The sequence below is a fragment of the Schistocerca nitens genome, chromosome 5, assembly GCF_023898315.1.
Source record: "Schistocerca nitens isolate TAMUIC-IGC-003100 chromosome 5, iqSchNite1.1, whole genome shotgun sequence".
NCBI classification, from domain to species: domain Eukaryota; kingdom Metazoa; phylum Arthropoda; class Insecta; order Orthoptera; family Acrididae; genus Schistocerca; species Schistocerca nitens.
In genome coordinates, this window is record NC_064618.1 from 293,849,075 (window position 1) to 294,137,432 (window position 288,358).

The 288,358-nt window shown below is 41.0% G+C and overlaps 1 protein-coding gene and 1 non-coding gene across 2 annotated transcripts; both read right to left on the reverse strand.

The window, feature by feature from the left end:
• Positions 1-39,918: 39,918 nt before the first annotated feature.
• Positions 39,919-235,058, reverse strand: LOC126259797 (tetratricopeptide repeat protein 37). The gene is made up of 20 exons (XM_049956819.1): positions 234,919-235,058; positions 233,798-233,919; positions 233,422-233,654; positions 217,530-217,725; positions 214,814-215,174; positions 214,325-214,557; positions 202,215-202,514; positions 179,565-179,744; positions 140,647-140,807; positions 139,748-139,883; positions 139,420-139,604; positions 120,641-120,835; positions 95,016-95,230; positions 94,231-94,418; positions 93,546-93,765; positions 71,450-71,719; positions 46,210-46,363; positions 45,903-46,077; positions 45,626-45,811; positions 39,919-40,490 (listed from the first exon to the last, which is right to left on the reverse strand). The coding sequence occupies exons 2-20, from the start codon at positions 233,885-233,887 to the stop codon at positions 40,194-40,196; spliced, it is 3,975 nt and encodes a 1,324-aa protein (XP_049812776.1). The 5' UTR covers positions 233,888-233,919; positions 234,919-235,058; the 3' UTR covers positions 39,919-40,193.
• Trnav-cac (transfer RNA valine (anticodon CAC)) lies at positions 44,888-44,960 on the reverse strand. Its single transcript has one exon. It is a non-coding gene; the product is annotated as a tRNA-Val (tRNA).
• Positions 235,059-288,358: the final 53,300 nt, after the last annotated feature.

Here is a 288,358-nt window from a genome sequence, read left to right on the forward strand (position 1 = left end):
CCAGGACATGGTTATCTGCTGCAAAGGTCAAGGACATGCTGATTCTGGACAGCTAAGGCATTCTGCTAGCTGGTTTCATCAAGGGCAAGTGGACCAGAATGGTGCTCCTTCCATCTCCATCTACACAAAAAAGGCCACTTTATGGTGCGTGGCAGAGAGTGCTTCTGGTAACTTCATTATTTCCGTCCTTTCCTGTTATATTTGTGTAGGGTGCATGGCAAGAATGACTGTGGACAGTGCCTGCTTTATGGGGGTGGGTGTGACCCATGCAGTCGTGCAGGGCATCAGGGCCCAAGGGCACTGCGCTTGCTAATGCATGTCTAAAAAAAAAAACACTAAATAAGATGAACAATATGGGTCTAAATATACCACAATATTTCAATGTTTGTAGTACTTAAACAGTATCTTAAAAACATTCATTTTATAAAAGTTGAGGATTTTTGAAGATACCTAAAAGTGTTATTGAAAAAAGCTCTGATTTAGTAGATGTTTGTAGTGTGATGACATTCACGATACTTATTTGAAATTGGTCACAGATAAAATCAGTAAGTATAAGGTGTGATTGGTCATGAAAGGAATTGATATTGAGAAAGAATGAATTACATGATTCTCCATCATGTAACCAAGGGCACCCACATGATAGTAAGGGGGAGGGGGCGGGACAAGCAAAGTTTTTCTCTCTGTCTATATATGAATGATGCATTAAAGTCCAATGAACTGTGAAAACAGTGCTATCACCATCTGATGGAACACCTTGGAAATACAGCTCTTCACAGCGTGACATAGCTCAGTCTAAATGCAGAATGATTTACTGGGAAGTCCCAGCAAGTATTTTTGAAGTGAAGTAGTTCTGAATTTATTAACGAATGATTGAAACCAAATAACAGTTCATTTCACTACACTTCTTTCTAAAAATTGGCTGGAATGGCTCAATACTTAGTGAGTTGTGAATATTATTGTAATTGATCAGACTTTAGGCTAAACTAAATAGGGTATTTTATTACTTTCCAAAAAATGGTACTGTGTGCTACTCAACCACAAAACCCTTTCTGTGAAGCATGCAGGGAACGGCTGTTGTCAGTGTCAGCAACTCACTCACAAAAAGAGAGCAGTTATTATTCTTGATAATAATTACAACAATGGTAGCTTGACAAAAGTCTTTTCGTTAAGTTAAATAATTCATTTTTGCAGCCATGATAACATGCTGCCTGCCTAATTTGGTCTCATTACACTGAATTTTAGTATGTGGTTTGTACTACAGAGGATGCTGTGAGTCACAGTGGGCTGTCAAATGAATGTATTGAATAAATGCTCATTTTTGCCTCCCCGAAATACTGGGAGATTTTCCAGGACTATTTCAGCCAAATTGCTGAATTCTGTCTCTGTCCAGTATGCTTCATGTATTGCTACAAATGATAGTATAATTTAATTAATTTTTTTCTTGTTTGCAGTATTCATACACATTCAGAATTATTTTTCGCACCAGACTGTGTATCACGGGCTTACTACATGGCGTTTGAGGAGTCGCAAGAATTTCACTATATTCACTCACACACTGTAAGTCACAACAAAAGAATACATACTGGAATAATACAGTATCATACTTTGTTAGACTGCATACAGTGGTAGCGGTACGATTTACTCTCAGTAATTGTCGGTAAGCGTTGGAGGCAGGGGAGATGTTTTCGTGGCTGAGTAATAGTGACTGAAACGAGTGTCATGACCGTGACAATAGTTTAATTTTATGGTATGTCTCAACAACGTTTTTATCTTTTAGTTCAAGTTTTTATTTTCTAGTTACGTTTACTATTGGGTTATTTTCTTTATTTGTTATAGTTGTGATATTGTGGTCGCAGGGTAAAGCAGCACCAGCACAATAATTTGCCAGATTATTAAGTCATGCTAAAAAAGAGGGAAATAATTAAAAAGCAGCCTGGACAGCTGATCAGTGGAAACGTATCCTATGGTCCAACACTGGGCCGGGTTCAGGTCTGGAGGACACTAAAATAAGCCTACAATCCTGATGGCTTGATTCCAATGGTTAATCAAGGAGGTGGAAGTATGAGGGTGTGGGCAGCAACATCATGGTATTCTGCTAGTCCCATCATTACTCTCAAATGAAATGTTACAGCCAATGATTATGTGAGCATTTTAGGTGGTCAGGTGCCACCCCATGGTTCAAATGTTGTCCCCCAACAATGATGTCATATTTCAGGATGATAGTGCACCCATTCACACAGCCAGGACAGTACAATCATGGTATAGGAGCATGCAACTGAACTGCAGCGTCTTCCCTGGCCAGAACAGCCCTTGTGGGCGGTATTGAGCACAGACTCCGGAGCAGATTTCTGCCTTCCTCATCACTAAGGAGATAGAAGAGGTTCTGATTGAAGAGTGACTTAACATTCCACTGGAGACTGTACAATCATTATATGCCAGTATTCCAAGAAAAATCGCAGCTGTATTGCAGGCAAATGGGGGTCTAACCCTTTATTAATAAACCATTATTATGGGCAAATGGGGGTCCAACCTTTTATGAATAAACCATTCCCAAGTAAGTACAGGTGTTCACATTATTTTGCCTATCCCTGTATGTTTATTGTATCTGCTGAACCCTTTCACACTCACTATACAAAAATATCAGTCTTTCTGGTGATTTGAGGGTTCTTTCCACACCATAAGCACACCAGAATGGTCCCATTTTCCATTGTCACAAACACTGCACACACATGTTGCTTACTCCATGGAGAGCCCTCGGCTTATCTTGGTCTGAGAGCTGTATGCTGAAGTAAGCAAGATATGCTTGTTTCATAAAGTCACTGAAGTTTTTCGGGTGTTTCTGTGGCATATATTGCTGCATATGTAACAAAAGGCATCTGGGTGGTTTACGGAGGCTCTGCAGTTTAAAGTCATATGTCCACACCTACATACAACAGTAAAGGAATGGTACACCATATCACATGAACTAGAGCTCATTACACAAAACCTGTGTCATATTTGGACTCGGCAGCCACAAAATACCCTAAACGTGTTGAAACATTGCAGGCAACAAAAATAAAATTTCATTATGTGAAGAAAAGAGGAATGCCAGCTGAAATTGGGCATCGAAAAATTTGATGGTGAATGCTGAAAATTTGTGCTGAACTGGGACTCGAACCCAGAACTCCTGCTTAATGTAAGCGGTTGCCTCAACTGCCTTGGCCACCTGGACAGACATCTCATCTCACTCTAATCCTCAGCTAATCACACGTTAGTCGTGTCCACTGTCCAGTTGCCTACATGCGCACAGCAAGTCCTGTGTTCCTGCAAGAGGCTTTGCTCCTGTTGTGCATACAAGCTGAAGTTTACAAAACAAGTCCAACACAACAGCGACCACAAATATCAAATCTCAAAGGAAATACTGATGCCAGCTGCAATCAGCATTGAAATATTTTGATGGTAAAAATCGAAAATATGTAACAGACCATTTGTTGACCAGTATAGTCCTAGGTATATTGTCGGTGCTGTTATTTCAAGTGGTGTATTGTCAACAAACAATAAATGAGTGTTTCACCTATTTGTACAAAAAAGCTTACATTTGCATAGGTTGAGGGTCATCTGCCAGACTCTGTATGTTTCTTCAGTATTTACCCTTTTGGAGGCATTTATTCTGTTGTGTAACCTGTTCTTCTCTAGTTTACCTGTGGTAACAGAAATTCATTCATGGACAGTGCTTGCTGTTAGTAACATTTAAGGCAACTGATGACCAGAAGAATAGAAGAAGAGAGAGAGAGAGACCCAAAGCAAAAGGTTGATAGTATGAGCAACCAAGACTCCAGTATGTAAAAAAAGTTGAATAGAAGGTACCACACAATGGTGAGTGGAATTTAAACACATTATCTTCTCCAGAGAGGAAATGTGCTTTGAGGTAATTTTCTCTTCAAACTCTGATCAGTACAAAGGAACATCAAGTTTACTGTTAATGTCACACACAACTGGGCTTCAGGGGTGCCGAAGAAACATCAAGAAAGTGTTTTACTAGGGCAAAAGGCAAATAGAACTGCTTAATTAGCTTATTTATATGTCAACAACATTTTAACAATTTTTTTTTTTTTCATGTGGATCTTAATGCATTTTACACTGGGTTTTATTTAATTTATGATCATCAGCACCTACCTCTGGTACCAGCAACTGATTTTTATTTGTCTTGTATTCTGAAATTCTCATATAGCATTATTTGCTAGTAGACCCCGTCTGAGGTTGTTTGACAGCCTGGTGCAAGTCTTTCTACCTGACACCAATTCAGCAACTTGTGCATCTTCGTAATGAAGATGAAATGAAATGATTTGGACATCACAAACATCCAGTCCCCAAGTGAAGGAAATAACCAGCCAAGAATTGAGCCCAGGACCCCACGATCAAGAGGCAACGATGCTCACCGTTAGACCACAAGCCACGTAGGTCTTGCATACTAATTTATATTCATATGTATTCAAGAATAAAACCTGCCTTTGTAGTCATTAGACTTCTTTGTGATGTATCTTTAGGCCCAGAAAGCATAATAAAGTAGTAGTAGTAGTAGTAGTAGTAGTAGGGTTAAGGTCACTGAACAAAATAAAATCTATACAAACATGACTTTTTAATTGCATAGAGCACAATCTAGATTTCCTCCTCTCTCTCTCTCTCTCTCTCTCTCTCTCTCTTTCTCTCTGTGTGTGTGTGTGTAGGGGAGGAGGTAGTTTTATTGTATTGGGGTGGGGGCTAAGCTTTTTATAAATGTTGGCTATTGGGTGTTTAGCCTGTTATCTTTCTGTCAATGACTACAGTTAGTAGGTTTCTGGGTATATAAATCACTAAACATGGTGCTGATTGGAGAGCTGACTTGACTTGCAGAAAGACATAATTGCATGCCTGGGACCAGAAAAGCTTAACTCCTTTTCTTCACAGTTGTTTCAATGAAAAAGCGTTGCGAACCACATTGGGCAGGGGAGTGCTTACTCCTATTTCCATCAGACCTTCTCGATGTTGGCTGGTGAGACGTCATGAAGTATTCTGCATGTCATTTGCACAAGTTTGTAGGTACATGATGAAAGGCTCCCAGGATGCCGTAAAATTAAGATTTATTAAAAAATGAAACACTGAACGACCAGAGAGTTGGAAAAGATGTTAATTATGAATGTGCAATAAGGCGCAGACAAATGAAAGAAAAAAACATTCAATTTTTGTACAGTTTTTTTGTTTTTACTCTTACACTCTCTTGTATGTAGATACAAGATGATTTTAGATATGAAGTATTGCGAGCGCTATGCATCATATGTGTGCATGAATAATATTGTATTGAACAACAGTATCAAGTATTTTTTTATTTATTGAAGTGAAGAGAAGAAAATATAAGGAGGATTTTCTGGATTATGACAAGCACCTGTGTTTCTTGGAGTCTGCCGCCTGCAGCTACAATTAAAATGTAAGCAAAGTCTGATGGCCAAAAGATACAAATAAGCACAGGACATTTTAATAATGCAATTGTATTATATTCTACAAAAATGTGTTTTCATTCACATAGTCAGTAATGTTTAGTCATATTTAATTAATTAATTTAATTCTTTTTTATTACAACTGTCGACCTATGTGCCAAGACTTCAGGGCACCAGTTGTGAGTAGGGTTTGTTAACTATTGTTATAGTAACAAATGTCTATGACGTTGTTATGAATCATAAAAACTAATTGCCTGTATTTTCTGTGTGCACGAATCACAACGGGGAGAAAGTAAAGCAAAGAGGCAAAAATGGAGGAGAAATTTTGGAAAGGAATCAGAATTGGACACAGATTATGTAAAAATTTTCAATAGTAAGCTGTTTTGTTCGGCACAGCAAAGTTAGGATGGCTACACAAGTTGCTTACATGGTTACACTTGGTAGTGCTTCCCTTTATGTAGATCAAAACCTTTTCCTCATTATTACCTTCCTTGAATTTTATTTGCAAAAAATTTAGAGCAATTTTTCAGTGTGATACATATTGTCAGTAAAACATAAAGAATTGTGACACAATAGTTTGCACATCATAATAGACATAAAACAGGCTTTGACATCATGTGAATTGCATTTGTCAAGTGTAATGGTTAGCATATGAATTTTTTAACATTTTTGTGAGAATTTTATTTTTTGCATATTCATACAACATGGCCGAAAAATATATGCCCGTTGTTGATAACAATAGCAGAAACGCAATCAGCCAAGATGGCGTAGAATTGCAAGATTGAACAATTGAAATTCAGGCACCGTGCTTGCCTACTGCAGAAAGTTTAAGTTGATCAGAGATGAGGGTTGCAGGAGTGACAAATGATAGTGACGCTCGGCAGCAGAACAACCTTGACGACACAATGTTTACAATTGCTGAGACGATGTCACGTATCTCCCAGAGCGACATACTGCTCATGAATGAAATATTGGAGAGCGATTCCAATATGAATTTTGACAACAAGTTACAAACACCACTTGGTCACAACACATACATTAACTTGGAAAGTACAGCTGATAGCAACCACATTGGTACAACTGAAGCACTGCTATGGCAGTTATTATCCAAAATAAACGTGAAATTTGATGATGTGTAACACAATATGAACACCAATTTCAGTGATATGAAACAAGATATGAATACCAAAATTAATAGTTTGACACACAATCTGAACACCATCACACAAGATTTAAATACAATGAAACAAGAACAAAAACAAGTATTCAAGGATTTGCAAAACACAGTCTCACAGAAATTCGATGAGTCAGCCAAAAATTTTCGCACTGAAATTGACGAAAAATTGAATGATATGAAAACACAGGTAAAGCATGAAGTGCTTTCTGAAGTTAACAGTAATATTACAGAATCAAAACAGAAGGTAGATTCTTTCAACAATCATAATGATCTAGTAGAGCAACAGATAAAGAAAATCACAGACACAACCACAGTCATTGAAGCCACACAAAACTAGTTGTGTTCGACAGTAAAAAAGTAACCACTGACATAAACAAACTAAATAAAGACTATGAAGGTGTACCTCTAGCTGTAGAAGAGCTTCCTTTAGGGGTAGCAACATTAGAAGTTGACTCAGCATGAGCTAAGAAGGAGAGAGAGAAGATCAATGAAAATTTGAGTGATATCATCAGAAAACAGAAAATGAAATAGTGAACAAGGTAAACATTAATCTACAAGCCGCAGAAAATAAGCCCTGCAATCTTTTAGAAGAAAATATTAGCAGATCTCGAAATAATACACAGGCTAACCACAGCCTGTTGGTATTTATCCACAAATTGTCACAAGTCCCACAGCAGATACGAGTGACAGGAGTGCAAAGTGTAAACATACCCACAACTCCAATACCTGAACAATTACCAGCCTGAATTACAGGTAACTACAATAACCACCCAAATATGACTGAAAATGCCATGTGTCTAGCAATTACACTACTGGCCATTAAAATTGCTACACCACAAAGATGACGTGCTACAGACACGAAATTTAACCAACAGGAAGAAGATGCTGTGATATGCAAATGATTAGCTTTTCAGAGCATTCACACAAGGTTGGCGACACCTACAACGTGCTGACATGAGGAAAGTTTCCAACCGATTTCTCATACACAAACAGCAGTTGACCAGCGTTGCCTGGTGAAATGTTGTGATGCCTCGTGTAAGGAGGAGAAATGCGTACCATGACGTTTCTGACTTTGATAAAGGTCGGATTGTAGCCTATCACGATTGCAGGTTATCGTATCATGACATTCCTGCTTACTTTGGTCGACATCCAATGTCTGTTAGCAGAATATGGAATCGGTGGGTTCAGGAGGGTAATACGGAACGCCGTGCTGGATCCAAACGGCCTCGTATCTCTAGCAGTCGAGATGACAGGCATCTTACCCGCATGGCTGTAACGGATCGTGCAGCCACGTCTCGATCCCTGAATCAACAGATGGGGACGTTTGCAAGACGACAACCATCTGCACGAACAGTTCGACGACGTTTTGGAGCAGCATGGAGTATCAGTTCGGAGAACCCGGTTGCAGTTACCCTTGACGCTGCCTCACAGACAGGAGTGCCTGCGATGGTGTACTCAACGATGAACCTGGGTCCATGAATGTCAAAACATCATTTTTTCGGATGAATCCAGGTTCTGTTTACAGCATCATGATGGTAGCATTTGTGTTTGGTGACATCGCGGTGAACGCACATTGGAAGCGTGTATTTGTCATCGCCATACTGCCGTATGACCCGGCGTGATGGTATGGGGTGCCATTGGTTACACGTCTCGGTCACCTCTTGTTCGCATTGACGGCACTTTGAACAGTGGACGTTACATTTCAGATGTGTTATGACCTGTGGCTCTACCCTTCATTCGATCCCTGCAAAACCCTACATTTCAGCAGGATAATGCATGACCGCATGTTGCAGGTCCTGTACGGGCCTTTCTGGATACAGAAAATGTTCGACTGCTGCCCTGGCCAGCACAATCTCCAGATCTCTCACCAACTGAAAACATCTAGTCAATGATGGCTGAGCAACTGGCTCGTCACAATATGCCAGTCACTACTCTTGATGAACTGTGGTATCGTGTTGAAGCTGCATGGGCAGCTGTACCTGTACACGCCATCCAAGCTTTGTTGGACCCAATGCCCAGGCGTACCAAGGCCGTTGTTACGGCCAGAGGTGGTTGTTCTGGGTACTGATTTCTCAGGATCTGTGCACCCAAATTGGGTGAAAATTTAATCACATTTCAATTCTAGTATAATATATTTGTCCAATGAATAACCGTTTATCATCTGCATTTCTTCTTGGTGTAGCAATTTTAATGGCAAGTAGTGTATTTTTGCAGACGAAGGTTTGCCGATATATCGATAGTTTCCTACATTCACTACCAAAGGTAAAAGAATGAATTCCATTTTATGTATCAGTGCTTTTCATCATGTATTTCCACGCAACTGGACAGAAGCACAGAAAATCAGATTTGTTGTGGGATATATGCAAGGTCATGTGCTTTTGTGGGCAAGTGAAGTGGGGAAACGTTGCAGCACTTACATCCAATTTGAACGACCTTTCCTCGAGAAATACTGTTCTGAGGCAGTGCAAGAATGATTCAGACACGAGGTTTTCAACCCTGCACCATTCAATGGCAAATGTGGATACTTTGAAAAAGCAGCTGAACAAGACACGCTACTGGACGAACCCAATATCACAGGTATACGTGTTAAAAATTTTGAAAAGTCGTTTACCATCGCACATTAGAGAAAAATCAGTCACAATGCCATAGCACGACTCTGAATATTTGCTGTCAGTGCTTGATTCTATTGACTTAATCTATGATGAAAGACCCGTACCCAATAGGGCAATAGAAAATCAGGCACAACAACAACCTAGTTCTGTAAATCAGCGGTAAAATGTGATGTAAACACACAGCAAGAATGGTACACATGACAGCAAAATTACATACTCAGAGGTAATGAGTATGGTAGTGGGAAGGTAAAACCAAACAATTTAAAAGAAATTTCCAAAACAATAAGGGTACTTACAATGTATGAGCGAATTACAATTCACCATCATAAGGCCCTGTGCCAAACATGAATGGAAACAGTCAGCCACAGCAGTGGCTGACGCGCAGCAACAATGCCATGTCTTACGCTGTACCGCAGCTGACCTTTTGGGCAGTAAAATAACTGCACAGCAGCTAACGACACAAATCGGTGAAGTACCCGCACAGTGCGACTAACTGAAATTTCTCCAGTTAATGAATTAAGTCACACTACACCTTTGGAAAACACCAACCAGTCATAGTTAAGACCCAGGCTATTGACCTCTCAGGGAGCGGTGGCAAGGCAGAACTACAAACCTGTTTTATAAGGTTTGACAAACAAGGTGACATCAAGGATGATTTGTATCAGCACGTGTTGGATATCATAGATAAAGTCTAGGAAGAACAAACACAAGCAGTCATTACGGTGAAAATATTTAACATTGACATACAGTTAATTTTAGATACTGGTTCAACTACTAACCTAATGTCAAATTCATTTTTTTGTGAATTGTAGAAGAGAGGCAAGTTCTCAACTTTTTTCCTGTCCAAAATTACGAGGTGCAAACTGCTACATGCAGTAAGACTAAATTGGTTAAACATCAGGCACTTATTCCATTACAAATTGAACATTTTACAGTGAAGTGCAACTTTCTTATAATTGACAAACTTACAGTTAATTGTCCTGTTGGCATGAACACGTTTAGAACATACGAAATGCAGATTGATGTAGGTAATGGTAAATGCCACTTTTTGTAAATGATCAGATCTTTTCTATTGATTTAGTCAGAACTTCTGATGAAAGTAACAAAAACAAACCAGAGTCAAATGTAGTGATACAATACTCCTTTCCAGCTGTGTATTTCACAAGCAAATTGGATACTGAACAAGAAGCAAACACTGAGGTTAGTTATGATATGGTAGAGCAGAAACTAAGTGAACCACAGGTACTAAATGAGATGCAATGACAAAACTTTCTAATTTGTTATTTAAGTATGCCAGTGTTTCCAGTAAGGAGACAGGAGTAATCAAAGATTATAAACATAAATTTGAAGTCTATCCACATGAAACATTTTGCGTAATGTCATATCCTATTCCATGGGCAAAATGAGAGGCAATAAGGGAAGAGAACAATCATATGATTAAACGGGGAATTATACAACCTTCATTTTCACCCTATTGTAGCCCAATATTACCAGTAAGCAAACCGGATGGTTCTGTAAGATTAGTTCTTGATGCTAGAGGTATTAATAAGATTATAGTACCTGTACGCATAAGACCAGACAACATAGACGAACAGCTTCTAAAGTTTTACTATACAAGATATTTCAGTATACTCAGTCTCAAGATGTCCTACTGGAAAATAAAGTACCATGAAGAAAGTTGAAAATATATAGCATTTGTTTGTGGTGGCAGAAGCCACGAATTCCGTATTCTACCTTTTGGACAGAACATTAGCGCAGGAGTGTTTATATCTGCATTGGACAAGGTTTTGAATTGCTTAGCAAAGTCACTGTTTATGTAGACGACATGCAAATAGCCACACCCACTTGGTTAGAACATATCAGGCTCATTGAACAGGTGCTTCAACACTTTGCAGATTACGGAGTAACAACAGCCAATTTTAAAAAAAATTCTAGTTTTGGTAAGGAGCAAGTCAAATTTTTAGGACATGTTGTGTCAGGACAAGGTATGTTACCTGATCTCAAGAAACTTGCCGTATGCAATTGTCCAGTTCCAAGGAATAAAAAACAACTAAAGATCTTTTTAGGACTAGTTTTGTTTTCTTGTAAGTTCATACCACAACAACTGATGAACAGTGATGCACTGCTCAACTTGTTATGAAGAAATATGTTTTGGTTATGGGATGATAAGTGTCAAGAGGACTTTAATAACATTAAGTAGGCGTTGGTCAATGCAAACATTCTTAGCCACCTTGACATTCCAAGGATTTTTGTCTATACATAGATGCCCCATCTCAAGGGCTGAGGGCATGCTTGTTCTAGACGCGAGAGAAAGAAGATAAGGAAGAACCCAAGTCACACATTATCAGAAGCAGAAAGATCTTACTCTGTGTCAGAATTGGAAAGTGTAGCTGTAATATGGGCATTTAAAAAGTTTGAACATTTTTGTGGGGCAAGAATACCGAAGTTTACTGTGACCATCAGTCACTGTCATTTCTTTTAACAGGTAAACTATTATGCTGTCGATTAGCTAGGTGGTGTCTATATTTACAAGAATTCAATTTTGAGATTATTTATATTAAAGGAAGTCAGAATGTTCTACATCTACATATATACTCCGCTAACCACCAAGCAGAGGGTACAATTCGCGCCAAAGTCATATTTCCCCCTCTCTGTTCCACTCGCGGATCACACGAGGGAAAAACAACTGTCTGAATGCCTCAGTATGAGCTCTAATATCCCTTATCTTTGAATGGTGATCATTGCGCTATTTGAAAGTTGGCAAAGATAGGATTTCGGAATTTAGTGAGCAGCCCCATTCGTTTAGCGCATCATCTATCTGCTAGTATATCCCACTTCAAACTTTCTCTGAGATTTGTAACACTCTCACGATGGCTAAATGTACCAGTCACAAATCTTGCTGCCCTTCTTTGGACATTTTCAATCTCTTGAATGAGACTCAACTGGTAAGGGTCCAACACAGACGAACAATACTCTAAGACTGGACGAACTAATGTATTGTAAGCAATTTCCTTTGTTCAGGATTCTACCAATAAACCGCACTCCAGAGTTTGCCTTGCCCATTACTTATGTAATCTGATCATTCCATTTGAGATCATTTCGAATAGTCACACCCAGATACTTGACGGATGTTACCGCTTCCAAAGACTGGGCATTTATTTTGTACTCATACATTAATGGGTATTTGTGCCTTGTTATACACAGTAGGTTACACTTACTAATATTGAGAGTCATTACACCACACATTTATTTTCTGCAAATCCTCATTGATTTGTTCACAACTTTTGTGTGATACTACTTTCCTGTAGACTACAGCATCATGGGCAAACAGTCTAATGCCGCTGTCAATACCATCAACCAGATCATTTATGTAAATCGTAAAAAGCAGTGGACCTATTACACTACTCTGGGGCACACCTGAAGCTACACTTATTTGTGCTGAAGTCACCCCATTCAGGCCGACATACTGCACTCTGTTTGTTAGAAAACTTTCTATCCAACCACATATGTCATTGGATAGACCATAAGCACGCACTTTTTGGAGCAAGCAACAGTGCAGAACTGAGTCGAATTCCTTTATTGTGGATGCTTTGTCCAGGTTACCACAATGTTTAGAGGAATTTGGTGAATTAACAGAGCAGGATGCAGAAATCACAACGTTATTAATGCAAGGTACAGCACAACAGTCTGATTACCGTAAGTTTTGTAAGCCAATGAAAATTATACTACAGCAAGATCGCAGATGGAGTAAAGTCATGCAAAACCTTAAGCAAGATGAAGGTGGAAAGGTAAGTAAGTATCAGGAGTACAAGGGCATTTTGTTTCATAGGAAACATGAAAAATCTGCTCAGTGGTGTGTGTGGATTCCTGAAGATTATATCAACGAATTTATAAGACACACACATGAAGTATGGGGACATTATGGCATAGGCAAATGTACTGAAAAACTTGCAACACTTTGTTATTTTCCAAATTTGAGAAGGCGAGTCCTACAGGTACGTGCAATATGTCAAAAATCAAAACAGTCCAATGTGTCAAAATATACTGAGCTACACCCAATACTCACAAAAATCCTCCAGATGTAGTATCCCTGAACATAGCTAGTCCATATCCAAGAAGTAAAGGAGGACCAAGATACGTAGTAGCACTATATGATATTTTCTCGAAACATATTGAAATGTATACCATTACAAATGGAATAGCCACACATATTAGAAAAAGAATTGAGGGAGACTAGAAGAGTAGGTAAACCAAAGGTACTAGGTACTACTAACTGACAATGTTTCATATATTGTTAGGCAAAAGTAGAAACAATTTGTGACCTCACAGGGCATAAAGCACATATTAGTAAGCCTTTTTCAGCCAGAAGCAAGCCCAGTTGAATGAGTCTTTAGAGAATTTAACCAGTTTATTAGGACATACACACCTCACAAACACACCTGATAGGTAACTCCTTTCATGCAAGTGGTCAATAACCTTCCACATTCTTCGACAGGTTTAACACCTAATGAATTGATGTTCTAGACAAAACAAATAAGTGAGTGGGAGTCACCCATACCAAAGATACGCACAATAGAAATGACACTACAAGAAAAAATCAAACAAGCCATGGTTACACTAGAAAACAGGGACAAGTATGGAAGGAAATTTTATAATAATAAACTGACCCCCATGAACCACGGACCTTGCCGTTGGTGGAGAGGCTTGCATGCCTCAAAGATAACAACGGAGGGGTTTCTGTTGAGAGGCCAGACAAACGTGTGGTTCATGAAGAGGGGCAGCAGCCTTTTCAGTAGTTGCAGGGTCAACAGTCTGGATGATTGACTGATCAGGCCTTGTAACACTAACCAAAATGGCCTTGTTGTGCTGGTACTGCAAATGGCTGAAAGCAAGGAGAAACTACAACTGTAATTTTTCACGAGGGCATGCAGCTTTACTGTATGGTTAAATGATGATAACGTCCTCTTGGGTAAAATATTCCGGAGGTAAAATAGTCCCACATTCAGATCTCCGGACGGGGTCTACTCAGGAGGACGTTGTTATCAGGAGAAAGAAAACTGGCGTTCTATGGGTCGGAGCATGGAATGACAGATCCCTTAATCAGGTAGGTAGGTTAGAAAATTTAAAAAGGGAAATGGATAGGTTAAAGTTAGATATATTGGGAATTAGTGAAGTTCGGTGGCAGGAGGAACAAGACTTCTGGTCAGGTGAATACAGGGTTATAAATACAAAATCAAATAGGGGTAATGCAGGAGTAGGTTAAATAATGAATAAAAAAAAGGAGTGTGGGTAAGCTGCTACAAACAGCATAGTGAACTCATTATTGTGGACAAGATAGACACGAAGCCCATGCCTACTACAGTAGTACAAGTTTATATGCCAACTAGCTCTGCAGATGATGAAGAAATCGATGAAATGTATGATGAGATAAAAGAAATTATTCAGATAGTGAAGGGAGACAAAAATTTAATAGTCATGGGTGACTGGAATTCGATAGTAGGAAAAGGAAGAGAAGGAAACGTAGTAGGTGAATATGGAATGGAAGTAAGGAATGAAAGAGGAAGCCGCCTTGTAGAATTTTGCACAGAGCATAACTTAATCATAGCTAACACTTTTCTCAAGAATCATGAAAGAAGGTTGTATACATGGAAGAAGCCTGGAGATTCTGGAAGGTTATGGTAAGACAGAGATTTAGGAACCAGGTTTTAAATTGTAAGACATTTCCAGGGGCAGATGTGGACTCTGACCACAATCTACTGGTTATGAACTGTAGATTAAAACTGAAGAAACTGCAAAAAGGTGGGAATTTAAGGAGATGGGACCTGGATAAACTGACTAAACCAGAAGTTGTACAGAGTTTCAGGGAGAGCATAAGGGAACAATTGACAGGAATGGGGGAAAGAAATGCAGTAGAAGAAGAATGGGTAGCTCTGTGGGATGAAGTAGTGAAGGCAGCAGAGGATCAAGTAGGTAAAAAGATGAGGGCTAATAGAAATCCTTGAGTAACAGAAGAGATATTGAATTTAATTGATGAAAGGAGAAAATACAAAAATGCAGTAAATGAAGCAGGCGAAAAGGAATACAAATGTCTCAAAAATGAGATCGACAGGAAGTGCAAAATGGCTAAGTAGGGGTGGCTAGAGGACAAATGTAAGGATGTAGAGGCATATATCACTAGGGGTAAGATAGATACTGCCTACAGGAAAATTAAAGAGACCTTTGGAGAAAAGAGAAACCCTTGCATGAATATCAAGAGCTCAGATGGAAACCCAGTTCTAAGCAAAGAAGGGAAAGCAGAAAGGTGGAAGGAGTATATAGAGGGTCTATACAAGGGCGATGTTCTTGAGGACAATGTTATGGAAACGGAAGAGGAGGTAGATGAAGATGAAATGGGACATATGATACTGCGTGAAGAGTTTGACAGAGCACTGAAAGACTTAAGTCGAAACTAGGCCCCGGGAGTAGACAACATTCCAATAAAACTACTGATAGCCTTGGGAGAGCCAGCCCTGACAAAACTCTACCATCTGGTGAGCAAAATGTATGAGACAGGAGAAATACCCTCAGATTTCAAGAAGAATATAATAATTCCAATCCCAAAGAAAGCAGGTGTTGAGAGATGTGAAAATTACCGAACTATCAGTTTAATAAGCCATGGCTGCGAAATACTAACACGACTTCTTTACAGACGAATGGGAAAACCGGTAGAAGCCGACCTCGGGGAAGATCAGTTTGGATTCCGTAGAAATGATGGAACATGTGAGGCAATACTGACCCTATGACTTATCTTAAAAGAAAGATTAAGGAAAGGCAAACCTACGTTTCTAGCATTTGTAGACTTAGAGAAAGCTTTTGACAAAGTTGATTGGAATACTCTCTTTCAAATTCTGAAGGTGGCAGGGGTAAAATACAGGGAGCGAAAGGTTATTTATAATTTGTACAGAAACCAGATAGCAGTCATAAGAGTCGAGGGGCATGAAAGGGAAGGGAGTGAGACAGGGTTGTAGCCTATCCCTGATGTTATTCAATCTGTATATTGAGCAAGCAGTAAAGGAAACAAAATAAAAATTCGGAGTAGGTATTAAAATCCATGGAGAAGAAATAAAAACTTTGAGGTTTGCCAATGACATTGTAATTCTGTCAGAGACAGCAAAGGACCTGGAAGAGCAGCTGAATGGAATGGACAGTGTCTTGAAAGGAGGATATAAGATGAACATCAACAAAAGCAAAACAAGAATAGTGGAATGTAGTTGAATTAAATTGTGTGATACTGAGGGAATTAGATTAGTAAATGAGACACTTAAAGTAGTAAATGAGTTTTGCTGTTTGGGGAGTAAAATAACTCAAGATGGTCGAAGTAGAGAGGATATAAAATGTAGACTGGCAATGGCAAGGAAAGTGTTTCTGAAGAAGAGAAATTTGTTAACATTGAGTACAGATTTAAGTGTCAGGAAGTTGTTTCTGAAAGTATTTGTATGGAGTGTAGCCATGTATGGAAGTGAAATGTGGACGATAAATAGTTTGGACAGGAAGAGAATAGAAGCTTTTGAAATGTGGTGCTACAGAAGACTGCTGAAGATTAGATGGGTAGATCACATAACTACTGAGGAGTCCAAAATGCCCTCTTCTAAAGTAGAAACCACATTCACACAAGCACAACTCACATATATGTCACCACTGTGTCTCTGATCAATGAGGCTGGACTGTGAGCAACTGCACGTGACAGAACAAGCAAGCCATAGGTGATGGGGGTAAGGAGGAGGCTGGGGCTGGGAAGAGGAAATTCAGCACGGTAGGGTTGGGGGAGAGTGTAGTGCGACTTGTGGGAACATGCAGGGATGATGTGGGGATGGACTAGGGCTGCTAGGTGCAGTTGAGATTGGAGCGGGGGTTGTGGTGGGGGGTGGGAGAGGAGGGGGGGGGGAGCAGAAAAAGGAGAGAAGTAGAGGAGGAAAAAGATTAATGGGTACATAGGTGGAATCGAAGGCTATGTAGTACTGGAGTGGCAGCAGGGGAAGAGTTAGGTGGTTGAGGACAGGGCAAGTGAAGGTTGGAGCCATGAGGGTTATGGGAACATAGGATATATTGCAGAGAGAGTCCCCAACTGTACAGTTCGGAAAAGCTGGTGTTGGTTGGAAGGATCCAGATGATGCAGGCTGTGAAGCTTTCACTGAGGTGAAGCACATTGTGCTGGGCAACATGTTCAGCAACTGGTTGGTCCAGGTGTTTCTTGGCTGCAGTTTGTCAGTGGCGATTCATATGAACAGACATCTTGTTGATTATCATGCCCACATAGAAAGCAGCATAGTGGTTGCAAGTAAATTTGTAAATTAGATTATTGCTTCCACAGGTATCTCTGCAATATATTCTACATTCCCATAAGCCCCTGGCCCAACCTTCGCTTGTCCCTGTCCTTCATCAGCCTATTCCCTTCCCTGCTCCCATTCCAGCAATACATAACCTTCTATTCCACCAACATACACACTAATCTTTTTCCCCTCCCCTGCTTCTCTTCTTTTCCACTCCTTTCCTCCCGTCACCCTAACTCAGATCTCCCAATTACAAGTAACAGCCCTTCTGTCTCCTTTCCATACCTGCATGCGCCCACAAGCAGCACTACACCCCCCCCCACTCCACCCCTACCCTGCTATACCTCCCCTTCCCCACCACAGCCTTCTCCTTGTCACCACCATATACAAATTGCTTCTCCCATCAGGTGCAGTTGCTCGCAGTTCAAATTCAGTGTTCAAAGACAGTGGTTGGGTGTGTGTGTTTTCTGCTTTAGAAAAAGGCATTTTTGAAGCTCAAATGTATAACAGACTATTCGTTGTACCTGTCTGCAATTCAACATCTTCTCTATATTGTGAGTAGCAATCTATCTTGTTCATAATATTGTCGTCATTTATTATAAGAATATGCCTCAGTGACACGTTTCTAGAGGGGGGGGGAGAGAGAGGGGGGGGGAGAGAGGGTGTGTGTGTGTGTGTGTGTGTGTGTGTGTGTGTGTGAGTGTGCAAGGATAAAGAAGTGGGGGGGGGGGGTGATGGCAAGTCTTGTTTGTGGGTGGATAAGGGAAAATGATAAAAGAAACTGTTAATGTGGCCAGAACCAAACACTGGATCCATGGCTGGAATCCCTGATTAATTCCCATGGATTCATTAAAGCCCACCATGTTGATTAAATTGTGACGAAATGACAGATGGTGTTTTATTGCACTCCCCTCAAGAATGCTTTCTCCATGTACTTTATTGCTGTCTCATTCATTATTACAATTTTTAATTACAGAAACAGAGTTTTATAGTGCTTTATCGGTCAGAACTATGGGGCAGGTAATTTACATTAAAATCTCACAAATAACACATGTCTAAGTCAGCTTTGTTCAGAGACATTTTATGACAGCTATGATGGGATCATAGGCACAAATTATTTCAAATTTGAACAGACTATGTCGACTGATCTGATGTGGTAAAAGTAAATAAAGCTTTCACAAACTCAAAGGTTGACCTGAATGCCAGTGCTTTTCCAGAAATAGTCCTACTGGAGATGGTATGCTCCTGTCTTCCTCCAGCCCTTGGAAGTTATAGGGGGCCCTACAGTTTAATTTGGACTCTGAACCATGGTGCAACTCAGGATTTTTCTGGTTAACAAACATTGCTAAGTGTGAAAGAAGTGATAAGTAACAGGTAAAAATCCTAGGACTGATTGGGGATTGAATCCCAGGCCTTTGAATCTGTGATCTGGCAGTTTCTCCTGAGCCACCAAGATATACAAAAAAATATTGAATCTTTTTTAGTTGGTCTAAATCAATTGATGATAGAGTTTTTCTTATAATCCATATTTGAGATTCCCTAATGTAACAAGAAATTACTTTTAATCCTTGCTATGTTCTCTGCTGATCAATTTAAAGGAGAACTCAGAGAATGTTGTGGCTGTATATAGTTCATCGTATCAAATTTTTTATTCTTTTTATATGTCTTGATGGGTAGTAATCTTTCCCACAGCTGAGTAACCATGGTGTATTGACAGCTTCCTGGACTACTGGTCAATTTGTTTACGTCTCTGATGTCAGACATGATACAATTGCTAAAGTGAAATTGTTTAAAGTGAAATGGAACAAAAATCTTGCATTAGAATATGATGGACAGTTGGAGAAAAAGTAATAAGGGAAGATGAAATCAAGATACTGACGCTGATCTCGGACCCAAATCCATTTCGTGTTGAGAGTTCAAATACAAAGACTGACTTTATAGAGTTTTTTATGGTCTCAGTTTAATTCTCTCTTCCAGGTCCTTGTCTGTCACCATTTAGCTCCTTATTTTGAAATTTTTCAATATTTTTAACTGTAAGTCCAAAAATATTTACATGTAAAATTTGGCATGGAATAATACAACTGTGGCAGTTGTAAATGTTTATAAGATCACAAAAAACAAACACAATTGATGATCACATGGTATAGCACGAAAGAGTGATGAACACATTAACGCTGGACTTGTTTAGTTATATTCTAGACCAGCTTTTCACAGGCAGTTCAGTGCCAGCAGATATAGTGAGCAACTAGTGCTAAGCTGGACTTTCAAGGTGTGTTCAGATAGTGTAATATGCCACACCCAGCTCACAAAAGGTAGTGTTCACATTATTGATCAATATGCTTGCAAGCTCAGTCAGCATTTCAGTTGTTAACAGCTTTTTGAAGTCTTTGGAGGGTTCTTCATATATGTTAAGAATAGGAACAGAATCAGCACTGGACACTTTTAGCTTTAATCCTGTGGCCCAGTTTGACACATTGATCTTTGCCATTTTATTATGAAGGTGACACTCCATCCACATAAGAGGAATGCCAGTAATGTCATTACGTGGAAAGGTAACAGAAAATACCAGTGTGATCTTTTGTCTCATTTGGCTTTGCCCAATATTAGTAGATAATTTACAGTTTTATTTGTAGAGAATCCCATACAGAGCCAAACTGAGTTAGTGTTCTATTGTACATTACTTTCTCAAAATACAGAAGCCAAACTGAGATGCAGTTTACAATTGAAAGGCCGGCCGCTGTGGCCGAGAGGTTCTAGTCACTTCAGTCCGGAACCATGCTGCTGCTACAGTCGCAGGTTTGAATACTGCCTCGGGCATGGATGTGTTTGATGTCCTTAGGTTAGTTAGTTTTAAGTAGTTCTAAGTCTAGGGGACTAATGATCTCAGATGTTAAGTCCCATAGTGCTCAGAGCCATTTGAATGCGAGCAATTGAAAAGTGAGTTAGGATTCTATTTAAGTCACTGTCTCAAAAGCTTTGAAATGACTGGAAGGAGTGAAATTCATTTTGGATGATTTGGTCATCTACATTTTATAGATGAACTGTAGAACTGCACATTTACATTGTCCAGCAAACATACCATGAATCATTGATAGATCACAATAATACATCAGGGTATTGTATAAGGTCTACTAGAATAATTCCACACAGCTACATTTGACAGTTTTTTATCATTAGATCCATTTCTTGCTGCTATTATTAGGAACTAATCACCATTGTCTTAATCTCTTTCCTAATAAATATTGCTCCAGATAGAGTTTACTTTATTCTTGTAATTTATTTATTGTGCGTAGTATTTATGTTTTGTGTTTTTGATGATAGATTGGATGAATTTACAATACCTGTGGCAACCGTTTCCGTTCTTGATTACAATCTGTCCTTTCAGATGTATACAGATGTAAAATGATTCAAAGTGTTGTAGGAAAACGTTTAAGAAGGAAGAAAGAGTAAGTGTTGTCATGAACATTGTCTGCTTCAACACTTCCTCCCCAACACATTTCCTTCAAGTTCTCTCTCAACACCGTGATTAATTCTGATCAGTTCCACACAGCATACATAATTTTTACATCAGTTTCTAACTGGTCAGTATGATTTATTGGCGAAATATTACTACTGTGACTAGATACACAATTTATCATGGTTGTGCAATAAGTTTCAACCAACATTAGGACTTACACTGCATAATAATTACAAACTTGTCATCAGAAAGTATAGGTGTTTTCGGTCAGAACTATGGGGCAGGTAATTTACATTAAAATCTCACAAATAACACATGTCTAGGTAGTCAGCTTTGTTCATTGATACTCAAATGTCTCACAAAACTGAGGATATGTTCTGCTTATGGCCTATATGCAGTCAATACTACAAGCTTTTGTTTTTCCAGATTCACTATTATGGCATAATAATTTCTAATTTTTTTCAATTTGTGTATGAACACGGATTCTGAAGTATGTGGTACATCCACTCCCCTTTTATTGATTCTAGAACAATACGATATTAGTTTATATTTATCCAAGTGTACTTGGTCCAAATGATATTTTTATGTGCATATCTGTTGACATTCCATTTGTTCTTTCATTTTGCTACATTGAAATTACACAGTCAACCTTTTTATTTATAAGGCATCATTATGCTTTGATGGAATTTGTTGAATGTGTATTCTTTCATTCCCATGATTCTGTTGAATCTGCAGGATTTTGCTTTGCATTTTTTTTAATCACTACCTGTCACACACATTTTGTAGCTATATTTACTCTCAAACTCTTATCACTTGCATAAATTTACCATTACGGAAGGCCTAGTGGAGACATCCTCAGGGCAAGAAATGAAACTGTATTGAAAGTGTTTACAAATTCACAGGAAGTGTTGCTGCCAAAAAAGCAATAATAGTTGACAGAATTTTCTGATCAAGTGTTGCAGAAGAAACCTCAGTCACTTCCCAACAAGGCAAATGTGCTAACCACTACACCACCCTCGCACAGTGGCTTTGCACAACTGCACGGACTACCCTAGCACACCTCCCTCCTCAATGGTTCCCATTCACGCCCCAGTCCGCTTGGTATTCCCCATAAACTCGAACAGCATTGTGGAGGCTCTCCAACTGTATTGGTTGGAATAACACCTCAGCAATGATGAAACAGTGAAACCCAGGCATAGGTGTTTTAATCAAATGAAACTGTATGGTTCCACAGGCCTTTTAATACCTAAGACGTCTATGATGTATATGCACAGAATGAACCGATGAATGAAAATTTGTACCAAGACCAGGGGGGTACCAAGTGAACTGAGCCCTGAATGGGAGTTTGGATTGAGGAGAGAAGCATGCTAGGATAGTCCATGCAGTTTTGCAAAGCCACTGTCCCAAGATGGTGTGGTGGTTAACACATTTTACTACTGAGCAGGAGTCCAGGTTCGTATCCTGGCCTTGGTGCAAATTTTCATTTGTCTCCAGATGTACGACGTAGATGTTTGAGATTTGAACTTGTCTCTGGAACCACATAGTTTCATTTGATTGCAGAAGGGTTTGTGTGTATTGGAGCAGAAAATGTGACTGAAAGATAATCTTATGAAACAAAAAATGCAACTTTATGGTGAGATAGAAACAAAACAATTACCAAAATGAAAGTAGTCTTTTTTGAAAGGGCATATCTGTGAAATCAAAATCTTCTGCTGGATAATATTCAATACAGTATTTTCCACCTACACATTGTGACAACTATTGATCCTCCTTGGCATGCCGTATGATATGTACTGCTTGGGCCTCACCCATTCTTTGACGATGGCCCTCCTGAGGTTGTCTAGTATGTACAGAAGGTTCTTCATTTATTTATTTATTTTATTTATCCATCCGTTGACAATAAATATTGTATGGATGTTGTCAAGGGTACATGTAAGCCATTTCAAATAAATGGGACACAAACAATAAATACGTAAAAAGGTACAAGACAAAATAATACAATGAAGTTAATAATAATACAATGAAATTAATAGAGCCTATATACATCCCTGCTTGTTATTTTAAATGCATAGTCTGTTTTTCATAAGGCTTTAGTTTTGTCCTCCCTAAACGGCAAGTCCTTACATCACACAACAGCTGTCCTTTAAGTATGTAAATGTAATGAATGATTAGGTAATGAATGATTAGGTACAGTTAGAGTATTTTCCATTTGCCTTTATAAATATCATCAGAAAAAATTTATTGACCTACATAGTCATTTACAGAATAAAAACATTGTTCTACTAGAAATTTTTAAATTCTGTTTTAAATTTGTTATCATCTTCTAACTGCCTGATGTTGACTGGCAGTGCGTTGTACAGTTTTGCACCGATATGGCTCACATGCCTTTGTGTATTCGTTCTTTTTGTTCGCTGAGTATGGAGTGCTGCACTATTACGGGTAACGTAGTTATGAAAGTCGGCATTTGTCTGAAAATCTGCAACGTGGGTCCTGACATACAATACACATTTGTATATGTAGAATGATGGTATAGTAAGTATTCTAAGCTTTTTGAATATGGGTTTGCAGTGTGTCCGTGGATGACTGTGAGTTATTATTCAGATGGCCCTCTTCTGCAACAAAAAAATTTGTTTTAGGCGCCCTATTGTGGAACCCCAAAATATTATTGCGTATGTGGCAAGAGATAGGAAATAGCCGAAATATGCCATTCTGGCACCCTCTGAGATACAAACATTTGCAATAATTCTGAGGGCAAAACAGGCTGAATTAAGTTTCTGTGCAAGTTTTATTACATGGTCATTAAAATTTAAGTTTTCATCCACATGAATCCCCAGCAATTTTGCGGATGTCATTCTGTCTAAGGCTTTGTCACTCCACACCAGATCGAGATTTACATTTTGACATCTTTTCTCAAACTGCATATAATTTGTTTTATTTACATTCAATGTCAACCTGTTAGCATTGAACCAAGAATGGATGTAATTTAGTACTTTATCAGCAGTTGTTGGTAGCAATTGCTTTGGTGCACTAATTATCACACTAGTATCATCTGCAAATATTATTGCTTTGGCTACATCATCTGAGGTGTGAAAATCATTTATATAGACAAGAAACAATATGAGCCCTAGGAGGCTGCCTTGTGGTACTCCTATTTCTACATTTTTTTGCCTCTGATCCTGAATTTATTTTGTGGTAGGAGTAAGTTGATGTCAGTCTCACAACCTGTGTCCTGTTTTTCAGGTATGATTCAAACCTTTTTTTTCCTATCCCATGTATACCCAACACTTCCAATTTGTCTAAAAGAATGTCCTGGTTCACAATGTCAAAAGCTTTGGAGAGGTCTAAATTTACTCCTACTACACTATAATCTTTTTCTAGATTTTTAATTATTTGTTCAGTGTAGCACATTACTGCTGTTTTGGTATTTTTACATGCTTGGAAGCCATGCTGATTTCTGTTTAGTAAATTATGGTCATTTAGATATTTGTTGATTTGGTGCTTCATCAGTTTTTCTAATGAAACTTCCTGGCAGATTAAAACTGTGTGCTGGACCGAGACTCGAACTCGGGACCTTTGCCTTTCGCGGGCAAGTGCTCTACCAACTGAGCTACCCAAGCACGACTCATGCCCTGTCCTCACAGCATTACTTCTGCCAGTACCTCGTCTCCTACCTTCCAAACTTTACACAAGCTCTCCTGCGAACCCTGCAGAACTAGCACTCCTGAAAGAAAGGATATTGCGGAGACATGGCTTAGCCACAGCCTGGGGGACGTTTCCAGAATGAGATTTTCACTCTGCAGCGGAGTGTGCGCTGATATGAAACTTCCTGGCAGATTAAAACTTTGTGCCGGACCGAGACTCAAACTCGGGACCTTTGCCTTTCGTGGGCAAGTGCTCTACCAACTGAGCTACCCAAGCACGACTCACGCCCCGTCCTCACAGTTTTACTTCTGCCAGTACCTCATCTCCTACCTTCCAAACTTTACACAAGCCCTCCTGCGAACCCTGCAGAACTAGCACTCCTGAAAGAAAGGATATTGTGGAGACGTGGCTTAGCCACAGCCTGGGGGGATGTTTCCAGAATGAGATTTTCACTCTGCAGCGGAGTGTGCGCTGATATGAAACTTCCTGGCAGATTAAAACTTTGTGCCGGACCGAGACTCGAACTCTGGACCTTTGCCTTTTGTGGACAAGTGCTCTACCAACTGAGCTACCCAAGCACGACTCACACCCCGTCCTCACGGCTTTACTTCTGCCAGTACCGGCAGGGTTCGCATGAGAGCTTCTGTAAAGTTTGGAAGGTAGGAGACGAGGTACTGGCAGAAGTAAAGCTGTGAGGACGAGGCGTGAGTCGTGCTTGGGTAGCTCAAATGGTAGAGCACTTGCCTGTGAAAGGCAAAGGTCCCGAGTTCGAGTCTCGGTCCGGCACACAGTTTTAATCTGCCAGGAAGTTTCATATCAGCGCACACTCCGCTGCAGAGTGAAAATCTCATTCTGGAAACATCCCCCAGGCTGTGGCTAAGCCACATCGCAATATCCTTTCTTTCAGGAGTGTTAGTTCTGCAGGGTTCGCAGGAGAGCTTGTGTAAAGTTTGGAAGGTAGGAGACGAGGTACTGGCAGAAGTAAAGCTGTGAGGACGGGGCGTGAGTCGTGCTTGGGTAGCTCAGTTGCTAGAGCACTTGCCCGCGAAAGGCAAAGGTCCCGATTTCGAGTCTCGGTCCAGCACACAGTTTTAATCTGCCAGGAAGTTTCATATCAGCACACACTCTGCTGCAGAGTGAAAATCTCATTCTAGTTTTTCTAATATTTTTGAAAATGCTGGGAGGAGAGATATTGGGCGATAGTTTTTTACCTTATACTTGTCGCCATTTTTAAATAATGGCTGCACTTTCGAAATTTTCAGCCTTTCTGGAAAAGCTCCTTCACTGAATGATAAATTGGCTATGTATGCAAAGGGCTTTGCGATTTGTGGTGCTGTCCTAGTTATGAATGACACAGGCACCTCATCTATGTCAGCCAACATTTTGGGTTTCAAGCTTTGTATCATTTTCAACACTTCACCCTCATTTGTTGGCTCTACCCTCATCCTACAAGCTGTTTTTGGATATTCAGGTTTTTCTTCATTTGTAAATTTTAAGCTTAATGAAGTTGTTGCATTTATGAAATAATTGTCAATATAATTTGGCAAATCTTGTTTATTAATATTGACATTTTTTAAATTTTTGAGGCTAATGTACTGGTTTTCACAACTCTTCCCCATTTCAGTCTTCACAATACCCCATATGGCTTTTGATTGTTTTCAGACTGTCTTATAAAACTATCATTACTCATGAATTTTGCTTTATCAATTACTTTTCTATATACTCTCTTGTAATTCCTGACATATTCTATGAATTGTGGGTCTGTGGATGTTTTCATTTTAGAAATTAGTCTCTTTAGAGTTCCACAGGAAGTTTTGATGCCAGCTGTGATCCAAGAACTTGGCTTTGTATTGCCATGTGACCTGATTTTTGACAGATTTTTTGGAAAACACATTTCAAAATATCGCATGAAAATGGAAGAAAATGTCTTATATGAATCATTTGTATTTGTTAGGGATAGTACTTCTGCCCAAGCCTCATTAGTTAGCATATTTATGAATTCTACACAGTTTTCTGTAGAAAAAATTTCTTTCATACATGAAGTGTGTTTTTTTTTCTCTTTCAGTGGCCTTGAAGGAATTTTTAGGACTAGAGCATTGTGGTCTGATAATCCCAAATCAGTATTTGTTACTTCAACTTCTGTGTGTCGTACATTTGAAAATATATTATCAATAAGACTGACTGTATTATTTGTTATTCTTGTGGGTGTCTGTATGTGTGGAAGAAGGTTGAAACTACATAACAGATTTAGGAACTGGTCTTTTAGCCTACTTTCACTCATAAGATTAATATTGAAGTCACCACACACAACTACAGTGGCTCTATCGGTGAACAGAGTGTTAAGCAATATTTCTAATTGGTTAAAAAATATGTCTGCATCACCAGTAGGTGGTCTGTATATTGCTATGACTATGACTTTTCCCTGTATTTCATTCAACTGCACAGCTGCTGCTTCAAAATGATTTTCCACACTCAACGATTCAGCTTCACCACTTCTTTTATAGCTGATACTTGGTTTGGTAAATATACAAACACATCCATTTTTGGTATTTTTTCTACAACTTAAACGGATGAATATTAATGCTAGGTGGTTCAAAACTTCTACACCAATGCTCCACAATGCACATGCAGTCAATATTTGCACTGTTCATAGCTACCTCAAGTTCTAATGATTTATTTCTAAGACACTGAATGTTTAAGCTTAGAATCTGCTGGTGATGAGGATGAGAACTGGTTACATTTGTATTTACATACAACAATACTGTATTGTACCAACTGTGTTGGGTCAGTTTCGTGTTAACAGTTGTTGCAGGCCTTCCATTGGTTGAGCCTTGCCTCCAGGAGGAAGTTGTTCACAAAGCGGGTACATTATACTTGTGCTTTATCTTGAAGATGAACCCATAGTCAAAAGCCAATAGGTCAGACGACCTGGCCTGATTCTGCACTGCCCTTGTATTACCTTGACAGTGATGAGAGGTGCCTGACACTGATACAGGATACTGGCCTAAATCATCCAATGTGCCTAAGAGGCTCCATACTTTTCTTCAATGACCATCCGATATCAGACAAATGCTGCAGTCAGTGGTGAAGAGACCCTAACACCACTGATCCATATTTAATTCCAGTGTACCATTTCTCACCTTCTTAATGCACCCTGCTGCCACAGGTTTGTAAAGGTTGCCTAAGGACCAATACGATTGTGTGGAGATGGGTGCATACTGCCTAGGTTGATACAGCAATCAGTGTTCCCTATAGATAGAGGTCTGCGCATATAAGAAAAGTGCAATCCGCATCCGCAAGGTCCTAATCCGCAACCGCATCCGCAGCAATTAATCCCCATCTGCAGCAATTAATCCCCATCCGCAAGTTCCTTATCTGCATCCGCATATATTTAAGTTTTGAATGAGTAATTAATAGTAATACACAGTAGTACTTAGAATTATCGTATGTAATGACATAGTTATTGTTAGGGTCCATTTCTGTGACAACTTAACTACTTTATATATATACTAAGATGGTATCTGTTCATTCGGACATGTCCGAAAGAACAGATACCATCGGTGACCATGCAGCTCGTTAGAATGAAATTACAATGAAATGAACACCCTTAGTTGCTTACAGGCGGTTGACATACACCAACGGGGACAGATGAAAATGTGAGCCCTGATCGGGACTCGAACCCGGGATCTCCTGCTTATATGGCAGACGCTCTATCCATCTGATGGTAGACAGTGGGCAGGTTTGCCACCCAGAGGGCACTTCACAGGCCACACAAAAGACACGGTCGCATAAACGGATTAGGCGCAGGTCTCTTGGGTACAGCTACGTCGGTCGTAGCCAGGGGCTGAGGACAACAGACATCCGCTCTACCCGGGCCCTGCAAGATTCCAAGAATGTCAACAGACTTGAAGTTTTCAACTAACATTGCAACATACGTACTGGGCAGATGCCTTGCTCATTATCCACAGATGACCCGCGGATATCCGCACCGGTCGCAATTTTATCCGCCAAGTAACAAATACCGCGGATATACGCGGATATATCCGTGGATATCCGCATCCGCGCAGACCTCTACCTATAGAAGACAGCTTGGAGTTTTCTTGCTTTCTCCTAGGGGTACCTACAAACCACAGATAGTAGTTGTCAGCTGATGATTTTGACCACAGGCAAATCTTGCATGTTTCATGTCTCATGATTGTAACTGAATGTTCAAATGATACTGCTGAGGTACATACAAATTTGGTGGGTAACTTCCCTTGCTGAAACCATTTTTGTTATAAAGTGACAATGCACAGATGATCATTGTAAGCTCAAAATGACTCTCCAAGCCATGTTCACAGACTGAATAGCACACACAACCCGTATTGCCCCTGTCCTGATGGTAGACAAAGCATGCGCTATTGAACTGTGTTTAGCTTGCAGGTTTAACTTCTACTCCCGTCATCAGAAAAACCTAACTATGCATTATGAGAGATATGCGAAACTTTTTTGAGCAATTTATGTCACTCTGAACTTACTTCAAAATGGGGTACTACTTAAAGCATGGCTCTCTCCTCTGGACAGATAAACAGTTTACAAAGCTCTATTTTTGATATACCACATTATTCTGACATCTCTCCCTCTGGCAAGCTCTGGCTTGCTCAAAATGTAGAAAAGTGTATGTTAATGCAGATGAATAGGAAAAACAATCCCATAATGTCTGAATACAGCATTAGTAATGTGCCGCTTGACAAAGTCACGTCGATAAAATATCTAAGACATAATGTTGCAAAGCATTATGAAATGGAATGAGCACATAAGGACGGTAGTAGGGAAGACAAATGGTCATCTTCGGTTTATTGGGTTGTCAGAAGCTGAAAACCATGCAAGCAACAGATCACATTTTTGTCCTATGCTCTGCTATCCAAAGAAACATTTGCATAATTCTCAGTTTAAAATTATTTTCCCTCACACAATTAAAATTCTGATTTAGCTCATATGAGTCATGATAATGTGAAAGAAGGGCAGAGATTTGGAAACTGTCAAATTCTTTGTGAAAAAGAGAGAAAAGCCTTTGCTCAGTGACATATAGTACATCATATTCCCACCTCACAGCAATGAAAGAAATTCTACATCTACATACATACCCTGCAAATTACTGTGAAGTGCATGACAGAGGATATTTAGTATTGAACCAAATGTTAGTTTTTCTTTACGTTCCAACTGCATATAGAGTGCAAGAATAATAACTGCTTAAATGTCTCTGTGATTGCTGAAATTAATCTTAACGGTATCAATAGGAGTGATATGTAGGGGGCTGCAGTATTGCAGTATACTTCTAGATGCTTCACTTAATACAGATACATGAAAATTTGGAAGAAGACTTTTATGGGATTATATGTTTCGATGTTGAAGCATTTGCCAATTCAGATTTTTGAACATCAAACAAACCTGTTACTATTCATGCTGCCCTTCTTTATATATTTTCAGTACCTCGTTACTTCAATTTGGTATGATTCACAAAGACTTGCATGGAATTCTGAGACTGGAAACAGAAGTGTTTTGTAAGTAATCTGATTAGTAGATTGATGCAGTTCCTGAATATCCTGCTAGTGAACCAATGCCTGCCACCTTCTTTATCTATGTGATCATCCCATTTGATGTCCATACAAACTGTTACGTCCATGTATTTCTATGACTGATTCCAATTTAGACTCACTGATATTGTAGTCATAGGATACTACCTTTCTGTGTTTTGTGAAGTGTACAATTTCATATCTCTGCACGTTTAAAGCAAGTTTGCCTATTTTTTGAACACTTTAAAATCTGATTAAGATCTGCCAGCATACTTGTTCAGATCCTATGTGCCATTAAAATAACGATGTTTGTAACTGTGAGATTTATTTTAACTATACTGCTAACTTCAGCATTATGAAAGTGGCACACAACAAATGCTGAATAGGAATGAAGTGCACTACATAATTGGAAATGCCAAGTATAACTGCATAAAGTACATAGGAGTAACACCATCTGCATGCTGTGTATAAAGAAACACTACACAGCTGGTTTTTCATTCACAAACTGCTTTCAAATGTGTCTGTTTGTAAGAATATCATGTTATTCCTCATGTAAGAAAAATAAAGGTCTACCAGCACTTGTGAATTTATCAGCACCAAAATAGTAGCCTATAGAGACTGCAATTTGTTGTTCCTTAGTATTGCTGCTTCCTTTGGTCAGGATACAATATCTGCATCTGATGTGTTCAGTAAGATCATACTCGACCTCTTGTAAGATCTCTACAGCCCCACACAACTACTGCTTGAGACTACTGTAGGATCATACAGCCTTGTACATTGATACTGAAAATAATAATGTTTGCAGCAATACAAGTATCCACATGAACAGTGGAATGATATGCGAAGTACCATAGACTGTCGCATGGTGATCATTGTTGTGGCTTCCACTAAGATATGTTGACTTGGGGGAGGGGACCAAACAGCGAGGTCATCAGTCCCATCAGATTAGGGAAGGATGGGGAAGGAAGTCGGCCATGCCCTTTCGAAGGAACCATCCCAGCATTTGCCTGAAGTGATTTAGGGAAATCACAGAAAACCTAAATCAGAATGGTTGCACATGGGTTTGAACCATTGTTCTTCCAAATGCGAGTCCAGTGTGCTAACCACTGTGCCACCTTGTTCGGTTTCCACGAAAAGGTGTGCCAACAGTGATGTGCTGAGTGACAGCACTGGACACAGGAATGGCACCACGAATTTTCGGACGAGTCCTAATTTTGTGCACAGCATCATGACGGATGTTTCTACTTGTGGAACGAATGCTGCCATCTATTGCATTCATCATCATCATAGGAGTCCAACCCTTAATGAGATGGTATGAGGTTTCATTCAGTACACAACAGAATCTCCTCTGGTCTGTGTAGCTGGTAATTTGGACAGCTTACATTACATTTCTGACATGTTGAGACTCATAGCTGTGCCTTGTCATTGAGGTCTCTATGACATTATCTTCGACAAGATAATGCAAGACTGCATGTTGTTGTTGCTGCTGCCACTATACAAGTGTATGACTATTGCCCTGCAGACCTCATTCCCCAGATCTCTCGCTCACTGTAGTATTTGGTTACAGGTTTCCGCAAGACTGGCACACCACCACTCGCCAGCCAATACTTTTTGATGAAATCTGTGGAAGGGACCTGATAATACTTCCTTGGGGCATGCCTAGGGTTACGTCTACTTCTGTCAGCATAGAATGACAGACTCGAACCTGTCATTCAAGCTCAATTAGACTCGATACCCAGCTGGGTTAGATCTGTTGTTGCTGCCAGAGGTGGCAGCTTTGTGTACTAAATTTTGCACCCTGTATACTTCTCAAATCACCAACAAATTTAATCATATATTCTCTCTACTATATTGTTTACATACAAAAAAAATAATTTTTTTTTATTTTCTACCCTTTCTGATGTTATTTTAATTGATAGCACTGTAGATAACTGCGTCATTGGTAAAAAGTCTGGGACTACTTTCAATATTGCCTGTCAGGTCACTAATAAACAACACAATCAGAAAGGGTCCCAATAATATTTCTATGGGGCATGCCTAGGGTACTTCTAGTTCTATCAATGATTCTCCATACCCGATAACATACTGTGACCTCCCTACCAAAAACCCAACCACGAATTTTGTTTGATGATCCATACAGCCATACTTTAGTTAATAAACATTGGTTTGGTACTGATTCAAATGCGTTTTAGAAGTGAAGGCTGCTGCAACCACCCAATTGCCTTTTTCCATGTCTTTCAGGATGTCATGCGAGAAAAGTGCAAGTTGGGTCAAATATGATCAATGTTTTTGAAATTTGTATTGGCTGGTGTGAAGCAGATCATTCTGTTTGAGGTACTTCATTATGTCTGACCTCAGAATATATTCTACAGCAGATGGGCATCAATGATATTGATTGTAGGTTTGGTTACCACTTCTGCCACTTTTCTTGTAGAGTGGTGTGACCTTTGTTTTCCTCCAATTACTGAAAACACGTTTTTGTTCAAGGGGGCTATGGTATATTATGGTTAAAATGGGAGTGAAGTCAGCTGCAAATCCAGTATAGAATGTGAAAGGGATCCTATCAGGCCACAGAGCCGTGGTCATTTTCAACAACTTCAGCTGTTTCCCAACACCACTGACACTAACAGCTATATACCTCATCTTAGTATGCTGCAAGAATTAAACTGGAGCAGTTCTTCTGTATCTTACTTTGTACAGGAACATTCAAAATAAGATTCAGGGTTTCTACCTCTGCTTTACTGTTGGTTAGACCGTCAGTGAGAGAACACCTCAAGTTCCTGCTGCTAATAATGCAAGTACACCATTCGTTTGTTATATATTCTTACAGGCTTCAAACAGGAGAGACTTATTTACAGATACCTGTGTAGTTACTAGTTTATTTTTGTAATTTCTTGCATGTTCGAGTGCTTACTATGCACAGCCTTTTATTTTAATAACAGTGTAGCATACAGTATCACCGTTGTTAGCGACCCTTGTATCATACATACTTTTGTTTGTTTTGGTTATTGTAGCTCAGTGTCGGTTAGACCATCAGTGAGAGAGCACTTTGAATTCCTGCTGCTAATAAGCCGAGTATGCCATTCGTTTGTTATTAATATAATAGAGGGAAACATTCCACGTGGGAAAAATATATCTAAAAACAAAGATGATGTGACTTACCAAACGAAAGCGCTGGCAGGTCAATACACACACAAACAAACACAAACAAACACAAACATACACACAAAATTCTAGCATTCGCAACCAACGGTTGCTTCGTCAGGAAAGAGGGAAGGAGAGGGAAAGACGAAAGGATGTGGGTTTTAAGGGAGAGGGTAAGGAGTCATTCCAATCCCGGGAGCGGAAAGACTTACCTTAGGGGGAAAAAAGGACGGGTATACACTCGCACACACACACATATCCATCCACACATATACAGACACAAGCAGACATCTTCAATAGAACCGACTGTGGTCCATTGGTACAGAGCCGATTGGAGGGTCTGAAGCAGAGGCTGAGGCAGTTCTGTAGGCTACAGATCCCTTGACTTGTGCCATCAGGTGGTGGGTTTCCAGGTTCTGCTCAATAGCTCAGGAGTCCACTACACACAGGAGCTGGCTACACGGGTAGCGGAGTATGTGTAGAAGGGACTTGGCAGTTTTTTTAGGTTAGAGGGTTTCAGGAAACTACAGAAAGGGCTTCTGTCTAAAAGGGGGCAGGTAAAACACAGTAAGGTAGTTGTAGAAATGATCGGTATTGCAGTTGTAAATTGTCATAGCTGTGTTGGGAAAGAACCAGAGCTCCAAGCCCTAATAGAAAGCACTGAAGCTCAAATAGTTGTAGGTATGGAAAGCTGGCTAAAGCCGGAAATAAGTTCAGCTGAAATTTTTTCAACCGATCTAACAGTATTCAGAAAGCACATATTAAGTATTGTTGGTTGAGGAGAATTTATTTCTGTAAGAAGTGGTTTATCTTGTAGTGAAATTGAAGTAGATAGTTCCTGCAAAATAGTACAGGTAGAGGCTATACTTGAAAATTGGACTAAACTATTAATTGGATCGTTTTACCGACCCCCTTTGAACAGTTCAAAGAAAACTTTAGTCTCATTTCAAATAGGTACCCCACTCATACAATTGTGACTTCAATCTACCCTCTATATGCTGGAAAAATTATACATTTAAAGCCAGCGGCAGGCATAAAATGTCATCCGAAATTGTACTGAATGCTTTCTCAGAAAATTATTTTGAACAATTAATTCATGAGCCCACTCAATGCGTAAATGTTTGCGAAAGCATACTTGACCTCTTAGCAACAAATAATCTTAGACAAATAGGGAGTATCATGACAGATACAGAGATTAGCGACCACAAGGCAATTGCTGCTAGGCTCAATACTGTAACACCCACAACCATCAAAAAGAAACGTAAAGTACATCTATTTAAAAAAGCTGATAAAAATGCTCTTAATGCCTTTTTAAGAGACAGTCTTCGCTCCTTCCGATCTGATCAGGTAAGTGTAGAAAAGATATGGAATGATTTCAAAGAGAGAGTATTGACGGCAATTGAGAGATATATAAGACATAAGTTAATAAGTGATGATACTGATCCCCCACGGAATACAATATGGGTCAGATCGCTGTTGCAGAAGCAACGAAAAACGTATGCCAAATTTAAAAGAATGCAAATCCCCAAGATTGGAAAAAATTTTGCAGAAGTTCAAAATACAGCATGTACTCCAATGCAAAAAGATTTTAACAATTTTCACATCGAAATTCTGTCTTGGAATCTGGTAGAAGACCCAAAGAGATTCTGGTCATAGATAAAGCACACCAGTGGCAAGACGCAATCAATACCTTCACTGCATGATAACAACAGCAAAGTCACTGATGACAGTGCCACTAAGGCAGAGGCATTAAACACGGTTTTCTGAAACTCCTTCACCAAAGACAAAGTAAATATTCCTGAAATACAGTCAAGAACAATTGCCAAGATGAGAAACATAGAAGTAGATATCCTCAGTGTCGCAAAGCAGCTTAAATCATTGAAATTGAAAATGAAGGCAAGGCCTCCAGTACAGATTGTATACCAGTCAGGTTCCTTCCAGAGTATGGTGATAGAATAGCTCCATATTTAGCAATTATATACAACAGCTCGCTCACAGAAAGATCCATACCTAAAGACTGAAAAACTGCTGAAGTCACTCCAATACCCAAATCGGAAGTATGAGTAATCCACTGAATTACAGGCCCGTATCACTAATGTCGATTTGCAGTACGGCTTTGGAACATATACCGTATTCGAACATTATGAATTACCTAGAACAAAAAGATTTATTGACACAGTCAGCATGGATTTAGAAAATATTGTTCTTGCGAAACACAACTAGCTCTTTATACTCATGAAGTAATGAGTGCTATCGACAAGGGATGTCAAATTGATTCCAAATTTTTAGATTTCCAGAAGGCTTTCAACACCATTCCTCACAAGCATCTTCTAACCAAACTGCATGCCTATGGAATATTGTCTCAGTTGGCAACTGGATTCGTAATTTCTTGTCAGAAAGGTCACAGTTCAAAGTAATAGACGGAAAGTCATCAAGTAAAACAGAAGTAATATCCTGCATTCCCCAAGAAAGTGTTATAGGCCCTCTGTTGTTCCTGATCTATATTAATGAAATACGAGACAATCTGAGTAACTGTCTTAGATGGCACAAGGTGCATTTGACATTGTGCAAGACTGGTGCATTAAACAGGACCTATGGGTTAATCCTAAGAAGACTGTTGTGGTGCCATTCACGAAGAGGCACATCCAACACTCAAGTTGAAATCAAAAGCCCTTCGATGAAACTTTACCTGTGAAGGGGGGTAGTGAAATATCTAGGGGTAACCTTAGATGAGAAACTACCATGGACCCCTCCATTAAGAGCATCTGCTCAAAGGCAAAAGGTACTCTAGTGAGTACCAGAAGGACTTGTGGCAAAAACTGGGGCCTAAGCTCCAGAGGTATGGACTGGATATGCACCACAGTGGTTAGACTTAGGATTTCCTATGGGGTCGTAGTGTGGTAGAAGAAGGTAGAACAGCAGGTTGCAGCTAAGGAGCTTTCTAAGGTGCAGAGACTGGCCTGCTTAGCCATAACAGGCAGAATTAGCTGCACACCAACTGCTGGGATGGAAGCCATGCTGGACATGCCTCCACTGCACCTTTGGGTCAAGGTGGGGGCAGCAGCTGGTGCATACCATCTTAAAACTTGTAAAAACTGGATCTCATTGGGATACCCAGAATCACACACTAAGATAGAGAGTGAGATAAATATAGGAATGGCTGGGGAAATGCCAGACGACTATATAGCAACTACCAACTGTTTCAACAAGCCTTACAATATAATAATTGGAAGTGGGGAGCAGTGGGGAAAAAACAGTTCAACACTGTATGGGGGACATTGTTTGGTTCGCTGATGGTTTGAAATCAGACCAAGGCGCTGGGGCAGGGGTGTACGGGGTTCAGCCAAGACTGGAGGGGTATCATCTCTCTAGGAAAACTGGCCTCAGTATTCCAAGCTGAAATTACTGCAATCAGGGCATGTGTGGAGGAGAATATGTGCAGGTGCTACAAGGACCATAGCATCTATATCTATTCAGACAAAGGCAGCCCTGACATCATTGGCAGCTACCGCAACAAGATCTAAGATTGTTGCAGAATGCCACAGAGGTCTGGTGGAGCTAGGCAGGAGCAATAGGGTAAACCTAGTGTGGGTCCCTGGCCACACAGGGATCTGTGGCAATGAACAAGCCGACAGTTTGGCCAGGGCAATGACTCAATTCATTGGATCAGAACCTATCCTGACAATCACCAAGGCTATGATCAAACTAGAACTACAGAACTGGCTTAGGAGACAGAATGTAGAATACTGGACCGAGGTCTATAAACAAAAACATGGTAAGGTAATGATGCCTAAGCCTTGTTATCCTGGGACTGAACAGTAAAGAGATTAAACTCATGACTGGACTGATGACCAGCCACGGGAATTTCAAAAAACACCTACATACAATGGGTATAATGGAAGAAGATCCTAAATGTAGGATCTGTGATGAGGGTGAAAAAACTGCATCACACATAATCTTCGAATACACAGCATTGGAAAGCAAGAGAAACAAATTTTTTGGGACAACTAGACCTGAAGAAATTGTGTCTAACAAAAAACTGGTAAAGGGACTCCTTGCACTATTTAAGAGCATTCATTGGCTTTACTAGATATACAGGAAGTGATACTGTACAATAAACTCTGTTTTGGTGCGGGCAGTGGCGGGTTAGACCAAAGCTGTTTTAGCTTCCCTGTCAAAATCAAATCAAATGTCTTAGATTGTTTGTAGATGATGCTGTCATTTACACCATCTTGTAAAGTCATCAAACGGCCAAAACGAATTGGAAAGTGATTTAGATAAGATATCTGTATGGTGTGAAAAGTGGCAACTGACCTGAATAAAGAAAAGTGTGAAGTTATTCACATGAGTACTAAAATCCACTAAATTTCGATTACGTGATAAGTCACACAAATTTAAAGGCTGTAAATTCAACTAAATGCTTAGGGATTATAGTTACAAATAACCTAAATTGCAATGATCACACAGATAATGTTGTGGGTAGAGCAGACTGCGATTCATTGGTGAACATTTAGAAGGTGCAACAGATCTTCTAAAGAGACTGCTTACACCAAGCTTCTCTGCCCTATTCTGGAGTATTGCTGTGCAGAGTGGGATCCACATCAGGTGGGACTGATGGATGACACCAAAAAAGTTCAAAGAAGGGCAGCTCGTTTTGTATTATTGTGAAATATGGGAGATAGTGCCACACACGATATGTGAACTGGAGTGGCAATAAAACATTCTGTTGGCACCCACCTACATAGGGATAAATGATCATCACTGTAAAATAAAAGAAATCGGGGCTCACACTGAAAAATTTAAGTGCTCATTTTTCCCGCACGCTGTTTGAGAGTGGAACGGTAGAGAGGCAGCTTGAACGTGGTTCACTGAACCCTCTGCCAGGCACTTTATTGTGAGTAACAGAGTAATCACGTAGATGTAGATGTACTAAGTAATCTCAATTTCTCTGTCATCCATGAATGTGTCTGTTTACTAATTTTGGTACCACTAATAGTCTGCACATACGGCCAGTATCTCTTTGTTTTTTGTGAGAGATCTTTTGATAAGAGTCTGCTATGGCCTTCTGCACTGTCCTCTTGATGGAAATATTATTAGCCATTGTCCCTGTACATGCTCCTGTCCAGAACTGAATGTTTGAATTACTCTTTGAAATATGTCGAAACTGTCTCTTTATATAGCTTACTGAACTTTTAAATCTTTCTGCCTTTTTAAGGTTCTGCATCTCAGTTGGTAAAAACAGAATCCTTACAGCATCACTCTGTTGTTTATCCGTCTGTCTGTTCAACTACTGAAGACCCTTTTTCTGAGGAACAGGCAGACATATCAAGTTGAAATTTATGTTACATACTGAGGTCTATGGTCCTTTGGTTCCAAAAAAGCTAACCTTCTAAGTCAGTGCAATCAAAAATGTGCCATACAAGTAAAGGAAAAAAATCATAAAATTATTAATTTCCAATTATATCACATGAAATAAATATATTAAAACATTCTCAAAAGTCTTGGAATCTCTGCGAGCAATATCTTGCCAGTGTCAGTGTCATATATAAATACACACTTTAGTAATCATTGTTGCTTCAACTGCCTGATGGACACTGAGACCAGTTTCAACATGGCTGTCTTCAAAGGGGTCAAGTCTATTTGTTGCCATGAGACATAATATATTTCCAACATGAGAGTGGTTCTGAATTGTTTGTTTGAAGTACCTGTCAGAGGAAGTATTTGATATTATACTGCAGGATCTTGTCATGCCTGCCACTTATAAAACTTTTAGTTTTCTCATTTGATGGTGGATATATTTAAGTTTTCTTCAATTATGATATGATGCTGAAAATATATGCATATATTGCAAGCTGCAGCAGTACCACATCTACAAGATATTGTAATGACAGCGGTGTGACTGTGGGACATTTTTATTAATGAGTTGAGGTTCTCTTTGAAGTTTGCTGTTCCATTTGGAAACAAGTCTGGTGGTTGAAGAAGGACCCAATTACAAGTTTATGCCCAACCTTGATACTTAATCTCGTCCAAATAATCTTCCTCTGTTTCTCATTTGTCCATCCTTTTGGTATACGCTTAAATTTACCCCAAAAATTTCACTACTATCAATAATGAGTGTTAGCCAGGTTTCTGTATCTAGTAGTAAAGCGTTCTGCTGCCTTTTAGCACTGCTTCAAACTGTGGTATTATGTTGTGAATGCTTTGACAGATGACCTAATAGAATTTTAATTGTTTAGACTCTGGGAGGAATTTGTGTGTGTTCAAATGTGCGTGAATTCCTTAGGGACAAAACTGCTGAGGTCATCAGTCCCTAGACTGACACACTATTTAAACTAACTTACGCTAAGAACGCCACACGCCCCCATGCCCAAGAGAGGAGTCGAACCTCCAGCGGGAAGGGCCGCGCGATCCATGACATGGCGCCTCAAACTGGGCAGCATTTCTTTGTGTCTTACACTAATATTGATTGGTCCAACTGATAAGACATGCATAGTTCTCCTTAAAAATATTCATCACCTCATGCCAAGTAGTAAAAACCAATGGTTGGGATCATGTCTTAAAAAGGTCAGTGCTATTTCAATCACTCTTTATTTTGCTTTAGTCATCAGCAATAAAATACTTCTTGTATAGGTAGTGGCTTAGACAAAGGTCTTTATTAAAGTACATTCATAAAACATTTGATATTAAATGCTTGTACTGCATAAATAAAGAGTTTCAGTCTTCTTTCTTTTAAACATTGGTGTTTTCTTCAAAGTGCACTTCAGCTTCTTACAGTATACTCATCTAACAAAAAAGTTAAAGCACCACCTTTTATCACAATTCATTTGGAAGACAGATACCAAGCCTATGCTTTGGCTGCGCACTCCTCAGCAAGCAGTGTGACCTTGCGCTCATGGCTACTGAGCCACTTGTTCATTTGCCTTGATGCTTCCATTTTTCGGCGAACATGTCCTATTAACTGCTTCATCCAGTGCAAGCTCTGACAAGAGCTGCTCAAAATGCACCATGGTAAAAATGATGCTATAAGCACTACCCAGTTTTCAGGTATGTCAGGAAACATGTGGACTGCTTTCTGTGAGCTACTTAGACTTGCTTTAGCTTTTCCGGAAAGTAAGTGGCTTAAGCTCACCAACGACATGACCTGAAACAAGAAAATTGTTCAGTAATTGTCATTTCACAACATATTTGGTCACATGAGGATTGTGTCCAATCTACAAAAACTGCTTCCAGTATCCAGTTCTCTCTCTCTCTCTCTCTCTCTCTCTCTCTCTCTGTGTGTGTGTGTGTGTGTGTGTGTGTGTGTGTGTGTGTGTGTGTGTGGTGTGTGTGTGTAAAATAATTTAAATAGATAAATAAGCAGCGGCAGAACACACATAAAAGACTGTTGTAATTGGCAAGCCAGTGGCTCCTTCTTCAAGTAGAAGGGTTGAAGGGGAAGAAAGAAGGGCGAAGGAAAAGAACTGGAGAGGTCTAAAAAAAGGGGTAGCTTTTGGGAAAGTCATCCAGAACCATGGGTCAGCAGAGACTTACTGTACACGATGAGAAGGAAAGACATTATTGGGGACTGCATCAGACGAGATTTTCAAATCTCGTCCAATGCAGTCCCCAACAGTCAGTCTTTCCTTCTCATCCCATACGGTTGCCAATTACGATAGTTTTTTATGTGTGTGTTCTGCCGCCGCTTGGTGAGTAAATTTTTTATCTATCCAATTCAATAATTTTGTCAATAATTGATTGTTTTCATTGTTATATACATATGCTGTCTCCGTAAGAGTGGGCAAAAGTGTAACAGGACATAGAGAATGCTCCACTGAACAATTTGATGCAGGGAACCTGGGTTCGGAGAAGCCAGCTTAAGGAGATATGGAAGTAGACTTGTCTACCACTTTGCCTAGCATTGCCATTTTCCAGTGTATATACAACTAACTTGCATGCAAGTTTACACATATTGCAATGTTTATTTGTATGTACGTTCTCTATTTCACGCAAGGAAGCAAGGGGAATGAGCCTGATTACTAGGAAGTCATGATGCTAGTTTTGTTTACTCTAATTGTGCGTAAGGTGGCTCTTTTGCATCATATTTACATTGTCCCATGACAAAATGTGCTATGAAACAGCAACATGAGAGTACACTGCCTCACTTCAGTGTAGATGTCTGTCCCAAATCTCAATGTGGTATTTCCTGGTCGCTGGATTGGAAAGGGAGGTTCTATTCCCTGGCCTGTGAGATCACCTGACTTGAATCCCCTTGATTATTTCCTATGGGAATATTTAAAGTCACTTGTGTGTGAGACCCTAGTGGCTACGGATATGGAATTAGTTGCTAGAATTGTAGCTGCCTGTGATGTGATACAAAACACACCAATATTTGTCAAGGTGTTTCAGAATCTTGTTCGCCGATGTCATCCATGCATTGATGATGGCTGTCAGTTTCAGGCATTTTGTAAGATACAGTACAAATACCATCACTGTTTCAATGATGACATTTGCAGTTAACAGTAACTAATATAAATAAAAGAAATCCACAGTAATGTGGTTTTATTCCTATTGTCTTCTCAAGGTGGCTTCGTTGACCCCAGGTTCGCTGCCTCAAATTGTTCAGCATCCTCTATGTCCTGTTAAATTTTTATATGCTGTTACAGAAACTAAATAATTCTCCCCCCCCCCCCCCCCCCACACACACACACACACACACACACACACAGAGAGAGAGAGAGAGAGAGAGAGAGAGAGAGAGAGAGAGAGAGAGAGAGAGTGGGAGGGGGGGGGGGGTAGGTAGGTAGGTTTAACTTATGAAAGCTTTCAGAGCCAGTTGCTCCTTCTGCCAGAAGAAGAGCTGAAGGAGAAGGATGAGAGGTGAAGAAAAGGGACTGGAGAGGTATAGGAAAAGGGGTATATTATTTTGGCAAGGACACCCAGAATCGCAGGTCAGGGGAGAATTACCGGATGGGATGAAACGGAATGACTGACTGTTGGGGACTGCACAGGATGAGATTTGAGAACCTCAGAGCTTAAAGGTGGAAGACAGGGTAAAATACAAGATAGAGATTACTACTAAAACACTGTGCACCAGCCACTAAGAGTGAAAAGCTAAGTGCACTATATGTAACAGTGGTGGGAGGAGGGAAGGCAAAAATTAGACAGGTCTGAAAATAAAAAATGAAGGAAGGAGTAGTTACTGTGAAGAAATGCTGAGATGGGAGGAATCAACATAAATTAAGGCCAGGCGGGTGGTGAGAACCAAGGACATGTTGTAGCACTAGTTACCACCAGTGGATGATGATGATGATGATGATGATGATGATGATGATGATTGGTTTGTGGGGGTGCTCAACTGCGTGATTATCTGCACCCGTACAAATTCCCAACCTTTGCTCAGCCCAAACTCGCCACTTTCAGGAATGATGATAAAATGATGAGGACAGCACAAACACTCAGTCATCTCGAGGCAGGTGAAAATCCCTGACCCCACCGGGAATCAAACCAGGGACCCCGTGCTCGGGAAGTGAGAACGCGACCGCGAGACCACAAGCTGCGGACACCACCAGTGGAGTTCTGAGAAACTAGTGTCTGGGGGAAGAATCCAGATGGCATTTGTGGTGAAACAGGCACCAAGATAATGACTGTCATGTTGTTTGTTGCTGGTATACACCCCTCTGCTACGCCCATTCATTCTGACTGGTGACTGGGTGGTAGTTATGCCAATGCAAAAGGACTAACTGTGTTTACATAACAGCCGGTATATGACATGTCATTTCATGGATGGCGCTCCATTTGATAGTACACATTTTGCCAGTTAAGAGGCTGGTATAGGTGGTGGTAGAAGGGTGCATAGGGCAAGTCTTGCAGCGGGGACAGTCACAGGCGTAGGAGTCGTAGGGTAGGGAGATGGGTGCAGAAGGAGCATAGGGCCTGCAAGGATAATGCGGAGATTGGGAGAGCGACGGAAAGCTATTTTACGTGTGTTGGGCAAAAATCTCAGACAGAATGGATCTCATTTCAGGACATGATTTTAGGAAGTCATGGCCTTGTCGAAGTACCTGATTAATAGATTCAAGACCAGGATACTGAGTGACAAGTGGTGTGCTCTGAAGTTGTCTTTACAGGGATCAGCAGTACCAGATGTGATGGCCCAGAAAATTTGCTTTTGAACTAGGCTAGTGGGTGAGAATGGGGTGTATTGCTGTAAAGAGTGTGCATCTGAACAAATTTGTTTGCCTCGAATGCCATGGCTATTTGGGAGGGAACGTTTGAGATGGAAAGAATGGCAAATGTGAAAATTTAAGTACTGTTGTTTGTTAGTAGGTTTAACATGGACAATAGTTTGTAGCTGGCCTTCAGTGAGGATGAGATCAATATCAAGGGAAGTGGCAAGGGATTTGGAATATGACTATGTGAAATTTAATTGGGAGAAGGTATTTACAGATTCCAGGAATTTTAACCTCACCATGAGTCGATACGGCAAAGATGTCATCAATGTATTTAAACCAAACCACAAGCTGAAGGCTTTTGGATTCCAGGAAAGCCCCTCCAAGTGACCCATGAAAACTTTGGCATAGATAGGAGCCATCCTGGTTCCCATGGTCGTACCCCTGATTTGTCTGTATGTCTGACCCTCAAAGGCGAAAGTTAATTAAGGTGAGAAAGAAGGATGTCATAGGTTTGGAATCAGGTGGGTGCTGACTGAGGAAATGTTCGGCAGCACACAATGTCATGTACATGGGGGCCGTTGGTATAGAGGGCGATGGTATCAATGGTAACAAACAAGGTATGTGGTGGGAGTGGGATGGGCACAGATTCCAGATGCTCTAGGAAATGGTTGGTATCTTTTACTACGGGTTCCAGGGGTTGCTCAACTAAGGCAGATATATGTTTGGTGGGTGCTTTGAAGTCGGCAACTATAGGGTGGCCAAGATGATTGGGTTTGCGGAACTTAGGAAGAAGGTAAGGGAAGAAGGTAAAAGTTGTGGCTGTGTGGTTTCAGTGGGGTAAGGAATTCTATGGACTGCAGTGTAAGCCCTTGTGAGGGGCGTGAGGCTTTTAAGAGTGACTGCTGGTCAGTTTGAATCACAAGGATAGGATCTTGATGGCGGATGCTGTGTACAGACGTGTCAGACAGCTGGCGTAGACCTTCACTAACATACTCCTGTCATTCAACTACCACAGCAGTAGATCTTTGTCTGCTGGGCGGTTAATTATTGAGTCAGCAACTTTTAGTGAACACAGAGCCTGGAGTTCTGCAGGTTAGGGTCATGTTGTAGGAACCTGAGGAAGGGTTGTGAAGCAATGCTGGATGTCAGGAAAGCTTGGAAGGGATAATTTTCAGTTAACTGTGGTGGATCAAGTTGGATCGTGGTTGGAGGAGGAGGAGGAGGATATTAGTGTTTAACGTCCTGTTGACAACGAGGTCATTAGAGATGGAGCGCAAGCTTGGGTGAGGGAAGGATGGGGAAGGAAATCGGCCGTGCCCTTTCAAAGGAACCATCCCGGCATTTGCCTGAAGCGATTTAGGGAAATCACGGAAAACCTAAATCAGGATGGCCAAAGACGGGATTGAACCGTCGTCCTCCCGAATGTGAGTCCAGTGTGCTAACCACTGCACCACCTCGCTCGGTGATCGTGGTCAGAACTGTTCGAGGCAGTGCTTAATGCCAGGTTTGCTGTTGTAAAGGTTTTGGGATTGGGCTGCAAAGTGATATTTCCAGTTGATATTAAGTGTAAAGGAAACTAGGTCCTTCACCAAAGCACCATGATTAAATAGCAGATTAAGGCTGAAAGTGAGACTCTTGGATAGTACAGTTAATTCAGGAGGGGGAGAGAGCTTTAGATGAGAGGTTGAGAACACTGTAGTGTTGTGACTGGTCCTTGTCATTACGAGTTACTATTGGTCTGGGAGGCAGTGGTGTAGGCTGCGAGATGTTACAGAGGTTGGCCAAGCTCATTTTGTACGAGAGGCGTGGTGGTTGAAGGTGTGGATGTTTGGGGAACTGCAGAGGGACAGGAAGGGAAACACCACTGTTGAGGTAATTTAGGAGATGGTGTGATAGCTTTTTGAAGTGAAGTCTGTTAAGTTGCTGCAGTCTGAAGCTGGCTTGGTGGATGATACCATCCAAGGAAACATGAAGGGTGGATAACTGCAAGATTTTGTACAAGGAGGGAAGTCTGGTGGAGTGGAAATTGGCAGATTTCTGTAATTGAACAGACAATATTGTTCTACAGTTAAAAACTTTTGTACCCAAGTGTACCAATAAACTTATCACACCTTTGTCAACTGACCTTAGAAACATCCATGCTTCCACGACCAAGACTGAGTGCAACCTGTGCACACTGTGCAGCTCCGGCAGGATTGCAACGAGGATAAAGATGCAGCAACATCAGGGCAAGAGACAGCCACAGTGATGCTTCACCAGGATGACGATGAACGGCACCACTCAGGCTGCGCTTCGATTCAACTGTGCGTCTCTGAAACATTTACATTTTCAATTAAAAAAATGACTGCATATTTTTGTCACTACAAAAGACAGCTGTGGTAGTTGTAAGTGTCTTACTTTACCTGAATAAAATGCATATATGCTCTGAAAACTGCAATATGCATAACATAATTTGGATCATCATCATAACTAACAAGTTCCTTTAGAACAACTTCTGTCAAGTTTAGATCTTCATTGAGCATTCCAAGAGCACATAAAGCAAAATATCCTTCAACTGATGGTGGTTTTAGTTGTGCACTGCAACAAACAGGGTATTATTATTTAAAATTTTAATGTAAAACTTCCTGAAATTTGTATCTATGTGGTGTGAGAAAAATTCAAATTTTCACCCTCCCCTAGGTATATATTTCTCAGGGAAAAAGTGTTTACCTTTGTAATAGCAATGTCTTTGAGTCTTCAACTCCCTGGAATTTATAAGCCATTGTTGCCATAGCAACAAGAACATGAGATTTCAGTCCATCGTCAGAAGCAAGCCAATGAAGGACACTTTCATACGTTTCATATGATTCCTCATATTTTTCAGCTGAAACCATTACAAAAGAGATTAACAGAAATATAGTGACATGGCTTGCAGTTAAAAACAACTTTATTTTCAATTACAGAATGCATTTTATAAATTTTAAATACTTTCACACATAATAAATTTCCATAGTAGGCAGGAAATATATCTTTTTCATTAATACTTTTCCTCGGCTATGTGTAGTAATAGCAAGTACTTTTACTGTATGTTTAAGTACACATATATGTCTGTTATGGTAAGTCAACCCACTATTTACATTTTCACCAGTAAGAAGGTCCCTTCCCTGTACATTGTCCTTCAGCATATCAGTGGGAGGTAGTTCAAAACCTCTCCTATTGTCATTCATATATTGGTCATTTATTAAAGAAAGGAGAAAACACATACAAAAGGTATTACCTTTACAAGCTATCGGGACCAGTGGCTGCTCCTCCTGGCAGAAGGGTGGAGGGGCATGGAAGAGAGGTGAAGGAAAATGACTGGTGACATTTAGAAAGAGGGTAAAACTTTTCAGTTTGGAAAAGTTGTCCAGAACCACACATAGGGGAGACTTACCGGATGGGATGACAACGAAAGGCTGATTGGCGGGGACTGCACTGAACGAGATTTAAAAACCTGAGAGCTTAAAGATGGAAGATAAGGTAATATGTAAGGGGGACGGCAAAAGATAGATGTAGAAAACTAACAGGGAGTGAAGAGAGTAATAGTTACTGTGAAGAAATGCTGAGTCTGAAGAAATTGACATAAATTAAGGCCAGGTGGGTGGCAAGAACCAAGGACTTGCTGTAGCACCCATTTGCACCTGTGGAGTTCTGAGAAACGGATGTCTGAGGGAAGAATTCAGATGACAAGTGTGGTGAAACAAGCAACAAGGCCATGACTGTCATGTTGTAGAGCACGTTCTGTAACAGGATATTGTGTGTTGTCACTACACATCCTTGTTTTATGCCCATTCATCCTAAATGATAACTTGGTAGTAGTCATGCTGATGTAAAAGGCCAAGTGTTCACATAACAGCAGGTATATGATGTGTCATATCATAGGTGACTTTCCCTTTGATAGTACATGTTTTGCCAGTTACAGGGCTGATATAGGTGATGGTGCATAGGGCAAGTTTTGCAGTGGGAGGGTCACAGGGGTAGGAGCCATAGGGTAGGGAGATGGGCACAGGAGCAGCATATGGTCTGACATAGATATCATGGGGATCAGAGGGCGACAGAAAGCTATTCTAGGTGTGGTGGGCAAAATCTCAAACAAAATGGACCTCATTTCAGGGCATGATTTTAGGGAGATAAATTCAAGACTAGGATAATACTGAGTAATACATGGTGTACTTCTAAGCTGCTTTTGGAGAGATCAGTGGCACCAGGATCAGATGTGATGACCCACAAAATCTGATTTGAACTAGGCTTGTGGGGTTATTACATACAGTGAAGGCTGAGGTATACTGCTGTAAAATCTGCATGTTTGCTACAAATGCCAATGCCAATGTTTGACATAGAAAGATGGCAACTGTCAAAACATAAGTACTGGTGTTTGTTAGTAGGTTTAATGTGAACAGAAGTGTGTAGCTGACCTTCGATGAGAACAAGATTAATGTCAAGGAAAATGACATGGGATTCGGAATAGAATCAAGTGAAATTTAATCATGCACGATATTTTAGCAGTAATTTCTGTCTTGCATATAACCCTATCTTCCATCTTTAAGCTCTCAGGTTTCGCAAATCTCATCTGGTGCGTTCCCAACAATCAGTGTTTCCTTCTCATCTTATCTGTTAAGTCTCCCCTGACTCGGAGTTCTGAGGGACTTTTTCAAACTCTACCCCATTTCCTAAACCTCAACAGTCCTTTTTCTTCGCTCCTCTTCCTTCCCTGTCAACATTTCTGCCACAAGAAAGAGCCACTGGCTCTGAAAGCTTGTGGACTACAATATTTTTTATATGTGTATTCTCCTGCTGTCACTTGGTGAGTGGATTTTTTAATCTATCCAGTTACTTGTATAATGGTCATTAATTGCTCTAGGAGCTAAAATTTCTCCAGGTAAGCTTTAACCCAATTATTTTCAAGTGCTATACATTCAGTTCAAAAGCGAGGTTCCTCCTCCTGTTTAGATGGGAATTCTAGTGTAGAAGGCAAATCTGCTGAGATACTTGGCATTTCTGTAAAATGGTCACTACCACATACCAATATTTATAGACCCCAACAAGTTCTTGTGTAACAAATGCCTGGGGATAGATGGCCTTCATCTAAACAGGCTAGGCTCCAAATTGCTTAGTAAAATGTTTATTGATGTATGCCACATCTTAAAAAGTGCTAAAAAGGGAAATGAATAAAAATGAAAATCTACCGACAGTAATAAATAAATCTGGAACCATGTATATCACACATTACAATATAAATGGTCTAAACTCGAACTCCTTGAATAGCACATGTAAAATAGATGAATTGCAAATATTTCTGACTGACTGCAAATTTTTAAAAATTGTATATCTGAATCAACATTGGTTGACACTCTAAAATTTCTAAATAAAATCCGAAACTTCACCGTAGCTACTAGCTACTGTAGACAAAATAAACAACATGGAGGCTCATGTATACTTGTTCATTCTAACATAACGTTTAAAATAAGGAATGAGTTTGAGCATTTGAATGAGAAATGTATCTTTGAAAGTTGCTGGGTAGAACGTGTACATATAGATATTATTGTAATTTCCATTTACAGAATCCCGGGAAATCAAATAACGAACAACTTCCTATACAAATTAGAAAATATACTCAAAAGCCCAATTAAAGAAAAAAAGAAAAAAGCAGTAACAGCAGCTGACTTCACCATCAATGTCTTAAGTGAACGCCATGAAGCTGACAAATTCACTGACCTAATAAAAAAAATCCGGCTTCAAACCAAACTTCTTAGAATACACCAGAGAAAATGCCCAGTCAGCAACCAGCATTGATAACATTCTGACAAATTATGTATTTGAAGATGTTCATAAATTTTGCTTTGACGTAGGAATGTCTGATCATAAAGCACTGTTTATTGAAATGGCAAAAATAAACACAGAAATCTCACTTAAAAATAAGCCTAAGTACTTTAAAAGAAATTTCGTCTCAGAAAATTTAACTGTATTCCAGGACAGGTTAAGAGAGACAGACTGACAATGTAACAATAACAAGCCGATTAATGAAAACTTTCAAAAATTCCTAACCTGCTTCCTTCTTGTATTCAATGAAATCTTTCCACCTAAGTGTGCCAACACCAAAGTGATAAGTAAACTAACTTGGATAACAGAAGGAATAAAAATTTCTAGTGCTAGGAAACGGCAGCTGCATAAAGAGCTGAAATATAACAAAGATCTAGCTTTTATTGAATATGTGAAGCATTATAAAAATGTTTTCAAAAATGTTGTAAAGGTACAAAACAAATGTTTAACAGCAAACTAAATCATATCATAAGAATAAATCAAAAGCAGTGCGGTCTGTTGTTAAATCAGAATTGGGCGTTTAAGTTGGCAGCCATGAAATTTGTAAAATAAAGCATGAAAACACCACCATTGTAAATCCTGCTCAGATATCGGATCACTTCAGTGAATTCTTTTTCAATGTGACAAAATCAAACGTAAATGTTACAAATTACAATAAAAATGTATGTCCATATGGGCTTGATCAAAAAAATATACCTCCCATGAAATTTAGAAATATTACAATGAAAGAAATAGAAGACATTATATTATCGCTAAAAAATAAAAATTCAGTGGGTTGGGATGGGATACCTGCGAAAGTAATTAAATCAGTGTACAAAATAGTAAGTCCTCAACTAGCTGAATTAATCAACATATAATTTGAAGAAGATTGTTTCCCAGAATCATTAAAATACGTGGAAATAAAACCACTTTTTAAGAAAGGGTCAAGAGAAGATATGGGGAATTATCGTCCTCTCTCTCTCCTTCCAGTGCCGTCAAAAATTTTCGAGAAAGTAGCTGCTATCCAAATCCAAAACTTAATTGAATTATTTTGTGCAATCAGTTTGTCTTCCAGCATGGGAAAAATACAACAGATGCCATAAACAATTTCATAGAAAAAATTAGCACAGCTCTACACAAAAACAGTAAAGTAACCAGAATTTTCTGCAACCCGACAAAGGCTTTCGATTCCGTAAATCATTCCTTGCTAATCCACAAACTAGAAAAATATGGGATTAAGGGTGCAAGTACTTCAATGGCTTACTTCTTACTTATCTAATAGAAAACAAAGAACAATCATCTCTTCAAATGGTGTAAATTATCATTCAGACTGGAAAACAATAACACAGGGTGTCCCACAAGGTTCAATCCTCGGTCGAATTCTCTTTCTATTGTATGTCAACGACTTGCCATTAAACATAAATTCACCATCCGTTCTGTTTGCTGATGACATGTTTGTCTTGATAGAAAGAGGAGAAACAGAAACGCTTCCTGATAGAGTCACTGGTACATTAGACAGGCTAGAGTCATTGTTCCAGTTAAATGGACTGAAGCTTAACATATCAAAAACAAACTTGATTCAATTCAGAACCAAACAGTCAAAAGACCAGGAAATTAATAATATATCTCGTGTACTGAAGCACCAGAAGAAAATTATCAGAAATATGTACACTGCACAGCAAAGAGAATCATGTCGTACATTATTACAGAAACTAAAAATTTTGACTGTCCCCTCCCTATACATATACGAGCTAATGATATTTTTACACAACAAACTGGAATTGTTCATTAAAAACCAATTTGATCATCCATTCAATACAAGGAATAATGATAATTTTATGCTTCCTGCCCATAGATTGAAATTATATGCTCAGACCGCACAATATATGAGCATGAAAGTCTACAACAAACTTAAAGGCAAAAACATTCTAAACATGGAACTAGGGATACTAAAAAAGAAGTTAGATGAAATTCTTATACACAAATGTTATTACTCATTAGAAGAGTTAATGGAAGATGAACTGATAATTTGAGCAGAATCCAACCGCAAATTAGCATTATAGTGTGGGGGGTAAAAAAACTGTCCATCATCAAGAAAGATATTTACCTATGCTGGAAAATAAGAAAATATAGATACTGCTACATAGACTGAATATAGTTTTAAAAATTAACATTACATTTTAGTTTGTAATATTTGACATGTCTCCTGTACCATAATCACGATTTGTAAGTGTATGTTACGAGAGTAATAAATCACAATTCATCACACTACCAGCAGGCGACCATTAGCCCAGACAGACACAGCTACAGTTCCATGACCCAAGTTTTAGGAGCTGTTATTTGGATTTGCTTTTGTTCTTCCCTGCATATTACTCCTTTGTATGACATGATAACAATGTTTTTAGTGATATTTTATGGAATAACTGTGAGTTTTAGATTCAACTTCTACAATCAGTCAATAATATTTACTTTGTTGCATCAGGCTCACCAGGATGGCATTCTAAAATAAGCACATTCAGAACATTTGATGTGGTAATGTATATCAATAATAGAGAGTTAAATTTCTCTGGTGAACCACTGGCCTTGGTGTGACAATGTGGCTACAAAAAAATGGGATTGATGCTGTCACAGAGCAAGTATATGTGCGCCAAAGACGAACAACCAATAACTATTAAGTGTGAAGCCTTCTCAATAGAATATAGTATATCCCTGGTGTCCGTAAACAAATCATGTGGCCGTGGCAATCATTTGTTTTGCTGGGAAAATGATAATCGTAATAATAGAGCAACAAATTGACGCATTAGAAAAACTGCTACTTAAAGCTACCTGTTACTGACAGAAGTGTATGTCAAAGATTGTTGATCATGTACGTGAGTTTTTGAGTGGTTCAAGTACTTCCAAAATGGCAATGGACACACAGAAGATGGCACACACCCGGACGCCATCCAATATAAAAAATGGATGAAAAAATAAAAAAAAGTAGGTAATCTGATTTGACCTAACTAACGGTATTTGATCACTTGCTGAAACTGCAGAAATTGACAAAACAAAGAATGTGTAAGGCAAATTTCACGTAATGAATTTAATATTGGAAAAGTGTGTGCAAAATTGGTGCTGACGATTCTCACAATCAAACAGAAAGAGGCTCATAAAATATTTGTATTAACACTTTAAATACCATTGAAAATGATCCTAATTTCTTGGAAAGCATGGTAACATGTGATGAATCTTTGTTTTTTAACTTACCATGCATCTGGAAGGGCCCATCTTCACTGAGAGCAAAAAATGATCGAATGAGCAAATCAAGATTCAAGGCAGCAATGATTGTTTTTTTTTTTCAGATACATGGAAATGTGTGTCTTCACTGGGTTCCTGAAGATCAAACTATTAATCAACATCACTACTGTGAAGTTCTTGCTCAACTCCATGAGCAAATATGAAAAAAAAGACCATAATTGTGGGAGAACAAGTCATGGGTTCTGCATCAAGACAATGCACCTGCTCATACCACATTGTCTGATAAGAAGTTTCAAGCACAGTACAGCATCTCAGTGATAAACCACTCACCTCATTTGCCTGATCCTGTGACTTTTATCTATCCGCCATAATCAAATCTGCATTAAAAGGAACAAGGTTTTGGTCCACTGAAGCACTGAAAGAGAAAGCTCAGCAAGGAAATCACAGATGAAGACTTCCAGTCTTGTTCCTATCAGTGGAAAATTCGAATGGAGTGTTGTAGGCTTAGAGGAGGGGTGTAGATTGAAGGTGACAATAACTAAACACATATGTTTTTGAAATAAAATGTTTTTCAGCAAAGGTCCCACTTTTTTATAGCCACACCTCGTATAGCCATACCATAGGTTCAACCACAACTGATAAGTATCTGTGGAGAGACCAGACTAACCTATGGTTCCTGAAGAGAGGCAGCAGTCTTTTCAGTAGCTGCAGTGACAAGTCTGGATGATAGGCTGATCTGGCATTGTAACATTTAGCCAACATGATTTTGCTGTGTTGCTACTGTAAAAGGTTGAAACTGTGGGAAAACTACAGGCATTATTCTTTCCAAGGGCATGCAACTCTGCTATATGGCTTAAGGAGGATAGCAAGCTCTTGATAAAATATCCCAGAGGTAAAATTACCCCCCCCCCCCCCCCCCATTCAGATCTCCAGGCAGGACTACTTAGGAGTATGTTGTCATCAGCAAAAACAAAACTGACGTTTATAGGTTGGAGTGTCAAATGTTACAGCCTTTAATCGGACAGGTGGAGTAGAGAATTTAGAATGGGAAGTGGCTAGAAAGGAGTTAAATACAGTGAAGTATGGTGGCAGGAAGAACATGATTTCTGATTAGGAGAGTACAGGATTACAATCACAAAACAAGCGGATTCATGCAGGAGTAGATCCAATAATAAATAATAAAATAGTATTGGAGGTAAGTTATACAAGCAGAAAAGTGAATGCATTATTGTAGTCAATAGACACACAGCCAACACCAACCACAGTAGTACAAGTCTACAAAGTATATGCCTATTAGGCTCACAGATGATTGAAGGAATGTAAGATGAGATACAAGAAATTATCCAGATACTAAAGGAAGATGAAAATTTAGCTGTGATGGGTGACTGGAATTGACAGTAGGAAAACAAAGACAAGAAAAAATAGTGGTAAAACATGGTCTGGGGAACAGGAACAAATGTCAAAGTGGCCAGTTACGATTTTGTACAAATAATAATTTAATCATTGCCAACATTTAAAAGAACAGGTCCCCAGTGGTGAGATCAACTTTTTGAAACCATCTATTTAGTGATGTACGTTATGATCCCCAGTATTGCACCCTGCAGCTACTTGCACTGCTGGGCCCTCATTTGGGAGTAACTGAAGAAAACAAAGTTCAGACTTTTGCATGACGCACAAAGGCTTTCAAAAAAATAGTATTCCATAGACGGGTTGCATGGTGTAATGGATAGTGTACAGAAGGTTGTGGGTTTGAATCTCTATGACACACTCCCATGGATCAAACAAACCTGTGACCATTCATGCTGCCCCTCTTTGTACATGTTCAATATCCCCTGTTAGTCCTATGTGGTACGAGTCCCACACACTTGAGCAATATTCTAGGATGGGCAACACAAAGTGATTTGTAGGCAATCTCCTAAATAGACTGATTACACTTCCCCAGTATTCTATCAATAAATCAAAACCTACCACCTGCTTTACCCATGACAGCCTATGTGATCATTCCATTTCATATCCCTACAAAGTGTTACACCAAGGTATTTGTATCAGTTGGCCGATTCCAATAGTGACTCAGTGATATTATTGTCATAGGATACTACATTTTTTGCATTTTGTGAAGTCCAAAACTTTACCTTTCTGAACATTTAGAGCAAGTTGCCAATCTCTGCATGACACTGAAATTTTATTAAGATCTGATTGAATATTTATGCAGCTTCTTTCAGATAGTACATCATTATAGATAATTACATCATCTGAAAAAAGCCTGATAGGTCATTAATATACAACATTAACAGCAATGGTTCCAACACACTTCCCTGGGGCTCCCCTGCAATTATTTCTGCATCTGCAGTCACAAATTTGGAAAATACGGAAATATCACTAAATAAATGGGTAAATCATGAATAAATGTTTAAAAAGTGCAATAATGCTAAAAATAAATAAATAAATAACAATATAGTACATCCCTGTGTTATATGTACATAGACAAGCACACATTTGCAAGTTACAAAAATGTAAGTTAAATTTTAAAGAAATTGCCCACAGTCCTTTGTTTTAAAACAGAAAGTCATTTTTTAGCAGCAATGTCATCCCATCTTCTAAGAAGCATGGTGTCAGTTGGAAATGCTTCAGTTTGCTGCTCAATATAAAGTAATGCCAGATCTTGCACTGCAAACCACCAGTACAATTTCTTCAGGTGATTCCTCGTCATCACTACCTTCAGTGGATTCACTGATCATTTCAACAACGGCAACATTAGTCACTTCAAATCATTTGTCACTGTTCATTCATTCTGAAACACCACTCACATTCACATTTCCACATCAAGCAAGCTTTTCAATCAGTACTACCAATGGTAGGTAATCTCAGTCTGTACTGTAGGTTATGTTTCATTCTGCAAAATCGGGTTCTAAGACTTTTTTTAGTGTCTCCGCCTTTATTTCAGCCCATGAATCGACAAATCACCTATCCAGTAAACTACGACTTTTATCATAGGTTTTTGTTTGTTTATTTTCAGAAATTCTTTGATGGCTCCTTCACCTTCTGTTGTTTGTAGAAGTGTCAGAAACAAATGCCAATGATACTTCTCTCTCTCTCTCTCTCTCTCTCTCTCTCTCTCTCTCTTCCAGCATTGTAAAATACCTTGGTCCACAGGCTGCATTAAAATCGTCATGTTAGCGAGTAAGAACAACGCGCAAATAACGAAATAACGTCACACTGCAATTCTTCCTCATCAGGATGTGAACAGCATTATCAACCGTTAAGATTGCTTTGGAAGGCAAGTACTTTTTCTTTAGATATCTTTTGGTCTCTGGAACAAAATCTTTGAAAAACCACTTCTTAAAAATATTTCTGTCAATCCAAACAGATTTCTGGTGGACATATGTAACAGGCAGTGCAGAGGCAGTAATATTTTTAAAGCTTTAAGCTTAGCAGACTTCACTATTACCAGCACCTTCAATTTACAGTCTCCACCTGCGTTAAATGCAGCAAGAACTGTTAAACTCTCTTTATGTTTTTTGTAGCTTGGTGCAGATTTTTCTTCTTTTGAGACTAGAGTTTTATATAGAAGCATTTTATAATCTAGCCCTGTTTCATAACAGTTACACAGTTGATCAGGATTAAGATTTCCTTCTTCCATATTTTTTCTTAATCCTTCACAAAGCAGTGTAACAGTTTAAGAAGCTGCAGAAAGTTTTTCACCGTAAATTTCATGCTGCCTTCAGCTGTATAGCTTCTTCCACCTATCCTACCATCCTGAACTTGCAGTAAAATTGTCCTCAACTTCCTTTATCTCATTTCTAAAAAATATAGCTTTTCTTTGCACAATAGGTCCTGAAATTGGATTTCCTTTTTGTCTTTGTTGAGTAAACCAAATGCACAAAGCTTCACTCGTTTCTTTTTTTTTTTTTTCCTCTGTTTCTATGCCAATCTCCAACCATCACTTCACCAACTCCATACTCAACAACAAGTTTTTTTTAAATGATTATCCTTTTTGTAATCTTTTCAAAGCCTCCAGTTTCACATTCAATGACATATATTTTCTCTTACTCCAACACCTGTTGTAATGTATGAATTAAAACATTAGGAAACACACACATATGTACAGTACACTGTACATACAAACAACACTATAAAATTATATCTAAAAACAAAGATGATGTGACTTACCATACGAAAGCGCTGGCAGGTCGATAGACACACAAACAAACACAATCATATACACAAAATTCTAGCTTTCGCAACCAATGGTTGCTTCGTCAGGAAAGAGGGAAGGAGAGGGAAAGACGAAAGGATATGGGTTTTAAGGGAGAGGGTAAGGAGTCATTCCAATCCTGGGAGCGGAAAGACTTACCTTAAGGTAAGAGATGGTAACTTGCCCTTCAGTATATCCTCTCTTCCCGTTATCCACCAGGCCTCAACCTCCACTAATTTCAAGTTTCCGCCACTCATAGCTCACCTGTCATTTAACAACGTCTTTGCCTCTGTACTTCTGCCTCGACTGACATCTCTGCCCAAACTCTTTGCGTTTACAAATGTCTGCTTGTGACTGTGTATGTGCAGATGGATATGTGTGTGTGTGTGTGCGCGCGCGCAAGTATATACCTGTCCTTTTTACCCCTAAGGTAAGTCTTTCCGCTCCCGGGATTGGAATGACTCCTTACCCTCTCCCTTAAAACCCACATCCTTTCGTCTTTCCCTCTCCTTCCCTCTTTCCTGACGAAGCAACCATTGATTGCGAAAGCTAGAATTTTGTGTGTATGATTGTGTTTGTTTGTGTGTCTATCGACCTGCCAGCACTTTCGTATGGTAAGTCACATCATCTTTGTTTTTAGATATATTTTTCCTGCGTGGAATGTTTCCCTCTATTATATTCATAACACTATAAAATTAGCGTGACACAGGTGGGCTCACTACAGTACAGACGTCACTACACTACCAACTACTGTACATACAACGATGGTCATCCAGTGTTGTAAAATTTGTATTGCACTGTTAATGAGGTGTACTGCATTTTAATAACCATTGTAGTTGAGTAGACACAACAACAGCAGTAACAATGCACTGTACAACTGACTATCAGGCGGTCCCAATTAGTGAAGGGTCAACAAAGAAAGAGCAAGTGCATTCCTTGAAATCTAAAGGTGCCTGTCCATCTGTGATAGAAATGCATTAGCGGTTTGAGGCCAATATTATCTCTGTGCATTATGAAAGAAAACCCTAGGTGGGATAGTTTTACCTGTACTTTACATGGAAAACTGAAAGGAAGCTCAAAATTTTTTTAACACATTTGAAAGCACATAAAACTTACATGTAGACAATGTGGGAAAACAGGTTTTTATTCTAGTTTTATGAAAATTTTGATTTTCTTAAGACCAACTCAAATTATATGGAACCTCAAAATACTGGGGCTTGAATAAGCAGGGCTCTACTATATAAGCAAAACAAAATTCAGGCAAAATGAGAAACGGAGTACTGAATGGAGTAACACGAATGAAAAGTAGGAGGATAAAATGAAAGAAATTAAATTGAAGTTAACCCCCCCCCCCCCCCCATGAACCATGGACCTTGTCATTGGTGGGGAGGCTTGTGTGTCTCAGCAATGCAGATAGCCGTACTGTAGGTGCAACCACAGTGGAGGGGTATCTGTTGAGAGGCCACACAAACGTGGGGTTCCTGAAGAGGGGCAGCAGCCTTTCCAGTAGTTGCAGGGGCAACAGTCTGGATGATTGACTGATCTGACCTTGTAACACTAACCAAAATGGCCTTGGTGTGCTGGTGCAGTGAACGGCTGAAAGCAAGGGGAAACTACAGCTGTAATTTTTCCCGAGGGCATGCAGCTTTACTGTATGCATGGAGAGCTGAAACAAACCAGTTTCTGGACTGAAGACCACACAACAACAATACATAAAATTAATTAAAATCACATGAACAAAGATTACAGGCAGAAAAAGAATGACAGGAAGAAAAATAACAGCAAATGAAGAAATTGATAGAACAATTAAAATGATATGACAAAGGAACAGAAATAAAAAATACATTTAAATAAATTAATTTAATAAAAATAATGATCAAAGTCATTTCAGCAAAAAATAAACAAAATTTAAAATATCTGATGGGCTTCGAAACACCTGACCTCCTGCATGCTAAGGCCTTGCCCTATTATTGCCATACAACTGTCCATACAATACCACTTTTTTCACACTACTGAGTATCACAAAAAATTACAATTTTTTGCCCGCAAACAAGGCCCAATAGGATGAATGCCTACAGTGTATGACACCCAGTTTCTTAACTTATATAACTGTGCAGGTGGTTTCAGGAAGTTGATCCCACCACTTGCGACTTCTCCTTATTAGTTTAAAAATCATGAAAGCAGTTGTATATTTGGTAGAGACCTGGAGACACAGGAAAGTTTCAGATAGTTTATACAATGGTAAAATCAAGCAATGGAAACTCCAGGTTGAAATATAAACAACACTGAAAAAGATATATTGCTACTCACTGTAAATAAAGATGACACGTTGAGTTGCAGACAGTCACAACGAAACGGCTCACATCCACACAAGCACGCACACCCCATGCACAAATGACCACTATCTCCAGTCACTGCAGCCAGAATGCAAGTGTTGCATTGAAGGAAAGCAGCGATACGGAGTGGGGTGGGGAAGGGGAAGAGAGAGAGTATGGGTGATGGGCGGAGAAGAGCGCTGTGGCATGGCAGGACAGGGCTGCTTGGCACAGTGTCAGAAGGCTGTATGGAGGGAGGTGGGGTGAAAGTAGGTTACCAGCAGTTGAGACCAGGATAATTTCAAAAGCAGAGAAGGTATTGTAAGAATAACTACCAACTGTGCAGTTCAGATAAGTGGGTGGTGGAGAGGAGGGTCCAGATGGTCCGGGTTGGGAAACAGACACTAAAATCAAGCATGTTATGTTCAGCTACATGTTGTGCCCCACAGGGTGGCTCACTTTGGTCTCGTCCACTGTTTTGCGGCAGACATTCATCCCGGTGAACAGCTGGTTGGTAGTCATAACAATGTGAAAAGCTTTGCAATCATTGCAGCAGAGTTGGTATTTGAAATGTCTACTTTCAGGTGGACAGGCCTCTGATGGGTAGGATAAGCCTGTGACAGGACTGGAATAGGAAGTGCTGGTTGGCTGGACTGGGAAGGACTTGCAGAGATCACATCCCTGTGGCAAGGGGTTAGAACTGGGAGTGACATAGGGATGGAAAACCACTTTAGGAGGGTTGAGAAGGATCTTGGGTAGGATGTTCATTATTTCAGTATCTGATGAAAGATAAAGCTTTGATGAAGGATGTGGCTCAATTGTTCCAGCCCAGGGTGGTACTGGGTGACAAAGGGGGCACTCCTTTCTAGCTGGTTCTTAAAGGTGGTGGGAGGACTGGGGATGTGTATGGATATTGCACAGGAAACCTAATTGTGTACTAGGTCTGGGGGATACTGGCTGTCTGTGAAGGCCTTTGTGAGACCTTCAGCATACTGAGCAAAGGAGCTCCCAGGTGGCCAGGCTGCACGAGAGGGATTTTTTGTTGTGGAAAAGAGAGCAACTGTAGAAATACAGGTACTTTTGGTGGTTGGTGGGTTTGATGTGGTCAGAGGTGTGGATCAAGCCATCAGAGAGGAGCACATCTCGTCAGAGGTGTGGATCAAGCCATCAGACGGGAGCACGTCAACCTCCAGGAAGATGGCATGCAGAGCTGAAGAGAACCTGGTGAAGTGGAGGGGAGAGAAGGTGTTGAGGTTGTGAAGGAATGAGGATAGGTTGTCTTGGCTATGAGTCCAGATCATGTAGATATCATCAATGTACCTGAACCAGAGCACAGGCTTAGGGTTTTCATAGGCTGTGAAGGTTTCCTATAGACACCCCATAAACAGATAGGCACACAAGGGTGCCATGCAGGTGCCCAAAGCTGTGTTATGGGCTTTTTTATGTACCTTCCTTTGAAAGGAGAAACAGTTGTGTGTTAGGAAGAAATTAGTAATGTTTCTGAGAAATGAAGTAGTGGGTTTGGAGTCTGAAGCATGCTGCGAGAGGTACTGTTCAATAGTGGCAAAACTATGGGCATGAGGGATTTTGGTGTATAGGGAAGTGGTGTCCACATTGATGAGTAGGGATCCAGGATGTAAAAGAATGGAGGGATAGTGGAGAGTCATTGAAGGAATCTTTGATGGTGAAGGTATCTTTGACAGCTAGATTCTGAGCAATTTGTTGGAGGTGTTGGTCAGTGAGGGCCAAAATTCTTTCAGTGGGGGCACAATAACCAGCTACAATAGGGCATCCAAGACTGCTGGTGTTGTGGATTTTGGGGAGCATGTAGAAGATGGGTGTTTGGGGTGTCATATGAGTGAGAAGGGAAATAGATTCAGGGAGAGGTTCTAGGAAGGGTCTAAGGCTTTAAGCAGGGACTGGAGGTTAGGTCAGGCTTCTGAGATGGGATCACTCTGGCAAAATTTAAAGGTGGAAGGAAGGAAGCTTAGGTTTAACAACCCATTGACATCGAGGTCATTGGAGATGGAGAACAAGCTCAGACTGTGTCAAGGATGGGGAAGTAAATCAGTCGTGCCCTTTCTAAAGGAACTATCCCGACATTTGTGTAGAACACTTTAGGGAAATCACTGAAAACCTTAATCTGAATGGCTGGACGCGGGTTTTAACTGTCATCTTCCCTGATGACACACTGAGGTGCACACAGGAACAATAAAAAATCTGTTACACATTGAGCTTTCAGCCAAAGCTTTCTTCATAAAATAAAAAAACGCACACATTCACACAAACAGGCAAACCTCAAATGTATGTGACTGCTATATCTAGCTACTCCAGCCAGAATGCAACTGTCCCACTGAACAAAAGCAGCAATCTGGAGTGGAGTGGAGTGGGGAAGAGGGAAGATAGCAGGGCGTGGTTGCGGGTAGATACGAGCACTGTCTGATGTAGAGTCCACAGGTTAAACAGTGGCAGGACAGGACTGCCTGGCATAGCTAAGGGAGGCTGTGGAGATGGTGTGAAAGTAGGTTCCTGTAGGTTAAGGATGGGATGATTTCAAAAGCAGAGAATGTGTTGTAAAAATAACTCCCATCTGCACAGTTCAGAAAAGCTGATGGTGGAAGGAAGGCTTCAGATGTTCCAGGTCGTGAAGCAGGCATTGAAATCAAGCATGTTATGTTCAGTTGCATGTAGTGCCACAGAGTGGACCCCCTTGCTCTTGGCCACAGTCATGACGAATGATGTTGTTCAGTTGCACTCCTTTGTAGGTGTTTGTTGGTGGAGGTGAGAGGATTGGAGTGTGTGGGTGTATGGCATTGGAGATCTGTTTGTGGACTAGGTCTGAGGGATAGTGGTTGGTTGTGACACCTTCAGCATACTACGCAACAAAGTTGTTGTCACTGCAAATACACTGTCCCTGTGTGGCCAGACTGTATGGGTAGGACTTTTTGGTGTGGCAACAATCTCAGCTGTCAAAATGTTGGTACTGTTCGTTGTTGGTGTGTTTAACATGGACAGATGTGTGAATGGAGCCTTCAGAGAAGGGGATGTCAATGCCCAGGAAGGTAGCATGCTGAGTTGAGGAGGAAGACTAGGTGATAAGGACGGGAGAGAAGGCATTGAGTTTGTGAAGGAACAAGGATAGTATGTCTTGGCCCTGAGTCCAGATCATGAAAGTGAAACTGAACCAGAGCAGGAGTTTGGGGTTTTGAGAAGCTAGGAAGGTATCATCTAAATGGCCCATAAACAGGTCGACAAACGAGGGTGCCATGCGAGTGCCCATGACTGTGTTATGGCCTTGTTTGTATACCTTCCCTTCAAAGGAGAAATAGTTGTGTGTCAGGATACAGTAAGTAAAGTCTACAGGGAATGAGGTAGTGGGTTTGGAGTCTGAAGGACATTGGGAAAGATAGTATTTAATAGTGGCAAGACCATGAGCATGAGGGATGTAGGTGTATAGGGAAGTGACATCAACAGTGATGAATAGTGATCCAGGAGATAAAGGGATGGGGGGATGATGGAGAGTCAATGAAGGAAGTGGATGGTATCTTTGATGTAGGATTATGGGCAATTGGTTGGAGGTGTTGGCCAATGAGAACCAAAATTCTTACAGTGGGGGCACAATACCCAGCTACAATGTAGTGTCTAGGTTTGTTGGGTTTGCGGCTTTTGGGGAGCGCCTTCATATGCCCATTGCCTAAGTCATTTCTCATTTCCCCAACACCATCCCTGCCATAGTGGACTCCTGTCCCATCTTTTGTGCACTAGTTCAGAAAAGTATCCCTTTCCCTGACTAAAACCCAGTCCCACACACTGTTCTTTAAATGCTGCCTGAAACAAAGAATCTGCCCCCCCCCCCCCCCCTCCCAATAGTATAACCACGAAATTTTCTTTCTCTGGATCCCACTCCTCCTTTCACAATGACCTTCATCTTTTAAGATTCCATCAGTCCCTGTCCCTCAAAAACCTGGTACTGAAGAAAGACTTCTCCATGACACAAGCATCCAAGAACCATCTCTAGTCCCTTCACAAGATATTGCTACTGTGTAATCTCTAATACATGATCACACCTTTGAAACTGAATCCCTTGCTCTCCAACATGTAGACGAGCATTCCAAACACCACCTCCATAAGTTATCCAACCTGTCGACCTCCTACTGCCATCTTGGGGCACCACTGTTCAACTCCTGTCCTACCAACAGTGCTCCTCATCATCAACCCCTCACTGCACCCAGATCCTGCCTAGCTGACCTTTTCGATTTGCCACATCCCCCAAAACTCTCTACCAACATCCCATTAAATCTAGAACTGATTGGACTTGCCAGTGAGCTACCTACTTTTTCTTAACTCCTGCAATGGAAACACTTCTTTGCCTCCAACCAAAGACAGTCTAATCCTAGCATTGAACCTCACCCTGCTCAGTTCATACCACCATCCAACCATGATCCTTCCCACCTCCCACCCAACCAGCTTGTGGCCACCTCCAGAAATTCCTTACCTCCAACACTGCCTCACCTTCCTCCCCCAAGTTACTTTCCAAGAACACCAATCTTTTAGCAGAAGAAAGGGGAGCCATACACAGCCTCAAAACAGATCCTGACCTAATCATCCTACTGCAGACATAGATTCCACCACTGTCATTATGAATTGGTACCCTCTGCCTATTGTTTGACTCCTCCACCTATAAACTACCGAGCAAGATGGTACATTGATTAGCACACTGGACTCAATATTGTTTATATAAGGGTGAGACATTTATTTCTAAAATCAGATTTGAAATTGCAAAACACCTCCAGAGCCATATGTGAACTGTGGCTATAATTTACTGGATATGAATTGCAAAAACGTAAAAAATTAAGATGGAATCTGGATGAATTGAAAGAACCAGAGTAGTTGAGAGTTTGAAAGGGAGCATTAGACTATGATGAGGGAAACAGAAAACAGGAATAAAATAGAACATGAAATAGTGAAGGCAGAAGATAATCAAATAAGCAAAAATACGAAGTACAGTAGAAGTCTTTGCATAACACAAAAGGGACTGAATTTAATTAAAAAAAAAATGCACCAAATAAAGCATATGAAAAGAAATATATATGTTTAAAAATGAAACTGACAGAAAATGAAAAATGGGTAAACTGATATGGTTAGAGGACAAATGCAAGGTTGTAGAACCAGGCATAATTAGGGTCAAGACAGAGTCTACCTACATGAAAATTAAGAGAAGCAGCTGTATGAATAATAAGGGCTCAGATGGCAAGCCAGTATAAAGCAAAGAAGGGAAAGTTGTTGGGATATTTAGAAGGTCTATTAAAGGGAAATGAACTCGAAGACAATATTGTAGGAAAAGAAAAAAAGATGAGATGGTAGATATGATACTGCAAAAAGAATCTGATAGAGCATTGAAAGACTGAACTCAAAACAAGGTTTCTAGAGTACATGAAATATCTCAGAAGAACTGAAATATTTGGGAGAATCAGAGATGATGAAACTAGTAAATCTGGACAAATATCTCAAGATTCAAGAAGGCTGAAATAATTCCAATTCCAAAGAAGGTAGACGCTGACAGTGCATATTACTGAACTAGCAGTTTAATATGTCATGGTAGCTAAATACTGAAATGAATTATTTACAAAAGAATGGAAAAACTGGTAGAAGCCAGTGATGGAGAAGATCAATTTGCGTTCTGGAGAAATGCAAGGGTGTACAAAGCAATATTGACCATACAACTTAGGCAAAATTTCTGTTTACAGTGTTTGTAGATTCTGCATTTACATCTACATACATACTCCGAAAACCACTGTACGGTACATTGCGGAGGGTACCTTGTACCACTACTAATAATTTCTTTTCCTGTACCACTCACAAATAGAGTGATGTTAAGAATATTAGTCTGTAATTATGGGGGTCTGTTCTTTTATCTTTCTTATATACAGGAGTCACCTGCATTTGAACCTGGCAACTTATTTGTTTTCAACTTTTTCCAGTTGCTTCTCTACACCATGGATGCCAATTGATGTGTCTTCTAAGAGGGAGTCTGCAACAGTCAAACGAACACATGTTTGTATGATCCTCCTGCGTGAATAATTTCTTAAACATGAAATTTAAAATTTCTGCTTCCTTTTGCTGTCATCTATTGCTAACCTAGACTGGCCGACATGTGACTGGATAGAAGCCTTTGACTCACTTCGCAGTTTTATGTGACTCGATTTTTTTTGGATTCTTGGCAAGATCTTTCACTAAGGTACGATGGTGGAAGTAGTTGCATGCTTCGTATGCTGATCGTCTTATGAATGCATGAATTTGTACTAACTTTTGCTTTTCACCATTTGTGCACTCTTTTTTTAAACTGAGAGTTCAACAATCTCAATTTTTTCATCCATTTCTGAATTTTAATATTAAACTCTGGAGGGTCCTTTTATCTTTAATCCATTTACTTGGTCAGGGTGTATACGTGGACAAGGAAAAAAAATTCCCGGATTTTTCCTGGTTAAAATTACACTTTCTCCCGGATGAAAATACACTTTTTCCGTGTTACGTGACAGTATACTCTTCCTCGGCACTGTAAAACTCATCAGACCTATGGTTTTATATGCGGGAGTGGAATTTCCCGGCACTTTACAAAACGAAGCTCAAGAGGGGGGAAAACACGTTTTGAAAGACCTTTGATGTGCAGCAACATGTGCGCTGCATATTTTCGTATTACGAAGGTATAAATTTGAATTCCACCAAACGCCGCATGTTACTTTCTGAAACATTGAAATCGAGATTGCGAGGCACTTTTGTAAGACAGTCAGCTCCTGTCACGTGATCTCGCCAGCTGACGGCAGCATAGGACATATGATGTAGTGAGCCAATAGCAAGATCACTCTTAAGTAGCGTGAACACACAAATAAGAAAAGTTAATGGTTTAAATTAATATACACAGTTTTCACATATAATATTGGTCTCGAAGATTAATAAGCTGGAAAAGAAGCTAAGCTTCCACATATAATGTTGATCTTTTTTGCGCGTGTTACACTTTAAGATACATCACACAAATGTGCCAGTAAAATGACGTAAATGTCTGATCTTTTGGGCTCGAAATTCTTCTAAATGGTCATCCTCAAAGACTTGATTTTTAAATGAGAGTCAAACGCTTTGTGATTTAAGAAATTCATTGTACATTCTCATACATAGTTTATCTTGCGTAAAAAGGAAATCTGCTTTGAATGTAACGCTTTTCAAACCACCATTCGCAATATTTTCCCGCGACCTATTAGAATTAGGTTTGTATCAGCAGTTGCAAGAGAACGCCAGATAACTGGCATCACCGCGCTTGCGCAGCTACAATGACGCAGGAAGCCCATATGTTCGTACATGTAAAACATTAAAAGATCTTATGTAGGGCATAAAAGAAACAATACATCAGATGATACTTCAAGAGCGTCGAAATTTCGTGAAACATACTAAAACGCATAATTCGGCTTAAAATGCACATTCGTATGTAAATTTTCTTGGAGTGTCAGTACTGTATTATCTCACGTTTGGTTCTTTATTATGGCATAATGCCATATGTGCACTTGAAATGCAGCGAACAGTTGAAACTAGCCAATAGTGTGAAATTAAACACTTTGTTTCAAACAAACTGACTGTCTCAGCAGAAAAGATTAACTTTAAGCCAAATCTCTTTACCAAATCAGCAAAAATAACTTCATTGTTCTGTCAGGAAGGTGGAAATAAAATCTGAAACTAATAACATATTTTAGCCTTCCGTAATTATGCGAACGTATTTTAATTCATTTTCTAGCTCCCGGCCACAAAAATCTGTTTTGTTATCATTTAATGTGAGAGCAATAAACGAAGAGGAAACAACAAAATCACTGAATGTTAACACAGGTCACGTGGACACTGCCCACCTCCCCACCACAACTCAGACTGCTCTGTGCATCAGCTCCAGATTTACTATATTTCTGAACAGGGTCAATATTAAGCAGTGGCGCCCAGCCACACTTTTGTAACCAGAAGCGGGAGAAGGTACTACTCATACGCGACTCAACTGCCCGCATTAGCTCAAACGAATCTAATTTAAACAGTTGCCACGTCACGTTCATCGGAGGCAGTTTGTTGTTATAAAGCATTGCATAGTCTTCCTAAAACCTTTGACACACTTTGCTGTTGGCAGACGCTTGTATGAGCACGGTTTTGTTGTTGTATACGGTGCATCTCCTTTGCAACTTAAGTTTTACTTTCTTTTTCTTTTTTTTCTCTCGTTCATGTTTTGTTGCTGCAGTATTATTCTGCAGTAGTGGGATACAGTAATATCCTTTGTTAGAGTATTGGTTCTTACCAGTCAGAATCACAAAAATTTAACTGAAAGCTAAAACAATGAAAGATTCCTGGAATTCTAAACAATTCCTGGGTTTTTCCCGGTTTTCTTCCGGATGAAAAAATTCCCGGGTTTTTCCCGGATCTCCCAGTTGTCCCGGGTCGTATACACCCTGTTGGTACATATATCTCCACAGCATAATTTACAATCAGAAAGCTTTTGACAATAATGACTGGAATACACTCTTTGAAATTTTCCAGGTATTGTAGCATTTATGCTACTCTGCAATCTGTGATATATCATATTGTGTAGAACTGCATATGCCATTGGTGCTATGCAAGCCGGTAGCAAGGACAGGTTAGCCACTCTATGCCATATGGACTGGGAATGTGGGAGAACACTGTGAATAGGCTACATTGTCCTTGAGCAATGACAGATCGAAGGCAACTCAATATCAGATTTGGTGCCAAGATGCACAACATCCATTATTAATATATAAATATTTTAGGAGTAAAGTAGACGACTCACCAAACAGCAGAAGCATTGAGTCATTCACAGGCACTTCTGAGTGCCTCTCAACAATTCAGTGCCTCTACTTTCAGTAAGTGCTCCCCTTTACTCCTAATGTATTTACATTATGTCAGAACTTCCCAATATTAATGTTTAACTGTCTAAGAAACCAATCTGACAGTGCTGAAGACTTTATCCATATTGATATCCATTGGGGGTGTAAACAATTTATAATGTATCACTGTGGTGGAGGGGAAGTCTATATGAACAACTTGATATAGGACACTTGTGGTCTATCACACTGGGAAACAAATTAAAACTGGTCTATAAAAGCAACCTAAGCTACAACAAACATGCATTTTCAATAGCCTCTCACTCTTAAGCCACTGGTTTTGTTGGGTGTTTGGTTAAACATATTAATTTAAACTTTTCCACGAGGGGGGGGGGGGGGAAAGAGAGGGAGGGAGAGAGAGAGAGAGAGAGAGAGAGAAGAATAAAAAAAAGAGACTACTGTAAACATTGTGCAAAAATTAATTATATTTACAATTCAGTCTAAATTTAAGCACAATAGTTTCATAGTAAGAAGGCCATACAAACAAAACATTTTAATTGTTAATTTTATGCTGTTAAAATTCACAATATTTTGGAGTAAAATTTACACAGACATGAATTTTACATTTTGTAAGTGTAAGAACAAGGGGTTTTTAATATTCAAGGAGCATTTTTTGCCTGAATCTCCTGTGACACACATGCACTGTAGGTTAGGTGGCTTTTGCAGACCAATTTGAGGTTGTTTTCCAGTCTGATAGACCACAAGAGTCCTTTAGCAATTTGTTCATCTAAACTTCAACAACACCACTGTGGTACACAGTAAACAGTTACTGTTTACATTCTGTATAATTACAATTTCAATTATTAAAAACTGACCAACAGAAATTAACAAAAGAATTAATTTAAGTGTTGACCCATCACGAAAGTGCACCCTGTGCAACCAGGTGGGAAACAGCAAAATGATGTTCAATGCAGTATAGCTATGCTGTACATGAGGTCAACACATTTTAATCACAAGTGCTTCATTTTATTTAAGAAAGTTAAAATTAAACTGATGAAATGGTAATTTAACTGAAGAAACATGGAAATAGGTACTGTGCATTATTTTATGAATATTGTGGAGCTCGAAGTTTTACATTCAGATTCCATGATTGTTACTGTGGTTAATGAGTTTAGATTGGCTATCAAAGGATTGACTGTGATAAGGAGTCTTTTGCTCGTGGTGGTTTGAATTAATAAATGAGTCTGCATCCCAAGTATTGAGACATTATTGTATAGTACCATTCCCAAAAGCCATTTCAAACATTATTGTTTACAATCACATGTCAGAAGCTGTGGCCTACAGAGAAGAAATTCAATGAGAATATCAAGACAGCTTTAGAGCATATACGGTAAGCAAGCATCTACTTGGTCATCTAGGGTAGAATCAAGGGCAGTTTGCTGTAAATTACCTTGGTGGTTCATCCAGCATAGCCCTCCACATGCAACCTTCCACAAACAACAACTTTTGTGGTTAGTTTGTTCGACACAGTGATGTGTCATTGCAGGAAGTTCTCTTTTCTAATGTAACAATTTTTAAAGAGGGGGAAAAACTGCAGAAGCAGGGGTAAAAGATAAGGAGCATAAAGTCGTCTACAATAAGCAGTTATGAGTTGAAGGACATGATAGAGAATCTGTAGCTAAAAAGGGAATGAGGCAGGGTTGTAGCCTATTCCCCATGTGATTCAATCTGTAGATCAAGCAATCTATGACGGAAATAAAGACTAAATGGAAACGGAATTAAATTTCTAGGAGAAGAAATAAGAACTTGAGGTATGATGATGACACTGTAACTCTGTCAAGAGATGGCAAATTAGTCGTTAAACGGAATGGACAGGTCTTGAAAACAGCCTATAAGGTGATACTAAGGGAATTAAACTAGGAAATGAGACACTAATTGAATGTTCCCAAATTAAATCACGAGATGCTGTGGGAATTAGGTTATGAAATGAGTCACTAAATTAGTAGGTGAGTATTGCATTTGAGGAGCAAAATAACTGATAAGGGTGCAAGTAAGGAGGATATAAAACTTAGACTGGCAATAGCAAGTAAAGCATTTCTGGAAAAAAGAGGAATTTGTTAACCTTTAATATCAGTTTAACTGTTAGCTAGTCTTTTCCATAGGTATTTGTGTGGGATGGATGAGAACAGAAGATTTTACAATGTGAAGTTACAGAAGCATGCTGAAGATTAAATGGGAAATTCAAATAACAAAGAGATACTGAATGCTATTGTTGAAAAATTGAAATACACACCACAACTTAACAAAAGGAAGGGATCTCTCTGCAGAGCACATTCTGAGACATCAAAGAACTATCAGTTTGGTAATGGAAAGAGAGAGAGAGAGAGAGAGAGAGAGAGAGAGAGAGAGAGAGAGAGAGAGAGTCTAATGAGCAATATATCAGGTATGAGGACAAAATAAAATCGAGATCAGTCCAATAACCACTGCCAGCTAGATGAGGATAGGTATTAAAAACTTAAGGATTTGTAATGCATTGTGACTACCCTAAAAAGTATTTCATTAGGTTGTGATACATGCACCTTAAGCCTTTCAGTTTTGGCATTGGTTTATAATGTGGAAAAACAGCGTTCCTGTCTGATGCAGCAGAACTGGTATATGTAATGAACACTGCCATAATCTCCTCCGTACCATCAGAAGACAAATTAAAATTGAGTGGTGATGAAGATTCATAAAACAGTAAACCCCCAATTCTTTAAAGAATAAATTCCCATGTACAAAATGCCTGATGATTTTACAAATGAGTTAAATATTTGCATGTATCAAGTACGCAAGTACGCAAGAAAAATTTAGGAAAGGTTTGAAATTATGCTTAAAGTTTGCTGGAGTCACTAAGTGTTCTCATTATGAAAAACTGGACGAATATGAACTGAGTAATTTGCACTCCATTTTATACAAAAGTTAGTTTTTCATGCATCTAAATGCTTACGATGTCATATCTCTTGAACTATATGTTGTACATTAATATTTTTTGCAAGTACATTCAGTGGTATATGTGTATACTATCTGCAAACTGGTGTGAAGAGAGTTAGTAGTAAAGAAGTAATAAATTAAAACACCATGCCTGATGCTGGAGTCTGACTGCATGAACAGCAAAAGTGTAGCAAGCAATAAAATTTTTTCCTTTTGTAATTTTGTGGGGGGTGTCAGTGAGAAAAAGTTTAGAAACGGTAAGAAAATACGTATGTGAAAGTTGGTTGCAAATCATTAAGCGTTCTCACATTACCTCGAAACAAACACATAGTTTCTAACTGTACTACTTGTCTTATTATGTTAAACTTTTAACATAATATTATGCCTCTTAATGATTAGATTAGGAGAGTATTTTAAATTTTTAAATTCAGTCAATAATTATGCGAAATACTGAAAATAATATTTTTGTTGCTGTTATGCTGCAACTGGTACTAGGTTCTGGGATAGTGTTTCAGTAATACAAATGCCCTGGTAATAGACTTTTTTGTTACCTTTGAAATAAGCAACAGCCAATCCACACTGTGTCTTGAATGTAGCTTTCTTCACTTGTAAGTATGATTTGATTGCTGCATCATATTGCTGTAGCTGTACCAAAACCCTTCCATAATTGGCAAAGACTGTGTCTCGCTTTTCATCACCTTCCTCAGAGTCAAGTAGCTGCAAAGCCTTACAAAATGCAGCAGCTGCAGTCCCGTACAACTGCTGTCTTTCCATCAGCAGACCAAGCATATTAAGTGCACATGCATCTTTTGGTATCACACCTATAAAAAAAGAAATTTTTTTTAGGTCAAGTGTAGTAGTTGTTGAGGAACCAAATTTTTCTGAAGAGGTTCTACAATTAAAACCAAATATAATTCTTCCAACACCCTTCTGTATCCTGAAAATACTGTCTCTGTAAGTTGAGTTTCACCAAAACAGGTTCCCAAGCTTATTAATGAATGGGAAGATGCAGAATAAACTGGTTTCTTCATTTATACATCAACCCCTACTAGATGGACTAAGACGCTGTATTAATTATGGGCATGAGAAATGACTTGCATTATATTTCACTCATTTTCATGCGCATTACTTTAAGATCTTATAAAATTGGTAATTTTTTATACAGAGGGCTGTGGATTGCTGTGTTATAAAGGTTAAATAACGTGTTTGCATTGGTAGCACTGTCAGAAACAGCATCGTTTCATTTTGTGGTATAAACATGCACTGTATGTCGAAATCCTAATGTTTTTCCGAGAAAAAGTGATGAATAAACTGGTAAATCTCTCAAAAAGTAAAGTATGATGCCAAAATGAAGTGTTTTTTAAGAAACTTGGGTTTCATGGTAATAGATTTTCGAATAAAGGGAAACACTGTGTTCAACTTGTAGCATGTGAAGTTACGGACAATGAAATACAGGCAAACTTGTCAGTATCTAGAGAAACACCCATAAGTGCTTCAAAGATTAAAATAAAACTTTGTGATACTCAGTTTTCTCGAAACGAAAGTGATGTAAATGGTAGGATAGGTTATATTCTGATAGATTTACACATCCTAACAAGGGTGTTAGGTGAATGTGTGTGCTGTAAAATATGTGGAGGGCCAGTTAATTTATATGAAGACAGTGAGGTGTCAAATGGACTAACCAGGAAACTTATCATTAATTGTACCAATTGTAAATATACTCATTCATTTTGGAATTCTGATAAGTGTAAAGATAATTATTTTGAAGTAAATGTTAGGTGGTTTTATGGATTGAGAGCTACTGGCAAAGGATACACTGCAGCAGAAACAATGTGTGCTGTGGTTAATATGCCACGTCCACCTTGTAAAATCGACAAGTGTGGACAATTTTTTGGAGCTGCTGTGGAACCTGTTGCATGTAAGTCAATGAAAGAGGCTACAAATGAAGCTGTTGAAATAAATGATGGTATAACCAACATACCAGTTGCTTTTGATGGCACTTGGCAGAAGTGCGGCTACAGTTCTAAGAATTCTGTTGCTATGGTGACCAGTGTGGATACTGGAAAGGTAATAGATTTCCATATTTTAACCAAACATTGTTATAAGTGTGAATCAGGGAATGAAGAAGGGCATATCTGTGACAGAAATAATGAAGGAACAAGTGGCGGTATGGAGGCCTCTGCAGCTATTGAAATTTTTAGTTTATCTGTGAACGAAAGGGGAGTGTGTTACACTAAGTTCTTAGGTGATGGAGACTCAAAAGCATATAACAGTGTAGCAACCACTCAGCCTTATAGTGAGAAGATTATCACAAAACTGGAATGTGTTGGTCATGTCCAGAAGAGGATGGGCACCAGGTTGAGGAAGTTGAAACAAAGTTTGAGACACAAGAAACATTCTGATGGTAACACCATAAGAGGCAGGCTGACAGACAAAATGATTGATGAACTACAGCAGTATTATGGGATGGCCATTAGAAATAATACTGAGGATTTGTTGAAACTGAAGCAGGCAGTACGGGCTACCTTCTTCCACCAACTCTCAACTGATGAAAAAGCAGTACACCACCTTTGCTCTCCTGGACCTGATTCATGGTGCAATTACCGCAATGCCCAGTACTCAAACAGTTCATACAGCCATAAACATTCCATCCCAGCAGCACTCATGGATATCATAAAACCTATTTACAGAGACCTGGCAAATCCTGAAGTACTGAAGAAGTGTCTGCATGGTCAGACTCAAAATCCCAATGTGTCATTCAATAATCTTATACGGACTCGCTTACCAAAAAAATGTTTTTGTTGGAATGAGGAGTGGAGGGTCAGTGATGCTGTTACTGCTTTTAATGATGGCAACATTGGTAGGGTGAAAGTGCTACAGCATATGGGAATTAATCTTGGAGCAAACTGCATCAGAGAACGGATGGACAAGCTTCCCATTGATAAAGAAGAGTATGCAGTACAATTGGCCGCTACTACAGAGTCCAGAAAGAAGAAAAGAAGAAAAAACTTGGAAAAAGAGCAAGAGGATGATATACAGTACAGTGCAGGATGATTCTGAGTGACTAAAAATAAAAAAAAAAGTAAGCATATATTAAGTGAGTTACAGTCTCTTGAAACTTTAGAAGCCGTTCCTGAAAATTTACATTTTCTGTTGCATTTTTCCCTAAATCTCAGAAACGACTTCGAGTAGAGTATTCCAATCTTAAGGGAGTAATGATGTACCTATCCTGGGTCTACTGAACTGAAAAAAAGAACATGATATTATGTACAATTAAAATTATTCAGGATAATGTACAAAAAGGTACACAAAATGATAACCACGTAATTAAAAAATTGTATTTCCGAAAGCAGCGGATGAAATACAATTAATGTATTTCAGTAGTCTTAGAACATACATTTTAATGTCCTGTAAAAGTTTCATGTCAATGGCTATAGTGAGTGGTTCCTGAAATACAGGGAAGCCAAATCACTAAATTTAACCTTGTCGGGATACGGCATTACAACTCCCCTTAAGGTTGTTACCAATAATCTCAAAAAGTTCTGGACTGTTTTGCTTCAAAATTTTACAGGATACACTAATAAATGTTCAGACATACGTAGGCTACATATTTTTAATGTATATAGTATATAAATAAATAGATACTACATAAAAAGGAGAGGTTTTTGGCAAAAAATTGAGGCGGTCTTGGCCGATTTACTTCAAATTTTTGCATGATAGTCTAACAATTGTTCAGAAAGACATAGGCTGCATATTTTTTAATATATATGGTACATAAATATATATACCTAATACATAAAGGGGAAACATTATTAGTAAATATCTCTAATAGGTCTTAACCGACTTTTTTCCTACTTTCCTCTACCACCACTAAACTCTGAGGCAGTCGCATGCTACATGCTTTTCAAATATATGTGGTATATAAATATTTTTGTACTACATAAAGTGGAAACACTGTTAGCAAAAATCTTGATAAGTTATTGACCGTTTTTCTTCAAATTGTTACACGATACTCTACTAACATTCAGACTGACATACTCTATTACTTAGGTTTTCTGTTAAAACACTGTGAGGCAGAAAATACTGTGCTCTCAAAATGCATGGTTTAATTTTGTTTCTCGCAGTCAGTTTTAACTCAGATATAAGGGCTTTTAAATCATCAGACAAATTGTTTCTTGCACATACATTCTTTCTCATTATATATAATTTTAAACAAAAATTGTACACACAACTATGTGCAGTTTTGTTTTCTTGCCAGCCAGGGCGGCCGAGCGGTTCTAGGCGCTTCAGTCTGGAATCGCGCGACAGCAACGGTCGCAGGTTCGAATCCTGCCTCGGGCACGGATGTGTGTGATGTCCTTAGGTTAGTTAGGTTTAAGTAGCTCTAAGTTCTAAGGGACTGATGACCTCAGAAGTAAAGTCCCATAGTGCTCAGAGCCATTTGAACCATTTGTTTTCCTCATCACAATCAGTCTTAAGAGGAAAGAGGAATGTATCTATGGCATATCAACTTATTAGAATACGCCTATGAAATTTGAATCATCCAAAACTTTACTGTCCTACCCTTTCAAAGATTAAAACTATGCAAAAGGCTGCAGCTATGAAGTTTTCCACAATGGAATCCTTTCATGAAAATTTCTCAGTTCACTTGCCATAAAAATTCCGATAAAATTCCAAGCTTTTGATGATACCCTCCATCATTGCCATCAGAAACTAAAACTGACTGTCATGAACTGACAAGATTCCCTCTTTTATACTCACAGTTGTGAGATTAAGCATCTGAAGATGGTGTTCAGAAGGAACGGGTATTCCGTCTGTGACATAAGATCCATGCTGTTGGAAAAAAAAAAAAAAAAAAAAAAAGCCCAGAGGACAAATATAGAATGGATTCCATGCTGTGGTGCAACAACTTGCAAGATAGGTAGAGCTCTAAAGAGGCAAGGATTCAGGGGCCAGTCTTCCAACCACCCAGAAAAATTAAAGAAATGTTGCAAATCGGCCTTAGAGTGCCAGGAATTCATATCATTCCTTGTGAGTGTAACAAGAGTTATGTGAGCTAGTCTACAAGAATGGTTGCTGATCGTTGTGTTGAGCATCAGCATCACCTTAAATATAAGCATTTGGACAAATCAGCAGTGGCACAGCACAACCTGTTAAATAAGCACTAGATGTTGTTTGAACAAACGTGGATATATATGCTCACACATCAAACTATTGGGACTCTGTCATGAGAGAAATGTTGCAAAATAGCTTCAATAGAGACACCAGCCATGCGCTTTTGTATTGCATGGGAGCGCGCACTTGACAAGGAAAAAACAAAGGAATTCTTCTTGCAATTCATCACTTAAAGTGATGGATGGTGCTGCAACCAACACTAGATAGAGAGAGTGCAAGCAAAATCTATTATGCAGAGGACACCCCCTCTGTATGTGCTATCATGATTTAGTCCAGCCAATAAACCAGCCAACTGGATGCCATCCTTTGGGTATAAAAGGGGGAACAGTCAGATTTAGTCCCTGATTACGATGATGTAGGGTATCATTGAAAGCTTGGAATTTTATTCGAATTTGACACGGCAAGGTACAAGGAATGCTGTAATTGAAGCTACTATCCTCAGAAATCCAACAACCAGAGAGGTCTCTCCAGTACACCTTATATTAATAATCACAACCGATTCACCCACTGATTTTAAGTAACTTCATTTCCTAATCGAGATTTTGTTTGCAATAACAATAAAAAAAGGCTCAAGGTCACAGACAGAGGGGAAGAGGAGCTGGAGAGAGAGGTGAGGGGGAGAAAATGGACAGAGACAGAGGGAAGGAGGAGATGGACAGTAAGAGGGGGAGGAGGTGGAGTTGGACAAAGAAAGAGGGCGAGAGGAGCAAATTGACAGGGGGAGGGGGAGAGAAGGTTTAGCAATTGTGAAGAATTTGCTAGCAAAGAATATAAATACCTTAGGAGTCAAGAAGACGACTCACTGAAAAGCCGAAGCATTGAGTCATTGACAGGCCCACACAAAATAGAAAAAAAATTGCTAGCTCCCAGAGTAATGTAGAGGCATAGACTCTGTGTGTGTGTGTGTGTGTGTGTGTGTGTGTGTGTGTGTGTGTGTGTGTGTGTAGGCATCAAATTAATTTGAACCATCTCTTATATGTAGACTGCACTGTTCTATTTGCTTTGACTGTAACACAGTTTCAACAAGTAGTGCGTAAACTCAATGCAGCAATTTAAAACTAATTACAGTATAATGAAACATTTACACTTAGTGTTCTGAAAAGGAAAACAATGAAGTTTAGTAAAGTCATTAGAACCAGTTGATTAATTCTTTTACTTAAAACTTGAGAACAAAAATGCTTTGGATTTTATTGGAAAATGTAGTAACATTTGAAAGTAAACCATTAATGCACCAGAGCCTGCAAATCTATATCACCATGTGCTATTAGTTTTAATTGGGGATAATGAGTCATGGATTTTAAATGTGGAAAGAAACTGAGACCTGACCAAAAGTAGAAGGAAAATGGCATGTTTGGAGGAGTATGGGAGGAGGATACAAGTCAACCCTTGAGCAGGCACATCTGTATAAAGTGTGTCAATTACAACAAATAATGTCTTGTACCATTTCATTGTTGTTTTACAACTGCAAGTCCGTACCTGTTCTTCCATTATCGCTTCAGCTAACACAGTGGTAAGTTGTGTTGTCATACATCCAAGTGAGTCACGGTAAAGAACATAGCCCAGATTCCAAGCTAGCAGCACTGTACCATAATGAGGCAGCTATCTATGAGACAACTAGTAATCAAATAAGCAGTTGGCAGGGATCTCATGCAACTGCACTATTTAATGTTTTAACTGGCTCATTACTGTTCGGCAACACTTGTCTCTGGCAAAAGAGTGATATAATAAAAAGTTTATTTCATTATTGTTTTAAGTAAACAGTGATTCTGCTCATATGTGTTTACCTTTGTAACATAAACACAGCTATTCTTCATCTACGTACCAAGTGCAACACACACCTGCTTGAGGGTTAGGGAAAGATTTGATATTTAACCTCCATCTACAGAATTAGAAATGGAGCAAAAGTCAGATTAGACAAGGAAGAGACAGGAAATTGATCATGGTTTCTTCAGAGAAACAATTTAGTATTCACTTAAACGGAAGCCACAGAAATTTAAATCTGAATGTCTGGACATGACTTTGAAAGTTGCTTCTTGCAAATATCAGTTTAGTGCTTTACCCACTCTGTCATTGCTCAATAGGGAATAATACAACAATACTGAAATACAAATAGTGTACTGTATAACAGCAGCATGTGACTTTCATAAACTGGATGTTGTTATCGGCAACAAAACACTGTGCACTAAATATGTGCACTTTTGGGAACTAGTTCACTGGTAATGTTCTTTTTGGGAACCATTCATTTTTAGTTCTTCCTGTTCCCTTTTAATCCAATTGTGAACGATACTTGGCCTTTATATAAATTTCCATAAAGAGTAACAAGTGTTAATTCTGCAAGAAAAATTGAGTACCTTACATAGACAGGTTGTTTTCTTTGATTCCCTTAGTCAAATGCCTGCTCAGAAAGCATTGCATTAGTTGGCTAACATCACGGGCCAATGATTACAAGCCAGGTACAGTGTGTTAACTGTAAGACGGAAGAGTTGTGAGGGGAGTACGGGGAGAGGAGGAATCAAGCATTGGCTGGCGAGGGGAGGGAAGAGGAGCCGTTGCGGGTGGGGAGGGGGGGGGGGTACAAGGCACGCCTACCAGTTGCAGTGCTGGCACTACAAATTGCGCGTCATGCTTACATGAAAGCAGACGAAAGGCTTGGAAGTAAAACTCGCTTAAAATGTTGTTTGTAAACGAAACTGAAATCGTCATGTACATTAAAATATTCCCTTTTGCAGCATTCAATCACACGCAATATAATGTTGCGAGCATCGCTACGTAATACTGGTTTCCTTCTACCTGTAGGCCTACCGGTAGGGGTTGTTGACTCCCGAGATGGGCCAGCAACCGCCTCTTCACTCATTTTGATAATGTTTAGCACACTGCACAATAAAAACACGCAGAACGGTACAGCGCAAAACAGTAACGAAGCAGACGACAAGGGCTACCTTGTACAACAGTCAGCTACGTAATGTTGGCAGCAGTCGAAAATGCGTGCCTACCGAAGCCTCCCAACGTTTACCGACTTCTACCAATTCAGGACTAGGGAGAGGTCTGCCATCTAAAAGTTTACACACTGTAGAGAGAGGCCAGAGCAGACTGAACGAAGTATGGATTACAGAACCTGTTTATGGCTCAATGCGGACAACCCCATTCACCAGTCACTTCATTTACAGAGAATAAATTGAGGTGACAAAAGTCATGAGATACCTCCTAATATTATGTCGGACCTCTTTTCGCCCGGCATCATGCAGCAACTCAATGTGGGATGGACTCAACAAGTTGTTGGAAGTGCCTTGCAGAAATACTGAGCCATGCTGACAATTTCCAGTCAATGATCAGTTCAGTTGGATCAGAGGACCCTGTCTGTTCCATGTAAGCACAGCCCACACCATTATGGAGCCACCACTGGCTTGCACAGTGCCTTGTTGACAATTTGAGTCCATGTCTTTGTAGGGTCTGCACCACACTCAAACCCTACCATGTACCTCTAAAAGTGATCATATTTTATGTTGTTGTGACAGAAACAAATGATCTAATTAAAAAAACCATTCAACATCAGTTAATTGACAACTTTTTCCTAGCTTCTTTTGGAGTAAGTTAAATGACCAAAATATGCAGAAATTTATCAGTATTAGACTTCCTTTGTTTTTATTTTCAAATACATTTGTGTGTAATTTTTTTTATTTGAAGTACAGTAATACGTATTTAGTGAACTGTTAAATTTCACATTCATTTCAGTCTTGACTGTTAATGGCTATCTGTGCTAGTTCAGAAATTATCTTTCTTAAATAACTGATTACTGATTCCATACATGAGCCTTGAGGGTCCTTTCAGCTGATGACTAATCAAAAATTGGTTATGTTTTTCGATTGTAATGATCTTCAAAGTAATTATGCATGCTACATCACCAAAGTTTTGAAAAAATGTCTTGTTTCTTTTCACTTATTAAGTTCCAGTGCTCTCCCAGCATACTTGTGTAATTGCTCCCACTACTTACAAAAAGTTTCTAATTTTAGTACGCAATTTCTCAGCTCCTGTGTTGGAAGCTTTCATTTTTCTAAATAAATCTTTAATTTGCACACAGATAGTATGTCACTCTAATGCATAGTTACTCACATGCTGGATCACTGTAAAAGAAATTATAATGTTAGTTTGACAGATATCAGTTTATTTCAAGTTATTTCATGCTAGCAGCACCCATGCTAGTATATATTACACTGACATGACACAAGTCATGGGATTGCAATATGGACATACACAGATGGCAGAAGTATCGCGGACACAAGGTATAAGAGAGTTCGGAAATTGTTAGGGAATTCAGTATTCCAAGATCCACAATGTCAAGAGTTTGCCAACATACCAAATTTCAAGCATTACCTCTCATTACAGGCAATGCAGCTGAATATGAAACTTCCTGGGAGATTAAAACAGAGTGCTGGACTGAGACTCAAACTTGAGACCTTTGCCTTTTGCAGGCAAGTGCTCTGCCATCTGAGCTACCCAAGCACAACTTAAAACTCGTCCTCACAGCTTTACTTCGACCAGTATCTCGTCTCCTACGTTCCAAACTTCATAGAAGTTCTCCTGCGAAAGGCAAATGTCCCGAGTTCGAGTCTCGGTCTGGCACACAGTTAATCTGCCAGGAAGTTTCATGTTAGCACACACTCTGCTGTAGAGGGAAAATTTCATTCTGGAAACATCCCCCAGACTGTGGCAAAGCCATGTCTCCGCAATATCCTTTCTTCCACAAGTCCTAGTTCTGCAAGTTTCACAGAAGAGCTTCTGTGAAGTTTGGAAGATATGAGACGAGGTACTGGCAGAAGTAAAGCTGTGAGGACGGGTCATGACTTGTGCTACAGGTCAGACAGTAGAGCACTTGCCCGCAAAAGGCAAAGGCCCCAAGATTGAGTCTCAGTCCAGCACACAGTTTTAATCTGCTAGGAAATTTCATATCAGCGCACACTCTGCTGCAGAGTGAAAATTTCATTCTGAATGCAGCTGATGTTTCTACAATTTGAAAATATACCAGCATGCAGTGTTGCACAAATATGACGCCAAATTTTGGGGAGAAAGGATAGCTTACATTCAGGTCAATACAGTATCTCCAGATACTGTACAGTACACTGGAATATACAGATTATAATCTCATTTTTGCTCCCATGAGTGGGCATGAGAGCGTGAGGACAATCGTTTCATAATCAGATACAGTACAATGTACTGATAGTGCTATTTAATTAGTGTCTATGAGGTACAAGATATGAGACAACTACTGAAATCTCTACATCAGATTCAGCTACAGAATGACCACATGGCTGACTGCTAACCGAGGGCCTGAATTTGATTCCCAGTACTGAAAGGGATTTGTCCTTGCAGGGACAGGGTGTACACAGTCTCGATGAAACAGTGTCTGTATATGTCAGGATGGATATGTGTGTGTGTGTGTGTGTGTGTGTGTGTGTGTGTGTGTGTGTGTGCACGAGTGTATACGTGTCCTTTTTTCCCCGTAAGGTAAGTCTTTCCGCTCCCGGGATTGGAATGACTCCTTACCCTCTCCCTTAAAACCCACATCCTTTCGTCTTTCCCTCTCCTTCCCTCTTTCCTGACAAAGCAACAAAGGTAAAGAGAAAAATCAAAGCAGTATGTCGACAAAGCATCTCATATAAATTTCAATCATATGGATGTTTCACCCACTTCTTCTGAAATTAAGATAATTATATATTCTTCCAAAAATAAAAGCTTGCCTGGATTTGTTAGTGTTTTCAACCAAATACTAAGGACTCATTTCTCTATAATAAGTGCAGTCTTTTCTGAAGTAGGTAATGCATTGCCAACTTAATGCATTTTTGCAGAGAGATTGAAATATGCCCTTGTCAAACACCTCTTTAGGAAAGGTTACATCAAACAATGAAAATTCCAGATCACACACACACACACACACACACACACACACACACACATGACCACCATCTCTGGCAGCTTGGACTGGATGCCACTGTCACATAGAAAGATACCAGTAATCTGGAGGGGTCAGGAAAGGGGGAGGGATAGCGGGGTATGGGTGGGGGGAGAGTAAAGTGCTGTCTGTCACAGTGTTGGGAGGTTGTGTGGCAGCAGAGGTGGGTGATGGGAATGAGGAGTGAAAAAGGAGAGGAGTAGGGAGGGGTAAAGATGGTTGGGTGCATCAACAGGGGGCGGCACACAAAAAGTGTGGGAAACAGGAATAGGGAGGAGGTGATAGCATAGATGGGTGTGGCAACTGTTGAGTGGAGAGTCTGGGGGAGTTGAGGATGGGATAATTTTGGGAGCAGAGAATGTGTTCTAAGGATAACTCCCACTTGTGCAGTTCAGAAAAGCTGGTGTTGGAGGGGAGGATCCAGATGGCCCGGGAAGTGAAGCAGCCACTGAAGTCAAGCATGTTACGTTCAGCTACATGTTGTACCACAGGATGGTCTACTTTCCTTTTAGCCATAGTTTGGCAGTGGCCATTCATCCTGTTGGATGGCTGGTTGGTAGTCACACCAATATAAAGCTGTGCGATGATTGCAGCAGAGCTGGTAAATGCCATGGCTGCATTCACAGGTGGCCTGGCCTTTGATGGGGTAGCATAAGCCTGTCAGGACTTGAATAGGAAGTGCTGGGTGGAAGGATCGGGAAGGTCTTACACCTGGGTCTTCCACAGGGATATGATTCCTGTGGAAATTGGTTGGCAGTGGGAGTGGCATAGGGATGGACTAAGATGTTGTGGAGGTTGTGTGGGCAACAGAATTGACCATCATTTCAGGGTATGATGATAGATATTCGAAGCACTGACGAAGGATGTGGTTTGGTAGTTACAGTTCAGTGTGGTAGTGGGTGACAATGGGAGCACTCCCTTGCAGCTGGTTCTTGGGGGTAGTGGGAGGATAGCAGCTGTGAAGGCAAATGCCTTGGGAGATCTGTTTTTGGACTACGTTTGGGGATAAAGCCTCTCTGTGAAGGCCTTGGTGAGACTCTTAGCATACAGCATACTGGACAAGGGAGTTCTCTTCACTGATGGCCCCAGGTGGCCAGGTTGTATGGAAGGGATTTTTTGGTGTGGAAGGGATCACAGCTGTCGAAATGCAGATACTGCTGGTGGTTGGTGGGTTTAATATGGATGAGGTGTGAATGGAGCCATCAGACAGGAGGAGATCAATGTCCAAGAAGGTGACATGCTGGATTGACAAGGACCAGGAGAAGTGGATGGGAGAGAAGGTGTTCAGGTTATGAAGGAATGAATATAGGGTGTCTTGGCCCTGAGTCCACATCATGCAGATATTATCAATGAACCTAATCCAGGCTAAAGGTTTGGTGTTTTGGGAGACTAGGAAGGTCTCCCCTAGATGCCCCATGAACAAGTTAGCAGCAGATGATGCCACGTGGTTATCTACAGCTGTGCCGGAGATTTATTTGTATACCTTCCCATCAAAGGAGAACTAGTCGTGGATTAGGATGAAGCTAGTAAGGTGTATGAGTAATGATGTGGTGGGTTTGGAGTTTGAAGACATTTGGAAATATAGTTTTCAACAGAGGTATGACCATGGGCATGAGGGATGTTGATATATAGGGAAGTGGCATCAACGGTAATGAGTACGGATCCAGGAGATAGAGAGATGGGGTGGTGGAGGATTGGTGAAGGAAGTAATTGGTATTTTGACATGGGAGGCTACATTATGGGCAACTGGTTGAAGATGTTGCTCAATGAGGTTCAAACTCTTGCAGTGGGGGCACAATAACCAGCTAAAATGGAATGTCCAGGACTGTTGGGTTAGTGAATTTTGGGGAGCTTGTAGAAGGTGGGTGTGTGGGGTGTCATAGGGGTGAGGAGTGAAATGGATTCAGGGGGGAGGTTCTGGGCTGGGCCAGAGACTTTAAGCAGGGATTGACATTTATGTTGGACTTATGGGATGGGATCATTATGGCAGAGTGTATAGGTGGAGAAGTCAGAGAATTGGCAGAGGCCTTCCACCAGTTAGTTACTGTGTCATAACAACAGTGGTGAACCTTTGTCTGCATGTAGGATGATTATGTCCGGATTAGTTTTGAGGTTGTTTATGGCTCTCCTTTCTTGTGCTGAAAGGTTGATGCTCTGAGGAAACAATCTGAGGAAGGATGGTGAGGACAAGTTGGAGGTAAGGAATTCCTGGAAAGTGACCAGGGGTGGTTAGGTTGGAGGAGAGTTGAACACAGTTGAATGGTGGTATGAACTGGAAGAAGCAGGGTTCAGAGTTGGAATTATGTTGGTTTTGTTTGTAGGAACTGGAGGCCAAGAAGTGTTTTCACTGCAGGAATTGGGAGAGAGAGGGTAGCTCATTGACAAGTCGAACAAGGTTAAATTTGGGTGTAGGGTTGAAGGTCAAGCCTTTGGATAGGGCTGCAACTTAAATGTGGCCGAGGATTTTGATGGAGAGGTTAACAACAGTGTTCCAGGATTGTCGCAGCTCTAGATTTAATGAGGTGTTGCTAGAGAATTTTGGGGAATGTGGCAAGTCGATAATGTCAGCTATGCAGGGTCTGGGTGCTATGAGGGGCTGATGAGGAGGAACACTGGGCGTAGGACAGGGGTTAGTCTGTGGTGCTCCAAGATAGTAGTAGGATGTCAGCAGATTGGAGGTGGTGTCCTGGAACTCTCTTGTACATGCTGGAGAGCAAGGAATTCAATGTCAACAGTGTAACTATGTAGTAGGAATTGCACAGTAGCAGTATCTTGTGGAGGGAGCAGAGATGGTTCTGGGGTGGCTGTGCCATGGAGAGGTCTTCCTGCAGTACCAGGTTTGTGAGGGACAGGGACTGACAGAATCTGAAAAGGTGACGGTCGCTATAAAAGGAGGGTGGGACCCAGAAAAAGGAACTTTTATGGTTACGCTATTTGGGGGTGGGGGATGATTCCGTTAATTTTGGGAGCATTTAAGAAACAGGATGAGTGACTGGGTTTTAGCCATGGAAAGAGACATTTTTCTGAACTGGTGCAGAACGATGGAGCAGGGGGTCCGTTGTGGCAGGGATGCTATAAGAGAAACAGGAAGGATGCAGAAATGGGCAAAAGAAGGTGTTGGACGGTTGTGAGGGGAGCTGGATAAGAGAAAAGACACAAACAAAACATGCAAAGACACACAAAAACAAGCACAGATATACAAAACCATGTAAAATATACAAAACCATGTAAAATATGCAAAAATATGTAAAGATATGCAAAAATGCATTAAACTGTGTGAAGTCATATAAAAATATGCACAAATACATTAAAAAGTATATAAAAGCATGGGAAAACGACACAGATGAGGTATGGGAGTACACATGTGTTGGGATATGGGAAGAGAGGGTGAAGGGGGAGCAGTTAGATCGAGGATTGCAAGTTCATGTGGCTCAGGTAGGTGAGCAAAATAAAATGCTAAAATATGTAAGGGTATCAGAGGAAGTGGGATCAACAGGAATAAATATAATTATCAGTAGGAAGAATTTGGGGCATCATGTGCTGCATCAGCAATCCACACAGTCAAGAAGCCATGTATTGTATGTGAACAAGATCAGTGTGGCTCGGAAGTGCATGCTGTTTGGAATGCAGTGAATAAACACAGGAAAGAAGAAAAAGGATGAACACTGAGAAAAGTAATGCTACAGAGAACAGTAACAAAGGAAAGCATTAAAGAGCTGTGGGATGGAAGAAAATCCGTTAGGCAATATCAAACAATGGAAACCCCAGATTAGAATATCAACAATACAAGGAAAAGATAGATTACTACATACCATAAAAATGACACATTTAATTGCAGATAGGCACAACAAAAAGATACTTACACATCAGATTTTGGCCAAAGCCTTTGTCAGAAAAGGAAACACACCCACACACCCACACACACACACACACACACACACACACACACACACACACACACACATTCACACAAGAAAGCACTCCTCATGGACACATGACTGTCATCTTCGTCAGCTCAGACCAGAATGCAACTGTTACAGAAAGATAGCAGCAATCTGGAGGGGGCGGAAAAGGGGAAGGGATAGCAGAGTAAGGCAGGGGAGGGGGGGGGGGAGCACAGCATTGTCTGTCACAGTGTTGGGAGGCTGTGGGGCAGGGGAGAGGGGAGGGGGATGATGAGTGAAATAGGAGAGGAGGGGGAAGGGGAAAAATGGATGGGTGCATCGGCAAAGTGCAGCACAGAAAAAGGATGGGAGGTAAGAACAGGGAGGGGGTGATAGGACAGAGGGGATGGGGACAGTAAGTTACTGTAGGCTGAGGCTGAGATAATTCTGGGGGTGTAGAATGTGCAGTTCAGAAAAGCTGGTGGTGGAGGGGAGGATCCAGATGGCTTGGGTAGTGAAGCAGTCAGTGAAGACAAGGATGTTATGTTCAGCTACATGTTGTGTCATAGGGTAGTCTACTTTTCTTTTGGACACAGTTTGGCAGTAGCTGTTCACCTTCATTTTCCAAAATCTTTGAGAAGGTTGTGTATTCTAGAATAGTACCCACCTGAATAACAATAGTATCCTCGGTAAATCACAGTTTGGATCTCAGAAGAGTTGCTCAACTGAGAATGCTATTTACATGCTCACACACCATATTTTGCACTTTTCAGCACACCAATGAATATGTTGTTGTTGTTGAAATTAGATTTTATTCATCTTATAGTAATGTCTTTTCATTTCAAAAATTCAGACAATTTGGCTTTTTTGAAGTTCCATCTAGGCTTTGTATAGGAGAGTATGATGGGTATGAACAGTCCTACATGGAGAATTACCGGATGACACTGTCTGGTGAGAATCTGTTTAGTACTCTGCAGTGCACCTCACTGGGCATGTTGGGTTGTGGAATAATTTCTATTTTTATAATGTGTACAAGTTTATGGTTACAAATTACTTAACTCACATCTGTTTCTTTTCCTTAAAAAAATCTATATGGTCAGCAAGTAGCCATATTTACATATGAATGTGCAAAACCATGTGAACATAAAATGACTCATTCCATATAATTATATTAATTGCACAAATGAGTCATGCAACATGAAACTAACATCCACTGATGAATAAAAGCCTGCTCAGATTTTATGATGTGTTACAGTCTTCAACTATACTTACTCATTAGGTCATTATCATCTTTTCTCATCTCTTAGAATCCAGAAAAGTTCTTTTTTGCTCTCCCCTACCATCCATTTGCCTGGTTGCATGTTCTGCCTACCTTCATTTCACTTCCATTACAGCCATATTTACTTCTATTGCAATCTGTTCCCTGATAATTTCCAGCATGCATCTCTCCACTGTTTACTGAGAAACTCTTAGTTTTTGAATGGTTTTTCCATTAAAGGTTTGTGTTTCACTGTCATCCATCAAAACTGTTAATAGGTGATGTTTGTAAAATTTCTGTTTTGGAGCCATTTTAAAAACTTGGTTTAGTTTACAAAAAATATTCTCCTGGTCATTTTTTGTTTTCTGCATATGTATTTTCCTGTTCATCCAATCGTGCCTACCTCCAAGTCATATCCTTCAGCAGTCCTAATTACGAAAGCTTATCAAGTGTTTTTTTTTTACTTAATTTGATGTGTTGACTGTACATTATTTTAACCTAATTATAGTTGATATACAGGCCTACTTTTAAATTTTCTCGATTAAATACTTCCATTCATTACTGAAATTTACTTGCACTAGAAGCAGACAGTGCAATATCATCAAAAAACCAAGGTGCATCTGATTCTCTCCATCAACACATATTCCATTCAATTTAAGGATTTGAAAACGTCCTCTAGGAGTGCTGACAATAAACTTGGTATACAGGATTTATCTGCCAGACTCATTGTTCAGTTATGAATCTCTAACCATTCTGATGAAATCTGACAGAAACTACAGCAGTGATGTATATATTCTTCAGGAAACTAAAATACGTCAAATTAAAGCCTTATTTCTTTGGGCTGTTAATACATATCAGTCAAAAACACTCTCAAAATCTATGAATTACAGACTAACTGGTAATTCATTGCTTTGTTCTACAAATTTGTTCATGACTTTATAATGGTCCATAGAGCTGTCTCCACTTCTAAAGCCAATTCTTCTTTTGCGTGATTAAAGTCTAACATTTTTCTCTGTCAAGCTGCTAATAATTTTAAAGAATATCTTGTACATTATCAAAAGGAGGATAGTGAGTCCATAGCTTTTTACATCATATCTGCCTCCTCTCTCATAAACTAGAATAATTTCAGCATTGTTCCTGTTTTGGGGAATCCTCTTCCTCATTATGTATTATATAAATGATTTTTCCACTTCCTTTTCCTCCAGCTTTCATAATTTCAATTTAATCTGGTACTTTTCCTTTCTTCATAGCTTTACACGCCTAGTCTACCATTATGTCTGGAATGACATTATAGTTACATATGGCCCTAATCAATCAGCCACCATCATATCGCATGGGAAATCTGTTTCTGAGTTAAATTTCAAGGGTAATACCTATCTATGAATGCCTTAAAAATATCTTTAGCATACTTCAAATCTTAAGGAGGCCTTCACAGACGGGCATTACCCTCCAAACAAAGTTTGTATACAGGTATCTTGTGCTACATCCTCACAAGCCCCTAATCCTTCAAAATCCCCATGAACCAGCTGAAATAATACTCGTCTCCTAACCTGTATTATCTTTGTAAGGGACAACTTACCTACACCCTATGCCGGGGATCTGAGTATCTATCACCTTGCACTGAAATAAGGAACATCTTTCCGATCTCTCCCGAAGCTATATTCTGACATCCGCCCCAATTATGGTCCATATGTAAGCTGCATGTAATTCAATTCACTGCCACATAGATCAAATTCCTGTGGAAGCCCCCGGTGTCCCAAGCACCCACCCAGCACTTGCTGTTCCATCACTGGTATATTTTATCTTATCAGAGGCAGGGCAAACTAAGAAAACAAAGTCGTGTCATATACCAACATTTACCATAACTTTTGCATGGTATTTTATGCTGGCTAATTGTTAATAAAATGACCATCCAAGTCAATGATCACAGCCAAATAGTAGCCAAGAGCAAAGTTAACCACGCAGTGGCATAAAATGCAGCTGAGCACTATATGCTCAACCTCAACAGGAGCTTCACATACGGAAACCCCCTCCCACCAATATCAATGTCTTAATACATCTCCTCACTGTTGCCACGATGTAAACTGTAATCTTCCTCCGACGTAACTTTCAATCTCATAACCTTCTGGCTTCCAACTCTGCTAGTCCCTATTCCACCCCACTTCCACTCCTGACTCCAAGCTTTCCACTTTGTTTGATTGATCTACATCCACACATTTTTGTCTCTAGTACTCAGGATCCCTCTTCCTCATATTAAAACATGCAAACCTCCCCCCCACCCCCCAACTCATCGTACGCCATGAGAAATTTCTCCTGTCTGTGCCAGAGTGAGCTCACTAGTGCCACATTTCAATCCCATTCCATTGCTGTTCCTCCCTCCCAGCTGTCAGTCTCCTTTTCCACACCCATTCTGGCCCACTTACTACTTTACTTACTCTTAGGACTGTGGATATGACAAATAAAAGTCAAGGATTATGTTTACAAAATCACTGTATCTATTTAAAATAGCCTCCCCCAGAATCAAAGCACAGATGAAATCATTTTAAAAGTGTTTTGAAACAGTCACTGTAGTCTTCTGCTGGAGTTGCATTTAGTACTGCAGTACAATTTTCTTGGACATTCTTAATTGCATAACAGTAGTATCCTTTCATTGCCAACTTGAGGAATAACCAGAAGTCGGCTGTGGCCAAATACAGTGGGTAATCCAGGACTGTGATCCATTTGCTGGCCAAAAACTCATGCTTGCACAATCTTCGCTTTGTGGCTAGTGTGTCAACACGGTGGAGCAACCAGGAAGCAGCCTCTAGGTATTAGGGTCGAATTTGACGAATTCTTGCCTACAAATGCTGGAGGGCTCAAAAAATTTGATGTTGCTTCACTGCTCCAGTACCATTTTCTGATGAAAGTCAGACAGGTCATGTTACATTTGTGGTCAGGCTGACTGCTGCAGCAATGCTAGTGCTTTGATTTTCAACACAGCTATTTTTGACATTTCAAGGATTGTAACACCACAACTCACCAGGAGACAGCACTGCAGTTTGGAATTTCACACAAGGACTCCTAACAGAATTGTGACATACTGTGAGAACAACTAACATCTAAAACAGGGGCAGCCAAGAATTCAGCTTGCGAGTAGTGCTCCAGTATGAATGCCATGGCCCTCAATTTGGCTGCATATTTTCCCCACCGCCATGGCATGCGAAGGGGGAAGAGGACATGGACATGAGAAGGGGGAAGACGGGAAACTGAACAAGCTGTGTTTAAATGACAATGCAGTTGCACTGTATATAATTTGGTTTTATATTTCACATTTCTCAACAACACGGATCCAAAGAAAACACATTTTCAGTAAATTTAAATATTTTTGGCACACTGAAGAAATCTCTTCATCTGGTATAAACTTTTGGAATATAGACAGATGCATACAGTTTCAAAGATTTTTGCACTCAGGTTGCCACTTAATCGTGACTCATTTTTTTTCATGATAAAAAAAGGTGTTTCACATACTTATGTTGACCGAAATATTTTAGGACTTTAGCAGCCTCATGATGGGGAGGTGAAAAAATGTGCACACGGTTGCTTTCAAATGAAGTGTCAAACAGTCCCAGAAAAAGCTCAAAAAAACATAAGACTGACAGTGTCCTCAAAATGTTTAGGAAACTACTCTTTTAATTATTTCAGGGCCACAATGAATTCTTCAAACCTCATGTTTTCTTTAACACCACTCAGCTAAGGGGACTAGATAGACTGTGTTTGTCAGAATTTGTCCCTTCTACAATGTGATTTTCTTTCTAAACACATCTTCATCAAATCAGAAATAAGGTGCTCCCTACCTTGCCATGTCTTGAAGTAGGCAGTGCACAGTCAAGTCCATTTAATGTTCTAATTTTCATTCCTGCACTTCTTTTTCCTTCATAAATTCAACAACAGCAGGTTTTAAATTGAAAATTGTTCAAAGAATGCTCCTTGACTTACACAACAAACTTTGCTGTAATACAATATATGAAGTCTCCATACTCTTTGTTCAATTCCATTCTAAACTGTTGCAACTGATAGTTGAGTAATGCGTGTGACATCTGAAATTTTACTATTTGTACAATTGACTTCTTCACATCCTCCATGCCCATAAATTTATCACAAAGTGCTTTTTAATGTATAGAACAAGGGATATATACTGTCAATTGATGTAACTGTTTTGCTCTTTCATTGTCTAAATTCTATCTGCACGATACTGTAATGTCACTTCATAGCAAATTCAATACCCGTTGATTAAAAAACTGGATAATACACACATCAAAAAATGTTTTGCATCACTCCGGCTCCCAGAACTCCAGAAGACAAACGTTGACTGGGGATATCTTATCACAGACACAGTCCCTTTGACTGTTCAGAGATGTCACTAAACCCGCCCAAAGATCTAAACAATCATACATGAGCAGCACCTATTAGATGGAGGGGGAGAGGGGGGTCCGAAAGCTGATCAGTCCCAGTCATTCCACCAGGAAAGAGGTACACGGTTTGTATTGTCTGTAGTTCAACCATGCCTAGACGGTCAACACTGCCATTAGATTGCATCCGCATTGTTACTTCGTGTCAGGAAGGGCTCTCAACATGGGAAGTGTCCAGGGGTCTCAGAGTGAATAAAAGCAATGTTGTTCGGACATGGAGGAGATAAGAGAGACAGGAACTGTCGATGACATGCCTCGCTCAGGCTGCCCAAGGTCTACTACTGCAGTGGACGACCACTACCTACAGATTATGGCTCAGAGGAACCTTGACAGCAATGCCACCATGTAGAATAATGCTTTTCGTGCAGCCACTGGACCTCATGTTACGACTCAAACTGAGTGCAATAGGCTGCATGATGCGCAACTTCACTCCTGACACCCATGGCGAGGTCTATCTTTGCAACCACGACACCACGCAGGACGGTACAGGTGGGCCGAACAACGTGCCGAATGGACCGCTCAGGACTGGCATCACATTCTCTTCACTGATGAGTGTCGTATACGCCTTCAACCAGACAATCATCGAAGATGTGTTTGAAGGCAACCTGGTCAGGCTGAACGCCTTAGACCCACTGTCCAGCGAGCGCAGCAAGGTGGAGGTTACCTGCTGTTTTTGGGTTGCATTATGTGGGGCTGACATATGCCACTGTTGGTCATGGAAGGTGCTGTAACTGCTGCACAATACATGAATGTCATCCTCTGACCGATAGTGCAACCATATCGGCAGCATGTTGGCGAGGCATTCGTCTTCATGGATGACAATTTGCGCCCCCATCGTGCACATCTTGTGAATGGCTTCCTTCAGGATAATGACGTCGCTTGACTGGAGTGGCCAGCATGTTCTCCAGACATGAAACCTATCCAACATGCCTGGGATAGATTGAAAAGGGCTGTTTATGGACGAGGTGGCCCACCAACCACTCTGAGGGATCTATGCCGAATTGCCGTTGAGGAGTGGGACAATCTGGACCAACAGTGCCTTGATGAACTTGTGAATAGTATGCGATGACAAATACAGCCATGCATCAATGCAAGAGGACGTGCTACTGGGTATTAGAGGTACCGGTGTGTACAGCAATCTGTACCACCACCTCTGAAGGTGTCGCTGTATGGTGGTACAACATGCAATGTGTGGTTTTCATGAGCAATAAAAAGGGCAAAAAAGATGTTTATGTTGATATCTATTCCAATTTTCTGTACAGGTTCCAGAACTCTTGGAACTGAGGTGATGCAAAACTTTTTTTGATGTGTGTAGGTACTGAGGATTCTCATCCCTCTCTTCTGTCATTCCCATTCATTTGAAAAGGCTTGTGCCAATAGATTAACAGACTGCTTCTTTTTGTGTAAACAGCCACTGGACCTATAAACATTGTTCATAGCACAAATAAATAGCAAAGGGTAAATGGCATTGATGCCACAATTCTGTCAAACTGAGGAAAGTTGTGCCAACCAAAAAATGCACCTCACAATACTAAATGAAATGTCACTCTGTACTGGGTACCTTTGGGAAGTATTGACAAAAGCTCAGACAGGCAGAGCTGTGCTCCGCACATTCAGCTCACGAGTGATTTGGCGAGCCATGGCTGGTCTGACCTACAGTATACAAAACATGGTTACCTTTGTTCCTTACAATGAGATACTGTCAAAGAAGCAGATCACAGTAAACACAAAACAAAACATTATGTTCTTCCCCTAAGGTACAATAATAAGGCTATTTGAAAACATAATCAAACAAATTTTGAGAACTGAACAATAATGGTCAGTGTGAAGTACTCAGAGAATTTTATAGTTCACTTCATTTTGTATCTGTGAATATGTGACTGCCTTAAAATGTTATGTTAAGCTATAACACAACTTTCACAAAGGGCAACTTACCAGTGTACCACATCATAGAATCACCCGCTACAGGTACAGCATGCATTTTCTCTACACTGTAAATGTAATGTGCATCTTTCTGATGAGTTTTTGTGTTTAGTAATGTAGAGCAAACCCAATGGGCATAGCCCAAGCAACTCTCAGGGTGTACTCCAAGCACAGTTGTGTGTCTGAAAAGATCCATTGCTTCCTGGACATCTACAGTTTCTGCTATGAGAGCCTGCAAAAAAATAACTCATTTTCAGAAATATTTGTTTCAAGTTCATTGACTACAGCAAATATATGTGCCTGTCACCGGAAAACCAAACCAGAAGTTGTAAAGCTCATGCATTTGAAATGAGAATCTGTTATATGAAAACTATGATTTTATGATTTAACCTCAGGTTTTCTAGAGCATTTTCAGAATTGAGAGTCTGAATCTGCTGAATTATGAGGAACTTAAATTAAGCAATTGTTTACAAGCATAATCTGCTTAGAAAGGCTCTTTTAAAACTTCTGCGAGCCATAAAAATGCTGTGATTGCTTCCACCACGTTGTTCAAGGTTCCCTCCATCAGATAGAGCTGAAATTGAACACTCAATATTTTTTCACCAATATTATGTTTATTCCTCTTCCTGTAAAATCTTGCAACTTGAGGAATGGTTTTGTTAGGACAGTCACATACATACACAACTGATCATTTTACCTGGCCAATCCAGCATTCCACATACTCTGGATCCGCCCTTTGAGCTTTACCAAATGCTCTGTTTGCAAGCTTTATTTCTCCAAGGCATAAATAGAGTGTCCCCAAGTTGGTCCACGGTACTGCATTGTTTTTCTCCAGCTCTATTGCTTTTATGAAGGAATGTTGTGCTAACTTCAAATTGTTTATTTCTGTGAAGAAATAAGATATGTTTCTGTCGAAATAACTTTCGTCAAAATTACACATAAAAAGTGACATCACCACCATCTTAGATTTTACAAAGAAATGCTACTTTACCATGTGTATTTTTATTCAACAATCACTATTTACAATAATGGAAAAAGTTACTTTCTACACCAGTAGTTTCTTTTTTACAATGTCCTGTGCAAAAATAGGAAATTTATAATCGAAGTACAGAAGTAAATAATTAAGTTCAATATTCACAAAATGTAACTGAATCAAACACAACAGTAAACTGAGCCTTGGACTAAATTTTGGGACAACTATCATCCATGTAACTAAGCTGTACACAAAAAGGAATAATGTGGAAGCATCTTGAGAAGTAACGGCAATTATGGAACAAAAGGGGGAGGGCCAACTCATTTGTACAAAATCAGTACTGATAAAATTGAAGACAAAGCAATATTTTACAGTTACCTTGCCAAAGTTTAATACAGGTTTGCTTCCTGCAATAGGACATACTAAATGAATAACTGCTAACGTAACACTAAACACTCATTTGATGCAACACACTACCAATAATGTAAAAACATTTACTATCCACATACCAGGAGATGCTGCAACAACTCCAAGTAAATTCCAGTGCTGGCAATTTCTGGGACTCAGCGTAACACATTTCTTTGCAGCTTTGAGAGCCCAGTTTCGCAGCTGATTTTTGAGATTTCGCATAGCAGTATTTTCTGCTTGGTATTGGTAATTCACAGCCAGATCATGCCATATGAGATCACTATGTGGTGAGAGAGTCAATGCTCTGCAGTAACACCTGAATTAAAGATATCAATGATAAGACTTGCTGCATAGTAAAACACAAACACAATACTTATGCAGTGCATCATATCTTGTCTAAACATAATTAAAACCCCCATAACATAAAAAATAACAGAATGATCATTACAGAAGCTAATACAGGCTAATACAGTTTATCGAGTGCAAGGCACGGGCTAGAAAAAGTCTCACATCTTGGTTTCTGTGTCAGTGATACCTTAATCCAGTGTGTGTGTGTGTGTGTGTGTGTGTGTGTTTGAATTTCTGATGTGATTCCTCAGTAATGATAATTTTTTTTCCACAGATATCACCTTGTAAGCTTAGTGTAGAATGGGGCTTTGGTATTCATTTCAAAGACTGATTTGCAAATGTGTACCACTGCCAATCATGAGAGCAGAGGTGTCAAGCTTTGTCAAAAGAGTGAAAATTGAAGTACCAAGAGTGAACATGGATGTACCAAGCTGTTAACAATATGCTGCCAAGAATTTTGATACTGAGTGACGCTGATATCTATGCAGTACTGTAAAGATAGGAACAGTGTTGTAATCAGCAGCTTGAGAGAACAAGTCCTTGATCAAACATTGAACATGCCACTGTAAAAAAAGAGTCACAGAAACTCTTTATTATCTCCCAGGTAAATTCAGGAAGTCCCTTAATAATCTGATCCTGTTGGAAGTATGTATTAATGACACTAAAAGAAAGTACTACATTCTGAGCTTACTTTGTAGCTGTCGATCTGTGACAGCTTGCAGCTTTTACTACAACCCTTTCTTGCAGAGTGATCCAACAATTATCAATTTAGGAATACAGTTTCAGATAAATTCATCTGATAGAATGCTGTTCTACCTGGAACTACATTAAGCACATCCTCTTTGACAACAGTGTACAAAAAGGGAAGGCTCCAGTGACAAGTTAAAGAACTGTTATTCCTTCAACCCCAAAGGAATCGATGTTTAAAGTCTGGAAAAAATAACTAGAAGGACATACATTACATTTTCCACAGAAAAAACTGTTTTACATTCAGATTTTTTTTTTTTTTTTTTTTTGTGGGGTTTAAGGGCGCTCAACTACTGAGGTCATTAGCGCCCCAGTCACTGTTGTTAGAGCACATGGAATCTAGTAAAACTCAAGGGGATGGGGGGACACCAGAAAGACCTAACAAAGATGCAGATAAAATAAGTAAAAAGGTTAGATGTCTTTGGACAAGCCAGTCAAAGTTATAAAACGCAGAACACGAGCAGCTGCTCGAGCGTCATCAGCTAAAATATCTGGTAAAGTAGATGGCAGGGACAGGACAACACAAGATTGACTAAAGCGGGGACATGACAATAAAACATGGCGCACTGTTAATGCCTGACCACAAGGGCACTGTGGGGCTGGGTCACCGGAGAGCAGGTAGCGGTGGCTAAACCGGCAATGCCCAATCCGCAACCTGGTCAGAAGGACCTCCTCTCGCCGAGATAGTCGGGAGGAGGTTGTCCAAGCAGTTGGGAGCGGTTTTACTGCCCGGAGCTTGTTTCCTTGGAGGGATGACCAAGCATCCCACCACAACGACACAAGCCTCTTAGAAACATCCCCACGAACGTCAGATGACGGGACACAATGGGAGGCTGGCCGAGGCAGGAGGACTGCAGCCTTGGCTGTAGCATCCGCAGCCTCATTCCCAGGCACTCCTACATGTCCGGGAACCCACAGAAAGCTGACAGGAGAACCATTATCAGCGAAAGAATGGAGGGACTGCTGTATCCGTTGAATCAAGGGATGGACCGGATAGGGAGCTCCAAGGCCCTGAAGAGCACTGAGTGAGTCAGAGCAGAGTACATATGATGAATGGCGGTGGCGGCGGGCATACTGAACGGCCTGATGGAGAGCAAAAAGCTCGGCCGTAAAGCTCGAACATTGGTCGAGGAGCCAGTATTTAAAGGTGGCGGCCCCGACGACAAAGGCACAGCCGACACCATCGTCAGTTTTGGAGCCATCGGTGTAAATAAAGGTGTGACCGGCAAGTCGAGCACGAAGTTCGACAAACCATGAGCAATACACTGCAGCCGGAGTACCCTCCTTCGGGAGTGAGCTGAGGTCGAGATAAATATGAACCGGAGCCTGGAGCCAAGGTGGTGTCAGGCTCTCACCCTCTCTGAAGGTGGTACGGAGGGCAAAATCCAATTGTCGAAGCAGGCGACGGGAGCGGACTCCGGGGGGCAGCAGGGCAGACACATACAACCCGTACTGACGGTCGAGAGAATCGGCGAAGGAGGACTGGTAAGAGGGGTGGTCTGGCATAGACAACAGCCGGCAGGCATACCGACACAGCAGTACGTCGCGCCGGTAGGTCAATGGTAATTCGGCAGCTTCAGCATAAAGACTCTCGACAGGACTAGTGTAGAAGGCTCCGGTCGCAAGACGTAACCCCCGATGGTGGATGGAGTTGAGACGGCGTAAGAGGGATGGCCGAGCAGATGAGCAGACGAAGCTCCCATAATCCAGCTTCGATCGGACTATGGACTGATACAAGCGAAGCAGGACAGTGCGATCCGCTCCCCAAGATGAACCACTAAGAACTCTGAGGACATTAAGGGAACGTGTACAACGGGCCGCCAAATAAGAGACATGCAGAGACCAACACAGTTTCCTGTCCAACGTGAGCCCTAGAAACTTAGTTGTTTCCACGAATGGGAGAACAACGGGACCGAGATGTAAGGATGGCGGAAGGAACGCTTTATATCGCCAAAAGTTGATACAAACTGTCTCCTCTTCAGAGAACCGGAAGCCATTTGCCACGATCCATGAGTACAGGCTGTCTAGACAACGCTGAAGGCAGCGCTCCAGGAGGCATGTTCTCTGGGCACTGCAGTAGATCGCGAAGTCATCAACAAAGAGAGAGCCTGAGACATTAGGTGGAATGCAATCCATAATTGGATTGATCGCGATGGCAAAAAGGGCTACGCTCAAGACGGAGCTCTGAGGCACTCCGTTCTCCTGGAGGAAGACGGCGGACAATACGGAACCCACACGTACCCTAAACTTTCGATCCGTTAAAAAGGAATCAATAAAAAGGGGCAGGCGACCGCGTAGGCCCCACCTGTGCAGAGTGCGGAGGATACCTCCTCTCCAACAGGTATCATAAGCCTTCTCCAAATCAAAGAACACGGCTACCGTTTGGCGCCTTCGCAAAAAGTTATTCATGATGAATGTCGACAAGGTCACAAGGTGGTCAACAGCGGAGCGGCGGCGACGAAAGCCGCATTGGACATTAGTAAGTAGCCGTCGAGATTCAAGAATCCAAACTAACCGAGCATGAACCATGCGCTCCATCACCTTACAGACACAGCTTGTAAGAGAAATGGGGCGGTAACTAGAAGGAAGGTGTCTATCCTTCCCGGGTTTGGGTATAGGAACAACGACGGTGTCACGCCAACGCATGGGGACCTGACCTTCGGTCCAGACGCGATTGTAGGTACGAAGAAGGAAGCTTTTGCCCGCCGGAGAAAGGTGTGCCAGCATCTGAACGTGAATGGCATCTGGCCCCGGAGCAGAGGACCAGGACAGTGCAAGCGCACGTTCGAGTTCCCGCATAGTAAAGGGGGCATTATAAGTTTCCAGATTCAGCGAGTGGAAGGAAGGTCGCCGAGCCTCTTCTGCCTCTTTCCTGGGAAGGAAGGCAGGGTGGTAATGGGCGGAGCTTGAAACCTCCGCGAAAAACCGGCCGAAGGCGTTGGAGACAGCCACAGGATCAACGAGGACCGCATTACCTGAGGTCAGGCCAGGTACCGAGGAGTGGGCCTTAATGCCCGACAGCCGGCGCAGGCCACCCCATACGACAGAAGAGGGAGTAAAACTGTTAAAGGAGCTGGTGAAAGAGGCCCAACAAGCTTTTTTGCTGTCTTTGATGACTCTACGGCATTGCGCTCGGAGTCGTTTGTATCCAATACAATTCGCCAATGTAGGATGGCGGCGAAAGGTGCGTAAAGCACGTCGTCGAGCACGGATAGCGTCCCTACAAGCCTCGTTCCACCAGGGGACGGAAACGCGACGTGAAGAAGAGGTAGTACGAGGAATGGAGCGTTCGGCAGCATTGATGATAACAGCCGTGAGATAGTCGACCTGAATGTCACAACTGAGAAAATCGTGGTCCGGAAAGGTTGCCAGGGAGGAGTAAAGTCCCCAGTCAGCTTTCGGTATGTTCCAGCTCGAAGGACGTGGGGATGGGGTGTGGTGCAGGAGACGAACGACACAGGGGAAGTGGTTGCTCGAATAGGTGTTAGAAAGGACATACCACTCGAACCGACGGGCAACAGAGGTAGAACAGATCGAGAGGTCCAAGTGGGAGTAGGTATGAGTAGAGTCCGAGAGGAAAGTCGGGGCGCCAGTATTGAGGCAGACAAGATTGAGATGGTTGAAGACATCCGCCAAGAGTGAGCCTCTCTGACAGGATGCAGGAGAGCCCCAAAGGGGATGATGGGCATTGAAGTCGCCAAACAATAAAAACGGCGGGGGAAGCTGAGCGATCAGGTGCATCATGTCAGCCCGACTAACAGCAGATGACGATGGAGTGTAGATGGTACAAACTGAAAAAGTAAAAGCAGAAAGAGTAATACGGACAGCTATTGCTTGGAGTGGGGTCATACCGCTCCGAGGTATAGTGGGTAAAGGCAATACGGTCAGTCGGGCGCAACTTGGTTTCCTGGAGACCAAGGACGAGCGGACAGTGCAGGCGGAGGAGCAGTTGTAATTCCTCCCGATTAGATCGAATACCTCCTATGTTCCAATGTAACAAGGCCATCGCTAGTCAAAAAGGGGGGGAATGAGACGGGGGAAGAGCTGGTCACCTCGACGGCCGCGGAGGGCCAGATTGCGAGGGAACAACGCTACAACCGGCGGGAGGCGGATCCGGTTCCATCGAGTCGTCGCCAGCTGCGGCCGCTGTCCCTGGTTGTGTAGGAGGGGCAGCATCATTTGCCGACGAGAGGCCAGCTGAGCGCCTGGCAGCAGAGCGTCCCGGCGAAACTGAGGACGGCCGGGAGCAGCGACTCACGGATGGAGCGTCAGACGAAACGCGCCGGGGTGGAGAGGGGGATAGAGACTTCTTCTTGGAGGCCTTCTTGGAAGGCCGAGGAGACACAGGGATGGTGGACTGGACCCGAAGAAGGTCCTCACGCGCGGGGTCCGTTTTGGAACGCCGGACCTCGGAAGCTGGGGTCCGGAACGTTTCCCCGATGGACACCTGAGAAGAGGATCGCTTCTCAGGCGGCGGGGGGGGGGGGGGGGGGCTGGGGCAGAGGGGGCAGGGGCCACGGGGGAGGAGGATTTGGATTTGGAAGGGAGGGATTTGGGAGGCGGAGGCAGAGACCCCGGATGGGGGGAGGAGGCGGAGGGGGGACAGGATAGGGGTGAGGACACCGCGGAAGGAGAGGACACAACTGAGGCAAACGAAGTGGTCAACGGCACGGGATGGAGGCGGTCATACTTCTTCCTGGCCTCGGAATATGAGAGCCGATCCAAAGTTTTGAGTTCTTGTATCTTCTTCTCCTGATATGCGGGGCAGTCTGAGGATCTAGGCGAGTGGATGCCAGGACAATTAACGCACCGAGGTGGTGGGGTGCATGTATGTTCCTCACGAAGAGGACGTCCACAGTCGCCACAAAGGGGCTCAGCCTCACACCGTGACGACATGTGCCCATAGCGCAAACACCGAAAACAGCGCATAGGAGGCGGGACGTAAGGTCGCACGTCGCACCGGTAGCACATCACCTTTACCTTCTCCAGGAGAACGTCCCCCTCGAAGGCGAGGATAAAGGCTCCGGTGTCGATGCGACGGTCTTTGGGGCCGTGCTGGACTCGCCGGACGAAACGCACGCCAAGATGCTCCAGGTTGGCCCTGAGCTCCTCGTCAGATTGCAGCAGGAGGTCCCGATGAAAAATAACCCCCTGCGTCCTATTTAGTGCCAGATGCGGGACAATGGACACTGGGATGTCCCCTAGGCGGTCGCATGCCTGGAGCGCTGCTGACTGTGTGGTGGAGATGGTCTTTATAAGAACGGACCCCGAACGCATCTTACTGAGAGCCTCAATTTCCCCGAAGATATCCTCAATGTGCTGAACAAAGAACATGGGCTTGGAGGTTGCGAACGTCCCCCCATCGGTTCGAGAACAGACCAAATAGCGGGGGAAGTACTTCGCCCCAAGCCGGTGGGCCTGTCCCTCCTCCCAGGGAGTGGCCAAGGGGGAAAGGGCAGGAGAACCAGAACTAGAAACAGTACCTTTCCTTTTGAAAGACTCGGCCGCAGAGCGACCTGATACGTGTTGACGTTTCATCTGCGAAACGTCCGCCCCGATACCACCCACTCCGACCAGGGGCTCTCCCCACGGGCGCCACCCAGCCTCAGCAAGGGCCACCTGGCAGGATGACCGTTGCCGGGAGTCCTGATGCCCCAAGGAGACGGGCATCTACTCCTTGGCCGATGTGGGGAGGGTGCAGCTCAGGTATCGGCAGTACGATCCCTGTGTTGTCAGGGGGCTACAACGTAGAGGGTATATGATGACCCCACCACAACGGGCTGGCTACCGTGCTGGATTTCTGGTGCCATGGAAAGTCCATCATGATCGTAGGTGCAGATGGGGATGCATTATGGGCGTAACTTGTACAACCCATCAGGCGTTTAGGCCCAATTTGAGGAATAGTGGGTATGGTTACAACGCCGGTACAATGCTGAGTGCCAAGGTCTTAGTGTACTGAGGACCAGTGGTACACCACGTAAGGCGTCCTTCCCCAAAAGGCTCGTACTTCTGTAGAATTTTGAAAAATGGAGGTCAAACCCCAAGGGGGACCATCACATGGAAGGCCGAAATGGTTGAAACTCCTTTTGGTCGCCTCTTACGACAGGCAGGGATACCTCAGGCCTATTCTTACCCCGGACCCGCAGGGGGGACATTCAGATGTGAGCAATGAATTTTTAATTTGTCACAGTTGTGACTCAAGCTTGTTAAGTTTTCTTATTCTCATATCTGATTTCAGACCCACCTAGCTGCCATAAGGTCACAGTCACAAAGGCAATAAATATTTTGAATACCTCAACCACATAGCGGAAACATCATGTCTACCATAATTTTAAAATGTGTTTATTTGGTAACATCATTTTGGCTATATCATCTTAAGATAGACATAGTCTTCCCATGATCTTTCTACTCGGAAATTTTTAAGCAGGTCATCGAGAGTTAAGAGTGATACAATAAGCTTCACCCCAACAAAGTGAGCAGAAATTAGTGAGCCATTGCAAACTAGTGACTCTCCATTATGAGACAGGTTTTAAGACAAAAGCAAACAATGGCAAGTCCAGGATGGAATAACAACAAAATGGAAAGGACGGATTGCTACTCATCACGTAGGAGTTGAGTTACAGATAGGAAAAATGAAACAAAATACTTGAAATATTTAAGATTTCAGACAAACTCCTTCTTCAGAAGGAAACACTCTCTCTCTCTCTCTCTCTCTCTCTCTCTCTCTCTCTCTCTCACACACACACACACACACACACACTCTCTATCTTGGGCACTAAGGCCCAACTGCGACTCACTTGCAGTTGGCCGTTACTGCCTGGATACAGCAGCTAGCTCTGTGTGTATGCGAGTAGCGCTCCCTTGAATGTGTGTGAGATTTTTAGTTCTCAAGAAAGTTTGAATATTTCTGGCACTCTTTTTTACTGTGCTTCAAAGCCTCCTCAATGCTGCGAGCAATGAACTATCTTTTCCATATTGTTGTTAAGACCAAGTCAGCTGCAGAGTCTCCTACATTCCACATAATTGCTTGTACACCAATACAGTCAATATTCATTAGTCACTCAGGAGCTACAGAGCCATTACAGATGCTAGCAAAGCAGTTCACAATGGATCACTCTGCAGCAAATACGAAGTTCTCCCAAGTATACTGAGCAACAAGCCCCCTTGGTTGATCAATGAGACCAATATAATTTTTAAGTTGCTCAATCATGAAAAAGAAGTTCTGCAAATTTCATAAAAAAGTGGACAATGCATATTTGAATAATATACAGAAAACATTTATTATTAGTCATTCATGAATAACACAAAATTATTTGTTCAAGTGATTGTTCATTTGTGTGAATACAAATATTTATTCATTATTTAGCAGTAAAGGAGTACACAAATAAAAGATGATTTTCAAATCCACAGATATGTTTTCCTCCAATTCTTTGTCATTTATAACACTGAGGTACTTTTGGTTGCTTTTACATTAGTTCTCAGAGCAATTTTTTTTTTCAAATTTTTTTGAGACCTTTTATTTGACTTTGGAACATTTGCTATTATGCTATACAAAAAAATATGTTCCACATATGCCGGAGAGTGTAGTATTGTCTTTATTTCAGAATAACAACATCAGACCAAATAATTATCTCCTCCTGCAAAACAATGGAGAAGTTATCAATTCTGCAATAGTTTATGGCAGACAACTTCACTGTGGATTCTTGTCACTCTCCAGTTTTTGCACCCTTTTACATGGAGCCACAGAGCATGGATCTAAAAGTCCATAATACACATTTTTTCACCTTGAAGAATATCCATGACCTGAACATGTTATAAACTCTTATCAACTCCAATACAGTGTCTCTCACTAAATTTTCCAAAGCCAAGGTTATATGTAAACATCAATTTATCTTGCATTGAATAAATTTATTTCATTGCATCATACACACTGTTCCATCTTGCAACATCAAGCCTACTGAGAGTTTGTCCTAAAACACTTCCTATTATTATGAGACATCCAGCAGCATTCCACAAACCATTATACTTCGTACTGTTTTGTGGTGCACTTCTGATAGTGATAAGTATCATAAATTTTAATCAGGTTTTTAAGAACACAGTTAGTATCACTTGAAGCATGGAAGTTTAGTCTGTGCAGTGCAGTACATTGAAAGTGTCTTGGTGACTGGATATTATATTCTTCTAGACAATCATCTTCACCAAGGCTGTCAATTAACTTCACTTTCAGCAGTCATAGCTTTGCTTTCCTCTGACTCCACTGATCTACTGATAGACACGCTAAACTCTTTAAAGACTTTTACAAAATCGTGTCCATTATCATTTACAGTTGCAATGACCACTTTTGAGTCTATGCTGAATTCTCTGCGAATTTCATCTAGCATTGTGGCTACATGATTGTAGATATGAACTCTTGAGAATACTAATATTTTGGATTGTCAGTAGAGATTATCCGTTGGCTAATTACATTTAAACTGTAATCTGAAATGTGTAGCATTTCAGTAAAAAATGGGTCTTCACCAGCATTCAGTAGGACCATCGAATGGATCAAAACCTTAACAAGATAAATGTCAAATTTATCTTATGAAACATGGATGATTCATCATTATTTATGACTATGGCAGTTTTTAACTTTCCTCCAGTCTTGTTTCATCTAATTAGTGTAAGTTTGATATTAAATGGCTTGTTCTCTGTGTTTCCATTGCAAATGGTTAAAAAGTTTCATGGTGAATAAGCATTCGCATTAATCTGAACAATATTAGGTGATCAATTCTAATAAGTAGCCACAACACACATCTTATTCAGATTTTCAGTTTCTATTTTGTAAATGACACTATAGTTGTCTTTGACTGTAAAAGTTATTTGTTTGCAGTATTGTAATTTCAAATGTAGGGCCATTATCAAGTGTGTAACTGTGTTTTAGAACATTTAAAAATTTAAAAATCTAAAAATCTTCTGACATGTATAAATGTTGCCACCATCTCTATATGTTGGGTCTTTTAATGTTGTTAACACTAATTATACCAAATCACTACTCACGTACACTATCTTCTACATGACAACTGAGGTAGTTGGAGTGAAACTTCAAGTTTTAAGTCTGAAAAACTTACCAAAGAGAAGATCAATGATGACAGTGAATAATTTTCATCTAAACCGCTTATCACCATTTTTTGGAGATGTTAAATTTGAAGCATCTTGGTGTTGACTGTTACCACCCACAGGTGCCTTACTCTTGTTCACTCATTTTGTAGAACTACAAACATGAGATAACTGTGTCGTCGTATAAAGTGGATCTGCATTTGTTAGCTTTAGCGGTCTTGGTATTGCAAATTAGTCTCTACTGGCTACTCTTTTATCTTTGCCTAGTTACCTGCAATACTTCTACATATTAGCAGAGAGAGGGAGGTAGGTAAGTAGGAGAGGAAGCACTGCCATGTGCAGGGATCTGTTGACCTACTGGGGGATTGAACTCTGGTAGTCTAGTACTTATACACCATTAATTAAATGTTTATAAATCAGAAATCTCATTGTGCCTCCTGAACAAACACTGATTATATGTGTCACAGTGCTCACTGAGAAATAGTAATAGTAATAATAGTAATAATAATAATAAATATTATTATTATTACTATTACTATTTCTCAGTGAGCACTGTGTAATAATAATAATAATAATAATAATAATAATAATAAACCCCATGGAGAACCAGGAAAATAATAGGCCTCCGGTATGTTCTGCCAGTCGTAAAAGGCGACGAAAAGAACAAACCACTAACAGGGCTAACCCCCCTTTTAGTGTGATTAGTTGGTTCAGGACTAAACTAATGAAGCCTCGGAGAAGCGCTGTCATGGTCGGGGGACGACGCTTGAGCCCGATGCCTGTCCACAATGGTAACGGCACTGCTAGCCACACGGAAAATGATTTAAATCCAAATAGAGGTGTTTTGCAGGATATGCTTCCTGCAACCACCCTATAAGGAAAACAAAGAGAGAGGATGAGATGGTCAGATGAAGTTAACCGACACCTCATGTTCTGTTATTACCAAGCAACAAACTTAGTAACCAACACAACTGGATACAGATCACAAGTATACACAACATTTATTAACAGATAGCCAGAATTAAAATTTTTAACAGAACAACGACTAGCTGATCAGATCCGTGTAATAATTAAAAATAACAGGATACCCCTGTCAGAATTATGAAACATCAAACAACAAGTACAACAAATACTGGAACAAAATAATGTGCAATCAGAAGAAGAAGAAGAAGAAGAAGAAGAAGAAGAAGAAAATACAGTAATGGACTCAAACATCCCAGAGCAAACAAACAAAGAATAACACGCATCAATTAAACAATCAGAGAAAAACGAAATCTTAAGACAGCCACCAGAACAAGCACAAATAGAACACGGAGTGACACACATGTTAGATATAGAAGAAAAATTTCAGCTGACATATATAGAATACAAAGACACAAATACAGACATTAGACCATTCTTGCATAGACCACCAAATAACCCACAAGTCGAAACAACAATAACAACTGTCAACACAATCATACACAACAAAATAAATGAAAATACAACTATGGAAGAGTTACAACTACTGGTTTATATAGGAGCACTCACTACACTAAATATACACACTAGGCAGAGATCAGAACCAACCAACACACAGAAGAAACCAACAAAACCAGCATGGCAACACAGGCTACAGATTAGAATAGAAAAACTGAGAAAAGACATTGGACAGCTAACACAATTTATAAGAAATGAAATATCATACAAAAAACAAAAAAGTTTAGGTAAAATCTCACAACAAGAAGCGATAGAGAGATTAGATGAAAAGAAGCAGAAATTACAAGCATTGGCCAAACAACTTAGAAGACACAAAAAAAGTGAAAATAGAAGGAAACAAAACCAAACATTCAACACAAACCAAAAGAAATTTTACCAGACAATAGATAATACACACATTAAAATAGACAATCCACCAAACATAACAGACATGGAACACTTCTGGAGCAACATACGGTCAAACCCGGTACAACATAACAGACATGCACGGTGGATACAAGCAGAAACACACACATACAAGATGATACCACAAATGCCTAAAGTCGTAATTTTGCAACATGAAGTCACCCGAGCAATTAATTCTACGCACAACTGGAAAGCCCGTGGAAAAGATAAAATAGCAAATTTCTGGCTAAAGAAGTTCCCCTCAACACATTCACATCTAACTAAATTATTTAACATATGAATATAATAGAGGGAAACATTCCACATGGGAAAAATATATCTAAAAACACAGATGATGTGACTTACCGAACGAAAGTGCTGGCAGGTCGATAGACACACAAACAAACACAAACATACACACGATTTCCCTCTCCTTCCCTCTTTCCTGATGAGGCAACAGTTTGTTGCGAAAGCTTGAATTTCGTGTGTATGTTTGTGTTTGTTTGTGTGTCTATCGACCTGCCAGCAGTTTCGTTCGGTAAGTCACATCATCTGTGTTTTTAGATAAATTATTTAACAGTTACATTGCAGACCCATACACATTCCCTGATACACTTACACATGGAATAACTTATCTGAAACCTAAAGATCAAGCAGACACAGAAAACCCAGCAAAATATCGCCCAATAACATGCCTACCAACAATATAAAAAATATTAACTTCAGTCATTACACAGAAATTAATGACACATACAACACAGAACAAAATTATAAATGAAGAACAAAAGGGCTGTTGCAAAGGAGCACAAGGATGTAAAGAGCAACTGATAATAGATGCAGAAGGTGACATATCAAGCTAAAACTAAACAAAGGTCACTACACTATACATACATTGATTACCAAAAAGCTTTTGATAGTGTACCCCACTCATGGTTACTACAAATATTGGAAATATACAAAGTAGACCCTAAATTGATACAGTTCCTAAACATAGTAATGAAAAATTGGAAAACCACACTTAATATCCAGACAAATTTAAATAATATCACATCACAGCCAATACAGATTAAGCGTGGAATATATCAAGGAGACTCATTAAGTCCTTTCAGGTTCTGCCTTGCTCTGAACCCACTATCCAACATGCTAAATAATACAAATTATGGATATAATATTGCTGGAACATACCAACACAAAATCACACATTTGCTGTACATGGATGATCTAAAACTACTGGCAGCAACAAATCAACAACTCAACCAATTACTACAGGTAACAGAAGTATTTAGCAATGATATAAATATGGCTTTTGGAACAGACAAATATAAGAAAAATAGCATAGTCAAGGGAAAACACACTAAACAAGAAGATTACCTATTGGATAACCACAGTGACTGCATAGAAGCGATGGAAAAAACAGATGCCTATAAATATCTAGGATACAGACAAAAAATAGGAATAGATAATACAAATATTAAAGAAGAACTAACAAGAAAAATATAGACAAAGACTAACAAAAATACTGAAAACAGAATTGACAGCAAGAAACAAGACAAAAGCTATAAATACTTATGCTATACCAATATTGATCTACTCATTTGGAGTAGTGAAATGGAGTAACACAGACCTAAAAGCACTCAATACACTTACACAATCACAATGCTACAAATATGGAATACATCACATACATTCAGCAACAGAAAGATTCACATTAAGCAGAAAGGAAGGAGGAAGGGAATTTATTGACATAAAAAAACCTACATTATGGACAGGTAGACAATTTAAGAAAATTCTTTATAGAACGAGCATAAAATAGCAAAATAAACAAAGCAATCACTCCTATAAATACATCGGCTACACCATTGCAATTTCATAACCACTTCTACAACCCTTTAGATCACATAACATCAACAGATACGAAGAAAGTAAATTGGAAAAAGAAAACACTACATGGCAAGCACCCGTATCATCTAACACAGCCACACATCGATCAAGACGCATCCAACACATGGCTAAGAAAAGGCAATATATACAGTGAGACGGAAGGATTCATGATTCCAATACAGGATCAAACAACAAACACCAGATATTACAGCAAGCATATTATGAAATGTCCCAATACCACAACAGATAAATGCAGACTTTGCAAACAACAAATAGAAACAGTAGATCACATCACAAGCGGATGTACAATACTAGCAAATACAGAATACACCAGAAGACATGACAATGTAGCAAAACTAATACATCAACAACGTGCCATACAACATAAACTAATAAAACAACACATTCCCACATACAAGTATGCACCACAAAATGTACTGGAGAATGATGAATACAAATTATACTGGAACAGAACCATTGTAACTGATAAAACAACACCACATAACAAACCTGACATCATACTCACCAATAAAAAGAAGAAATTAACACAACTAATTGAAATATCCATACTCAACACAACAAATATACAGAAGATAACAGGAGAAAAAATTGAAAAATACATCCAACTGGCTGAGGAAGTCAAGGACATGTGGCATCAGGATAAAGTTGACATTATACCAATTATACTATCAACTACAGGAGTTATACCACACAATATCCACCAGTACATCAACGCAATACAGCTACATCCAAACGTATATATACAACTACAGATATCTGTAATTACTGGTACATGTTCAATTACTCAAAAGTTCCTAAATGCAATGTAACATATACCGTACAGTTAAAAGGAAGTCACACTTGATCAAGGTCCGCGTCACTTTCCTTTTTTAACCAGACATAACGTCTGAGAAAGGAAATAATAATAATAATAATAATAATAATAATAGTGCAGTTGTAGTGTATGTTATTTATTAGCTAAGTGACAACTAATTAACAAAGAGACGAATTATCCCCTTATCAGTCAATAATTCATTCATGAATTATTATTTTTTAAAATTGTCTACTTATGGAGCCCTTCTCTGACAAATTTTAAGCAAGGAGAATTAGTTGACTATAATTTTCTTTTCTCAGAGATAATCTTATGATTTCATCCACCAATGGAATTCATTTTCTTCATTACAGAGTTTCACATTATTTTCATTGTGCATTGAAACTTCTCAAGAACTCGAAATTTCCGGGTACACTTCAGTCTGTCCAGTGAAAGTTACATCCAGCAGGAAAATATGCCCAGGGCACAATATTCCTCTTCCTTCAAGACTGGAGTAGAAAACTAGAATTCACTTATCTGAGAATGCTGAAACTCAAGCCAATATGGTGGCAGATCAAGCAGTGAAACAATTTGTGAGATACAAAACAAATGGTGATGATTGGGGATGCATGAAGAATGACAGAAACTGAGCATAAAACAGACTGAAGAGAGATGGGCACCTCTCTAAAGGATGTAATTTTCAGGCAAAAGGATGTGCCCCATTTAAGACATTTAGGAGTCATTGTAGTGTATTCTCTCTATGTTCGGTGATAGGTCTTGAAAGGGAGACGCAGGGCTTGTTTGAGAACATTTCTGCACATAAGCATCTTATCATTTGTCATCCCCTCCCCCCTTTTCCCTCACACACTACCACATGTCAGTTTCAACTACTAATTGTGATACACACGGTATACAAATCTTGCACTTGGACATCCATGGCACCCCAAGTGGTTGGTACTAATTGTAATACAGTGATATGTACCAACTTACAGTTTGAGCAGCTCTGGCACTCCTCTCAGCTTGGGGCCCCAAGTTATTCCACACCCTCGATAGTCATCTCATTTTTGGGTCTAAGGAATGAAAACTGAATGTAATCTAATCTAGTGGTGGCTTGCAAAGACAAACTTAAGGGGTTGCCTGCTGCATTGTCGAAGTGTGCAATATACTAATCACCACAACACAGCAAAATAATGTATGATAAAATGACTTTTCCATTGCTTTTTTAGTGCTGGTAGACACTTTGTTGAGTATTTTTATTCTTCTGTTGTGAGCTTGAGGTACAGAAAAGAATTCCTCTTTTGATGTTTAATGGTAAATGAGAGGAACAATGCATGTGGCTTAGGAAATGCTATGAATGTAGTGAGCATTTACCACCCTCCTCCCAATAACAACAGTACAGTATCCAGTTACCTCCCCCCCCCCCCCCCCCTTCCCATCCATGAACCACGGATCTTGCCATTGGTTGGGAGGTTTGCGTGCCACAGTGATACAGATAGTTGTACCGTAGGTGAAACCACAACGGAGGGGTATCTGTTGAGAGGCCAGACAAATGTGTGGTTCCTGAAGAGGGGCAGCAGCCTTTTCAGTAGCTGCAGGGGCAACAGTCTGGATGATTGACTGATCTGGCATTGTAACATTAACCAAAATGGTCTAGCTGTGCTGGTACTGCAAATGGCTGAAAGCAAGGGGAAACTACAGCTGTAATTTTTTCCGAGGGCATGCAGCTCTACTGTATGGTTAAATGATGATGGTGTCCTGTTGGATAAAATATTCTGGAGGTAAAATATTCTGGAGGTAAAAAAAGTCCCCCATTCAGATCTCCAGGCATGGACTACTCAGGAGGACATCAATATCAGGAGAAAGAAAACTGGCGTTCTACAGATCGAAGTGTGGAATGGCAGATCCCTTAATTGGGCAGGTAGGTTAGAAATTTTAAATAGGGAAATGGATAGGTTAAAGTTAGATATAGTGGGAATCAGTGAAGTTCAGTGGCAGGAGGAACAAGACTTGTGGTCAGGTCACTACAGGGTTATAAATACAAAATCAAAGAGAGGTAATGCAGGAGTAGGTTTAACAATACATAAAAAAAATAGGAGCTTGGGTAAGCTACTAGGAACAGCATAGTGAACGCATTATTGTAGCCAAGATAGACAAGAAGCTCATGCCTACCACAGTAGTGCAAATTTATATGCCAACTAGCTCCTCAGATGATGAAGAGATTGAAGAAATGTATGATGCGATAAAAGAAATAACCAGGTAGTGAAGGCAGACGAAAATTTAGTAGTCATGGGACACTGGAATTCGATAGTAGGAAAAGGAAGAGAAAGAAAAATAGGTGAATATAGAATGGAGATAAGGAATGAAAGAGGAAGCTGCCTGGTAGAATTCTGCACAGAGCTTAACTGGGTCATAGCTAACATTTGGTTTAAGAATCATGAAAGAATGTTGTATACGTGGAAGAGACCTGGAGACACGGCAAGGTTTCAGGTAGATTATGTAATGGTAAGAAAGAGATTTAGGAACCATGTTTTAAATTTTAAGACATATCCAAGGGCAAATGTGGGCTCTGACCCATATTTATTGGTTGTAAACTGTAGATTAAAACTGAAGAAACTGCAAAAAGGTGGCAATTTAAGGAGATGGGACCTGGATAAACTGAAAGAACTGGATTTTATAGAGAGTTTCAGAGAGAGCATTAGGGAACACTTGACAAGAACGAGGAAAAGAAATACAGTAGAAGAAGAAACAGTGAAGGCAGAAGAGGATTAAGTAGGTAAAAAGAAGAGAGCTAGTATAAATCTTTGGATAACAGAAGACATACTCAATTTAATTGATGAAAGGAGAAAATATAAAAACGCAGTAAATGAAGCAGGCAAAAAGGAATACAAATGTCTCAAAAATGAGATCGACAGGAAGTGCAAAATGGCTAAGCAGGGATGGCTAGAGGACAAGGATGTAGAGGCAAATATCATTAAGGCTAAAATAGATGCTGCCTACGGGGAAATTAAAGAGACCTTTGGAGAAAAGAGAACCACCTGTATGAATATCAAGAGCTCAGATGGAAACCCAGTTCTAAGCAAAGAAGGGAAAGCAGAAAGGTGAAAAGAGTATATAGAGGGTCTATACAAGAGCGATGTACTTGAGGACAATATTATGGAAATGGAAGAGGATGTAGATGAAGATGAAATGGGAGATATGATACTGCATGAAGAGTTTGACAGAACACTGAAAGACCTAAGTCAAAACAAGGCCCCGGGAGTAGACAACATTCCATTAGAACTACTGATGGCCTTGGGAGAGCCAGTCCTGACAAAACTCTACCATCTGGTGAGCAAGATGTATGAGACTGGCGAAATTCCCTCAGACTTCAGGAAGATTATAATAATTCCCATCTCTATGAAAGCAGGTGTTGACAGGTGTGAAAATTAGCATACTATCAGTTTAATCAGTCACAGCTGCAAAATACTAACATGAATTCTTCACAGACAAACAGAAAAACTGGTAGAAGCTGACCTCGTGGAAGATCAGTTTGGATTCCGTGGAAATGTTGGAACACATGAGGCACTACTGACCGTACAACTTATCTTAGAAGAAAGATTAAGGAAAGGCAAACTTACATTTCTAGCATTTGTAGACTTGGAGAAAGCTTTTGAAAATTTTGACTGGAATACTTTCTTTCAAATTCTGAAGGTGGCAGGGGTCAAATACAGGGAACAAAAGTCTATTTATAATTTGTACATAAATCAGATGGCAGTTATAAGAGTCGAGGGGTATGAAAGGGAAGCAGTGGTTGGGAAGGGAGTGAGACAGGGTTGTAGCCTCTCCCTGATGTTATTCAATCTGTATATTGAGCAAGCAGTAAAGGAAACAGAAGAAAAATTCGGAGTAGGTATTAAAATCCATGGAGAAGAAATAAAAACTTTGAGGTTCACCGATGACATTGTAATTCTGTCAGAGACAGAGGGCTTGGAAGAGCAGTTGAATGGAATGGATGGTGTCTTGAAAGGAGGATATAAGATGAACATGAACAATAGCAAAAGAAGGGTAATGTAATGTAGTCAAATTAAATCAGGTGATGCTGAGGGAATTAGATTAGGAAATGAGACACTTAAAGTATTAAATGAGTTTTGTCCATTATAATTATCCGGGCTGTTATGCCGTGGTCGGTTGATGAATTCTGAGGTGATTCCCAACGTTTCGTCTCCGACTGCGGGAGACATCTTCAAGGGGGGTCCGTAGCTTGATGGTCCAACACACACACTGGCTCGCTACTGACTGCCACTAAATTCCATGTCCGCGCGCCCCCGCGCCGCGGCGTGACGTCACGTGTTTTGAAAACGTCAGTGCAATTGGCCGCTGTCCGTCGCCGTCGATCGCCGTTGCCATCACCCAGTAGTGAACGAGTGGTACACATCTTCTTTAACACCGGCATCCATATACCGTTTAATTTGACGCCCTCCTCCTTTTGGTTGAAATTATTTGGGTGTTTAGCGATTTCGATTGCCTCCCTGCAGAGCCTTTCGTAGTATCCACTCGTGGCCGCTAGTACTTGCGTCTCCTCGAAACGAATATTGTGGTTCCCTGGCTGGAAAGCGTGCTCCGCAACAGCTGATCGTTCCGTTTCTCCTCTTCTACAATTTACCTTGTGCTCTTCCAAACGTTTAGAAACAGTTCTTTTGGTGGTACCCACATAAACATCACCACAGCTGCATGGGATCCTATACACTCCAGATTTTTCCAATGGTTTGCGAGCGTCCTTGGCAGGCCTAAGGTATTCCTGTATCTTCCTGGTGGGCTTGTAAATTACGGTAATATTCCGCTTCGTCAAGATCCTCCCTATTCTTTCTGTTACATTTTTAACAAACGGCAGGAAAACCTTAGATTTTGCAGTAGCCTGTACGTCAGTATGATTTCTGCGTGGCTGCTTCAACGCACGTTTTATTTCGGCGGACGAATATCCGTTCTTCGTTAGTGCATTGTGGAGATGTTCCATCTCAGCATCGAGCAACTCAGGTTCACAAATATTTCTAGCTCTGTCTGCTAACGTCTCCACAACACAAACGTGTCATCCACGTATCGGAACCATATTGGAGACATGGTAGGGAGGAACTAAGCCGGTTCCACGAACATCTGAACGGTATAAACTCAAGAATTCAGTTTACTATGGAGGAGGAGGTAGACGGCAAACTACATTTCCTCGATGTGCTTGTGTTTAGAAACGAAAATGGTAGTTTGGGCCACTCAGTGTACCGCAAACCCACGCACACGGACCGTTATTTGCACCGGGATTCGAACCACCACCCACAACAGAAGCGGGGTGTTATCAAGACGTTAGCAGACAGAGCTAGAAATATTTGTGAACCTGAGTTGCTCGATGCTGAGATGGAACATCTCCACAATGCACTAACGAAGAACGGATATTTGTCCGCCGAAATAAAACGTGCGTTGAAGCAGCCACGCAGAAATCATACTGACGTACAGGCTACTGCAAAATCTAAGGTTTTCCTGCCGTTTGTTAAAAATGTAACGGAAAGAATAGGGAGGATCTTGACGAAGCGGAATATTACCGTAATTTACAAGCCCACCAGGAAGATACAGGAATACCTTAGGCCTGCCAAGGACGCTCGCAAACCATTGGAAAAATCTGGAGTGTATAGGATCCCATGCAGCTGTGGTGATGTTTATGTGGGTACCACCAAAAGAACTGTTTCTAAACGTTTGGAAGAGCACAAGGTAAATTGTAGAAGAGGAGAAACGGAACGATCAGCTGTTGCGGAGCACGCTTTCCAGCCAGGGAACCACAATATTCGTTTCGAGGAGACGCAAGTACTAGCGGCCACGAGTGGATACTACGAAAGGCTCTACAGGGAGGCAATCGAAATCGCTAAACACCCAAATAATTTCAACCAAAAGGAGGAGGGCGTCAAATTAAACGGTATATGGATGCCGGTGTTAAAGAAGATGTGTACCACTCGTCCACTACTGGGTGATGGCAACGGCGATCGACGGCGACGGACAGCGGCCAATTGCACTGACGTTTTCAAAACACGTGACGTCACACCGCGGCGCGGGGCACGCGGACACAGAATTTAGTGGCAGTCAGTAGCGAGCCAGTGTGTGTGTTGGACCATCAAGCTACGGACCCCCCTTGAAGATGTCTCCCGCAGTCGGAGACGAAACTTTGGGAATCACCTCAGAATTCATCAACCGACCACGGCATAACAGCCCGGATAATTATAATGGACATGATATTTCCGGCTGTGAAAGTTTACATTTTAGTAAATGAGTTTTTCTATTTGGGGGTGCAAAATAACTGGTGATGGTTGAAGTAGAGAGGATATAAAATGTAGACTGGCTATGGCAAGGAAAGCATTTCTGAAGAGAAATTTGTTAACATTGAGTATAGATTTAGGTATTAGGATGTCAAACATGGATGATAAATAGTTTAGACAAGAAGAGAATAGAAGCTTTCGAAATGTGGTGCTACAGAAGAATGCTGTAGATTAGATGGGTCGATCATGTAACTAATGAGGAGGTACAGAATAGAACTGGGGAGAAGAGGAATTTCTGCCACAACTTGATTAGAAGAAGGGATTGGTTGGTAGGACACATTCTGAGGCATCAAGGGATCACCAATTTAGTATTGGAGGGAAGTGTGGAGGGTAAAAATTGTAGAGGGAGACCAAGGGATGAATACACTAAGCAGATTCAGAAGGATGTAGGTTGCAGTAGTTACACGGAAATGAAGAATTTTGCACAGGATAATGTAGCATGGAGAGCTGCATCAAACCAGTCTGTGGGCTGATGACCAAAACAATATCATCCAGTCACCTACATAGATGATAGACTCAATCCACAAAGCTTTTCAGTGATGGAAATGAAAATGTGGTAGCATACTTACGATTTTTTTCCAACCTGTTTTGCAGATAGAGTTCATTAAAATATCACATTTAGATGACAATTACATTTGTCATAAAAGAATAATTAACAAATACAGTGCCATTTAACAGAATTAAGGGGAACTTTAAAAATAATTCATCATTAGCTTTTAAAAGAGCAGTGGCAGAAAGCAGAATATTGATGACCTACAAGATCAATGTGTAAACTGTTACCAGTATCTGCAAACAGGGTAATTGTTATTAACATATTGTTGTTGTTGTGGTCTTCAGTCCTGAGACTGGTTTGATGCAGCTCTCCATGCTACTCTATCCTGTGCAAGCTTCTTCATCTCCCAGTACCTACTGCAACCTACATCCTTCTGAATCTGCTTAGTGTATTGATCTCTTGGTCTCCCTCTACGATTTTTACCCTCCACGCTGCCCTCCAATGCTAAATTTGTGATCCCTTGATGCCTCAAAACATGTCCTACCAACCGATCCCTTCTTCTAGTCAAGTTGTGCCACAAACTTCTCTTCTCTCCAATCCTATTCAATACCTCCTCATTAGTTACGTGATCTACCCACCTTATCTTCAGCATTCTTCTGTAGCACCACATTTCGAAAGCTTCTATTCTCTTCTTGTCCAAACTAGTTATCGTCCATGTCTCACTTCCATACATGGCTACACTCCATACAAATACTTTCAGAAACGACTTCCTGACACCTAAATCTATACTCGATGTTAACAAATTTCTCTTCTTGAGAAACGCTTTCCTTGCCATTGCCAGTCTACATTTTATATCCTCTCTACTTCGACCATCATCGGTTATTTTACTCCCTAAATAGCAAAACTCCTTTACTACTTTAAGTGTCTCATTTCCTAATCTAATTCCCTCAGCATCACCCGACTTAATTTGACTACATTCCATTATCCTCGTTTTGCTTTTGTTGATGTTCATCTTATATCCTCCTTTCAAGACACTGTCCATTCCGTTCAACTGCTCTTCCAAGTCCTTTGCTGTCTCTGACAGAATTACAATGTCATCGGCGAACCTCAAAGTTTTTACTTCTTCTCCATGAATTTTAATACCTACTCCGAATTTTTCTTTTGTTTCCTTTACTGCTTGCTCAATATACAGATTGAATAACATCGGGGAGAGGCTACAACCCTGTCTCACTCCTTTCCCAACCACTGCTTCCCTTTCATGCCCCTCGACTCTTATAACTGCCATCTGGTTTCTGTACAAATTGTAAATAGCCTTTCGCTCCCTGTATTTTACCCCTGCCACCTTCAGAATTTGAAAGAGAGTATTCCAGTCAACATTGTCAAAAGCTTTCTCTAAGTCTACAAATGCTAGAAACGTAGGTTTGCCTTTTCTTAATCTTTCTTCCAAGATAAGTCGTAGGGTCAGTATTGCCTCACGTGTTCCAACATTCCTACGGAATCCAAACTGATCTTCCCCGAGGTCAGCTTCTACCAGTTTTTCCATTCGTCTGTAAAGAATTCGCGTTAGTATTTTGCAGCTGTGACTTATTAAACTGATAGTTCGGTAATTTTCACATTTGTCAACACCTGCTTTCTTTGGGATTGGAATTATTGTATTCTTCTTGAAGTCTGAGGGTATTTCGCCTGTCTCATACATCGTGCTCACCAGATGGTAGAGTTTTGTCATGACTGGCTCTCCCGAGGCCATCAGTAGTTCTAGTGGAATGTTGTCTACTCCCGGGGCCTTGTTTCGACTCAGGTCTTTCAGTGCTCTGTCAAACTCTTCACGCAGTATCTTATCTCCCATTTCGTCTTCATCTACATCCTCTTCCATTTCCATAATATTGTCCTCAAGTACATCTCCCTTGTATAAACCCTCTATATACTCCTTCCACCTTTCTACCTTCCCTTCTTTGCTTAGAACTGGGTTTCCATCTGAGCTCTTGATATTCATACAAGTGGTTCTCTTCTCTCCAAAGGTCTCTTTAATTTTCCTGTAGGCAGTATCTATCTTACCCCTAGTGAGACAAGCCTCTACATCCTTACATTTGTCCTCTAGCCATCCCTGCTTAGCCATTTTGCACTTCCTGTCGATCTCATTTTTGAGACGTTTGTATTCCTTTTTGCCTGCTTCATTTACTGCATTTTTATATTTTCTCCTTTCATCAATTAAATTCAATATTTCTTCTGTTACCCAAGGATTTCTATTAGCCCTCGTCTTTTTACCTACTTGATCGTCTGCTGCCTTCACCACTTCATCCCTCAGAGCTACCCATTCTTCTTCTACTGTATTTCTTTCCCCCATTCCTGTCAATTGTTCCCTTATGCTCTCCCTGAAACTCTCTACAACCTCTGGTTCTTTCAGTTTATCCAGGTCCCATCTCCTTAAATTCCCACCTTTTTGCAGTTTCTTCAGTTTCAATCTGCAGTTCATAACCAATAGATTGTGGTCAGAATCCACATCTGCCCCAGGAAATGTCTTACAGTTTAAAACCTGGTTCCTAAATCTCTGTCTCACCATTATATAATCTATCTGAAACCTGTCAGTATCTCCTGGCTTCTTCCATGTATACAGCCTCCTTTCATGATTCTTGAACCAAGTGTTAGCTATGATTAAGTTATGCTCTGTGCAAAATTCTACAAGGCGGCTTCCTCTTTCATTCCTTCCCCCCAATCCATATTCACCTACTATGTTTCCTTCTCTCCCTTTTCCTACTGACGAATTCCAGTCACCCATGACTATTAAATTTTCGTCTCCCTTCACTACCTGAATAATTTCTTTTATCTCGTCATACATTTCATCTATTTCTTCATCATCTGCAGAGCTAGTTGGCATATAAACTTGTACTACTGTAGTAGGCATGGGCTTTGTGTCTATCTTGGCCACAATAATGCGTTCACTATGCTGTTTGTAGTAGCTAACCCGCACTCCTATTTTTTTATTCATTATTAAACCTACTCCTGCATTACCCCTATTTGATTTTGTATTTATAACCCTGTAATCACCTGACCAAAAGTCTTTGTTCCTCCTGCCACCGAACTTCACTAATTCCCACTATATCTAACTTTAACCTATCCATTTCCCTTTTTAAATTTTCTAACCTACCTGCCCGATTAAGTGATCTGACATTCCACGCTCCGATCCGTAGAACGCCAGTTTTCTTTCTCCTGATAACGACGTCCTCTTGAGTAGTCCCCGCCCGGAGATCCGAATGGGGGACTATTTTACCTCCGGAATATTTTACCCAAGAGGACGCCATCATCATTTAATCATACAGTAGAGCTGCATGTCCTCGGGAAAAATTACGGCTGTAGTTTCCCCTTGCTTTCAGCCGTTCGCAGTACCAGCACAGCAAGGCCGTTTTGGTTAATGTTACAAGGCCAGATCAGTCAATCATCCAGACTGTTGCCCCTGCAACTACTGAAAAGGCTGCTGCCCCTCTTCAGGAACCACATGTTTGTCTGGCCTCTCAACAGATACCCCTCCGTTGTGGTTGCACCTACGGTACGGCCATCTGTATCGCTGAGGCACGCAAGCCTCCCCACCAACGGCAAGGTCCATGGTTCATATTATCAGACACAAAAAGCAGCCACACGTTTACATTAGCCACACATTTGGTATGTGCCTGTTTCCTTACTGCTTTAATCTGCCCTTGGCTATCTCCTGCTTCGCAAACTCCAGGAGTTAAGCTGCACATATTACTGGCTGAGCTCACTGAAGATAAAGGATGGTACAAAATTTGAATTGTTTCCAGAATAAATCTTTTCAAACCTGTTAAAAAAATCACCTGAGGGATTGAAGCTTTAAGCAAGTGCACTGCAGAAAGCTAGGGTCTAGGACGGAGTCCCAGTCTGATACACAGTCTCAATCAGGAGGTTTCGAAACATTACACTGCGGGTAAAACTGTTGAATATACAAAGGCTTTATTTTAATGATCGGCTAACAATGTGAAATTTCAGCACTCTTTTTCAGACAAGAAAATTCAAGCAGAATACGTAATCACAATAGATCATCAATTATGTTTAATGAAGTATGGTTATTTGTGTAAGACGACAAAATATGTTTCATCAGCAAAAAGTTCAAACAAAAGATTCTTAAGAATTCAAAGTAATTACCGAGCTCCGAGCTGTAACACTTCTTCTTTGCTTAAATATTTCACTCCTTCCTCAAGATTAGTAGTTGGTTCTGTCTGAGCAAGCCATGACTGAACCCGAAGTGTAGCAAGCTCTTCTGGAAAGCCTTGTATTAGATTGAATACATCTCCCAACAGCTTCCAAAGACAAGCTAAATTTCTTCTTTCTTCTACAGCTCTGAGAACAGAATCATGATAAAGAATACAGAAATAATGTTAGTGGATGGAAATGTGAAGTGACTAGTACTGTCTTCAAATCTTTTCATTCTAACAACAGAGAAAGAAAGAATACAGAACAGAAAATTCGCTCAAGGCAACAAATAATTCTTTTTTTATATTCCATGGATCAGTTGTACAATTAATCATAATGATGTGGAATGAATCATCTTAAATTTATATTAACATTCATATGTAAATATGGTGACCATGCCGACAGTTAACTTAAAAAATAAATAAATAAAATATAGATGTGAATTAGTAATTCCAATCTACCACTCTTACCATACTACATAAACTGACATTCTTCTATACAATAGAAGTAATTGTTGAAGAGAAAAATTTTCAGTTTGCTGTTTGTCAGACTTTTATATAATCTGATAACTGAATAATACTTTTTGTGGAAGCATTGTGAGCCTCTTTTTGTATTAAAAACAACCTTAATATGAAATAATGAATGTCATTCTTTTCTTCTTGCATTGTAATACTTCATTGTTCCTTTGGAACTGTTATAGGTTACTTACAACAAACATCAGAAAAATATACTGTGAAGCAGTGATCAAAACAGATGTCTACTAGATGATTATGAGAGAGCACCACAACACATTATTGCTACAGCACGTTTTTGAACTATGAAGACGTACTTTCTTAAAGATGAGTTATCCCAGAAAATTTTTCTATACGACATTGCTGAACGTAAACATTCAAAATATGTAAACTAACTGATTTGTCTCTCCTCAAGATTTGAAACAATTGGTGTAGTGCTAATGTAGCTGATCTCAGATGTTTAAGAGTTCAAACGTGTGTGTGTGTGTGTGTGTGTGTGTGTGTGTGCGTGTGTGTGTGTGCGTGCGTGCGTGCGCATGGGCATATAAAATATTTGAAGTTTGCACTGAAGTTGTCATTTCTTCACCATGTGTTACATTTACTACTGGGGTAGTGCGGAACTGAATACAGTAAAACCCCCTGTTTACACTTTTCAACAGACTGACCCCAAAAAGTGTAAAACGAATGAAAATATAAAATACAGGGAAGCATAGGAAATATAACACAGAAAAATGGAAAAATTACTGCCACTTTCTTTATACTGTTCAAACTATGACACTAAAGCAATTTAAATTTTGCCTGTTTTAAAAAAAATCTGAAACACTGAAGTGAAAGTCTTTCATGAAACCACATTACAATGATATTCAAGAAACTTTTAATTGATAATCATTATAAAACTTTTAACACAATATTGGTTAAAATAGCAAAAGTCGGCAGTCTTCGTAAACACACAACAATAGGCATGAGGATTATAGCTTGTTGCAGACAAGGAGGTCACTCAATTTAGGGACATCCTTGGTGAGAATGAGGGCGGAAATTGTTGTCATGTTAAGGAGCATCTTCAGGAGGAATTTTTATGCCTGAAGACTGTGTGCCTAGAATGGATTAGTATATTTCACATGGAAGTAACAATGATTTGTGAAAGCCCATTATAGAGACAGCCATCTTCAAAAGCAGTGCTTATTTGAATAATGACTGAAATAAATTAAAGCTGTTGTAATACAACACAATGAGTACAAAGAAGGTTGCTACTTGAGTCACTATTGTCAGATCATGATCATTAAGGCAGTGACTTATGATACTTTCCCTCTCTTCCAAGCACTATGAACCTATAATACAGGCGGCCATGACCCAACACACCAACGACAAAAATCTTGCTCATTGTGTAAACTTTGCATCTGATCTGTTTTTTCTGCTTTGTTCCAAGGCTGAAATTGAGCAGGAATATGACGCACATTTTGCAGAAATCTGTATGAAAATCAATGTTACAGGTCATGATAACATCAAAGAAAACTTAGAATGTTGTAACACGGAATCATTAATGGTGAGAAAGCATTGTACTGAGAGAATAGGACTTCTGCTGGGACTGACAAAAATCAATGTAAAATGAGGGAACACACAAAATGTGGAAATGTAAAAACAAGGCTTTAGTGTATGTTGCGCTTTTTTGAAATTGAGAGGGAGAATATTTTCAGAAAACAACTTCAACAGTACTTTTAACAACATTATTTACCATTTGTTCTGTTGCTGTATGTATGTTTGGAATGGTTACAATATTAGTGTCATCTGTAAAAACAAATAATTCTACTTGTTGTGTATTACACAGAAGGTCATTTACACATGTGAGGGGGAAAAAAAAAACAGTGGACCTAAGACAGTGCTCTTTTGCTTACTAAAAGAAGAGTGATCAAAAAACTGGTGGACAGGGATAAAAGAATTTGTGAATCACTTTACTCTGAGGGAGCGCCCAATCATTTAAGAACTACTTTCAGAAGAGATAAATATGGCACACAATCCTAAAAGATCTGGAGTTCTAGTGAAAGAGAACCCACTAAGGGTAGGTTTGCCTACATTTAATAAAAAAAGTTTGAATATTTGAACATTGCAAAGGATTTACACCAGCCACTTGCCACTGCAGGAGTATAGGTGTTTATAAATGAATATTGGGGTTTTAACGCATTATAATATTTATTAAATTAAACTTACAGTTATAAATGATATCTCACATGAAGGGTCAACTGCAACAGATGTGTTTGGCACCTGTGCCCATGCGCAGCGCGCATGTTTCCACTGCAATCCGCAGGACAGCAATAGTAGTGAAGATGGTGACTAGTGAACAGAAAGCGTTTTGTGTTTCGCAGTTTGCAAAGACCGAATCTGTAGTTACTGTGCAACGTTCGTTCCAGCTGAAGTTCGGTTGTGATCCTCCAAGTGATAATAACATTTGTAGATGGTACCATCAATTTGAAGATACCGGCTGCCTTCATAAAGGGAAGAGTACAGGACGACCAAGAGTTAGTGAAGAGACTGTTGAGTGAGTGAGAGAGTCGTTTACTCGTAGCCCAAAGAAATCAGTCCAGAAGGCTTGTCGTGAATTACAAGTTCCTGTGTTGACTGTTTGGAAAGTTTTAAGAAAACGCATACAACTATGTCCTTACCATTTACAGTTATTACAGGCTCTAAAGCTGGCAGACCATGGATTCCATGCCAACTTTGCAAACAAAATGTAGTTTCATGACGAAGAAGATTTTCTGGATCATGTTGTCTTCAGTGATGAATCGACCTTTCACCTTAGTGGACATATTAACACTCACAATGTGTGCATCTGTGGCTCACAAAATCCTCACGAGGTGGTACAAATGCAATGAGATTCCCCTAAAGTGACTATTTTTTGTGCCAAAATCACGGCGAAAGGTTTATGGGTCTTTCTTTTTTGGTGCACCTACTGTAACTGGCACTTCTTACCTAGATACACTAGAGCAATGGCTCTTCCCTCAGTTGGAAGAAGATGAGCCAGAGAACTTCATTTTCCAGCAAGATGGTGCACCACCTCACTGGCATAGCGCAGTATGCGATTGGTTGAATTTCACTGTACCCAAGCACTGTATTGGCTGCAAGGGGCCCAATGACAGGGCTTGCTTTGCATGGCCCCCACGTTCACCCAACCTAACGCCATGCAATTTTTTTCCTTTGAGGCTTCATCAAGGATTGTGTGTACGTGCCTCCACTACCAGCAGACCTTCCTGAATTAAGAAGCTGGATTGAAGCAGCTGCTGCTACAATCACTGAAGACACACTTATCAACATTTAGGAAGAACTCTGCTATAGACTTGATGTGTGTCATGTGACAAATGGTGCTCACATTGAACATTTATAAAGTTCTTCATAAAACTGTTTGAGTTGCTCTTTCATTTGACATATCATTTATAACTGTAAGTTTAATATAATAAATATTATAAAGCGTTAAAACCCCAATATTCATTTGTAAACACCCTGTATAAACTCCCTTGCATAATAGGTCAAATATACATAGTAACTACAAAAAGAAGCATCTACACGTCACTTAAGGAACACAACAGCAATTGTGCCTGTGAAACAAGGATCAGATCATGCACTGAGATCAGGGAACCTCCAAATTCATTTCTTTGATACTATGGTTTTATCAAAATCCAATCATTACTATGCAAAATAGGCCACAGGAACTCAAAAGCACAATGAAACTTTAATGGAAAGAAGGACTGAAAATAAATAGCCTTAGTGCTACGTGAAGCAAACAACACTATCTCTTCCACACTACAAGCTCCGTAACACATATTAGTGCGACACCACGAACTTAGGCAGAGGTCTGATAATGTCACAACCTCACCATTGTGTAGCTACATATAAAAAGTTTGGTTTTTTGAATTTAAGTTTCAAACTGATCTCTGGATCTTCAAAGGCTCTGATGATGTCTCCAATATTCAAAGATGAACTTTAGACACAGCAATATGCCTTAGACCACAGCAGAATGAATGTAAAAAATTCACCAAGGACACTTGGGTTTGTCAGAAACAAAAAAATAATGGTGGAATGAAAGATGTGAAAAATCACTAACTGCAAGATCAGAAAAATGGAGAGAATGGAAAAGTTTTTGAACACTGAATGCTATGAGCAATTTAAACAACAAAGAAAAGAGACATCTAGGATAATATGAGTAATCCAAACATAATTTGAAAAACAACAACTTACTGAAACACAAGAAAACTTCAAAAATAATAATTCCGATATTTATATCAGACCTTCAAGAATAAATAAAAAGGCTGATAAGCATTTTCTTCAAGAATGAAAGAGGTAGAGATGGCTTATGTAACAATGAAAATCATTAACTACTTGCAAAATATTCTGTTAAATTGTTAAACATCCCAGAACTTCGTCATAAATTAGATATCTCAATCATTTGTGAGAATCAAGAACAATATACACCACAAGCCACTGAAGAACTCAGATAAACAATTAAATCTCTGAAAAAATAATAATGTCAATGAGGAAGATTCCATATCAGCTGAACTTTTGAAATGGTCACAAACAAAGATTATAAAACATCTGCAAACAGTTTTTGAAGAAATGTGGAAAACAGAAAAGATTTCTCTGGGAAGGCACACTAATACATCTGTTATAAGAAAGGTAATAAAGACTTCAATAAGTATAGAGGAGTATCTCTCTTCCCAGTTGGATATAAATTATTTTCAAAAATTCCACTGTACAAAACAGTAAAAACTCTTGGTAACAATTAGATAAATACCAGAGGGTCTTCAGAGAAGGCAAATCCTGCTCACAACAGATAATCAATTTAAAATCTATAATCAGTCACAGACCATTGACCTCACAGACATACTTGTAACACTTGCGGATTTTAAGAAGACATTTCACTATCGACAATAGAACTGTAGACAAAGTAATCCAAGAATGTGGTGCTAAAATTAAATTGGCAGATCTAGTCTGTGAAATGCTTCCAGACGCAGTTCACAAAAATAAAGGTCATAGGCAAAATTTCTAAGCCCTTACTGGTGTAAGATGAGGTGATGGCTTATCTCCTCATCAGCTGTGTATTAAAAATATTGTGAGATGTGAAGTAGAGAAATTAAAAGCGTATCAAATACCACCAATAAAACCATGAAGAAAGAATGGTACATTGAAGTAAGCAACCTGGAATGTGCCAATGACTTGTGTAGCATCTTCAAAACCAAGAAGTGCAGAAGTAAACTGGTCTCCTGAAAGTGATAGCCAATAAAGAAGGTTTAAAAATCTCTGCAGATAAAACCAATTTTATCACTGACATAAATGCACCAAAGTTTTTATGGGTAGACATTGGTAAAATAGAAAAGGTTGAAAAAAGTTCAAGTGTGTGCGAGAGGTAGTTCAAGACAGTGGGCGACAAAAATCTGCCAAATATGAAAGAATACACAACATTAAAAAGGCTTATGGAAAAAAATTAAATTATTACAATAATAAAGTGCACATTGAGAAATGCAAAAATCATGCATTAGAACATAGCACTGAAACCAGAATGTGTTTATGCAAGTGAATGCCTTGCACTGCGCTGTATTCTAGTACTAGTGCGTGTGAATGTGAGCATGCCAAGTGTAGAGTCGCTGCACATGTGTACTTAAATCAATTGCCGACTGTATCAGCGCAGGCCCTCCACTAGAGGCCAGAAGCGTGCACATAGGACAGTCTCCGCCATGTCATCTACTGACTAGGCATGCCTATCCACGTGTGGAGCAGCACTGACTCACCCTCACTATGTTGTTTTAGTTTGTACCATTCCATTCACATCAGTTGTTCTGCACATCGTTTATGTTACACCTTCTATATGATTCTTTTGTCTTGTTACATGTGGAGTCAGGAGGCTTATTTCCTTTAATATGTCTGGTAACATGCATCCATTCATGTCCATTGTGCGTTCCAATGGAGTTGGGAAATTCCAGGAGGACAATGCAACACCCCACACATGCAGAATTGCTACAGAGTGACCCCAGGAACTTTCTTCAGAGTTTAAACACTTCTGCTGGTCACCAAACCCCCCAGACATGAACATTATGGAGCATATCTGGGATGCCCTGCAACATGCTGTATTTCACAAAGTTATACTGACCTCTTTGCAGTGCACCTTATGAATCACTGGTGACACAGTGCACAAACATGCTGGTGGTGTTTATTTTCTACGAAGTGTATTAATACTACATACAATACATACACACAAGTAACACATATGGCGATCACCTACTAAAATCTTTGCAAATTGTTCTACACTGCTAAAGGGGAAGCTGATTCTTGGTCATCCCATACAGCAAATGTAGTGTTCTTCAGAGAAAGGCATCTCCCCTGTCACAAGTGATGCTCAATTTTCAGTCTATATACAGACTGTATCTCCTCTACATTTCATGTCCAATTCTCTTATGTGAGTAGACAAAATAAATTCACTGATCTCATTTTTAAATAGTGGAGATATTTTCAATTTATTAAGTTAATAGTTATTTTCAGTTGTTAAGTGATCTATTGTCTAAACAATAGTGACAGCTGGAGCTGTCACTATCTAGCACACTCTAAAGGCTGCACCAAGTGTAACATACTGTCAATAAGTATTTGACAATGTGAATTTCACTGTCTCCACTACTAATGGCTGGAACATTTTTCACAGCATGATATTCAAAACCATTTGTAAGATATACTGGGGATGTATGGTAAGTGGATCCACTTGCTGCAGCCCACCTTTGCAAATGGGAGAGATTTATGTGCTCCATATGTAACACACATAATAGTGAGAGAAGTGCAGTTACTTTCTTGTCACTCATTAATTCACCATGAAGTGATTACAATATGGTTCAATTGCTTTACAATATGCTGTCAATGACCGGCGGCAAGAATGTGCCACATTTACCAACCCAGTCCCTTTCCCACCAATACTACATAGGTCACTGACATTACATTTCCAAATTAAATGCTCCTCACGCATTGTTTGTTATGTAGGAACATATTTTACATAAAAGCTCACTTAACGACTACAACTTAAGTAAGTACACAAAAAATAACTCTACTATTAACTATGAGCTCAGTGAAGTTATGTTGCCTACTTGCATACAAGAACTGGGCAGGAAATGTTGTGGAGGTATAGTCTGTCTAAACTGAAAAGTGAGCAGCACTCGTGGTATAACAGGTTGCCTTTCCTGGAAGAGTGATACAACTGCCATACATCATCCTTTAGAATCAATTTCCCCTCAAGCTGTGTAGAACATCGTGCAGAGATTTACACAGAATGAGTCCATATGCCTTATGTGCATTAGTATGAGTAGTAACTAATATCTGCATTCTGTGTAGTGTTAAAGTACTCTGTGAAAAATAAACACCCTCCCAAGTGTGTTTGCACATCGTTACCAGGTGTGCCGTTGAAGAGCTGGTATAATTTTATAAAACACTCTGTAGTTGCTTCTTGTAATGTAGTACGGTAGAAAGAATGACTTTTGGCTGGTCAGTCCTCAGTTTGCAGACCTACAGTAGTGTAAATGTGTGTGTGCGCATGCGTGCAAGTGTGTGTGTGTGTGCGCGAGCGGGCGTGCACTTACACACTTAGAGACTGTTACTACAGTGAAACCCCTATTTTACATTTTCGTGTGGTCCAGACTTAAAAAACACAAAATTGAGGAAAATGCAGAAATGATGAAAATATATATAGATATACATAAAAAATGAGCAAAAACAAACGTAATTGCCTTATATGATTAAATATCACAATACTCTCCAATAATTTGCATAAAATCTGTCTAAGTGAAGGAAATTAAATGTACAATACAATGTTTAGACAAAATTTGTGGTAATAAATTTCACCAGTTCTCAAAAAATCACAGATTTGTAACAGCAAGTAAAAACTCATCAAAAAATTGAAATTTGTATCTGGGTACAAGGTAATTGAGCTGTTTTCCAACATGTTACGACTACAAATTATATGTTCAAAACATGGGTTTTTGAGAGATCATCCTTTGTCCTCATCCAGAATAAAGCAAAAATTGAGGAACTTGTTGAATTAAACCTAAAACATTACAGGAAATAAATGGTTAAACCGTATGCATAAATGCAGATCTCTGCTTAATGACATACTTTGTCACCATTGCTGTTATTATTTAATACTTTTCTTATGAGCCGCACTTCATATGCTGACCACTGTTAAAGTTTTATTTTAGGCTTGATGAGAGAAACAGAGACTTGAAAAAATGAGTTTACTTCCCCAACTGATGTTACAAGCTTATTACAAGTCAGCTCAGTGAATTTCTGTACATTGTGTAAAACGTAGATTTGAAAGAAGGCTCAGGTGCTACAGTTTCACTTCATGCCCTCTGTCACTGCTGCCAATCTTTACGATTTACGGCATGTGGTGGAAAGCATACATGTGAGTTGTGTACATAGTAGCTGCAACTGTATCATGTCAGATATAAACATTGAAGTCTTTAACATGTGCTATCGCAAAACCTGTCTTCTACACTGAAGATCCAAAGAAACTGGTACACCTGCCTAATATCATGTAGGCCCCCACAAGCACACAGAAATGCTGCAACACTACGTGGCAGGACTCGACTAATGTCTGAAGTAGTGCTGGAGGAATTGACACCATGAATCCTGCAGGGTGGTCCATAAATCTGTAAGAGTATGAGGGTGTGGATATCTCTTCTGAACAGCACGTTGCAAAGCATCCCAGATATGCTCCATAATGTTCATGTCTGGGACTTTGGTGGACAGCGGGAGTGTTTAAATTCAGAAGTGTGTTCCTGGAGACACACTGTAGTAATTCTGGACATATGGGGTGTCACATCAACCTGCAAGAATTGCCCAAGTCTGTTGGAATACAAAATGGACATGAATGGATGCAGATGATCAGACAGGATGCTTTTGTATGTGTCACCTGTCAGAGTCGTATCTAGATGTATCAGGGGTTCCATATCACTCCAACTGCACATGCCCCACACCGTTACAGAGCCTCCACTAGCTTGAACAGTCCTCTGCTGATATGCAGGGTCCATGGATTCATGAGGTTGTCTCCATACCCGTACACGCCCATCTGCTCATCTGAGCAGGCAACATGTTTCCACTCATCAACAGTCCAATGTCAGTGTTGACAGGTCCAGGCGAGGCAGCATGCAGTCATCAAGAGCACACGAGTGGGCCTTTGCCTCCAAAAGACCATGTCAATGATGTTTTGTTGAATGATTTGCACGTTGACACTTGCTGATGGCCAAACATTGAAATCTGCAGCAACTTGTGGAAGGGTTGCACTTCTGTCACGTCGAACGACTCTCTTCAGTTGTCGTTGGTCCTGTTCTTGCAGGATCTTTTTCTGGCCACAGTGATGTCAGGGATTTGATGTTTTAACCGGATTCCTGATATTCACGAAGCACTCAAGAAATGGTCATACGGGAAAATCCCCATTTCATCACTATCTTGGAGACGCTGTGGCCCATCGCTCGTGCGCCAAGTATAACACCACGTTCAAACTCACTTAAATCTTGATAACCTGACATTGTAGCAGCAGTAATCTATCTAACAACTGCACAAAACACTTGTTGTCTTATATAGGCATCGCTGACTGCAGTGCCGTTTTCTGCCTGCTCACAAATCTCTGTATTTGAATATGCATGCCTATACCTTTCTTTGGTGCTTCAGTGTATTTCCATGTAACATCTCAGTCAAAGGACATCATTTACATGAAAAGTATATTTTCAGCATGTCAGAAAATGCTTTCACCCCTAACTCCAATCCCGTCGCTGAAGGGCCACTCCCCCTTTCCACACATCCAGTAGATAAGCTCATTTTATGTGCATTAGTGTGGAGTGGTGTGGTGGCTGCGCTGGCTATTGGGTGACTTAACAAGTCACCAGCCAATAAGAGTTCATTAGCTAGAATTGGGCAACATTTCCTCAATTATGACCAATCAGATTCTTTGAAACTCAGTGTCTGAATTTAAAAGGTTGACACTTATATTGTTGCTGAATACAGTAAATAGAAATACATGCAAAAACATGAGACTAAGTTACAAGTGCCACAAGAAAAGATGATATCTCGGCCCCTTCATCATATATTGACTCAGTTCAGAACACTTCGCCTCGACTGTCTTGCTTTTCCATTACTGCTGCAACATAACATTAGTTGTGTAATAATTGTGCATTGAAGTTAAATGTTCCAAGTTTTGCTGGCAACACCAATTGTGGATTACGTCAGCATTTCCTCTCACATCTCCACAACAGCTTAAAATATTCCCTTAACTCCGCAACCACCCATGGTGGGGACCATCTGTCTTTTGTGCCACTTATAATTCATTCAGTCACATCAAATGTCAAAAGGAAGAAAACGGACGCCGAGTAAGAACTTAGAATTGAGGTAAACCATACTAGGAAGAAATGTAAAATCAGGGAATTTTTAGCATTGATTTTATGGACTTTTCACGGGAGCTACGAAATTATGCTGTAGAATTGTGAAAAACGTACAACCGGAAAATGTAAAATTGAGGTTCCACTGTACGTCAGCTTAAATCTGCTTCAGCTGAATCTGTACAAGTTAAGTGATAAAAGCATCAAATAATACTAGGACAATTCTCTACTCACTAGGAAATATTCAGAAATGTCATCTAAAATAAGAATGACACAGTAAAAAGTTCCAGGCCAATTCCAAAACTTTGAGACGTTTCAACTTCCATGTGAAAAGTCAGATATATATGAAGAAGAGACTGGGATGAGTGTGAAAGGCAAATATCAACAACATTGGTGGTGAGAGTGAGAGAGAGAGAGAGAGAGAGAGAGAGAGAGAGAGAGAGAGAACTTTTGATTTTATGGACCACACAATTTAAAGTTTTTAAAAAGGTGAAATTTGACAAGGATATGTACTCCGAATTTCTTTATTCAACTATTCACCGTTCATCTTATGATAGAAAACTTGAGCATATCAGTGAGAGACATAGAAGGATGGCTACATCAACAATGCTTTGTCTTTAGCAGATGAGCAACAATTTCTGGAGACAGTCAAAACATCGCCGTTGTTTAAAGCTTTAATATGCTAACTGAGAATTTTTTTCCAGTGTTGGATACATCCTGTGTGTTCGGCATTGCCTTTCAAATTCCTGGCACCAATAGCTTGATCTGTCATGCGATTTTCCTCTGGTTTGAGGCCACTAAGATCGTTGTTCAAGGTTGTTGATGGGGACGGGGTGTCTTGGGTGTGGAGTTGGGGAGTGGTAACGAAGCAAGGAGGACAATGTGAGAGGTCCCCCAGTAAATAAGGTGGGCACTTGGGCCAGCTTCTTGGGCACAGAGTCCGGCGAGTTGTTGCTGGGCATATGTGTGTGTTGATTTGAATCCATGGCTGACTCTGAGTGCCGTGTTCGTGTGAAGCCTGGCCAGCCAACTCTGGGGCATGACAAACCAATGAAAGAGTTGAAGTAAGTTTCGCTGTATTGAAAATTCTGGGCTCCCTTTGGAACCAACAAGTTTCAGCTTCAAATGGTCTTAACTGTTATTTTCTTATTGGCTCCTATTAGGTCTGTTGTGATCATTTCAGTTTCTTAGCTGACCTATTTCACCACCACTTGGCTCCTTGAAATGGAGCTGCTGTTTGCTTTTCCTGTTTCCTGAGTCGTGGCGATACTGTGTTTCTTCTATGTTGTGGCCGGATGCCCCCCCCCTCCTCCTCCTCCTATGTCCCACAATACCTAGATGGTTGGGTCTTAGCTGTTAGCTAATCTCCCTGCCAAATGGCTTCGAACAGCAGATAAGTACCCTATTCTTGAAATACGGCCGATGCCGGTTTTGAGATACCTTTCGGCATTGCAGATGTCATTGCTCTGTTAATTATATTGTTACGTAGAAGATCGTGTAATTAGATGAATGATGAACACTAACTTCACATAACAAAGGTTTATTCAGCACTTGCGCACACAAGAGTGCAGAGCGAACTGCCTCCGACCAGAACACATACAGTATATAAACAGCTACAGAACATTCCAGTACAATGATGCTTGACATTTGTCAATACTTCTAGAATGTATTCGAACCGAATATAGAAATTAAAATTGTACAGTCCAGGTGAGTTTTGAACTCACGAGCCTCCGTGCGACAGTTTAGTATCATAACCACTACACCACAGTGACTGTGCTACTCAGCTTCTTCTGCGACTTTGCTCCCTCCTTAAGAGAAAAGCGTCTCGGAGTTATGTCCTCCTAATCTGGGAACAAGTCATTGATCCTGCATACTCCTACTCCCGATGACTGGTGCTTGCCCTGGTGATGATGTTCTTAGAACTTCTTTTGCCTCTACGATCTTCGTCACTTTTCCATTTGTTGCCTGTCACTGGAGCTTCGAATTTACCCTGGGTTGCAGGATCCTTGTGGGGCTTCATTCAAAGGACGTGGATCATATCTCTGATCTTTCCTTGTCTTGTGTCGGGGTCGAAATCTTCAATTTCATGAGCAACATCAGACAACTGTCTTACAACCTTATAAGGTCCAAAGTGGTGCCTGATGAGCTTCTCAGAGAGACCAACCTTCCAAACAGGAGTGAAGATCCAGATGAGGTCTCTGGGCTGGTAAACAACACGGTGGTGGCTCGCATCATACCTTCGGCATTAATTTTCTTGAGCCTGCAGCGTGCAGAGTCAAGCTAACTGCCGAGCTTCCTCAGCTCTGGTTAACACCTGGCCAATGTAGTCGTTGTCCATGTCATCAGGATGTAACGGAAACACAGTGTCCATCGTCGTAGTCGCCTCACGCACATGCACCAGGAAAAATGGCGTAAATCTTGTGGTGTCTTGTTTGGCGGTGTTGTAGGCAAACATCACGTAAGGTAGCACCTCATCCCAGTTGCTCTGCTCAACATTGATGAACACTGACAGCATGTCGACCAAGGCATTCAGTATTCAGTTAGCCTGCTAGTTTGCGGATGGTAGGCAGTTGTCATGTGATGAGTTATGTTGCACTGACAGTTTATCTCTGTCACAAGATTTGATTGAAAAACTTTCCCTTGATCCGTAATTAATGACCTTGGGGCACCGTGTTTTAATAAAATGTCTTCCACGATGAATTTGGCTACCTCAAATGCTTCGGCTGTTTTTATGGCTTTTGTAATGGCATAGCGTGTCAGATAATCAGTGCAAACAATAATCCATCTATTGCCATTACCAGACATTGGAAATCGCCTGAGGAGGTCAATCCCAAGATGCTGGAATGGTGTTACAGCTGGTGGAATTGGTATGAGTTGGCCAGGTGGTTTCTGAGGGACTGTCTTTCTCCTCTGGCACTCTCAACAGTGCGACACATAGTGAAGGACACTCCTAAATAAACCTGGCCAGAAAAATCTCTTGCGGATTCTATCGTTTGTCTTAATAAATCCTAAATGCCCGGCCTCAGGTGTGTCATGGAATTTCTGTAGGACATCTCTTTCCAAACAGATCAAAGTTTTTCTTGCAAAGTAACTATTAACTACCTTAAATTGTTCATTCATATCTTCTGACCAATTTAAGGCAAGCATAATTTGAGGTATCTTGGCATTGTCGTCCTGCTCAGCAGAGAGATCCTGGAGTGCAGCGAGACAGTCACTATCTTCATCAAAGTCTTGATGGTCTAGCACAGGGTTTCTTGAGAGACAGTTGGCAACTTGGTGTTTTCTTCCACTTTTGTACACTATGGTAATGTCATACTCTTGAAGACTTAGTGCCCACCTGGCGAGTCGTCCTGTTGGATCCTTAAGACCTGTCAGCCAACAAAGTCTGTAACAACTGTGAATGGCCTTCGACAGAGATACTGTCGAAATTTGCACATGGTGCAGATCACAGCAAGACATTCTCTTTCTGTAGTTGAGTAGTTTCTCTGCTTTTGTAAGTGTCCTAGAAGCACAGGCTATAACCTTCTCTTTTCCATCCGAAATATGCACCAGAACAGCACTGATCCCGTACCCACTGGCACCTTTGGGTAGTTCTGTAGGTGCTCTCTCATCATACATACCAAGTACAGGGTCAGTCATCAGAGCTTTTCGCAGCACATCGAAAGAATGTTGTTGAACACTGCCGCAGATAAATTTAGCATCAGCAAATTTAGCATCTGGCTTTGATACAAAAGTCTTTGATAAATCAATGGTAATAAGAACATAATCTGAGGAAGCTACTCACATCTCTAATACTTTTAGGAATAGGAAATTCCATTATAGAACTCAACTTTTCTGGGTCTGGCCGCACACTTTCGGTTGACGCAAGGTGTCAAAGTATTTTGATTTCTTTTGCTCCAAAGAGACACTTTCTTGATTAAGTTTCAGTCCGCCTTGTTGGAGACACTTAAGAATGGCCCTCAGTCTTTTTATGTGTTCATCAAATGTCTCTGAGAACACTATAATGTCATCTAAATAACAAAAACACATTGTCCACTTCAGGTGACATAGAAGATTATCCATCATCCGTTCAAAAGTTGCTGGTGCATTACACAAACCAAACGCCATTACCTTAAACTCATACACGCCCTCAGGAGGGATGAATGCAGTTTTCTCACGATCAGCCTCATCTACTTCGATTTGCCAGTATCCTGAGTACATATCCATGGTTGAGAAAAACTTAGCCCCCTTCAGACAATTTAGTGTATCGTCAATTCGTGGAAGAGAGTAAATGTACTTTATAGTTATCTTATTAAGCTTCCTGTAATCAACACAAAAGCGCTAACTGCCATCCTTCTTCCTGACGAGAACCACTGGTGACGACCATGGGCTCTGTGAAGGCTGAATGATGTCATCCTTCATCATATTTTCTACCTCGTCACGAATTATTTGACGTTCCGTTGCTGACACATGGTATGCTCTCTGGCTTACTGGTTGATGGTCTTCAGTGCTAATCTAGTCCTTCACTGTTGATTTGTCTAATTTGCTCTTCACCTGTGGATTGAAGCACTCTGAGAACTTGTGAAGAATGGCAAGTATCTTTTTCTGTTGTTCCTTAGTGAGATCTGATGATAGTCGAGCTAGAAGATCTTGTCTCGTAGTGGTACTGTTAATTTTGCCCACAAACTCGGCATGGGAGGTTTCTATGATGGTCAGCTGTTCTTCAATTAATGGGTCAGTGTTTGCTATGCACATGCGTCTTGGAAGGATCTGTGGTTCTCGGTGACAGTTAACTATCCACAATTCACCGAATCCATTCTTAAACGAGACGATAGAGGCTGGGATGACCAAGTTATTCTGCAGTGGTATGCTTCTCTTACAATCCACTACAAGATCCATGGATTGATGCATGGCATGACACGAGACAGTTACCTTTCTAGCACTGACTGCAGGAATGATCACTTCATCCAGCACACAGTCTCCATATCCTCGGATGCGCATCTTCCTGTCCACAGTCTCTCATCTCGTCTAGCATAATCTTCAAGCGACCACAATCGATAATTGCCTGAGAAGCTTTCAAAAAGTCCCAACCAAGAATGGCGTCATGACTGCAATCTTGTAAGACAATGAATTCTACGGGCTGTGTAGGGCCAGTTATACCCACACGAATGGTACATCTTCCTGTAGGTTTTACATATTTCCCATTAGCCACCTTCGGCAGACATGTTTTGCTGTCAACGTATGATTTTTTGCAACTGGCGACGGTACTTCTCCGAAATGACTGAATATGATGCTCAAGAGTCCACAAGAGCTGGGGCTGGTTGGCCATCCATGAGGATATCGACGTAGTTTCCTATCATTTTTGTTGTGATTGACGGTGGAGCATTTTTCTCCTCGGCGGCCTCACCTCCAAGGAAGGTCGCACCCTTTAGTTTTCCAGGTTATGGCAGCTAGGTGATTGGCTGGAGCTTCAAATGCCGATGGAGACCTTGATTGGCATGTTGGGGAGTGTCCTCTCCAGCGGCTAGCTCGCGGCGATGGTGACCAATGTCTTACTGCACCCCCATCTTCTTGTTCATCTTCGTCGTACTGGAGTTGGTGTCGGCTAAGATCGATCTGATGTCTTCTGGCGTGGGCATCATCAAATTTCAGCCGTCTTTCTCGACAATAGCGCACCTCATGTCCCGGTCGTCCACAGTGGAAACACACTGGTTGGTTATCCTGGGTCCTCCAGATGTCAGTCTTCCTTGGTGCCCAAACAGGTTCCTCGTGCAGCATTCTAGGAATGTAACTTTGCCTGGGTCTCTACTTTTTCACTGTTTTAAAGGGAAATGAAGGACGAGAGATTGGGTTCAATGTCTGTTCCACTTCCTCCCTTATAACCTCTTGAAGCGTCTTGGTTTTTTGCTCGCCATGCAATCCAAGTGGCTTCTGAACTTTCTCTCTCACTATATGACAAAGAACACTTTTGAAATCAGTTGCTTCCTCTATCACAGACATCGATATGATGTTTGGAAGCCATTCAAACTTCTTGTGTGTAATTCTTTTTTTGATGCATTGTCTCGATATACTGGAACCATTTTATGAAGTCGTCTGCTGTTGAAACTTCCTTAAGGAGTAAGGCTTGATACATGTCCTCAGCAATGCCCTTCATCACATGTGCAACCTTGTCTTCCTCTTTCATTCTAGGATCCACTATTTTACATAGCTCCAAGACGTCTTGAATGTAGGATGCTGTAGTTTCTCCTGGACGCTGTGCCCTGCATTTTAATTTACCTTCAGCCTTGCACTTCTGTCTTCGTGTGTCACCGAAATACTTGCGCAGTTCCACCTGGAATACTTCCCAGCTTGTGAACTTCTCCTCGTTGTTCTCATAGCATTGCTTGGTAGTGCCCGCCAAGTAGAAAAATACGTTAGCCAAACATATGGTGTCATCCCATTTGTTAAATTTGGCTATGCGCTCATATACCTTCAGCCTCTTGTTTGGATCTTGGCCATTGTCACCAGAGAACCCAGAAGGATGTCTCACGTGGTGGCACACCATTGCTGTCATCGTAACATCCTCTTCTTCTTCTGTCTCTGGTAGACTGCAATCTGTTGAATATGGCTCAAACTCGGGTTTCTCGCCACATAAACGGCGGCTCTGTCGTGGCCTGATAGGGAGGCACTGTGTCGTCGATAATGTGCACTATCAGAAGTTCCAATACACAGCGTCTCCACCAGGATAATGTCACATAGAAGACGGTGTAATTACATGAATGACAAACACTAGCATAACTTAATGAAGGTTTATTCAGCACATGCACATACAAGAGCACGGAGCGAACTGCCTCCAGCCAGAACACATACAGTATATATATACAGCTACAGAACATTCCAGTACAATGATGCTTGACATTTGTGGATACTTCTAGAATGTACTCGAACCGAATATAGAAATTAAAATCGTACAGTCCAGGTGAGTTTTGAACTCACAAACCTCTATGCAACAGTTTAGTATCATAACCACTATACCACAATGACTGTGCTACTCAGCTTCTTCTGCGACAATATAGGCTTAGGAGGTGCCTGGGTCTCACAATTTACAATTACTGAGGCTATTTAATTGGGTTTGGCAGCCTAGTTTTCTTTCGGGCATTTCGCCATCATTGTACTGGTTGTATCTTACAGTGATGTGGGTATATCATTTGACTAGTTAGTGTTGCTTTCACGTAATTAACCTTGCTGTGTTAATATTTCTTTTTCCGGTCTGTACCCAATGAAAAGGGCCTCGGAAGGCCAGTCCTCTCATTTTAACCTTTCTTGGTCTTCTCATTTGGTGTAGTGTTGTGCTCCTTGTGTATAAGCCTCTTGATGCACCCCTGCTGAGGAGGCATTCAAATGCATTTGATAATTTTGGTTAACTGAAGCTGTTATCAATGAAGGCCTGTCTGTTTTCTATTTGGTAATTTTGCTTAAGTGAAGCTGTCATTAAAGAAGGCATGGCTACTTTCATTTGATAATTTTACTTAACTAAAGCTGTTATTATTGAAGGCTTGCCTATTTTCTATTTGGCAATTCTACTTAGCTGAAACTGTTATTATTGAAGAACTGCCTGTTTCTTTCTAACTAAATTAAGAGCTATTTCATAAACTCTTATTATTCAAGCCCTATTACCGAGATCTGACATCTTACTCAATCTGCGTTGTCGTTAACCGAAATGGTGATTACCAAATTCCCACCTGTTTCAGAGGTCAATAAGGTAGTAACAGGAAATGACACATGATGGTACATGGGCCCTAACCTTTCACCTTACATCCCTTTACCCATAACTGTAGGTTTCAACAGGAATGAAAATAGTGTTTACCTAGAGAGGGCATCAACTGCCTCCTGACAGGAATCCTTACAACGACCAATAAGCTTCTGTGATGCGTACGATCTTGCCAACAGCAAACAGGTTTCACCCAGTCCTTTAAGTGCAGGCACATACTTTGGATTGGCAGCAACCACAGCTCTGTAGTCACTCACAGATTCAACAAAGGAGCCTACAAGCTGGAATAGAGATAAGCCATAGTAAGTTACATGTATATAGTATGTTACATTTCAATAAAAGTGCAATTATTAGTGTTATGAATAATTAAACTAATGCACCAACATGACAGTATCATTTCTAGGAAAAAGTAAATCTAGCTTACTTGTTTTACAGAAGCAATTTGATATGCTGGATACAAGGCATCAGGAGACAGCTCCTGAACATGTTCATAACATTTTAGTGCTGCATTATATGATCCTCTTGCATAATAAGCATCAGCTAAACTCTCCCAACAATGGCTTAAATATTTGAAAACACAAAAATAAATTAGTATTGAATCTTTCTTTAAAAAAAATATTAAAAATTAAATTAATATCACTAAGTTGTTCATTACAGGAAACCTACTTGGTTAACTGATCAAATGTAATAGTTGCTAGTGAATCTTCCAGGTTATATGGTCATGGTCCATGAGATTCTTCCTAATTCCTAATGTTTTGTTCAGAGGTGCTTGTGGTTGTACTGAGTTTTGCCAATTGTTTGGCCAGACATCAGACAGTGACTTCAATAACATGGAAAAAAGGGGGCTGGATGAAATGTTACGAACAAAAGGATTTCATGGCCTACGACCCTACAACCCGGAAGATTCATCAGCAACTAAGACAACTGGTTGTGAAAGCCTTCATTAATTGTTCCTGAAACTAATGTTTTCAAGCTAATGAACCGTTACAGCACGCAAGAAAAAGTTTTTCGAAAAAAGAGTACTCTGTGGCTTTTGTAATGCAACAAATACAACAGAAAATTAAACATTTTACTGTTTTAGCCTGGAAGATGATACCACTGATGTTGCATAAGCTAAAGAATAAACTCATGTTGAATTGGAGTACCACAACCTCAATTCCCTCACAACATGAAAAACATTCCAGTACCTATTACAACAAAATTTGAAATAATAATAATAATAATTAATATTATTATGTTGCAATTAGCATAAAATCAATCTTTAATGTCCTAAAAGAAATTACTCATTTGAAATTAGTTAAAAGAAGACAACCTTCATCTTACCTGTCACACAGGTCAGCACGTACAGCAGACTGTAGGCAGTTAATAGCCTCATCAATGTTACCTTGATCCTGGTGATGTAATCCAAGCCTAAGCCATGCCCACTTGGCACCTCCAGGACCTGCTTTTTCAGTTACGTAGTTCAAAAGTTGCAGATTCAGATCCTATAACAATATTTATTCATCTCAGAACCATCAAATTACAAGTTTAAAAAATAAAACAGAACTACACATTATGGCAATAGAACTGTTCTACACTTATCAACATTAAACAATGCCACATCTTGGATGGAACAACAACAATATGAAAAGGAAACATTGCTACTCACCACCTGGAGGAGGAGTTGAATGGCAGACGAGCACACCGAAAAAAGGCTGCTAGATATCGTTAGGTACTGGAGTAAGTGCTTCATTAGACGTAGACAAGACAAGACAAGACAAAACAAAACAAAACACCACACACACACACACACACACACACACACACACACACACACACATGTAGCCACTGTCATCCCCGGTTGCTAAGGCCTGACCATGACTGGTCACCATCCCAGCCCACACATGCCAGTTCACCTGGATAGTTATTTCCATTCTTCTACTTCTTTCATCTCCTTTTAGCCCTCCCAGCAGCCCCACAATCCTACCCGCACACTCCCAAAGGTAGCACTAGCATATTGCCCCACCCTTATCTTGTTACCCTTCCCCTTCTCTCCCTCATGCCATTTCTGTACCCCAACTATCACCCCAGCAAAGACTGCCACCCACTTCAGACACAATCGAGCCTTAGTGATCGTAGATGACAATGAGTGTGTGTGTGTGTGTGTGTGTGTGTGTGTGTGGTGTGTTTTGGATGTGTGAAAGTGCATATCTTTTGTTTTGTCTATGCCTGATGATGAACTTACTTCAACAGCTAATAATATCTAGCAGCAGTTTTTTTTTCTTCCCTTTTTTTTTCTTCGATGTGCCTGCTGTCCTTTTGACATTACTGTTCTACACTTACGATACTTAAAAAACAAATTACGTACTGCAAATTATATATTACAAAAGAGAGTTCAATATGGTTCAAATGGCTCTGAGCACTATGGGACTTAACATCTGAGCTCATCAGTCCCCTAGACTTAGAACTACTTAAACCTAACTAACCTAAGGACATCACACACATCCATGGCCGAGGCAGGATTCGAACCTGCGACCGTAGCGGTCGCGCGGTTCCAGACTGAAGCGCCTAGAACCGCTCGGCCACACCGGCCGGCACAAAAGAGAGTGCATTAGATACACTAGTTTATTTCAGAAGTGAGCAATGCCAACTGATTGGGTATTGCTGACAAGAGGTCCTCGAGATTGCACTGGATGAGGCACTCAAGGCAGAAATACATGTGTTTGGAAGACTAGACGTCACTGCAATCACATGGGTCAGACTGTACTGTGTATCCACATTCTACAAGATTTACTTTTGATCTTCTTGTTTCTGTTTACAGTTTGTTGAGAGGTTTCAAAATGTTTGAAATGGCCAGAGACTAATTCTTCTGATTGTTTCAGCTAGTCAAATGCCATAAGGCAGGTGTTATACTGATGTAGAGGGCTTCATTCTCTCTTTGCAGGTATCATATTCCACTAAATTGTTGGCAGTGTAATTACAACCATATGATAATGTTTAACTGGTCTAGTAACTTTCAAAATTTTGCTGAGTGCAACATCAACCTGCTTAGTTTGGGAAGATTTGTACCAGATGGGAGAGGCACGTTCACTAGTGGTATACCAGTGCTGTTGTTTTAACCACTTGTGGTTTAGCACCTAATTTCCCAGAGGAGTATTCATAACAAAGATCCCAAATTTACTGCCCTGCAGGAAAGTTGTCACACACATATTATTCTTGACACAGAGGGCTGGCTGAAATCCCGAAGTAGAAAGCTCCAAAATATTTATCAAGTCATGGAACATATATCATATAGACACATAAGAAACCATAGGAGAGGGAGTGTTCACTGCAGTTAACAAAAGTATTGTCTCTATTGTGGTCAAAGTTGCATGTGACAATGAAGTTATCTGGTCATGTATAACAGGTCCAAAGGAAACAAAGTTAATTGTTGGATGTTTTTACCAGCCACACAATTCTGCAGTGACAGTTCTAGAGTCATTCAAAGAAAGTCTATGGCCAGAAGCGTGTAAATACCCAGGATCACGCAATATTAGTTGGAGGTGACTTCAACCTATCAAGTGTAGACAGAGAGGAATACGGTTCATTGCAAAGGGGTACAGACAAAACAGTCTTGTGAAGTACTTTTGAATGTGTTTTTAGGAAAACTGTCTTGAACAGCTAGTTAGAAAGCCCACACACATTGTAAATACCTTAGACCTTGTAGCTACAAACAAGTTGGACCTTATCAACAGCATCAGCATACAGATGGGGATTTGTGATCATATGTCATTATAACAATTATGGTTACATATGTTAATAAATCAGTCACAAAGGCAAGGAGAGTGTGTCTACTAGAAATAGCAGATAAGTCGTCGTCAATATCTCACTTGGTAAACTGACATCACTTAGTTCCGGTAAGATGGATGTATAGGAATTATAGCTAAAGTTTAAATATATTCAAATCACAGCCTGGAAAACTATATGCCTGGTAAATGATTAAGAATGGAAAAGATCCACCATGGTTCAGTACCGAAATTCGGAAAATGGTGAGAAAGAAGAGGCAGTTGCTCCCTCAGTTCAAAAGAGAATGCACAAATGATGAAAAGCAAAGGTTAGTAGAGATCCACATGTCCAAGAAAAAAATTATGCAAGAAGCATACAGCAACTGCCACTGACGTACGTTAGCAAACGATACAGCCAACACCTGAGAAAATTCTGGTCCTATGTAAAATTGCTAAGTGGGTCTAAGGCTTCTACCCAGTCACTTTTTGACCAATCTGGTGTGGTGCTTAAGATAGTGAAATGAAAGCCAAAGTACTAAATTTCCCATTTAAGTAATCATTGATGCAGGAGAACCGTACAAACATACCATTTTTTGACCATCAGACAGACTCTCAAATGGACAACATAGCAATAAACATCCTTGGCGAGGAGAAACAACTGAAAGAGCTGAAAACAAATAAGTCACCAGGTTTGGATGGAATCCCTATTCAGTTTTACAAAGAGTACTCTGTGGCATTGGCACCTTACTTAACTTACATTTATCGCGAATCTCTCACCCAGCGCAAAATTCCAAGTGACTGGAAAAACGTGCTGGTGACTCCTGCATATAAGAAGGATAAAAGAACGGACCCAAAAAATTAGACACCAACATCCCTAACATTGGTTTGCTGCAGAATCCTTGAATATAATCCCAGTTCGAATATAATTTCCTTGAGATCGAGAAGCTTATGTCCATGAATATTCATGGTTTTAAAGAGCATCACTCTAGTGAAACTCAGCTTACCCTTTTCCCAAATGATACACTGTGAACTATGGATGAAGGGCAACAGGCAGAGTCTGTATTTCTACTATTAATGAAGGTATGAGCATATGGAATAGGTTCCCAGATATGTGAATGGCTCAAAAACTTCTTAAATAATAGAACCCAGTATACTGTCCTCTAAGGTGAGTGATCATTAGAGACAAGTACATCATAAGTGAAGTGTGATAGGACCGATATTATTTTCTATATATATATAAATGATCTGGCGGACAGCGTGAGCAGCAATCTGTGGATGTTTGCTGATGACACTGTGCTGTGCAGGAATGTGTCGAAGTTGAGCTACTGTAGGATGATACAAGATGACTTAGATAAAAGTTCTAGTTGGTGTAATGAATGACAGCTAGTGCTAAATGTAGAAAAATGTAAGTTAATGCAGACGAGTAGGAAAAACAAACCAGTAAGGTTTGGATACAGCAATGCTAGTATCCCGCTCAAATGTGTGGTATTCATACCTAGTTGGTTTAAAGGAAGACATCAAAGCAATTCTGAGGTAGACTACTAGATTTGTTACTGGTAGGTTTGAACAACATGTTAGTTTTCAGGAACTCAAATGGGAATCCCTGGAGAAAAGGTGACATTCTTTTCAAGAAGCACTACTGAGAAAGTTTGGAGACTGGCATTTGAAGCTGACTGCAAAAAAATTCGAATGTTGCAAACATACATTTTGTACAAGGAGCATGAAGATAAGATATGAGAAATTAGGACTCATACAGGGGCACATTTTCCTTTGCTCTATCTGCAAGTGGAACAGGAACAGAAATGACTAGTGGTACAGGATACCCTCCACCACACACTGTACAGTGGCTTGCAAAGTATGTATAAAGATGGAGATATTAATTTCATCACTGGCTTTCATTCTGATGCTGGCACAGTGCTGCCTATTTGTAAGGACCCTGCCCAGGGTAACATTCAACTAATTAGGGTAGATCCAGTGCCCCAACAACATTCCTCTCTATGTACCCTGGGAGTCTCTGAATGCATGTTGCAGATATGAAAGTTCAAATCTGTGTTTTTGTGGGGTTGAGCTTAAGTTGGTTTCCGACATATTATTGTTCAGTTGTGTTGCTTTTGTGTTCTTTAGTCAGACGACTGATTTGGTATAGCTCAAAATGCTTGTCTATCCTGAACAAACCTCTTCATCTCTGAATAACTACTGCAAACAACATCCATCACAGCCTGCTTACTGTACTGTGGCTAGGTCTCTCTCTCTACAATTTGTAACCACCATACTTTACTCCATTACTAAATTGTCTTTCCTTGATGCCACAGGAAGTCCCCCCCCCCCCCCCCCCCCATCAATGATCCCTTCTTTTAGTCAAGTTGCGACATGAATTTCTTTTTCCCTCAATTAGGTTTAGTGCCTTCTCACTAGCCATTCAATCTACACATAATCTTCAGCATTCTTCTGCAGCATCACAGCTCAAAAGCTTTTATTCTCCTCTTGTCTGAAGTGCTCGTTGTACACATTTCACTCTTGTACAAAGTTACATGCCAGACAAATACCTTCAGAAAAGACTTACACTGATATTAGATGTTAACAAATTCCTCTTTTTCACATATGCCTTTCTTGCTATTGCCAGTCTGCATTTTATATCATCTCCATTCCCAGTCAAATAGCAAAACTCATCTACTACTTTTAATATTTCATTGCCTATCTAATTACCTCAGTATCACTTGACTTAATTCAACCAGGCCTGCATTCCACTACCATTGTTTTACTTTCATTGATGTTCATCTTACAATCTTTTGAGACACTACCCATATCTTTCAATATATCTTCCAAGACCTTTGCCATCTCTGATGAAATTACAATGTCATCAGCAAACCTCAAAGTTTTTATTTTTTCTCTCTGACCTTTAATTCCCTTTTCAGATTTCTCCTTATTTCCTTTACTGCTTGCTCAATGTACAGACTGCGTAACACGGGGAACAGGCTACAGCCGTACGTCACGCCCAATGACTTCATGTTCAGCTCATAACTGCAGCCTGGTTTCTATACAAGTTGTACATAACCTTTTGATCCCTTTATTCCCCCCCCCCCCCCCCCCCTTGCTACTTTCAAAATTTTAAACTATGTAGTTAAGTTCACGTTCCCAAAAGCTTTCTCTAAAGCTACAAATGTAGGTTTCCTTTTCTTCAACGTATCTTTTAAGAGAAGACAAAAGATCAGTATTGCTTCATGTGTTTTTACATTTTCCTGGAACCCCATGGTTGGTTTCTATCAGTTTTTCTATTTTCCTATGACTAATTTGTGTCAACATTCTTCAAATGATGGTTTGATAGCATTCAAATCTGTCAGCACCTGCCTTCTTTGGAAGGACATCACATCTAGAATGTAGAGTTTTTTTTATTCATTACAGAATTCTCAACCACTTCTAGGAGTGATTTCCTGAGCTCGTGCTAAATCTTTTAGGTTTCTGATCGCTGTGGGACAATATTACAGCTTCTCAAAAATGATCAACTCATACACAAAAAGTTGCAATTTTAATGACTCTTGTCAGTCGTCCTCTTGAATAAATTTTTGCAAATCCTCTTGCTCACCTCACAGATCTTGCAACCTTGTGCAGCAGTTTTGTCATGGGAACAGCTTTCCAGAATCTCAGTAATTCTGAGGGAATGTTGTCTACTCCAGGGGCCTGGTTTCCAAATAGGTCTTCCGGTGTTTGTCAAATTCTTCTCACAGTATCCTATCTCCCATCTCATTTTCACCCTCTTCTTCTTCTTATTTTTCCTTCTATAATCTGAACTCAAGTTTGTTCCTCCGATACACACCTCTGTATATCCCTTCCACCTTTCAGCTTTCCTTTCTTTGCTTAGTACTAGCTTACCATCTCAGTCTTGATATTCATGCAGCTAATTCTCTTTTCTCCAAAGGTCTCTTTAATCTTCCTATTGGTGGCATCTATCTTTCCCTTAGTTTTGCATCCTTTAACATCCATGCATTTGTCATCTAGCCATTCCTCTTTAACCATACTGCATTTTCTGTCAGTCTCATTTTTTAAATGTTTGTGTTCCCTTTCACCTGCTTCATTTGCTGCATTTTATATCTTCGCCTTACATAAATTAAATTCGATATCTCCTGTGTTATTCAAGAATTTCTAATTACCCTTATCTTTTTACCTATGTGATCATCTGCTGCTTTCACTATCTCATCTTCTATTGTATTCTTTTTCTGTTTCAATCCAACACTATCTTACGCTCCCTCACAAGCTCAACAACCTCTGGTTCTTTCAGTTTTTCCAGGTTCCATCTGCTTAAATTCCTACTTTTTTCACTTTTTTCAGTTTTAATCTTCATTTCATAACCTACAAAATACAAACTGTGTCCACATCCGTCTCTGAAAACATCTTACAGTTTAAAAACTTATTTAAAAAACTCTGTCTTATCATTATACAATCAACTTGAAACCTTCCAGAGTCCTAAGGCCTCTTCCACATATATAACATCTTTTCCTAACTCTTACACCAAGTGTTAGTGAGGAGGAATAAATTATGCTCTGTGCAAAATTCTGTCCAACAGCTCCATCTTTCATTCCTTTCCATCAGTCGATGTACTCCAGCTATTTTTCATTCTCGTCAGTTTTTATACAATTGAAAGCCATTCACCTGTCACAATTTTCACCTCCCTTAACTATCCAAAAAAATTCTTTAATTTCATTATATATTCATTATTTCTATTTATCTTTCCATATGTAGCATTAGTTGGCATATAAACCTGTCCTACTGTGTGCATTTTGGCTCTGCGTCAATTGTGGTGTTACATATCAATCTGGAAGAGTGATGTGTAACCCTATGTCTATCTTGTTGATGAATCTTACTCATGCCGGCCAGTGTGGCCGAGCGGTTCTAGGCGCTTCAGTCTGGAACCGCGAGACCGCTACGGTAGCAGGTTCGAATCCTGCCTCGGGCATGGATGTGTGTGATGTCCTTAGGTTAGTTAGGTTTAAGTAGTTCTAAGTTCTAGGGGACTAATGACCTCAGATGTTAAGTCCCATAGTGCTCAGAGCCATTTGAACCATTTGAATCTTACTCATGAATTATAAAATGACATAATAAGCTAACATTCATTCAGGAGAGCAAAATTGTTTTGTGGATTTGTTATGTATTTTGCATAGGGTGAGTCATCTTGGGGAATGTGGTGTCTTCGAAGTGGGATCACAATTGAATTAACTTCATAAGAGTAAGTACGTGCATGGTTTTTGTGCACACTTCACAGATTGTCACCTCAGGTTGGAGAAGCTCATTGGCACTTGAGCGTGAGCCACAGTTCATAATATTGATATCCATGGAAGAAAACAAATAAACAATTTAAATTTATTCATTCTCTGGTGATACTTAGATCTGCCAAGTTGATGTTTGTATTCTTATGTCAGACCTGGAGAAAACAGAATGTGTGATGTTCCTGTATTAAGAAACTATTATATAGAAGAGTTTACAACTCAGTTTTCAAAGAAGACATTGAAAAGTTCTCAAAGAAACTCTTCACAGCTCTTTCCAAGAACTTTATGTTAAGGCCTCTTACTTCCAGCTATATTCCAAATTGCAGAAAAGAAGTAGTCCAAGATATTTGCACAGTCAAGGTCTAGAACTTCATCAAACTAAATACTATTCAATAAATACAAATCAGTTGCAAATCAAAACTCAGCTCATTATGGAGTAAAAAGCCACGGATCAAACTAGTATGGACAATAAAGTATGATTCCATAATGCTGTTCCGTCGGCTGCGGAAATGTCCTGGTTCAATGCATTTGCTTCATTTTTGGTGCTCCAAATACCATTTTTCCGAATGTGCTTCCTTCTTGATGTTTATATAAAAAGTAGTAGAATAACTCATTTTTGCTGGTCACTTGCAAATTATTATAAAGGGGACCTGTACATTGTTCCACCGTCACACACCGAGTGTTCACTGCCGACTGACTACGGTCAAACACAACTCCAGTGTCAAAGACATTTCACACAACACACATGCTTCCACTTGTAACCAGTCTCTTTGATATTATTCGTCACATCTACTAATATTAATCAATATGCTGTCACTCTCGAACATATAAGCAAATTAGCATAAAATAAGGCAAATTACAATTCACAAAAAATATTCTGACAAAAATATAAGAAAACATTTACAACTTCCCTCATTAGATTGGTATCAACAAATCCGGTAGAAAATAACACATCTCCCAGATCCATTACAACGTGTAAGCATATCCTACATGATCAGTGGAGTTAGAGCCATCGTTTTAACAATGGCATCCTCAAACTTCTGTAAGAGCTTTTGGAACAAATGATGGAACACCACTGAAGTGGTGCTTTTGAACCCTGGAAGAGATCCATCTGAATTCGGGGCTTAGGAACTACCCAAGCAGGGGTTGAGATGGAATGTGGGAAGACAACAAGGAGGACAGATGGAAGTCATGGCAGAGAGAAGCGATGTGGAGCCCAACCAGTAAATCCATCTGAGGGTGGCACTGGGCAGGTGATGGCCTGAAGCCGTGAAAAGAATACAATAGGAGGGGTCAGCAGGGGAAGAGCAGATAGTGATGACATAGGAAGTCAGGAGCTGGGACTGCTGAATCAAAAGGAGAGGGATCCCAGCAACAACCAGAAGACTGTCAACAAGGCTACTGAAAGGCACTGGTGTTTATATGGATACCAAGATGGTGAACTGTGTCCAAGGCGAGTAGCATGGAAGGGGGCAGCTGATCCATAAATTTGACAATCATAGTCTAGACGAAACAGAAATAATGCCTGGTAAAGCCGGAGAAGGGCTGAACGATCTGCGCTCCAGGAGGTGTGGGCAAGTAAGTGAAGACATCGAGTTCATGGAAGGAGCCAACCTTCAGATGATGGAAATGGAGCAACCAAGTACACTTGCTGTCAGAAAGATGACTCAAGAAATGGAACTGTGGACCACGGTCAGATGTTGGGCATTGAGGTACAGCTCCAGATCACGCTGGACCATAGTACGGTGTTAGAAATGCACCTCACTCGACTTAAAGGGAGAGAACTGGAAACTGTGCCAAAGTGTTCATGTGGAAGCATGCCAGGTGGCACCCTAGAACTGTTGTTCTTTGAGGCCACCAAGTGGGAGCTACCCCAAATTCAGAAATCATCCATCTACAGAGCAGGGGTAACCCACGGTCCAACAGAGGCCACAAGTCTATTAATAGTGATGAGAAAAAGATGGACATTTAATGCCATTCTCCCATGTCCGTAGACAGCTAAGAACATTGCCAATCTAGATTCTGAAAGACCAGAAGATCGAAGAAAACTATGACAAGATGGTGGCGCTGAGAAAAGACCTGAATTGCGGTTTCCAATTGAAGCAGATGATTGATCGGAGACTGTCCCTCCTGAAAGCCACACTGGTAGGGGAGAAGATAGCGTATGGGCAAGAATAATCAAATCAATCCTCGAATACAACTTAATTACAATATCAGACAATCTCTCTTTTTCGAACCCCATTCTGCAATCGAACGGAGTCTTACAGGGTGACCCAATGAGCCCTTTGCTGTACATTCTTGCCACTGAAGAAGTACTCCGAATTGGAGAAAATGAAGAAGATGTGTATGTATATGCATACGCTGACGACATAGCCGTAGGTTCAACAGATATACAGAAGCTGCAGAGAATCATTGAGAAAATAGACAGATGGTGCAGTGAACACAAACTATACATAAACATAACAAAGACAGAAATGGTAATTTTCAGAAAAGGAGGCAAAACACCCAAGAATGCAAAAATCAGTATCAGAGGACAAAAAATAAAAATCTCATCAGACTTTAAATACCTAGGAGTGACATTGCAACCAACAGCCAAATGCTTCACAAAACATACAACAGAACGTGCAGCCCAAGCAATAATAGCAATACAGGACATCAAAAACATCCGCCTACTCAGTCTAGAAACAGCCATGAAATTATTCAACACAAAAATCTTGCCAATCCTGGCCTATGGGATGGAGGTTATATGGGACCACCTGACAGAAAAAAATCTAGAAACACTAGAAAAGGTAAAATCAACCTATCTAAAAAGAGCACTAGGTCTCTCAAAGACAACAAGATCTAGACTAGTGTACCTGCTAGCGAGAGAGACATTCCTAATTGAAGACATCAGACTTCGATATATGATGCCACACACCAGGGCTTCCAGAAAGCAACTGAAGATCATGGAGGACAAACGAGAAAAAATATGGCCGGAGTTTTATGGCACCGAAGCAATGACGAACCGCTCATGGACAGCACCAAACTTCGAACAGCGACATGTCGTAACCAGACTTTCTATTCACGGCTTTCATCATCTAATCTGCAAGAACAAAACTTATCATGACCCAACCGCAACATGTGTATGTGAACTGTGTAACGAAGCCTGTGAACGATATCACATAGAACTGTGCAGTAAAAGAGTGAAATCGATAAATGAATATGCAAAAATGTAAAATGTAAATGTAAAATATTAAGCAAAGTAACTGTATATGGCTATTTGGCTGCAATTTTATTAAATAAAAGTGAGAGGTGAACCAATTGTGAGCTACTCCCCTTATTCCGTAATGGTCCAACTTCTGGAGCAATATTGTGAGATCAACACAGTCAAAGGCCTTTGTTAAATCAAAAAATACGCCAAGTGTTCGAAACTTTTTGTTTAGCCCATCCAGTGCCTCACAGAGAAAAGAGAATATAGTATTTTCAGTTGTCAAACGACTTCTAAAGCCGAACTGTACATTTGATAGCAAATCGTGTGATATAAAATGATCAATTAACCTTATATACACAGCCTTTTCGATAACTTTTGCAAACACTGATGGCATAGAAATAGGTCTAAAATTATCTACATTATCCCTTTCTCCCTTTTTATAAAGCGGCTTTACTACTGAGTACTTTAATCACTCAGGAAACTGACCATTCCTAAAGGAAAAATTACAAATATGGCTAAATACAGGGCTAACACGTGCAGCACAGTACTTTAATATTCTACTAGACACTCCATCATAACCATGAGAGTCCTTAGTCTTCAGTGATTTAATTACTGACTCAATCTCCCTCTTGTCTGTATAACAGAGGAGTATTTCAGACGTCAATCTTGGAAAGGCATTTGCTAAGAAATTTATATGATTTCCTGTAGAAACTAAATTTTTATTTAATTCACCAGCAATGCTCAGAAAATGGTTGTTAAATACTGTACATATATCTGATTTATCAGTAACAGAAATATTATTACTGCGAACTGACTTTATATCATCAACCTTGTGCTGCTGACCAGACACTTCCTTCACAACTTACCATATGGCTTTAATTTTTTCCTGTGAATTAGCTATTCTATTTGCATACCACATACTTTTTGCCTTGCTAATAACATTTTTAAGCACCTTACAATACTATTTGTAATGGTCTACTGTAGCTTGATTGTGACTACTTCTAATATTTTGATATAATTCCCGCTTTGTTCTACATGATATCCTTATCCCACTAGTCAATCAACCGGGCTGTCCATTACTGCTAGTACCCCGTTTAGAATGTTCTAATGGAAAGCAACTCTCAAAGAGCATGAGAAATGTGTTATGGAAAGCATTGTATTCATCATCTATATTATCGGCACTATAAACATCTTGCCACTGTTGTTCCTTGAAAAGTTTTGAAAAACTCTCTATTGCTGTTGGATTAACTTTCCTACGTAGTTTGTAATTAAATACGACATTGGTTTGAGTACAAACACCTTTTAGTGTTAAAATTTGTGCATCATGGTCTGAAAGGCCATTCACCCTTTTACTAACAGAATGCCCATCTAGTAATGAAGAATAAATAAAAATATTGTCTATGACTGTGCTACTGTTCCCCTGCACCCTAGTTGGAAAAAACACAATCTGCGTCAGATCATATGAATTTAGGAGATCTACTAACATCCTTTTTCTTGCACAATCATGTACAAAATTAATATTGAAGTCACCACATATAACTACTTTCTGGTACTTCCTACAAAGTTAATCAAGAACCCTCTCTAGCTTAAGCAAAAATGCTCTGAAGTCAGAGTTAGGGGACCTATAAGCAACAGCAATTAGAAGTTTAGTTTCACTAAATTCAAGTAATTCTGCACAACTTTCAAATCTGACCTCTTATTTTTGAAGTCAGACTCAAATTGTGAGAGGGGAGATGGCAATTCTGGAGGACACTGGGGGGGGGGGGGGGGGGCATTGTCCTGGAAATTTTGTTTCTTCTTCTTCTTCTTCTTCTTCTTCTTCTGTCTTCTCTTTCATAGGTTGAGGAGAGCAGGGCATCAAGATAAAGTAGGCTTCGGCAAGATCTGGAACTGAAAGAGAGCAGGCGACCTTGGGACACACAGACTGTTTGTCCCGTGGCCGAGTTGAGGTAGCAGGCCTCCGGCCTAAGAAACACTGGGAAGGATGCATCCCGGGAGGGAGCCCCATTACTGGCGCACGCCGAAGAAGGGTGAGGGTGAGTGGCACATGGAAGGGATGACATGCAAACTGCAGGGGAGGGTTAGAGGAGAGAGGGATGGGACTGGAGTAAGGAAGGGAGGAGAAGGAGGAGGAAAGAATGTAACAGAGGCAAAAGTAGATGTCAGTGACACAGGGTGAAGTTGATCAAATTTCTGATGCGCCTCAATGTAAGACAAAAGATCAAGGGACTTATACTCCTGAATCTTGTTTTCTTTCTTATAAGCTGAGCAATCTGGTGAGCATGGAGAGTGACGGTATGACAACACAAAAGATCTAAGGCAGGGAAACTACCATATGCAGCACTAAAATGAGCAGGGGAACCAGCACTAAGAAAGCACAGCTCATGGTCTGCACGAAATTGGTCAATGAGGAGCCCCCTGAACAGACAAAAAGCATTGCCCAGAAAGGGCAATTTTTTATGGTTTTAGGATGCAAAACTGCTACGCTCATTAGCGCCCGGTCAGTGACTTACGAAAAGGTAAAAAAAAAAAAAAAAACTGGAAACCAGCACCAATGGGAGCGAAACTCAAAAAGTGGGGAAACTAAAACCAGAAGGAAAGCTTAAAAAACCACTAAGAAGGGGAGTTGTTTGTCCCCAAAAAGAGCTTCAAATGACTGACGTCATCTCACTGGCACTAATAAACTCGAGAAAGTGATCGGCTGAGCGCGTGTCATCTGCTAAAATGGAAGATATATAAGGCGACAGCTGTAGACGGGCGCATATCAGAGTAAAATAGGGGCACTCAAGTAAAAGGTGTCTCACCGTCCACAGTTACGAGCAGTGGGGACAGAGTGGGGGAGGATCGTCAATTGAAAGATGTCGATGGCTAAAAAGACAGTGCCCTATCCGGAGTCTAGTTAAAATTACCTCCTCCCGACGACGAGTTCGGGAGGAAGAGGTCCAAGCACAGGGAAGAGCTTTCGCATCCCGCAATTTATTATTGGGAAGTGTTGACCAATGTGCGTGCCATAAAAGAGCAACACGACAACATAAAACACTCTGTAGATCGGCGAAAGGAATCATGCAAATAGCAGGTTGAACAAGAGAGACTGCAGCCTTGGCCACTATATCGGCCGCCTCATTTCCACAGATGCCAACATGTCCTGGGATCCAGAGGAATGCCACAGAGACGCCCCCCAAGTGGAGCAAGTGGAGGCAGTCCTGAATTCGGTGCACCAGAGGGTGGACAGGGTAGAGAGCTTGGAGACTAAGGAGAGAGCTGAGCGAATCTGAGCAGATAACATACTGTATCCGCTGATGGCGACGGATGTATTGGACAGCATGGAGAACAGCATAAGGCTCCGCAGTAAAAACCGAACACTGGTCGGGAAGCCGAAATCGATTTGGGGTGTCGCCAACAATATAGGAACTCCCAACACCAAACAATGTTTTTGAGCCATCAGTGTAAATAAACGTGGCATCCTTCATTTGTGCGCATAGAGCAACAAATGCCCGACGATAAACAAGAGAAGGATTACCATCATTGGGAAACTGACAAAGGTCACGGAGCAGTCAGGTCCGGGACCGGAGCCAAGGTGGTGCTGTCTCCCAAGTTGCCAAGAAAGTCTTAGGAAAGTGGAATGAAACAGAATGTAGCAGTTGATGGAAGTGGACTCCTGGTGGCAATAGGGAGGAAGCGCGGCCTGCATACCCTAAATCCAAGGAGGCGTCGAAAAAAATGTCATGGGCCGGATTAGCAGGCATTGAAGGCATGGCTAGCATAATGACTCAGGAGGACAGCTCGCCGATTGGACAGCGGATGTTCAGCGGTCTCAGCATAAAGGCTTTCCACAGGGCTGGTGTAAAAAGCTCCAGACGCTAAACGTAATCCACGGTGGTAGACAGAGTCGAGACGCTGAAGAATAGACAGCCGAGCAGAGGAGTAAACTATGCTTCCATAGTCCAATTTTGAGCGCACTATGGTGCGACGATATAGGCAGAGAAGGATCACTTGGTCCGCTCCCCAGGAGGTACCATTCAGGACACGGAAGGTGTTGAGGGATCGCAGAAAGTGAGCCAAAACATAGGAAACATAGGGAGGACCAGCACAGTTTTCTGTCAAACATTAAGACCCAAGAATTTGACGGTGTTCGCGAATGGAAGGTTGACAGGGCCTAGATGTAAGGAAGGCAGAAGAAACTCCGTACGATGCCAAAAATTAACACAAATGGTCTTACTGGGAGAAAAGCTTAAGGCAATTTCGATGCTGCAAGAGTGGAAGCGATCGAGACATCCTTGAAGACGTCGTTCAAGAAGGCTAGTCCGTTGAGAGCTGTAGTAGATCGCAAAATCGTCCACAAAGAGTGAGCCCGAGACATCAGGAAGGAGACAATCCATAATTGGATTTATGGCAATGGCAAACAGTACAACACTTAGCACAGAGCCCTGGGGTACCCCGTTTTCTTGGGAGAAAGTACGGGAGAAAGTAGTGTTCACCTGCACTTTAAATGTGCACTCTGCCACAAACTCACGAAGAAAAAGGGGCAGCCGACCTCGAAAGCCCCAAGAGAACAGTGTGCGGGGGATGCCTGCCCCCCAACAGGTATTGTATGCTCTCTCCAGATCAAAAAATATTGCTACCGTTTGGCGTATCTGGAGAAAATTGTTCATGATATAAGTGGAGAGAGCAACAAGATGGTCAACTGCAGAACGATGCTTTCGGAAACCGCATTGGGCAGGTGTTAAAAGACTGCGGGACTCCAGCCACCAAGCTAAATGGTAATTCACCATACACTCCAAAACGTTACATACACTACTCGCGAGAGAAATGGGCTGATAGCTAGAGGAGAGATGTTTGTCCTTCTCAGGTTTCGGAACAGGAATGACAATAGCTTCCCGCCATCTTCTGGGAAAAGTACTGTTGGTCCAAATTTGATTATAAAGGCGAAGGAGGTAATGCAGACTATGATATGATAAGTGCAGCAACATTTGGATGTGGTTACCATCCGGTCCTGGGGCGGAAGAGCGAGAAGAAGAGAGTGCGTGTTGGCGTTCCCGCATGGAGAAAACAGTATTATAGCTTTCTCGATTTTGAGCGGAGAAAGCAAGAGGTTGCACTTCCGCTGCACATTTCTTCGGGAGAAAAGCTGGCGTGTAATTTGAAGAGCTCGAAATCTCCGCTAAGTGTTGACCCAATGAGTTAGAAATTGTGACGGGGTCCACTAATGTATCGTTAGAGACAGTGAGCCCAGAGACTGGGGAGAAACTAGGCGCACCAGATAAATGTCGAATCCAACTCCAAACATCCGAGGAGGGAGTGAAGGTGTTAAAAGAGCTAGTAAAGAAGTCCCAGCTTGCCTTCTTGCTATCGCGGATCGCAGATGATGCGACGGCATCGCGCACGGGATTGCTTATAGCGGATACAGTTGGCCAAAGTAGGATGGCGCCGGAAAACGCGAAGAGCACGTTGCCGCTCACGTATTGCGTCACGGCATGCCTTGTTCCACCAAGGAACTGGGGGACGTCGGGGAAAATCTGAGGTGCGAGGTATTGAATGTTCTGCAGCTGTAAGAATAACTTCTGTAATATGAGTGACCTCAGCGTCGACGCTAGGAAAGTGACTGTCATCGAATGTCGCTAGAGACGAAAAAAGTGTCCAGTTGGCTTGGGCAAACTTCCAGCGGCTCGGGTGCATATATCGCAGTTACGGCTGCAATCTAAGGACACATCGAAAGTGGTCACTTGAGTGTGTATCAGCAAGAGTGAACCATTCGAAGCGCCAATGTAGCAAAACAGTACTGACCGAAAGGTCTAAATACGAGAAATTTGTCGTGGAGGCAGACAAAAATGTAGGGTCCCCAGTGTTGAGGTAAACAAGATCCGTGTGGTGGAAGATATCTATCAATAGTGAGCCGCGCGGACAAGGACGGGGAGATCTCCAAAGCGGGTGGTCGGCATTGAAGTCCCCAACCAGCAAATAGGGAGGTGGAAGATGACAAAGAAGATGAAGGAGATCAGTTCTTGCCATTGGTGTGGACAATGGAATGTATACAGTACAAAGAGAGAAGGTGTATCCAGAAAGGGAAAGACGGACAGCGACAGCTTGGATGGAAGTGTTTAAGGGGATTGGGTGATAATGGAGAGTATCATGGAGAAGAATCATGAGTCCTTCATGTGCTGGAGTGCCTTCAACAGAGGGGAGATCAAATCGGACTGACTGAAAATGGGGGAAAACAAAGCGATCATGGTGACGCAGCTTTGTTTCCTGAAGACAGAAGATGATCGGCGAGTAGGATCATAAGAGGATCGACCATTCATCCCTATTGGCTCGAATGCCGCGGGGATATTCCAATGGATAATGGACATGGGATGGACAGAAACGTGAAGTATGGGACCAAGATTGCCCTCAACTCAGAGACTGCTCAGAGCCGGCGACCGACAGCGTGGAGCGGCATTCATCCGAAGGCAGAAGATCCTGATCCATAGGTTGTTCAGGAGCAGCTCCTGCCACCAGCAATTGGCCGGTTGTTAGGCTGCCAGCAGTGCGCCTCGGCGACACAGAAGACGGCCGAGGGCGGTTACCACCAGGTGGTGCTGTAGATGAGACACGCTGTGACGGAGGAGGAGAGGAACTGAGTTTCTTATTAGCTTTCTTGGAAACAGGACGTTGAGATGAAGGAGGAATCGATAGTTGTGAAGTCGGGGTACGTAAAAAATCTTCACGAGTAGGCTCTTTTTTGAAAGTCTGGGTGTCTGATGTTGGGGCTCAGGATTTAGAAGAACCCGATGAACGGTGTGGCATAGAATGAGCAGGTGAAAATGGGGAGGTTGAATGGGTGATCTTTGCGCTGGCCGATCTGACGACCGTGGCACTAAAGGTCAGGTCACAAGTCTGCGTGGCTGCCTCCTTTGTTGGCCGAGGAGAGGCAAGGACAGTGCTGTATTGACCTGCGTGAGGCACAGTGGGCTTTCGACTGGGAAATAACTTTCCAGCAGCAGAGGTCGATACCTTTTCCTTCACTCTGATTTCTTAAATGAGCCGTTCGTCTTTAAAAATGGGGCAATCTCTAGACGAAGCAGCGTGGTCACCCATACAGTTGATGTAACGAGGGGATGGGGGTGGACAAGCACCCTCATGGGCATCCTTGCCACACGTAACACATTTGGCCGGATTGGAACAGGACTGGCTGGTGTGATTGAACCGCTGACACCGATAGCAACGCGTAGGGTTTGGGACGTAAGGGCGAACGGAAATTATCTCATAGCCTGCTTTGATTTTCGATGGGAGTTGAACTTTGTCAAATGTCATGAAGATAGTACGGGTTGAAATAATGTTCATGTCAACCCTTTGCATGACTCTATGAACAGCCGTTACGCCCTGGTCAGACAGGTAGTGTTGAATTTCCTCGTCGGACAATCCGTCGAGGGAGCATGTATAAACGACCCCACGTGATGAATTTAAAGTGCGGTGCGGTTCCACCCAGACAGGGAAGGTGTGTAACAGTGAAGTACGCAGCAATTTTTGTGCCTGGAGGGCACTGACAGTTTCTAACAACAAGGTGCCATTTCGTAATCGGGAACAAGACTTTACAGGACCTGCAATTGCATTGACACCTTTCTGAATAATGAAAGGGTTGACTGTGGAGAAGTCTTGACCTTCGTCCAACCGAGAAACAAGGAACTGTGGCAACGATGGAAGCATTGGCCATGGCTGAGACTCATTGAACTTTCGTTTGTGAGCAGACATAGTAGATGATGAGGAAACCATTGCGGAAGTATCCCACATGATTACCGGCATCTCCGATGGCACGCTCCTTCCTTGTGGGGGCCCTCTCTGAGGGCACTATTGCCTTAGGTGATTGTTCACACCTCAGGTCACACCGCCCGAGAAACGGACGGAGGGACCAATCGGCACTTTCGGAAGGTATCAGCTCGGGTAATCATCCCTCCCTGGGCCTGGCCGTTACCAGGGGGTACGTACGTGTCCTACCTGTCTACCCGGGGCGGGGAATTATGCTTTACCCCGTCACCGGCTACGCTTGGGAATGGGTGGGTCAGCCTTCAGACACGCACAGGGAGGAAAAAAGAGAAAGGGCGGAACAAAGGAAAGGAAAGGAAGGAAGAGAGGTCTCAAACGCCGCAGCAGAGAAAATGGTAAAGAGAAGAGATAAGGAAAAGAGAAGGACAAAGGAAGGACAAAGACTTGCCAGCAGAGAAAGTGAAGAAGAGAGACTGTTATACAGTTTCGAGCGTCCGTCTCCGGACGTAGGCACTAAACATACTCCCAGGGAGGGAGAAAGGGAAGGGAAGAGGCGGAGGCGGAGGCGGAGGGGGGGGGGGGGGGAGAGATGGGAGATGGGGAAGGATGTGGAAAAGGAAGGTATGCAGCCCGGAAAGGAAGGAGGGCCACACTAGCTCGGAGTCCCGTGTTCGCTATGCACGTATCCATTGGGTGTTCGCTATGCAAGTATCCATTGGGTGTCCGCTATGCACTTATCCATTGGGTGTCCACATTCACCACATAGAGGGTCCGCAATTCATCAGGATAACGTGTTCGAAATGCAAGCAGTGAAATCATGTCATGGGTGGCGGAACGTACAGCTTCACATCACCCCGATGACACATACCTTGACCTTCTCCTGGAAGGTATCTATCTCAAAAGCCAGAATAAAGCATTGGTATCAGTGCAATTGTCCTTATGACCTTTCTGCACATGCTGAGTAAAATGAATGCCTCATCATTCCAGATTGGCCTGGAGTTCCTCATAAGTTTGAAAGATGATGTCCCTATGAAAAATGACTCCCAGAACCATATTCAAAGACTGGACACCAGCAAGATGAGCTCAAGCAAGGGCTCCAGACTGAGCAGCAGAAGAAGCTTTGATCAACAGTGAACCTGACCGCATCTTAATGAGAGACTTCACTTCAGCAAACTTATCTTCAATATTTTCCACAAAAAATAATGGCTTCGTGGCAGTGAACGTGTCCCCATCTGTCCTAGTGTAGATCAGGTAGTGGGGAAGTGTTTCACCCGAAGCCACTGAGCCTGGCCATCCTACCACGGTATAGCCAGGGACAGAAAGGCTGCAAGGTCGTAAGAAGCAGCACGCAATGATCCATTACCAACCAAAGAGACGGCTGTAGAAGAATGGGCAGTTTTTTGAAGCTCAATACATTTCATACGCAAATTATCTACCCTGATACCACCCACACTGATCAGGGGCTCTACCCATGGTCACAGCTCAGCCACAGCAAGGGCTGTCTGGCACAGCGACCATTGCTCCCAAATGACAAGCAACTACTCCTAAGCATACGTAAAAAATGTGATCCCTGTGTTGTCAGCGAGCTCAGCCAGATGGGTACATAACAGTCCCACAAAATACACTGGCTACATGTGCTGGTGACTTAGTGGGGCAGAGGACTATGGTGGGAAAGGAGGAGGGTAAAGAAGGGGGGAAGAGGTATCCATACCGTAGATACTAAGGATGGAGTTCTCCCCAAATGGCTTACACAATAGATAGAAAATTTGGAAGTGGAGGTCAAACCCGAAAGGGGGACCAAGAATGCCATAAAGGATGGATGGTTACGAAAAAGCAAGGGGAACAAAACAGCAAGGAATACAAAGAACCAGGTGGATAGTCAGGTCAACATAAGTAAGAACCCCAAGAGAGGGGAAGGAGGGGGTAGAGGGGAAGGAGGGGGTAGAGGGGAAGGAGGGGGTAGAGGGGAAGGAGCGAGGACAGGGAGGAAGGGGCACAGGGAAGGAAATGCAGCTTGGAAAGGTAGAATAGATTGGGGTCCGTTGGGCACCATACATGAACTCACAAAAGAACGGAGAACCTGCTGGAGTGAAACACATACATGGAAAGTCAAGCATTTAAGAAAGAATAATTTTGCCACCAAGTAACAATCAAAGTTATAGGCAAAAGATAAGTCACAGAAGATAATTAAGTTCACGAGTCAAAAGACTTGTCACCAACATCACTAAGCATCATGATTGTATTCATCAGGTCCTCAGCAATGATGCAGCAACTAGCAGCATTATCATCAATTGCTTACCAACCTACTAAAACTCAATCTCACTGAGTGCTGTGATCTGGCTAATCATCATCATCCTGGCTCGGTGAGCTGCTCAACTAAGTTTGGTGAGCTATATTGACGTCAAATAATATTTTTTTATATTTTATGGAGCATTTGGTTGGTTGATTGGGGGAGGGGACCAAACAGCGAGGCCATCAGTCCCATTGGGTTGGGGAAGAAAATTGGCTGTGCCTTTTTAAAGGAACCATTCCGGCATTTGCAGGGTTGTTTGGGGGAGGAGAACAGACAGCAAGGTCATCAGTCTCATCGGATTAGGGAAGGACGAGGAAGGAAGTCAGCCGTGCCATTTCAAAGGAACCATCCCGGCATTTGCCTGGAGCGATTTAGGGAAATCACGGAAAACCTAAATCAGGATAGTCGGACGTGGGACTGAACCGTCATTTTCCCAAATGCGAGTCCAGTTTGCTAGCCACTGTGCTATCTCGCTCAGTCTGGCGTTTGCCTGAAGCGATTTAGTGAAATCACAGAAAACCGAAACAGGATGGCCTTATGTGGGTTTGAACTGTTGTTATCCTAAATGTGAGTTCAGTGTGCTAACCACTGCACCACCTCACTTGGTACGGAGGAGCAGTTTAAAGAAGTTTTTACAAATTAGAGTGAACAATTTAAGGAACAGCCGAATGAGTTGGAAGCCAAACTAGATACAAACAGTTAGAAGTAGATTGAAATGCTGAAGGTATTGAGTTAAAGTCTGAATGGAATGCCATATCAGATATGATGAATGACAAGGTAGGTCAAACCAGCTTTGACTTAAAGGTTCTGGCTAAAACAATTAATGAATTAAATGTGTGTTTATAGATGATCTGGATGTTAAAGCTGAACAACCTACTGCTGAGACACATGCAAAGTTAGATGTGAGTAATATCAAGATAGATCAACACATTACTGTTTCACATCAAGAAAAATTAGAAATAAATAGAAATCTATTAGAATTAGGAGCCATTATCTTAAATATAACATGGTAGATACATTCTGAAGTACTTGAATGGTCTGCCCTAATTATAAAAAAAGTGAATGAATATTCTCTCGAATTAATATAGATTTTGAACGCATTTCAGACACTAGTGTCAGACTTAAGATTGCAGAACAAGGTACAGAGTCAGATAAATTAGAAACTTCGTACTTTTCTTTGACAACAATGGAGGAATCTGTGAAAATTTGAATCCAGCAAAAGATTCAACAAAATACTGCATTATCTGCTGACAAACCTCTTTCGTCAGGTATTGTAGGTGAACAATCTATTTGGGAGAGATTGTTTAAATTTAATACACAGCTACAGGTTAAATTGCTGGGTCATATATATAAAGAAATTTTATCAATAATTCACAACTAATATCAATGAATTTGGTGGGCCATTATTATTAGATATTGTTTCATCTGAAATGTGTGTCTTTTGTATAGAATTTTTTAATCATAACTTAGTGTTAAAGGTGGTGAGGAGATTGTCGACAGAAAGAACACAGAGTCAGTTTTACATTTAATTTTAAACTGCCATTACAAACAGCAAGGCCATGATGGCTGATGTTGCAAGGGTAGATCAGTCAACCATCCAGACTGTTGCCACTCCAGTTACTGAAAAGGTTACTGCCCCTCTTCATGAACCACGTGTTTGCCTGCGTTTTTGTCTGGCCTCTTTACAACTTTCCTCCACTGTAGTTGCACTTACAGTACAGCTATCTGAATCATAGAGGCACACAAGACATCTCACCTCACCCAGATCCATCGTTCATGGGCAGTGTTCTACACTAACCAGCCAAAACACAAAGCCCACTGATAATTATTCTACTACATTGCAATATTTTATTTTATTTTCAGGATAAATGACAATGTAACGCAATTATGGACAAATGGATGGGACTTCTTTTGTAATCAATAAAAGACTCCTGAACATCTTTTCCCATAAGGAAAGCAATGTGTGAAAGAAAATAAACACAATTTTTTTGTCTCTGACTGAAATTTTTTATTGTTATTTGTTAATATAGTGTACTGATATAATTTATAAGAGCTGCATGCTTCCTCTCTTTTTACCACAGTGTTTCTTGATTTGTCCCACTTCCCTGAAGGCTGTTCATGAAGACAAATGGTCTACAATTTCAGTCATTAAAATCATTATTATATAAAATATGCAGCTGAAACCCTATCCTGAAATGCAAATAAGTTCCTCCTCAAAGAGCTGGAGAAAAAAAAGGAGTGTGCAGAATCAGTATGACAATCATGGGATTCCATTACAAGAATGGCATGCACCACAAAAAAACCCAACAAGGAAGCCTATGGCAAAAATAGATAACATTATGGACACAATCCAAGAAAGACATGTACGATTTTACAGTCACTTCAAAAGAAGTAACAGGAATAGATTCTTCCAACTTTTTTAACTGAAACCCCAAAACTTTAATGCCCTGATTTAGAAATACCAAAGAAGACTTCAAACTCCTACAACACAACTCAGCACTGTACACCAGTACAGCATGACTTTATACACCATGATAGCATCTGGTAGGCAGATCCTGGAGACATACCTAAGGAAAAATCAATGAACAGCCAAGGACATCTTTGTTTTTACCTGCCTGTTAAAGGGTGGCAGTCATATAAAATATTACTACAAACTGGATGGGTGCTACTAGGTCTCACCCACTTAGGGTTCTGGACAACTTATTTATGTACATAGACAGTTAATCCATTCAGGGAATCAAGAATCTTGACCATTTTTGCTTGTTATCAACATAGATACTGGCTAGATAATTCCCAGGGACTCCAAGATTTTCGAGAATGTTTTAATTTCAATAACATAAATTTGGCAACAGTCATGCAGGAGGCAGGCAACCATTATTATAATAATCAGTAGTTCTGCATTCAGGCTGACTGGGTGGCAATGGTAAAAGTCAAACATCAGCAAAAAATGACTTTATTGCTCATATGATGAGATTTGGAATTTATCCGTCATCAGGTATCCAGAAGTGATTACAGCATGTAGATGTGGTGTTTCACGTTGTACGTGAAACAAACATTCTCAGGCTAGTCTTAAGTTGTTTCGTAGATTGAAGTGTTTCAGCAATACACTGCAGGGCTTTATATAAACAAGATTGTGAAAGCTGGGCTAACTACTAAAGGAAGCACTCTTTTTGTCTCAAAGGAAATATCAGAACTGGCCCAAAGAAGCTACTGTCGCTTAGTTAATTTCTGAGCAATGGAAAGCTCCAGAGTTTGGATTCTCCGCAATATAAATTTATCTACTACAAACTGGAACTGATATGAAGAGGCTTCTCTGCTACTTTCAAGAACAGAGCACTGGACAGTGTTGAAGGCATCATTTCAATGCTGATTCTGATGCAACAGTGCTGTTTTCGTCTAACTGGTGAGTTGTAACTCGATGAAGCAGTAGGATGAAACTGCACTGTAATCCAACCGTGGTCGTGTCAGTGAGCTGTTACAGGGCAAGTGTTATGGTAGCATGTGCACCCTACCACGTACAAACCGAAGCACAGAGGATGTTTATCATTTGATGTAACCTTGGAACCAGATGTCAGTCTCAAGTTGTAGATAAAGATAGGAAATGTGTAGTTGAGGTACTGGTATTGTATAGTCCCCCAACGTCATCTGTGGAACAAGATGCCGCACAAATTTGCAAGTGAACACCACTGGTGATAACATTAATTTGAAAGGTGATACAGCTAGTCCAATATTTATCAATCAAGTGCAAAGAAAAATGGTTGCAAAATCTAGTCTATGCCAAATACTCCAAAGTTATGTGACAACTGCATATAGGCAGATATTGTCTGCATACTATAACAATTTAATAGTCAGTGAGATAAATTGCAGTATCAGCTGTAAATATGATGTACATTAGTGGTCTGTGGACAATCTCTTTTGTTTTGTTGAGACTGCTTTTAGTTCATGATGTAGGAAACACTGAAATTTCATGAGAGACTAGGAAAATACAAGTTGGTTGGCTGGATGGTTAAGGGGACCAAACTACTACGTCATCAGTCTCTTTTTCTTCAAACAACAGTTCTATATGACTGTAGATCAGAGACAGCCTACCACACAAAACCAAGGGGAAGAAAAGCCGAAGGTCTAGCAATGTTAGCAAGCTGAACTAAGGGTCAGAAAGAAGAAATGGAGACAGAGAAAGAAAGGCAAAACAAGATGCCCCAGCCGGAAGCCCCAAAAAGTAGAGTGCAATGAGGTGACACACATCCCCCAGCCCCCACCATTTACCAGAGGTACTCTCCTCCGAGATGGCCTTCTAAAGACTAGGAACATGGACAGGGCAAGAGAAGCACACAGGGCCAAAAGATGAACAAGTCTAACAGACCATCGCAACAGGGAGGGTGAGGGAGGGGGGACAGAAGGATAAAAGAGCAGGTAGGGTGAGGACTGGCCTGGACCACCAAGCCCACACAGTTACAGCCTGGTATGGGTAGAGGAGGGAACAGAGTGTTCTGCCAATGCCTCAATGGGCCAATAAGGTTAAACGCCCCAAAGAGAGTGGTAAAAGCCCACTTCATGAATAAAATGTAAAACTAAGTCAGTTGCTGGAGCATTGGCTGCTAACACCAGTGGTAGAGCAAGTCAGGGAAATTAAGAGTCCACCACAGGACAGCTAGATTGGGGCAGTCTAGCAAAATGTGGAACCCGTCAAACAGGAACCACAACAACAATGGGTTAGGTCTTTGCTATGGAGGAGATCACCATGAGTCAGCCAAGTATGGCCGATACAGAGCCAGAAAAGGATGGTTGCGTTCTTGTGAGAGGCCTCCATGGAGCACCTTCTCAGAGTCGTAGTCTCCTTTATCATCCATAGTTCACCTGGTGAAGTCAAGAGTCAGCCATTTCATATTTCAGGCACCTAAAACTAGGCAGTGTAATACCAACTGGAGATCGGTTTCTGGAATACCGATCTCAACAGTCAATTTACTGGTAGCCAGTTTCTCCAGGCTATCAGCGAGTTTATTCCCTGGGATCCCAATGTGGCCCAGGGTCCAGACGAAGATCACTGAGCATTCACACTGTTAAAGAGCATACAGGGAATCCTGGGTAGTACTGACCAAGGGATAGCACTGGTCAAGAGCTTGCAAACTGCTCAAGGAGTCACTGCAGATGAGAAAGGACCCACCAGCGCAGGAATCGATATGCTCAACAGCACGAGAGATGGCTACCAACTTTGCAGTGAAAACACTACTGCATTCCTGTGAGGAGAGCACTTCACTATGTCCTGCATGAGTATAAGCAAAGCCTACAAGACCAGCAACCATCAAGCCATCAGTGTACTTGTGAACACTGGGGTGTGCCAAAGATAGAGAAAAATTGGCAGTAGAGAACCTCGGGATGAGCTGATTTTTTCAGACCCTGTGGTAGGTCAATACGAAGCTCTGGCAGAGGGATGCGCCATGGAGATATAAGGGAGCAGGACCAGAGGAGAGGTGTAAGAGAAAGAAACTCAAGTTCAGAAAGGATAGACCGGATGCAGATAGTGATCCAGTAGTTTGGATGATTAGGGGAGCTGCTAACGTGTGTAGCATAATCGACAAGCTGTTGTTGGCACCTGATCCACAACACTAAGACCCCAGACTCATCGCATAAGCTGTACACAGGGCTAATTCGAAAGGCTCCTGTCACTTGTTGAGCCCCACAGGGGGTATCAGATCCAGTATCTGCAATGCTGAGGTTGATGTAGAACCGTATGCCAGACTCCCATAATCATGACGGGATTGTATCAGGGCTCTGTAAAGTTGCACAAGGGTAGTACAATCTGTGCAGCAAGTGGTGTTAACTCAGGCAGCAAAATGTATTAAAGTGCAGCCAACATTTTCGCGTAAGCTGAAGATGAATCCACATCAACTGAGAATCGAAGACCAGTCCTAGAAAGCAGTAAGTCTCCACCAAATTGAGTAATTGGTTGTTGAGGTAAAGTTCTGGTTGTGGGTGAACAGTATGATGTTGACTGAAGTGCATGCCTAGAGTCTTGGATGTGGAAAATCAAAGCCATAGGTGAGGGGCCCATGCCTGCACCTTTCGTATGTCCCCTTGCAGTCGATGTTTAGCTACACCCACACCAGAAGAGCAGTAGTAGATGTAACAGTCATCAGCATACAAGGAGGGTGATACTGAGGCCCCCACAGCTGCCGCTATACCACTGATGGCTACTAGAAAGAGAGGGACACTCAGTACAATGCCCTGAGGGACCCGATTCTCTTGGATATGAGGGGTACTGTGGGAAGCACTAACTTGAACTTGAAGTGCAACAGGAAGTTTGGGTTGAAAATCAGGAGCAGAAACCCAAGGACCATACTTGTGTCAGGTAGTAAGGATGTTTTGTCGCCCTGTAGCGTCATAAGCCTTTTGCAGGTCGAAGACAATGGCTAAAAGATGTTGTCAGGAAAAAGCTTTACAGATGGCAGACTCCAAGGAAACCAGATTATCAGTAGTGCCTTGGTGAAAACCATCCTGAGAACGGAGCCAGAAGAACCTGAGACTCAAGGTGCCAACATAGTCACCTGCTCACTATGTGTTCCAGCAACTTACAGAGAACATTGGTGAGACTTAATTGGGTGATAACTGTCCATCTCTATAGAGTGCTTACCCTGTTTCAGCACTGGAGCAATGACGCTTTCTTCCAATTGCGATGGGAACTCACCCTAGCTGAAGATGCGGTTAAAGATGACAAGGATATGACGTTAACAGCCCACTGATAAGTGCTTCATTATTTGGTCGTGGATGTGGTCCAGCCCTGGGGCTGTATCAGGGCAGTGGGCTAGGACACTGACAAATTCCAGCCCACAGAATGGAGCATAATATGGCTCCAGGTGGCATATAGTGAAAGATAAATGCTTTCACTCCAACTGCTGTTTTAGGACACGAAAGGCAGGATGATAATTATCAGACGCTGAAGCTTAGGATACTGCAGAGCAAAATGTTCAGCGACAACGTCTTAGTCAGCGTAGACAGTGACATTCAAGGTAATACCAGATATGCCTTCAGGTGTCTGGTATCCATACACACATCTGATTTTAGCCCAAACCTGCAAAGGAGAGGTACGTTGTTCGATGGTTGAAACATACTGTTCCCGCATTCCTGCTTCCTCCTTTTTATTATGTGGCGGACCCGAGCACCAAGCCACTTATAGGCAATGAGATGCTCAATAGGTGGGTGTCTCTTATGGCTTTGGAGAGCCCGCCCATGATCTCGAAGGGTGTCTGGGATTTTCAAGGAACACCAAGGTACTGTCTTCCATTGGGTGGAATGACCGTAGTTGTATTCTGAACTTTTTCATCGATATCTCCATATGGTGGGAAGCCAAGGTCAACAGCAGATGTGAAAGCATCCTAGTCAGCACTGTTGAGAGCCCATCTGGGCAGGCGTTCAGGGGAGTGAAACTGAGGGAGAGACAGGAAGATTGGGAAGTGGCCACTACTACACAGGTCATTGTGGATGGATGAGAGAAGACAAGGGCTGCAAATGGAAAGGTTAATGGCTGAGAAAGTTCTGGGGTACTAATATTCAAGAGGCAAAGGTCAAGTTGTACCAGTAAATTTTCAAGGTCTTTACTGTGGCCTGTGACCATGGTTCCACCCACAAATAGTTATGGGCATTGAAACTACTCAAGATTGGGAAAGGTTGGGGGACTGAGAGACCAATGCAAACCGTGTTCTGACACTTCAGCAGCAGGAGGGAGGTAAACACTGCAGATTGCCCTTATCCAAACAGCCAAAGCCTTCGAAGGTGTATTAACAGGCACAAGTTCACTATATAAAGTGTCGTGGAAACTCACCCAACACTATCATAGGCAGCATGATTCTTATAATATATCTGGTATTCATGAAGGGCTGGGGTCTACACTGCTGGAAAGCAAGTCTCCTGAAGGGCAATGCAGAAGGCAGGGACATGATTAAAAGATGTCATAGTGCAGCCATTTGGTGGAAAAAACTGCTACCGTTCCACTGGAGAATAATGCTGCCACTGTACGGTGAGGCCATGAAGTGACCAAGGAGGTAGGTTATGCCTTACAGTCACCTGATGCCACTGGTTAAGGGGTTACAGCATCAATATACACAGGTTCCGGGTTCCATTACGTGGTGCGAACCAGGGCCTCTGGAATCTCTGACTCAGCCACAGGAGTGGAACAGGTGGGATCTCGTATTGTGGGGGCCAGCAGAATGTGCTGCTTCTGGGAGGACTTTTTCTTGCCTTTCCTCTCCTTAGAGGATTTTGGTGGTTGTGAGGGCTTCTCTGAATAAGTTTTAGGTAAAGATAATGATCACGAAGCGCAGCGATCAGCAGCCAATACTCCTTCAGCTACTAGCTGGTGCCTAGTTGTAGATCAGAGGAAACCTTGGAAAAAAGTGTACTGAGGGAACCATTCCTGGCACAAGTAGTAGGAGGAAGGTGATTTGTCTCCAGCTGGGAGGCGGGGAGTAGCCAAGTAGGTGTGGGGGAAGCAGCAAGAGGGGAGCCCTCCAACCATCAGGGGGGGAGGGGGGGAGGGGGGTAGACGCATAGTTGAGCAGCCCGAGTGCCCACTGTAAGACGTGTAACGAACAGGAGTACCGCCGTCGCCAAAGGGGCATCATCATCATAGCTGTAGCATATGATATTGTTTGACATGCTGACTTCAACCACTTTTACTACTTCTTGGCCTCTTGGTAACTGAGTTTGTCCACAGTCTTGAATTCTTGTGTCTTCTTTTTCTCTCTGGGAAATAGTGCAGTCTGGTGAGCAGGGAGAATGGTGCTTTCCACAGTTGACAGATATGGGGGAGGTGCACAGGGAGTGTTCACATGCTGCACTCATCCACAACTTCAGGCAATGAATCGCCCTCAAAGGCCAAGATAAAGGCACCAGTAGTAACCTTTTGTCCTTTGACGCTCTATGTACACGATGGACAAAGTGCAAGGTCAAATCAGGAAAATTAAGTATCCGGAAATCTTCAGAGCAATACACAGTTCCATATACCACATTAAATGACAAACTCAAGGAAAGGTACAAACAAAATAGGCAGCCAACCAAGATAAAAAAATAGTTAGGAAAAAAGCCTTATTGAAGGTTTATTGTGTTGTGCAAAATGGGGGTTTTCTTGGAGGAATAGTGGTGTTAGGGACATTGTACAGGCTTATCTCAATCTAGCAGGGAGGACTGAAAAGAGATTTCATGACTATCAACCTGGGCATGAGGGAGTAGAATCTTTTTTGAAAAGAAATAAAGAACTAATGATTAGAGTAAATGAAAATGTGAAGAGGGCAAAGGCAGCAGTTACCCGAGAAACAGTGACTGATTATTTTAAAAACCTTGAAGTGACCTTGAGTGGTGTCCCTCCCTCCAACATTATAAACTATGACAAGGCAAAATTTTGTGATGATCCTGGACACATGAAAGTAATAGTGAAGTGAAGCACAAGACATCCTGAAAGAATAGTGGATAGTTCTAAGTCAAGTATCAGTGTGATGGGACAGAAGGGGGCGTAACTGGTGCAGGTTATAATAAATATCAAAGTGGTTGGTTTGATCTAACAATGTTTAAATCATGATTTGTTGAAATTTTCTTGCCTTATGCCTGGCAATTATTATTATTATTATTATTATTATTATTATTTTGTTTTGTTTTGGTTTTGAGGCACAAAACTGCTATGGTCATTAGCGCCCGGTCTGTGACTTAGGAAACGGTAAAAAACGAAAATGGAAACCAGCAGCAATGGGAACGAAACTCAAAAAATTGGAGAAACTAAAACCAGAAGGAAAGCTTAAAAAACCACTACAGAAAGGGGTTGGTTGTCCCCAAAAAGAGCTTCAAATGACTGACGTCATCTCACTGGCACTAATAAACTCGAGAACGCGATCGGCCGAGCACGTGTCATCTGCTAAAATGGATGATATATCAGGCGACAGCTGTAGACGGGCACGTAACGGAGTAAAAAAGGGGCACTCAATTAAAAGGTGTCTTACCGTCCACAGCTGAGAGCAGTGGAGACAGAGTGGGGGAGGATCGCCGCTTAAAAGATGTCAATGGCTAAAAAGATAGTGCCCTATCCGGAGTCTAGCTAAAATTACCTCCTCCCGACGACAAGTTCGGGAGGAAGAGGTGGGAAGAGCTTCCACATCCCGCAATTTATTATGGGGAAGTGTCGACCAATGTGCGTGCCATAAAAGAACAACACGACGACATAAAACACTCTGTAGATCGGCGAAGGGAATCGATCGAATAGCTGGCTGAAGAAGAGAGACTGCAGCCTTGGCCGCTATATCGGCCACCTCATTTCCACAGATACCAACGTGTCCTGGGAGCCAGAGGAACGCCACAGAGACGCCCCCCAAGTGGAGCAAGCGCAGGCAGTCCTGAATCCGGTGGACCAGAGGGTGGACAGGGTAGAGAGCTTGGAGACTGAGGAGAGAGCTGAGAGAATCTGAACAGATAACATACCGTATCCGCTGATGGCGGCAGATGTATTGGACAGCCTGGAGAACAGCGTAAAGCTCCGCAGTATAAACCGAACACTGGTCGGGAAGCCGAAATCGATTTGGGGTGTCGCCAACAATATAGGCACTCCCTACACCTAACGATGTTTTCGAGCCATCGATGTAAATAAATGTGGCTTCCTTCATTTGTGCACATAGAGCAGCAAATGCCCGACGATAAACAAGTGAAGCGGTACCATCCTTGGGAAATTGACAAAGGTCACGGAGCAGGCAGATCCGGGGACAGAGCCAAGGCGGTGCTGTACCCCAAGTTGTCAAGAAGGTTTTAGGAAAGCGGAAGGAAAGAGAATGGAGCAGCTGACGGAAGCGGACTCCCGGTGGTAGTAGGGAGGAAGGGCGGCCTGCATACCCCGTCGAAAAAAATGTCATGGGCCGGATTAGCAGGCATGGACTCAGAAGGACTGCTCACCGATTGGAGAGCAGAGGTTCAGCAGTCTTAGCATAAAGGCTTTCCACAGGGATGGTGTAAAAAGCTCCAGACGCTAAACGTAATCCACGGTGGTGGATAGAGTCGAGACGCCGAAGAATAGACGGCCGAGCAGAGGAGTACAGGAGAGAATAGTGTTCACCCGCACTCTAAATGTGCGCTCTGCCATAAATTCGTGAAGAATAAGGGGCAGCCGACCTCGAAAGCCCCAAGAGAACAGTGAGTGGAGGATGCCTGTCCTCCAACATGTATCGTATGCTCTCTCCAGATCAAAAAATATTGCTACTGTTTGGCGTTTCCGGGAAAAATTGTTCATGATATAAGTGGAGAGAGCAACAAGATGGTCAACTACATTACGATGCTTTCGGAAACCGCATTGGGCAGGTGTTAAAAGACTGCGGGACTCCAGCCACCAAGCTAAACGGTAATTCACCATACGCTCCAAAACCTTACATACACTACTCATGAGAGAAATGGGGCGATAGCTAGAGGGGAGATGTTTGTCCTTTCCAGGTTTCGGAACAGGAACGGCGATAGCTTCCGCCATCGTCTGGGAAAAGTACTGTCAGTCCAAATTTGATTATAAAGGCGAAGGAGGTAACACAGACTATGGGTTGATAAATGCAGTAACATTTTGATGTGGATACCATCCAGTCCTGGGGCAGGGGAGCGAGAAGAAGAGAGTGCATGCTAGAGTTCCCACATGGAGAAAACAGTATTATAGCTTTCTCGATTTTGAGCGGAGAAAGCAAGAGGTTGCACTTCCGCTGCATGTTTCTTCGGGAGAAACGCTGGCAGGTAATTTGAAGAGCTCGAAATCTCAGCAAAGTGTTGACCCAATGAGTTAGAAATTGCGACGGGGTCCACTAATGTATCATGCGCGACAGTGAGCCCAGAGACCGGGGAGAAACTAGGTGCGCCAGATAACCGTCGAATCCAACTCCAAACTTCCGAGGAGGGAGTGAAGGTGTTAAATGAGCTAGTAAAGAATTTCCAGCTTGCCTTCTTGCTATCACGGATGACGTGACGGCATCGCGCACGGAACTGCTTATAGTGGATACAGTTGGCCAAAGTAGGATGGTGTCTGAAAACGAGAAGAGCACGTCGCCGCTCACGTATTGCGTCACGGCATGCCTCGCTCCACCAAGGAACTGGGGGGCGCCGGGGCAATTCAGAGATGCGTGGTATTGAACGTTCCGCAGCTGTAAGAATAACGTCTGTAATATGTGTGACCTCATCGTCGACGCTAGGAAAGTGACGGTCATCGAATGTCGCTAGAGACGAAAAAAGTATCCAATCGGCTTGGGCAAACTTCCAGTGTCGCGGGCGCTTATATGGCAGTTGAGGCTGCAGTCTAAGGACACAAGGAAAGTGGTCACTCGAGTGTGTATCATCAAGGGCGAACCATTCAAAGTGCCGAGCTAGCGGAACAGTACTGACCGAAAGGTCCAAATGAGAGAAATTTGTCGTGGAGGCAGACAAAAATGTAGGGTCTCCAGTGTTGAGGCAAACTAGATCCGCTTGGTGGAAGACGTCTAGCAATAGTGAGCCACGTGGACAACGATGTGGAGATCCCCAAAGCGGGTGGTGGGCACTGAAGTCCCCAACCAGCAAATAGGGAGGTGGAAGATGACAAAGAAGATGAAGGGGATCAGTTCTTGCCATTGGTGTGGATGATGGAATGTACACAGTACAAAGAGAAAAGGTGTATCCAGAAAGGGAAAGACGGACAGCGACAGCTTGGAAGGAAGTGTTTAAGGGGATTGGGTGATAATGGAGAGTATCATGGAGAAGAATCATAAGTCCTCCATGTGCTGGAGTGCCTTCAACAGAGGGGAGATCAAATCGGACTGACTGAAAATGGGAAAGAACAAAGCTGTCATGGGGACGCAGCTTTGTTTCCTGAAGACAGGAGATGACCAGCGAGTAGGATCGTAAGAGGATCGACAATTCATCCCAATTGGCTAGCATGCCGCGGATATTCCAGTGGAGAATGGACATAGGATGAACAGAAAATGGAGTAATGTGACCAAGGTTGCCGTCAACTCAACGACTGCTCAGAGCTTGCGACCGACAGCATGGAATGGCATTCAGCCGAAGGCAGAAGATCCTTGTCCATAGGTTGTTCAGGAGCAGCTCCTGCCACCAGCGATCGGCCGGTTGATCGGCCGCCAGCAGTGCGCCTCGGCGACACAGAAGACGGCCGAGGGCGATTACCGCTAGGTGGTGCTGTAGATGAGACATGCCGTGGCGAAGAAGGAGAGGAACTGGGTTTCTTATTAGCCTTCTTGGAAACATGATGTTTATATTAAGGAGGAACCGATGGTTGTGAAGTTGGGGTACGTAAACAATCTTCACGAGTATGCTCTTTTTTCGAAGTCTTGGTGTCTGACTTTTGGGCTCGAGATTTAGCAGAACCCGATGAAGGGTGAGCCATAGAGTGAGCAGGCGAAAGTAGGGGGGCTGAACGGGCGATCTTTGCGCTGGCCGATCTGACGACAGTGGCACTAAAGGTGAGATCACAAGTCTGCGTGGCTGCCTCCTTTGTTGGCCGAGGAGAGGCAAGGACAGTGCTGTATTTTCCTGTCTGAGGCACGGTGGGCTTTCGACTGACAAATAATTTTCGAGCAGCAAAGGTCGACACCTTTTCCTTCACTCTGATTTCCTGAATGAGCCGTTCGTCTTTAAAAATGGGGCAATCTCGAAAGGAAGCAGCGTGGTCACCCATACAGTTGATGCGAGGGGATGGAGGTGGACAAGCACCCTCATGGGCATCCTTGCCACACATAACACATTTGGCCGGATTGGAACAGGAAGTGCCGAGCTAGCGGAACAGTACTGACCGAAAGGTCCAAATGAGAGAAATTTGTCGTGGAGGCAGACAAAAATGTAGGGTCTCCAGTGTTGAGGCAAACTAGATCCGCTTGGTGGAAGACGTCTAGCAATAGTGAGCCACGTGGACAACGATGTGGAGATCCCCAAAGCGGGTGGTGGGCACTGAAGTCCCCAACCAGCAAATAGGGAGGTGGAAGATGACATAGAAGATGAAGGAGATCAGTTCTTGCCATTGGTGTGGACGATGGAATGTACACAGTACAAAGAGAAAAGGTGTATCCAGAAAGGGAAAGACGGACAGCGACAGCTTGGAAGGAAGTGTTTAAGGGGATTGGGTGATAATGGAGAGTATCATGGAGAAGGACCATAAGTCCTCCATGTGCTGGAGTGCCTTCAACAGAGGGGAGATCAAATCGGACTGACTGAAAAATGGGAAAGAACAAAGCTGTCATGGGGACGCAGCTTTGTTTCCTGAAGACATGAGATGACCAGCGAGTAGGATCGTAAGAGGATCGACAATTCATCCCAATTGGCTGGTGTGATTGAACCGCTGACACCAATAGCAACGCGTAGGGTTTGGGACGTAAGGGCGAATGGAAATTATCTCATAGCCTGTTTTGATTTTCGATGGGAGTTGAACTTTGTCAAATGTCAAGAATACAGTACGGGTTGAAATGATGTTCATGTCAACCCTTTGCATGACTCTATGAACAGCCGTTACGCCCTGGTCAGACAGGTAGTGTTGAATTTCCTCGTCGGACAATCCGTCAAGGGAGCGTGTATAAACGACCCCATGTAATGAATTTAAAGTGCGGTGTGGTTCCACCCGGACAGGGAAGGTGTGTAGCAGCGAAGAACGCAGCAATTTTTGTGCCTGGAGGGCACTGACTGTTTCTAACAACAAGGTGCCATTTTGTAATCTGGAACAAGATTTTACAGGACCTGCAATTGCGTTGACATCTTTCTGAATAATGAAAGGGTTGACCGTGGAGAAGTTGTGACCTTCGTCAGACCAAGAAACAACAAGGAAGGAAGGTATCAGCTCGAGTAATCATCCCTCCCTGGGCCTGGCCGTTATCAGGGGGTACGTACGTGTCCTACTTGTCTACCAGGGGCAGGGAATTACGCGTCACCCCGTCACCGGCTACGCATGGAAATGTGTGGGTCAGCCTTCAGACACGCACAGGGAGGAAAAAAGAGGAAGGGAAAAAACAAAGGGAAAGGAAGGAAGAGAGGTCTCAAACGCCGCAGCGGAGAAAAGGGCAAAGAGAAGAGGTAAGGAAAAGAGAAGGACAGAGGAAGGACAAAGACTTGCAAGCGGAGAAAGCAACGAATTTGTTACAGTTTTGAGCGTCCGTCTCCGGACGTAGGCACAAAAGATACTCCCAGAGGGGGAGAAAGGGAAAGAGATGAGGGGGGGGGGGGGCAAAGATGGGGGATGGGGAAGGATGCGGAAAGGGAAGGTATGCAGCCCGGAAAGGAAGGAAGGCCACATTAGCTCGGGGTCCCGTGCTCGCTACGCACGTATCCACAAAAGAGTTGTGGACCCCCTGGGGGAGCCTGGCAATTAAAGGGACCTAAATGATTATAGGGACAATCTCTGAAGTCATATGTCATATAATGTGATTAAACTGTGCCTGGAACAGGACATTAAATGTGTGCTTCTACCACATAATTCTACTCATTTGTATCAGCCACTTGTGTGGCCTTTTTTAAACCTTTAAAACGTGCTTGGAGAAATGTGCTAAATGATTGTAAAAGGAAGAAAAGAGGAGTGGTGCTAAAATTCAAATTTCCTAGGTTGTTGGGGGAAAAAAAAACAACTTTGAAAATAAAGCTATCAAGTCCAAATCAAGTGTAAAATCTGGGTTCAGAAAAGCAGGAATTTTTCCTTTCAGTCACGATAAAGCCATTTCACAGATTACAGATAACAATGCACATGACACCAGCTCATCAGAAAGCTATTGGGCAGCAGCCTTCGAAATGCAATTGAAACAGATTCGCTCTAATGAAACAAAAGGAAAGTTGTGCCAAGCAAAGCATTTAGCATTAACTCCAGGAAAGGGAATTGTTATCAGCGACTTCAATGAAAATGATAGTGATGTGGCTGCAACCAGGGATCCCCTATCCGGAACATCTAACAGTGATCTATTACAGCACAAGTCAAATGAAAATGAAGAAATGAACAAGGAGAAGGATACAGATTGGCATGAATTTAAAGAAAATGATTTCACCGTAGTAACATTTCCTAAAAAACAAGTTAGGTTTTTTTATTGGCAAAATTGAAAGCACCTCTTTAAAAAAACCTATGAAATGACATTTCTGAGAAAGGAAGTTCTTGATGGTAACGTTTATTTTGTCTCTCCAGAAGGTGACGATGCAACTGATGTAGAAAGAGCCCAAATTATTAAAAAAGTTGTTCCAGAACATAGAAGGCAAGGTAAATTTATTTTTGAAGGGATAGATGATTATGACATTGAGTGAATACCTTTCACATTGATAATGACACACAATAACTAAAAATTAGTATTTGTTTGTCAATTTTTGTGAATGCAAGTTTTTCTGTAGCAAAAATCTCAAATTTAATGAGCTTGTAAAAATTTGTTTGGTCTAAAAATTGTAAAATTTTGTTGCAAATACAGCAATATATTTTTTAAATACAATGGTGATCGGATTCACCCCAACTAAGGAGGTGAAACCTATCTACAATTGACTTAAAATAATAACTGCAATTATAAGCTAAAACTAATGTAATACATGAATATATAATTACCAAGGTTGTGAAATTAACATACTGAATTTTTATTCCGATATCAAAACAATAAGTAGATGAAATTTTTAAAAAAGTAATAAAAACATGCCATTTTTGGTCGGATTCACCTCATTTTACAGTATTGCTGGGAGTATTGTTCTGCTTGCCACTTAGCCCTATGTTCTTCCCAAGACGTAGCAAGTGAAGGGAACATTTTATGGTTGTGTATCTCTGCATTGAAACAGGACTGTGCTTTCATAGACTGCTGCGCCATTGGGCCACTATTAGGAGATAACTACATTGGGTAACTTTCCTTGCACAATCTGCACTTCTGGATAATTTTTCACCAAGAAAACCATCCGATGAAGAAGCAGAGGGGAAAGGGATAGTGGAAGTATAAGCATGCAGCATGGAAAGGAAGTAATGCCGCAAATGTTGGGGAGCCATGGTAGTCAAGTATGTACTCACAAAAGACTTATAAGGCCCCGGGGGGGGGGGGGGGGGGGGATATAGGCTTACTTCAGGCAGAATTTCCCCTACCATGTGCCTAGTGCAATTAAGAGTGTGATCAAAGTCCCAGAGGTTGTCTCCAAGCAACTCCTTTGCCTCAATAGCTTTCCATCCCATATACATATAGGGCGTCTTGAGTATGAGGATGTTTTAGAGTGGTTTGTACTATCCATGTGATCCAAGCAGTTAAGCTACCAAGATATCAATTACCCATGTTCCACGACACATGATTGTCCTGACCAATGATAGTCACTGCAACACGTCAAGAGGTTATAGCAGTAACAGGGCACCAACCTCCTGCTTAAGATCTCAGGTTAGCCAAACCCATACCCAGTCGGGGCTTGACTAGTTTCTTGTGGTGCTCATTATTTGCCACATCCCAGGTCCTTGTGTCACTGAATGCTATGATTGAATAGATTGTTACCCAAATCCATCTCACCCTCCCTACTCAGCTTTATGCTGTATTGATGAATGAGGCACAAAAACTGAAAAGTGAGCATGTAGGAATGCTGAACATAAATTCTTTACATGAAGAATATTTTTCAGTACTTTTCGCTCCACCTTGTCAGTACAATCCTGCATAAAATAAAAAATACACATATATTCTTGAGAGTTAGGCACAGTTTATTCTTTCTGTGTCTCCATCTGATATTCAATTCTTTATTTCAAACATGGTGAGTGAACTGTTATGAATAACAAACTTGAAAATTTCAGTTAACAAAAGTACTTTATATTCAGTTTATTAATCAGTTAACAAAAGTACTTTATATTCAGTTTATTAATAATGTTAAATTTACTAAGATGTCTTTTCCAGAAGGAATCTGTGATAATATATGCACAGATATCACTTGTATTTATTATCAGTCCAAGAAGTGTGCAAGTTAAGTAGTTATATCACTTTACAACCGGCTGATCTAAACACCTAAGTTCTGTGTAGCTCCAACTTATTCCAGATGATCAACCATGTACTTACCACATACTTCTGTCGCCTGTAGGTATCACTGAGTCCAATCCCAGCCTCATCACCCCGAGGATTAAGTTGAAATGCTTTCTGATAACAGCGTCGAGCTTTATCAAGATCTTTGTCATTTAGACTGTAATATCTTCCCAAATACACAAAACAATAATAGTTGTTTGGGTCCAGTTTGGTTGCCTGTTAACAAAACACACAATTTGAATTATTGATGAAATCAAAATATAGTTTGTATACTTTCTATGTCAAAAGACTCACTACGTTCTGTAAGCTTTACACAATTAAAACAGAAGACAGCTAAAAGCAACACAAAAGTACAGATAGTAAAATAATAATAATAATAATAATAATAATAATGTATATTTCTCATGAATATATCATTCTGAATGAGGTGACATTATGCACACTGGAATAACTGAGGGCAGGTGTGTAAAAACAGTGTGGCACCAATTTTAGGGTATCGAAAAACTAATGAAACAAAATGTTGGTAATGCAAAAGTTCTACAGAATAATATAATTTTCTAAATATTACCACAGAGAAAACACGAGGAATAAAGTGCTGTCAATGTCAGAAGCTACTTACTGTAATCAGGACTATATCAGATGCTTAGCATGTTCAGCATATTGATTATATTAAACAATGTACATTCACAAACTAGTCTTTTCACCAAGACCATTTGATGTAATGATAGGATTTAAAATGATTAACCAACCCCCTTCTAGGTGTATTAATCTGATAGCAACAGTTTCACTTGGATTTATTTTAGTCAACAGCTTTACAAAATAAAATATTCACAAAATGAGCTAAAAAGATAGCACATTTTACATTCTAGCAAGGCAGTTTTTCGTAATTGATGCTATGAGTATGGAACTGTGATCGCTTTTGTTATAATAAATAAACAAACACCTTATGGATCACAACTTTTTATTACTGACTACCTGTTTCAATCTGCACAACAGATCACCTTCAGGTCATAACAGGTTGAGTGACAATCAATGAATTAGTGTGTTTAGGCATGACATATGCTGCAGTCTGTGTCGAACTCCTTCCATCACTCAACCTTCAATGGTTCATAGATGATGTGGAGGTGCAGATTGAAATCATTAGTTGGTAGTAAAAAGCTGAGATCCAGATGATGTTTGTTTATCTATTAAAGCAGTTTTTGCCACTCAGTGTCAGATACTTACATAATACTTCCATCAGTGATAATTCTCATTCTTCAAGGAGTAAAACATGTGCGGCTCACTAATTTCTGCAATGTCACTTTGGTGGTTTGAGTGCCACACTGCTACATTGCAGCTTCTCAGTTGATTACATGGGTCTTATAGGTACAGTTCCAGACTTTTTCACTACAGAAAATAGTTTCTCAAGCAAGAAAAGAGGTTGAAATAATGGTGATTTTTTCCCAAATTCAAAAACATTAACCATTTATTTGTGTAAAATCAATATCAAAGACTAAGAAAATCCCAACAGCAAATAGGAAGAACAAAAGTGAGATATCTGCAAAAAGGGTTTCTAACCAGAAAAAGTATATTATAATTAGAACAACATTAAGCATATTCAGTAACTATTTAAATATTGAAAACGGCTGTAGCAGACAGTTCTTCAAATACAGTGTTTCCCACAAAGGGGTACAGTTTGAACTTTAATAAATAATAAAATTAATGAAAACCATGAATTTTTAAGTCATATACATGGTCACAACATTACTGATGATGTTTTACTGTTGAAGACTTCAAAATGTCTTCAACTGACAACAATACAGAGTCTGCAATGTTGCAGAACAGATCGACACAAACTGAAATGGTAGCCATTGGAATGCAGTCAAAGGCGGTCACAATCGCCTCTCTCATGTTATCCAGCTGATGTGGCTTTGTGGTATACATGGTGTCCTTCAGAGTTCTCCACATAAAGGAGTCTAATCGCGTCATTAGATCAAGATGTCTGGGTGGAAACTCAACACTGTTTCACCCAGGAACTGCCGCATGTCACAATAAGGCGGAAGAAAGAGGAAAAAAATCATCTCTTTAACAGTTGATGAACAGCTGCTACTATTCTTACATGCAACATGATAAGGTACTTTACACTTGTCACTGTTGCTCTAAAAAAAGAATGGTCCTACAAGTCTTCTGACACATACCATACCACACTGATAATCCAGGAATATTAACAGCTCTTTCTTTGACATGGGGATTATCTTTTGTCCAGTTCAAACAGTTATACCAACTGATGCTTCCATTCAATTTAAATGTCATATCATCAAACCAAACACTGACATCAGTCAACTGGTTATTATCACAAATCCGTTCACAAAATTGAAGGCCCATATCCAGATCATCCTCATTCATTGCGTGAAGCATCCTGGAAATGTACGGTCCCACACCTTGCTTGCTTTAAAATGTAGTGAACACTTTATTTGCTTGCACCTGACTCACATGCAGATTGCCTTATGGACTTCATTGAGGACCTTGTGAAAGCCTTCTCTCTCAGATTTGTCATGATATTCTGTTAACATTACACGTAAAGGAGGTGCAATCTCAAACTCTGCCCACCACCTGTCTTTGCACTTCTTTCATGTTTTGACATTTCAAATAACACTTTAAAACCACTTTCTTTGCTCCAAGGCCAAGTTTCCAGACATCTTGTTATTTATATGTAGTTACTGGTGACTAAAAATTGAACAAAAGAAAAACAGTTGAAGGGCTACACACACTAGTCATGAGAGCATCATACAAATACAATTGGATCTGTTTATCATTAATACCTCAGCTACTAAAGTTTAAACAGTGTAAATCCCTTTTTGCGGGACACCCTTTATAAGAGGAAAGGTTTAAATATCTAATCATTTTACTGTGAAGTAAGGAGCACTGATAAATGGTAGCGAAGCAAAATACTTTAGTTTTCATACAACAGATCAGTACTGAATATCAGTGACTAGAAAAACTAAGGATCATTTAAAATTCAAATTCTTGCAAGTCATCTCCTAACTCCATGTGCTTGCATCAATTCCTCAACTGTTGATTTGTGTGCAAATATGCCACCACAGAGCACAGCTGTACTGCTCCTGTGTTGGAGTGTCATTACCAGTTGAGCCCCAAGTTTCTGTAAAAGCAAGGTATAACTCATTATCACTGACTGAAGATTTTGCTTGCAGGCTCTGAGGATGCTGGGAATACATAGGAATTTGGGACGTATCTTCTATCCTGCTCGAGTGAACATACCTCAAGAAGGTCTTGACACCACAGATATTGTTATGTATGAGGTGGAACTATGGGCCTCATGAAAAAAAGGGTGACCCGACTGAGTCAAGCAATTTGACTCTTAGTCTGATCATGAGGTGTGGCCATTAATTGCACGCGGTGATCATATAGACTGACGTGAGGATCAATAAACTATACTTGACAGGATGTATCTGGAACATCTTAGGTGATTAGAAAGTTAGTAGACAGGAATACAATTAAATACTTAGCTTTGATTCAGCATCAGCAGTGAGCGTTGATCTTGACTTTGTACAACAATATTGACAAGTGCAGTTATAGACTGAACTGCAAATATTTCTTTACAATTCTGATTGCTTCACACATATAGATCAATTGCCAACGCATAAACTGTATGTGGCATCTGGCTAGGTCGTAGCTACTGACTTAGATGAAAGCTATGCTAACTAGCGTCTCTGCAAATGAGATCTCTGAAGTTATAACAAGTGAACCATTCCTATTCAAGTTGGCTATAGAACTGGCCAGTGCGCTAGCATGTCTTTTAAGACCAGCCGAGTGGCAGCACTTGGTCTGCTAGTGTCGACAGTGGCGACTCGTGGGTCCTGTCGGTACACATGGACCATAGCCGATTTGAAGCCTACAGCCTAGCAAGTGTGGTGCCTTGCGCTGACATCACAGATATAACACCATTGTGGGAGGAAGTAAATGTTATTGGCAGAGGTTTTTCTGCTTGTGTCTGTGCTGGGTGAAAAAGTACAGCACCAATAGGTACTGATTGGTAAGTTTAATTTTATGACCCGCACTAGTAATAAAACCTGGTGGGGATGGAGCTTCGAATGTCAGTGACTTGTATCTTGCAGATGTTGCTGATGGAGTTGCACCATTGATGGCTTGATTCCGTGAAGCTGTAATGGTGTTCTCCTCTAAGGACTGTCCATCTTGTGAGGTTTGCCTTGGAAAACAGCATGTATATCTCTGTAGACTCTTCCTTTGTGACGTAAGTAGGCTTCACACTCTTGACAGAAACTGTTGTAGCCTTGCCACCTCGCAGTATTATGACAGTGTGCAAGCCACAGTGTAATACTGGATATGGACCCATGTACGAGAGACACAATAGTGGCTTGACTGCATCAACTTGTAACCAAACGTATAAACAGCTTTGGAGGTCCTTGTGAAAAAATGTTTGGTTGGTGCCATAACAGGCTGGTACTACTGGAATGAGTCACTGAATTGTGTGCTATAACGTCTGTGTGAACTTGTGCAGTTCATGAGCAGGGGGGAGTTGGAACCTGCCTCTCAATGAAGTCTGCTGGAACATGAATTTGCTGTCTGTAAACTAGTTGACTCTGGGCCAGACCAATGTATATTTTAATAGTTCTCAAGCTGAGTTGAACAATAGGCAAAGTATCACTCCAGGTACTGCTGTGCCACATGAGCACTGCTTTGGGTGTTCTATGCAGCCTTTCCACCATTCCATCACTCGTCGGGTGGTAGCTTGTAGCCTTGAGGTGGGAGTTTCAATTACTTTTGAGAGTTCTGAAAAAAGCAAACAATCAAACTGATGGCCACAATCCATAGTCACTGTAGGCAGAACTTCAAATATGGCATCCACATGCAGACAAATTCATTAGCCACAGCCTCTGCGAAAATATTGGTGTCTCTTCTGGCCAACAGACAGAGCTGTCTATTATAGTCAACAAGTACTTGTATGCAATGGAGTAAGGGAGTGGTCCAGAGACATCCAGGTGCACATGTGTAAATCTTGTTTCTGAGGTGACTATATCTCCAATAGGTGTGAAGCCATGTTGACTGACTTCGTTTTGCTGGCAATGTAAACATGCTCGTACTAGCTGGCAGCACTGCTCATCAGCTCCTGGCCATGTAAAACACTGAGTCACCTTTCCAGGGTGAGAAAGATCATGAACAACATGGAATATCTTCTCATGGTATGTTGTGGGAATGTGGAGGCGCAGTTGATCTTGTGGTGTGTCACACCATAAGGTGACTTCCAATGCTGGAACAAATATTTACTTAAATTTGTAACTGGAGTTACAACTGTGCAATAGCATTTGTAGTTCTGGGTCCGTGCACTGTCAGTGATGTCCGTCCACGACATTCCACTGACTGCATTGTAGGCTCATGAGAGGCAATCCGCCACAATGTTTTTAGTCCACTTATAAGGTGATTGTCCGTAGTAAACTGTCCTATATACTCTAAATGTCTTATGAGGCAAGGTGGGCTGTGCTGACATTCTCTGGAAAGCCGTGATGAGAGACTGATGATTCGTGAATGTCTTTGCTTCAAATTCGCTGCAGAACTGTTTTGCTGTTTTGTACACTGCAGTAACTCTCAGTCTCTTGCAGACCAAGGGGTTTGAGCCTGCGTAAGTTTACAGGAAAAAAAAAACTAACGGCTACCAAGTTCCCAATACCCACTACTGTAGTGCTGCACCAATGGCTGTTTGGCTAGTGTCTACTGTTAAAGCTAACGGCTCAGAGTGACTTGGATGAAAGAACAAGGTAGCCATTGCCAATGCATACTTAAGTCTATTAAAGGCTCCAGTCGTTGTTTGTGTCCATGATACTGGGTGATTGCTGGAGGTATATTTTACTTTAAGAGCAACAATGGGTGGGGCTTGTATTTGCACAACATTTGGTCAATCTCTTCAGTAAAATTTTCTGATGCCTACAAAACATCTTAACTCTTCATAAGGTTTTGACTAAAGCATATTCAAAATTACCTGAATATTGTCTGGGAGTGGTTTGGTATCATGTGTCAACACTTCATATCCTAGAAATTTAACAGACGGCTTCCCTAACGTGCACTTGTTTATGTTTAGGAGGACACTATACTGCTGGAGATGTTGAAATCATAACTGTAAATGCTCCTTGTGCTCTAGCTCACCACATGAAGAAAAAAAGATGTAATGTATATACATGAAACAAAAATTCTGGCCTCTTCAAATTATCATCTATAAAGTGTTATGACGTCCCAAATGTGCTGCACAATCCTAAAGGCAAATAATGGAATTCAAGTCACAATCAATTGCACTGCAAATCGTAGCACCGTGTAACGCACTTGTAAAGTACCAGACATTAGTAATCGCATAATGATCTGGGACAGTCCTAGCATTCAGAGCCCTAAAACTGCGGCAAGGATGATAGGTACCACTTTTTTCTACTCACCAAATGAAGTGGTGACATCCGGAGGCTGTCCGATCTGCATGTGATACTTGTGTCCAACTACTTGTTGAAATGCTGCTTAGTTGCCGCTTAATGTTCTGGTGCTAAGCGGCGGGCACAGGCAGAGACAGGCTGTTCAGGAACTGTTCAAATGTAGTGCGTTGTTGCATGCCGCATTTTCTTTTGAGGTACGCTTGGCATGACTAAGTCTGAAAAGCTTTTTAGGAGTTGCTGAAATGGATTGTTATCCTAACTAGCAATGGTGGTTATATTTGGACTTTTCATCATTGTTGTAGGGATTCTATGTTGTAGATCCATCTTGATTAGCTGACAATTGTTTACACCCACAAGAAGCTCAAAATGGTTTTAAAAAGTCCACCCCAAGGTAGGAATGACTGTACTGTTTGCAGCTTTTAGTGTGCACCTCTCCTTACAATGTGCAGAATTAGTGCACTGTGGGGATGCGATGCTAATGTCCGACCTACTGCCAATTAAATAATTTGATTCCATGAAATATCACACATTGAAATAATGTATGATGCCGTGAAATATCACACACTGAAATAATATGTCTTCTGAAGAAAGGTTCTGACCTGCCAAATGAAGCAGTTGTCATAATACTTCTGATGGATTTCCATTTCTGATGGCCTCCTTATGTAGAATGCGTTGCATATCTTGTTCCTTTCGCACTGACAGGTGCTTTATTACTGTGTCTTTAAAACTCTGATATGATTGCTTGGTGACTGGCTGCAATATCAAGTCTTGCACCACTTTAACCAGCTCCTGATCCATGTTGGTGGAGATTAGGTTTAGTTCGTGTTCGTCATTGTGCACACTGTATTACTGAAAGAAGCATTTCACTTTAACAAACCACACTTCAGGAAAAGTTGACCAGAAAGTTGGTATTTGTACTGATTTTGTTGTAGGTGAAATATTCATTTGTGAAGAAATCGATGACAAAATGAGAGAATTGTGATTCTGCTGCTGCATATCTTCCTGCGTGAAGAGGGGAGGCACTTGATCTACCATTTTGTGGTGGCATAATATGTTATTTGATGTGGATGAATTAATCTCTGAAGTGCAAGGTTACCACTGTAGTTTCTTGTTTTAGCCCAACATAAGGAGTGCTGGTAAATGGTAACAATGCAAGATACTTATTTTAACTTTCATATAAAACATCGACATCAAATATCAGCAACTAGATAAACCCAGTACAATCTAAAATTGCAGATCAGATCATCTGTCAACTCCACGGCCTCGCATCGATTCCTTGACTGTTGATATGTGTCGCCGATATGTTGCCACAAATATGAGATTTTAACCCTGTGCTGTTATTGTGAATACTGCATCTGTCAAAGGAAGAGCTAACAGGATTATGTGGACGCATCTATTAATGAGATTATAAAGGAAATGGGTCTGGCCATGTTTATCATAAAAACAGGTTATCAGCTGGCAAACAAGGTAGAATTAATCAGATGGGCACATAAACACGGTGATGGAAATTTCAGGATATCTAGATGACTGCATGAATGTTTCTTCTCATCCCTTCCCACCAGATAACTTTTCAAGTTAACACAGCACATTTGCCTACTCTGATGAGTATGAACACATACCACCATCACGATTCATCAACACTGATACACTGTTGATGCAGTCTGTAAAAATTATTGAGGCACCTTATTGTCACTGCCAATGGCAGTATTTTTTAGTTATTGTCTATTATCTCTTATTATTAGTTTTCCCACATTGTGTTTTATTTGCCTGTTCTCTGTCTTCCTTAACCTAGTCAAACTAGCCATAAGTTCTATGGATGAACCCATATGCAAGAGAGTATGTAATGGAAACTCAAATATGCAATATAGATACAAATGACATTTTCACATTTTTTTTCTTTAGCAACAATTATCAAGGAAGAGAAAATTCTGGTTTCCTTATGTTTATTCTCCAAATCACATAATACACATTCTAGCATCACAATTCAGTGAAGCTGAGAGCCAGTCCACAGCTACCTCAAACATCAGTGGTAATCAAAAACCCCTCCTTTCATAGTTCATGTACATTATTTCCATCGCAAAACTAACATCAGTGTCTTCATCATTATAACAGATCATGTCTTTCAACTCAATAAATAAATTTACAGTCAACGTATGTAATACATTTGTAGATTCATGTAGCCTTACTATAAAAATAACCATTTTAAACATATTATTACTATGCCTTTGATAAAAATTACTGTCCACTACCACCAATTATTTTTTCATCTCATTCACCTGTCACTGACTGTTAATCAAAAGAGGCCTAGATACTTCTTGTTTTCTGGACTTTGGGTATCAAGCCTTTGTGAAGGATTTAAACCCTTTGTTCATGAATTATGGGTTTGTAATGAGCTACATCGCATACATAACATGAAATCCCTCAGTGGCAACAAACTTTTCTAACCTTCTGATTACATTTGCTCTCAAGGAAACCATCAAATTTGAACTAAACCAACTTGAACAACAAAAAGTCTCTGATAACATCAAGCCAATGAGCTATGTCACTGGTTATCTTCAAGAAGCCTACTGGCAAATCATATTTGTGACAACTTCAAAGCAAACATTAACACAGGCCAAGGACGACATTTATTCAATTTCCTGTGCCAAGGAACTTCTCTTTCAGTTCACCAGCAGAAAGTGATTCTTCACGATTAACATAGCCAATGATCATATCTAAAAACGATGTGACTTACCAAACAAAAGTGCTGGCAGGTCGATAGACACACAAACAAACACAAACATACACACAAAATTCAAGCTTTCGCAACCAACGGTTGCTTCATCAGGAAAGAGGGAAGGAGAGGGAAAGACGAAAGGATGTGGGTTTTAAGGGAGAGGGTAAGGAGTCATTCCAATCTCGGGAGCGGAAAGACTTACCTTAGGGGGGAAAGAAGGACAGGTATACACTCGCTCACACACCCATATCCATCCGCACATACACAGACACAAGCAGATGTCTCCTTTCCCCCCTAAGGTAAGTCTTTCCGTTCCCGAGATTGGAATGACTCCTTACCCTCTCCCTTAAAACCCACATCCTTTCGTATTTCCCTCTCCTTCCCTCTTTCCTGATGAAGCAACCGTTGGTTGTGAAAGCTTGAATTTTGTGTGTATGTTTGTGTGTCCATCGACCTGCCAGCGCTTTCGTTTGGTAAGTCAGGAGGAGGAGGAGATTAGTGTTTAACGTCCCATCGACAACGAGGTCATTAGAGACGGAGCACAAGCTCGGGTTAGGGAAGGGTGGGGAAGGAAATCGGCCGTGCCCTTTCAAAGGAACCATCCCGGCATTTGCCTGAAGTGATATAGGGAAATCACGGAAAACCTAAATCAGGATGGCCGGACGCGGGATTGAACCGTCGTCCTTCCGAATGTTTTGGTAAGTCACATCATCTTTGTTTTTAGATATATTTTTCCCACGTGGAATGTTTCCCTCTATTATATCCATAGCCAATGATTAGTTACAAATAAGCCTACTGTTCATGAAAGCTCAGCACATCTAGCAGTGTAGCAGTGATGGCCTATGTAGGGAAAAAAAAGTGTTCCATTTAAATGAACATTAGCTGTGACAGGGCATATGCGAAATTAAAGCTGCTATTACACTGCGTCCTGCTTAGCAAACTTCATGCTTGGCAGCATGTTGATTTTGACAGCTGATACTTCCAAATATGGATCACACTATCACAATGTAGTTCTGATGGCTTCAAAAAACCAATATATCTCCAAGCCCTTAATCAGAGCCCACAAAAATTATTCCCAGATTATGTAGGAGGCATCAGTATTAAAATACTCCAACAACAAATTCTATACCTTACCTTATGGCTTGTGGGTCTAAACGATGGCATGCTTTTAACTACGAGATTTATTTTAAACCAATGTAATAGAATATAAACAGTGATTTACTCTTATTATTTCCCACTGGCTCTGTTCCCTCAGTAAAGATAACATAGTAAATTGAGAATGATTATGGTCTCCAGCAACTCTTACCATGCCCCCTATATGGTTGGCCCACAGGGATTCCACATTATCCAGTCTCTCTGCTTGCTTACTTTATGCTGCGCCTTTGCCTTTGGCTAACAGAAGGTGTCACTAAGCTGCACACACAATGAGATGAGAACTTTCTGGTCATCCCCAGATCTTTCAAGATCAAATCACCCTGGGGCATTATGAGGAGCACAGTTGCTACTCACCATATAGCCGAGATGCTGAGTCGCAGATAGGCACAACAAAAAGATTTTCACACTTAAAAGCTTTCCGCCAATGGCCTTTGTCAACAATACACACACACACACACACACACACACACACACACACACACACACACAAACGCAACTCACTCCCTCCCCCTCCCTGCCCCAGTCTCCTCCTTACCCCCACCTAGTCGCCACTCCCATCATGCACTGGTGCTGTTGCTCGCAGTGTGATTTCAGCTGCCTGAGACTGCAGCTGTGTGCGTGAGTTGTGTTTGCTTGCGTTTGTTTGTTTGTTTGTTTGTTTGTTTTTGTGTGTGTGTGTGTGTGTGTGTGTGTGTGTGTGTGTGTGTGTGTGTGTTGTTGACAAAGGCCACTGGCCAAAAGCTTTAAGTGTGAAAGTCTTTTTGTTGTGCCTCTTGCGACTCAGCATCTCCACTATATGGTGAGTAGCAACTTTCCTTCTCATAATGTGGTTAGACTTCAAGACTTCAAGAAGAATATAATAATTCCAATACCAAAGAAAGCAGGTGTTGACAGATGTGAAAATTACCGAACTATCAGTTTAATAAGCCACAGCTGCAAAATACTAACATGAATTCTTTACAGATGAATGGAAAAACTGGTAGAAGCGGACCTCGGGGAAGATCAGTTTGGATTCCGTAGAAATGTTGGAACACGTGAGGCAATACTAACCTTACGACTTATCTTAGAAGAAAGATTAAGAAAAGGCAAACCTACGTTTCTAGCATTTGTAGACATAGAGAAAGCTTTTGACAACGTTAACTGGAATACTCTCTTTCAAATTCTGAAGGTGGCAGGGGTAAAATACAGGGAGCGAAAGGCTATTTACAATTTGTATAGAAACCAGATGGCAGTTATAAGAGTCGAGGGGCATGAAAGGGAAGCAGTGGTTGGGAAAGGAGTGAGACAGGGTTGTAGCCTCTCCCCGATGTTATTCAATCTGTATATTGAGCAAGCAGTAAAGGAAACAAAAGAAAAATTCGGAGCAGGTATTAAAATTCATGGAGAAGAATTAAAAACTTTGAGGTTCGCCGATGACATTGTAATTCTGTCAGAGACAGCAAAGGACTTGGAAGAGCAGTTGAACGGAATGGACAGTGTCTTGAAAGGAGGATATAAGATGAACATCAACAAAAGCAAAACGAGGATAATGGAATGTAGTCAAATTAAATCGGGTGATGCTGAGGGAATTAGATTAGGAAATGAGACACTTAAAGTAGTAAAGGAGTTTTGCTATTTAGGGAGTAAAATAACTGATGATGGTCGAAGTAGGGAGGATATAAAATGTAGACTGGCAATGGCAAGGAAAGCGTTTCTGAAGAAGAGAAATTTGTTAACATCAAATATAGATTTAAGTGTCAGGAAGTCGTTTCTGAAAGTATTTGTATGGAGTGTAGCCATGTATGGAAGTGAAACATGGACGATAACCAGTTTGGACAAGAAGAGAATAGAAGCTTTCGAAATGTGGTGCTACAGAAGAATGCTGAAGATAAGGTGGGTAGATCACGTAACTAATGAGGAGGTGTTGAATAGGATTGGGGAGAAGAGAAGTTTGTGGCACAACTTGACTAGAAGAAGGGATCGGTTGGTAGGACATGTTTTGAGGCATCAAGGGATCACAAATTTAGCATTGGAGGGCAGCGTGGAGGGTAAAAATCGTAGAGGGAGACCAAGAGATCAATACACTAAGCAGATTCAGAAGGATGTAGGTTGCAGTAGGTACTGGGAGATGAAGAAGCTTGCACAGGATAGAGTAGCATGGAGAGCTGCAGCAAACCAGTCTCAGGACTGAAGACCACAACAACAACAACAATGTGGTTATGGGAGGTGGGCAGTAAACCTGGCACACTTCTGCAGATATTTGCCCCCTACCTATTCCCCACAAAATATGGGACAGGATTCTTATTGACTAAGTAGGTCTATTCCTTAAGTCAATGTGAACCACTAGGCCGCACTCTGGGTATTACAATGAAACATTGGCTACGTAGGGCCTACCAGAAACCTTCAAGCCCTCAGTTCTCTCAGTATAGCTACTCAGACTGTTTCAAGATTGAAACAAAATACTGTACCAAATAGCACCAGCATGCCCTACACAGTGCAATGACAAGGCTAAGTGGCTGGACAAACTTTAAAGTTTGAAATGCAGAAGGTCGTAGGGGTGATGTGCACTTATGGAAGGGCTGATGGTCTTTTTGAGTAAATCTACACCTACATCACACTTTGCAAACCACGTAACAGTGTGTGGCAGGGAGTACTTCTGTTAACACTAACTGATTCCCCCTTCCCAGTTCCACTCGCAAATGGCACATTGGAAGAATGATTGTTGGAAAGCCTCTGTATTAGCTCTAATATGTCAAATTTTCTCGTTGTGGTCATTTCATGAATGTATGTGGGAGGAAGTAATATGTTGTCTGACTCCTCCCAGAAAATGCTTCCTCTAAATTTTGATACTAAACCTCTCTGTGATGCCCAACACCTCTCTTGCAACATCTGCCACTGGAGTTTGTTGAGCATCTCTGTACTGCTCTCATGCAGATTAAATGAACCTGTCACAAAACACATCACTCTTTGTTGGATCTTCTCTATCCATTCTATCAGTCCTATGTGGTAAGAATCCCAGACAGATGAACAATAGTCGAAAACCAATCGAAAAAGAGTTACATCTCCTTAAGATTCTTCCTACGAATCTCAGTCTGGCATCTGTTTTTTCAACTATTTGTTTTATGTGATCATTCCACTTAAGGTTGCTCTGGGTAGTTACTCCTACATATTTTATAGTAGATACAGTTTCCAGCAATTTGTCACCAATTGTGTAGTTATAAATTACTGGATTTCTTTTCTTATGTAGGTGCAATATGTTACATTTATTTATGTTTGATGTCAATTGTCAGACATGCAGTATTCCTCAGTCCTCAGCTGGTCATTTTACAAATCAATGGTCTTCTGGCATTGCTACTTTCTTACAGACAACTGCCTCTGCAAATTGTCTTAAAGTGCTTCAGATGATTTCTATTAGATTGTTTATATACTTTATTTTATGGCCTATGAGAACTACAGACTAAGACGCACCATAATTTTTGCATAATTTTTGTTAAAAATAGCATTTTTGTTATTAGACTGCAAAGACAGACTAAAAATATTAGTTTATAAAACTGAACTGGCCTTTAAAATCCCTGAAAATTGTCATCTGAACTTTCTTCTTCTTCTTCCTCTTGTTTTTCTTCTCCCTCCCCCTCCTCCTCCTCCTCCTATTCATCATCATCATCATCGTTATCCTCTTCATATATAAGATAGTCTTCACTGCCATCAAGAGCGTTACTTAGGCTGCATTCCTTGAAAGATTTAACAATAATGTCTTCTCTCACCCTAGACCATGATTGTTTTATCCACTGACATACTTTTTTGATTGTACATCATTTCAAGCTCCCTTCGCCATGAAGTCATGTTGGGTTTCATCCAGCATCCATTTGTTCCACTCCTCTTTATATACACTTTAAATGCTTTATTTATTGTGATATCAAGAGGTTGTAATTGTGAAGTACATCCTCCCGGAATAACAGCAAGCTCGTTATTTCCCTGTCTCAATTTCTCTTTCACAGAATTTTTCAAATGACTATTAAACTGATCTAGCACAAGAAGATAACTATTTTTCAATAAAGCACCTTTCCTTCTCTCCCACAATCTGTTAATTCATAATTTCATACCAGCCTCATCCATCTGACCCTTGTCATGTATGTGAACAACAACACGTGATGGCATTTCAGAAGGTTTTGGCATTGTTTTGCACTTTAATATTATCACTGAATAAGTTTAGTACCACAGCACAATATGAAAGGACAACAATGTAGTCCATTTTTTTCATGTCCACTTCTTTATAGTTAGTTTTAGAACCTTACAAGGCCACAGTTCTGCTACTCAGCCCATCAAATGTCAGAGGAGTTTCATCCACATTCATTACTTGGCTTAATTCCACACTGCTTTTCTTTCAATATTGAATAATAAAGCAAAGGAAAGATAATAATTTCTCCTCATACTCTCATGGCATTTTCTGAGATATTTTGATTTTGGTTCGCATGCTATGACCGTGACGCTTCATAAACGTGTAGCATCAACCAACTCCACCCTTAAAGTCTGTTAAGTTCCACTGTAGTGCTAGCTTACGAGCATGTATTTGAATCATTTTTGTATTGATTCCAATGCCAATGTGATGGTGTTCTTGAATCCATTTCAATACATCATCATCTTGCCTTAGTCATTTTGCTTTCAGTGCCGTATTTGCACATTTTGCCTTTGTCATTTTTTTCATTTCTTCTTTACTAGCCCGCCAGTCACTAATGTTTTTTTCTATTGGTGGAGGGCCGAAAAGCCGCTCAGTTTCCATGGTCTTCTGCATATGCTATTACTTTCAATTTATAGCCTGCCTCATAGGAATACCTTTTAATTTTTTTCCATTATGAAACTAGCTACTAACAAAAATATTGTACTGTTACCAATAACACAAATCACTTTCAATTTGAGTTAACTGGCACTGTAGACTGTGATGATGCATCATAGGCTATACAGTGTTCTGGGTTTGTGATGGTGGGGCAGGAGGGAGACAGCGTTAGCAAGATGGTCAAGCGCACTCAGCCCTCACCGTAGCCTCCAAATTGGCTGCAATGTCCAAGGGATACTTATGCGCCATAATTTGTAAGTAGTGGCCTTAAGCAAGGTGGACCATCAATGTTACTCCATGATAGTGGCTGAATGTTGGAATGCCGTTGCCATGATGGATTCAAATCTGGCAGACAGCCTCCCATGCTGATAACACTTCTTGTAAAGTGACAACAATCACATGATCTGTTATACGAAACAAAACTTTGAGGCTTGTCAACAGATAGCACAGCAGCCATAAGCAGCACTTTAATATTCATAACTGGAAACTAAGTATGCTCCTCTGACAAAGATGATTTATTTTGACCCCTATTACACAGGCTGCTTTATGCAGTGATCTTCTCTGGTCAAAAGAGTATTGAGAAATAAGGTTTCTGATTAAAAAAACTAAACAAGTATGGAGGGTGACATAAAATTTTTTTACACAGTTTACTAACCACATCAACCATCTGATAAGCAGCACATATTTTGTCAACCAGTTCTTTATAAAAAAAAGTTCAACTAGATACCATGAACATGTAAAACTTACAGTGATAGCAGAACCACGCTAAATTCAGCTGGTTCCTCTGTAGCTGCAGATAGTTTCTTAAATGAAAAGTTTTACCGCTACCTTCAAGTAAGGATGCATTTCTATTAAAAGTGTGACACCAGTCACTTAAGGTAGTTTACAACCAGTAAGTGTTTTGCAGTGTAAAGTCAAGCACCGGAATGACATTTGGGACACGAGAGAGCAGAGACGTCTGTGAAGAAGATGTCAGCCAATTCCATGCTAACTGACCCCTCTTCAGGACGACAACACGGCAGCAGCGGCCTCTATGCAAAGAGAACATAAGTGCTGTGCCCGACTGGTCGCGGCCCAGTTCTACAAGAAGCCTCAAGATTAGCAACCTGAACAGGAGCATCAACTGTATTGCTTCACTTGTATTAGGAATTGTATATACTGAAGAACTTGCTTATTGTTTGTCACCCTTTGCTTGCGACACATCTGTTTAACACAAAGTTAAATATTGTTATATTTTCCATTTTGTAATAAATGTTGTTTGAATGTTGTATAGCAATCCGAGAAAGCAGGTTTCCTAGACACCCCATATTTTGACGCCTACGCAGGATTGAACAAACTGTGTACTGCATGTATTCCATGTATTCAAACATTTGAATAAAGTCATTAACAGACTTGAGCTTACTGGCAGTCCTGTGCTTAAATAAAAGTTTCTCCCCTTTATTAACCTGACCATTTGTAGACAAGAATTTGGAAGAAAAATAAAATAAATTTTAACTGCTATGTGGAATGAATTCCTCACAATGTTTGTCTAAAACCCAACACACTTTTACTTCAGGGCAATAAATATGATTCCTACGAAAAAAATTAGTACAGTAAGACTGTTCTTGCCAAAACTGCTATTTTGCAGTGAAATGCATGAGAACATCGCACGAGTGTGCGACTTAAAATATGGCCCCCACATGGGTGGGGCTGTTGGGGGCTGGGTAGACCACTGTGACCAGACCCTGGGCCTGAAAGGGGCTTGGGCCCAGTCCTAGGCAGTCTAATTTTTTAAATTATCATTACTTAACACAAACTACAAAAAATAGTTTGGATATTTTTTTAACAAATGAAATTTTAGAAGATTCTACAGTTAATCATAGCCCAAAATTTAAAAAGGATATTTATGACAAATTGCTTTTCATAAACGTTTAATAAAACTGTCGCTGGCAGTTATTGTCATTGTGTTTGTTAGTGAACTTATGTGTGTATTAATACAGTAAGGCCCGTTCCCCTACACATCCCCTCTTATCAATCACATCTGCCCTCCCTGTCTCGGCTATTTTCTGGCTAGCCATTTCCCTTCTTCCTCTCTGCTCTATAAACAGGCACATTGCTTATCAGTTGCAGTCCATCTGTCAACTCCATGTGACATGTGTTAAATTCTTCCTTTTTGCCTGCTGCTACTGTGAGTGATTGTGTTTCTTTGGTTAAGTTTCACATTAAGTTATTTTGTATACGAGTGTTTTGTTTTAATACGATTTTATTTATGTGAAAATATTATTGAACAAGATAAGGTAAGAGTAACTTTTACTAATAACCCAATTTGAGAAACGTAGACTTGTGTTATAAAGAAACATAGTCTGGCAGGAACATATTGTTTCATTTCAGATTACATAACACAACATGTTAAGATGTTGAGCTATAAACAAAATCTGGGGCTTTGAAAAGAAAGCTGTCCAAAGACAAATTAGGAAAAGCAGCTACAGGTTGTCAGACTATTACAAAATATTTGTAGTGTCATGAAAATGAAGTTACACAAAGTTTAGCCCCATGACACGGCAGCACCTACAACAGCCTCAGGTAGCCAACTTTCATGCTCTGTCGTTCAGCCAGTTTCAGACAAAAAATATGTACAACATATCAAACAATAACAAGATACTTTCGATTCTGAGCAGCTAACTGAATCAGAGGAAACAAAAAACAAAAGAAATTGTCTTATTGCACACCAAGTAATGAAAAATGTGCTAATCTAGATCTTAGCATAAATACTGATGACACAAACACTTGTATTTTGGATAATCCTCTTACTTTGCCTCCAGTGACGAGTGATACACTGTGATAGGAAATATAATCATCTTACACTTTTTTCTCACCTTTTCAGATCAGACCAAAGTGTCTTCCACCGGAACTTCCAGGGAAACATTTCTGCACGACATTGCTGTGCATGAAAACGGCCAGTAAAAGAACAAGTAAAGAGTTTCAAAGTGAATGGTTAATTTGGTGCAAATCACAAAACAGTATTCATTGTTTACCTTGCAGCATTTGTAAATCAAATCAGAGTAAACCTGCAAAAGAAGAGTTTTCTCCACAAAATGCACCCTACAAAAGACTTTACGGGTTGTTACCAATGCATGAAAAAAGCCCTGTGAATTGAAAAACCTACTTAAAATGGAAAACTCTTCAAACATCATCGAAAGGGCATGGTGTTGACATGTATCTTTAACAGATGATTAACTGTGCAGCAACAAGATGTAAAGCTATGTTGCAAAGAATTATGGACAGATTCTTTTAAACTATTGGAATTGATTGGAAAACATAATAAAGTAACTTGTAAACATCTAGCTAAAGTAAAAGAAAACCAACTGATGAACAAAAGTACGATAAGTCAAGGACACTATCTATCATGGTACTTGCAGAATGAACTTATTTTCTCTGTGTGCCAAAAACTATTGAAAATCATTTTACATCACAGAGAAGAGTCTATCTTCTATGGAATTATTGTTAATATAAACCCTGACATTTCCCCTCCAGGAGCAGAATGTACTCATACTGCACTACATATTTCAAAATATAGAAAGAGAGTCATTAAAAGTCTGTGAAAGATGCATTGAATTTATGAACATTAGTGTGAAAAGAGGTGAGGCCATAACTGATGAACTACTGTCAACATTAAAAACTTGTTGAGTTAAGACTTTTGGATCATCATGCTCAGAGCTATGACAATGACTCCAACATGCAGGATCACACTAATGGTTTTCAGCCAAGAATACTGGGAAGAAAAAAAAAAGTGTCTGCTTCTGAACAGAGTATGGGTCAATGCTGCTACACTGAATTATGATAATAGATTTTTTTGGAAATGTTGAAAGTTTTTATTCCTTGTTGACTGGCAGTCCTGGTGGTTAGTAATTGTTGAAACAGCCCGTCCATTTGCCTGTGCAAAGCATTACTGAAATTTGGTGGAGTGAAAAACTTCAAGCTGTGAACCCGATTTTGAAGCAATATCCCTCAATCGTCCTGTTTCTTTCAATCCCCCTGTTCCTGGTGAATAAGGCAAGATATACTGTTTTGGGACTCAAGAAGTACTTTGGATCTTTCGAAAGCCTCTTTATACCATTTTGGCACAAAATCTTGGCCTCTACTGACCATGAAAACATCATTATACAGAACAAAGAAATTTCTCTCAATGTAGAGACTGAAACCATTTTGAAGGAAGCAAAAGTAGTTGCTAAGGCAATTGGTATTTCACCAGAGTTTGTCATCAAAAGAAAACCCAATGCAGATGGAAAGATGCCTGCACAACTTCAGCTGGAAGCATCAAATGAATTCAAATCTTCTACTGTCCTTCCTGTTTTGGACTTTGTTAAGGCAGATTTGACAATACAATTTGTGAGCTGTGTACAAATTTGTGATCTGTTTTCACGTTTTGGTTTTTATGGACCTAGAAAATGATGAACTGAAAGTTAAGACCATCAATCTTGTCTCAAAGTATTCTTCAGACTTATCAAATTCAGACAGCTTAGTTGAAGAAATTGTACACATTAAGAGCTTATATACTACAGTCTACTTTGAACAAAATCATATCATAAAATCTGTAATAAATGGACTATCAGATCATGACATGCAGCTCCTTGTTTTAGATGTACATTCTAAGCAGTTTATCAAGACTGCTAAATCTGAGTACAGGAGAGTAGTCAATCAACCAAAAATTGAGTGTTCTAGAAAACTGCTCAAAGATATGAACTGGAAAGATGTTTATAGTGCTCATGACACGAATGAAAAATATAACACATTCATGAACAACGTCAGTATCATGTTTGAAAACCGTTTTCCTCTAAAAGTTACTCAAATTAAACAGAAGTCTATAATAAAACCATGGATTACACAAGGAATAAAGATTTCCTGTAAGACAAAAAGGAAAATGTATCTGTCGACCAAGAATAGCTCCAATGCTGATGATTTAGCTAAATACAAGGAATACTGTAAAATATTAAAAAAAGTAATTCAGACATCTAAACAAACGCAATACGAGAAGAAGATAGCAATGTCAGGGAACAAAATAAAAACAATATGGGATATAGTGAAAGAGGAGACTGGTAGAACCAGAAAGGAACAGGAGCAAATAGCACTAAGGGTAGATGACACATTAGTAACCGATGGGCACAGTGTGGCAAATCTATTTAACAAGTACTTTATATCCGTTACTGATAGAATGGGATTGTCAGGATCAGTAAATAATGCCCTTGAATATCTGAAACTAGCCTTTACACATAGCCTCAGCTACATGAATATATCACTCACTTCACAAAAAGAAATAACTTCCATAATAAAATTTTTAAAAACAAAGCATTCTAGTGGTTACGATGAAATATCAACAAAGTTAATTAAGGCATGTTCTTGAGAGTTTCGTACAATTCTAAGTTACTTGTGTAACCAATCAATTATAACTGGGACATTTCCTGACTGGCTAAAATATGCAGATGTTAAGCCTCTATTCAAGAAAGGGGATAAAGAGATACCATCAAACTACAGACCGATTTCACTTTTGCCAGCATTCTCAAAAATTTTAGAAAAAGTAATGTACAGGCAGCTTCTCAACCATCTGACCACAAATGACATATTATCAAGAACACAGTTTCGATTTCTGAAGGGTTCTGATATCGAAAAGACTATTTACACCTACAGGGAAAATGTACTTAATTCATTAAATAACAAGTTACAAGCAGCAGGTATTTTCTGTGCTCTGTCAAAGGCATTCGACTCTGTAAACCACAACATCCTTTTAAATAAATTAGAATTCTATGGTGTCACAGGCAGTGCTGCAAAATGGCTCAAGTCATACCTCGCTAACAGGAATCAAAGGGTATCAGTGCAAGGGACTAGTGAATTAAATCATCAGTCATCATCAGAATGGGAAGAAATTACATGTGGTGTCCCACAAGGTCCATCTTAGGGCCATTGCTTTTTCTTGTGTACATTAATGATCTCTCATCAGTTATACTGCCAGAAGCAGAGTTCGTTTTGTTTGCAGATGACACAAGTATTGCAATAAATAGTATGTTGAGTGTAGTTCTAGAAAGATCTGCTAATGATATTTTCATGGATATTAATAAATGGTTTGAAGCCAACTCACTGACATTAAACTTTGAAAAGACTCACTACATGCAATTCAGAACCTGTAAGAGGTTCCAACCCAGCATATGCATGAAGTATGAAGAAGAGCAGATAGAAGAGGTTAACATTCTTAAATTCCTGGGATTAAAACTTGATGATAAATTCAGTTGGGAGGAGCACACCACAGAACTGCAGAAACACCTTAACAAATCTGTATTTGCAATTCGAGTGTTAGCAGACATAGGCAACATAAAAATGAAAAAGCTTGCATACTTTGCCTACTTTCATTCCATAATGTCATATGGTATAATATTTTGGGGTAACTCTAAGTCAAACAAAAGTTTTCAGAGTCCAAAAGCGTGTAATACGTATTATTTGTGGAGTAAATTCACAGACGTCCTGTAGAAACCTCTTCAAAGAACTGGGTATACTAACTACTGCCTCTCAGTATATTTACTCCTTAATGAAATTTGTCCTAAATAATATGTCTCTTTTTCCAACAAACAGCTCAGTTCATACATACAATACCAGGAACAAAAATGATCTGCACAAGGACTTAAAAGCACTTACCTTAGTTCAAAAAGGGGTCCACTACTCAGGAATTTCAATAATTTGCCAGCAAACATAAAAAATTTAGTTACAAATAAAGATCAGTTTAAAAGGAGCCTGAAAAACTTACTAGTGGCCAACTCCTTCTACTCCATTGACGAATTTTTTAATAGAAACAAATGATGTATTGTATATATTCATACTATTAGCACTGTTATTTCAGTTAAAAAAAAAATTTTTTTTTGACATGTTCCACGTCCACGAGGATCTCCTCAGCACGGATCTATGGAATGAAAAACTAATCTAATCTAAGTCTTCCAATCAGAAAAGGACCCGATGAAGCTTTTCAATTCCATACATGAGAAAAAACTTCAACCAATTTTTCTGAACCGATGTACTGCAATTAGACATTTTTGTACAATTCCAGTAATAGTGTCTATGGCTGAACTGTCTTTTAGTAAACTGGTGAACACACTAAAAACCTTGCAAAGGAGCACAAGAACCAAAAGTTGTCTTACCCATCAGCAATTTTAGCAACTGAGAAAGAATTTTGACTTTCCTGACGTAACTGATGATTTCGGTTAGAAGAAAGCTCAGAAGCAATTACATGGAAGGTTACTTGTACATTCAGACTTAAGGCAAAAAGTAAGGACACAGAGTAATGTGTAGACAAATTAAATGAGCACAAGGTTTGCCAAAAATTACTTTCTTCAATTAACAGAATTACCTTTGCCACAAAGAAGGTTATAAAAGTGGAGTATGATAATCTGCAGCAATTCACTATTTGAAAACTACCGTATTGAATGACAATTATTAAATTAGCTCATCAGAAATGTAATATATAAAATTTGGTTAACTTGTAATAAAAGTTCACACTCTGACTCATTTAAAGTTTAAACTGTGCAAAATTTTATAAATAAGTGCACTACCTTTAGGAAAGCTATCAAACTCTCATCATGCTCTCCTTTCTCCCAAAGCAATTTTCCTTTTTCCAACCATATTTCTGACTGGCTGGGATCAGTAGCTGCTGCTGCATTTAATGCAGCCAGAGCTTCTTCAAATTTACCATCTTTTTTCAATATAAGTGCTTCAAGTAGTAACGCAGATGATTTGTTCTCATTCCCTATTATGTCAAAACACTTTCTTGCTTGTTCAAACTCATCTAGAGAGATGTATGCTCTTGCCATACAGATGAGAATGTCAGCACTCAAGCCATAAGATGACAAAATCTGCAACAAAGAAACCACATAGGAATCTGTAAGTGTAGAATTACTTAATAATTATACACAAATGTCACACACTGTACAAAGATAAATCTTCTATTCCATTTTGGCATTGTAGTGCATACTAGGCTGCAATTCAGGATACAGTATAATTTACTGCAGTGTACTGATGTGTGTTTTCTAATTTTTCATTGGGCTGGCTGACTACACAGTGCAAACATTGTACATCTGCAGTTCGAATTAGGTGAGGGGTTGTGTTGGGTGAAGTGGGTGAGAGGTGAAACAAAGGATATGGGGTGAAGGGTGAATGGTGGCTAACAGCTGGGAGGGAGAGACAGCTGATGCATGGGACAGCAATGTGGCACGGGCACCAGTGATCTCCTGCAGTTTACAAAGATGTAGGGGAGTGGACTGGGAGAGTAAGAGACAGAGAATGGAGGAGGGAGGGAGACAGAACAAGAGTAGGGGATATTGTGAGGAAGAGTGTGTAGGTGCAGAATGAGAGAAATTAGCGTGTGTGTGTGTGTGTGTGTGTGTGTGTGTGTGTGTGTGTGTGTGTGTGTGTTGGGGCTTATGGGCACTCAACATCGAGGTCATCAGCGCCCTGACACACATTAAAAGGAACGAATGTGAAGAGACCTAATAAAACTGAAAAATACTCTCAAAGAAAGCAAGAAAAGAAGGAAAATACTACATAAGAAAGTAAAACCGAAGGAAAAGGAAACCATAGCAACAAGAATGCCACACAAAATTGTCATTGGCTGGCCACTTACATAAAATATGGGCGAGCTTGTCACACAGTGAGCAAATTAAAATCCTGTCCCTAAAATCTTTGTAAAAACATTTGACATGGCACAGAACTTTAAAACGTTAACCACATTCGTCCGAGTGTTGCCTAAAATAGATGGCAGGTCTGCTGGCAAGTCAGCCGCGGCCCGCTGGACAGAAAATAAAACACAATCCAATAAAACGTAGCGCACAGTGACCTGAACGCCACAAGCACCACACACTGGAGGGTCCTCCCGCTGGAGCAGGAAGCCATGCGTCAAAGGGCTGTGGCCTATTCGAAGCCGCGTGAGGAGAACCTCGTCCCGTCGATGGGGCTGAAAGGAAGTACACCACACATGCGTTGTGGGCTCGACTATATGGAGCTTATTGTCAGTTACTTCCAGCCACTCATCCTCCCACCGACGCATGACTCGTGAGCTCAACAGCGAGGTGAGTGCGTGCAAGGGGATAGCACACTGAGAGACTTGTAGTTCGAGACACGCCTCCTTGGCTGCGAGATCTGCCCTTTCATTCCCAGCAATGCCGACATGCCCCGGAACGCAGCAGAAAGCTACAACCTTCCCCAGTCGCTGTAGTTGGAGGAGGGCATCCTGGACCTGGACTATTTTGTCTGCCGGATACAAACGTTGCAATGAGTGAAGGGCACTGAGTGAATCGGAACAGACAAGAAATTTAGGAGAGGAAGAAAGCCTCATCTGCTCCAGTGCCCGCAAGATCGCAGACAATTCTGCATCAAAGACAGTAAAAGTCTGAGGCAGTCGGACCTTGAGGACACGATCTGGAAAAACAACTGAGTAACCAACGGAATCCCGTTGTTTCGATCCATCCGTAAAAACAGCTACATAGTCGTGGTGCTCAGATAAAATTGCAGAAAATGCTGCATTAAAAATGGTGGCAGGAGTGCAATCTCTCTTGTACTGCAATAAATCTAAAACCACTCCGGGCCTCTTCAGTAACCAGGGTGGCAGGCGGTTAAAACCCAGGAGTTGGGGTTGTACAGATTCCACACCGAGGGACTCTAGCACACGTTGCACACGGATCCCAAACGGCAACGTAGTCCGGGGACGGCGGGAAAAAAGGCAGTCCAGAGGTGGATGGGCAACAAGATGGTGAGCAGGCGAGCTGGGAGCTGCAAGAAACTTGCATGCCTGGCGCACAAGCAGGAGCTGCCGCCGGACCCATATACTGTGCACCCATAGTCCAGCCGTGAACGCACAAAAGCTCGATAAAACTGAAGGAGGCGCACCCTGTCCACTCCCCAAGACCTGTGGCTGAGGCACTTGAGGATGTTCAGTGCCTTCAGCGTTCTGGCTTTCAAGTCACGTAGGTGTGGCAACCATGACAACCTGGAGTCAAAAATTAGGCCCAGAAACCGCACTGTGTCTCTAAAATGTAGGACAGTATCCCCCATATGCAAGGCAGGCAACGTAAAAAGACGACGAGAACGATTAAAATGAACACAAATACACTTATCAGCAGAAAACCGAAAACCCGTCTTTGAAGCCCACTCCTCTAACCGCCGCACTGTTAGCTGCAATTGACGGCTCGCGGTTGCAACACTAGAGGAGGAACAGAAAACAGCAAAGTCGTCCACAAACAAGGAGCACTGTACTGGACTCCTCACTGTAGACGTGATACTGCTGATGGCTATGGCAAAGAGGGTAACGCTTAAAACACTGCCCTGGGGGACACCGTTCTCTTGCTCAAAGCGATCAGATAGTGTGTTACCAACGCGGGTCCGAAAAAACCGCTGAGACAGGAAAGACCGAATGAAAATGGGGAGGCGGCCACGAAAGCCCCATTGATGCAGTTGTGCAAGAATACAGTGTCTCCATGTAGTATCATATGCCTTACTGATATCAAAGAAGATACCGATACAGTGATGCTGACGGAGGAAAGCCTGCTGAATAGCCGCCTCGAGGAGGGTCAGGTTGTCGACTGTGGACCGAAATTTTCGGAATCCACACTGAAAGCGACTAAGGAGCTGTCTGGTCTCTAGCAGCCAGACCAGACGACAGTTAACCATCCGTTCCAGGGTCTTTCCGACACAGCTTGTCAAGGCGATACTACGATAACTACTGGGACATGTGCGGTCCTTTCCTGGTTTGAGGAGGGGGATGAGGATTGCCTCCCTCCACGAGGTGGGGAACACTCCTGTCTGCCATATGAGATTAAAACATTCGAGGAGGATTTCCTTTGACGCCGCTGGCAGATGTCGAAGCATGGAGTACCGGATGCGGTCGTAACCTGGTGCAGTGTCAGAAGTCTCAGTAAGAGCCGAGTCAAGTTCCCACATGGAGAAAGGGGAGTTGTAAGCCTCAGAACTGTTCGACCGAAAGTCCAAGTTCGCTCTTTCGACAGTCGCACGGTAGCGACGCTGGATCCTGGGTTGCAGTGGCAGTACTTTGTGCAAAATGCTCTGCCAGCGACTGAGCTATGGCTCTGGGTGTCGTTTGGAGGCATCCCTGGTTCAGGACTGCAGCTATTGGTAAACGGCTGCGTTTACCGGAAATCCTCCGGATGGCTTCCCATACTTTTGTGGAACAAGTGGAACGGTTGATGGAGTACAGAAACTCCTGTCATGACCTTTTCTTGCTCTCTTTAATGACACGGCGTGCCCTGGCTCGTGCGATATGAAAGGCGGTAAGATTGACCACTGTTGGGCGGCATTTAAATCGACGAAGAGCCGCACGCCAGTCCCGGATGGCTGAACGGCACTCTTCTGTCCACCAAGGCACAAGACGCCGCTTAAGAGTGGCAGAAGACTGTGGTATGGACAGGTCAGCAGCATGGTGGATCACAAGCGTGATGTGATCCACCCATTCCTGTACGCTGTTGTGGCGGTCAAAGACAGCCAACCGAGTGAACAGTGGCCGGTTAGCCCTGCCAATCATCCACGATGGGGGCCGCTGCTCCAGCAATACACCATCCAGGAGATGAATGCGGATAGGGAAGTGATCGCTGGAATGAGGGTCGTCAATGACCTCCCAGTGAACGGAGTCAGTGAGGGTTGGAGAGCAGAAAGATAGGTCAATGGCTGAGAATGACCCTGTAGCACTAGAGAAATGAGTCGGAGTACCTGTGTTGAGGATGCACAACACTTGAGATGTTAGGAGGCTCTCCAAAATTCGACCTCGAGCGCAAAGAGAAGTGGAGCCCCACAGGACATGATGGGCACTGAAGTCTCCCAGGAGGAGAAACGGGCAGGGGAGTTGGTCGATAAGGTCTGTGAGAGCCTCTAAGTTCACTGCATCCAGAGGGGGTAAATAAAGGGAGCAAACGGTAAGCCTCCGACGGGAATAAATTTCAACTGCAACTGCTTGCAGGTCAGTATCCAGAGGGAGAGCAGAGGAGTGGTGGTCATTATTGACAAACACGGCGACTCCGCTTTTGGCCCTTTCTCCAGTCAGGTCATCTCGGCGATATAACGTACAGCCCCTTAATACAGGAGCATCAGATGGTTTGAAATGCGTTTCCTGTAAACACAAGCACAGGGGGCGTTGCCATGCTAGGAGGTTCAGTTCCTCCACATGTGCCCGGAATCCATTCATGTTCCACTATATAATGGGAGCCATCTATCAGGGTGGAAGTACGTTCATTCTCACTTTCTGTCGGGGAGGAGAGCCCCAACAGGTGGAGGCTCAGTTTTGGGGCAAGCTGATTGCCCCAGTCTGACATCAACCTCCATCGCCTCAGAAGAGGAGTCGAGAGAGACATCAGAGAGAATGACATCCACATCAGCAGACTGTAGAACTTCAGTCTCCTTTAGTGAGCGAGTCTTCACCTTTGTCTTTGGCTTCGATTTTCTGGCCTGAGGTGGCATTGGAGCCAAAACCTCAGAAGCAGTAGGGGGTGTAGCAGCACTGGGCAATGCACAAGACTGGACCCGGGAAGGGGCAGGAAGTTCCATGACGTCAGCTACCACAGCCTGGTCAGAAGGCCGGGGGGGAGCAGCAGGCTTCACAGGAACAGCAGCAGCACACGTACATTGACAAACGCAGGTGCTAGTGCTGACAGTAGCAACCTCCGTTTGTGTAGCGGCATCGGTTTTCAAGACTGGCTGTTTGAGAACGGAAGAAAAGGAAGCAGCGAACGTGGGCGGCTGCATGGACTTGTAAATTTTCTTCGCCTCACCATACGGGATGCGTTTTGTAGTCTTAAGTTCCTGGATCTTCCGTTCCTCAAGGAAAACTCTGCATTCCCTACTCCACACAGGGTGATCCCCAGAGCAGTTGACACACTTGGGAGGAGAGGAGCAACTAACTCCCTCATGGGCGGCTTTACCACAATTCCCGCAAGTGGCTTCCCCTCTACAGCCGAGAGTAGTGTGTCCAAAGTGTTGGCATTTAAAACACCGCATGGGGTTGGGGTAATAAGGCCGTACACTGAGACGTAGGAAACCTGCCTTCACATGCTCTGGCAATTTGGTGCTGTTAAATGTAAGGATAAATGAGTCGGTCTTTATGAGAGTACCATCCACCCATTTCATAACGTGTTGCACGTCGACAATTCCTTCCCGGGACCATTCAGCCTTCAGTTCGTCTTGGGCAATGTCAACGAGATCTCTGCAAGTCACAACACCCTTGCTGTAGTTCAAGGTGTTGTGAAATTCAGTCTCTATCGCAAACTCCCGAAGAAATTGTGCCTTCTGAAGGTTCTGGACTTGCTGGAAGCTAGATGTTTCAACCAACAAGGTGCCATTTCACAAGCGCTTTACAGACTTTAACGTGCCAGCAATACCTTCTAAGCCCTTCTGTATATAAAATGGCGAAACTTTTTCAAAACTCCCATCTTTTCTTTTAATTATAAGAAACACATTCTGCGAAGCAGCATGCGTTCTGTTACTACTACCTGAATCAGGAGGACTGACACAAGCCCTCTTGTGAGATTGGGTGTTAGAACCTACCAGCGGCCCACCCTTTCCGCTGGGAGGAGAAGAAGAAAAGTTTGAGGGTTCCATCTCGGTCCCACGAGCAGCTAGGGAACTAGGAGTCCACCTAGACAGAGCCCCGCGTGCCTAGGTAAGCCTTATACAACTGAGGTGCGGCAGGTTCCCCAGAGGTTGCCCGCTAATGACTGTTCCACCTCAACAGCCATGCATCTCATCAGCGCGCAGCACACCTTGAGATTGAGGGTTTTTTTATAGAGGTTTATTCCATCCTCGCGATCCGGGCGGTCAAGCCAAGATCCCCATTCCCTGAGACACACAACGTTCCACCGCCGCGCCCCATGGTGGTCGCTGAAGTACGCTCAGAGCTTACGGTGACAGGGGACTGGCGGCGCTTAGCAGTCCCCAGCTCAGGAACCCCGGGGTCGCCAAGCCCGTACCCAGCAAATGAATGCTGAGCCCCTGGGGGCGAGAAATTAGCGTCGCAGGGCAGGGGGCTATCAGAGACTGAGGTCAGGAGGATTATAGGATCAAAGGATGCATTGCAAGGACAACATCCATCTACCTAGTTCAGAGAAGCTGGTATTGGAGAGGTTGTGAAGTAGCCACTAAAATTTAGCATGCTGTACTAATCTGTACGTTCCACCACTGGGTGGTCAGTTGTGCTCTTAGCCACAGTTTGGCGGTGCCCATTCATCTGAATGGACAGCTGGTTGGTGGTCATGCCCACATAAAATTCTGTGCATAAAGTGCAGCAGAGCTGGTATGACTGCTTTCATAGGTGGTCTGCCTATGATAGGAAAGGATAAACCTTTGGTGGGTTTGGAGCAGGATGTGACAGTAAACTGCATTGGAAAGGTCTTGTGTTCTGATCTTCCATTTGTATATGATTCGTGTGACAAAGGGTTAGGAGAGGGTGCAGCGTAAGAATGGATTAGAGTGTTGTAAAGACTGGGTGGGTGGTGGAGTTACACTATGGAAGGGTGGGAAGACAGTACTGATCAAGGATGCCCTGAGTAGTTGTTTTCGAGCTTTAGATTATTTCCCACAGCAATTTTCTCAATGAAGATAGATGAACATAGTGCACTAAAGACACAAAGGCTAATGTGTATCCATAGTACGTGTGGTCTGTTACTGAAAAAGTGTGATGGTGATTTTTCCATTGGTAGAAGATCTTGGATTAGTCCCCCATTTGGATCTATGGGAATGGACTGTCAATAGGGGTGGTGACCATGAGAAAAAGATGGAATAGCCAATGAAGGGATAAAATTCTATGAGTCAGAGCATGGAATGTCAGAAGTTTGAATGCAGTAGAAAAGCTAGAAAATCTGAAAAGGGAAATGCAAAGGCTCAATCCTGATACAGTGGAGGTCAGTGAAGTGAAATGGAAAGATGATACGGATTTCTGGTCAGATGAATATAGGGTAACAGGAACAACAGCAGAAAATGGCATAATGTGAATATGGTTCATTATGAATAGGAAAGTAGGGCAAACAGTGGGTTACTGTGAACGGTTTAGATTAGAGAGCGAACCAATGCTGACAACGATAGGTCAGATAAACACACCAATTTTGTAAGCAGAAGAAGAAGAAATAGGGAAGTATATGAGGGTGTTGATCTGGTAATTAAGTATTTAAAGGAAAACGATAATCTAATAATCGCTGGGGATTGGAATGTGGTTATAGAGGAAGGAATAGTAGAAAGGATTATGGCAGAATACTGGCTAAGAGTAGGAATAAGAGACGAGAAAGACTAACTGTATTTTGCAATAAATTTCAGGTAGTAATAATGAGTACTCGGTGCAAGAATCATAAGAGGAGAGAGATGATTGGAAAAGACCTGGAGACACACGAAGATTCCAAATGGACTACATCATAGCCAGATGGAGCTTTTGAAATCTGATACTGGATTTAAGACATACAAAGGAGCTGATACAGACTCAGACCATAATTTAGTAATGAAGAAGAGTAAACTGAAGTTTATGAGAATCATACAGAAGAATCAGTGCGGAAGGGAAGTGGGATACAGAAGCACTGAGGAATGATAAGAGGTGTTCGCTAACGATATTGATACTGTTATAAGGAATATCACAGTAGGCAGTCCTGTTGAAGATGAGTGGACATCTCTAAAAAGGGAAATCACAGATGAGGCACATTCGGACATGGGTACAAGGAAGTTAACTTCTAAGAAAACTTGGTAACAAAGAAATACTTCAACTGGTTGACGAAAGGAGGAAGTACAAAATGGTTCCGGGAAAGACAGGAATACAGCAATACAAATCATTCAAGAATGAAATAAATAGGAACTGCAGGACAGCTAAAGTGAAATGGCTGCAGAAAAAATGTTAAGAAATGGAAAAAGAAATCATTGTCAGTAAGACTGACTCACATATAGAAAAGTCAAAACAACCTCTAGTTAAATTCAAAACAAAGGTGGTAACATTAAGAATGCAATGGGAATTCCACTGTCAAATGCAGAAGAAAGAACAGATAGATGGAAAGAGTACTAAAGGCCTAAACAAGTGGGAGGACTTGTCTGATAATGTTTCAGAAGAAGCAACTGGAGCCAACAAGCGTTGATATAGGGGATCGTGTATTAGAGAGTTTTAAAAGAGTTCTGGAAAACATGAGGTCAAATCAGAATTTCTAAAATCATTAAAGGAAAATAATAACCAAATTACTATTCCAGTTGGTGTGTAGAATCTACGAGACTGGCAACATATCATCTGACTACTGGAAAAATATTATACAGAATTTCAAAGATAGCGAGGGCAATAGGCACAATCAGCTTAACATCTGATGCATTCAGGCTGCTGACAAGAATAACATACAGGAGAATGGAAAATAAAACTAAAATCTGTTAGATAATGATCAGTTTGGCTTTAGGAAAGGTAAAGGCATCAGAGGAGCAGTTCTCACTGCACTGGATAATGGAATCAAAGATGAATAAAACTCAAAATACGCTCACAGAATTTGTCTATCTAGAAAAAACATTCGACACTGTGTAATGGTGCAATACGTTTGATATTCTGAGAAAAATAGGAGTAAGCTACAGGGGAAGAAATGTGATATACAATACGTATAAAAACCAATTACAGGATCTGTTGTATGGAATGAACAGTCTAATGAGTACAGAATATGGATTGAGAGTAAACCAGAAAAAAGATGACAATAACGAGAAGTAGTGGAAATGAGAACAGTGAGAAATTATATCAAAACCAGCCATCATGAAGTAAAAGAATTAAGGAATTCTGGTATCTTGGTAGTAAAATAACCCACGATGTACAAAGCCAGGATATAAAAAGCAGGAAGAAGTGTACTGGTGTCAAACGTAGGCCTTAATTTGAGGAAGAAATTCCTGATAATGTACATTTGGAGTACAGCAATGTATGACAGTGAATCCTGGACAGTGGGAAAATCAAGTAAAGAGAATTAAAGTGTTAAAGATGTGGTGCTACAGAAGAATGTCGAAAATCAGGCGAACTGATATTAGAAGGAATGAGGTGGTTCTCTGCAGCATCAGTGAAGAGGAAAATATGGAAAACACCGACAAAAGGAAGAGACAGGATGATAGAGGGTGTCCAGCAAAGGACTCCCTGATTTCAAAATTAAATACCTTGAAAAACTACGACTGATAGATGTGTGCAATGAAAGGTATGTTTACTGTGAAAGTTGTGAGAATTTTACATTTAAGTTATACAGAAGTTTCAAAATAGTTCTAAAAGGTGCTAACAGATGTGCTGTATGCTGTGCAGCTCATACAATATCAGCGTGCACAATTTAACTTGTATTCTGCAAGCAGTCTCTTCAATCACACACAGTCTCTTTTCAAAATGCCCACCACTCGCAGTACAGAGGTGGCACAAACAAAAGTTGAAAGTTGCCATCGTATCTTGTAGGGTCTTAATGGAAATGGATCCAGATGCCACGTAGATAGACAATTCAAGCTCACCCAGCAGGATGGGATGGATTTGTAGACAGTGTCTTTTAATGTGTCCCACAAAAAGTTATCACGACAAGGAGTCAGATCATGTGAATCCAGAACTCAATCCAGGCCTGTGCCAGTCAATTTGCAGTAATCCAATGCAATGACTGTATTCCTAAAGTATTCATCATTAAAGTGAAACACTTGTTCGGTGCGATACAGTCTTGCTCCATCCTGCTTGAACCACTTGGTGCCTGGTTAGTCCTGCAATGTTAGCCGCGTGGTGACAAACTGTTACAAAATTGTAACATAACATTCACTAGTGATCATTTCTACATGAAAAAGGGGCCAATAATGCCTCTGCTGCATACCACAGTCCAAACAGTAACTTTGGGAGAATACAGAGGTTTCACATCACACAAATGGGGATGTCTGAAACCTCAAAATCACCAGTTTTGTTTATTCACGACACCATTCAGAAGGAAGTTATCATCATCCATGAACCAGAAGCAGCCAACATGAGATCTTTCATTATCCGTCGTTGTGAGAATTTGGTTTGCGAAGTCAGCTCTCTGCTGCAAAGCTTGTACAGATATGGCCTGGGGCCAATAATCCCCTCTAGATCACCAGCCACACGGTCCATACACTGGAATTTGGCAAAGAGCTTGCAAATGGTTTTTGCACAGGGTTTTTTTTAAACATTAAATCATGTTTGAAGCTTGTGCCTTGCTGCTGTAGGTCGGTGAGCTAACATGTTATATTTTGTTCAAAGGAATAAATGATTTGAACCTCTTTCTTTGATTCACTAACCTCCTTTCACATTTCAATGGTGGATGGCTCAGAGCTGCAGCATATTATTTATAGGCATTATGTATTATGATTACACTACCACCTGTCAGCAGATCACCGAACTATTTCGAAACTCCTATATAAAATTCTCACAGTTTTCACAATAAACATAATGTTTTTTGCATTTTTCTACCAATCTTAGTTTCTGAGATATTTACATTGAAATCAGACACACTCATTATGCTGTGAAACTGTCAAGAATCTCACCTGGCCATCTGTTAACAACAAAATATCCCAACCAATTAGATTCAGGTCATACAAGAAAAGTACCATAACATAGGACCATAAATAATGAATCAGTAACAGTGCTAATACACAAATAACAAGAATGATGGAAATTGAGTTGTAAAGCAGAGAGTATATATAAAGGGGGGATGGGGCAGAAAATTAAACAGAAAGATGGATCAAGGATGGACAACTACAGGGATTAAAATATTTCAAGTACTCTCTCACTAAGAGGACAAGCAGTAGTCAAGAGCTGAAACTCCTCTAGCACTAGTATAGTAAAATCCTTCACTCGGATATTAAGATGGTGTAAAACATACACTGCGGAGGAGAGAAAATTCATTATATCACTAAAAAGTGCTAATTCTTGTTTATGATGGTGTTTCTAGTGCAGTAGTCAAGTCTTCAGCTAACTTGGGAGGACTATTATTAAGCTGTCTTTCAGTCATTGACTCAGTGTAGGTTTCTTGACAGACTTAAATTATAATTAGCATGCTCCTCTATAAAACTGGAGATAAGCAAACCACTTCTAATTATATGTCCATTTCATTATTCCTATTGTTGTCAAATGTTTTTGAGACAGTGGCTTATGATAGAAGACCAACTCATTTTTCGGAGAACTTGTTTAACTGCTACCCATTTTGGCATTTGTGAAGGGTTCTCCACACAAGACTTCACAGCTGAAGTTCTGGCACATTTAAACAAAAAATATTACTCTGTTGGTATATTCTGTGACCTTACCAAAGTGTCTGTGTCGGCCATAAAATACTACTTATCAAGCATAAATTTTATGGCTGTAATAACATTTCATTAAAAAGCGAAGGTTACATTGAGAATACGAAAGAATATAAGATTCTGGCTTTCGTTGTGGGTTTTGTAGTATACTGAACAAATAAGACAATACTGGCACGTTTTGATTGTGGGTTCTATATTATATTGAACAAATATAATTATACTGGCACGTTTTTTTCTTTACGGAGGTTGCAATGAATAGAGAGACAGTAAAAAGAAAAGTTCGTGACAACCCAGCATCAAGCAGTACTAGTTTTGTGAAGTGTTGCTGAAGTACTTCAAGTATCAAATAAATTAAAAGAAAAGACAAAAGATGCTTGCTTGGGTTCACTGGAAACTATGAACTCACCTCCTCGCATTTGCTGACAGCTTCCTCACATTTTTCTCTACCTTGCATACACAATGATTTTACAAGGGCAAAATTCAAGAGATGTTTCATATCTTCCTGTGGCTGGTTGAGATTTACTAATTTTGATAGTGCCTCTCTAGCACAGAATTCTGAATCAACAAAACAGTATGTTGCAAGGTAGCACTGGCACAGCAAAACATAAACATAACACGAGTTTGGCATCATTGGTACCACTGAAAAAGCAATAAAAATTAGCTGCAGAGCCAAAATGAAACAATCTTTTGGGCTTTTTTAATTTGTAAGAGAAAGAAATTAACTAACTAAATTTCTCTCTCTCTCTCTCTCTCTCTCTCTCTCTCTCCCCCTCTCTCTCTCTCAAACACACACACACACACACACACACACACACACACACACACACACACACACACACACACAACCTGCTTTAGCTTTTCCCTTACAAAAACCAAAACCATCAGTAGTACTCACCTTGTTTCAATACCTCACAGGCATCAGTAAAGCTACCATCATTAAAAAGTTTAGCACCTTTTGCAAGCAGTGCTAGGCCTGAGTTCTGGTTTAGGGCAAGAAGTTTAGTAATGTAATCTTCAATATAACTGTTAACATGATTAACAGATTGAAGACAATGTACTGTAGCTTCACTGTAACATTTGCATATCCATTCTAATGGATATTCCATTTTTTTATACAAAAGATGCATATTTATTGCTTCATTCATAAGTTCCTTATACTTTTTACACTTATAAAGTAATTTTAAGTATTTCTTGTAATAGTCCTCCTTTTCCTCTTCCAAATCATCTTGCAGGATGAGAGACAATGCATCTTCCAGCTGTTAATAGACAGAAAAAAAAGTTTGAATTTATTCCAACAAACGTAAAAATTGTATGCACTTGCGGGAAAGAAAGGCTGCTGGTGATCGCTGACTCTGTGAAAGTAACACACTTAGCAAACAAAATTCATTTCACTATAGTAACATCAATAATACAGCATCATCAGTGTAAACTGTTAACACAAAGGGCAAATGTGACCGAAAGAACTTTACACTACAGATTAGGAATGTCACATGACTGACAATACACCAGGGATAAAGTTTGCAAAGCAATAACATAATCTCTGACTTCGACATTACAGTATGGTGTGAGGCCGCCAAATACTGTAATCAGAATGAATACATATTTAAAAGAGAGAGAGAGAGAGAGAGAGAGAGAGAGAGAGAAAAATACTGAATGTGGAATTGCCCGAATGAGGAACCAAATGTTACACTCTAAAACCTCAAATGTATAGGCAAAATCCAACAATGGAAAATACAGGATGGAATAGTGAGAGCATTATGAAAAGGATAGATTGCTACTTGCTGTATCGCAGAGATGTTGAGTCACAGACAGATACAATGCAAAGACTACTAGACAAGTAAGCTTTTGGCCAGGAGGCCTTCCCCTGAACTAGACAAAAACACACACACACACACACACACACACACACACACACACACACACGCACACACAGACAGACAGATGCACGCACGTACACACACGCGCGCGCGCGTGCGTAATAACTATCTCTGGCAACAAAGGACAGCTTTGGCAGTCACAGACAACAGTGGTCATGTGTGTGTCAGCTGTGTTTGTGTGACTGTATATATGTTGTCTAATTCAGGAGAAGGCCTTCTGGTTGAAAGCATAAGGTTAGCAGTCTTTTTGTTGTGCCTGTCTATGACTCAACATCTCTGCCATATGGTGAGTAGCAATCTATCCTTGTCATAATACAGTCAATATACATAGGTTGAGATCACACGTACTATACAATGTCACCCTCAACCAGCACACTTTAGTGTTTGGCTGCCACGTAACTAAAAAATACAGGCTGTCAGAGAGCTGCCAACACTGTAGCATTTAACATACATGAAACCATCAATATAGTACAGGTTGAAGTGGGACTCACATGAAATCACTAAATTTTGCCTTTAAGCAAAGCAACATCAGCATTTACATGCACATTTCAGAAATTTCAGAATAAGATGGTTCTAGTATTTGGACAATAGAAAATATCACTATGGCATGTACACCACCAGTCCTCTTTGTAGTATATTCTGTGACACCTTTAACACACATCTAGGTCCACACTCAGTGTAGTGCTTCCCCTTTGAATCTATACCGTGGACAACATGTATGCTCCTTTACAGCCATGTGGACAAGATGTTGATCGTCCGTGCTGTAACCACATAGGGTGGTTAATTCAATTATCTGTTTAAATAGTGTGCCCTGCACACACAAAATGTTGCAGTACAATCTGTTTTCCAAATACGGTCATCCTGCTCTGTTGGAACTCACTCATGCTGATATTGCACATTAATGAGGTATAGTGGCATTTGCTTTCAAGTTTCCACTTCATTGACTTTCTACTAAGCCTGTTTGTCATCAAGATCTTTCCAGTCACAGATGAAAGGGTTCTACCAGAAATTTTGGAACACTACCTCTTTGTAAATTTAGTTACATATTGCTGGTACATCGTTCAAACTTTTCTCACAATTTTTATTTGTTTCGTCTAGTCTTATAGTGTGTCAAAATTTTCACAAATGTTAATGAACTTAAAAGAAAAGTCAAACAAACAAAAAGTCTTTCAATATTGGAGAATATAGAATAAACCCTAAACACACAAGAAAAAGGATACAATTAGAAGTGAAACATGTCTAGGTACAGGCTACTGAAGTGTTACTCCTTCTTGCCTATGAACACATTTGAAGGAAAAGGGTATGAACATTGGCTAAATCAAAGAGCTAATTCATTTATTACGAATGTGCCTATAAACAAAATTCCTTCATGTCATCTTAATGTTTGAAACTCAGTTTCTTTACTGTTATTTTATTATTGGAGTAGTCCTAAAAAGAAAAAAGGAAGATGGCGTGGATTGGGTGGGTGGGTGGGGGTGGGAGTGCTACATAGCACAAGTACATTAACATCAAGATCATTGTTAACTACAGTATTAGTTCAGTTGGACAAGGATGTAGAATAAAAAAGGCTGTGTACCAACTGGAGGGACCATCTCATCAGTCACCTGTAACAACTTGGGGTAGCTATTTCTAGTTTCAGAAAAATTAAGAACTTTACAATCTGCAACTGTCACATAAATTATTTTTAATACCGATCTCTACAATTGCATACAAGTATGTTGACAGGTAACTTACTTTTGCTGATAATTTTGCATTTAGGTCTGGAATTTGTCCCAGAACTGTTACCAGAGTTCTCAATGCTATAGATTTCTTCTCATCACTTACTATCTCAATTTGATAATCCAGAATTTCAGCAAAAGTGTCACATTTCTTGCTCTTCAGAGTTAGTTCCGCTAATTTACTGCAAATTTCTCTATATTTGCCTATATCACTGCAAGAACAATAAAATAAAAGAATGAAGCAATTAACAAATCAGTATTTCTGTAACTGTTGTGCTTAGATTACAAGGTTTTCAAGAATGATAGTACCCTTACACTCTGTTTAGTACTAATTCTTCCATCTTTATCATTTTAATTCTTTTTTATTCCATTGGATAACTGTTACACTGGCATATATTGACGGCACATGTTCACTAAATTAAGACAGTAGTAAATACATTGTGTAATAATACTATTGCAAAGTATGTCAATTTCAAATGACGAATTACTGTCACAGAAACTGGGGGCTGAGGCCATTGCCTATTATTAGGAATCATACCAGCAGTCACCTGGAATGATTTAGGAAAATATTGGAAAATCCAAATAGGGATGCAAGGGCTAGATTACAATCCTGAGCCGTCACTCATTAACTCCATACCTTCCATTACAACCACAATTAAATAGAAGTACACCTGCAGACAATCACAGTTAATTGTAAGAATATATCCATAAAAGAATTAGCTTCTAAAATCCTCTTTTTATCAATTTTTGAGTACTGTTCAGCAGTTTACAACCTTAATCAGGCAGTTTTTGTTGACTGCAGGCCACAGCTTTGACAAATCTTGGAAATAACGTATTTCAAAATGTGAACAGCCATATAATTTATTTTAAATTGTATGACTAGTTTCAGTCAGAGGCCATTTTCCAGCACAAATTTTTGTTAGTTGTGGGAAAGGGGGGGGGGGGCAGCAAATGTGTAGAGGATTTCATGATGAGTGCACTACCTTATAAAGGGGAAACTATTTGAACTGTTAACAGTCACTGCTCTAAATGTGATTGTTTTCTGAAGCCAAGTAAGTCTGCAGCTAGTAAGCACTGCATATTGTTGGCCATAAAATAAACTACAATAACACAAAAGTAACAGTACAGATCTCAACCATTTAGGACAAGACCTTTAAGAAGTATTCAAAATCTGCTTGTCAGAAGATGTCACTGACTGTGACCGGAGATCACAAGTATGTGATGCACATAATTTGCCAATGTTCCAGTATTCTATTTAAACATAATTTGCAATTACAATTTAAAGTTTATCCAAAATGTATCTGCAGCACATGATGGGGGTGAAAAGGACACTTGAATAAATATACAGCATTTACAGTAATAAAATTGGGATGGCAACCCAATAAGGTCTAAGCATTTTTGGAGTTGAAACTCGTGTTATTTATGACTGCAAATGAATAGGAAATTTGAAAAAGTAATGACGACTTAAACGTGATGAAACATGACAAGCAGAATTGTTGTTCTTATGCTAGCCACAAATGTTTTAAGCTTGCAGCTATGAAGCATATTTCACTGTAAGAAACCACGCACAGAAAAAGATACACAGATAACTTGTAACCCTTTAAAGCAACTGATGCAATATGTTGATAAGTAACAACACACCATTCCCTCCCCCCCCCCCCCCTCCCAACTTCCATGGATTGGGATTCTGTAGTAGGACCAAGTTTTCAGATATAGCACCAAATCACATTGTATGAATTTCACATTTCATTATAGCAACTTACTTGCAGTGACAATGAAGATGTCTAGCAGCTGCATTACTGCGGAAAATATGCAAACTTATCTGACAGCATACCTAAGAGTCACATATTCAACGGATCTGCCAGAGTATCCTAAAGTGTCAAGAAGTGAAACTTGCTTTACAAAGGCACAGAGTCAAAATTATTTTAAAATAAAATGAATGGAAAGTGCTGGTAATGAATCATATCCACAAAGAATGAAATGTTACAACATCTGACAGGCTGAATGGGACAACTGGGTATGTTGTAATAAATCTTATGACAAATCTATGAAGAAAAACTAAACCAAATAGTATGATACAAAATCACACCATACAAAAACATGGAGAAAACGGAAAATCCTGCTATTTTGATATGAGAATATGAATGCTCACACTGTTTCTTGTCTAATGCTCTGTTGCCCACGAAGCCCCTACAGGCAGAAAACATACTGAATTTGAGGCAAAGGACTAGCTGTAGCCTTGTTGAAAGAAATACACCTGCATTCTTTAATGTGGGCTAAGAGACATTTTAAAATCCTCACTGTGTTCACATGTTGAAGCCCAAAAACTACTGTCCACATATTAAGCTGAGACAGCTAACTCCACTCCCAAAAGTTTTTTCAGAAAGGTGAGACTATTGCCCCACAAAATTGCCATACCACTGCAAGAGTAAAGGACAAATATCAGTACCTGTGATGGTGAAACTAAATAGTCCTCACTGTCCAATGGAGTGTCTGATCCTATACAGAATTGGTAAATCAATTAACTCTTTTTTTAATCAAATTCAGTGCACATCTCACAAGTCAAAAACCTGCCAATTTTTGGAAAAGAGGGAAAGAGCACAGATCACATTCACATTAAGAAGGGACAGCAGACATGATGCACATACATTCCTCACCTGTATAAGCAGAAAAGTACCATGGCATTTTCCAAGTTCAAACACAACACACACTGATCAAAATTAACATTGGTAATCAGCACAGGTCCTTAAACAATGAACTTGCAAACTCAGCACCTTGTTACTGCTGGGACTGGATTCACAACTTTTTGATGAACAGAATACAGTATATAATTACTGAACAGAGGGCCATTATAAATGTGAAACTAACTTCAGATGCTTTTCAGAAAAATGTAATAAGATTACTGCTATTCATATTACATACTGACAAATTATACTTGGGTCCGAACACTAAAGTGACCAACAGCTAACCGTCTACAGAACAGTTACCATCAGAAAATAATAATGCCTGTTCAGTTCACTATTGACATATCACTCTGCTACATCATGGGCAGATTCCCACATTTACATGTACGTGATAGTTACAGTTGGTAACAATGCTGTTGTGATTATGTTTTGGTTTTGTGCTTTACTTGTTTTTGTGGTGTGTGTATTTTATGCAATAGTGTATCAAGTTCACAGAAAATGTATACAGAAAAGTGATATTGCAACTACAATCCTGAAAAGTGAACTCAACAGTGTAACTATACGAAATACAGATTACATAGTTGTTGCGGATAGTCACTCTAAGTGTGGGTAACAACTAACTTTCGTTGCCTTCCTGTAACAACTAACTTTCATTGCCTCCTTCTGGGCTCAACTGTACTCGACTATCACCGTTTGTTTATTCTGATCTGGGTACAGACTATATTGTTAGATCTAATCTCGAAGTCTGCAGATGATGGTGTTATACACTGCCCGATAAAAAAAAGTGAGGCACTCAGGAGACATGATCTCTGTAATTTCACACACACACACACACACACACACACACACACACACACACACACACACACACCGACGGCAGGGTATGTAAATGATTAAATTGACAAGTTACACACAGGCACAATTAAAAGACACTTACATAAAACTTTTGGCCATAGTCTTCCGTCAGTAAAAGGGAAACACACCTTTCATACACACAAGCAAGCACACCTCGTGCACACATGACCAGCAACTGGCAACTTGGGACAGAATGCAACTGGCCCAACTGATTAGTTGCATTCTGACCTAAGTTGCCGGAGTTGGCGCTCATGTGTGTGTGAGATGTGCTTGCTTGTGTGTATGAATGGTGTGTGTGTTTCTCCTTTGCTGATGAAGGCTGCGGTTGAAAGCTTATATAAGTGTTATTTGCCTGTCTGCAGCTTGTGTCTTCTGTACAGTATGTAGCAAATCTATCTTTTCCTACACTGTTGATATTCCTATCTGGAGTTCCCATTGTTTAAATTGCAATTCTCTGTGACAGGCAGAGTGGCAATCAGAGTGAATCAGTTTAGTTGGTGTTCAGTGTTATTACCAGGATTGATATGGTATACAAGGGGGTGCAAACAGCATCAGATGTTGAGTGATCTCTATGAAGGACAGAAAGATGTGTACTCATATGAGACAGCACTCTCAGCACCTGACAGAGTTTGAAAGGAGACTCATTGTGGGCCTCCACATTGCAGGCTGGACAAAGCACACAATATCCATATTTGCGTGGCATTTGGATATGACTGATCCCCGATGTTGGATTGGATGGGAACTTGAGAGCAGGCATACTCACTCTCAAGATTCCAGTCGCCCATGTCTGTATTGTACACCAAGCACATTGTAACCCTTCACATCTGCATCTGCCATCCAGCTACAAGTAATGGACTCCCTGCAACATTCCATGTCATCTTGCACCATTGTCAGAGACTATCAGCTGCCAGTCTAAGGCATTACCAGCCGATGCAAAAGCTACTGTTAAAACCACAATACCAATGGCTGTGTTTGGAGTTGTACAGTGACTAGAAAGCATACACTGCTGATGAATGGCATCACATTGTGTTCAGCAGTGAATTGTGTTTCTACACTACCCTTGATGACCAGTGTGGAGTGCGGTGGAAACTGGGGAGAGGACACTTTCTTCCAATGCTTTGGGGAGGCAACTCAGTGTTACTCCTAGTGTCACGGTGTGAGGAGCCATTGGGTATGGTTGCAGTTTGTGGCCAGTGGTAACTGAGGGAACTCTGATAGCATAATGGACATCCTGAATCCGTTACTTCCATATGACAGTATCATGGTGCCATTTTTCAACAGTACAATGGTTATTCATACATAGAACCTATCTCTATGAACTGTCTGCATGATTTGAGGTACTCTAACAACTAGCATGATCCCAAGATCTTTCCCCAACAGAAAAAGTGTAGGACAAGTTTAGTCATCATACTCCATCCCAGTGCCAGTATCTACATCTATAACTACACACATACTCCACAAGCCACTGCGTGGCGCATGGCAGAGAGTACCCTATAATTACTACTAGTCAGTCCCTTTCCTGTTCCGCTTGCAAATACAGTGAGGGAAAAATGACTACCTATATGATTCTGTATGAACTCTCATTTCTTGTATCTTATCTTTGGGGTCCTTATGTGCAATGTACTTTGGTGGCAGCAGATTCATTCGCAATCAGTTTCACATGCCAGTTCTCTAAACTTTCTCAATAGTATTCCTAAAAAAGAACGCTGCCTTCCTTCTTGGGATTCCCATTTGACTTCCCCAAGCATCTCCATTACACTTATGTGTTATCAGAATCTACCTGTAACAAATCTAGACTCTTAACTGCTTTGAGGGAGGAGGCGGAGATTAGTGTTCAAGTCTCATCTACGACAAGGTCATTAGGGATGGAGCACATGCTTGGATTACGGAAGGATGGAGAATGAAAGCAGACACACCCTTTCAAAGAAACCATCCTGGCATTTGCCATACACGATTAAGGGAAATCACGGAAAACTTTAATCAAGGTGGCCATATGCGGGTTTCAACCATCGTTCTCCTAAATGCATGTCCAGTGTGCTAACCACTGTGCTATCCCACTTGGTCAGAACTGCTTTGACGCTTCCTTAAATCAGACCTGGTATGGATCCCAAACACTCAAGCAGTACTCATGAATAGTTCACACCAGTGTCCTACATGTGGTTTCCTTTACAAATGAACCACACTTTTCTAAAATTCTCCCAATAAAATGAAGCCAACCATTCGCCTTCCCTACCACAGTCCTCACCTGTTCGATCAATTTAATATTGCTTTACAGCATTATGCCCAGATATTTAAATGATGCAACTGTGTCAAGTGCGACACTACTACTGACGCTGTGTCTGAACATTACAGGTTTGTTTTTTCTACTTATCCACACTAACTTAAATTTTTCTACATTTGGAGCTAGCTGTCATTCATCACACAAACTAGAAATCTTGTCCAAGTCACCTTGTGTCCTCCCACAGTCACTCAACTTTAACACCTTAGTATACAACACAGCATCATCAGAAAATAACAGAAGATAGCTGCCCAACCTGTACATAGACAACAGCAGTCCTGTCACACTTCCCTGGGGCACTCCTGCCGGTACCCTCGTCCCTGACGAACACTCACCATACTGTGTTCTGTCTTCAAGGTACTCACATATCTGTGAACCTCTTCCATATCCTCATACCTTTGTTAACAGCCTGCAATGGGGCACCATATCAAATGCTTTCCACAAATCTATAAATATGGAATCTGTCTGTTGCCCTTCCTCTATAGTTTACAGTACATCATGTGAAAAAAGGGCAAGCTGAGTTTTGCATGAGCAATGCTTTCTAAAACCATGCTGATTTGTGGACATAAAGTTCTCGGTCTCAAGAAAATTTATTATATTCGAACTGGGAATATGTTCAAGGACTCTGCAGCAAACCGAAGTTAGGGATTGGTTGGTAATTTTGCGGGTCCATTCTTTTACTTTTCTTATATACTGAAGTCACCTGTGCTTTTTCCCATTGCTTGCAACTTTGTACTGGGGGAGAGATTTGTGATAAATGCAAGCTAGTTAAGGGGCCAGTGCTGTGAAACTTGAGTGAATTAGGATGCTATCAGGGCCTGGTGACTTACTTGCTTTCAACTCTTTCGGTTGTTTCTCTATACCACAGATGACTATTACTATGTCCTCAACATGGTAGTGTGTGCGATAGTCAAATGACAGTATGTTTGTACGATTCTCTCCTATGAACAATTTATTAAATGCAATATTCAAAACTTTGGCTTTTGCTTTACTGTCTCCAACTGCCACACCACCCTGGGCCAACAAGGGACTAGACACTTAGTGATTTTACACAGGACCAGAATTTTCTAGGGTTCTTCGCTAGATCTTTTGCTAAGGTATAGCAGTGGTAGTAGTTGTATGCTTAATGCATATTGTTGTATGCTTCATGCATAGATCTTTACACAGACACATGAATCTCTAACAATCTTTACTTGTCGTCATTTGGGCGTTCTCTTTTGAACAGAGAGAGCAACTGCTTCTCCAGCATTTTCCAAATTTTATTACTGGACCACAGTGGGTCTTTTACATCCTTAGTCCACTTACTGGGCAAATAACTCTCCAGACCACGATTTACAATCTGCTTAAACTTCGCAAATAATTCATCTACACTCCTGGAAATTGAAATAAGAACACCGTGAATTCATTGTCCCAGGAAGGGGAAACTTTATTGACACATTCCTGGGGTCAGATACATCACATGATCACACTGACAGAACCACAGGCACATAGACACAGGCAACAGAGCATGCACAATGTCGGCACTAGTACAGTGTATATCCACCTTTCGCAGCAATGCAGGCTGCTATTCTCCCATGGAGACGATCGTAGAGATGCTGGATGTAGTCCTGTGGAATGGCTTGCCATGCCATTTCCACCTGGCGCCTCAGTTGGACCAGCGTTCGTGCTGGACGTGCAGACCGCGTGAGACGACGCTTCATCCAGTCCCAAACATGCTCAATGGGGGACAGATCCGGAGATCTTGCTGGCCAGGGTAGTTAACTTACACCTTCTAGAGCACGTTGGGTGGCACGGGATACATGCGGACGTGCATTGTCCTGTTGGAACAGCAAGTTCCCTTGCCGGTCTAGGAATGGTAGAACGATGGGTTCGATGACGGTTTGGATGTACCGTGCACTATTCAGTGTCCCCTCGACGATCACCAGTGGTGTACGGCCAGTGTAGGAGATCGCTCCCCACACCATGATGCCGGGTGTTGGCCCTGTGTGCCTCGGTCGTATGCAGTCCTGATTGTGGCGCTCACCTGCACGGCGCCAAACACGCATACGACCATCATTGGCACCAAGGCAGAAGCGACTCTCATCGCTGAAGACGACACGTCTCCATTCGTCCCTCCATTCACGCCTGTCGCGACACCACTGGAGGCGGGCTGCACGATATTGGGGCGTGAGCGAAGACGGCCTAACGGTGTGCGGGACCGTAGCCCAGCTTCATGGAGACGGTTGCGAATGGTCCTTGCCGATACCCCAGGAGCAACAGTGTCCCTAATTTGCTGGGAAGTGGCGGTGCGGTCCCCTACGGCACTGCGTAGGATCCTACGGTCTTGGCGTGCATCCGTGCGTCGCTACGGTCCGGTCCCAGGTCGACGGGCACGTGCACCTTCCGCCGACCACTGGCGACAACATCGATGTACTGTGGAGACCTCACGCCCCACGTGTTGAGCAATTCGGCGGTACGTCCACCCGGCCTCCCGCATGCCCACTATACGCCCTCGCTCAAAGTCCGTCAACTGCACATACGGTTCACGTCCACGCTGTCGCGGCATGCTACCAGTGTTAAAGACTGCGATGGAGCTCCGTATGCCACGGCAAACTGGCTGACACTGACGGCAGCGGTGCACAAATGCTGCGCAGCTAGCGCCATTCGACGGCCAACACCGCGGTTCCTGGTGTGTCCGCTGTGCCGTGCGTGTGATCATTGCTTGTACAGCCCTCTCGCAGTGTCCGGAGCAAGTATGGTGGGTCTGACACACCGGTGTCAATGTGTTCTTTTTTCCATTTCCAGGAGTGTATGTCAATCTTGCTGGAACTAAGTGATGTCAATTCACTAAATGAGATGCTAGCAACTGCTTAACTGCTTCTTCTAGCAGAAAGACTTCTCGACTGATTTATTAACTTTTGTAACCATAGCTGCTATAATGACATTATGATCGCTAATCCTGATTTTTATACTGACATCGATAATGTCCAGCCTATATGTAGCTACATTGCCCCCTGCAATGAATCCATAGACTTTCTGGTCTACACTTAATAGATTAAAGTAATCTCCCACTAGTATTGCATGATCTGGGTATTTACGCACTACTAATTGTAGCCTTGCTTTTAATGATTCTAGAACAGTCAAAGCGGAATCGAGTGCCCAGTATAAACAGCCAACAATTAACTTGGTTTCACCTACACCTGTTATACGTGACCAGATAATTTCATTGTCACACTCAACTTCAACCTCAGTAGGGACAACAAGTTTATCAACAGCAATGAAAACTCCTGCTCCTATGGCGTTTGTTTCCTATGGCGAATGTTTCATGTGGTAACATCATTTGTGGTGAAGTAAGATTTTACAAGTAATGACTGGTGTACAGTGGCCTTGTAATACTGCAAAATTCGTTGTCTCCAGCCCATTTTACTGGATTTTTGATTATGACAGCACCTTGTAGGTAGTAGAGAATGTCCACATCAATTCTACACTTCCAGTCTAGCCTTGTAGAATAAATATGTAGTGAGTGATTAGTTTTTAGTCTAAAAACATCTCCACAACCATTACTTCCTCGGTTTTGTCCACAGCAAAATTCCTGTTTCTTAGAAGGTGTTCTTGTTTTGAATTCAACTGATTTTAATTTTGTCTGAGAGTTGTAGAGCAACACAATGAGTTTGCTTTCCACTGACACCTAAGTTTTCTTTTGTTCAGAATACATTTATTTCAGAAATAAGTGTTAAGAAATATCTTGTAGGTAACAATAGGCAATTAGCAGTACCTTTCAGTTCATAATTATTTACTATAATTATACTGCAAATAGCAGTATTACTTTTAGTTCATAACTACTTACTTGTGACTATTCGATGGTACAGCACAGTTGAAACCAGTAGCCTAAATAAAGTGTTCAAAAATAACGACCTATTGTGTATATTTCTATAACAGGTCAAATGGCTGCTGTCCCTCATTCTATATTTTTACAATGGATTTATGATTAGCTGGGAACAGTCCCATGTGATAAACCAACATGAAATGAAATGTCATCATCAGTCCAATACTTTGCTGTCTGTTCATATTCCCAATGTTTGAAACATGGACAAGTGGTCACAATAAATATAACTTCCAATGCTTGTGTTCCCTCCATGAAGCTACTTATGTCAATGAAACATTACAACTTTGTTTCTGCACACTTCTGTCACCACCTGCAGAGTTTCAGATGGTGATAACACGGTAAAAAAGGAATTTATCACTGAATACTCTTCATAAAAGTGTTTTGAAAATGGGCACTTAGTGAACGCCTCCTTGACTATGATCTGTATACCCATTCCGCAAACCAATGTGATGTACAGAGTAGTAGGTGCTTAACACTGCACTACATGTTAGGATTTCTTCCCACACCAACAGCATATGGCATGCAAGAAGAATGAAGTTTACGTAATCTGTGTGCACTGTAATTAGTATAAGTTGTCTTTACAGTCTCTATGGGAGTGGTATGTGGGGGTATGAAGTATAATTCTAGATTCTTCACTGAATACTGGTTCTTGAAAATTTGTAACTATGCTTTCAGGAGATAACAGGCACCTATCTTCAAGTGTCTGTCTAATCAGGTTTTTCAGTACTTCCATACACTCTCCCACGACTCAAATAAAGCTGCAATTATTTGTGCTGTCCCATTTTGAATACTTATCCCCTGTTAGTCCTATTCACTACGAGTCCCACACAGTTGAGCAGTATTATAAAATGAAACACAAGTGCTTCATAAGCAGGCCACTTTGTAGATGGACTTTTTTCCCAGTATCATGTCAATGAATGTAAGTCTGCCACCTGCTTTATCTATAACTGAGAATGTGTGGTAACAGAGTTTCATAGCCACACAAATTGTTACAACCAGATATTTGTGAGTGCACAATTGTACAGTTTCGAAGATAAAAATTAATCATCAAGAGCTGTCTGAGTAACTGTGTAGATAATAGTTCATTACAGATAACTGTATCATGTGCAAAAAGTCTGAAGTTGGTAATAATATTTTTCTTCAGGTCACTAATATACAAAACGAGCAACAGTGTGTTTAAGAACTGTGCTTCTCTCTCCCTCCAGTAGATTATGGAGGCAAAGTGGGATAAAGATTTTGCTATTTTCCTTTCTCACTGGGAAATAACACTACACAGTGCAGTAAGCAGAAACTGCTTATTTTAAGCTTTCGTATATAAATTTTTATTGGTTCATGTTAACAACAGGACATTTTCTGAAACGGAGACAATTTTAATGCAACATAAAAAAAAAGAAAAAAGAAATACCATGGTAATTTCCACTTTTATGTCAACATTCTTGGAAAAAATCAGGATCTCTTTCTCTCCTGATGCCTTGATACACAACAATTCTCTATTCAGTATTATTGTACAGATCATCTTGGATGTCAGAAGCTAGAGGAAAATAGATCATCATTCTTTCCCCTTTATTTTTTCTTACAAAATTTACTTAAATCATCTTATCCTTTGGCGTGCCAGTTAAGTTTTGTCATGTGGTTTTCCTCTGTGATGAAATTCATTACAATGTAGTCCTTGGCTTGTCTCCTAGTTCTTAGTGGAAACTGACATTTTATTTCACTACTGCTGTTATCATCTGCACAAGTCTAAATTTTTTGTTCAACTCTTGTCATCCAATATGTCAATGTTTCATTTGGTTGGACATTAGTGGAAATCTGATGCCCGGAGATACTGCTGTGGGTGGCAGGAGTTGTGGCAACAATGAAGCCAAAATTGGTGTCAGTTTTTTTGCCTCTGATCCTTGTTGAATCACTAGACCCAGCTATGACAAGCTTTTCCGATAGAATATCTATCCATATCTTCTTCAACTCTGAGTGTTGGAAATTTCCTTGAACTTTCTGCAGTGCTTTTCCAGGATCCAATAGTATTTTGCGTTTTCAGGACCTACAGTATTATACACCATGCTGTAAAGCCAAAGGTGACATTCTTTGGCACATTCTCAATTTTTTACAATGCTTCCTTCAGTTTTTTTGGAAACTAGACCTTTGGCATACATCTCTTGTACAGTTTTTTCCAGTTCATCAAAACAGCCCTCAATGCTGCTTTAATGGGTCTAAACACTGCAACATCCAGGTGCTGAGTGAGATGTGTAGAATTCGGAGGCAGCATTATAAAACAGTAATATACTGTGGTCACTAAACAGCCTACACTTCCTGGAAGAGCTCTCTCGGAAAACTATCACCCATACGAGTTTTTCTTCCCTTAACCCTTATTAAGTATGTCAGAGCTACTTTCACAAACCATTACTCAAATTAAGGCATGTCATACCAACCACATTTGCTTACTGCATAGCGTGAGTCCTCAACATGACCTTTTATCCATGTTAGGTCGAGACTTCTACCCACACTCCTGTAGGCAACAAAAGGTAGGAGTATTTCTCCATTTCTGGATACAGCAAACATTACACTAACTTGCTGTTTGCTGTAATCAGTAACTCTTTCTGGATGTCGACATCCTCTTATCACAATGACCCTGAAAGTCCCAGGATCATATGTGAAATTTGTCTCATCACAATTTAGTATCCTCTCTGGAGGATTATCTTTCAGATTAGCTACCATATTCTTAAAGTACCTAACCAATGAGACATTCTTCTTCAACAACAGCCCTTGATCTCACATTTTCAGTTACACAAAATGTTAGATTAGCATGTTGATGAAAGAGATTCTTAATCCATTCTCTCTCACATCTGGTATCCTTGGACTCGTTCACTTGATGTCTCCATGCCACTCAAGGAAAAGTTTTTACCATATCCCTAAAAATCACAACTTTGAAGGGGAAATCCCACTGTGCACAGGTTGAAAACCCTTCTACTGTTAATTTTTCATGTTCTTCACTTAAAGCTTTCTGATCTCAATATTTTTTCTTAAATTTTTCCATGTTCCCTATCTCCCAGTGGTGGTTTTGGAGCAACATACTCCTCGGCTATTTTCCTTAAGCTTCTGACACGTCTCCCACCCTCTGCAATAACTTTTTCATAGCTTTTTTGTCATATTTAAATAGACCAGTGCTCCCAGCAACCTTTTTTGTGCTTTCTGGCCATGTCCCACTTCATCCTTGAAAATGGCAATTACTTAAACAAAATAACCTCATGAGGGTCTATACAAGGGAGATGCACTTGAGGACAATATTATGGAAATGGTAGAGGATGTAGATGAAGATGAAATGGGAGATTTGATACTGCATGAAGAGTGTGACAGAGCACTGAAAGACCTGAGTTGAAACAAGGCCCCGGGAGTAGACAACATTCCATTAGAACTACTGACAGCCATGGGAGAGCCACTCCTGACAAAACTCTACCATCTGGTGAGCAAGATATATGAGACAGGCGAAATACCCTCAGACTTCAAGAAGAATATAATAATTCCAATCCCAAACAAAGCAGGTGTTGACAGATGTGAAAATTACCGAACAATCAGTTTAATAAGCCACAGCTGCAAAATACTAACGTGAATTCTTTACAGACGAATGGAAAAACTAGTAGAAGCCGACCTCGGGGAAGATCAGTTTGGATTCCGTAAAAATATTGGAACATGTGAGGTAATTCTGACCCTACGACTTACCTTAGAAAATAGATTAAGGAAAGGCAAACCTATGTTTCTAGCATTTGTAGACTTAAGAGAAAGCTTTTGACAATGTTGACTGGAATACTCTCTTTCAAATTCCGAGGGTGGCAGGGGTAAAATATAGGGAGCGAAAGGCTATTTACAATTTGTACAGAAACCAGATGGAAGTTATAAGAGTCGAGGGGCATGAAAGGGAAGCAGTGGTTGGGAAGGGAATGAGACAGGGTTGTAGCCTATCCCCGATGTTATTCAATCTGTATATTGAGCAAGCAGTAAAGGAAACAAAAGAAAAATACGGAGTAGGTATTACAATCCATGGAGAAGAAATAAAAACTTTTCGCCGATGACATTGTAATTCTGTCAGAGACAGCAAAGAGCATGGAAGAGCAGTTGAACAGAATGGACAATGTCTTGAAAGGAGGATATAAGATGAACATCAACAAAAGCAAAATGAGGATAATGGAATGTAGTCGAATTAAATTTGGTGATGCTGCCCGAATTAGATTAGGAAATGAGACACTTAAAGTAGTAAAGGAGTTTTGCTATTTGGGGAGGAAAATAACTGATGATGGTCAAAGTAGAGAGGATAAAAAATGTAGACTGGCAATGGCAAGGAAAGCATTTATGAAGAAGAAAAATTTGTTAACATCGAGTATAGATTTAAGTGTCAGGAAGTCATTTCTGAAAGTATTTGTATGGAGTGTAGCCATGTATGGAAGTGAAACATGGATGATAAATAGTTTGGACAAGAAGAGAATAGAAGCTTTCGAAATGTGGTGCTACAGAAGAATGCTGAAGATTAGATGGGTAGATCACATAACTAATGAGCAAGTATTGAATAGGATTGGGGAGAAGAGAAGTTTGTGGCACAACTTGACTAGAAGAAAGGATCGGTTGGTAGGACATGTTCTGAGGCATCAAGGGATCACCAATTTAGTACTGGAGGGCAGCGTGGAGGGTAAAAATCGTAGAGGGAGACCAAGAGATAAATACACTAAGCAGATTCAAAAGGATGTAGGTTGCAGTAGGTACTGGGAGATGAAGAAACTTGCACAGGATAGAGTAGCATGGAGAGCTGCATCAAACCAGTCTCAGGACTGAAGACCACAACAACAACTACAACAACAACAACAACAACAACAACAACCTCATGGATAAATTACTGTCAAAAATACCACAATAATTTGTGTACAACAGAACCTCAATTCCATGTCTGAGACTGTTGGTTACTTTGAGAAATGTAATCATGTTTTTCAGTTATGGAGGAGGTCTGAAGATATCACATAGTTTTCCTCTCCCTACATCAAAGAAAAAAAAAAAATGTTCTGTGAATTAATTACCAACAAAACTAATGTGAAATACAATGTATCTGCTTTATTAAATCTTGATGATCAAAACCAAGTGGAGAGACTAACTTCAGAGTCACTAGATGTCTGCAACAACAAAACAACAAAGATACTATGACATCCCACATCATCGCATATGTCCTGCTCCATTCTGCTCTGTGTTAAGGTTCAATCTTAGTCTTCATGAAATTCAAAATTCTGCAGCCTTTTATTCTGAGAGTTAAAATGTAAAATTAATATAAGCCTGAAGCATGGGAACTTTAATGCGTTAATGTAATATAACCAATTAGCACTATCCGAACTTAAGCCTAATTCTGTGAAACTGGACGGATGGTAAAAAGTATGGTTTTCTCTGAATCAGTGTAGTTTAGAGAATGTCATCTCTAGTGGAAACTGGGGCTTATATTTCAGGATTACTAGCTTTGAATGCTAATGGTCACTCATCACTTGTGATCTAGTCCACTGTAAAACCACAGGCACAATGCCCTGCATTATTTCTATTCACTCTTCCAACTGCACACTGTCACAATCTAACACTGTGTGTTGATCATTTCCATAATATAACTTTCCGATAACTCTGTGGGATCCCAAGACACAAGATTTTATACTAGGAATGATTGGTTTACCTTTATCAGGTTCTCTGCTCACCATATATTTTAATTTCATTATGATGCACACTGTTTTTGTTACTACTCGTGCTGCCAGTGTGTTAAATCATCTTTACCATGACCACTGGTTAATGAAACTAACAGTTGGTAGATTTCATTTCAAATTAAAGACAAATATATGGTAATTTATAGTATGGGAATAAATGTAATCTTTGATGAGCCAGGAAAATTAATTCAATATGCAAAAACATGGTGTTTACATGCCAAGCATGACTGAAGGAACAACATATGACATGAAACAAAATGTGAAGTTAAAACAAGGAATAGAAACACACACACACACACACACACACACACACACACACACACACACACACACACACACAGCCTACCTTACAAATGTACAACAAATTGCATTTATAGAGATTGTGTATGATTTACTAAGCAACAAACAATACTGAACAGAGTCAAGTGTTGCGAGGTGAGATACAAAGGCACATAGATATGAAATTCTAATTTATCGTCATTACTCCATCACTGAAAAGATGTACATACGTTTCAAGAATAAGTAGCTGCTGATATACTGGGTAGAGTTCCTTGTAGGCTGTTTCAGAATCATCCTTTTCATAAAAGGAGGCAAGGCCTTGCCATGCAAGCAGTTGCTTTGGTGAAGCTTCAATAGCCTTTCTAAATGCATTGGGGGCTTGATCCCTCTTGTCAGATTCTTGCAATGCAACTCCAAACAACACAAGGCCAACATAATTATTACGATCAGCTTTCAAAACAGCCTGTTAAAATTAAGTACAAATTATTGCTATTATAATCCAAGAGTGACCACAGTAATAAACAATATGTTTGGGAACTGCTACTGCTATGTATCAATTTTCGTTTACAAATGCACATTTTCATATTTTAAAATATCTGAACATACCTTGCATTTCTGCAGTGCAGTATTAAAGTCTTTATTTTTAATAGCTTCCCTTGCCTCCTTCAAACTGGTCTTTATTTCTTTGGCGTCCATCCTCACGTTACAATTCTATCAGAAATGCTTTCCTTAAACATAAAAAAAAATCTGGAAGAAAACTGCATGGAAGCATTTTAGTTCATAAACAAGTAGTAAAGGGCCACAAGAGTAGCCCTATAAGCTAAAGATTGTTGACAACTTCACTGTGCTGAAATATTTTTGTAGTAAAGGATGTGAAGTGTATTGGAGCAAGAAAGAAACTGAAAGAGTAAAATTTTTATTTGTTTTGACCTTTGTATTATTACGACACAACAGCAGCTGCAAAACAGTTTATTTCATTTATTAAATCTTAAAAATGTGAACTGAAAAAGGAAGGTATCTGGCGACAATTAAGTAATAGGTAGTGTGCTGACATTTGCCACGAATGATTTAGTTAATATTTAGTTTGATAGTAAGACCTTTAGCTGTTTTCAAAGCTTACTTAACATTTTGTACATTGGTTAAAGATGTGGTCATACACTCACGTTCATTCGCTGTTCTCAATCCAACGAATAAATGCTACTGCTACTTATTACACATTAATGTTAACCGCAAATATTGCCAAGAAATTGTGCCAGAGTAAGAACCCAAGCTACTTAAACATAGGCTACAAAATTTTCGTGAAACAGCAGCACATAAGGATCTGATCGCTCACTTAAGAGCAAAAAAATATATTTTGAGCATGAACAGAATTCCAAATAATACCAAGGAATTATAGTATGAGGATTTTATTAATTTCATTATGGTTGCATAACTGGCGCTGACTGCAAGCAACTGAGAGTCATAAATGTTGTTCATCATCTGCCGTAGAAGTTCACGATCTTACTTTCTGCCCTAGTGTCTGCTTCACTATTCAGGCTACTGTAATTTGAACAGTGTGTCAACATGAGCAAAACTGCACGTAAGAAAGCAGAACCACTGTTTTTTAACAAGTATGGATCCGCAATAAGTGAATACAATTATGTTGTTTGGTTCTTAATTCGTTGTCATTGTTTATACTTTAATCGAACATCATTGTATACTAAAGAGAATGCAACCGCTCCCCTTACCTTCAAAATGATTTTTTGATAAAGGTTGCTACTTCTACAAAAAATATTTATTCAAAAGAATCTGCATCAATATAAAACAATTATACAGTCACAAACGTCATTTCTCCCACCAACGCCTTCTGCTAGCCGCTGCCGCATGTACGATGCGGCTCATGGATATTCTTTATCGTTCTCTTCGCGGAAGTGAAGGATAATCGACTGTTGAGTATTGACTGTAAAAAGTGCATGCTCCCTCGCCGTATCAAATTCCTAGGCAGAATGAGATTATGTGCACTCTAGGTTTTTCCTGTCTATTTTATCACATAACATTATGAGAGAAGACCTGCTCTCTATCGTGTTGACATCATTTGATACTGGAGAATTTTAGAAATGTACTCGTGGAATCTCCTGCGGAAACGCTCTGTAACTATTACGCATACAGCTGAATACAACAAAAAAATTGAGAATTCTGGAGCACGCTTTTACGAAGCAGAGCACCTCAAATGGTCGTGATGTTTTATTCACTATTTTCACAAAATACCAAAAAGTACAAACAGATCGATTAACATTTGACGGAACGGAACAGACCGGCCGCGGTGGTCTCGCGGTTCTAGGCGCGCAGTCCGGAGCCGTGCGACTGCTACGGTCGCAGGTTCGAATCCTGCCTCGGGCATGGATGTGTGTGATGTCCTTAAGTTAGTTAGGTTTAAGTAGTTCTAAGTTCTAGGGGACTAATGACCACAGCAGTTGAGTCCCATAGTGCTCAGAGCCATTTGAACCATTTGGAACGGAACAGGACTGAACAGGCCAACAAAACAATCTACATTTTCAAATGGCGGCATCTACAAAGGCTGTCAACGGAACGGAAAGGGGCAGGACGAGAAGGAACGAGACGGCAAGGTCAGGGTTTTCCGGGAAGGAAGTTTTGATGTTGACATTGGTAGGGCACGGTGCCGCCGTTTACTAATATCTTTGCCGAGCTCACTCACGTCATAGTCTGAAAAAAAAGGTAGGTCATTCCCGTTTCTAAGAAAGGCCGCAAGACAGATCCACACCATTATAGACTTATATCGTTGATGTCAGTCTGTTGTAGAATCATGGAACATGTTTTATGCTCAAGAATTATGACGTTTTTAAAAAATGAACATCTCATCCATAAAAATCAACATGGATTTCGCAAACAGAGATCCTGCGAAACTCAGCTCGTTCTGTTCCTCCATGAGATCCACAGCACAGAGGACAACGACGCTCAGATTGATGCCGTGTTCCTTGATTTCAGTAAGCCATTTGACACAAGCCTATATTGCCGTTTAATGAAAAATATAAAAAAAACGAGCTTACGGCGTATCGGAGCAGACTTGCGACTGGATTCAAGACTTTCTTGCAGATAGAACCCAAAACGTCACTCTTGTTGTTGTTGTTGTGGACTTCAGTCCTGAGACTGGTCTGATGCAGCTCTCCATGCTACTCTATCCTGTGCAAGTTTCTTCATCTCCCAGTACCTACTGCAACCTACATCCTTCTGAATCTGTTTAGTGTATTCATCTCTTGGTCTCCCTCTACGATTTTTACCCTCCAGCTGCCCTCCAATACTAAATTGGTGATCCCTTGATGCCTCAGAACATGTCCTACCAACCGATGCCTTCTTCTAGTCAAGTTGTGCCACAAACTTCTCTTCTCCCCAATCCTATTCAATACCTCCTCATTAGTTATATGATCTACCCATCTAATCTTCAGCATTCTTCTGTAGCACCACATTTCGAAAGCTTCTATTCTCTTCTTGTCCAAACTATTTATCGTCCATGTTTCACTTCCATACATGGCTACGCTCCATACAAATACTTTCAGAAACGACTTCCTGACACATAAATCTATACTCGATGTTAACAAATTTCTCTTCTTCAGAAACGCTTTCCTTGCCATTGCCAGCCTACATTTTATATCCTCTCTACTTCGACCATCATCAGTTATTTTCCTCCCCAAATAGCAAAACTCCTTTACTACTTTAAGTGTCTCATTTCCTAATCTAATTCGGGCAGCATCACCAGATTTAATTCGACTACATTCCATTATCCTCGTTTTGCTTTTGTTGATGTTCATCTTATATCCTCCTTTCAAGACATTGTCCATTCCGCTCAACTGCTCTTCCAGGCTCTTTGCTGTCTCTGACAGAATTACAATGTCATCGACGAAAAGTTTTTATTTCTTCTCCATGGATTTTAAAACCTTTTGTTTCCTTCACTGCTTGCTCAATATACAGATTGAATAACATCGGGGATAGGCTACAACCCTGTCTCACTCCCTTCCCAACCACTGCTTCCCTTTCATGCCCCTCGACTCTTATACCTTCCATCTGGCTTCTCTACAAATTGTAAATAGCCTTTCGCTCCCTGTATTTTACCCCTGCCACCCTCGGAATTTGAAAGAGAGTATTCCAGTCAACATTGTCGAAAGCTTTCTCAAAGTCTACAAATGCTAGAAACGTTGGTTTGCCTTTCCTTAATCTAGCTTCTAAGATAACGTCATAACGGAACAAAATCGACAGATGTAAACGTAATATCTGGAGTACCACAGGGAACTGTGACAGGACTGTTGCTGTTTACAATATACATAAATGATCTAGTAGAAAGCGTCGGATGCTCTTTAAGGCTATTCGCAGATGATGCAGTTGTCTATACCAAAGTAGCAACGCCAGAAGATAGTAAGAATTTGCAGAACGACCTGCAGAGAATTGGTGAATGGTGCAGGCTCTGGCAGTTGACCCTGAATAAAAATGAACGTAACATATTGCGCATTCATAGGAAAAGGAATCCATTACTGTACAGCTACACTATTGAAGACAAACAGCTGGAGACAGCGTATGCCATAAAATATCTAGGCGTAGCTATCCTGAGCGATCTTAAGTGGAACGACCACATAAAACAGATAGTGGGAAAAGCAGATCCCAGACTCAGATTTATCGGAAGAATCTTAAAGAAATGTAACTCATCCAGGAAAGAAGTGGCTTATAAGGCGCTTGTTCGCCCGATTCTTGAGTATTATTCATCTATCTGGGATGCCTATCAGGTAGGATTGATAGAGGAGATAGAGAAGATCCAACGAAGACTGGCGCATTTCGTCGTGGCATCGTTTAGCCGGCGAGAGAGCGTTACAGAGATGCTAAACAATCTCCACTGGCAGACGTTACACGAGAGGCGTTGTGCATCAAGGACAGATTTACTATTGAAATTTCTGGACAGCACTTTTCAGATCAGACAACATATTGTTTCCCCCACATACATTTCGCATATTGACCATGAGGAGAAAATTCGAGAAATTAGAGCCAATACAGAGACTTACCGACAATTAGTTTTCCCACCCACTATTCGCTAGAGGAACGGGGTTGTAGGGATCAGGTAGTTATGCCGAAAGTACCCTCCGCCACACGCCGTTAGGTGGCTTGCGGAGAATGATGTAGATGTAGATAGTCGTGTATTTCTCGCTTTTGTGGTTTCTAAATCATTTTTTGATTATTTTGCTATGTGTTCGTGACGCACTGCAAATGTGTAATGCACACTGGATATTTTTTACACTGTGTGTTCTTCCACAAGAGAGGCCAGATATCTGAAAGCGAAAAATGATTTTGGTTTTACGACAGTTAGACAGAGGTGGCACCTACACCAAGTATAAATAACAGTATAAATATGTGGAGACGCCCTTAGTAGAAGGCTATCAATTAGTCGAAGACTATCACTAAAAATAGTGAAGTGTAGAATATCTTTGTTTCTATAATCTGATGATTTTTTTGCTTTCTGATTTGTTCTTACTAGTACGGTTCATGTTTTTGGTGTAGGGAGTGCCTTCTCTGTGCTGTTGCATGTATTAACTTGACAATTCCGTGAAGTGTGTGGCATTAATATCTTCCATGCTTTAATATGCTTTAATGGATCGATGTTCCCACAAGCGGTGACCCCAAAGAAGGTCATACTTTAAACGTGAGGACAGTCCACTGGCTACTGTGGACGCCACCTTGACAGAAGAATCGTCGTACAGTTCGTAACAAGTAACTCCTTTTCCTCCAGTGGCAACAAATGTCGGACAAGTGCCTGGCACCTCGCGTGATTCGCAGCATATGGACAATCCGTCAATTAGCTGGATCGCTTCTTTCGTACTGATAGGAAAATTCGACACTCCGTCGTACATGCCACAACAACTGGACCTATTGTTCCCGCTTCTGGAACTTTCGCTCACCATTAATGTATTTGTAATGGTAATCTACAATATATTCTGACCATTAGTGCTTAAGACACTCAGGACTCTGTTGTTATTGTCTGATATCGTTCATAATAGGCATCTTAAGGAAAATGTGCTTCGTCGAGTGCACAAACCAACAGATCATCGAACCCATCAATATTGAAAAGTTAGAGTATCGGAGATAAATCGCTTCCTGAATTCTTGTGTCATGTAAGATCCGTGGCAACTGAATTTGAAGTGTCTGAGGCAACGTAAAAACAATTGTGGTTCAACCAGTTTCCTTTCGTAATCAAAAGTTCTGTAGCTTCAAATAGCAGTGCAAGCTGTGACTCCACAAACTAGAAATGGCATTGCGAATGTAATTACAGCGTACGCCATTAAAGGGGAGCAGCTTCCACTATCTGAACAATTTGGATCGCTCCATCGCGATTTGAGGAGGAGATTAGTGTTTAACGTTCCGTCGACAACGAGGTCATTAGACACGGAGCACAAGCTCGGGTTAGGGAAGGACGGAGAAGGAAATCGGCCTTGCGCTTTGAAAGGAATCATCCAGGCATTTACGTGAAGCGATTTAGGGAATTCACGGAAAACCTAAATCTGGATGGCCAGACGCGGGTTTGAACCGTCGTGCCGGCCGCTGTGGCCGAGTGGTTCTAGGCGCTTTAGTCTGGAATCGCGCGACTGCCACGTTCGCATGTTCGAATCCTCCCTCGGGCATGGATGTGTGTTATGTCCTTGGGTTCGTTAGGTTTAAGTAGTTCTAAGTCTAGAGGACTGACGACCTCAGATGTTAGGTCCCATAGTGCTCAGAGCCATTTGAACCATTTGAACCGTCGTTCTCGTCCAGTGGCGCGATTTGAGCGCTCTCCAGCAGTACTTTCGGGACCGTGACGTCAGCAAGCGCTTGTCCAACTGGTGTTAGTATCATACCTATTTCGGGCGATTGGCTAGAAAAAGCCACCTAAATAACAGCAGTGACCATGTATAGGCATAACTGGTTGCCCTAACGCGAATTGCTTGCACTCTACCATCACAGCAATTGTCAGTTCGTGACAATCAAACTAGTAACAGACATGTCACTCTTTCTGGCATGTCGAATCGATAATCTGTTATTGATATATCAGGGAGGAGGAGGAGGAGATTAGTGTTTAATGTGTCATCGACAACGAGGTCATTAGAGATGGAGCACAAGCTCGGATTAGGGAAGGATGGGGAAGGAAATCGTCCATGCCATTTGAAAAGAACCATCCCATCGTTTGCCTGGAGAGATTTAGAGAAATCACAGAAAACTTAAATCAGGAAGGCCAGATACGAGTTTGAACCGCCATCATCCTGAATGCAAGTCCAGTGTGCAACCACTGTGCCACCGCAGTCTGTTATTGTTATATCAAAGACAAATGTGTTCTCAGGCAGAAAGAAGTGGAGTTTTGGGGCCATCGGGGTAACACTTTCAGCATTCAGCCTCTATAGAAATGAAATAGAATGATCACATCAAAGGAGATTGCTTACAAATCACTCCTGCAACCAGTTCTAGAATATTACACAAGTGTGTGGGACCTATACCGGATAGGACTAACAGGGGTACTGAACATACACAGTGAAGGGCAGCACGAATTCTTCTTCTTCAGTAGCTCTACAGCCCTTGGTGAGCCTTGGCTTCTTCAACAATCTTCCTCCACACTTCTCGGTTATTTGCTGCTCTTTTCCACCCCCGGACTACCATATTGCTGATATCCATTATTACCTCATCGATCCATCTTCTTCTAGGTCTCCCTTTTCGCCTAACTGAATGGATCATACCTTTCATCATTTTCTTTGGGATTCTATCCTCTGCCATTCTCTCCAAGTGTCCTAGCCATCGTATTCGCTGAGATTTCACAAATTTTACTATGTCCCTGCCTTGTATTAACTCTTGTAATTCGGCATTGTAGCGTATTCTCCAGCCTTCTTCCTCCCTTATTGGCCCATAGATTTTGCGTAGTATTTTCCGCTCGATGCTTCTTAGAGCATTTTTATCGTGTTCTGTCAACGTCCATACCTCTGAGCCGTATGTGATAACTGGGCGGACTAGGGAATTATATATTAGCAGTTTAGTTTTTCTAGTAACAAGGCTATTTTTGAAAAGCTGCATATTTGCAAAGTAAGCTCTGTTTCCTGCTTGTATTCTTTCCCTTATAGCCTTTCCAATACTGTTATCATTTGTTATTAGGGCTCCCAAGTAGTTAAAAGAGGACACTCCATTGAAGCATTTCCCATTGATGTTTAGGTTTTTAGGGGTTCTTCTGGCCTCAGATTGTGACATTACCATATATTTTGTTTTGTTTTCGTTTACTATGAGGCCAATTTTTAAGGCTTCTGTTTCCATTGCCCGGTATGTTTCTAGGAGTGTATTGGTATTTCTTCCTACTATAGCAATGTCATCAGCGTATGCACATATCTGGCTAGTTTTCATAAATATGGTGCCTCTCTTGTTGATTTTATTTACTGCACTATGCAGGGCTATGTTGAATAGGACAGTGGAGAGACTATCCCCTTGTTTCACACCTTTATTAAAGTCAAAGCTATCACTTGTTCTGCTCTGGACCTTTACTTTTGCTCTTGTCTCTGTCATTGTCATTCTGATTAGTCTTATTAATTTAGCACATATACCAACTTCTTTCAGTACTCTGTATAGTTCTTGCCGATTTATGCTGTCAAAGGCTTGTTTGAAATCGATGAATAAGAAATGCAGATCTATATCATATTCATAGAACTTTTCCATCATTTGCCTTATCACAAATATTTGATCCGTTGTTCCTCTGCCTGGTCGAAAGCCACACTGATATTCCCCTAGTATGCCTTCTGCACACTTCTGTATCCTTTCGTTTAGTATACTTGTGAAGATCTTATAAGCTGTACTTAGGAGTGTTACACCTCTATAGTTTTCACATGCTGTTCTGTCCCCTTTCTTATAAATGGGGACTATTATTCCAATTTTCCAATTATCCGGCATAGTTTCTGTTTCCCATATATCTGATATTAATGTGTGCAGTTCCTTTATTACAGCCTCACCACCAGTTTTTATTAATTCAGCAATTATGCTGTCTTCCCCAGGGGCTCGATTGTTTTTTGACTTGTGCACAGCCTGGGAGACCTCTTGTAGTGCTGGCTTTCTTGCCTCATTGGTTTCATTGTCTACTTCCAGCTCCACTTTTCCCGCCTGTGCAGCTGTCTCTTCATCTTCTAGGCTGGTGCTTAGTGTATCTTTGAAATACTCTGCCCATCTTCCCACTATCTGTTCTTCCTCCCTTATCATTTTCCCATCTTTACTGGAACAGGCCGTTGTTTTTGGTTGGAATCTATTCTTCATTTTGCCTATGGCATGATAGAACTTTCTTATTTCACTCTGTTCCTTTAGTTCTTCTAGTTCTTGAAATTTCTTCTTATTCCACTCTCTTTTCTTTCTCTTGCACAGTCTGTTAGCCCTTCTCCTTAATTCTCTATATTGTTCCACATTATTTCTGGTTTCTCTCTGTAGCACTTTTGTTCTTGCCCTGTTCTTTTCCTCTATTGCTGACCTGCAATCTTCATCAAACCACTCCTGGGTTCTTCTGTTCCTTCTTATGCCTATTATTTCCTCTGCAGCATCCTTAATGGCTTTTTCAAACCTGTGCCACCTTTCATCTACTCCTACTGTGGTCTCTTCATTGCTCAACTTTCTGCTTAGTGTTACTTGGTATTTTTTTACTTCATCAGGGATGTTCAGTTTGTCTGTATTCCATTTCATCATCTTTCCCATTCTGTTGCCCTTTGTTAGTGACAGTTTCTCTCTCAAGACTGATTTTATCAAAAAGTGGTCTGAATCACAGTTTGGTCCTCTACAGCTCCGTACATCCGTAACTGACGTGGAGTGGCGTGCAATCACTAAAATATGGTCAATCTGATTGACTACTCCATTGGCTGCAGACTTCCAAGTATGCAGATGGATCCTTTTATGTGGAAAGCAGGTACTTTTAATAATCATATGATTCCTTGCTGCGAATTGGCATAGTAAGTCTCCATTCTCATTGTTTTCTTCATGTAGTGAATATTTTCCAGAAACTCCATACGGATGTTCATTCCTCCCAATTTTTGCATTAAAATCTCCTATTACTAGCATCAGGTCATATTTAGGTACTGCACAGCGTACTTTTTCCAAGTCTTCATAGAACTGTTCTTTAATTATATCCTCTTTTTCCTCTGTTGGTGCATGTGCATTAACTATTGATATATTCCTAAATTTACCTTTTAGTCTGAGTCTGCACATCCTTTCATTTATGGGTTCAAATTCTAGAATGCTTTTCCTAACTTCCCTAGTTATTATAAACCCTGTTCCAAGTTGGCCTGTTCTTTCTTCTGGTCCACTATATACCAATGAGTACTCAGGTTTATCTATCTGCCCATTCCCCTGCCATCTTATTTCCTGTAGCCCTAAAATATCATATTTGAATTTTAAAATTTCATTGGCTATTTCTTTCATTTTTCCAGGCTGAAGCATTGTCCTCACATTCCATGATGCTACTGTTAGATCCTTTATCCGTTTCCTTTGCCGGGGTCGTGATACATGCTTTCCATCCAGTTTCCGAGGCTTCTGTTGAATTTCCGTAATATTCTTTTTTTACAGTATGGGGTTATTAGCCCCATGCCCAACCCCCAACCTGGAGGACCAGGATTTGTATGAGGTTTACTCCTCTAGGGAAGCTGGCTTCACTACGCCTCTAGAGCCCTCCCTGCCCTATGTTGTGGGACACACTTTGTCTGGCTCCTCTGTCGAGACCAGTCCGGCTTGGGAGACCCTGCCAGTAGCTATGCTACCGCCGGCATAGCTCTCGACTTCACCGAAGCACGCAAACCCTCCCGCCCGGCACTGAAGGTGCCTACTATAAGGCGGTGTCCCCTGGGAGAGTGTCACAGAGATACTGAATGAACTGAAGTGGAAGACTCTTGAAGATAAAAGTAAACTATCCTGAGAAAGTCTATTAACAAAGTTTCAGCAACCAGCTTTAAACGATTACTCTAGGAATGTTCTATAACAAACAACAATTCTTTCTGCGCTCCTTACATGAATGGAACAGGAAGAAAACAATGAGAAGTACCCTCTGCCATGTATCTCACAGTGGTTTGCAGAGTATAGATGTAGATGTAAAAATTGATATGATTAAGTCTGATTCTCTTTCAAACACATTTTAACAGTTACACCATCTTCCTCTCACTGTGGCCTTACAGGTGTTCCTCACTGTAATGCTGACAGGACCAAATTCAAGACTTTGACAGGATTAAGTCCAGTTTAAGGGACACCATGCTTTCAGTGTGTCTTGTCCATTCCACATCCTTGAATATTTTCATTCATGCTAACCATATAAAATAGGGAAAGCTCTTCAGCAGTAAATAAGAGATATATGGCAACTGCTTGCATTCTTTTCTCACAAACTGTCAGAGTCTGAAATAAAATGGAGCGCCTATGACTAAGAACTGTTGACTGTGTATGAAGCCTTAAGCAATTCTGGCTGATTGTAAAAGCTTGCCACTTCACAGTTTTTATTGAGCACAGACTTTTTTTTGCTTTCACTACTCTACATAACTCATTCTCACCAAGACAAATCCGCCATTTGGAATCTGTCAGTCAGTTCTAGATCGATATTCGCCATTTATTGGTTGTAGATAATGCTGTGGCTGACTGTTTTTCCAGAATTAATGCTGTTTCAGCAACCATTGTCTTTAAGCGACTGGTGACAGAGCAAGACACTGATGTGGAATTACAAGAGTTATCAAGAAGTAACATACAGGATTGCATACATGTAATCTTCCCATGGACGTCTTCCTTAGCGTGGTGCGAAATTACTCAAAACTGACCACTCCTTTTCGTTGCACTGTGTTTTTGGAAACAGTTCTTTGATTCCATTTGTGGACTCCCCCGATTCTGGAGCCAACTGCTCTATACTGATTGTGACTAATAGCTTTGTATGGGCGAGCATCAAGCGTGAGTACAGGTTGTGGGTAAAGATTTTCTGACAAATGACTAAGGTGGGACAACATGTATAAAAACCTATTGGTTCTTTCAGGGAATCTACACAACATTTTTCTCACATCCATGTTGACTTGGTTGGACCACTCAACTGTGCTAAAGACTATCAGTATATTTTTATGGCAATTGGTAGGTATATGTGCTGGGTTACGGCGGAAACTGTCCCACAAACCTTTCTAATCACTTAAGTCTCTCGGTTAAGTTGTCCGATTGATGTAACAACAGACCAAGGCCGTCAATTTGAGTCCATCTTGATCTGACAACTGACATACTTTTGTGGTTTTACACATCATCATACGACCAATATCACCTGTCCAGTAATGGGATGGCTGAATGTCGGCACTAAACTTTTAAATCTGCCCTGATGTGTAAAGGTTCGCCTTCGTTGTCAGTTTTACCTCTAGTGTTGCTTGGTCTACATGCTGCATTCAAACACAATATTGGTGCTTTAGTGGTGGAGTTCTTGTATGGCGAGTCCATCAGGCTTCCTTCGGAGTTCTTCAGCCAACTTTGTGGCCACCTGCCTAGAGATCTGCCATTCTTATTACAACAAATCAAGGACTGCATTTCCAACATCCATCCACAACATCCCGCTACAAGGAGGCCCCTTGTTTTTATTCACCAAGATCTAACCCGTCCTCTCATGTTATGCTTCAGCCTCTGTAAAAGCTCTTTTACAAACATTTTACATGGATCCGCATCCTGTACTGAAACAGCATGAGATAATGGTGATAATATTGGTTAACGGAAAGCATTCAAGGTTTCTGTCAAACATATCAGGGTGGCGTAGCTGCTCCAGGCAGACAACACTGCAGGACGCCTGAAGCCTCCATCACATCACACAGCAGCCGACGAGCCTACGCCTTTGCTAGACCAGTCTCCAGATGTGGTACTTACGTTGATTAAAGCAGCTGTCGACGAGACTATGCCATTGCAGGACACTCATCCACTTTCTCCTGTTTTACACACAGTCTGCGTGAGGGCCGATGTGATCGTATGGTACAAATAACCCTTCATCCCAGGAGCTCTGCTCTATGTGGAGGGGGATGGAGAGGGGTGCTGTCTGACAACGCAGGTAGTCGAAGACTATCGCTAAGAGAAGTGAATTGCGGAGTATCTTTGTTTTCTGAATTGGTGACGTTTTTGTGTTCTTGTTCGTTTCGTCAGTGCATTTCATGTTTTTGGCTTAGCGAGTATCTTCTCGGTTATGTTGCATGTGTTGATTTGGCAATTTAACAAATTGGGTGGAATTAATATCATTCGTACTTTACTGTGGATCGACATTCTCACAAATGTTAATAAAGCAATTTTCATTAAATAATCTTTTTTTGAACGAAATAGTCTGCTCCATTGAAGGAGAAAAATATAGTTCTTTCTGACATGATCTGATACATAGAAAAAAAAACTGAACAGTAGAAAATCTACACAGACTCTATGTATTCCCTTATAAATGTTTTTTGTTGTGTTTGTGTGTATATATTTTCTCTAAAATATCAATCTTTTGAAATTTGTTTGAGGTCTCAGCAGTATACAACACAAAACTGATCAAATAACCTCCATTATGAAGTTTGCTTTCACCATTAATAAAATTTATCATTGCTAGTTTCTTAAATCTGATACCATATTCTGGCATTTTGCATCACGAATGGTGTTGCAATTTTAGTCTGAATACTTTATAAAAAACGTTTCATACATACACATGAGAGTGTAAACGATTCGAGAACAAAACAAGAGACTATAAAAAAACAATAAATAAGTATGACATCATAGAATAAATGGGAGTCATCCAGAGGCGCCCATTCCTGAGGAAGGAGGGTGCAACATCTCACCCCTTCCGCCCCAGCTCTCAAAAAAAACGAAAGAATATAGTATAGTCAGTTGTTTTTCTTCAGAGAAACTGATTTAAAAATCCGTATTACCCAAGTTTTTAACAGGGTCGGAACTGGAACATTTTAATGACTACTTGCAAGTTGCTATTCATCTTCCAAAACATTAAAAGTAATCCATATCACCAGGTCTAAGCCTCCTCCTACAAACTGTCACATGGGCGCCATAGGAGTCAACAATAACTGCATTGCATAATGTTATTTTCTAATGAAATGGATGTGGGGTCCAGGTTGCGTGACACCAGGTGGAGGGGGCAGGTGGTTCTGACAGGTCAGTTGTAGATTCATCAGGTGTTTTGTCCAGCACCTGTTGTGGCTTGTCCATGATGATTAGTGGAGAAGTTGATGATTCTGCCAAGTCTGTCATAGATTCATCAGGCGTTTTATTTGGCACCTGCTGTGGCTTGTCTGGTTTGCAGATACCAGCAAAGAAGAGGCAGAAAGCAGGTTTAAGGCGATCGATGGAAATTGTAGTTGAGGTGCCATTAACATCGACCTTAAATGTCTTCTCATCTCAACTAAGGATTGTATATGGTTCGTCATATGGTGAGTGCAGAATCTTGCACACAGTGTTGTGTCTAACAGAAACCTCATTACATTTTCAAAGATCAACTAAATTGAACGGTCAGTGCGTGCACTCTCTCAGTGTGATCGGATGTAGCTTGAAGATGTGTGAATGAAATTTTTGAACATAATCTGATACCTCAATTAGGTCGTTAGGCATTTTGCCAAAGAACTGACTGGGCTGTCGCATGGGTTCACCATAGAGAAGTTGTTTTTCTATGGCGTTAACGTCTTCCTTGATGGAAATGCAGGGACCAGTAGGACAGTTTCTGTCCAACACAGTGAATAATGGTATCAAAGAGCCAGTTGCACAATTTTGGTATAAATCCAGGGATAGTTAACTGACGAACAGGTTAGCCGCAGGTTAACTTGGAGTATGCATTGTACAATGCCATTTTATTCCCCAGTTAGTTATTCTTGGAATAGCATCCATGTCCAACTCATGGCAACAACTCAAGAGAACTCTGGGTATTTTCGCCTAGATCATTTGCATAGTCGTCATCTGCAGAAATAGGGTGTGAAACCTGAGTGCCGGCCGCGGTGGTCTAGCGGTTCTAGGCGCGCAGTCCGGAACCGCGCGACTGCTACGGTCGCAGGTTCGAATCCTGCCTCGGGCATGGATGTGTGTGATATCCTTAGGTTACTTAGGTTTAAGTAAAGTTCTAAGGGACTGATGACCACAGATGTTAAGTCCCATAGTGCTCAGAGCCATTTGAACCATTTTTTTGAAACCTGAATGATAAGCATTCCAGATCACAAAATTATTTGCTTGAGTATACTTTAAGGCTGCAAATGAGTTCAAAAGCGTATTAGAAAAGACGAAAACTCCTGCTGTATCAGTCAATGAAAATATTAATGCAAAACATTTAACTAAATTGGTAGGATACTTATTTGTGTAACAATATAACGATCTATCTTCAAATTCGTTAAAGGATTGGGTATTTGGTGTTTACCAGTAAGCGATCGTTCTAGATTTCCGAATCAAGTATTGGAAAAAATATACAAGTTTCCATTCACAAACAATTTCACATAAAAGAAGTGCATTGAAAAAAAGAAAGAAAAATAAACATGTAAATATTACGCCCAGAAAAGCTAGTAGAGGCTACAGATTGGTGGCTCCCCATACGTGGAATACAAATTCCAAATTGTGTACAATGAAAAACACAATTTGATAAAGTTCTCAATAGAAGGCTGCCACAGTCAGTTCGATTCATCTGTAACATTTCTACACATTAAAGTATTCCGTCAAATGTAGCTATATGGTAGATGGTGAATTGTAAGTAGGCGCATAATAAGAGAGCAGCTCTGAAATATGGTCTGCTTTGTGAAATAGTTGGTCTTTTCAGATTCTCCAACAGACTGTGACAACACAGACATTATGTAGATTGATTTGACTGAAAATTTTGAGAGGTGTTTCTGGTTAGCTTGTTGTTGTATTTACATTTTAGAATGATTAGTTAATTACAGCAGCAATTGGTGTTCTACAGAGAATACTATTTACTGAATTATTCAACACTTATTTGTGCATACACATTTGCAATTCTTGGGCATATATAAATCCTGTTTCTATGATATTGTGATTATTACCTATATTGAGAGTGTATATATTATTGAGAGTATATGAAGAACAAGATGCCAACATTTACAATAAATAACTACTATCTTTTTTATAATATTGGGGTGGAAATGTACCTATGGCATCTATCAAACTGGAGGCTGCTGCTATTGTATCTCACCCCAAATGTTTGAGGAACAGTAACTGCTTCACACATAATTTTGTCCTGTGCAATCTTCTCTAGCAGCTATATGTAATCTGGGAGGGGAGGGGAAGTAACTGGGGGGTGTGACACGTTCAGTGTGCCCTTTCTTCTTTTCTACAGTCATCTCAGCTTAGAACTGTCAGTTTTGTTTCCATAATAAAAATACCTGTTGTCAAATGTGAAATAATTAGCAGAGTTTAAGATGGTGCTGCTTCAGAAGAAGCTTGACAGGAACTGAGAAGGGAGGAAGAACTGAATTGGTTAAACATAGAGCATAAAGCTCAAAATTAGGACCAGAAAATAAAAATTAAAGCAAATGATTTCAGAATAAAAATGTATTAATCCATAATCATTGGTTTACTCTATTTTCATTTAATTACATCAGAGAATGGATATAATGGAAAAGCTCTCTTGTGCATGTTGTTTACTGCCATATAAATCCTTTTAATAATCCTGCTGGCTGTCGGCTTGCCAGTACCAATAAAGTCTCCAATGGACAGAAGGAAATCACCAGAGGCAAAATATTTGAATGTCCACAGTAGCTGGTTCATTGGTGGAACAGAGTCATTTCTGAAAGAAAGAAAGGGATTAAACGAGACAATTCAAGGGAAATTTAAAAAACATAAGTTGCCAGCCACTCCCACTGTCATGGCTATGTCGATTTAATAAACAAAGATTGCTGTTAGCTGAGTGACAAGTACCTATATTCTTCTAACACAACGATAACAATCTTTTTATGAGAAATATGGATACGGTTACGTGGATAATACTAATAACTGAGGAATACAACAGTTATCTGTTATAGCTTTCTTAAAAAAACTGACTTCTAGTTTACTGACATGTTAAACTTAGCTTGAGTAAGCATAAATAATTTACATGTTTATGGAAATAATGCTAGATGATGGACAATTTTGTTGCTCTGAAGCATTCACTGGGAGATGAGAAGTTTTTGTCTGAATGGGAGATAAGAGTGAACAATATTTTCTTCTGTAGATGTTGATTAAGTGAGCTCAGGACATAAGCATATTATCAAACTTTTTGTTACATTAAACAAGCATAATAAGCCATCAGTTTCAGAAAACTGGTACTTCACACAAGTATAATACAAGACATTTGAATTTAAGTTACCTTCAACTAGCTACAGTTTTGCATAAAGGAAGACACTGAAAATAACTTGATACTTAAGGAAAGTTTAAAACATAGCACTCCAGGAACTCCTTCCACATGCTACAACTACACAGATTCAATATCTAGATTCCTGTGCTGCTCTTATAACATACATATATAGCTATTATTTTATGATAAATATGTTTAGGCATCTGTGGATAATACTAATAACTGACAGGTACAACAGCTGTGTTGTGTAGCTGGGGAAGCATTACTTTAAAAAAAAAATAAGAAAGTAGGAACTTTCCTCTTAATCTTACTGTGTTAAACTTAGCCTGAGTAAGCACAAATAGTTCACAGACCTCAGTGAATGATAGTAGGAGGGAGACAATGTTGTTGCTCTGAAACATTAATGGGCCAGTGATGCTAATATTTTTACTAAAAGACGGAAATTTGTTCTGATACTGCTGTGGTGTTTACAAAAAGGGGCATTCCCAATATAAAACACAGTGGAACAATATTTTCTGCTACTCATATAATGTGGCAGAGTGAAACTGATATACTACTGTTTTATCAAAACGTTTTGCAACACGAAAATCTGTGGAAAATGTGGTATTCGGATATTAGTTATGTATAATAACAGCTAACATATCATACGATTTCATAAAAATATATTTTATTGTCCTACAAGGTACCAAGCATGTCGTGACAAACATCTGTAGTCATCAGTCCCCTAGAACTTACAACTACTTAAACTTAACTAACCTAAGGACATCACACACATCCATGCCCGAGGAAGGATTCGAACCCCCCCGCCCCGTTGCGTGAAGCACGTTGGAGAAAGAGCTGTGTGCACTGGCGGGATGTCAGAGCGGTGGAGGAGGCGTAAATCGCTGAAATGTCGTAATCGGAGAGGTGCGCTGGCGGGCGAAGTGTGCAGCCAAAATGTGAAGAAGGAGGAGCCGCCAGATGTTGAGGAGAGAGGATGGTGGTGCGGTGTAGGTGATATGATGGTCCGCGACCGGCGAGGCTGTGGGAGGCGTGACGTCGTCATTGGCGACAGATGAGCGGGCAGCGCACCCAGCGTTATGATAAGAGGCTGGCGAGGAGGCTGTAGAGATGGCTTCATCCCTGGCGTCGGCGGCGAGAGCGGCACATACAGGGGTGGTGACCATGAGCGCTCCATCGGTTTAACCCGTTGTATCGACGAAGGAGGGCAGGGGCAGGGCATGTTCGATTGACCAGGAGACTACACTGGGGCCTGCCTGCCTATTTGCGAAACTGACTGAGATAACTAACAGTGAGTCATGTAGGATGACATCAATATCTTCTGGTAGAAAGTCACTCATATTTAATTGTACTTTGAAGTGAGTGTCTGTTGGCTGCGGAGGCGCCAATGCAGAGCATGCCACTGGGGTATCAGCTAAAGTCCATGCTGGCCACAGTCTGTTTAAGGCCTTTGTAGTGGTCTTTCCTGAAACAACAATGTGAAACATGTTGGTGTCCCACTAGACTATGCGGTATGGCATAGGGGTGGTGCGAAGCCAGGTTGATGGCATCTGTGCACAGCATGACATGGGAACATGTGTTTAACTCCTTATGAACAAATGTCATAGGCTTTGTGTGATGGGTAAGTAGTGGCACACAGGTGTTGCATATATACTCACGCACTCGCTGCACTAGTTCTGGCAGGTCATGGTCAAATGTGGCTACATTTAGTGCAAATTCTGCAAGGCTCACCGTATAGGACCTCAGCAAGTGAGGGGTTCAGATCTTCTTTATGAGCAGTCCTAATTCCGAGAAGTACACACGGCAGAGCATCAGTTCATTACTGCAAGTGGTAGATTAACACTGCCTTGAGTGTGCAGTGCCATCGTTCCACTAGGCGATTTGACTGAGGATGGTAAGCAGCCATGTGTAAACAATGTTTCCCGCAAAGTCGGTACAGTTCATTGAACAAGGCACATTCAAACTGCCGGCCTTGGTCTGTTGTCAGTGATGGAGGACAGCGGAACATGGCAATCCAGTTGCGAACAAAGGCCTTGGCAACTGTGTCGGCTGAAATGTCCAGTAACAGGGTGGTCTCAAAGCAATGTGTCATATGGTCAATCATGAATAAGATGTACTTTGAACCCTGGGAGTCGGGGAATGGCCTAACTCAATATGAACATGCTGCAAACGCCCCTTTGGGATAGGGTATTTCCCAAAGGGGAGCTGAGCATAACATCCTACCTTTGCTTCCTGACAAGGGACGCAGGCCCTGGTCCATGCAGCACAATCAAACTTGCCACTGGGCCAGACGAAGCATTCCGTGACTGAGTGTGGGACGTACGCTGGGATGTGCAAGATTGTGCAGGAAGTCGAACACAGTTTTAAGGTAGGTTTGCGGGACGACTGATCATATCCTCTCACACGCCACATCACACCAAGCAGGTTTGGTGGCTCCTGACAGTGTGTGCTGTCGTAGTTGTAGCCCAGTGTCGTGTCCAGTTAGTAGTAGTTGTAGGTCAGAATCTGTGGCCCTTTGCAACAGCGAGTAGATCAGAGTCCAGCTGACTAGATGTGGCCACCAAGCGAGACCAGTAGTCCGCAACTATATTTTCTGCACCTCAGACACGTCTGACGTCGGTGGTAAATTGCGACACCAGGTCGAGGTGGCGAAAGCGCATTGGCGTGTTGTTAATGGAAGGGTTTTGATAGCGTCTGTACGAAGCTTGTGGTCAGTGTAAATGGTAAGTGGTGTCCTTCAATGTCATACTGGAAATAGCGGACCATGGACCACATCATAGATGGCCAAGAGCTCTCTATCGAAAGTCGACCGCTTCTTCTGAGTATCGGTCAACTTTCAAGAGAAGAAACGCAGCGCCTGTGTTATACCAGTGCTCTCTTGTTGCAGTACCACGCCAACCGCGCGGTCACTGGCATCCATAGTGATCCCTAGGTGTGTTCCTGGTGACAGAAGGGCGAGGGTGACAGCCTGTGTGAGGTCGGGTTTAACCTTGTCGAAGGCCTACTGTATTTCAGCCGATTACGTCAGGTGTCGTTTGCCAGTGGTGAACTTGCCACACAGCGGCTCAGTCAGAGGAAAGAGCGTTTCAGTAGCGTGTGGGAGATTATGCCTGTAAAAACTGTTGAATCCGAGGAAATGTTGCAGTTCTTGATAGTCTGAGGGGGGAGGGAGGAGGCGGATTTTTTCTTTTTCTCCGGCGTGGGGCGTATCCCCGAAGCGTCAACCAAATGTCCAACGAAGGTGACACACGATCGCCGTAGTTTGCATTTACCTTTATTAATTACGACGCAATTTGCCACTAACTTGTCCACTACAGTGGATAAATGAATCTCATGTTCATTGAGAGACTGCGAGAAAATTATCACATCATCTAGGTATGCATAGCAGAAGGACGTTTTAGATAAAAGGACGTTAATAAACCTCTGCCATGCCTCGGCAACGTTTTTTAACCCATAAGGCATAAATAAAAATTGGAGCAGGCCGAATGGCGTGATTATTGTAGTTTTTGGTATCTCCTCATCAGCCACAGGTATCTGTAAATAGACCCTTTTACAGCCAACAACAATGACTATAGTGGCACAAGCAAGTTCGTGTGTGAAGTCTTGTAAGTTCAGTACAGGGCAGCTGTCCAATACAGTCCGGGCGTTGAGGTACCGATAATCGCCACACAATCGCCAAGCATTATCCTTTTTTTAAGGAAGAACTTGGTGGGAGACGCCCAGGCACTGTCAGACGGCTGCACAATACCAGCATGTAAGAGTTCGTCCATGGCGGCTTTTGCTGGTTGGAGTTTGTGGGAAGGTAGGTGGCGGGGCCAACAGCGGACTAGTGGGTCAGCATTGGTGTTGATGCAATGAATTGTCCCATTACGGACGGTACAACTACTCTGCAGCCGGATGGGCTGGCGTGAAGTGAGAGCTGAGGGCATAGCGATACGTGCTATTGTAACACCATCGCCAATGGACAACCCGTTGACAGAGGCACAGTCAATAACAGTGGGTGTGGTTGGATGAGCACAATTAGATAACGGCACTTGACTGACCTGTTTTGAGGCTGAGGTAATGTCTTCTTCGTTTGGCTGTGGATGTAGATGTTGCAGCACGGTAAGTTGCTGTTGAGCTATATGAAGCTCGCTAAATGTCTCAGTAATGTGTAAGTGGAAAAGGTTGTTGGTTGCTCATATATCCAAGTTGGAACTCCAGAGGTTGGAGTGTGCAGAAGATGTTGTGTGGAGATCATCCAGAAGCTCTTGACATTTCAAGATAAGATTGAGAGGCGTCTCTGACTGCAAAGTAGGAGATGCAGCGCAACATTGGCAGGAAAGGAGTCACTGAACTTGGCGCTGATTGGTTGTTGGCCATCGTGGTCCAGGAGCAGTGTGCAGTTCGGACCTGGCAGTAAATGGTAGTGCCTCAGGAAGTCGATTCCTAAGACGGGTTCCATAGTTTCAGCCACCAAGAACGTCCAGGACATAGGTACAGGGTCGCCGAGATCGAGAGTGATGGAGGCGACGCCAGACACCAGTATTATGGAGTCATTAGCTGTGTATAGTTGGTAGGTGAAGGTGAAAATGTAGTGGGAGCCAGAGACAGTGGAATCATCCTGTAATTGGCACTGGTGTCAGCTAGAAGGTAAGAATTCAGTTGTGCATCATAAACAAACAGGCAAGAGCCATCAGGTTGTCAATGAGACCAGTAGACACTGTCATGAAGGTATGATTTGTGGGATCTTGAAGAGGATCAAGGCCTGGTGCGCAGGTACCAGCCCGCAGATCAGTGCTGTCTACAACGTAGCGCATTAAAACCGAAGCGAGTGTGCAGCCAGCAGAGGTGGTGTGCACGGGTGGGTGTACTGCCCAGCTGACTCACATTGTTTTGACTTGTAGGCACAGGTCGGTGACTGAGTGGAGGCACACCGGTGGTAGTTTGCACTGTAGGCGTTTGTTTATGTTCATCACCCTGGAGACAGCACGGAGGAGTAGCGGGTGCCGTTTTGACGAGTCCCGGTAGACATCGGGTGGCCAGCATCGGCATGGTGGGAGGTGCGCAGTAGTGGCTGGGAATGCAGGCAGGGCGTGTGTTGTCAGCGATGTAAGTGGGGATGCTGTCAGCTGTAGCGCAGTCACAACAATTAATCAACAAGCGATGTCGTGTGAGCGCTAGCATTCTGTCAGCCAGCGTACTTTGAAATCTAGGGGAGCATCGCTCTTTGAATTCTCTTTGGCAGTTTTCATAGCCACAAAGTCTACAGGGCATGATCTGGGAGTAGGCTCATATCAATTTGCAGGCGAAGCTTGCGCCACACCGTGGAAGTCGTTCTGTGACTGAGTGAGGTTTCACTTATTACTAGATGGAGTTGTTGCTCTGGTGAGCAGGATAAGCACTGAAGCATAAGTGCCTTGACAGTCTTGTGTTTGTGTGTGTACGTCAAGCAGAAAGTCACTAATGAAATTGGTGGTTGAGAAGTATTGCAAATTTTTCATTGTCCTCAGTGACGTCTGTGGACTGCATTATGTACTCACTAAGCGCGACCCACAGCGCAAGCGAGTCCACAATCAACACCGGGAGTTTTGGCCGATGATGGTGATGATGATGTTTGATTTGTGGGGCGCTAAACGGCGCGGTCATCAGCGCCTGTACACATTCCCGATCGGCACACAGTTCAGTCTAGTCACTTTCATGGATGATGATGGAATGATGAGGACAACACAAACACCTAGTCCCTGGGCAGAGAAAATTCCCAACGCGGCCGGGAATCGAAACCGGAACCCCACGATTCAGAGGTAGCAACCACGAGCTGCGGACGAGTTTTGGCCGAGGATGTGTGGAATGGTAAGTGCCATGGGTACATGAGGTGAGCGTTGCCCCTCGCTGCAGACACAGCAGGCGCTACAGTCTGGAGCTGCTCGACCGCTACGGTCGCAGGTTCGAATCCTGCCTAGGGCATGGATGTGAGTGATGTCCTTAGGTTAGTTAGGTTTAAGTAGTTCTGAGTTCTAGGGGACTGATGACCTCATAAGTTAAGTCCCATAGTGCTCAGAGCCATTTTGAAACTTCCTGCCACTTTGTTGTTCATTTATTTCCAGACAGCCTACGCCATCACATTATTTACATTTCGCCACTTCTTTTATCAAAGAAAATAAGATGTCCACATCAACAATAACAAAATAAGTACAAACAGCGTTATTGTTAACACAAAAACTTGAATCACCAGGAGGCGTCCCATGTGGCTGTTTCTTCCCTGAAGAACTGATACATAGGTTACTTTCAACAGTGTGGCTTGCTTTGTTTGGGAACTGGTTACCACGGAATTTTCTTTTATCGAATTTCTTGACGCGTGGCATAGTTCGTATTTATTGCACACTAAAGGATATGTACTTCCACAAATATAAGTAGAACTTTGGCAACAAACATGCAGTAACACGTGAACAAACTGCTTCAGCGAAACAAAAGTAAATACTAGCAAAGATAATCATTTACAGACACCAGAAACCTGCACTGTTACCAACATAAACAATGTGTCATGTGTATAATGGCTGGAAACAGAAAGTTCACCGTTCTTTTCGAAATGATACTGGTTTCTGTAACAGAAATAAAGGGGGCGTGGCAGCATACATGAGCGTAGCTTTAATATTTGGTATATATAGGTTATTTTTCATTTGAAACCCTATAATGTATATATCAATGTAATCAGGGAAAGACTATAGAATTAAATAAAGTCATAAAAAATTTCGATTTTTCCACCATGTACAAGTACCCTGTATTCTTAAGAAAACAAAGAATAGTCTCACCTGTCCATCATATGCTCCAGTTTTTCACGTACAACATTGAAAAGACGAAGTATGGCTTCCTTTGCTAAGCGAAATCTGGATATAAATCGGCGGCGTCCCACTTTCTTCTCCTTCCCCGTTCACGCAAACAGTTGAGCGAAAATCTCGTCATCGCCTTCTTCTTCTGTCACTATTCCTGCCATGTAGAAAACTTATTCCCCGCTTAAGCTCAATAACCGGCCAGAAATCGCTGGTTAAGTTATCCCAGGTTTATTCTCCGGTTAGACATCATTCCGGATTCGCACAACACGTTTCTCGCAATATTCCGAGAATATTGCATAACCGGTTCCTATTAATTGGCAGTGCAAACGCTCGACTAAGCCATGTGTTGTAGTAGGATAATAAGTTGCAGTTCGAATATGTTCATGCCTAACAAAATACTGTGTGATTTGAATAGACATGATTCATTTGCCTCCCTTGGTCAGTGGAGAGGAACTCCGAAAAAGGCTGTCCATCCGCCAAAGAATTTGGTTGCAATAGTTTCACATTGATGTCGAGCACAGAAAAAACGTCAGGCCAATGTGCAACGCAGTCATTGGCAGTTATATAGTAGGTATGTCCTTTAGATGGTGGTAACGGTCCAACAATGTCTATGTGCACATGTTTGAATCATTGATTGAGTGGAACAAGTGCCAGAATGGGTTATCTTATTATGATAACAGACCAGACACTGGCCCACAGAAGTTTTTCAGTTTCTGACAGTATCTGGCCACACAAAAACTAGCTTAACCGGCCTGGTCCTAGTCTGGACTCCAGGGTGGATCAAATCATGCAACGATGAGAAAGTTTGTCGCAAACAGGCTTTCATTTGGTGTAGAAACATCACAGTACAGTGTTTCGTTTGAAAATCAGGTGGGCATACAAGTAAATCTTGCGGTCACTGTCATGTTGCTGCGCCAAGGCAAGTGCTTTGTAATCGAATTTACCAATAAGTGTGTTTACACAGGAGAGATCATCTGTCAGTCTATTCAACTCCCCATCAACATGGACGATACATATAGAGAATTGTGCTATGTAGTCCAAGTGTTGCAGTTGATGTGGTGACACTTTGTCTGGTCTCTGAAAAATGCATTAATAAGCCGCTTGTGATCAGTGACCAACGTAAACTGTCGGCCATCAAGAATGTGGCGAAATTTCTTTATGGAAGCATAAGCTGTATACAATTCACGGTTGTATGTTGACCAACTCTGCTCCAATGGAGATTAATGCGACGGGCTGATTGATGAATGCCAAGGGCTGCCAATATAGGTCTATTTGTTGTTGAAGTGAAGCACCTATTGGAATTGTGGATGCATCAACCAACAAAGTGAGAGACACTTGGGCAACAGAGAGTGCTGAAACTGCGACCTCAGCAATTGCAGTCTTCTTGTTGTTAAAGGCAGTTTCTGTTTCGCTAGTCCATTGTAATTTGTCACCTGATTTCGGCAAACCTCGTAAACGTCATTCACTGGAGTGGCCAGAAGCACATGGTTGCACACAAAGCGGTGATAAAAGTTAGCAACACTGAGAAATTTGCCCAACTCATGACTCTCACAGGCTGTTGTGAGAGTCTCACAACTCTCACAGAAAGTTGTGTATGGCTTTCATTCTCTCCTGTGGTGGCCAAATTTGTTCGGTGTTAATGGTATGCCCTGGGAATTGAACTTCTGATGTTTCAGACATGCACTGAGATGGGATGGTGAGTAAAGTGAGTGAAGATTTGCCATAAATGCATCAGATGTTCATTTTTGCAGCTGAAAATTACCAAAACATTCTCAAATGGTTATTATGGTTGACTTTCTCATAAAACGCTGGAAGGGTTACACAGTGTTGCGTAGTCCAAAATACATTCAATTGAACTGGAACAGACTGAATGGAGTACAGACAGCCATCTTTGGTATGTCTTCCAGAGCACTGGGTATTTGCTAGAAAGCACATACCAAGTGTTTACTGTGTTTACTGTGTTTACTGTGGATACTGAATGAGAATGCTCCGACGTGTAGTACAGGAACCAATCCAGAATTGTTATGGTGTTGAGTCGCCAGTAATCATTGCATGGATGCGATTTGTTGGTCTTCTTAGGGATTGAGTGTAGAGGTGAGGCTTAGCTGCTGTTTGATGGATGACCGCTTGGGTGAGCATAAAAGAAAGTTCTTGCTCCACTACCTTCAATTTTTCGAGTGGTAACCGACGAGGTCGAACGTGGTCGCGGCGTTGTTATAACATATTGCAGTGTTGAGTGCTGAATAGGTGCTGGTGTGGGTAGCTGCTGAGTGATTTCCACCAACTGCTTAAATATGGAGAATCACCAGTGATCATACATACAGCAATGTTGTCCACAGAGTGTAACTGTCAACAGCTAGCTATGTTAGTGGTTTTATCAAGAAGGCGGTGGTGGTGAAGGTCTGGTAGCAGGCCATAAAATGATAAAAAGTCTGCTCCAAGGATGGGGTGTACTATCTCTACCACAATTCATTGCCGCACAAATTCTCAATGGCTTAAGTTCAGTGAAAGTGTCAGATGACCATATGTCTTCACTGTGGAACCATTGGCAGCATAGAGGCGACAGTCGTCATTGCTGTAGCGAGAATACACTTGCACATGTGTCCAACAGAAACAACAGATTTGTGCACTGTTCGATGTCAAACACGAGCGGTTGTGGGCGCTTTAGTGCGGAACCGCGCTGCTGCTACGGATACAGGTTCGAATCCTGCCTCGGGCATGGATGTGTGTGATGTCCTTAGGTTAGTTAGGTTTAAGTAGTTCTAAGTCTAGGGCACTTATGACCTCAGATGTTAAGTCCCATAGTGCTTGGTGCCATTTGATTTTTTTGATGTCAAACAGTCGATGGCTGTCGTCTGGGAAGCAAGTTCCCATTGTTACTGACATTCACGTTTTCCATCCTACTATGTATAGGTAGGAACCAGTTTATCATCACTGATACTGGCGGTAACACACAGACTGGTGGAACGAACAGGTAGTTCCTGAAGTCAACGGTGGCGGATTTCACGAAGTGAATGGCTAACCAATGGCGAGTCCATAGCGTAACAATCGCCTTAAGCATGTACAACAGTCCAAGGAGCAATTGAAATCACAAACTTAAAGCACTCAATGTTGGACTTTATTGTTCAGTGGTACGTAAGTAAAGGGTTCGAAGAGCAAGAGAGTAACCGGAAAGTGTCAGGACACATTATTTACAGACATTCTCACGTCAGTGGATGGCTCTGTGTGACATGTTTGCCATGGCGATACATCGTGTGAGAGCAAGCTGCAGCTTGAGTATGTAGTCCAAGTATCGCCAACCTGTTGTCCAAATCAATACTTAGGCTGGGTGGGGAATCGGTATCACTGTTGTGCACTAAAAATAGCTAAGTAGGATCGGAGAGAGCCCGGTCTGTGCCATTTCTTCAGGGAGGAAGAGAGAGAAGTCAGAAGCCCAAAGGTTATCAATACAATTGGCTGGGTCAGATGCCAGCGCATGATGTAGGATTGAAAACTGAAAAATGATTTCAATGGCTCAGCTTGGTCCTGCCTGTAGTGAAGTGGGTACAAGCTGTGTAGAAGATGGTGCAGCAAATTGGCCGTCATGGTCATGTGAGCTTGAAAATGCTCCACCTACATCGATTGTGTGATGAGAGGATCGCTGCTGTTGGTGGGAGCTGGAAGTGGTATAGGGAGTGGAAGTGATTCCATTCCATTAGCTCCCATTTGGTAGCAAGCAAGCTTTTCCTGATATGGCTGCATAGATCATGCCCAACTGGCAAAAAATGGTTCAAATGACTCTGAGCACTATGGGACTTAACTGCTGAGGTCATCAGTCCCATAGAACTTAGAACTACTTAAACCTAACTAACCTAAGGACATCACATACAGCCATGCCCGAGGCAGAATTCGAACCTGCGACCGTAGCGCCCAGCTGGCAGTTGAGGTGAAGTGGGGAGGGCCGGTATATCTTAATGCAGCTGGAGCTGATTTCAGTGCTAGACCAAATTCTCCTGGCCAGCCATTACTTCAAAAATTTGCCACCCACTATTACCAACGAAGACACCTTAGGTCCATCTGGAGTCCTGGCCAAACGTGCGAGTCCAGACATAGGAGCCCAAGTGGTGATATGACTGTGTGTGCTTGTGTGTGTATGTGTGGGCGGTGGGCTCACAGAGCCAGGAACACAGGACAAAGAGAGTGCAGTGTGCGCTCCTGTAAGGTTTTCGCCAGGCTACATCCATTTACGGACGTGGACCAGAAGGCAACAAGGAAGCTGCTGAGTTCTTCTCCAGAGTTCTTCCCCAAAGGTGGCTGTCAACATTATTTTGCACATCTGCATTTTGAATGTCCTGACCATCCAGTAGGCTTATGAACTGGACGCAGGATGGAAAGGGGTGATGGTCAGGTGCTCAATGCCACTGCATTTACAAAAATCCTGAAATGCAGATGCTGTGAATTGAGGGCCATTGTCAGAAACCTGTATGGCAGTTGGCTCCTATACTGCAAATATGATGGACAAGTAGTTGCTGCGGTAGTGGTAGTCATTTGAGTCACATATGGAAAGTTAAAGAGGGAACCAACAACTAGCAATCACATTACACACGAGAATGGTCTGACAAAATCAACATGCACTCTTTTCCAGGGTTGGTTATAGCATGGCCAAGGGTTGAATCGCTATGCTGGTGGTAACTGATTGTGGGCATAGGCCAGTCAGTTCCAGACAGTGGAAGCAAGGTGTTGCTGGAGTATGTAGCCCGAGTATCGCTGACCTGATTGAGATTTTCACTCTGCAGCAGAGTGTGTGCTGATATGAAACTTCCTGGCAGATTAAAACTGTGTGCCGAACCGAGACTCGAACTCGGGACCTTTGCCTTTCGTGGGCAAGTGCTCTACCATCTGAGCTACTCAAGCACGACTCACGCCCCGTCCCCACAGCTTTACTTCTGCCAATATATCGTCTCCTACCTTCCAAACTTGACAGAAGCTCTCCTGCTCTCTGACCTGTTGTCTAATCGATTCTCATGGCGGTCTGGCAGTACAAATCACTGTGAGATGTTGAACCTGGTATATTTGCCGTCTCACTTGGAGAATGGCATTTTCTAGCTTCAGAATCATTTAGTCTGTGGTACCAGCACAACTCTTCAGCTGAAGGCGAATGGAGGCGTTTCTTCGCTGAGTGATGGCGCTGTGATGTCTGACTGGGATGCTGTGTTTGAAGAGCGACAACTTGTGTGGTAAGCCCAGCAATTTGTGCTTGTAGTTGTCTGATTGTGGGCATTAGCAATACGGTCCACTGTTTGTGCAAAGGCGTCGAAATCGCTGCCGCATATGGTGAGTATCTGGTGGCCGTCGGCAATAAGCATGACGGATGTTTCGTAGAATATCTTCATTAACAGCATTGCTCGCCAGGTGCCGTAGGCGACGCAACGGTTGTGAAGAGTTGCGATCACCTAACCCATCAGTGTGGAAAATTTTTTCTAATCGTTTGGCTTCAGATTGAGAAAAGCAGTTGATTAGAACATTTTTAATGGCAGCATATTTATCAGTGCTTGGTGGTGAGGTCAAAATATCCTAGGCTTCAGTGGCCATATCCTCATTGAGAACGGCAAATGGTGTAACTATGCTTGGTTTGATTGGAAGTTGTGTGGACTACCACAAAATCTCGAGTTGTGGAAACCACAGAGCAGAATTTTCTTGCCAGAAGGTGGTGATTTAACTGTTATATGGTTCACGAGAATGTTTGTATGCATGTCGACAATTGGCGTCGGATTTTGCATTGTAGATAATTAATATTCAGTACGAGGTAGATGCTTGGCGCAATTGATGCAGTGTTTTTTAGTTATATGTAAATTGGAGAGAAAAAGAAAGGACAGGAAAGGGAAGGGATTACTGATGTCAGCTGCATCAGGACATTATGTGAAATCAGCAGTGACGAGTGAAAGTGTGTACCAGACCAGCATTCGAATCCAGATCTCCTGTTTACTAGGCATGTTTGTTAACCCATTGTTGTGGCGTAACAAGCTAGTCACGCCACACTGAGGAGGAAGCCGAAAGGCACGCGTACACACACGCCGACTGGCGTCAAGTCTGGAACAGGATAAGTTATGACTGCTATAAAGAAAATACGTAGCTTTGGAATATACTTAACTTTTAATGCTTCCTTTGGTACATCTCTCTTGACTATACAAATGAGACTCGTAAGATACATGCACTGATACAATTGGCGCCTTGCTAAGTCGTAGCCATTAACTTAGCTGAAGGCTATTCTAACTGTCTCTCGGCAAATGAGAGCAAAGGCTTCGTCAGTATAGTCGCTAGCAACGTCGTCGTACAACTGGGCCGAGTTCTCGTACGTCTCTCGAGACCTGCCGTGTGGTGGCGCTCGGTCTACGATCACACAGTGGCGACACGCGGGTCCGACATGTACTAATGGACCGCGGCCGATTTAAGCTACCACCTAGCAAGTGTGGTGTCTGGCAGTGACACCACACCCATTACTGGCCATTGTCCCTTTTTTGGGACGTGTATATTTTACATATTTCTACATAAGCAATGGAGCTTCTAGCCTTTATTGTTGCACCTGTAGGTTCAACTAACTGCTATAATGCCTGTAAATGTAAAATAAATAACTTTTTTCTAAGTACTTCATGTCAGGAAAATTATAAACTTGCCGATTTTTCATTCTCGCACTTGGCAGCACTGTATGTCTGCTGGTAGTTCCTGGACGACAATGAGCTGTGATTTAGTTGTCTGGGCGTGTTTGTTATGAACATATGGATGTCCGTGTAAGATTACGTATACTTCTGATTTTTTCAAGTAAGTGCAATATCGATATATTTTATGCGTCCCAATAATGGGACAATGGCATGTTACACTATCATTTATTGTTGATGTGCCCATATGGGTGGCGTAGAGCTACTGGACAAGCAGATATCACTTTATACGACGAGGATAAGGTCAAAGAAATGGTGGTGGCCATTATTCACACAGATGATAGATATCTGCGTAGTAAACACATAGCGTGCATACCAGATTGCTAACTCTAATGAGAAGCTCTCACTTTTGGATGTCCGACGGAGAATAGTGATGTTTTACCTATCAAAGAAAACAGGATGAGTACCAAAACGCAGAGGATCACAAGGAAGCAAATTGATGGGAGGACGGGTGAGCACAGATGTACGACTAGATCCTGGAAATCATTTCGTTGCGCCAAGTAAAACACAGAAGAGATGTGCTTACTGCAAGAAAAAAACAACAAAAATTTGTGATAGGTGCAATGTTGGTGTACACGACAAGTGTTTTGCTTCATTTCATACTGAATAGACATTCAATAATATTAACACATTCTTTATTTATTGTTTGTGTTGTTTCTTATGCATGGAGAATAAGGTTGTGAATTTGGATAGCGCATTTGGCCAATGTCCCAAAAATGAGACGGTCTGTAGTTTTAGCTCTAATAAACTGAAAATTTTCAAAACAACTTTTTATTCAATTAATCACTCAATGTAACGTATTTATGTATAAAAGTTTGCAAAAAATGATCGGATAGAGTTTTGGCCAGTAATGGGTTAACCAATGTGCCACCTGGCACACAGTGTTATCACAACTACACAGACTATCTTGGCACACCTCACCGCCGATCCACATTCCCGCCGAGCAACACCTACGAGGGCTATCCACAAAGTACATTACGTTTTGGAATTAAAAATAAATAAAGTATTGGTTTTTTTTAATTATATGCAGATGAAAGCCACACTTAAGTACTACTTTTCTACATAGTTGCCATTTAAATTAAGGCACTTATCGTAGCGATGGACGAGCTTGGAAATTCCTTCGTCGTAAAATTCGGCCGCCTGCGCCTTCAACCACGTGGTTACCCCTTTTGGGACAGAAAAGGTGTGATTTTTGTGGATTTCCTGGAAAGAGGCACTACAATAAACTCCCAAAGGTATTGCCAAACTCTGCACAACCTCAGAAGAGCAATACAAAACAAGCGCAGGGGAAAGTTGGGCTCAAAGATCTTGCTGATTCACGACAACGCCCGGGCCCACACGGCAAATGCCACTCGTGAAGTTCTCGAATCTTTTAAGTGGGAGTTGTTTCCACATCCGCCGTACAGTCCCGACCCGGCACCGAGCGACTTCCACTTATTCCCAGCAATGAAGAAGTGGTTGGCTATGCAGCGTTCTGATGACGCACAGCTTCAAGAAGAGGTAACCACGTGGTTGAAGGCGCAGGCGGCCGAATTTTACGACGAAGGAATTTCCAAGCTCGTCCATCGCTACGATAAGTGCCTTAATTTAAATGGCAACTATGTAGAAAAGTAGTATTTAAGTGTGGCTTTCATCTGTATATAATAAAAAAATTCCAATACTTTATTTATTTTTAATTCCAAAATGTAATGTACTTTGTGGATAGCCCTCGTATCTGTAGTCCCTGACCATTTCCTCCATTCCCTAAGAAGGTAAATCCTGCTTGTGCATCCACACTGAAGAAAGTGGATCCATTGCCTAGCTAGGCGAGTCAGTTACATGAATCTGTAGTGTCTGGTCTTTCGGACATGTTCACCTTCTTCGGTGCAGATGCACAAGCACGTCTGACCTGCTGCAGGAATCTCAGAGTTGCGAGCATGGAGGAAGTGGACAGGGGCTGTCGGTAGGTGGCGCTCGCTGGGAGTGTGGGTGCCGAGATAGTCCGTGCAGTTGCGATAACACTGTGTCACTCATGGTGCACAGGTTAACACACCTGTCTACGAAGCAGGAGATCCCGGATTTAAATCCTGATCTGGTACACATTTTCATTCAACACCTCTAATTTCACGTCATGTCCCTATGCAGCTGGCGTCAGTAATCCCTTCCCTTTCCTATCTCCCCCCCCCCCTCCACCTTCAGTTTACATATAATGTGTCACAGCTGCGGATTCTGCATGGCGTCTGTTCTTTCACACATGTCCGAAAGAAGGGACACCAAAAATTCATATAGTTTCGTACTTAGTTTGTGATGTGGCGTGACTCGAAACCTCACTGATCACTAAAAATGTCGCGGATTTAGTATGAATAATTTACTAACAATATTTGGTACACACACATGAGAACACAAAAATTCGAGAACAAAACAAGAGAACATCTAAAACACTGAATAAGTGTGAGATAAAAGAATAAACGGGAGACAACGGCAGCACTGCAGTGCATAACTACATTGCGTCTTTGTAACACTTCATTGGTATCTCATAATCTCAGTTTCATCATTTGGCTTTGAACTAAGTTCATTGACATCGTTTTAAGATTCCGTCAAGTGTGAACACTCTATCATTTGAAGATTCCATTCTATTCTATTGACGTCTAGTTTGAAATGGCCTTTAATGTTTATTATTATAGTTGTACCTGTTATCTAATTCAAATTAAACTTGCTAACTGTCTAGCTTTCACAAATATTTTAAGTTGAACATTTTATTTTTGAGATCCTTCTTTCAGTAGGCACTATTTATATTATTATTTTTTGATTGTGTAAGTCGATGGATATAAGATATATATCAGAATGAAACTAAATGTTGGTGATTCAAGCCTCAGTCAGTCCTCGCATTTTTTCATCGCTTAAGGCTTCTGTTATCTATTGGATTTGTGAAAAAAACCAAGTTTCACCATCGTGCAGAGTCCATGTTAATTCTGCACCCTTGTATAGCTATTACTTCAGAGGTTAGAAGGAAGAAGAGCATACCCAGGGCTGGTTTAGTGCCAAAGTGACACAAATGACTGTGATAACCCTAGTCACGCACAATTTGACGCAGTCAGCGTCGCTGCTAGAATGCCTGAATCTCAGACGTAATCACTGGCAGTATTATGGAGGTACAGTGACTTCGTGACGTTCCCGTGAGGCAATTCAGCCAGCTAAATGCGAACGGCATATTAGTACGGCAGTTAACTCGTGAGATGACGACAGAAGAGGCCATTCACAATATACAAACAAACAAGTTGGGCATGACAGGAAAACCGAGAAACATTTCTTCCCAAATTGAGGTTTCATTACTGTAACTATTATAACGTCAGAGATGGTAGATCGCAATGCTGACTAGTCGCTGTGGCACGATACGTGTCTCCAGTTAATAGACCGAGCACCAGCGACCTGAATTCCAACTTCCCGTGCAGCGCCTTATCGTTGTGAAAGGTATAACGGATCCTTGACGTCATTCGTTCCTGCACTGGCTCGCACCTCCCAAATTTTTGTTGCTTTTCACCAGAGACAGTAAACTCGCCAACACGGCTTCTCAGCTCCGTTTTCCTCCACTTCTGGCTTATTGTGCTTGTCCGAGTACCGAAAAAATAATCTCGTTAATTCCATATATCTAAAAACATTTTATCATTTTTCTCGTTATATTTTTATTATTATGTTATTAAGTGGTGACAAGTGATAGGACGATACGTAGTGGGCAAAACTGTGAGTATTAGTATTGTTAACACATTGAATATACACGTATGTTAATAATTTCTTAATGTTCCATGTACACTGATGACATGATGGAGACGATGAAAAATACTAACGGAAAGAAAAAGAAATAATAAATAAATTAGAAGGAAGAAGACAATAATACCAAGAGTTGACAACAAAGCGCAGTACAGGAAGCACCAGTTACAAGACAACAATCAGGTAGGACCGCGCAATGCATGTAGAAAATGCGTTCCCAGTAGACCTATTAGAAAATCCAAGCACCTATTTCCTAAAATCCAGAACCTAAAGATTCAGAGATTAACGCAGTTGCAATTGATTAGAGAGAATGACATTTCATTATCAGTACTAAAAGTATATTGAGTGAACAACAATTGAGATTACAATCACAAATAGCTGTATATGCAATTTACAGGTAATGCTAAAGAATACGCAGGGTAACATAGACAATGTACGATCTGAAGTAGAGAAGCTACATCCTTTCTGTGACGACTTACCAGAAACTCAAGAGAAAATCACAGTGGAGATAGGATTACTTAAGTTAGAACATAAAAGAATCAACTCAGACATGGTGCAACTTTACGAAACAGTAAAGTGTAATACAAAAGATTAAAACATAACGCTCGCATAAAAATGCGTGCGCGAATAGCGTACTTATTTGGAAGCGGTAAAGGAATTAATGGGAGACAGGGAAGAAGAAATTATAAAACGCGTAGAACATGATATCAAACAGGTAGAACAAAGGTTAAGGGACGAAACAGCAAACAAAGTACGATAATATAATCGCGTGGGGCGGTAAGCGGAGCTGTAAACAGCCGTCCGCCGGTGAGAGAAATCAGTGGCGCGGACAACAACGCCCAATCCACGCCGCGCGACCGCATGTCGACGCTCGACGTGAACAACGGCCAAACTTCTGTGAAACAGATATGCCATCACCGCAGGTAAATGCTGTTGCGCCTTGCTGGACAGCGTTGTTAATGGGCGAGAGTTTAATAAAACATCGACAGTTTCCTGTATTGTCAAATGAAAAAAAAAAAAAAAAGCGAACGCACCCAGTAGTGTTTGTACGAGCCTTTAGTAATGTACTGCCTAGGACTTGGGCAGAAGCTCAAAAGATCAAATACGTGGTAGGACACACCGAGGGTGACGCCCTTATGTGGGCTACAGAGATGTCGAAGCTTTGCGAAACATATAATCAGTTTGAAAATGCATTTTTAGATAAATACTGGTCAACAGCTATCCAGGAGATATTAAGACGGTAGGTATTTAACCCAGTATCATATCATCCAAAATTCAGGGGGCTAAGGAACTATTTTGAAACATATCTAAACAAGACCCGCTACTGGAATAATCCGATATCTCATATATATGATTGAAAGTCTTGAAGAACAGGTTACCTGCAAAAGTTAGGGAAAAATTAGTAACCATTCCTGAATATGATCTCGCGTATTTTATCTCAGTGCTCGACTCAATAGAGCTAATTCATGAGGAAGGGCAAGCCACGCCTAGTTATCGTAACGGTAATGAACACAACCCTAATGGGAAGAACAACTACGGTAACGGCAATGGCTTTGGAAACTATAATGGTCGTACGCGTATGATGAAAGGTACCCGTATGCACCGCCGAGCCACAACGGAAATCGGTACAATCGGTTTACCCGTCAGCCACAGGGTGACCGAAGGCACGAAAATAAATATCAGCACCATAGGTAGGGCAATGGCCGAGATAGTAGAAATTCAAGTGAAAATTTTGACACTAGGAGACGAGGAAATGCAAGTTACCGGGATGGGAATATGCGACACAGGGATCAGAGAGAGAACCGGCAGCCCTTAGAGTCAAACCGAAACAACCGGGATACGAACTGGCGAGCACTCGAACATACAGTGAACATAGTAGAAGTGACGGCAGAAAATGAAACCATACCTTTACCGCCTCCAGGAAATAGTAATCGAACGTGACTAGAGGAAGAAGCTAATGAACTGTAAGTGTGCCACAATACAAACATGAGCAACATAAACACTAACACGAACAGAAATAGAAAGGAAGAAGTAGACACTGAAACAAACTCACACGTACAGCATATCCGCAGTCTACTTTTAAGGTATGATAAGGAAGCAGAAATGAAAGAAGATTTGTTTACTGATGAGAAAGAAACAACACTCAAGGTAAATGAAATTATTCAAGCAACAATGAAGGTAAAAGCCGGCCGCTGTGGCCGAGCCGTTCTAATCGCTTCAGTCCGGAACTGCGCTGCTGCTACGGTCGCAGGTTCGAATCCTGCCTCAGGTATGGATGTATGTGATGTCCTTACGTTAGTTAGGTTTAATTAGTTCTAAGTTTAGGGGACTGATGACCTCAGATGTTAAGTCCCATAGTGCTTAGAGCCATTTTTTTGAATAAAGGTAAAGGTGGGAAACATAGATGTATCAGTTGTTTTGGATACTGGCGCATCAACAAGCCTGATGTCAACCAGTTTCTTTAAAGAGATAGCGCGGGAAGTAAATGTACCCACGCTACCCGTAGAGAACTGTAAGATCGTAACGGCGATGGGAAGTAAATCTAAAGTTATAAAATTACAGGCCAGCATACCTATTAGCATATGTGGTGTAATTTTGCAGTGTACTTTCTTGTTGGTAGACAAACTTATAGTGAACTGTATACTTAGGATGGAGGTGTTCAGAAGATATGGGGGAAAAAATAGGGCCGGCCGCGGTGGCCGAGAGGTTCTAGGCGCTCAGTCCGGAACCGCGCGACTGCTACGGTCGCAGGTTCGAATCCTGCCTCGTGCATGGATGTGTGTTATGTCCTTAGGTTAGTTAGGTTTAAGTAGTTCTAAGTTCTAGGGGACTGATGACCACAGATGTTAAGTCCCATAGTACTCAGAGCCATTTGAACTATTTGAACCATTTTTGGAAAAATAGACATCGGCAGTGGGGAATGTCAGTTTCACGTAGGAGGGCAGACACTGACAGTGGACTTAATAATAACTACAGACTAGGCAGACACCTGATACTAATTTTAAACTTACCTACCATCAAATCTTAATGGCAAATGAATTGGCACTTGATGATGCTGGTGGGGCGATCTTCGATGAGCAAACAGTAGACGGTAAGATAAGTAAATTCACTTGTCTTAACAATGAACAGCGAAGTGAATTGACAAAATTACTCATTAAGTATCATAGAATTTTTCGTAAACAATCCAGTGTTATTAAGGGATATGAATATAAAATGGAAATGTGCCCGTATGAAACCTATTGTAGAACGTCATATGGCATTCCTTGGGCAAAGAAAGAGGCAGTAAGATAAGAAACAGAGCGTATGATTATAAGGTTATTGAAACATCGCACTCACGTTACTGCAGTCCGATTCTCGCAGTTGGTAAGACTGACGAAACGGTGCGGTTCGTGTTCAACGCGAAAGAAATAAACAAAATCACCGTTCCTAAAAGAACAAGGCCAGAGAATTTAGAAGAGCAGTTTTTAAAGTTTCATTGATTTAAGTATTTAACATCCCTTGATTTTAAAGCTTCATACTGGCAAATTTTATTACATGAAGAGAGTAGAAAGTATACACCTTTCACAAATGCCGGGAGGAGTTACCAATTTAGGGTGCTGCCATTCGGATTAAACGTGAGCACTGGTGTATGTATTGAAGCCTTAGACAGGGTACTTGGCCCGGAACTGCTTAGCCAGGTTACACTCTATGTTGATGATTTATTAATTGCAACTCAAACATGGGATAGACATGTAAGTATTTTGGAAAAGGCTTTTCAAAAATTTTATGAATACGATGTCACAGTTAACTTTAAAAAGTCTGAATTCGGAAAAGACAAAATAAAATTCTTAGGGCATATCATTTCACCAGTAGGAGTTCTACCTGACCCCAGTGCGATACGCAATTTCCCAACACCCTATACAAAGAAACAACTAAAAGGTTTTCTAGGAATGGCCTCGTTTTTAAGGAAATTTCTGCCACAACAATTGAACAGTAGGTCACTGTTAAACCTACTGCGTTAAAACCGCAGTTGGTTGTGGACTAAAGAATGTGAAAATGATTTTTAGCTGATTTCCTCCGCTCAGGGACTGGGTGTTGTGTTGTCCTAATCATCATTTCATCCCCATCGACGCGCAAGTCGCCGAAGTGGCGTCAAATCGAAAGACTTGCACCAGGCCAGTGAACTATCCTGTTTAGCCAAAAAGGAAATTTCAAATGGTTCAAATGGCTCTGAACACTATGGGACTTTTTCTTAGATCATCAGTCCCCTAGAACTTAGAACTACTTAAAACTAACTAACCCAAGGACATCACACAGATCCATGCCAGAGGCAGGATATGAACCTGCGACCGCAGCGGTCGCGCGGTTGCCGATTGTTGCGTCTAGTACCTATCGGCCACTTCGGCCGGCAAGGAGTAATCAATTTTCTTCTACTATCTAACATGCAAAGAATGACATGCAACCTAGTGAATAGGAATTTTCCTTGTATTCTGATATTGTACTTTCTTAAGTCATAAATATCTATAGAAGCAAAGGAAACCTTTTGATATTCCTTAAGGAAACACGGAATATACAACAAGAACTAAAACAATTATACACAAAACTGAACGAGCGAAAACCATTAGCTGACATAGTTTTACTACATCAGGAGAAAAACGTGAATAAGAGTGATGGAAAAGAAAGGAATTCGCAAGCGAGCTTTAAGCGAGTCATGAGCGGTAAAGTGTACTCACACGCGCTGAAAACGAAGCGTAAATTAACAGTTATATGCGAAGCGTCTAACAGCTGATCATAGGGGCAGATACGCAAAAAACAAGGTTGAGTTCAGTGTCCCCTTTAAGATGCGCAAGGACACACTGTGCACCGTGACGGAAACCATTTTAGAATTTAACTGAATCAGCATCCACGGAATGCATCCAACTGGACAAAACAGAAGCAATACAAAATGGAGTACCCATCAGCTGATTACTATAACGTAAATCAGTTACACAAACAAAACGAATAGAGGCATTTATTCACAAGTCGGAGGCTATACTGTAAAGAGCACTAATTTTGAGAGTATATCAGTAGTATAAGCATATGTAGTTTTAAGGAAATGAGAGAATTGACGTAAGTGAACTATAAGGAGCGTAGAATACGCTAAATTTTTGAACTTGACACAGGCTATTGAATGAACATAGTTAGAAGTAAGTGTAAGTATTCAAAGTAGGAGAGAATATACACAGGTAATGACCTATCCAAGTATGTATAATAGGGTTAAGGCAAGTCTGAAAGATAAGTAACAACACGTACATCTAAAAGAACGCTATTAGCAGAGAACTTAAGAACTAAGCTACTTACACACAGCACATAAGTGAGCGACGATGGGAAAGGTAGAATGAAATATACACATAGAAAAATGTGTGTGACTAAGACGTAAACCATAAAGTAACATATCGTACAAGATTTGGAGAAGAGGAGCAGTGGTACACTTATAGAACTACACTTCTTTACAGACAGCATTAGAAGTAGCGAGCTAGATGTACAGGGAAAATACATACCCACAAATCTGCTATTACAGAACTCACTTATGTTAGTTGCTATTAATTACATGGTACCTTATAGGAAAGCATAAAAAGCAAAAGAAAATTGTGAGCACGAATCGCACAACACGTAGGAGATAAGCTAAGTAAATACGAAAACCATCCAATATGCACACAACGTAATTACATGAACTTAAACCACATAAGTCAGGTAAGTACTGTATGTTTAAAAAAGCGATATGGAGAAATAAATGAAATTTCACTGCTGGATAATACTTGAACATAGAGTGAGTGTGAAAGATTTTAGATTCAATTGGAGGTATTAATTAATTAATCTACGTTTGTGGTGACATATCATACATGGAATGAATCTAGGAAGAGAATGAAAGTGTATTTCAGTAATATGAGTTTATTTATATTTGTGGGAAGAAATAATTAGGGCGGTGGTTCCATTGTGAGAACCCTACAGGTAATACATGGGTATAAATGGAGATTTATGTGGAAGATTTTTAATGAATAATTATATGGATATACGGTGATGAATATGAAGATTAATATTATAGGGGTATCTAGGAAAGGGTCACAAAGGTGACGTAAAATAGTATAGATTATGTGGTGTCACCGCTAGACACCACACTTGCTAGGTGGTAACTTAAATCGGCCGCGGTCCTGTAGTACATGTCGGACCCGCGTGTCGCCACTGTGGGATCGCAAACCTAGCGCCACCACAAGGCAGGTCTCGAGAGACTGAGGAGACCTCGTCCCCAGTTGTACGGACAACATAGCTAGCGATTGGACGTGCTAAGCCTTGCTCTCATTTGCCGAGAGATAGACAGTAGAATAGCCCTCTGCTAAGTTAAATGGCGACCAACTAGCAAGGCGCCATTGGTATCAGTGCCAATAGCTTACGAGTATGCAGGAGAGATGTATTCCAACAAGAGAATAAAGTTAAGTATTAAAAAAGCTACGTATTTTTCTTTAGTGCATTTATAAGTCTCATGTTCCAGACTTCACGCCCGTCTGCGTTAGCCTTGCGTGCCCTATCGGCTACAGCATTGTGTCTGGGCTGTATTAATTCGTTTGTGTCATGGCTTCGCCACAATCTCCAGATGTACTGTCCGAATTTTATCGCTTGCAGAATCAGCAGACGCAGGCGTTATTGGATGCACTTGGACAGCTCGTCCAGGGTCAACGTGCGCTGCAAACCGATGCGGCAGCCGCCGCTTCTTCGCTACCGCAGCCACAAAACGCTGTTGCACCTCCCTTTAGGCCATACGTGGCGGCCGAAGAAACATGGCAAGAATGGTCCCGCCAGTTCCAGTTTCATCTAACAGCCTACAGAATTCAAGGTAACGAGCGGCAGCCGTTTTTGCTTTCTTGTGTCGGTGTGTCTACCTACCGTGTGATAGTGAAATTGTTTCCCCGACGCGACGTAGCAACTCTGACCTACGAAGAAATTTTGTCTGCTTTAGATGCCTATTTCAAGGAAACAGTTAATGTAGTTGCAAAAAGGTATACGTTCTTTCGTACGAAACGTACGGCCGGTCAGACTAATAGGGAGTGGGTTGCAACATTGCAAGGACTTACGAGGGAGTGTGCGTTTGAATGTGAATGTGGCCTCCCTTATTCAGATACTATGGTGCGTGATGCAATAGCGCAGAACGTTTCTGATGTTCGCATACGGGAACAGATTTTGAAACTAGTAAATCCCTCCCTTCAACAAGTGATAGACATATTGGATAGGCAAGACACACTTGACTCTGCTCAGGACTCATTTGAAACTTCGCCAGCAGTGTGTCACATTAACCGGCCCGCCGGGCCCGCTGCACGGGACGCTACGCGGCCCTCGCGCCCGTCACAGCAGCGGCAGCCTACCTTGCAAACACGTGCGCCGCGTAAGCAAGCAACTGTAGTGAAATCATGCCCGCGGTGTGCAGCTAGACATTCGCGTGAAAATTGCCCGTCACGCCAAGCTATTTGCTTTTACTGTCAAAAGAAAGGACATGTTCAAAGTGTTTGCCAGAAAAAGCTTAGATCAGACAATCACGGTAATTCCAGGCCCTTTGCTTCGCGCCGGAATCGAACCCAGGACAATCAGGCTCGTGGACCTTCGCCCATGGACATTCATGTAGTTCATTCCCACCCGTCCAGTGACACTTTAGCTAACGGTGACTGTGTTCGTCCCACAAACAGTGTGCGTCGACGTCGCCGAAAATCCCGTGAAGTCGCACGTGCTTCTGTACCTGTATCAGTTCAAATTGCACGTGACAGTCGCTCTTGTCGTCAGCAGGACAATAAACTTTTTGTGGACTTAGACTTTGAAGGCAAAGTGATACCCTTCCAGCTCGATACCGGAGCTGCAGTTTCATTGCTCAATCACGACACGTACAAACAACTGGGCAAACCGCCATTGCGTGCCGCAAATGTTAAGTTACATAGTTACTCTGGACAGCATATACCTGTGTTAGGACAGTGCAGCCTTCTTGCCACATACATGGGACAGACAAAACTTGTATCATTTTACGTTCTTCGTTCTACTTCTGCAGTGAACTTGTTTGGTTTAGATTTATTTCAATTGTTTAATATGTCTATAGTAAATCAGGTCCTATCAGTGAATCAGACTGTGCCTTCCGCCAGTGTTTCTAGTCTTTGTGAAGAATTTGCAGACATTTTTGCACCGGGCCTTGGTTGCGCTAAGAACTATGAAGCGCATTTGGAACTGCAAGAAAACGCGCAACCGAAATTTTTCAGAGCGCGCAATGTTCCCCACGCATTGCGTGATGAGGTCGCCAGAACATTAGCCGATTTAGAATCTCAAGGTGTAATTGAACGTGTGCAGGCTTCTCTCTGGGCCTCACCCTTAGTAATTTTGCCAAAACCTTCCGGTAAACTGAGACTTTGTGTGGACTTCAAGGCAACAGTGAATCCACAACTTGTGACTGCCACTTTTCCTTTGCCCCGCCCGGAAGATCTTTTTGACAAACTGTGCCCGGGAAAATATTTTTCAAAATTGGACCTAGCAGATGCGTACTTGCAAATACCTGTGGACGAAGAATCCCAGCGCATCTTAGTGGTTAACACGCATCTTGGCTTGTATCGCTTCAAAAGACTGCCGTTCGGGTGTGCGTCCGCCCCTGCTTTGTTTCAGCAATATTTACAAACTGTTTGTGCGTCGGTCCCTACTGCTGCGAACTATCTGGACGATATTGTGATCTCAGGAAAGACAGAGGCCGAACATTTGCAAAATCTCCGAACATTATTTCAGGTCTTGCGTCAGAATGGTCTTCGCTTGAGGAAGGACAAATGTGTGTTTTTTGCTCGTGACTTACCCTACCTGGGGCATGTCATAAATGCCCAAGGTATACATCCGAGTCCAGAGCACCTCCGTGCCATACAGGATTTACCTGCACCGCGGAACTTGAAACAGGTACAGAGTGTGTTGGGTAAAATTAATTATTATGCAAAGTTTGTGCCGCGCGCTTCTTCCATTTCAGCTCCGCTTCATCGCTTACGCCGTAAAGGTGTTCCGTTCGTCTGGACGACGGAATGCGACCGCGCCTTTCGCCAGTTGAAATCGGCGTTACTTTCAAATACGTGCCTTACGCCATTCGATCCCCGAAAACCTCTTTTGTTGATGGTAGATGCCTCGGATTTCGGGATCGGTGCTGTGCTTGCACACGAAGATGGTTCGCATGATCGCCCTATTGCCTTTGCGTCCAAATTGCTCTCATCTGCGCAAAGAAATTATTCCCAGATAGAGAAAGAAGCTTTAGCTCTCGTGTTTGGTGTTACAAAGTTTCATGATTTCTTGTATGGTCGTCACTTTACAATCATCACGGACCACAAACCTTTGACATCGCTTTTTCATCCGAACAAGCCTGTACCTCCACGTACAGCGCAGAAATTCATTCGCTGGTCTCTTTTTCTCTCGCAGTACCGCTACGATATCTTGTATCGGTCCACTGCTAAGCACGGAAACGCTGATGCGTTGTCCCGTTTGCCTGTTGCTGAGGATAAAGCATTCGATTCTTCCGAACTTGCTTGCATGTTCATTGATTCGGAAACCGATGACGTGGTCGAATCGTTTCCGATTGATTTTCGTCGTGTAGCTACAGCCACAGCTGCTGACCCTGTCCTTGCTACTGTTTTGCGTTTTGTTGCTACGCAATGGCCCTTGTCAAAGTCACGGATCGAGGATCCTTTGGTTCGCCGTTTTTTTGCTCACAAGGAGAGACTTTTTGTACGACGTGGTGTTTTCTTGTTGCGTTCCGATAATGATCAATCCAGAGTCGTGGTCCCACGTTCGTTTCAGTCCTCTGTCTTAAAGCTTCTTCACCAAGGACATTGGGGTATAGTGCGTACGAAACAACTTGCTCGTCAGCACTGTACTTGGTTCGGAATCGATGCTGCGATTACGAATATGTGCTCCTCTTGCGTGGCATGTGCCGAACAGCAATCCGCACCGCCGCGGCAATTCTTTGCATGGCCGAAAGCCACTTCCCCTTGGCAACGCTTGCACATCGATTTTGCTGGTCCATTCTGGAATGCTCGATGGTTGGTTGTGGTCGATGCTTTCAGTAATTTTCCTTTTGTTGTCCGGATGTCTTCCACGACGTCTTCTGCCACAATCCAAGCCTTGTCTGCTATCTTTTGCATTGAAGGTCTTCCGCAGGCTATTGTTTCCGACAATGGCCCACAATTCATGTCCGCAGAATTTCAGTCTTTCTGCGAGGCCAATGGTATTCAACATCTGACATCCGCGCCGTTTTCGCCTCAGTCAAACGGTGCCGCTGAACGATTGGTCCGGACTTTCAAGTCACAGATGTTGAAATTGAAAGAGTCGCATTCTCGGGAGGACGCTTTGTTGCTCTTTTTGTCTTCGTATCGCTCTCAGCCCCGCGATGGTCGCTCGCCGGCTGAATTGCTCCATGGTCGTTCTCATCGCACCTTGATGTCTTTGCTGCATCCGCCACATCAGGTTCCTGTGCAGCGGCAGACTCCTGCTTTTGCTCCTGGCGACGTTGTCTATTATCGCACCCATCGCGGTTCACGGCGTTGGCTCGCAGGGCGCATTCTTCGCTGCCTCGGCCGCGCGATGTATTTGGTTTTGGGGGCCTCTGGTGAGGTGCGTCGGCATCTCAATCAGCTGCGCCTCTGTCGTCGCCTGGGTTCTGCCGCTCCCCGTCTGCTTTCAGCGACGGAGCCGTCCGGTCAGCGCCTTGGGGACCCATCTACTGGCTCGTCTCATCCCCAGGTGTTACCGACGCTGCCTTCCCTTTTGCCTCATGGCGTCGCGCCGCCGCCGCAGCCGCCGCCGGCGCCGCCCGCAGTGGACGCTTCGCTGCAACCGCCCGGCGCCTCCCAGGGTCACGCGCCGCCGCTCGCTTCCCGTGACCAGCCGTCCTCCGCCATGGACCTCTTGCCCGCTCCGGACCAGATGTCGTCATCGCGCGTCGGATTCCCCGACGCAATGGAGGTCGACCCTTCGGCCCCTCCTGTCTCATTACGTGCCCATACACCGCATGTTGACGTGCACCCTGGACTAGGTTTTCAGGCGTTTCCTAGCTCCCCTCGGACCGAATGGCCGGGTGCGGGTGGCACAGCCTCGCCTGTTGTTAGGCTCCCCACCTCATCGCATACGTCAACATGCGGTCCTCCCCACGGCGGGCGGAAGCCTTATCTCACGACCGTTCGCCGATTTGCGGGGGAGGAATGTGGTGTCACCGCTAGACACCATACTTGCTAGGTGGTAACTTAAATCGGCCGCGGTCCTGTAGTACATGTCGGACCCGCGTGTCGCCACTGTGGGATCGCAAACCTAGCGCCACCACAAGGCAGGTCTCGAGAGACTGAGGAGACCTCGTCCCCAGTTGTACGGACAACATAGCTAGCGATTGGACGTGCTAAGCCTTGCTCTCATTTGCCGAGAGATAGACAGTAGAATAGCCCTCTGCTAAGTTAAATGGCGACCAACTAGCAAGGCGCCATTGGTATCAGTGCCAATAGCTTACGAGTATGCAGGAGAGATGTATTCCAACAAGAGAATAAAGTTAAGTATTAAAAAAGCTATGTATTTTTCTTTAGTGCATTTATAAGTCTCATGTTCCAGACTTCACGCCCGTCTGCGTTAGCCTTGCGTGCCCTATCGGCTACAGCATTGTGTCTGGGCTGTATGGTCTAGACACAACAGATTATATAGTTTTAAGTCTTCGAATGAATGGTTGTGTGAGTGTGGAAAGCAAAGTATGATGATGCATGTACTGTATGTAATTATGAAAACGAACATCTCGAAGGAGCAGTGACGAGTAAAGGAGAAACACTGCAGTCAGTACTAACAAAAGTACACAGTACATTTAACGTACACCATAACACAGTGATTTGCTACACATGCATCAGAATGTAAGACAACTTAGTATGAAAAATATATCCTTACCGATCAACTGCTACAGCTTGAGCAACTATTAGGTGAATATAAATGAAAATATGATATACAATTCATACGACGAATGAACACAAAATGCAGTGAAACAATATTTAATACACTGAGTTCTTTTCACATGCAGAAGCGAAAACAGTACTTTAACATAAGCACGTTCCTCTATAGTGGGAATGAACTATGAGTGGAACTACACATGACAAAAATACAGTAAAATTACTGGTCACAAGTTAAAAATGTAAACATGTGTATGTCGTCGCACCAATAAGGCAGAAATACGGCTTGAAATAGGGGTACATGAATGTGAAATATTACGACGATTGACAAGCAGTGATGAAGTCAGGATTGCCAAGGGATAAAACATCCCACACACTCGCTCACAAACGAGCACTTGTAAATATTGTGTATAGTATTAAGTTTATCAAATGCCAAGTACAGAATAAGTACACTAACGACGCACTACAAGTAGCAATCCTAGAAGTAGCTTGATCTCTGAAGCAGACCCTAGCAAATCCCTCATTTTCCATGTAGTGATTTGTGCTGGAACGTATTTTCTATGTGTAGTTGTGAAGGTAAAAATGCGCAGGAGGTCGTCCTGCAAGACAAGAACAGAAAATGCAAATATTCAGAATAAATGAAAGGTTCCTTCTGATTTACATATTAGTGTGTAAAATGGTGCGTGTCATGGAGTCCATATCCATATATGAGATGTGAATGTGAATTGTACATTTATTTGCCAACTTTATTATTGTCAATGTCGATGTCTATGAAAAATGTATGAACTATTTTCTATGTCTATTTGTGGAGATAAAAACGCACAAAAGATTAGTCCTGCAAGGCAAGAGAAGAAAATGCAAATATTCAGAATATTGGTGCGTGTCATGGAGTCCATATCCATATATGAGATGTGAATGTGAATTGTACATTTATTTGCCAACTTTATTATTGTCAATGTCGATGTCTATGAAAAATGTATGAACTATTTTCTATGTCTATTTGTGGAGATAAAAACGCACAAAAGATTAGTCCTGCAAGGCAAGAGAAGAAAATGCAAATATTCAGAATAAATGCAAGATTCCTTCTAATTTACTTATTAATGGGAAGATTATACCGAACATGGATCTCATATGAGAAATATGAAAGTGAATTGTACATTTATTTGTCAACTTTATTATTGTCAATGTCGATGTCTATGAAAAATATATGAACTACTTTCTATGTGTATTTGTGGAGGTAAAAATGCGTAAGAGGTTGGTCCTGCAAGACAAGATAAGAAAATGCAAATATTCACAATGGATGCAAGATTCCTTCTAATTTACTTATTAGTATGTAAGATGGTACCTAACATGGAATCCATATATGAAATGTGAATTGTAAATTTATATGTAAACTTTATTATTGTCTATGTATATGTAAAATGTATGTACTGTTGTCAATTTTATGTAAAATATTATTCTTGAAGACGAACCATTTATGTACATGTGAGAAGTGCAACGTGATGGACGAGTAAAATACTCGACTTGTGAAGTGACACAAAAATAGTAAGGCCTGATAATAATGAAAATAATGGCTGAATCGTGTTAAGAGCAAACGCTACAGTCTAGCGAAGTGAATACAGTGAGTGTGATGCTTGTGCGACGGAGAAATCAGAGAAAATCCGTATAGCCACTCATTGATGTGTGAGGATCGCCGAACTACAATCCACAACGGAAAATAATGCCGAGTGCTGCAGTGCGGCCCTTACCTTCAATTTCACTGAAAACCTCGTCCAGGTGCGAGATGATGTATTGGTGTTCTTCGGGTTGAGCGTTGGAGCTGAATCCGTCGTATCCAGTCTCTGGACTGGAGGGCATGTACAACACCGACTTCATAAGCCTGTAGCGAAATTACAATGGATGCACGGGCAGTGCTGCTGCTCACATATCGTGTTAGACAATGAGCCGCTGCTGGCCATAAGTTCAGCGAACAATGAGATAGCGTGTGCCGAAAGGACACGTTCTCAGATTTGCCAATGCACCAAAAGTAAGTGAGAAAAACAATTTTTTATACAGGGTGAAAGGACAAATTAAGAAATGTAAAATTTTTCCCATGTTCATACCACATAGCTTAACAAATGTAAGGATAAATTACAGGGCCTTCAGCACAACATGGACGTGCGATTATGTAATATAAGTAAATACGAATGTATTTATGTGTATGAATTTTCAATGGACAAAGAAATGAAGTTTTGTAGATATACTTGTAGTAGAAATGACTTGCACCAAGTGACCAAAATGACCCCCAAGGTAAATAAGGCTACTGTATACTGTCTGCCTAAATAAAGAGACTTATTTCCGGCAGTATAAAGTAAGGGAGCATTTGTGATAAATCTTTTGCATTTCTTACTTTTATGTTTTCATTTTCTTTAAAGGCAAAGAGAAAAGGTGAAGCGATAGCCCAACGTAGAGCCTGTGCCTACTGTCATGTATTTTTGATTTTCAGATTTTAAAAAAACATAAGATGTCTTTCCTGTTCCTGAGTAAGAGGAAGGATTCGCGCTCTGCTAGTTATCTTAGCACGCAGTCATAGACCGCCATTTTGGGCGATGTGAATAAGTGAGGAGTATGTATTTTCTGTGTGCATCAAACAGAAGAATATAGTATTATTTTATTAACTAAAAGGTTATATTAGTTATTATTTCAAGTAGTACCATAATATGAAGAACTGAAGCCTATCTGTGTACTTCGGAAAATTACGAAGATCCGATTAACGCAACATGGACACGGTCAAGATTTTGTAGGTGGATACGGCGATTGGACATAATATTATAAATTGGTAAGCATAAACCTACAACAAGAGAAGTGTTATTTCATTGATGTGGAACTAATATGATAAGATTCTCTACCCATTTACAGGCATAGCCTAGCTTATTGTGCTTGTCCGAGTGAGGGAAAATTAATCTCGTTAATTCCATATATTTAAAAAACATTTTTGATTTTTTGCTATATTTTTTATTATATTATATGACCATTTAGGGCATCAAGATGAGAGGGGTGCCGCAGTGCCCAAGTGCAAAATCTGTGTAAGGGGTCTATCATAATTAGTAGCGAAAAGTGACACAGATGAAAGTATATGAATGGAAGCAAAAACGTTCCAGCTAACATGGGTTCCTAAACAAGCCATTTGGGAGATAACAGCGAATGTGTGGTTATGGGGCACAATTGACTTGAGCATTAAATTTTGTCTCAGTTAGCACAAATGTATTTGAAATGTGAACTATTCGATTAAATATCCATTTAAATTTTACCCACATACATGAACAGAAATGAATTGCTGATTTAGCACATTACATGTAAAAATTTGTGTTTCTTGTGTCATAGTCACATGACTTCATCCCTCTTTTGTATCACACATATTCCTTTTCAATTGCATACTTAAAATTTTTGACCAGTTTAAGAATTTTCCACTAATGAAGTTTATCTACTTACTGGCGAGTTTTCTTAACATGCAACAATCAACACATGCAGCTAAATAGTCTCTTATGTTTAATATGTTAATACAAAATTAGATAATATTTTTCGTACTCATGTTCCACATTTTGTAATGGAAAGTCAGACAGTTTCTAAATTATAGAATTAAAAAGTTCCATTATTAATCTAAAAATGAAAAGAAATTTTGTATCTTCTTTCATTATACTCAGTTTAATGGATATCACATTTTCTTAGGAGCTTTTACTAAAAGCTTTTAAAGACCTCAGGAATGATATCAAAAGAGTTTTTTTTTCATTTTTAACACTGAAATAAGATTCAGAAATGTACTTCCATAATAGAGGAACGTCTACTTATTTTAAAAGAAAAACAACCCATTTCCACAATTACTAACTTTATTTTTAAACATCTTACCAAGTCACCAAACATAGTCAGCTGAAGTCTGAGGGGAGAGGCTCGGCAGGTAGCAGGGCTGTTGTGTGTGAAAATGTTCTTGAACATACCCTGGGCATACCACTTCCAATATAACAATGAGTATTAAAGAGTGGTTTGATAACAGCTTTGCTTTATTTTAAAACTTCTATTTAATTAAGCAACACTATTTTACTTGTATTACTATTATAAAACAATCTCAATTAGAACAGAAAGTAAGGAAGTAAGAAAAGAGTATTATTAAGCTTTCACCCTTAATGCAGAGAGGTGCATTTTAATACCTTGATCGATTTTAATAACATGATATATAATTTTGATATATATTGATTTAATTATAATTGCCATAAAGTGTTTTAATAAATAAAAATATAGTTTTCTTCCATTACTTATTATGCAGGACGTGTATGCAATCCAGTCTTCATAGCATTACTGGAAGAACTGTATACTTTTGATAAAAGTAAACATGGAAAGTTTTCTTTAACACATCACTTTATGAAATATGGTCTTGTTGGAGGTAGTACACCACTACTTTCCTCTGAAATTTGAACTGTATTACCCAGGTAGTTGTAGAAGAAGCTACAATATATGATTGAATACAAGCAAAGTCTTACTTAGTATATTTTTTGATATGTACAATGCATTGTCAAAAGGAAGTGGTCAATGACAAAAAATTCCAGGCCCTAGTGGAGATCAGATCTTAAAGATGTAAACCTGTACTTTGACAGTTAGCCATTATGCCACAAATTTGGAAGTCAAAAGTAAGAATGTTCATATAACAGAGAACAATTTCCTCACTCCCCCTCCCACGGCCTGGAAGGTGTACATTGCACAGGCAGTAGGAAACTTTCTTTGAAGTACAAAGTCTATTTTTTTCTCATTATCTTGTTAAAATAAAATACTGATTGCTTTGATGAGGTTTTGTCTTCATAACATTTTTCATAAGAAATTATGAAGTAATTCATATCATCTAATATTCAATAAGGTCTTTAACACTGTAGGACAATATGTCTATAAAGTCATATAGACTTTATTTAATTTTAAAAGTTTGTGATTTCTCAAAACCAATTTATCATTCGATAGAATAAATAATAATGACACACTCTAAATTATTTTCCAATCATATTGTATCTTTTTATTCAGTGACATAATATGTCCAAAATCCTGTGATCAAAAGATAGTATTTTACTGCTAAACAAATCAACAATAACCTTGTACACTACATGGTGTAGAGAAATAAAAATCCAAATAATATTTGAAATAGCTTTTTTGGATTGAATACATAGCAGTATCCTTTGTAGTTTACAGTATGGTCTTACTGAAAGGATGATTATATTTTGACATTTCTTATGTTTTGACATTTTGTAAAGAACCAATGTTTGCATGACGTTTGCCATGAGAAAAGGAAACAGATATCACTCAATCTTATTCAACGATCAACATTGAGAAGATAAGAATACAAAGATGAATGAAAGATTCATGTAATTTCTTTGTGATTTGTTGACGTAATTTGTCACACAACCTTGTTGTAGATGGAAGGAAAAGAGAAAAAATGCCTTGAACTGTTGGTGCAAAAAATGGTTCAAATGGCTCTGAGCACTATGGGACTTAACATCTGAGGTCATCAGTCCCCTAGAACTTAGAACTACTTAAACCTAACTAACCTAAGGACATCACACACATCCATGCCCGAGGCAGGACTCGAGCCTGCGACCATACCGGTTGCGCGGTTCCAGACTGTAGCGCCTAGAACCTCTCGGACATTCTAGCTGGCCTGTTGGTGCATTCAGTTCACAAGACTAGAGGAATACATGAGAACACTTTACATCACATGCTGTGTTGAAGACTGCAGGAACTGCTATTGACTTTCGTTAGGGTCCGTTGCAGGGTGCCTGGGAGATGCTACACTGAATTTCATAGCTGATACTTTTCGTACCATAACTTGCATGTAATCAAAGTATGCCAATCCAAGGCAATGTCACACTGAAGATTTATAAAAAGAAGTATTTTTTGGTATGGTCTGTTATAGTCAAAGATCAAATAACGACATATTGGCTATCAAAGTCTTCATACTGTCTAAGTCAGTGGTTCCCAACAGGTGGTCCGCGGACCAACAGGGGTCCACGAGCTGTGCCAGAGGGGTCCGCAAGATGCTATTAGAATAAAAAATATATTAAATACATTTCATATGATAACAGATTTTTTGTTTTTGCTGCTTCCTGCATGAGTAGAGCTTTAGCGAATGCTGACTTCTGCATCTAGCATCTTCCTAGAGCCAACTGACACTAGCACACTCTAGTGCAAAACTAGAATTAGATAGAGGCAAATAGTTCTGCTGTATGCCATTAGACCGTGCGCACTGCCTCTTTGCAACTGACAAATGGCAGTCACTTAACACAGAAACTCGCATTTCAGACGACAACCGGCCATTGTTAATTTATTGCCAGTGCTTTCACAAACCGTGTTGTTTACATATTCAATATTCTGTATTAAAACAGTAGTGTTTCTAAAGCGTAGTTTTTCGTGGAAGCTATAGTTCGTGTAGTTAAATGGACCGTTGGCTAAAAAGTGGTTCGTTAAAACGAGAAAGGCCTACAGATGAAGAGCAAGATAATGGATTTGATGTTCAAGCAAGTCAGTCAGTGACTCTCGAATCGAAGTTGTAAGTGTCGATTGAACGTAAATCATCGGCGTCCCTTGAACCTAACCCTTCCAAGATCAGTGTTAAGCTTACTGGAAAAATTAGAAAATATAACTCTGATTACTTGGAAATCAGTTTTACGTTCACTGGACCTGAGCAACAGCCTAAACCTCAATGGGTAATTTGCTATGAAAGCCTTTCGAATGAATGTATGAAACCAGCAAAACCCCGGCGCCATCTTGAAACAAAGCATCCAGAGTACAAAAGTAAGTCATTAGATTTTTTTCAAAAATAAATTAGGAGAGTTGAAAACATCTTCTAAAACAATTACCTTACACCGTGGTGCAAATGTAAATGAAAATGCAACCGTTGCATCTTACGAGCGTGCTCAGCTTCTTGATAAATGTGGGAAAAACCACACAATTGCTGAGGAACTTATGCTGCCATTAGCAATAATACTTTGCAAGAGAATGTTAGGTGATGCAGCTGCTAAGGTAATAGGAACTGTCCTGCTCTCAAATAATACCATTCAAAGATGAATTACTGATACGGCAGTTAACATCGAAGAAACAGTGCTGGATAGACTTTGCATGGGTGACATGTACGCTCTACAATTGGATGAAAGCACAAACATATCAAAAAAGCTATAATGTTGGTTTTCACATGATTCGTATGGGGGGGACCAAGTGTTCGAAGATTTTCTTTTTTCATGCGAACTACTTCATACAACAGCAGACGATATTTTTACTGCATTAAATAATTATCTCAATGAACACGATGTTACCTGGAAAAAATGTGTAGCCTTGTCGACGGATGGAGCAAAGTCAATATCTGGCAAAAAAACACGACTTCTAGCTCGTATCACAGCAGTAGCCCCTGAGGTGAAATGGACTCACTGTTGTATCCATCGCGAAGCCTTAGTAGTCAAAAGATTGCCTGAACATTTGCAAAACATACTTAACGAAGTAGTTCAAATCATCAAGTACATTAAAACTAGACATCTGCAATCTAGATTATTTTCTTATCAGACATCGGCAGTGAGCATAAGCAACTTCTTATTTATACGGAAGTAACATGGATTTCTTGAGGTAGGATCTTGTCAAGATTTTTTGTACTTAGAGACGAGGTTCGTGTCTTCCTTCTTGACACAAACTATGCGGATTTTATCACTAACTTCTCTCGGCTTTGCTCAGTTGCGTACTTAGTTAATGTGTTTGAACACTTTTATTCTAGGACTGCCTCGTTAAAGGTTCTTTAACAGAAGTATGATTTGTAATATTCTATGTTATGCACATATGTGTCTGCTGTCTCTCTCAGGTGTGTGTTGTCTTTGTCAATAATTTACAAACTGAGCATGAGACATACAAAAGCGAGTAAATATTCAAAACATGTCATCATCTGGTAAAACGAGCAACCATTCAGAATGAATAGCGTATAAGAGATCGACACGTCTGCAAAAGAATTACTGTGAAAGGAAACATAGTTTCATGCATCTATAAAGTTTAAAAGAAAATTTACGAGCTATTTCTTTTAAGTAGTTCTAATGGAATGTTGTCTACTCCCGGAGCTTTGTTTCGACTCAAGTCTTTCAGTGCTCTGTCAAACTCTTCACGCAGTATAATATCTCCCATTTCATCTTCATCTACACCCTCTTCCATTTCCATAATATAGTCCTCAAGTACATCGCGCTTGTATAGACCCTCTATATACTCCTTCCACCTTTCTGCTTTCCCTTCTTTGGTTAAAACTGGGTTTCCATCTGAGCTCTTGATATTCACACAAGTGGTTCTCTTTCCTCCAAAGGTCTCTTTAATTTTCCTGTGGGCAGTATCTATCTTACCCCTAGTGAGATAAGCCTCTACATCCTTACATTTGTCCTCTAGCCATCCCTGCTTAGCCATTTTGCACTTCCTGTCGATCTCATTTTTGAGACGTTTGTATTCCTTTTTGCCTGCTTCATTTACTGCATTTTTATATTTTCTCCTTTCATCAATTAAATTCAATATTTCTTCTTTTACCCAAGGATTTCTACTAGCCCTCGTCTTTTTACCTACTTGATCCTCTGCTGCCTTCACTATTTCATCCCTCAAAGCTACCCATTCTTCTTCTACTGTATTTCTTTCTCCCATTC

Excerpts from the sequence above, each read along its gene's own strand:
- LOC126259797 (XM_049956819.1), bottom strand. The coding sequence starts at position 233,887 with ATGGACGCCAAAGAAATAAAGACCAGTTTGAAGGAGGCAAGGGAAGCT. Across the intron at positions 217,726-233,421 it reads CAGCTACTTATTCTTGAAAC|TGATATAGGCAAATATAGAG; the intron begins GTATGTACATCT and ends TTGTTCTTGCAG. Across the intron at positions 93,766-94,230 it reads TGGAATGCTGGATTGGCCAG|GCTCTCATAGCAGAAACTGT; the intron begins GTAAAATGATCA and ends ATTTTTTTGCAG.